This window comes from Aricia agestis, chromosome Z (genome assembly GCF_905147365.1).
Source record: "Aricia agestis chromosome Z, ilAriAges1.1, whole genome shotgun sequence".
Classification (NCBI taxonomy): Eukaryota; Metazoa; Arthropoda; class Insecta; order Lepidoptera; family Lycaenidae; genus Aricia; species Aricia agestis.
Window position 1 is genome coordinate 38,161,092 of NC_056428.1, and position 206,039 is coordinate 38,367,130.

The following is a 206,039-nucleotide window of genomic DNA, read 5'->3' on the forward strand; positions in this document are numbered from 1 at the left end:
ATGTAGTAGACCTATCTACTAAACTATGTATTTTTATTTACATTTCCATCATAATTAATTGAAACAAAGTTTATGTAAGACCTTTTGCGTTGACCAATGTTGTGATAATTGGCCACTAGATGATAATCATTTCCATTATTATACCCCCGAGAAATTGGATGATGTCATCTTAATCTTCTAATTTTCAGATGTGTCCTATTTGTTATATAATTACTCAAGCTGCTACCAAAAATATAATTAGTAGGGCATAGTCCCAGTTCTACTCTAAAGACATTATTGGACGTATTCGCGCCCTAAATGGGGCCAAAACTAAGCTTCGCACCCAGAGCATTAATTAATGATTACTTATCTTTAATTTAAATAAGAATTTGTCAAAAAAATATATACTTAATATGGATTTATGTCAAAATCTTAATTAAGTAATGAGTGCGGCCGCGAAAACTAGTTTTCGTATCAAAATACTTTATAACGGGTAAAACAATTGAAAATATGAGGACTTCATTAAGAGTATTTAGTCCTTTATGAGCTGGTTAGTGACTGGTTTCGATAAATTAAGATGAAGTCAGGTTGACGTCATATTTACCACCTATCTAAGTTTACTTACGTTAATTCGTTGGACCCAAACAGTTAAGTGTTAACATAATTTTATGAAAACTGTTGATCTTTAGTTTAAATATACTTAGCTTAAATTAAAACAGTGGTGAAAATCTTCAGTAATTATATTATTATGTTAAAATTAGCAGAATGAAGAGAACATTCCGTGTAGAGCACGCGGTAAAATTTCAAGGGAGATGCACAAATAAAATTTCAAGGGAGATACACAAATAACTTCACAGCGCAGGTTCTAAATTATACCAAAGATATAATACAGTTAAAGGGATCTTTAAAAGCTTGATTGCCGATATGCCCCTGCATATCGGCAATCAAGCTTTTAAGGATCCCATATCGATATTTCAACCCCTGTTGAAATATCGATATTTTCTAAATTACTCTTGGACGGCCCTTTATTTGCTCTGTTGTGTTGCACAGTGCTTTACGAACACTGTGACAAAATATTATATTATGTACTTATAGATCGAATGTCATCGATATCAAAAAGCCGGACAAAGCAGCCAGCTTGGCCGGACATTTCTACAAAAAAGTCCTGCTATCGAATACTCAGAATCTGAACTCTTTGTGTAGGAATACGTTCGTAATTTTTGTTTTATTAAAAAAAATAGATATAATTTTACATTTTATTTGGTGTAAGACCTTCTAAGCTTATTTCTAAGATTTTCATATGAAATTATTGATTCAAAGCTCTACAAAAGCCGGACTCCTCTTAATTTTCAATTAAATAATTATACACTTTCCTTGCACTTATTCCACTTTATTTTAATACGAGCTTTTGCCCGCGGCTTCGCTCGCGTTAAGAAGTATTATTATATACAAACTTTCATCCCCTATTTTAACCCCTTGGGTTTGGAATTTATCAAAATCCTTTCTTAGCGGATGCCTACGTCATAAAATCTACCTGCATGCCAAATTTCAGCCCAATCCGTTCAGTGGTTTGGGCTGTGCGTTGATAGATCACTATGTCAATCAGTCAGTCACCTTTGAGTTTTATATATATAGATATTTATTACAAAATTGTTAAATACACAACAATACACACAATACACACAATCATATCCTCTTAATTTTGGCCGGACACGCAATCAAAAAGCCTGACTGTGTCCGGCTTTATCTGGACGCCTGGCAACCCTAAACGCGCTGTACTGTCATCACTCCACTCATCATCACGAGTTGACTCATGAGCGTAGCCAGCCTTGGGCTTAGGGTGGAACAGCAGTCAACCTATTCCCCCCCCCCCCCGTTTTGTTTTTGTAACTATGGATATTAACAGCTATTTTCGTTGTTTGTATAAGATTTTTTTTTTGTTTAATTAGGCACCTTATAGGTCAGAGCCAGGGTGGGGCAAGCGCCCCAGCTTGCCCCAGTGTGGCTACGCCCATGCGAATCCTAAACGCAGCTATGTGACATATGACATTATTATACCGTTGCAACCAACGGTTGCAACTACACGCCGCACTGAAACGCAACGAGAAATTATTCCTTTGTTTCTTCGCTATCGTTCCACTGATAACTCAAATATTTTAGGAACTACTTAAACTTCATGACGGAAGAGCTGAGGAATCCGTTTAAGAATCTGCCCCGCGCTATCTACATCTCACTACCTATGGTGACGGCGATATATGTATTGGCCAACGTGTCATATTTGGCTGTACTCGGGCCCGCTAACGTGAGGACTACTGAGGCTATTGCTGTGGTAAGTTTTTTGTTACTAACTTCACTGAATAGTGAATATTTTGTATGACCTTTACAGTAGCCATAAACAATCACAGAATAAGCCAAAATTTCACTTTTAGCGAATGCCTAGTCTAAACATTGGCACCGGTAACGAAGGAGAGCATGTCATATTATTTCCATTGTATTCATTATTCACCTGTCATTGTCCATCGGTGCTCAAAGAGTTGATGCCGTATTATTAGACGTTATTATTATTATCTATGGTCGCTTCACACCACGTCAGTCTGGCCCCGTGCTAAGTACCCGAAGGACTTGTGTTACGGGTACCAGACAACGGAAATATATTTAATACTTTTATATTAAGTATACATATATTTCAGATTTTTATTATATGATACACATTATGTGAACGTGAAAACCTGTCATTGGCTTTCTTTTTGTATAATGTCGATTCTATTGTATTGTAAATTAAAGCTGTTGGTTTTCCAAAATAAATAAATAAAATAAAATTATTTAATACACATTACACATCCATGACCCAGAAACTTTGAAAACTTTTTGTTCCGTCGGCGGGATTCGAACCCGCGACCCCCGGCTAGAGCTACCAACAGCCCACCAACTGAGCCACAGAGGTCGTCTTTATATTATTTCATTAGTGTGTTCAAGCTGGATGAAAATAATTATCTTCTATTTCTTTTTTTGACCAAACTACTACATGACACAAAATTATGATATTACCAAATCCAAAAAATTGCGTTTCTTACGAAGCGAGACTACTTAGAATCGGAAACCTTATTGGATGATCACTATTTTATTTTCCCTTAAAATGTCGCGATGTATTTGGTCACCGCTATGTGACTTACGTTGTATAACAGTAATTCGGACCACCTCACCAGTTGCCGACTAGTTATTACCTAATAACGGTAATGTTATGTTGTTTATGAGCTCACTATCGTAGCCTAATGCTTCTTAGATTACTGGCCTACAAAGTATGCAAATTGAGAAACTTCCTAGAAGCGGTAGTTGGCTAGATTGCCTAGGATTTATGCTCTAGTAATAAATTTTTGAAGTAACTCCATGGTGTCCTACTTGAGCTGATATGCAGACGGCTAATTTTTTTATTCATTTTCTTTTGGTATATTCCACTTTAAATGACATGCTCTCAACACAAAGCAATAATTATGTTAGTTAATTTAATTAATACGTGAACCGTCTTTTGTCAGATTTCGCCTTTACCTTAAAATTGACTGTGTTTAGGAATATCGGATCGGAAGATCTATATCGATAGTAAGGTGAACTTTACTACAAATATAGCAATGCATAATACAGACACAATAGCAAAATGTTAGCAAAAGCCTATAGAGACCACAGCTGAGATGAAAAATCTCTGTTCAAAGTTCAAACGCTGTTTTTTCATTTGTGGCTAGATTTCATCCGACGATATTATCTTTCTGAACTTTTGAGACTACATTTATAACTTGCAAACAGAAACCAATTATTCACAAACATACCAAAATCGAAAAAAGAAGAATATAGGTGTGGATTGACGAACCCACCTATCAGCAAAGGCGCTCGGCTTAACATGGTGTTAAGAATCTCTTACTGACTGAAGTTTCTCCCCTGTTTTACTTGACAGTTAATTAATTCAAAGCTTAATTTCCGAACACTCTTGGAGTGGACTGTGTTATCATTTTGTTTATTTTCCAGGACTTTTCCGTTGCTGCTTTAAGCTACTTCAAATACGCTATGCCACCTCTAGTAGCCATTGCTATTCTTGGTGGCCTATCTGTGCATATAATGGCATCTTCTAGAATGTGCTTCGCTGGCGCCAGAAACGGCCATATGCCAAAATTATTGGCGCATATCAACGTGAAATGTATGTCGCCGATGCCCTCGCTTGTGTTTTTGGTAAGATATGGCCTTGATTTTAATTTCTGATAATGGTGTTGTATAAAATAAGGTCTATACTCAATGGATAGTAAGTAGACTCTAAAAATGTCATGTAGGCTACAGCTAAAAAACTCCTTTGTGGTATATATTAAAGAAGTGTTTCCAAAATTTTGCCAAGAAATATGTATCCATGCGACAGATGTATAAAGTTCTGCGCCAGATCTCTCACCAGTTGTGTCAGGTCACGAAAATACAGGACATTATAAGACGATAATATATTTATTATAAAACCACCACCACCAAAAATTTTAATCAAGTACTTAGTCATCACTTAACCATAAAAATCTATATATTGTAGATGCTGATCTCAATGGTAATGCTGATACCCAATGATCTGACGATGCTGATAACATACTGTACCGTGGTAGAGTCCTTCTTCACGACCCTCAGTTGTAGCGCCGTGCTGTGGCTGCGATACAAGAGACCCGACCTGCCTAGACCTATTCGGGTAAGTTTGAATAATGTATAACTCATGCTAAATTTTACAGATCTTTATCAGCAGACTCAGCATGGATACCGTGGAAGCCGTTTCTTTCTACGGAAGAATAGACAAAGTGACAGATAGACGTAGGAAATCCGCCATTTTATCACTCAAATCTGTCAATATGGCGATTCTTTCCCGTTTCTAATGTTGGCTAAGCCTGCGGATGTCTTGACTACATAGTGCAACTGATAGTCTATTGACTATACGCTATAGTATTTAGTCTAGTCTTGTAGTGTTGTCCGCTGAGCCGCGGTTAGCTATTTATTTTCACTTAAACAAAATATTGCTATTGCGTCTAAATATTAGATAGAAAAGAAATGAAAAAGAAAATTATTAGTGTCAATGGAAGCCTTGTGTAGCCAGTTGCCACAACAGTTCCGCCGGCAAAAGTTACAAAATGTAAACATGGGAGTTGCTTCTCAGTGACTATCAATTATGCATTTATTTAAAATACAAATGGATCTGCTCTGCGACCGAATTCAATAAAAACGCAGGTTTAGTGTAACTTATTCTCTAGCGAGCATTCGTGCAGTCAGTACGTCGTGTTACGGGTATTACAGCCTACAGGTACTGACTGCAGGAATACTCACTGTGCAATAAGTTACTCTTTCACAAAAAATCTACTGAACGCAATACGGATTTAAGTCAGTCGATGCGATATCACATTTTACTCAGTCGATGCGATATCACATTTTGCTCAGTCGATGCGATATCACATTTTACTCAGTCGATGCGATATCACATTTTACTCAGTCGATGCGATATCACATTTTACTCAGTCGATGCGATATCACATTTTACTCAGTCGATGCGATATCACATTTTACTCAGTCGATGCTATATCACATTTTGCTCAGTCGATGCGATATTACATTTTACTCAGTCTATGCGATATCACATTTTAGTCAGTCTATGCGATATCACATTTTACTCGGTCGATGCGATATCATATTTTACTCAGTCGATGCGATATCACATTTTGCTCAGTCGATGCGATGTAACATTGTCAATGCGATGTCACATTCTAAAGCGTCTCAAAATACTCAAACAAAGAAGTTTTATTTGTTTCTCAGGTTCAACTCTGGATGCCGGTTATTTTCGTGGTTATCTCTGCTGTGCTGATGGTTGCGCCGGTGGTTTCGCAACCCGTGGCGGTGCTGGGAGGTTTCCTCATGACGGTCTCCGGTATACCGGTCTACTATCTATTGGTGAAGGCACAGTTCAAAGCCGTCCAGAATTTCTCATGTAAGTATTATGTGTATTATATTATAGTTGTTTAAGCAAAAGCAACATTGCGCTTTGGCTTCAGTCTCGAAACCAGCGGGCAGCGGGCCGGGAGCGGCGCGTGACAATGTAAAGATTTATATGAACAGGCCCCGATTGGCGTGACGCACGGCGTACTGGAGGGCTTATTATTATATTAATACGCGATTGAAAAATGCGGAAGCGTAGGTGAATAAAATTTTGCACAGTTATAGTTTATATGTTGAAGGAGTGCATCGAGCTAATAATCTTTTTGAATGACAAGCCTATAAACACGAATTATACTCTTTTGTTTATGGTTGAAGTCAGTTGTCAAATTAAAAATGGATTGTTATTTTTTATTAAATCTGAAATAGTCAATACTTTAAATAAAGAGCCAAAAGAAGAAGATAATTAAATTTAAGGTAGAATTTCGACCATTGGGCGATCTCTAGTCCGTAATCCATATAAATATATACATTGTCACGTGCCGCACCACGCCGCGCCGCTCCCGCCCCGCTGCTCGCTGTTTTGAGAGTTGAGACTGAAGCCTTAGCGTTTGATGTGATATAGCAGATATGAGGGGCCTTTCCTTTCATGCGTGTCGTCGCCCGCACGCAGATCTGGTCCGCATGAAAGCTGACCGCATCCCATCATTTCATATTTTTCCTGTCATACGTGTTGCTCGCATGCAAAAGCGTCCTTTTGTGCGGTCTGTGGGGTCAACAAATAACTTTATGATGCTATCCTACTCTGACACGTATATACGTGTTTTGTAAAAATAATTTGTTAAAATTCATAAAAAATGCAAAATAATTAAATTCCTAGTTCTTATTTTGAGTGTAAATTCTTGAAGTCAGCGCATTGTTGATCCTTACAATCGAATTTATATTAGTTTCCTGTAAAAATGAAACATTAATAAAATAAAGGGTTAATAATAATTATTATATTTTATTTTCAGCTAAATTCGAACACTTGTGTCAAAAATTGTTCATGTGTGCACTCGAAGATGCCGTCGTCGAGGAATCAAAAGAATAAAAAGAGAAGAAGAAATTTTACTTAAATATCATAATAAAGATCTTGAAGCCAATATTGACCAATTACAATGAATCTCAAAAAATGCCAAAGCAGAATCTGACCAATCACAAGCAAGTATCAAGATGGTCAAGTACGAAAATCATTTTTGAAGAATCCATAATGTATTTTTTACGGTACGCCTAAAATTTCAAAGAGTATTTTGATGTAGATATTTTGTATTATAATGCGATCTACAAATTACGGTACAGTAAATGTAGACGCGTAATTTGTAGATCTGTGTTTATGGTTAAACTTATTAAACATTGCCACGATCAAAGTACACTTGGATAAAGTCTCACTGGGTTTGTACTTTTTAACTCAAATCGAAGCAAGAAAAAGTAAGATCAAAGCAGACTTGACGGCCAACTATTCTCAGCCATATTGTTTGGCATAAGAAACCAGTACGGTAACTACATTTTGTAAATGTACGTAAACCGACATCAAAGTACTCTCAGATGCAGTTCACTAATCAAAGTTGACTTTTTCCAAGAACTTGTATCGTGTCAACGCAGATTATAAGTATGTTTCAAAATTTTACCCAGTTTACTAACCAGTAATAATTGTGACATCTTAAATCCGATGCCATATTATGCCGGTGTTCCACTAATAACACAAGTATGACGTATTATGATGACATCCCAGCTAAGTCAAAAATGTAAATAAATTGGTGTATATTTTATAACAGTGGTACTCAAATACGTTTTGGTTTTTTTTTTGGTCGCAGTCCACAACCAAAATTTTTTTGGGTTACAAAAATAAAGTTCTTCAAAATTAGCACTTCAGAACTGGATCAAAAATTTCACAACTTTCACAACGACTTTGCTCTACCTATTTTCCCGGTGGGCGTAAATTAAAAATGGTTTAACTTCACGCGGGCCGCAGGTTGAGCATAGTTGTTTCAGAACGATTTAGCAGTATAGCGTGCTATTCTAGACATCTTGTAAACTGGCTTATATTTTGGAACTTACCCTATGTATAATATCAATCTGTAATTAAATAGTACTTAGTTTGACTGACAGTGAATCCTTGGAACATATCTCATAAGACTTCGAAATAAGAACCCATTTTGTCCATATCATATGTTGTATCATATAACAGAATTCGCAGTATATGTTGTGCATAATATGTCATAGTTAAATTTAGTTCATAAATACTGTATACAAATGTCATAATAAGACGGTCAGACATACTTACAATTTTATAAAAAAATAATATTTTATAGGAATAGTTTTGAATACTCAGTAACTCAGTCAATAGCTATTTTAAAATAGATGATTGCCATGGTATACTGGCAACATGGTTTCGAATACTGTACATCACACTTGGTTAGAGTTTAATATAGAATTGTTTCAATATTTAATCCTCAATAACATCTTAATGCCAGGCAAGAAAATTAAATATTGCATTTATTTTTATTCTTAAATGATATAGTTTTTTTAAGTCTGGAATACCTAACCCACATCTTAAGAGATTACGAAAAAATGATTTTTTATTATTTTAGGACCATAGTATTTTAATAAATCGGACACAAATTCAAAGTTTAAATGTATACACGTATAATCAATATAATATCATTTACAAATAAAACTACAATAAGAAAATATATAGGTTTTTAGAAGATTAGGCGTCTGAATATCTTAAATTATTGTTTAACCTGTAAAAAATTTCGCGGCTATAGATAAACTTAAACGGGACAAATAATAATTATTATTACTACTAGATCTTTATTACCTTAAAATTAAAATTTTATTTTAAAAAACAAATACATTCAATAATTTTAAAAAGAAAAATAGCATGTACGATTTTTAGATTATCCGTTTTATTATTTATTGTCAGTATTGACAGGTGAACTAATTTTAGATATTAAGACAGAGTATTCATAAGATTGTAAAAATTTAATCACCATCACAAAAGACTGCTTGGTTAAGCGCTTTGTATATCGCAGGATTGACAAAGGTCAAACATATATATAAGTTTGTACCGGTGTTATGAATGTTTAATACAATACATAAATGTTATTATATAATATACAGTAGGACGGTCAAAAACGGCCATTTTCGACAATTTATATTATAAAACATTTTAATTTTTAAAGCAAACCCTTATTCAACGTAGTGATTTTTTTTTCTTGTCCCCAGTACCTGTATACAGGAAAATGTCTAATTTTATTTATTTCTTACGTTTTCATATTTTTCAATGTAATACATGACTTAACTACTTTATTATACATCACTATTGCGTGCGTTTTATAAATTGCGTTTACATTTTATACATTATTTCATATTTACATTTTTTATACAATTTGCAATATTTTACTAAATTTTATATTTTACGCTTTTTACATTAGTTTAACATTAGGTTTATGCGTTTTTTTATACTTTGCTAAAAGCAAGCCTTTAAATTTGTATTCAGATTCAAGTTTTCTGTAAGATTTCAGTTTCATAATATGAATTGAACGACTGGCCTTTTTAAGGTGCAGACTACTGTGACAGTGACATTTCAAAACTGTATGTCAATATTGTAGTTGTGTATATAAATATATTATCATGTCATGACATACAATTCATTACAAAGGAATGTGCGGTCACGGTCACGTCTAGGCCCATTAACCTTACTCCCGAAACCGATCAGATTTCGATTACGAGACTTATCCGATATCGATTTTGATTTATTGGATTGTGATCCGTCAAACTCGAATCAAGATCGACATCGCGTTGACCACCTTGTTAGTTACAAATTGAGCCACCGCACGATCAGACACTAGTGTAGATGTTGGGTGTGCCAAATCGTACTGAGATCAAGTTGATTCGATTCACGATTCTGTCGGGAGTAAGGCGGACGCACTCGCATATATTTGTGTGTAGGCGAATGAATGTTTACATTATACTGCAGTTTTTCTACACGTTACATTTGCGATTTGGAAGAAGAAAATTCTAAATTTTGTATTAGTAGTAGTGTTAAAGTCCGGACAGAGAGATTTCGACCTTTTGCTACTTATCACTTTTACACACGCAATATTTATTACACAAAAAGATAAGATTTTTAAGTGCAAGTGATAAAGACAAGTACTATAGGTGAACGAATTTCACTCTGTCCTGCGACCGAATTATAGATAAAACTATTTCTCGCGTAGTGGTCTGTAACTCTTTACTACTACTTAGCTGACTAAAGCCCATTTGCACCATATTAGCTAATCCTGCTTTAATATACAATATCTTAATTTCTATCTACGATGAATGAGAGAGAAAACTTCGCATACAACCAAGGATACATTTTAACCAGGTCCTGGATCTTAAGTGAACTTAAACAGTTTATAACGCGAGGAATATTAATAATGGTAAAATTTCAATCGTTATTTGTAATAATATAATAGGTAATCATAATATTTACATAATTATATTCAATTAAACTAAATCTCGAATTTTGTATAAATGTGTGTTTCGGATAACTTTATATTCGGTGCTATGTCTACGCATATTCTTATTTTTAAGTGGGTCCTGTACAGATGTTGATAATATCTTGCCTTTGTAGTATTAATGTAACAGTAGGTAAATGTACGTAAACCGAGTAAAAACGGGAAAAAAACAAAAAACATAATTGTCCTTAGGTTAGGCCTAGGTGTGAATCTTTGTAACTATAATAAGATACATATTTCCAAGGCTGTAGGTGTAATCTGCATGTTATGCGGCTCCATTGCTTAGACACACATTAGTATATTATATAGATTTAGTAAATAACTACTCAAACCTAGATTATTCAATTTCTTGAACATTAAGCATACTGCAGAGGTTATCTTGTTATTTTTTAATGTATCAGTTTTGTATGAAAACGAATCCCACAAAAATATTAACGACCGCAAAGTATTGTCGCAAAAACTCAAGGTTAGCGTTGATGTCAGCCTCATTGGTATATGCAGAGTTCCTACACAAGGGACCGATCCAAATAACAGTATATTTGCTTGTCTCTTGGGACAACGACTCCGAAAGTACACTGTTGATCCGTCCATTGTGCAGGCAACTCGTATATAAACATTAAACTTATACCTATAAGACGCTATAAGTGACATGACTAGGCAATAGGCATTAGCGCAGTAGTAAAACCCATGAGCTAACAGACGTGTCCGATGTTTATTAGATATTTTATTAACGCACACAAGAACCAGTCATATTATATTAAGCTTAAGTGCTACGTAGGTAGGTATACATCCATCCGTTCATTACTACTGTTACCAACCAGAAAAAATTGACACTGTCTGCATGTCTGTTACCTTCCAAACCGCTTAACCCATTTGGATGAAATTTGTACCAAAAAAGGACATAAAATAGTTTTCATTGCGGAAAAATCTACGGTTGATAGTACAAAGTTGCGGCCAATATTTATCAATTATCATCATCACCTTCTAAATTAATAAATAAATAATTAGATGTCCAAAAATATAAATACTACTCTGTCGACTGTCATAGCTTTGATGGCAGGCATTTTAGTTTTGATGTATTTTGTAGTAGGTAGTCTTTAACTTATACAACTATACTTCGCACTATTTTGTATATTATGCGGTTCTATCTGTATATGAATGTCTATTATACACTTTTCTGTCGTGATCAATTATTATTGTCTATACTCTATTGTAGTCTATAGAATAATCTGTGTCTTTTAATCCCAATAAATTTGTGCTATTTTTGTAAACGTAAGTATTTTATACAATTTTAACTGTATTCTACTGTAAAGGATGTATGTATATTAGGGTTTTAGTTTTGTAAGTCAACATGTCGATGTTATATGACGTAAAGTTTCAGCATACTCCCTTGATGAATAAAAAAATATTGACACTGCGATGAACTATACAGGTCTATTGTCTTTGGACAATCACGTGACAAAACAACAGACCTTGTATAGTCATCCGCTGTGTTAATATTAAGGTGCAATTATTAATGATAAGTACTTATTGGTGTCATATATTTTAAGAGTCTCATGCCTGTTGTCACCAACCGCCGCCTAACTCTAAGGTGTTCCCTAGCGGCCTTTAGGGGTACATTTCCTTCAAGATTTTAGTAATTTTTAGTGTCTTACTGCCGTACTCAGGGTGGAACATTAATTACTTAAATGTAATTAATTCAAAATTTTGACATAAGCCCCATACATTATCTGTCAAACTCTTCATTAAATTGAAGGTTAATCATTATTAAATGTCTCTGATTACGGCGGTTAGAGGACTTTTGTGAACTATAACCTCTTTAAAAAAACGCGTTTGTTTTAAAATATACATGACCCTAAAAGACTGCTAGGGAACACTACCGTTAGGAGGCGATTGATGAAAACAGGCATCAATGTAATCTTAGTCTTAATTACCCAAACATCTTATAAGTGTTTATTGATGGTTATAAGTGTTTATTGATGGCACAATATCATGCTGTCTCTTTCATTTATACTATGAAAGAGAGATAACATGATTTTATCGACGTTTAACTTTAATAGGTGTTCGTAGTCTTAAATGTTTTCTGTCCCTAAAGCTGCGCACACAGATCTGTAGCATCGAAATCGGATCGATCGTACGTCAGCATTCGTCGCGATGATAGATTGATATCATGTATATATCAGCATAAATTTCATCGTAAAAAATAAATTTAACGTTTTTGAAATACTGCAGTCTTACCCCCGAAACTGTAGGCCTACTACGAAATAGTTTTTAAAACTCAAACAATCGGACGAGAATGCCGCGTCCTGCTCTTACAACGTCATTTCTCGTTTGTTAGAGTAGGACGCAACATTCTCGTACGATTGTTTGAATCTCAAAAACATTTCGTGGTACGTGCCCTGATACGATTTTGATTTACGACTCTGATTAGTTTCAAATGTAGTCGCAGCACGATCGTGCGCTAGTATAGCTGTCAGCAATGGGAAAAGCCGTTGAGATCGAATTATACCAAAATGGAGCCGCAGCACGATTTTGCGCTAGTTTATTATATTATGTCGGAAGTAGCTAATTCGAGCTGATTCGATTCGATTCGGATTCTGTCGGGTCGGGAGTAAGGGAGCTGACAGCGCAAACGGCTCGATTATGATATACTGGACGCACAGCTTAAGTATTCAATGTATTGTAGATGTCCGTAACCCAGTGTATAATCAGTGTTTTTACCAGTATAACATATTGCTTTTGCCTTCTACAATATATATAATCACAATTTTAGGCGGTCCCTAAACCTACAATTACATTGAACAAAGTAAAATAGGATAGAAAGGCGCGGCAATGTTCAATACTGACCCTAAACCGTCAATAATATTGTGCTGCGTTTCATTCCGATATGTATCAAATACCTCGATTTTGCTTTGTTCCTGAATCCTGTAGAGTTAAGAAAATAGTCATATACAAGACTACGTGTCATATTTCGTGTAGTAAGTAATTATTCTTTATAGAAATTTCATCGAAAATCGATTACGGATATTTTGAAAATTTACAAAATCTTGTGGTTTCAAAAACCTGAAAAAGACTGCCTACATTGCAGCCGTGCGCGCTGCGAGGTACAAGAGACGTAAAGAGAGTATTATTTTCTTTGCTATAATTTTTTATGGAATTTGTAGTCACATTATGCTTAAACTTTTTGTGTCTAAAATATCCGTAATTGGCTTGTCCCTTAAAATATACAAGATGTAATGTGTAAACACCGTTATCCTTGCCAAATCCGAATTGCCGATCCGGGCATCCGTATGGTTATGAGGACGGCATTTTTTTTGAGTTCCCAGCATTGTTCTCATAGAAAAAGTGGTTCATTTCGTCGGGCTCATTTGGTGGTTTCAAGGATAATGGTGTTTAAACTAACACACTGTATAAAAACCAACCTGTGGCGAGTGAAAATGCCTGTTAAAATTTGGAAAATATTAATCCCGAAAATACCTGTGGCCTCTTGAGAGTGTTAGCAACTTTACCAATTAAATTCGGGACCATAGGGAAAGTAAAGGCATATCAGGGTTGCCACCTTAGTGGTGTAGGGCGGTCTATTAAATGTTTTTTTTTCTGAATTCTGAAGGTTTTTTAATATGATAATATGATTTTTACTTGTATCTGTAAACATAGTTTTGTATCTTGGATTATTATTTTCAGTCATGGAAGCGTTGGAAGTAGTTTTCTATTAGTATTGTGTGAGTATTTTAACATATTTTATTTTTTGATTTGAATTAAGTATGTAATTTTACCAGTGCGTTAAATTATACTGTCATAATTCTTAATTTTAATTGTAGGCTACATCTTAATGTACTTACTTTTATATTATATTCTACTGAAATTAATAGTCTTAATTGTATTTTTTATTATTCCTTGTTAAAATAACTTAATTTCTGGTCACTAAATAGGTAATGAATAGATTTCTTTATTTCTATATTTCACATAAATCTAGTTACCCTCATATATATAATATATATGAGGGTTTAAAATTGATAAATTATGGATTTCCATAATTTAATAATTCCAGCATGTTTTTATAAGATTGTTATTATTCATTTGAATAATAACAATCTTATAAAAACATGCTGTATATATTTTGAGTTGTGATTTTGTATTTGAATGCAAAGATATCAAAATGTGTTTTAGTAATTTTGTAGCTTTTGCACTGAATTTTGAAATAATTTCTTAATAAAATATTTTATTTATTTACTTACCTAAAGTTGTATTATTTATAAATACCTAATCAAATCTTCTTAAGCTACTAAATAAGTACATATCTTAGAGTGCTTACAGACGAACGGCACGTGTTGGTGGCAGTCGAAGGCAGTCGACGGCACGTGTTTGCGGCAGTCGACGGCAGCCGTTGAGTTTTTCACGCTTGCAGTTGTGACGTACTGCGTGTAAGCGTCCACAGGTCGGTATCGTACGCAACGGACGTCTCGCATCAAACGGATATTTTTTTCACAGTACTTCCACTGTATCAGCAGCGTACGGATTACCGACGTAATGTGAAAAAATTATCAGTTTGATGCGAGACGTCGGTTGCGTACGATACCACAGTATATTGCTATACTGTGACGATACCGACCTGTGGACGCTTACCTTTAGGCGTTATGTCACAACTGGGGGCCTACCACCACCTCTACTAAGCGACACCTGCACCGTTTGAAAGATGAGCAATATTACTACTGTCGCTGACACGTGCTGTCGACTGCCGCCGACACGTGCCGTTCGTCTTAAAGAAGCCTTAAGATAAGTTTATAATACAGAAAACATTAGAAAACTTATTGGATTTGTAGTGGCTTTGGAGGTATTTTTGTCTAGAATAAATGGCTGAGGAAATAATGCTTACATATTATGTTCACGAACCTGTGTTTGGCCACATCCGCTAACCGCGAAGATTATAAGGATGATTAATAGTTAATTGTGATCACTCGTCCTTCTCTCGCATTATTAGTGAAAGAGAAACCTTGGTAACGCATGATTATCGAATATCGCTAACCCAAGCTGGCGGAAATGGTCCTTGTTACGTCTAGGACTGTGTTAAGCATTTTTACACGATTCTCAGATGCTAAGCGCTTGCTGTCTAAAATGTAAACACGCAATACAAATGAATTACATAATTATATAGTATAAAAATTATTAAAATATTACGCCGGATCTTCTCGCCGGGTTAGTTAGTTTTGTTTTCCAGAGAATGTATGATGTATAATTTTGAAATAGTGATGATAAATGTAATGTTTTGTGAGAACATGTAAAAGACAAAAAATGTAAATGTGTATACTTAGCTGGTGTTTGCCAAATGTATCACTCAATTTATTTATGTAACACGTGTTTCTCGCCGTGTATAATAATTTGTAAAATTATTTTGTGAGAAATAAAGTCTTAATCTATCAAGTCCCATGAGGACACCGGTCACCGCGACAACAATAAAATAGCAATAGATTTCCAAGAATCTGCGATCGAAGGATTAAACCGTAAACCGAAGTTCCCGAGCGGCGTACCCAAGATTTAGCTAGGTCAGCGTACTTGAGAAGATGGTCGGTCTGGTAAATTGAAACAAAAAATCATGAAAATTGACTTTTATTAATCTGATGACAGAAAATATATTTTGTTTCCAACACTCCATTTTGCGCAGAGTAGGTAACACGTTTTTAATTCAAACTTGCCAGGACGTTTATTTTATCTAAGTACTATTTTTATTTTTGCCAAATGGTTATACGGGCATAAATTTCTTGGCTATCGATAACTAGTTAATTAGGAGAATATAAACTGAAGCCCAATTATTTTGATTGTGGTCGTTAAAACTTTTTATTTTTAATGGCGTGAACATGCTGGCGTCGGTGGTACTTCTGTACTCAACATGGATTTTGAAGGTAAATATCACTTTATTTTTCGAAATTTTTAAGGACTGTGGACCAAACACTTAAATAGCCTACATAATATACCTAATACCAAATACATGAAATCTACATATTTCACTTAGAAATTATTAATTAGTCAAATGTGATTGATTAAAAATTTTGACATAGGTAAGCCTCATACATTATCTGTCAAACTCTTCATTAAATTGAAGGTTAGGTAATCATAATTAAATGTCTCTGAGTCTGAGTGAGAGAGAGAGTGAGGTCAGACCCTTAATTTAGGCCCCCTTACGCCATTCTTGTTGCTAATCTTGTAAAATATCTGTTTATGCCTTCTCTGTCACATATTCGCGGAACAAGAGAGATAATATAACAATAGGATATTCAACACAGAGTGGTGCAAATAGGCCCAAATCGAATTATGTTTTTTTGTAACCAGGGGGTGCAGTCGCATATGGAAAGCGAAATTCATCCAGTAACAGATGAAATGATACCAGCGTGGCCTGATGATGAACCACCAAAGGCTTCGGTACTCTCTGGGCTCATGTCGGACTCGTTTGCAGAGATGTTCAATATCCTTGATGGAGACAGTTTTGGAATAGGTAACATTGAAAAAGAAGTATTTTATTTCAGGTAAAGAAGTATGTAATACACAGTATATTCTAGGCGCATTATGCCTTAATTATTCTGGGTTGGGACGACCAGCTGAAGAACTTAGTTTCTTTGACAGAAGAAAGCTAACAGATCAGGCTGAAGGCTTACCAACCACCATATATAACTAGTACCTACTAATAAGGTCGATGAAGTGTGACAGCGCCTGACAGGTGTGTCGTTTAGAACCCGGGTGGGCCCCGGAAGGGACGACATGAGAAGGGGCAAAAACTCACGAATTTCGTGTGACGTATTTATGGATGGCCCCATTCTATCTGTGGATCATTATAGTGGACCATAGGTATTACTATACGCGCAAGCTCTGAGAAAGAGGGGCTATGGAGTTTGAAAGGCTGCATAATTGCATATCATCCCGTACTCATTCAACATTCCTTATTATAACTCGAAGCTTGATTCTTAGACTATTTTCCCAGGTCCCATGCACGAGTTCGTGTACGGCTGGCAAGCGATAGTGAACACTATGAGTATGAAGAATAACGTCGAGGTTCGCAAACGCGCGGGTCTCCAGAGATTCGCCTTAGCTGGTATCAACGGTATTTCTCTGATATCCCATATCGGAGTGACTGAGATCATGATTAACGGTACCAGGACTTACTGCTTTGGAGGTGTCTCCAGGCCGCCTGGCAGACGAAGTGTTATATGTAAGGTAAAATAGTTTTTACTAATCAATTTCTCAGACAGTATATAATAGAAGAATTAATAGGATATAAAGTATGTGCTAGTAGCGCCCTCTGCTCTGCCTGCCTTTATGTAATCTTCCCTATTATTTAATTTATATTTCAGGGAGCTACGTACCAAGAAGGGCGGTTCTCATGTAAAACTCCGTATTTACGGTACCCTACGGCTTTGGGCTACATGTACTGTATTGATAGATACGCTGCAGTCAATTCGCTAGATGGGACGGAAAAAAGTTAGTGTGGTTTGGCTTAGATTATACGTGGAAGTATAGGCCCTGCAGTATGTTTCTTTCCCCGCCGGACATATTGTTTACTTAAAAGCGACATCTACCGTGGGATAGCCGCTATTTAAGTAGTAACTATATTATAGATTCTAAACGTCCATGGAGGCAAAGTGATGCAAACCATTTTTTGTTTATTTCACCGACTTCAAAAAAGGAGATCATAATAGACAATAGTATATTTCCTGGTTTTATTTCAACAGCAACTTACTGCTCGCGCGGTGAATCTGTGCCGAAATTCCACTATGACTATATTTGCGAGCGACGAGATATAAAAATAAAACGAGTCAACCTAACGGATCCAAACGAGAGGTTCAATATACGGAACCCGATTGTACGAAGGGTAGAGTACTATCGTGCGCCCAACGATATCTTGAAGTATTGTCCAGATTGGTGAGTACTGTTTTATGTTGTTTTTTGCAATTAGACTAAACTAAAAAGTTGCAAGTCGGATAAAAAGAAGAAGATCACTACTCGTCCTTGCATAACGTGCTATGTATTTAATAATATTATAATGATTTCCTGTGGTGAAAGTGGCTAATAAGAGTAAAACATTACTTATTGGATTTGGACCATTGTAATATTAATTTTATTTAAGTAGGTACCTATAACATTTTAGGTACGGATGCAACCTTAACTTATCACCAGATATGAACTACGCTGTCCCACTATACTTACTGGACGCAAACGACACCGCATTTGTTGGCCACGGAGGGAAATATTGGCTGGCTCTTTATAACACACAGGTACTATCGGAAAAGTAGATTCATAGGCTAGATGGCGGACCTACCTACGTAATTTGGTCTCGTTATGTTACGTAAAACCCTTACCCAGCCAACAGATCACATAGTGCATAGAATGTAGTACAAGTACTACATTCTATGCACCGTGAATTTCATACTACGATTGGCAAAAAAGGATTTTTGAGTTTTAGGAAGTTTTTATGTGGTACTACTTAAGTACGCCATCTATATGTCCAATAGACGGCGTTAGTAGTAAGACCCTGATCCGCTTGAGCCAGACCGTTTGTCTGATAAACCTTAAGTCTTAAGATAAAGTGTAATGCTTATTAGAGATTTAATGCCTCCATTGATTTCAGCTTTCAACCTATGCCACATACTTCCAAGCACACAGTGAATATCCCTGGGGTTCCAGCCGCCCCATCGTTACTTTAGAAAAGGGTAAGAAGGTTTTTACATTTATGATTTTAAAATTCCGTATAGTAACTAACCCTTTTACGGTTGTGGGCTGTGCAGTGGCCTCTCCGTAGTAGGATAAAATGTAAATATTTTACCTGCAGTCAAAATTAAGATAAGCCACAAAATTTCATATCGACCTTAGACCTACAAAATCCATGCCTCGTTTCATGATTTTAATATACTTAAGTACTTATATCGATGTTTATAATTATTTCCTTCAGGTGGTATTTGGGAGCAGCTGTTGAAAGCTAACATTGGTCCTGATATGAACCTGCACTACAATCTGAATGGAATATACAATAGATATGGAGGAGGAAGCTCCCCAGACCTTATGAGAAACGACGGACAGGTAGTAACTAGTAACTGATGTTTTAGAATGTACTAACGAGATGGCAGTTTAGGTTATTATGATTTATGTAAGTACAATTGAAAGAGTGAATTTGAATGTGATTGACAAATCTGAAACAATACACATTCTATCTAATAAGATTGGCTTATTTTTTAAAGAAAAGTAATTAGAATATTTCAATACTCTTCACTTTAATAGTAACGATTTTATTTTCATGCAGGTTCAACCGTCTAATTTCCGTACGGAGGTAAGAGATGGAGTGCCTGAAGATATGGCAGCTTCTAATGCATACCCAAAATCAGGTAAAATGAACAGCTCAGTTAGGCATAAAATTATAATTAACAATGTCTAAAGTTCGCTCCCACAAATGATGGGGACGCTAAACGCGAAAGATCGCTTTCATGGTTAATGTGGGTTTTATGGTTTCCGCAACTTTACCTTTAGTAGACACTATAATATTATATTGGAGTTTAGTTGGTTGACCTCGTTCCTGACGCCACACGATGTCGTCAACAGATGGCGCCACACGGTGCCTCTGAACAAATTTATGAACCAAAGCGTTAAATATTTATTAATATTATTTTAACTTTGGATAGTTAATTAAATTAGTTCAAGCCTAGTGAAATTAAAAATGCTTTTTTTTCAGGTCCTATCCAAGATCCTGCAGCATTCCAGTTTGTGCCAGCCGGACCTAATCAATGAAATTTTATTAAATAAACCAATTTATTATAATAGTTGTTTCATAATTTTTTTTTTTGTTTCAGTTGTACCTATGGGGACCCCTAAAATTTTTAATAATTTTTCTATTTTTGTATCAAAATCTTAATGCGGTTCACAGACTACATCTACTTACCAAGTTTCAATAGTTTAGCTCTTATAGTTTCGGAGAAAAGTGGCTGTGACATACGGACGGACAGACAGACAGACAGACAGACTTGATGAATCTATAAGGGTTCCGTTTTTGGCCATTTGGCTACGGAACCCTAAAAATCATAATTAGTACCTTACGGTACTTATATTATGTATTATGCTACTATGCAATCATAATATATTTTATCATCATCGTCATCACTAGTCACTACTATTAAAATATGAATCTTCACATTTATGACCTTATTATATTGGGAGTGCCTCCGCTGCCGGCGCCGCGCGCCGGTTACCGAAATAGCTGACGGGCGCCGGCGCCGTTTTCCGAAGTTTACCGAAGTCACGCGACGATTGCCGAATAGACTGCCGGTGCCAAACATCGTTTGTCAAATGGCAAAATAATGATCAAAAACATCAGTCTTGAGCTAATGGACTATGAAAATTACAAATAATAAGGTCATAATGTGAGGATTGAGGACTGAGGATGCACATTATCTACTATGTAATATGAGTCCTTTGCTTCTTTAAACAACGCTGAAACTCTCTAACATGTATAAGGAGTCCGATGTTCTGTTCAGTACCTCTGGAAGTATACCACGGGGTATACCGTATACTGTGGTGCAAAGTCTTACTTTTTGGTAGCTGAAAAACGGTAGTAAAGCTAAAGCTAAGTACTCACATGCGGTTTTGCTCGATCGAGCCATAACGTCGAGCAAAACCCGTGGCTCGAGCTTTCGTCCACACATTCAGCATTGTTCGATAGTTTTATTCTAAATCAATATATTTCATTCCATCAAACCGGCTCGATGCGAGCCTTCGAGCTGTCAGTTTTGCGGTCCACACAGTAATTATTACTCGATTTGGAGTAAAACTATCGAGCAAAACCGCATGTCAGTACTTAGCGTAAGGTAGATGAAAAATGAAAATGCATCACAAAAAAAGTAAAATATCCGTAGCCGAACATATAACCTCCACCTTTGGAAGTCGGAAAGTCGAATATTTGAAATTATAATTAAGTAGGTATTTCTTTTAAAAATTTGTTTACCGGCACTGGAACCTAGCGTTTTACGCATTTAACTGGCTTTCATTTTGAGTGCCGGCGCCGGCAGTCATTGTTTTATATCCCGGCTGCCGGCAGTATACTTACCGCCGGATCCCATTACTGAAATTTTTGGGAGCCGGCGCCGGCAGCGGAGGCACTCCCTATTATATTTTGTTAGTGGCGGATTTACTAATAGGCTAATTAGGCTGGAGTCTAGGGCGGCAGATTTAGAGGGGCGGCAAATTTAGCCCCATTTTTTTATCTTACAGCAATAAAAAATCCCACCAAAAACATTTCTTATAAAATATTGCCGAGACCACCACGTATTATTAGGTTTACGGTTTACCCTGTGAAAAAGATATGTGATCTCATGTAGAGCCATAGCTTCTGAATCTACACGGCCTAACTTTACTGACCCTAACTTAAACAAATTCTACATACCAGTAAATATGTATGGCATCGCCGTTTCGCTACCGCACAGGGTGAAACCTTGTGTGGTCGTCTCAGCAAAAATTTTCAAAAAATGTTTTTGGTGGGATATGATTGTGAACTAAACTAACGTATTGAATTTCAAAGGTTAGTTATAGGGGCGGCAAAAATTTAATAGCCTACAGGCGGCAAATTTGTAAATCCGCCACTGTATTTTGTACTTTTCATAGTCCTTTAGCTCAAGGCTGAATATGTTTTTGATCATCATTCTTTCATTAATTGACAAGTGATGTTTGCCGAATAGGCGCCGGCAGCCTATTCGGCAAACATCGCGTGACTCCGGCAAACTTCGGAAAACTGCGCCGGCAGCCATTTCGGCAACCGGCGCCGGCAGTGGAGGCACTCCCCATTAGGTACTGATATTTTTGGTGGCCTGCCGGCGCCGGCAGCGGAGGCACTCCTAATACCTACATTACAATATGATTGTAGTAAATCGTTTATCCTGACCTTTGGTAGATTTGGGTATGGTCGGGAAAATTCAGGACATTGAAAATAGATAATAATAGATTTGGCCGTGCAGTGCACTTAAAGCTGTTAGTGGTTTAGGTACTTGTTACCATTATTTTATGTTAGAAAATTAAGAGCAAAATTGGTCTAGTTGTTTTGGAGATACTAGGCCAGGGATGGCGAACTTTTTCGTATTAATGTGCCCTTTTTCTGAAGAAATCTTCAGTTAAGTCTTTTATATTTTTTGGGATCCTATGCGTATGTGTATTTCAAAATTTGCCGAATTTGGTGCCCACTACCTTCATTGTACGTTAAAATAATTTCAATAGGTACTAGTTTTGGGACCAGTCACCAGTTGCGACATGGTGGCGACTGGCGTGCTCTGTTTATGTCCCTGTCCCCTGTCCCGTGTCACTAGTGTGAGGTGTGAGGCGTCACGACTCACGCATGCCTTTAGTTCGCCGTCCCTGTAATGCTAAGTACTCACATACGGTTTTGCTCGATAGTTTTACTCAGAATCGAAGGAAATGACATAATATGCTAAGTACTCACATACGGTTTTGCTCGATAGTTTTACTCCGTATCGAAGGAAATGACATATTTAATTCCATCGAGCCGGCTCGAAGCGAGCCTTCTAGCTGTCACTTTTGCGGTCCACACGGTGGTTATTGCTCGATTTGGAGTAAAACTATCGAGCAAAACCGTATATGTGAGTACTTAGCATTTGACTTAGGTATTTAATTCCATTGGAGCCGGCTCGAAGCCTTTGACTCTGCCTTCGAGCTGTCAGTTTTGCGGTCAACAGTCCACACTAGTAATGTGAATTAATGCTATTTTTTTCTATTAATTTCATTAACATGCTTATTAGTATGTCACAGCATGCTAAATATTATTGCTTTGCTATTAGCTAAAAACGCGGCATCGTGAATTATCGGTTCGCATCGCACCGCTCGTGATTTTTATCATGATCGCAGATTATTGCCACGTACGATAATATTAGCAACCGTATTTTTTAGCAAGTGCGATTAATTTAATTATTGCTAATGGGCATTTAACAATTAATTATTATTGCTAATGCTATTTTTACCAACACTAGTCCACACGGTGGTTATTGCCATAGAATTAGAATTTTGATATCGTTGGTTATTGCTCGATTTGGAGCATAATTTGGAGTAAAATTATTGAGCAAAACCGTATGTCAGTATAGTCTGTCAAGAAAGTCATGACAGGCGGGAAAATTTTTAAATGAAATAAAAAATAAGAGAACTTTATTAATTCGAGATAAAAATGTGCAAGGTGACAATATTTAAAATGTAATGAGCATTCTCTGTGAAAATACGAAAAAAAAAACACCTTTTAAGCGTGAAATTACGCTTAGAAAATTTTCCCGCCTGTCATGACTTTATTGACGCACTATACTTAACAGGCAATAATAATTATTATTATATAAAGGCATAGTACTGCTTTGCTTGATTAAAGTTTAAACTGTATTTAAATTAATATTTTACTTATATTATAGTTTTAAATAGTTTATTCAAAACCTAAAGTCCCAAGTCCTAACCCCATGAGAAAACAATCCTATTTGTAATTTTCTTTTTTTTTAATTAACTAAGTAAATGAACAGGTCAATCTGACCCTTTTTTAATGAAAAATACTTTTCCCTAAACACAAAGTTTGAGAAACAAAATGTTCCTTATTTTTAAACATTTTCTTTACTCTGTGACAAGTAAAATGTTATCTGTGGTCGTCCATGGCGTTATTTTATCTGTGAATTAGCACTTTTGAGTTTTCTATCATCTGTTTTCTCAACTGACACCTTCTTTGTGCAATTTCCTCAAAGTCGCTCATGTAAAATCCCGTTACTTTACTTTCGTAATTCATTTAACAAAGGCATTTACTATTTGCGACTGTGGACTGCGGTCAGTGTTACAGTTCTGGGAGGGATAATCTAGCGTTGAGTTCAGTGACACCATTTCGGAGTTTTTATATTGTGATAGTATTTTATCGATTTTAACCTTCTTGTGCAACATATTGTTTTTATGCTGTTTATTTATTAGTGTTATCGTGTTACTGACGAGCCAGCAGCAAGATTTTTGTGACGAAGTCCCAGTTAAGGTGTGTATGTGTTATCGAAGCGAACATAGCGTTGGCTATCGTACGTTTTTAGTATATTGTACCTATCGATAACTTTAAGCTGGTCTAAAAATATCCTACTGATTTTTCCATTTGGACACGGTGAAATGACGAAGGCTGTCATGAGACAACTATATTTGAAGCGATTATTGGTGATGATTCATAACAATATCATTTAAAACTTAAATAATGAAACAGTTTGAGTAGTTCAGAAGTGCTCCTTGAACCATGAAATTCGCAGTTATATTTTAAGTACTCGTACTGTCACTGTCAGAGGAATTTTATTTATAAAAAATAATTTAAATCGGGGACATAAAAAACAAATATTTATCCTTTATAATTACTATCATTTGCAGTAAGAATTTGGTTACAAACTATACATTTCGCTGAAGACGCCAGTGTTGCATAGATTTTTTGGTTATAATGTTGCTAACAGGTAGCTTTTACACATGGATTAATTAAAAAACATAAATTCATATGTAGACACCGAAATTAAGAGCTCATTTACTAGTAGCATCTTCTGTTGCTTTGACTGCATACAGCAACAGCTATTTTATAATATGAAGTAGCTGTAAAAGTTAAGTATATTTTAACATTTGCATCTACATATAAGGCATTTTAACGTTGTTAGTGGCGGCCGAAAAGGAAGATCTTCCGACCGAGCGAGATAGCATGCTCGGTCAGGCCGCAGCCCACTGACGTCATTTCAGACGTTGTATATATCTTGCCGTTCTCTGAAACTTCGATAGCGCGATGCAGGAATGTTAGGCGAATTGTGGGTACCGCCACAGCATTAAATATTTCTATTTTGAATACCACCTATTACATACAGTTATGTTTACATTCAAATAAATAAGTTCCATGACATCATCTCTGTAAGAAATAACTGGAAACAATAATTATAACTGTTAGCATTGAGTACTTATTCTGCTATTTATGTCCTTTTGATGGTGGCCTGTTTCAATTCACTATGACCAAAACCTTAACTATATTTATGACGAAATTAATGTGCCATTATGCTTTATACTATGTTCAATATAATGTAAAATTTAAACTGGTAGCATTATAATATTGACCCATTTCAAATCCTATATAACCCGTCAAGCCCCATAAGCTCACCGGTGAGCGAGACAAAAGATTTCCAAGAATCCATGATTGAAGTAAGTAAGTATAATTCATCAAATCATAATTCCTACAGCAATTCCTAAAAAAAAATTCAACTTTTGTCAAATATGTATTATCAATATAAGTGGACAATCAATTTTATTGTGCAATATGATTGAACAATATTATCAAACAATTAATTTGACAATAAGATCGAAAGGCAGACATATTCAATGTCAAGACGGTCAATAATATTGCATAATACATGATATTGCACATTAAAATTGACAATCTAGGGGCAGTGGCCAGTGCTAAAATGTGGAAGAATTTGTCAATTGTTTTTTAAAACAAGATAATTTAAAAACAATTTAATATGATATACCTACTATATCAACAAAAGCAGTCAAATAAATTGCCATACATATTATATTAATTATGTTTTCACTGCTGTTATGTATAAAAATAAAGTTAGAGTTGAAGAAAAGTAATGGATCCACATACTTCCAGTTTTGTGATGGCTACCAACTGATGTTGACACAATTTTTCTTGTATGTTAATTCATTGACTATGTTCAGTTTAAATAATTTAGGTATTTAAAAGTAGATGTCGCCTGCTCTTGTTTCACACATTAAAATATAACAAAGTTATGTCAACTGCTCTTGTACATGCATGTTTATTCTTCTATCCTTTACTTCTTGATCCTTACTCTTTCTTCAAAAAACTTTCCTTTCAAAATATTTGATTTAGTCAATTCAAGTGTATTTAAGGTGAACACACACTTAGCCAAACCGAACGAAACGAACGAATCTAATTCCCAGAAGGCCTTACTGGGGTCCTGCCAGATTCGACCGATTCGACGCGGGCAAATGTGCGAGGTTTCATAGGATTTTATAATAAAGAATTCTTAAATTCGTTTCTTTCGGCTCATTCCATTCTTTCGGCTCCGATAAGTGTGCGTTCACCTTTAACCAGAACATGGTCGTTTCTCTTTGCTCCACTTGACTATTCCTCCCCTAAGCAATTTAAAGAAGAAGGCACAGAATTTCATACAGTTTTTGATATTTCATGAACATAAAGTTTTGTGTCTCGGTTCATAATTTCAACTTTAATCAGTGTAAATTTTTAACTAAAAAAAAGAAGGTTATCAATTCTCATATGTATTGTAATATTTCCAGAACTGTCCAGTTTTCGTATATGTTTGTCTAATCAGTGTCTGAAAAAATGTGCCAAATTTCAAAAGTGTATGTATTATATGTATGTTTTATGTTCATGTTCGCATATCTCCAGAATTACATCTCGGTCGGTCGGTCAGTTTTATCTTTTTAAAATACTATTATTAATTTTTCCATTCTATTGTTCCAGAGGGAGCCGTGTCTTGGGGGAAAAGCAACCCGGGCACTACGGTGGCCCCAGACACACCAGCACCAGCGCCCCAGCCCCCGGGTAAGTTATTTTCTATGTAATAGTAATATGTCACTATGTTAACAAAGTCCAAGTCTAGATGCGGCTGAAGTTATCAAGGAGAGACATGAGAAAGTACCAGTTGTCTTAAAACCATAAAGTTAATATACCTAGCGGAATAGAGAAACAAAGGCCTGAGCAAGAGAGATGTCATTCATTATCAGTAACACTGCGTGGTAAAAAGAGACGTGTGATACATGACAGCAGCACTCTTTTTTTGAAGTCCAGTCAGCACGTGCCGCACGTTGACAATTTAATCTCATAGAAATCACGTTCAATCATCCTTGTGTAAGTGTATGTACGTGCACATATTTGTACACACATATGAAACCAATTTTGGTTACGTTTGACAACTTGAGATTGTTGCTCTATTCCGCTAGGTATATTAAGTTTATGCTTACAACTTAACTGCATTACTATTCTGAGTCTTATCTGCATACAAGGCCGGCAATTCACGTGCAGCTCTTTTAATGTTGCAAGTGTCCATGGGTGAAGGTACTTGCTTTCCATCCGGTGACCTGTTTGCTCGTTTGTCCCTCTTATTCTATAATTCAATTGTTACTTAGGAACTTATTTAGTAAAGATTTTTACTTATAATATATAATAAAACAAAAGAATCACACAATAGATTTTTAATTGTTATGCGACAGCTGGGTGCCGCTTGGGGATTGATGGGTTAACACTTTACTATATATTGTACAAATATTTCCATATATATTTTTTTTAGATTTATATTATATTTTGTAGTTGAACAGTTGTTTTGAGACCATTTTGTACTGAATTTTTTTCTAATCAACTGTTCAACGGGTGTTTAAATCTTTTGTAGTACAACCGTTAATATTTAAGTATCAAATTATTATGTAACTCTTGAGTTTTGTATCAACTTGTAATCTAGATCTGTTTCAATTGAGTAAAGACTTGGCAATGATTATTTAAATTGATTTAAATTTTTGATTATAGGTCCATTATCACATTCAAAGAAGAATTAGCTAAGACCTGCATGTATTTACTCTTTTATTCTGTGGTTAGCCTTTTATTCGTAATTCCTTTGCGGTTATTTCAATTTTTATCTACTTACATCTAATTGCCAAAGGTATTCTGAATAATTTTCTTTCCATGTAGCTTTTGACATTAGATTTTTGTATGTTTATTACCACTGTCCATCCTCAAAAGTTGTCTGTGTCAATATAAAAATTCCTCGTTTATTTTGCTTTTGATGTAAAAAATTTAAAAAACTAATGAAACTATTGAATTAGAAGGTTATAGGATTAAACTTGTAAGTGTTCTTAAACAATGCTTATGTGATGAAGCATTAATTATATTATATATTATAAGCTCTATTAATGTATTATTAATTTTCTTACAACAGAAATGACAATAAATTTGATGTTAGACCTAATTTAATATTTTTTTTAATATTTAAAAAGGCTAAAATAAATGTTTCAAAGATTATAAAAAAAAATAATGTCACATATTTTTTTTCTTACAGAATATCTTTCTGCCTAATATTATGTTAACAACTAGAGATGAAACGGATAGTAGTTTGACCGGATACCAGATACCGGATATTCGGCCAACCACATGGCCGGATAGCCGGATATCCGGCCACCGAATATCCGCACACATACTTGCGTAGACGGCCTGTGAGCTGGATTTTTATCTCAAGTCAGTGCGAATTGATCGCAATCGGTACCCTTATGGTGGGCAGCTAATGCCAAACAATACCCAAAAACAAAGTTTGCCAAAGTATATCTTTCAGCACCTTGTAGCAGTGCAGTGTGTACAGCGAAAGACTTTTTTCTGAAGCTGGCCTTATTTATGAAGAGAAGCGAAACCGCCTGCTACCTCTCAATGCAGAAAAGTTGGTTGTTAGGGTACGGAAAACGGGACCCTATTACTAAGACTTCGTTGTCTGTCCGTCTGTCTGTCTGTCTGTCGCCAGGCTGTAACTCAAGAACCGCTATAGCTAGACATCTGAAATTTTCACAGATTGTGTATATCTGTTGCCCCTATAACAACAAATACTAAAAACAAAATAATATTAATATTTAAGTGGGGCTCCCATACAACAAACGTGATTTTTGCTCGATATCAATAATGGCAATAGGTAGGCACTTGAAATTTTCACAAAGGCCTAAAATATATGTGTACTTTAATGATTAATAATAATATTTAAATAAAATAAAAATTTAAGGGGAGCTCCCATACAAAAAACACAGTTATTGGTCAATTTTTGCTGCATAACGGTACGGAACCCTACGTGCGCGAGTCCGACTCGCACTTGGCCGATTATTATTCACTATAATTACTTAAAAATATATAAATTTATCCAGATCATTTTTAATTCGGCCAGATGCCTATCCGGCCGAATAGCAGTTATCCGGTATATCCGGATAGTATTAAGGCCGCCGGATAGGACCGGATAGTTGCCGGATAACCGTTTCATCTCTAGTTACAACACGTTTTGAATTTCTTCAGGTCTGACTTCTTCTTCTTCTTCTTTTGGCGTAAGCCTCCCCATTTAGGAGTTGCCAGCGTCAGAGTTGAGGCGAAAAATGTAACGTCTAACATCTATACTACATCAGTCTGTACTTCAAATAGTTGCAGGTACTAACTGTGAGAGAAGGCTAATTTCATGATACATGTTGCCAAATCTGTCCATTCAATTATGTCCATCATTAATTTTTTTTTATTGTCATTAATTATGTGAGCTAGAAGTTTTACCAATTGAGGAAAGTAGTTGAAAACATCGTAAAGCTAGATGTTACAATAATAATAGAATTATACCTGATTTTATTGCACTTTAATTGCTATCTAAAAGGAAAATATATAATACATATCTTCAAGTTTCTATAAAGGGATAAACGTTTATCTTTGTTATTTATGAATAATGAAAGTAAGCATAAGTAATTATAATTAATATTATGCATAAATTAATTTATGCATTATAATATCATAGCAAACCTAACATACAAATATATAATTAAAAAAAAAACAACTCTTTCCACATTTTGAATGTTATACAATTTGAATATACTTTTAAATATATTATTTTGGGAATAATATGCAGTTTTTTTTATTAATAGACAATTAAAATTAAAAGCAATTATATGCTACGATTACTGCAGTTTCGGAAGAAATGATTAAAAATTTAATGGGGCACTTGTAATGGTGACGTCTTACCCACGGGCCACGAAACACCCTATCCTTACTCCGATATGTGTATACTTATGTGTAAAGTTTCGAAGATTCTCGAGATTTTTAATGATGGTAGCGTTGGAACTTAGTGCTATTATAGTGTGTGACGTCACACCTGGGCGCTGCTGCGTGAATGAACAAACACTGTCCAGGTATGATGTCATTACAGGCATCATCTCGCGGACCTTAAAATCAATAAATTTCTGATAATATACGGGGTGACATCATAATGGCGGCTGTACACACTCGTCGAGACACCCCGAGTCCCGACCCAGGCCGAGCGCGAGTGTATACAGGCCACAGCACAGTGTTTTAGAAATCCCCAAAATCGGACATGACTAAGTTAATGCAATAAGTCGATGGCGTCTTATATTTGAAATGCAAGAGTAGAACTCCCGTGTGCGCATTTTACTTAGTTTTTGAGAAAATCAATTTTTAAAATAGTCATTTTTTGACTCCCTGAAAACGAAATTCTTTTATTTAAATTAATTACGAGGGTTTGTAAACTTGCTACCCAGTTGATTAGATTGATCATTAAGAGATACAAATTTTGTACTTTATTTCATTCCTACAATTCAAGTAGTTCCTGAGATTTTAATGTTTTTAAATATTTAGACTTTATTTTTTTTTTGCTTTCCTATATGATTTCCACACATTCTGTCAAAACTGAAAAATACTTTGGTATAGTCTTTACACTACAATATTTTTATTTTTTGTTAATCGCGTCTCATACAAGAGATTTACGAATTTCTAATTTTTATTCGCGCCTTAAAAATTTTAAGGGCAAAGTTTCATCGAAGTGTTAAAAAAATATCATGCGTTAACATGTGGACAGCATTTTTGACGACCAAGGTGATGAAGAATAAAATATTTTATTATTTGACTGATTTATTATTTGACTGATAAATAATTGACTGATTATTTAAATTGTAAATGTTTTATTATTTGACTGATTATAAAAAAAAAATATTTGATGTATTGCATAAACTTAGTATTATTAGTAACAAAAGCGGACATGACTAAGTTAATATGCATTAACTTAGTCATGTCCGCTTTTGGGGATTTCTAAAACAGTGTGCACAGGGTGCTCACGTCTCGTCTCGCGCTCTCGTCCTCGTCTCGGTCGCTCTCAATGGCTTGGCGGTTTTCTGCGCCCGAGTCGAAGGGTCTCGTACTCTCGTTGGTTCTTGCGAGATAAACGAGAGCGAGCATGTAATCAGTACACACTCAAATTAGTCGGTGACAGTATTTAAGAACTAGTGTTTCACCATGACGTGGTCTTAGCGGGCCCCTAGACGAGAACTTTTATTGCCCAATATTGTGTAATATTTTATATTATCGACCGTCTAGGGTTGATATTGAACATCGCGAGTCTTCAATCAAATTGTCAGATAAACTGTTCAATAAAATTGAAGCGTGATATTGCACAATACAATTAATCGTCTAGGGGCCAGCTTACACATCTTTTTGTCTAGGGCTTACAAATTTACTTCTTAAAGTAAACGTTTTTAAAAATCATAATAGCTCACGAGTCACGGCACAAAGACAAATAGCGGCAGCAATTTCTACGTCCATTGTCGCGTGAGCTTCTGTACAAATGTTGCAACGAGTGTTTACACAGTACAGGCATGCTTTCGACGAGAGCCTTTTTGGCCGATGATCTTGGCGAGAGGCTTTCCTTGAGTGTATACAGCCGCCAAAAGGGTTCCGTACGCAAAGAACGTGTAAAGAAGTTGTATTTAAAATGCTATAATTATTAAGCAAGATCGTGTGAGTGTAGGTGTGAGTCTTTCTGTTTTTCTTGCTTGTGTCGGTAAAAAAGTTAATGTATATGTTCTAAGTCAGTGGTCCCCACCCTTTTTTTCACGCGGGCCACAAATAATAATAATATAATAATAATAATATCTATGGACGCTTCACACCACGTCAGTCTGGCCCCGTGGTACGTACCTGAAGGACTTGTATTACGGCTACCAGACAACGGAAATATATGTACAGTGATACTTTTATACTATCCTACTAATATTATAAAGGCGAAAGTTTGTTTGGATGTATGGATGTGTGGATGTATGGATGTTTGTTACTCTTTCACGCAAAAACTACTGAACGGATTTTAATGAAACTTTACAATAATATAGCTTATACATCAGAATAATACATAGGCTACAATTTTAACCGACTTTCAAAATGGGGGAGGTGTTATGTACGTTTTCTTATGTTCAACGATTACTCCGCCGTTTGTTAAGCGATTTTCAAAATTTTTCTTTTGGTATATAGGGTATCATCCCAATTTGGTATTATATTCACAATATTGGTGATCTGATGAAGGATCCATAAGCAATCGAGAGAACTCCTCAAAATTTATAGGGAAACATGTGGTGACTTCGGTTTCGTGAGAAGTATTCTAAGCATATTCTACCAACAAGTAAGATTTTGCACCGAGGTACACCTGGTATACCGTGGTTCGGAAGGTGCTGAGAGATCTCCTGATTCTTTATAGATACAAGTTTGGGAGTTTCGGCGTTGTTTTAAGAACGGAAAGCATATGCTACTGTGCAAATTACATTCATCATCATCATCATCACTACCATATTATACCATGCATCGTCCCATGGTTATGACTTATGAGCCTAAAATGACCCTGTTATTGGTACTTTTCATAGTCTTTTAGATCGAGACTCGAGTTTGTCAGGCGATAATTAAAAAAAAATATACCTACCTAATATTATAAACTTGAAGAGTATGTATGCTTGAACGCGTTAATCTCAGGAACTACAGGTCCGATTTAAAAACTTATTTCAGTGTTACATAGCTCATTTATCGAGTAAGACTATAGGCTATATATTATCACGCTAAGACTAATACGACCGAAGAAACGCAGGAAAATGTGGGAAAAACGGAGGAAATATTAGAAATTACGAACTACTGGAGCAATTTTTATGGCAATATTAAGCACAGATATAGAGTAGACCAAGTAAAGGGAGTAGGGACATAAGCTATTTTTATGGGAAAATGTACGGTTTCTGTAAAATTCCTAATTTATGCGGGCGAAGCCGCGCGGGACATCTAGTACTGTATATATTTAAGATTTTTATTATCTATACATCTATACATCCAGAAAAGTAAGGGCTCCTGGCGCCTGTGTGCAAAAAATGGATTTTGGCTCCCCTTTAGGCAAATTTTTTGGGTCCTTGGTTTTGGCGCCCCTCAAGATGGCGATTTGGCGCCCATAGAGGATGGCGCCCGTGTGCATTGCACACATTGCACATATGGTAGCGGGGCCCTGTATACATCTATACATCTTGTACAGTATGTACAATGTCTGGGCGAGTGAATTAAACACAGAAATAACGTATAACTGAACACTGGTACTTTGGTGACGGCTGGTGTAGAAGTGATCATCAGACCGAAGTCGAGCGACCACTCCCAGCACCTCCCACCTACCCAAGTACCTAAGCGGCCATATTTATTTATATACACTACACATCTAGATACATCTAGATACATATAAATAAAATTGGAGTGTCTGTTTGTAATATTTTAAATGAACCGTTTTTTACCACATGCATAGGAATGTATATACGCTACATACACCAAAACAACATTTTTTTACAATTTTTGTCTGTATGTCTGTCTGTCTGTGTGTTTGTTCCGGCTTATCTCTGAAATGGCTGGAGCGATTTTGACGGGACTTTTTTTGGCAGATAGCTGATGCAGTAAGGAATAACTTAGGCTACTTTTTAACCGACTTCCGATAAGGAGGAAGATATATTTTACTTTTTTTTTGTATTTTTTCTCGGACAATTACGCCATTTTGTGGACCGATTTTTAAAATTCTTTTATTGTTGTATGAGATGTAGCCCGATTTCGGTAACATGATCACAAAAGTGGTGATCTGATGATGCGATCCATGAGAAATCGACGGGACTCCTTGAAATTTAAATAGAAACATATAGTAATTTAACGTTTTTCTGAAGGGTTTCAAGCTTAAACTACCAAAAAATAAGAATTTGCGGCGAAGTTCTGAAGGTCCTGTACAGAACTCTTGAATCTATATATAAATACGTGAGCCAAAAACTTTGTATCCCTTTTGACGAAAAACGGGGAAACGTAAGTGAATGAAATTTTGCACAGTTATAGTTTACATAGTGAAGGAGTGCATCGAGCTAATATTATTTTGAAATTAAGCCTTTAGTCACATATTTTTAACAAATAAAACATTACACACACTACAACACACACACCAGGAAAAATGACAGATTTTTGAGTGACAAGTCTATACATAAGAATTATACTCTTTTATTTATGGTTGAAGTCTGTTGACAACAAGGTGACAAATTGAAAATGGATTATAGTTTTTTTTTATTGAATCTTAGCTACTATTAGACAATGCTTACACGGCCAGTCTGAGATCAGCTGAGTCCCAGAGACAAGAGTTGGAAAAAATATGATAAATTCAATATTTTTTTACAAAATATAGATAGTAGTCCTAATGTCGTTGAAACTAAGGTCGAATTTCGACCATTGGGCGATCTCTAGTCCTTATAGATACATGTTCGGGAATTTCGGCGTTGTTTCAATAACTAAAAGCACATTATGTCAATGCGTCAATTATAGGTACTAATCATCATCGTCACTATAATAATGCCATGAATCTTCACATTATAACTCTTGCTTTTGATTATGTTTTTATTCCACCGATTGTTGACTGATTTTTAAAACTCTTTTGTTGCTGTAGTGTTTATATACTATACAACAACCCGAATTTGGCATAATGCTTACAAAAGTCTAATAACAGTTAAATTCGTGAGATATGTTCGGAGCTCCTGGATTTTTTTTGGGACACAATCTTTACAATGTTTTACAACTTCGGCGTAATTTCTATGTTCAATTTACCGCATTATAGTCCCTGATTTGCGCGTAAGCTATTCAATCGATCTACGGGAACAACTAATAACTAATGTCCACGCGGACGAAGTTGCGGGCAACAGCTAGTAATATAATAATAATCATGATACACATATTTAATACACATCCATGACCCAGGAACTTTGAAAACTTTTTGTTCCGTCGGCGGGATTCGAACCCGCAAACATGGTCTCGGTGTCGCGGGCCGCAGCCCGCAACACAACAATATTTTTGCAGGTGGGCGTGAATTTCAAAATTATATGATATTGAATGTACTTACTGTAATTTCTTGGTGTAAAGTCATGTTCAATTAAACAAAGTTACATTTTTACTAGTTTTTATTATTCGTAGATTTTTACACGACCGGTTTCGACAAAATCATCATACTATATTATAGACTACACCTGATGATGATTTTGTCGAAACCGGGTGTAAAATAATAACTTTGTAAGAAATTTAATATAATAAAGTGGAATAAGTGCCAGAAAAGTGTATAATTATTTAATTAATTTCAAAATGGTTTAACATCACGCGGGCCACGAATAAAGTCCTGGCCGCTTCCGCGAGTTGGAGATAGAGCTGTTCTAAGTCCTTCTAAGTCCTTGCATTTTTCGGGAGGCTATGAATACATCTTTAAAACGAATACTTTTTACCGACCTCCAAAAAGGAGGAGGTTATACGTTCGGCTTTTTTTTTGTATGTTCAACGATAACTCAACCGTTTGTGATCCGATTTACAAAATTCTTTTTGTGTTGTATAGGGTTTAACTCGAATTTGGTACCATGTTCACAAAAGTGGTGATCTGATCCTGGAGGAATCGAGGGGACTCCTTGAAATTTGTACCAGGTTATACCCTGGATCCGAAGGTATCCAACAGAACTTTTGAATCCTTACAGATATAGCTTCGGCGATTTCGGCGTTGTTTAAACAACTGAAAGCATAAGCCAACACATCAATTTATTTGATCATCATCATCAAAATCATAATTATGCCATGGGTCATCACCCAATTATTAATGCTTTTCGTGATATTTTGCATTGAAGCAGATGTTTTTGATGATTATTTCGCTGTTTGTGGACCGATTTTCAAATTCTTGTGTTGTTGTATAATCTTGATTTTGTATAATAATTACGAAAGTGGTGAGCTGATGGGATCTATGAGCAATAGAGGGTAATCCTTGAAATTTATCAAAATACTCATAGTGGTTAAAATGTTGTTTCTAGTAACTTAAACATATGTTACGAATAAGAGAAAGTTCATACGAAGGTGTCTCTTGGTCCAAAGGCACTGAACAGAACTCCTGAACCTTTAAAGACAAAAGTTTTAAATTGCAGCATCGCTTAGATAACTGCAAGCATTTACCACAATTTCGCTTACAGTAACATAATGTGAATAGTTAACATTCGTAGTAGTTATTTACGCATAAAGCCTATCTTGTAGATAACTAAAAAGAGTGAAATTATTATTTTTAACAAAAAATTAAAACCGACTTCCAAGGTAAAAACATTAATAATATGAACTAAAAAGTAATTAATAACTCTTAGACCCAATTTCACCAACCTCTGTTTGTTAAATCCTAACAAGGCATTACTTAACGGACCTTGGAAAATTAAACAGACTGTTAAAATACTTATGTTCCACAGTAAAAATTTGACAGCGGATTAGTAAATGCAATGTTAAGTGAACAACGAGTGAATAACATTCAATTCGTTCGTTCTTGTTATAAGGCGACGAATTTGCAATGTACAAGTTTAATACGACATGTTGGCTGCAATGTGTCATTTTCGGGCATTTTCAAAAAAGCGGCCAAGTGCGAGTTGGACTCGCCCATGAAGGGTTCCGCAGCAGTAATAAGATTTATTTTAATGAAATTAAAAGGTTTTTGATTTATTTTTATATTTCAGTTGATTTAATGAAAATTAATTTAAGGTTTACCATTTATGATGTATAAAAAAAACTACTTGCTAGATCTCGTTCAAACCAATTTTCGTTGGTAGTTTTTATAGTAATGTACATCATATATTATTTTTAGACTTATCAATCCCCTACTAGAAGTTAGAGTGGGGGCGACACAAATTTTTCCACTTTGGAAGAGTCTCTCTCGCATCGGGCATTTTCAAAAAAGCGGCCAAGTGCGAGTTGGACTCGCCCATGAAGGGTTCCGCAGCAGTAATAAGGTTTATTTTAATGAAATGAAAAGGTTTTTGATTTATTTTTATATTTCAGTTGATTTAATGAAAATTAATTTAAGGTAACACTCATTGACTTGGTGTTACTTAATAACGCCATCTACTGGTCGTTAAAACAATTAGTTGCCAACAAAATAGTATTATTATTCGCCAGTAGATGTCAGGAAGAGTCATATTTTTCAGTTTATCAATTATCGATAAAACACGAATAAAAAGACATTTTCTGAAAATGATTCCTAGCTAGAATCGCCCCTGAAACCCCCTATATACTAAATTTCGGAGCCGATTCCGAGATTCCAATTATATAAATATATATGAATATATATATGTATATACTTATATATATAATATATATATATATATATATATATATATATATATATATATATATATATATATATATATATATATATATATATATATATATATATATATATATATATATATATATATATATATATATATATATATATATATATATATGAGTTGCTCGTTTAAAGATATAAGATACTCTTGTATCAACAAGAGTAGCAATTATTTTTAATCCATAGTGTGACTATGTGACCTACCCACTAGGTTATTTTTCATTTTTTTTACATGAGTAAGTAATATTTAACATATTATATAACATATTTTTATAACACAAAAACCTTTTATTTAAACATTTTTATTGTTGCACTACTTATAAAAGTAACAAATTCTTTGATTTCATAGATTTAACTTCATTAATTAGAGGGACGAACATCTCATAATCATAAAGATGTGTTCACATGTCTACGAATTCCTAAGTTATTATTAGACATCGGATTATATGCACGAACAAAGTCCCGAAATATGCATGCAAATATGCACTAGAAGTGGTCGAAATTATGTTAGATTTTTCAATAACAAGACATTCAATTGGTACATTAAATATTCAGGAATCTAAAATATGTTTTTTAAGCAACTTTAAGAAAAAAAAAATAGTTATTAAAGATTTTGTTACAACTTCTGGGAAGGGCACAGGTGAATTTAATAGTTTTCGGTACTTAAAAACTCTTATAAATCTCATACTAAATAAAATTTTATACAAACGTGAATGTATTTTAATAAAAGAAAACTTGTTTTTGCTCCTACATTAAAATTACAAAATGTGAGTATGTAATTTTTTACAAATAATCTGTAGCGAAGTCAAGGGACAAGGTAAAAACCAGGGGTACACATTTTTTTTGAAAATGCCCTTTCACCTTATTCGTATAATACGTCATCTGGTAGATAATGCGACCAAATTAAAATATCACTGATCGCATACATTTGTATCTTCTACAATAGTTCTTTTTAATTTACCAGGTTTATAATTATGATCTGTCAAAGCTGAAAACATGAATCATGATACAAACTTTTATTTACTTATTTCGGTTTGGTAATTTTGATATGTAACTTTATGTAAGTCAGTGTATTTGCAATGTCAAGGAAAATCCGAGGGCTGAATTTTTGACAAAATGGAAATAAATAATTATGCATAACATGAAAAATTATAAATAATATGTAAGGATGTGGCTAAACATGGCGGAAACACTCAAAGTCAAAACAGATTCTTTTATTGATATTGGATATTGTCTTTGACAGTTGTTGTTTTAACTATTATAACGGCCTGTTTTATATTTAACGGACCTCCCCAGCAGGAATTAAAATTTAACCCCGTGTTAGGCGATTTGACATGACATTAGATTATGGTGGAACGCTCGATAGCTCTAACAGGCCGTTAACTGATTTAACAAGCCATTATTTATTTAACATTGCTTGATGAAACTGGGTCTTACTCTATAATAGTGCCTTTTTCAGAATTCGTCTAAATCTCAACTATTTCTGTACATACTACAGTCTTCATTATTTGAAGTCGGTACCAGGTAATTTTATCGTGAGTTCAGTCAATGTCAGAATATCTGAAGCTTTTGGTACTGGTACCGACTTCAAAGTAATGAAGACTGTAGTATGTACAGAAATAGTTGAGATTTAGATGAATTCTGAAAAAGGCACTATTATAGAGTAAGATTTATTTAATACTTTTTAGTTCATATTATTATTGTTTTTACCTTGGAAGTCGGTTTTAATTTTTTGTTAAAAATAATAATAATTTTACTCAGTAGGACCTCAAAAAGTCTCTATCCGATGCAGAAGTATGTGCACGGTCAGTTTTTTATAGTAATATGAGTTTACCGACTATCGTAACTAATACAAAACGGACAGTAATTGGTAAACTATCTTAGTACAAAAACCTACTGATGATATAATAGATGTTTCGGTAACATCATACGACTATTAATAACGGAAGGTCAGTAAAACATTGCTTTGATCAATTGATCGCGTGTCGCGCAGCGCGCTCGCACCTCGTCACAGATACACCTTGAGATTGATTACCGTGTGGTGTATTACAGCATCCGACACGTCACACGAGTACGATACACGACAACCTACTATAAGTCATAGGCCATAGCATCATACGACTTTTTGGACGCTGATATATGCTTATCAACTTGACTATAGTGTGTTAAATTAACAGCCACACAGCCTTATTATATATGATTTAAAGAACAAGACTATATTTAACATACATAATATTTTTATTTTTTAGGGTTCCATACCCAAAGGGTAAAAACAGGACCCTGTTAAGACTTCGATGTCTGTCTGTCCGTCTGTATATCCGTCTGTCTTTCCGTCTGTCTGTCTGTCTGTATCTCACAGAACCGCTATAGCAAGACATCTGATTTTCACAGATTGTGTATAGCTGTTGCCGCTATAACAACAGATACTAAAAACAAAACAAATTACATAATATATTCAAGGGGGCTCCCATACAACAAACTTAATTTTTTCGCTATTTTGCTCTATATCAATAACGAGCTTTTGCCCGCGGCTGGGCTCGCGTTAAGAAGTATTATTATATACAAACTTTCATCCCCTATTTACCCCTTAGGGTTGGAATTTATCAAAATCCTTCTTAGCGGATGCCTTCGTCATAACGTCTACCTGCATGCAAAATTTCAGCCCGATCCGTCCAGTGGTTTGGGCTGTGCGTTGATAGATCACCATGTCAGTCAGTCACCTTTGAGTTTTATATATATAGATGGCAATAGGTAGGCACTTGAAATGTTCACAAAATATTCGGTTGTATTTAAATTTTAATTATTAATAATAAAATTTTAATAAAATAAATAATTAAGGGGGGCTCCCATACAAAAAACACATTTTTTTACCAATTTTTGCTCTATAATGGTACGGAACCCTTCGTGCGCGAGTCCAAATCGCACTTGGCCGATTATTTTTTTAAAAACTTTTTGATTGTCTGATTCTATTAATCTGTAGACTGTATCCCCTCGCACCTCCTCACGAGTCTGATCGTGTCGTATATCCGATATGATAATTATTACGACAAATTTGACTTACATTTTACGACTATTAATAAAAACAATCTTATAATAATACAGCTGTAATGCAGTCTCGACATTAGAAATTACGCTACAAAGGGCCTGTTTTACTACTTTCTGATAAAGTGTAATAGGCTATTCACAACTTTTTTGACAGATTCTCCATACTTGATCTGTCAAGTTAATTGGTGGGATAGCCTTATCAGGAAGCGGTGAAACAGGCCCTTAATATTGTACCTCTGTATTATAGTGTTCTAATAAAATGCCAAATGCTTTTTGATTTTAGTAAAAATAAATTTTTTGTATTAGGCCATTTGTTTACTATTTAATTATTTTAAAATATACAATGTCCCAACACCAATGTCCGATCCTTTAACGTCTTATGAAGTAGTGGTCAGATTAGTATGAGAGCAATTTTCTTTTTCAAAAGTTTGAGAAAAAAAACAATTTGTCGATAAAATATGCCATACATCATAACATCAAAGCATCGGACACTGGTGTTGAGACACAATTTATATATTTTTGTCATAAAAATATATAAATTGTCGAGACACAAATATTTTTGTCATAAAAATAATCTTGCAAACATATAGATCATATAGATTTTGTAGGAGACTTATACCTAAGCGTAGTACGTATTTCAGGACACCAACTTCCATTCCGAGTACTTAATTTGAAGGTCAGAGAACTTGGGTTCCGTTTTCATTGATACCTTACTCAGGTATCAATAAGCTTCCACTGGTATTAATCCGTCTTTAAGTAGTATAGAACGCGGAACATGTGGTAAAGGAGCTGTTCCAGCCTCTAGCTGTCTAGTGACCTGAGTCAGGACACTAGAAATAAGCTTATTAATTAGCTTATTTCTAGTGTCCTGACTCAGGTGCATAGGGCTCTTATGATGTGAGAAATATATCGAGTCTCGACCTACTTAAATAAATCGTTAGGAATGATTGACACGACCATTCACATAGATATACGTGTATTTTCAAAGAAATGTATACAGTGCGATCATCTAGCTCAGCCACTCTCAAATGTGCTCCGTAAAGCCTTGGAGCCCAGAAAAGGCCTTCTAGAATTTAGAGGCTCGAGGAGCGATACCTAAATTGTTTTTAAAAATATCACCAGACACCAGCATGACAATTTATTCACAAAAAAATCTTGTTTTCTGGGGGTCCGGTCCGTCAAAAATGTCACTTCTTCAAGTTGTTCCACCACTAAAAAAGTTTGAGAACCAATGATCTAGCTAATAGTTCTTGGGACAATCAGTGAGAGAAAAGATTAAAGTAATAAAAATGTCACTGTCATTGATTTGTTATTTCCTGAGAATACCATTTTGTTGATTGATAGAAAACGGACACGATCGAACAAGGAACGGAACTGCTTTAATGTTGGAATTAAACAGTAGAATCAGTTTAGGTAGGTACTGGGCTATGTTTAATGAGGGCTTTATGGCGCTATGTAGCCGTAGGGTCTATCGTGATTCGTGTCGTTTGTCGTGTCAATTAATAGTTGTCATATGTGATATGTCACGATAAAGCTGCCATATATGACTGTCTGACACGACATTTGACAAGAAATATCCAACCGTCTCTCTGGTGGCAAATGATAAATCGAAAACCCTCATCAAATAAGTATATCAAAGTAGCGCCCTGCCCCGGCTTCGCACGGGCTTAAAATATATAGCTTACTGCTTATGACACTCATTGAAAAAAAGATTAAAATCGATCCAGTAATTTTGATTTCTATTCATTACTGCCCGTGGCCCGTATTGGCCGGTACCACCTCAAACGCTACGTCCCGCATTTTTTAAATCTTCGAAAATATTTATTTAAATCATATGTACTATCAGTGAAGTTGATTCCTAGGCAGATGGGGGACCTACGTAGTTGGTCGAGTTACGTCACTTACGTCAAACCCAGCCGGCAGATCTGATTGACATGATTCGACCAAATGACGTTGGTCTGTCAACTGCCTAGGAATCAATTTCCTCGATGGTACATATTTAAAGTATTCTCATATCATATGTATTTAAAGTATTTAATTAAATAAGGATTAATGCCGTATTGGTTAAAATCTCTTCGAAAATTAGCCATTATTTTGTAGTAAAAAGTAAATGACAAAAAAATGTTAGGGTGATGCCCAACGAGCGTAATTTCGCAGAATTTCTGCCGCGTAAAATATATTTTTTCATACAAATCATGACTCACAAAATTACGCTCGTGTGAATCAAACAGGATTTTTGTATGAAAGTAAATGCAGCAGAATTTCTGTCAATTAATAGCTGTCTCAGCAGAATTTCTGCCAGCCGAAATTCTGCGACTCACAACTCACAAATTACGCTCGTTTGGCTTTACCCTTATTGTGGGATATCCATAAAAGATAGACATTTTATACGATTGCGAAGTTTTCTATAGACCTTTTCATTGCGTACAATTATACTTAGTACATTATCTATATATTAACTAGCTATTTGACCGAGCTTTGCTCGGTATTCGATAAAACACGAATAAAATGACGAAACAGGAGTAGCAGTTTCACGGAATTTCCAGTAATCAAAACTGTTGTGGCTATATTTTTCAACTAAAATTTTCCTTTTCACGGAATTATAAAAATAGACATTGTTTCAGCCTATATAATCAGTGTGTGATTAGACAATGTAACATGCGTAATTAAATAATTTTGTAGGGTTAGGTTAGTATAACTGCCCTAGTAGGGTTGCCAGGTGAAAGGTAGGATTTTCTGAAAAATTTAAATCACTTAAAACTAGATAGGTACCAGTTACTGTAGTACCGACTTTTCTCAAAATACCGGACGTTGTTCTTTGAATTTCTAAAATTTTACCCCGAAGGGGGTGAAATAGGGGTTAAAAGTTTGACTGAAAGTTTGACTGAAAGTCCGTCATTTCTTAAGTTAGAAACACGAAACTTTTTTTTCGACTACTGATTATTAAAAATGAATGGATACGTATTTAAGCGTTTCTGGAAATTCTACCCCTAAGGGGTTGAAAGCTAGTATGAAAAACCTATTGATTGAAAATAAATAAATACGTTAAAAAGAAATAAATTGGCCTTTTACCCTTTGGATAAGTAACCATAAAAAATAGGAACATTATCCATCTTTGTTATAATACTATGCTAACGCGGACGAAGTCGCGAGCAACAGCTAGTAATGCATATAATATTTTAGGTAGTAGGTAAAGATATATTATACAGTAGGCAGTAGGTATAAAGTTTAAACTTAAAATACAATTTTGTATTCGCAAAAAAATAATCTGAGAAGCTTTCAAAAGCGTTGTTCAAATTGATTTTTATATTTTACATAGGGGATGCGTTATGCATGACTGATGCATTAACTTTTTCATTGGACGCGTACACAATATATAACTAAGTTTTTCAGTTAAAAGCGAAAGCTATATACATAAAAGTCTAGTTGCTTATATTTTTAGCGTGGGCGATAATATGATTGCGGTAGGTTAGTCCTGGAAAAAGTTACTAGGTCATGGCGTTTAAAACATAGCAGGTCTTGTAAGGTTTTAGCATCCCTATTCCCTACTTTCTTTGTGTAGTGGTATAATGAGCTTAACCCTAGTGAACTACTCTTCTTGAGAGTTACTTTCGAACTACTCGTACGCTTTAAAGGCGCTTCGGATTGTAAAACTATTTTTTCCAAAACTGAAAGTGTTTTTTTTTGGTTGGAATGGTTTCTTTAATAATACACAAAAAATAATCAGATTCAAAATGTTTTCACTTTTTAAGTGAATATATACCATAACCCTTACGAAAACTTATAAATTTTACAGTGATTCATAACAAGATCCTTCAAAGCAAATAATGCAGTCTAACCATATTTTTTTTTCCTGGATATAAATTAGTAAGTATGAGAACAATAAATCCAGGAATCCGAGGAATCCAGGTGAAAGTGGTCCTATGGTTTCACCCCAAAATCCCAAGTCCATATTATACTGGAGTGCTATGACAATATAATAATATGATATTCCTTCTTCACGCATTTTGGACGACTTTAACTGGTCGCTCTACGTCATACGTGGTCTCTACCTCAATTCCCTACGTGGTTCTTGGATGACCCGTAACTGATGATCATGTGCTGAGTAGACGACGTTTAAATGATATTCAATGTGTTATTGTTTGTGTTTGTCCGGGGCAAACAATGTGTCGGGCCTGTAAGCCGCGAACGTGTGGTAAACTCTGTCGAGAAGACCGGGACAAGATCGCTTGTTTTGTTACGAATATCGTTTTCGATGTCCACTCTGTGTGCAGGTCATTAAGGATTTATTCTTTTTTGCTATTTTACCCTTGTTATTTGTAAAATGCAATTTGCAATTTCACTGCCCGATTGTGACAGAAGAGTTATGTTTTTTGAAAGCATGTAGGCTGTATGTATACCTAGTTCTGACAGTGACACTGGGTTTATCAAAATCGATGGCGTATTTAAACCTAAAAAGGTTTATTATTAAATAACAGTTTTATTTGTTTAGCATCTATTTTACCTCCGCATCCTCGACCATCTTTTAATATTTTTTTTGTGGCGTTGCGTCGGTCTGTAGAGCTATTCAAACGCTCTAATTTTATCTTCCTACATAATATTATATCTTTGATGAATATTATACATTTTCTCATAAAAGTATGATTTCATGGAAATCCTAGATGTTACAACTTGTTGCTCGCACAAGCTAATCCCAAAGGTACTTGTCAAAAAGATTGTTCTATATTATCTCTCATGGTTCAAGTTCAATTTGATGAAATAGTTCATTTAAAGATTCAGAGATGTTTTTGAAAAATTGCAGGCTCATTTAATTACGAGAGTATTGAGACAGACTTGCAGTACATTGTGCTGATCTTCATGTTTTTGGTAGCAATATTTATAGTCTGTTTCAAGCATGTATGAATATAGTCTGTTTTAAGAATTAAGACTGCCGTAGCCCGTATCGAAGTAAGCTATAGCCTTTGAAACGATATAATCGGTAAATCCTCATTTAAAACTCTGTATAATATTAAAGAGTTATTTAATGTGGTTAATATCCTCTATCGAGAGCGGGCTTTGTGTTATTAAGTACGTATTACGTACAAAGAAGCTCGCACAATAGTTACCTTTCCTTCGAAATCAGTACTACAGGTTCTCTACATTATTGTTACAGTCCATGTAATCGATGGGTTTGTTTTGTAATCAGCTGTGTGGTAGGTCATTGCTTTTCAGCGTCTCTTAGATCTATGCATACCTACTAGGTTTTTGAACACGCCTTTATAAGCTTGGGCTGTATTTATGTAACGGAATCTTTGAGCACGATTTCTACCTATCTTCAGTACCTAGTCTAATTAATTCGAAACCTTGCATACGTATTAACAGCCAATGAATATGAAAAAATTTTTAAAATAAAAAAAATAAAATAAAAAAGTAAAGCGTATTTTTTTAGTTTTTTAAAACATTATAATTATTTCTGCCTAAAGTTTTAATAGTCTACAAGGTTTGTGTACAGATTTTGTACGTGGGAGAGCCATGCTTCGGCACGAATGGGCCGGCTCGACCGGAGAAATACCACGTCCTCACAGAAAACCGGCGTGAAACAGCGCTTGCGCTGTGTTTCGCCGAGTGAGTGAGTTTACCGGAGGCCCAATCCCCTACCCTATTCCCTTCCATACCCTCCCCTATTCCCTTCCCTACCCTCCCCTATTCCCTATTAAAAGGCCGGCAACGCACCTGCAGCTCTCTGATGCTGCGAGTGTCCATGGGCGACGGAAGTTGCTTTCCATCAGGTGACCCGTTTGCTCGTTTGCCCCCTTCTATCATAAAAAAAAAAAAAACAGATTCTGTTATTTATTTTATTATCTCATAGCTCGTTGACTTGATTTTTTTTCTTACTTTTTGTGGCATAAAGTTGACAAGCGGCACGGTGTATTTTCTGGCCGGTGTTTACACAGTGTTAATTTCAACTTTTCATCTTCCGAGTCTTACTCGCTCCTTTGTCCCGTCGATCGTCATTCCCACGCCGATTGTGAAATCTGAGAATTACGCATATAATTTGTATTTCATATTTTATATTTATTGTATAAATAGCGGTGAGAAATTGTCTTACCTAAGCCCGACCTTAATGTTTTTCAGAGAAAATTATTTTCGGAAGTGTTAATAATATATGTCACGTGTTTATAAATATTAATTACTGGCCAAAAGGACGAGTAAAACCTAAGATTATGTAAGCGATATATTGCTCTGATATAATTGAACGGCGTGCGGGGTGCATGCGGCCGACGTCATAACGCACCGGCAGACCAGCAAGGGCAGGCAAGCCGCTCGGTCCGGACCCTTAACCGCCCCGAACTTTATACGCCATACTCCCCCCAGTCGACTGGTGTTCCAAAACCTCCTTTTCGGAAGTCGGTTAAAAATCGCGGTGTTAAACAACGCTAATATGAAAATCGAGGCGGGCTGCAAAACGTGCTTATACTAATTATGGTTTCAGATGCTACATTTAGTATGCAATTAGCTCTCGTATAGTTCTGTATAATGTCGTTAGGCTGGATCAAGTCGTGCTTCAAAGGGGAGCCGGAGTCACCTCATGCTTCCACTCGGGAGGATGTCCCGTACCTCCGACCAGAGTACCTAACGGACGTAACGACCAACTTGACGGTTGAAGGTTGTTCACCGAGTGTTCCAATATTGAAATCGTTGGTGATGTTGAGGTTTTAACTTTTCTTATTTTTTTTTCAGGGGTGCTGGAGATGACGGGCTCTGACAACATCCGCTTCAGCGGCCACACCCTCGACAAGGCCACCAAGGCGAAGGTGACCCTCGAGAACTTCTATACGAATCTCATTACACAGCACTATGAGAGGAAACAGAGGTGAGTCAACTTTTCTCAGAACACGATCGTGGCTTTTCGGCTGGCGCGACTTCTCTTATAACCATTTTATTGGAACAATAAGATGTTTTTAAATAATAAAAAAGTTTAAATAAGGCCATGCTTAAAATTAGTTTCTATTCCTTTTTGATCAAACGTAAACTTAACGTTTTAACGGTGCACTAAAATGGTACAATTATTTCGGCGAGTCTCAATGTTTTGATTACAATAAAGATGTATTGAAACGGAGTAGAACATATATGTGACGTCACGTGCCTACGCACAAACAAGATGCAACAGGTTGTCAAAGTTTTATAGCACCAGGCTGTGAAAACCTTTACCTACTTAGTACTTAGGTATTCACACACGTCAGCTATAATGTATTGCACATGACATACAGTGTTAACATAACTTTAAATTATGGGAGCATAATAATACAGTGTAAAAATATAATTAATAGCTATTCTCGTGTCTTGATCATGAGGAATGTAGGGAAAGATGTAAGTAATGAGATGTTTCGTACTATGTATATTATACTTTACTTTTGGTAGCCCGATTTCCATGCATTTTCAAATCTTTTATAACCAATATATTGCTTCAAAACGAATATAATATTATTTTATCACAGTAAAATGATTAAAAATTGTTTTTAATTAAATAACATTAAATTTTACAACCTGATTGAGAGCTGCAACACCTACGCAGCTTTGATTTTATGTAGGCTCCCCTGTAATAAGTTTACCGTTTCCAACTACTGTATTAATAACTATCAAGTCAATCGATAGTTGTTGTAGTAAAATTGTTATAAAATTTATTACGAGAAAATTTTGTGTGCATTAATATATCCATAGACAAAGGAAAATCCAACACTTTCTTAGAAAACCTTCATCTAATATGTACACTGTAGAGTGTATCAACATTAGAAAACCCTCTACTAATATGTAGATATTAATACAGGGTTTTCTAGTGTCGTCCCTGGGAATCCGCGAATTTTTAAGTTCTTAACTCTGTTAACGGTCTTTATATTATGGTAGACGACTAAGTGGCCACCCGATCAGGAATAAAATGAAAATTGAGCGTTAAGCGTATCAGCTAAATTGTGCGATATGCGAACGTAGTTCACTTAATTCCAACGACGCGACGTCTGCAGTTGTTGCGGTCCCTCGACATTTTAAATATTTTGAGTCTTAAGATTTGAGGCCGTACACATTTGCATTTAGACTAGTGGTCTTCATGCAAAGTCGTACGGCTGCACTCAGAGACAAGATTTTAGCGTAACCTCCTGGATACATATTCAGTCAAAGTCAGTTTGAAATTAAAGTTAAGTAATCATTAAATGTCACTGAGTGCGGGCGTGAAGGGCCGAGCAGAGATGTAATCGATATTAAATATAATATGCTTGTATGTCCAGTAGTGAGGATTTAAATGCATTTACAGGAAGGGCGCCCAAACGTTGGTAATCCTAATTCCAAGAAGAGGTTTTAGTGCCGAGTGAGGCGCTACGACCATTAAGAGATCTAATAGTTGTTGGTATAATAATATTATTATTAAACGAGATTTTGCCCGCGGCTTCGCTCGCGTTAAGAAGTATTATTATATACAAACTTTCATCCCCTATTTTAACCCCTTGGAGGTGGAATTGATCAAAATCCTTTCTTAGCGAATGCCTACGTCATAACATCTACCTGCATGCCAAATTTCAGCCCGATCCGTCCAGTGGTTTGGGCTGTGCGTTGATAGATCACTATGTCAATCAGTCAGTCAGCTTTGAGTTTTATATATATTACACAAAAGACAAAACTTTACAAACCTCAAAGAAGAGAGCGTATTCCCCCTCAAAAGGCCGGCAACGTGTACGGTGCAACTCATCTGATGTTGCGATGGGCGACAGTAGTTGCTTTCCATCAAGTGATCCGTTTGATCGTTTGTCCCCTGATTTTATTTAAAAAAATCGAACTATAAACACCTCTTTTTGGGAAGTTGTTTCAAAATAATATTTTTCGTAAACGCGATCCATCTGTCTTCATTTTTGACGACAACATTGGCTCAATGGTTGAACGCATCAAGCCGAGAGTTGCGCGTTCGAATCCCACCGACGGAACAAAATGTTCCTGGGTCAGGTTTCTCTATGTTCCTAATACTGCACATTTTTCGAATTTTGCCGACCGATCTGGTGCTTTACCTACTCTTCTATCTCTTCTAATATATAAAATTCTCGTGTCACAGTGTTTGTGCGCTAACTCGTCGAAAACGGCTCAACCGATTTTAATGAAATTTGGTACATTCCTTAGGCCTGAGAATGGGTTTTTATTAGATTTTATTATGTACTTCTTATATTGATACTAGAAATAATTTATATGGCAAAACAACGTTTGCCGGGTCTGCTAGTTTATTTATACGGTTGTAATTCCTCGGTGGTTAGACTTTGTTCCAGGTAAATCCTTCCTCTCATATTTCCCTATTCCCTATTAAAAGGCCGGCAACGCACCTGCAGCTCTTCTGATGCTGCGAGTGTCTATGGGCGACGGAAGTTGCTTTCCATCAGGTGACCCGTTTGCTCGTTTGCCCCCTTATATCATAAATAAAAAAAAATATTAATAAATTATAATTGAACATTATTTTTTTTATGAAATAAGGGGGCAAACGAGCAAACGGGTCACCTGATGGAAAGCAACTTCCGTCGCCCATGGGCATTCGCAGCATCAGAAGAGCTGCAAGTGCGTTGCCGGCCTTTTAAGAGGGAATAGGGTAATAGGGGAGGGTAGGGAAGGGAAGGGAATAGTTGAGGGTAGGGAAGGGAATAGGGTAGGGGTTAGGGGATTGGGCCTCCGGTAAACTCACTCACTCGGCGAAACACAGCGCAAGCGCTGTTTCACGCCGGTTTTCTGTGAGAACGTGGTATTTATCCGGTCGAGCCGGCCCATTCGTGCCGAAGCATGGCTCTCCCACGTATAGAATTATAAATATAAAACTCTTGAATATTTCCCGCTACCGAGAATTTGCTTTCGCATCCAAAGGGTAAAAAACGGCTCTATTGCTGTGACTTCGCTGTAGGTGGGTCGCCGGGTAGAGGTATATTCCCATCCGTCTTTAACCAAGCTTCTTAACTTAACATTTTTAAGTTATTGTTACATGTATATTGCGGATGCCAAGTATAATAACAATCACTGTAAAAAACATTATATTCTTTTTCAAATTGTGCAGGCTGGAGAAATTGGAGGAGTCGCTCAAAGATGAAAGCTTAACAGAGAGCCAGAAGCAAGAGAAGAGACAGCAACATGCGCAAAAAGAAACAGAGTTTCTGAGGCTCAAGCGCTCCAGACTCGGCGTTGAAGACTTCGAACCGCTAAAAGTGAGTACCTACCAAGTAAATGCCTTGCTCTCTTTCCTAGGAAAATCTCTCCTAGCTCAGAGTATTCGAGGGCGGAGACGCACTGTTAGTAGATAAAGGAACATTTGTTGTGTTAGACAGAGACAGTGTAGAGACAAAGACGATACTAGGAGTACTCTTTTTTTAAGAGTACGTCTAGTATCGTCTTTGGTCCTACAAGGTCACGGTTTTTGGTCTTGTTAATGTAGTAATCAATGCATTCGAATGTTGGAGAGCAAATTAAATAATTTGTTGAGCCTGTAAATTGTTTTAAAACAATTGATGTAATCCCTTATTGAAATAAATAATTGTCATGTTATTTGCGTTCAGATTATGTCGAAATGGGTCGATATTTTCCATTCATACTTATTGTTAATTATAAAATGTCTTTCCTAGATATTCTGTTTGCCAGCTTTCAAATATGGAGAATTAGTGTACTGTTTACTTATTGCGGTATTTCTCTGCGTCGCGATCAATAGTATTTTATAAAACTTGCTTTAAAGTAATATATTAAACCACAATTTAAACAAAACCAAATCATATTACGCAGAGATGAACACAATATTGAATATTATTTTAAATGTTGCGTGGGAAGTAAATTATTGCATTCCATATCGATATTATAAGGACTCAATTTAATAATTTGTTTCAATAGCCTCTCTATCAGAATGAGTACTTCATTTGGATGAAACTTTTTGATCGTTAAACTCCTATGGCATTGAAATAATACAGTGTTTTTTGATTAGCTTTCTGATATCAAATCCGGAGCCATCCGTTTTCACTGTAAACTCTAAAGTAATAAGATCGCGAATACACGGATTATTTAATCAGAACAGAATTATACTCTCCGATAAAAATAGTCATATTCAGTATTTACATTTAATCACACTGGGATCATTCCTTCGCTCAATATACGATTGAATTTTTTAATTGTTTTTACATCGTGCTTTTAGTGCATTTAAAGACTTTTATTTGATAGCCACTCGCGTATCACCTACGGTTTTAAAATATTCCTAGGGTTGAATAGGTCGTTTTTAACACGCTTTTATATGCTTGAGCTGTATGCATGTAACGGAATCTTTGAGCACGATTTCTACATATCACCAGTAGTCTAATTCATTCTCAACTTTATATACGTATTAAAAAAATAAAATAAAAAAGGGTGTCTTTTTAGGTTATCCTACTAATATTATAAAGGCGAAAGTTTGTTTGGATGTATGGATGTGTGGATGTATGGATGTTTGTTACTCTTTCACGCAAAAACTACTGAACAGATCTTAATGAAACTTTACAATAATATAGCTTAAACATCAGAATAACATATAGGCTACAATTTTAACCGACTTTCAAAATGGGGGAGGTGTTATGTTCGTTTTCTTATGTTCAACGATTACTCCGTCGTTTGTTAACCGACTTTCAAAATTTTTCTTTTTGTATATAGGGTATCATCCCAATTTGGTATTATATTCACAAAAGTGGTGATCTGATGAAGGATGCATAAGTAATCGAGGGAACTCCTCAAAATTTATATGGAAACATGTGGTGACTTCGGTTTCGTGAGAAGTATTCTAAGCATATGCTACCAACAAGTAAGATTTTGCATCGAGGTATACCTGGTATACCGTGTTTCGGAAGGTGCTGAGAGAACTCCTGATTCTTTATAGATACAAGTTTGGGAGTTTCGGCGTTGTTTTAAGAACGGAAAGCATATGCTACTATGCAAACTACATTCATCATCATCATCACTACCAATATAATGACCCTGTTATTGGTACTTTTCATACTCTTTTAGATCGAGACTCGAGTTTGTCAAGCGATAATTGAAAAAAATCTATACTTAATATTGCTTGAGAGTATGTTTGCTTGAAAGCGCTAATCTCAGGAACTACTGGTCCGATTTAAAAACTTATTTCAGTGTTAGATAGCTAATTTATCGAGTAAGACTATAGGCTATATATTATCACGCTAAGACTAATACGACCGAAGAAACTCAGGAAAATGTGGGGAAAACGGGGGAAATATTAGAAATTACGAACTACTGGAGCCTTTTTTATGGCAACATTTGGCACAGATATAGAGTAAACCAAGTGAAGGGAGTAGGGACATACTAAGAGCTATTTTTTATGGGAAAATGTACGGTTTTCGTAAAATTCCTAATTTACGCGTGCGAAGCCGCGCGGGACATCTAGTTTAAACTATTTTTTTGCAGGTTATCGGTCGAGGCGCTTTCGGGGAGGTACGCTTGGTGCAGAAAAAAGACACGGGCCACGTCTACGCCATGAAAATATTAAGGAAAGCTGACATGTTGGAGAAGGAACAGGTATGATTCCGTCGTATTGTCTGTGTTACTAGAACCTTGTGAACTAGGTATTGTCTATAGACCATTAAGTACAGGTTATAAAGAGTTTAAATACTTTTAATAACTTTTATTGATAAATAATAATCTCATGATGACTATTTAAGGACTCTTCACTCTATCATTGTTTAACACCTCCATCGTGGGTATCGCAGACACAATAGATTTTCAAGACTGCCGCTTGGAGATTGATGGGTTAAAACATTTGTAGAAAAATCAGTTTTTCGACCTTTTTTAACCAGGCTGCTCTGTATCAATCTGGTCTTTGTCATCACTCATCAATCGCATCTGTCAGACGTCAAGAACTTAAAAACCCCCATACAACTTTCAGGTAGCCCACGTGAGAGCCGAAAGAGACATCCTAGTGGAAGCCGACCACCAATGGGTGGTGAAGATGTACTATAGCTTCCAAGATCCCATGAACCTCTACCTCATCATGGAATTCCTGCCCGGTGGTGACATGATGATGCTTCTCATGAAGAAAGACACCCTCAGCGAGGAGTGCGCTCAGTTCTACGTAGCGGAGACGGCGCTAGCTATAGACAGTATACATAAACTTGGATTTATACACAGGTATGTATAATGTATATCTATATATTAATACGTGAGCCAAAAACTTTGTATCCCTTTTGACGAAAAATGGGGAAACGTAGGTGAATGAAATTTTTCACAGTTATGGTTTATATGGTGAAGGAGTGCATCGAGCTAATATTATTTTGAAATTATGCTTTTATCATACATTTTTTTAACAAATAAAACATTACATACACTACAACACACACACTAGGAAAAATGACAGATTTTTGAGTGACAAGCCTATACATACGAATTGTACTCTTTTATTTGACAACAAGGTGACAAATTGAAAATGGATTATAGTTTTTTTTATTGAATCTTAGATACTATTAGACAATGCTTACATACTTAGGTCGAAATTCGACCATTGGGCGATCTCTAGTATGTATAAATCCACTCTATTATATGTGCGTCTTTGTGTCGCTCATAGATCCCATCTGTTGTGTAAACGAACGGATCCACAATTCTCATGCCTCGAATGTCTGCTGCCCGCACGTAACACATTAGATAGTTTTCTGAGAAAAAACTATAGAGATCGCAGCTCTTGGTCAGGGTAAAATAGAATCTTATAACCTAGGGTGATTCAGCTTTGGTATGTGTTTAATCACATAGTAATTAGTATTGAACTTAAAAATTAGCGCAATGATGAGCAAGCACTTTTTCTACGTAATAAACAAGAACAAATAAAAACGTTACGTACGCATAGTTTACATTTTTTTATTAGTAAGACCCGTAGTGCTTAATTGTAATCAATTTTCTTCAATTTCCAGAGACATAAAACCTGACAACCTGCTGCTGGACGCACGTGGTCACATCAAGCTCAGCGACTTCGGTCTCTGCACGGGCCTGAAGAAGAGTCACCGCACCGACTTCTACCGCGACCTGTCCAGGGCGACGCCTTCTGACTTCAGTGAGTCATTTTACCACCTTAATAATATACAGGGTGTAACAAAACTAAGTAATAATACTTTAGGGTGTGTATTTGTCCCTTATACGGGTGTAACAAAACTAAGTGATAATTTTAGGTGTGTGAAAGTAGCAGCGTCGAGAGACCAAATTTTTTTTCTTTGTTTCATGCATTTTGTATGGGGAAACTCGTGATGCTCGGGCCCTTGCCCATACAAAAGTGAAATAACTATTTGGTCTTTCAGTGCTGCTACTTTCACAGTGAATTCTATACAATGAACACGTACACGGGCTAAAGTATTATCACTTAGTTTTGTTACACCCCGTATAGAGTTGGACTGTGAAAGTAACAGCGCTAAAAGAGCAAATTTTTTATTTACATGGGCAAGCGCCCCAGCCAAGGGAATTCGCCCATAATGAAGTAAAAAAAGTTACACTTTCAGCGCTGCTATTTTGACAGTGAACTCAATACAGGGGACTCATACACACCCTAAAGTATTAATCACTTTGTTTTGTTACATTCTGTATTTATTTTAGGCTATATTCTCTTAAAGTAGCCTAAAGAGGTTGGCTAGACGTCACACTTTAAAGTTTGTAGCTCATAACGGATAACAGGATTCGCTAACCTACTCTTTGCCTGCAAATCAACGTTGGAAACTGAAAAAAGCTAAAAACAAGAGACAATTAAATTTAACAAAATTGTGTTTGTTACTGTATTATTTTCTGTCTCGACGTTTTGACTATATCAATAAATGGCTATGCATCTTCAATTCTGATGAATCTGAACCTTTCGTTTTATTTAAATTGTGTATAAGATATACTCACAATTCATATTAATTGTTATTATTCTTATTTTCTTTATAAATTTCTACTAAAGTTTCTTCAACATTAAACTCTTCATTTATTTACCATTTCACACTCTTTGTTCAATAACTTTATATTAATTTAACGTTATTTTTTGTTTCATATTAACTCATGATGACTTTAAATCTGTAATACCGATTACAGATTTCTTTTCAGTATCCACTACATCGTCTGCCATGGACTCTAAGAGACGCGCTGAATCGTGGAAGAGAAATAGGCGAGCCCTGGCATACTCCACCGTTGGCACACCTGACTACATTGCACCTGAAGTCTTCCTGCAGACCGGATATGGACCGCAGGCGGATTGGTGGAGCCTTGGCGTTATCATGTACGTATGAGATAGCTGGCGATAGTTTTAAGGCTCCTCCAAACAGGCTCGTTATTATATAGGTCGATAATAACGAGCGACGAGATAGTCCCGATTCACACATCTGCGTTTTTATCGTCCGATATTCTTTACGAGAGAGTGCCGATATTATCGCAGGTGTGTGTACGGTCGTTTGTGTCCTGATACAAAACATTCTAGAACTCATATTGGAATATCGCAGGACGGAGAAACGCAACGTCCTACTTCCATTTCGGCGTTATTATTGCAGCAGTGTGTAACTAAATGACCATTCTATAACAAAATGTACTGAAATACATATATCGCAATAACGCATGCGATATTATCGACCGATAATAACGCGCCTGTGTGCCTTTAAGGTCTCTTTATAATATATTATTAAGGTCTGGCCGAGAAGAATTGCGACGCGACGACTTGTGTTGCTTTCACGCACCAATTTAATTTTCGATTCGTTTCCTTGCGTTGTAAATTATTTCTATTGGGGGTTTTAAAGAAAAACCAGCCCAATAATGTTTAATTCACCAGTAACAGTGCTTATAGTTTATATATATATATATGCAAAAGTTTTTTATGTCACTTTGTTATGTTTTTTTTTAATCGACAACGAGGCCAAAGGTATATAGCAGCCTATGTTTGTTCCGCAAAACGTTTTTCATGTCTAAAAATTTGTTTCAAATCAGCGCAATTTTGAGTTTGTGCGTGAGAGACTAAGGGCCTGTTTCACCACTTCCTGATAAGGTTATCCACCAATTAACTTGACAGATCAAGTATGGAAAATCTGTCAAAAAAGTTGTGAATAGGCACTTTATCAGAAATTGGTGAAACAGGCCCTAAGTGAAATCCTATAATCAAATACTTACATAATATTAATGTGTGGTCGTTTTTCATTTCTATTTTTTTGCTAGTTTATTTTAAACGTATTTCGCATTCATCGTCATATTTTATTTGTTACTGCTTTGCAAAATAAATGTCATAGCGACTTATTTTCCTTTTGTTTGTACTGCTTCAAGAATATTCACAACATTAGCGATCAAATGAAACTAGATTATACTCTAGTTGCTAGCGACTACATCAAAGCTTTACCTTTGTAACAAAATGCTTTGCGACGTCGAATTTAATTTCATGCTACGCTTCTTTAAATGTAAACAATTAAGCATTAAAATGTCAACAAGAACATCCACTTTTATGATTGTGTGTCTATTTTTTACTCAAGTATTTTTTTTACCATTCGTCCACTTTTCTTTAATACTGTATGTATGTTTGTCCATTGGTAAGCCCGTCTAAAGTCCACCCATAAAAATGTATATTGTGTATGTATGACTGTATGGTCATAAACCAACCAACCAACCAACCTTATTGGCATAACTGTCGTATTTTGGTGTACACGTATGAAACATACGCCAATCAAAAGAGAAGATGTTTACAAACAACAAATACTCTTTGACAAAATGTCGTAAATAATATACTTTCTGAGTTATTTCAGTTTGAAAACGTAAAATAAATAACATTTTAGATACATTTAAGATACAACCTGAAATATTTCAAAAAGTATAACATTTACGACATTTTGTCAAAGAGTATATTTTGTTTGTAATTATTTTCTCTGTCGATTGGCGTATGTTTCATAGGTGTACACCAAAATACGTCATTTTAAGTACTTGAAACTTATTAAGTATGCCACGCTCCATACAAAAAAGTTCGAACTGTTTTGAAAGCGTGCAGCAAACAGCCCTTTGATATAACATATCTCTAACCTCCACACATAGACCTGCTTAGTTAATTAATTATTCACAGTGTTAATTATTACGAACTAACCTGATACGTCTATTGTGATATACCTTTGACGTAGCTCGAAAGCGACTGTATATAAAGGGTATGTTATACAACATATAGAGAGTATGTAAGCAAGATAAGGTTAGTGCATTGCATTAGGGTGGTGTTACATCTATCAAAGATATTGTTCTTAAACGCAATGAAATGATTTTTTTTACATAAGCCTTCTATTGTCTGTCATACTCTTAATTAAAGGTTAATCATAATTAAATGACTCTGAGTGCGGCAGCAAATGTGCAGTCGAAAACAGATCAGAACGATAAATGAGTTTTACCAACCGCCAACATCTAGTGATTAATATCTTTATGAAATAAAGAGTCAGGATACAGAAGAAGGAGACTCGAAAAAAGTTTGATAAAGACTTAATTAAAAGTTCTCTTTATTTTGGGTTCGATAGTATTATATTATACTCCTATTTCCCATTATTTTATTTTTAACTGCCTAAAGTGTCCCACTGCTGGGCAAAGGCCTACCCTCTTTCTTTCTAAAGTTCACGATCCTGTGATGTTGCTGGCCACTCTTTATCGAACCCATCTAGCTCGTCGCGCCACCTTTTTTGGGTCAGCCTCTGTTATGCCAACCAGTCGGGAGCCACTCCGAAACTAGACGCGCCCACCTCTCCGGGTGCATACGGGAGACGTTGGGACCAGCTCCACTTCGAGCTAGCTGCCTGCTTTCCCTTTAATAAAAATAATATTTGGATTCTTCCTTTTTGACACAACACATAATTAAGTGCTAATTTTATCTGAAGGATATTTGTTTACATCGCATTTTTCCATCAATATGCGTAAAATTTTGCCTGCTAAAATAATTAGATGATTGAGATATCGGGCCTAAGATGTAATACCACCTTTATGCTGTAAAGGCTAGTGTACACTATTATATATTCTGTGGTAAAGGCTGTACAGTAATTCCATTTTGTCACCAAGGTGTTTGATGGACGCGCTTTGTTCACCGGATTGGAATCTCTATTGCGGTACTAAGTAAATTGATTTTAGTTCAAAGTCTAAGCTTAGAATATTCTGGACTTGACGTAATGGACTATAATACAAATACAAATATACTTTATTGTGCACAAAAGTTACAGTTAAACTTAAAGATAAACAACAATATTCATAAATCAGACATGTACACAAAGGCGGCCTTATTACTTTGAAGCAATTTCTTCCAGGCATGTGTATATGTGTAATAATTATGTGGTCTAGATGTGCCCTTATAGTGCATTTGAAATATTATAGTTTTTACTTGACATTTTAAGTTATGCTAAGCGAAATACATTGCTTTTGTAATGAAGATTGTTTGTAGTCATATTAAAAGCTTTAATTAAAAGACGTAAAGCTATTGTAGTAATAAGCTTTAGAAATGATATAAAGCAATTTTGCTATTTCCATTTCTCATTGCTTCTGTGTTTTTGTGTGCTCATTGCAAGGTAGTGCAATTAGGTTCTATATTTAACACTTAGTGCTTTTGACATGCAATTAATATTTTACGGCCGTTCCCAATATTTGATCTATCTCTGGTTTTGCCCTATTAGAGATAGGAATAGCTCACATTAGATATTAGAATTGTGAGCTATTCCTATCTGTAGTAGGGCAAAACCAGAGATAGATCAAATATTGGGAACGGAAGTTAAGACGAATATCTAAGCAAATGACCTTGGACGTTTGACGCGGAGCGCCATCTGTTTATGAATCAATGTAGCAGTAGGAGGTGTAGGTTGCCAAGCTACGGTACTACATAATATTTCCGCTAGATGTAGCATTTAGCAATTTATTTTGCAGAGGTGGGCAGAGTAATAATAAACAGAGACTACTTGTTTCTTTTTTCGAATTAATTAAATAAAATAAATATGTACATAGAATACTTTTTTATTTTATCCCCTTTTAACCCGTATTTTATGTATGTCCCGTATTATATGTATCTCGAATACGGCTCAAACGATTTTCATGATATTTGGAGTGGGGGAGGTTTCAGGGGAGAAGACGCGGAGATGAATGTTTCATATTTTGCCACTGATATAGAAGTCTTTCAGCTTTTTCTACATTTTTCTTTCCCAGAATTCCTCATCACGATGGATTATTTCCGTTTTAACTGGAAAGTTTTTGCCAGACTATATACCAAAAATGCATTTTTTGCTTCTGGTTACATGAAGCTGGCCCTTTATTTGGTAGAACCATGCGTGGTTTTTATTTATTACAAAAAAATAAAAACCATATAGAAGTGCAATCCATATAGAAGTCTTTCAGCTTTTTCTCCATTTTTGTTTCCAAGAATTCCTCATCACGATAGATTATTTCCGTTTTAACTGGAATGTTTTTGGAAGACCATATACCAAAAATGCATTTTTTGCTTCTGGTTACATGAAGCTGGCCCTTTATTTGGTAGAACCATGCGTGGTTTTTATTTGTTACAAAAAAATAAAAACCATATAGAAGTGCAATCCATATAGAAGTCTTTCAGCTTTTTCTCCATTTTTGTTTCCCAGAATTCCTCATCATGATAGATTATTTCCGTTTTAACTGGAATGTTTTTGGAAGACCATATACCAAAAATGCATTTTTTGCTTCTGGTTACATGAAGCTGGCCCTGTATTTGGTAGAACCATGCGTGGTTTTTATTTATTTGTAACCCGCCTTTGGTTTTTTTTATAAAACGTTAATTGTTTATCATTTATGGCTTTTTCTACACCAACATTGTAACAACATTTTGGGCACTTTATTTCTACTATAGTGTCGTCATCTACAGTGCCATCTGGGGTTGCTCCAAAATATTGGACTTCCGGATATTGGACAGGACAGGAATTTTTGTATTCGAGTAAATTTGAGAATTATTAAGTTATTTTTTTTTCCTTTTGGGCAATGGGGCTTGTTGGCTTGAATGGTGGGGGACTAATTTTCTTTTTTCTGACTTTTTTTCATTTTTTCTTGTAACAGTCTCTGTTATATACTATGGGTCCCTAATAGGTATTTTTCTCGGATATCTAGGATCCACTAATTCTGGCAGCTGATTGTGCTGACAAAAAAAAATACTACTACTCCCTCCAGTCTGGCTTTTTGTTTTTAATATAATCAATAATTAATATTTACGTTAAAAGATAATAATAATATTTCTTACTGGACATTTGAATCCGTGTTATCATTAATCTGATGTAATGACTCTTCTAAATTTTGTCCTTCGGTTGCATCAATTTCAACTATCCTACCTTGGATCCTACAGGATTACAAAAATAAAAATTTTGTGAATAAAAACAATTTGAAAATCAATGCATTGTCTGATGCGTATACACATGAAGGTATATTAAATGATGATGAAATGTATTTTGCGCTGTAGCTAATAGTAAACAATATCGCGTAGCAACGGTCCGGCGCATTATAGCACGAAAGTAAATTTCGCTAGTCCCAAAAATGTTTTTGATGATTATTGATTACTTAAAAATTAAATACAATTCTAATATTTCCTTTAGTTTATCTTTTATATAGTGTGTGATTGTAGTAGTGCAAGTTATTGAATGATAGTAACTCAATAAGTGTAACAGATATTTGTTGAAAAACCCAGAAAAATTCATAATTTCGAAAAATGAAACTATAGAGTCAAAATAAGTGAATCGTGTTTTCCGTTAGGCAAGTATCAGATAAATATACAATCATTAAATAAATCTCAATTTCATTTGTGTTTCATCGTCTTCCGGGATCGTAATACTTATTAGAAAACACAGCAAAAAAAGGGAGCTCGGTCTTAATGCCAAATTACAGCTTTGTAAGTCCTATAGTCTTTGAGCAAGACTGCGGACAGACAGACAGACAGACGGACAGACCGAAATTATAAGGGTTCCTTGTTGACTACAGAACCCTAAAAAGTTCATTAAAAGTATTTTTTTAAAATTTTACGGCTTCCTTTAACAATACTGAACCTTCCCTGAAGCTATGGCATATTATCTCCATGTATGGCAAACATTTTTTAAACATCCTATAGTTATGTAGGTATAATAGTGTAACAGTAAAAAATAATTGTTTGAAGTCTCTGTGATAAACTATTCTGTACGCTATACATTTACGTAACAATTTACATTACAATGTCCGATAAATAATAAACTGTTGTAAAATATGCATCTGATGATCACATGATCATAATATTATTTTTCACTTTTTTCAAAATCGAAAAGTGCAAACTGTTAAAACTTAAAGCCGGTAAATTGTCAAAGTGAGACTAATCAAAAGAAGAGCACGCACTGCTTGTGCCGTGTGCGCGGAACGGCAACGCCGCGCTCCGTTGTACATATCTCGAGTTGACAACGACGCATTCTGTAACTAATTTACGCCTGTTAAATTTTATGAGCAAATGCTTTACTACATTTACTAGTGGAGTTTGATTTACAGTAGGCACTAAAGAGTTTGATGATAAAACTTCTATTTTGAAATACTGTTTATCGCAAATGGTTCGCGATCATCAAGATAAAAAATAAAGAAACATGTATGCAAAGATTCATTATAAACGGATTAGCTAAACCAAAAAAAAAACCCATCCTAAAATATACATCTTACGCGATTTAAAAATATATTTTCTGATAACTGAATAAAGATCACCAAAAATATCGTTCACGACAATATATTTCAAGATACACTTTCTAATTACACAAAACTTCTGTATTTCCCGATCTGTAATTTAGCTGTAAAACATCGCCAAAAAGACGTCTAAAACGCATTTTGCTTTACTATTCACCTTAAAGAGATTGTCAAAGAGGTACAAAAGATATATAAGTATCCTATTTTCTGCGGTGGATATACAGGGTGTAACAAAAATAAGTGATAATACTTTAGGGTATGTAGGTGTTCCTTGTAGAGAGTTCACTGTGAAAGTAGCAGCGCTGAAAGTTTGGTTTTTTTTTTCACTTTTTTTATGGGGAAACTCGTGACGCTCGGGCCCTTGCCCATACAAAAGTGACATTTTTTTTTGTCTTTCAGCGCTGCTACTTTCACAGTGAACTCTCTACAAGGAACACATACACACCCTAAAGTATTATCACTTATTTTTGTTACCCACTGTAGAGTGAATGACAGTTTGTTATCGTGATTTAGCTATGCCATATATAGAAATAAAATTATATGTTTTGTATAATTATGCAGACCTCCATTTATCTAAGCGAGCATTGCAAAGTGAGAGTAAATAAAAAATCTAATAACAGTGATAATATTATACAAATATTTATAATCGAAAGAATTGGATTAATTTTGATGAAATTTGGAGCCGACAAAAATATTTTTAATAGTGGGCAAATAAAAGTGTACGGTTCCGGTTTTAATTATTATTTATAGATTAAGAAAGCTGTAGTAGGTAATTAAGCTTTATCACCGCCCATTGACTCTCCTAACACCAGATCACATTCATGTGTAACTTTTAAGTGGTACTTACAAAATATAGGTACCCAAAATTGATTCAAACAAAAAAAATGAGATTTTTTATGCTGTGCATTTATATTATATAATAACAGCTGACCCGGCAAATGTTGTTTTGCCGTATAAATTATTTCTAGTATCAATATAAAAAGTAAATAGAAACCTACTCTCAGGCCTGAGCCTAACGAATGTACTGTATACAAAGTTTCATTAAAATCGGTTGAGCCGTTTTGGAGGAGTTCGCGCACAAACATTGTGACACGCAAATTTTATAATATATTAAGATCTTTTAGCGATTAAGCATGTAAATATCATTAACAAAATCAACCAGCGAAGGTAATAATACTATGTTTTTCATGCAATGTTTATTTATCGAAGAAATTATTTAAATTGGGTCACCCCAGTATTGATGCGAGTTGTAATTTTTCCAGTAACTTTGTCGGCCACGGCAACATTATTAAGTTTACATCGTAAAAATATCGCCGCTTACCCAATAAATATGATTTGCGTATGAGATATTTAAAGGTCAATAATATTATAAAATGCTCGAAACTAATTAATTATTATAAAATACTGTTTTCATAACGATTTAAATAAGACGACCTCTGTGGCTCAATTGGTTGACTGTGTGGCAGCTCAAGCCGGGGGTCGCTGGTTCGAATCCTGCCGGCGGAACAAAAAAATTTCAATGTTCCCGGGTCTGCATGTGTATTAAATATGTGTATGATATAATAAAAATCTTATATATATGTATAGTATAAAAGTATTAAATATATTTCCGTTGTCTGGTATCTGTAACACTAGTCCTTGAGGTACTTAGCACGGGGCCCGACTGACGTGGTGTGAAGCGTCCATATATATTATTATATTACTAGCTGTTGCCTGCGACTTCGTCCGAGTGGACATTAGTTTATAGTTATTCCCGACTCCCGTATATCGATTGAGTCGTTTACGCGCAAATCAGAAAAGTATATTGTGTGGGAATCGCACATTTTTCCGGGACAAAAAACATTCCTTGTCCCAGATTCAAATTAGTATCTCCAATCTCCATGCTAAATTTCATCAAAATAGATTAAATAGTTTAGGGGATAATCAAAAAAGTTTGTTGCGCGGGAACCGTACATTTTCCGGGACAAAATTAGTATTCCTTGTCCTTTCCCGAGACTCAAAGTATCTCCATACCAAATTCCATCAAAATAGATTGAATAGTTTACGCGCAAATCATTAAAGTATATTCTGCAGTAACCGTACATTTTTCCGGGACAAAATGTATCCTATGTTCTTTTTAGTGATGTCGTGACCACGCGAAATATAACGTTCCGCGCAGCTTCGCCCGCGTAAATTAGATATTTCACAGACAAATTAATCCACAAAAAATTGCCTACGATCCTTCACGTGGTCTACTTCTAATCTATGCCAAATAACAGAAAAATTGCTCCAGTAGTTCGTGAGATAAGCCTTTTCAAATAATTTCCCCCGTTTTTTTCCACATTTTCCTCTATTTCTTCGCTCCTATTAGTCTTAGCGTGATAAAATATAGCATATAGCTTTCCTCGATAAATGGGCTATCTAACACTGAAAGAATTTTTCAAATCGGACCAGTAGTTCCTGAGATTAGCGCTTTCAAATAAGACCTTTCAAATAATTTACCCATTTTTTCCACAATTTACTCAATTTCTTCGTTCCTATTAGTCTAAGCGTGATAAATATAGCCCATAGCCTTTCTCAATAAATAACTTATCTAACACTGAAAGAATTTTTCAAATCGGACCAGTAGTTCTTGAGATTAGCGCGTTCAAATAAGCCATTTCAAATAATTTCTCCTGTTTTTTCCACACTTTCCTCTATTTCTTCGCTCCTATTGGTTTTAGCACGATAAAATATAGCCTATAGCCTTCCTCGATAAATAGCCTATCTAACACTGAAATATTTTTTCAAATCGGACTAGTAGTTCCTGAGATAAGCGCGTTCAAATAAGCCCTTTCAATTAATTTCTTCCGTTTTTTCTACACTTTCCTCTATTTCTTCGCTCCTATTAGTATTAGCGTGATAAAATATAGCCTATAGAATGCCTCGCTAAATGGGCTATCTTACACTGAAAGAATTTTTCAAATCGGACCAGTAGTTCCTGAGATTAGCGCGTTCAAACAAACAAACTCTTCCCAATTACAATATTAGTAAAGATAATGCTACAGCAATTTTGTCACATTAAAACTACAATACATTTTACAAGTAAATAGAACTTATGAGTAAATATAACATATAATTTCTCTTTTATAATTGTATGCAATCATCCTCCTATTATATTCTTACCTTTTTCATAGTTGATACTAATTAGCTGCAGCGAACCAAAAAATATAATCAAATATTAAGCAAATTTCTCCAGCCAAGATGCTAAAAATTTGTCCTCTCTTGTCCACGCACTATTTTTATTGCAAAAGCAAAGAACGTTATTATGTTTTCATAACTAACACCTAAGAACTTTGTTTCCCACCGCATGCAAAGAATGTTATTTCCAAGCGAATGCAAAAATCTTTTTTTATAGTCGACAGTCGACTCTCGACACCAACTAACTTTTTTCATAGTCGACATCAACCAACTTTTTTCATAACCAACATCGAAGAACTTTTTTTGTCCAGGTACGAGATGCTGATCGGCTACCCGCCGTTCTGCTCCGACACGCCACAGGAGACTTACAGGAAGGTGATGTCGTGGCGGGAATCCCTCACCTTCCCCCCGGAAATACCCATCAGCGAGGAGGCCAGGGAGACCATACTGCGCTTTTGCTCGGAGCCTGATCGCAGGTGGGTTTGGTGGTTATTATAATGGCTCGCGAGAATTTGCCAAAAATGTTATGAAGTTAGTGTATTTTTATAGCCAAAAAACTTTAATTTTTAGCTACGAAAATGCTTTACCCCCGACAAAAACAGGGGTGTTATAAGTCTGACGTGTCCATCTGTTTGTTTGTCAGCGTGTGCGTGGTGTCCGTTGCATCATGAAACTTCGATTTCTGAATAGTGGGTTTTTATACATGAACATTACAATTTTCAGACTTGGCTCGCAGCGAGGCATAGAGGACGTGAAATCTGTCCAATTCTTCCGCGGCGTGGACTGGTCGCACGTCCGCGAGCGCCCCGCGGCCATTACTGTCGACGTCCGCTCCATAGACGACACGTCCAACTTCGACGATTTCCCCGATGTTAAACTTGAGATACGTGAGTACTAAGCATAGCCAAATAACTTTTTATAGCCAAAATCTTATCAACTTATCAAAGTCGACAGCAAGACAGAGTCGTAAGTCAAAATACGAGGGCTGCTATTTATGTATCCGGAACTGGCCACTTACAAGAACAATATTTAAAAAGTAATTACAACATTTGAAAATAGAACTCTTTGGTTGAAGACTACATTTTGTTTCATGTGACTGTCAATTATTTTTCCATTGTGGCGTCATTTTGAAAATTGCGTGTCTTCATTTGCCATGGATTTAACGCGTGAACATTTTCGTGCAATGATTTACTACGATTTTCGGCGTGGGCTAAATCAACAACAGTGCTTTATTCAACTCAACGCAACTTTTGGAGATGAAGCACCATCAAAAACCACTGTTTATCACTGGTACAGTGAGTTTAATCGTGGGCGGTCTATGCTCACGGATGAAAATAAAGAAGGTCGCCCAAAAACAGCTGTTGTCCCACAAAATATAGATGCTGTGCGGGAACTAATAATGCGTGATCGTCATGTTACATATCGCGAGATAGAGGCGTCCTTAGGCATAAGTATGACGAGCATACATAAGATATTACACGAACATTTGGCTGTAAAAAAAATATGTTCGCGTTGGATTCCGCACAACTTGACAATCGATCAAAAACGGGCTCGTGTCGATTGGTGCAAAAAAATGATAAAAAAATACAACCGTGGTACGTCAAAAGCCGTTTAAAATATCTACACAGGTGATGAATCTTGGATCTATGCATATGACCCCGAAACTAAACAACAGTCAACGGTGTGGGTGTTCCAAGATGAGCCGAAACCAACAAAAGTTACTCGTGCAAAAAGTACTTTGAAGCAAATGGTCGCCTGTTTTTTTGGAATTAATGGACATGTGGCTACAGTGCCATTAGAGAATCGTAAAACGGTTAATTCTGAATGGTATACGACCATTTGTTTACCAGAAGTCTTTGAAGAAATAAGAAAGGACAACCGACAACGCAGAATCATATTACATCACGACAATGCTAGCTGTCACACCTCAGCTGAAACAACTCAGTTTTTGGAGGGTCAAAAGATCGAATTGACTGGTCATCCGCCGTACAGCCCTGATTTGGCACCTAACGATTTCTTTTTATTTCCATACACGAAGAACAAATTACGTGGTCAACGTTTTTCGAGCCGCGAAGAGGCTGTTGATGCGTTCAAAATGCACGTTTTGGAGATACCTCAATCAGAATGGAAAAAGTGCTATGAAAATTGGTTCCAGCGTATGCAAAAGTGTGTCGATCATCGCGGCGAATATTTTGAAAAGCAATAAAACCATATTAAATGATATATGTTTGTTTCTTTTTTTAATTCCGGATACATAAATAGCAGCCCTCGTATAATGATTAGGGTAAGGTCTGTGAAATTAACCTGAGAACTTTGAACTTATTATGCCAATTTGTTTCAGCATCAGCGCCCACAACTCAAGACGGTGAAGTGGCATACAAAGACTGGGTTTTCATCAACTACACCTTCAAGAGATTCGAGGGTCTCACCCAGAGGGGGACCCCCACCAAGAAATGAACTCACACCCCCAAACAACGGTACATATTCACTTAATCAGCACCCGTGGGATAGATCAGATTTGCCAAATGTTAAAGCTTGTGCTGCCTTGCTGAGTCGAGAGCACTAATTGCCCTTAGTCCTTATTTCCTAGTGTTAAGATATAGTTTGCACACGGGCATTATAAGCTGCCCGGATAGACGTTTTAGTTTAGTAAGGACAACTTATATTTATTGTAATGAATACTCTATAATTTATGTCCATGTTCTAATTTGTATGTTATAGAGATAAAGGTGCGTCTGATTTGACGAGAGTGACCGGGACAGAAGTACCGTAGGCTAGTACATTATCATGCCAAGTATACAAGAGAGTTTTCTGAGAGATAGAGAGGATGTCATGACATGCCATTCCGTGACAATGTCCGGTCATAGTCAGGCGACACTCTGGACGCACCCTAATGTATTAAAAGAACAATGTATTATTGACATTCGATTGCCCTAGAATGCCCTAGATGTTCGCATAGACTAGATGGTTCATCGTTCGTCTTTAGTGTTTGCCTATATTATGCATTTAAAGTTGTTCCTGTTTTCGTAAGCTACGTATTAAAAGTATCTTTATCCCCGGAAGTGCAGTATTTTGTCAATATGTACTGAGTGTCAAAGTATATAAAGCGTCGGAGGCGATTTCGAATGAAATTTGGATATTTTTCTTAACACGAAATGAACTAAAATAAAGTAATATTATTTATTGACAAAAAATTATATTTTTTATTTTATTCATATATGAAATATTGAAAGAGCTAATTCTATTTTTAATGCTATAGATTATACACACACGCAGCTGTCCAGTAACCATAGTGTCGTATGGCCGAAATAGCATTATTCTCTCTTTCTGCGAACAAAAATATATTCTTTCACTTGAAATTACAGTGTAAATAATATATTATGGGAAACGAGAATTATATTGACAATATTATAATAATTTATAAGGGTCTGTGCACAAAGCAATGAGATAGCATACTACTGTTGGTAGTCTTGATTCAATTTTAAAATGCATTGAGTTTTGACCGTTTTGTAACTGAAAAGAAAAACGATTTGAAGAAAGATTATAACAGTTATCATTATTCTGCTATAAGTAAGTTGCAGAAAAACGTGAAGATTTCTTCGCCAAAATGCGATATGATATGCTGAATTTCATTTGAAATTTCCTTAGCGGTATAATATTTTGTTAAAAAGCTTTATATTAAGGCTATATCGATGCTTCTGCAGTATCCAATATGCTTGGGCTTTTCGTAACATTTCCGGGAAATTTCCGAAAAGTCGGATTTTCCCAAAAATGCCGACAGCCTAAAAGTTTAGCGTACCCTCACATGTAAATACATACTTAAATGTGTTCACATTACATAATATATTTTGATTTACAATTATTGTTTAATAATTGTTATGGTTTGTTTATTTATTGTGCTTCTTTCATTAAAATATTTGATTTTTTTTCAATGATATAGTACTGTAACAAATAATATCTCTTTCTTTTTTAATTTTAGCTATTTATGTATTAGATCCTTGATACCTGTCCATTATAACCATCAGGATGCTTACAGATTAAAAATAAAAAGGGAAGAGATAAAAATAGTAATCACAACCGCCGAACAACTAAAAATAAATACGAGAAAATAAATTTTAACAATAAATAAGTGTTTTAATGATGTGACACAATGTTTTTTGATTCAGTCTAAAGGTTGCAAACTCCTGAGTGTTGTTTTAATTATTTATCTCAAACTCTTGTAAAACGAAAGTATTATAATAAATATACATGTATTACGTAAACAAGTGGATATATCTCATAAAACTCAACCAAATCCGTTATTTATCAAATGTGTTGAGTCCTTGTTTTGAAATAAAAAATGTACTAAGATTTACTATTGCAACATTGTGTTGAAGTGGCATCAAATTTTTATTTTTCATTTTTAATTTGTTTTGTGAAATAATTTTTCCATAATACCTATTATGATTTACGATTTGATTTAAAGTTTTTTTACATGTTATTTACGAACGGCTTAAATTTTGTTTATTATGCATAATGTTTTAAATAATTTTACTGTGTATACCAAATCAAAAAAAAATGTTTTTTTTTTTAAATGAAGTTTTCAAGCCAACTTTATTGCTAAGTTGCAATAGTAAGACTGAGTATCCCCAGAGAAGATTTTGTAACTTACGTCATTATATTTTGTAACTTATGTCATGTAATTGATGCTTTACAGGTATTAAAGCATTACATCGATGAAATACGACACATTGTAAACGAATATTCAGTCAGAAATGTTGACAGCTTACCTTAAGCTGTTTGCACACATACGCCGCGAATCGCGAAAGCATTAGAGCGAGATGTCGCATTACCGTTTGAAGAGTGAGACAGCAGATCTAGCCCCGTAGGCAAACTGCATTCGCCAGTGTAGCGAAGTTAGATGTCGAGAATGTATAGGTTTTGACATCCCAAAAATTATGAATATCAAATTCCATTCATTTTTGACATCTAACTTTTCTTTCGAATGCATTTGGCTAAGCACTGCTTTTTCGCTGTTCGCGACATCGGTGTGCAAAAAGCCTAATATTTATTATGCCTGTAAATAATAATTGCAATCCTATTCGCCCGAAAATATAACATTCCGTCCAACATGTTGTGTTACTATCAAAATATATATTTAAAGAATTAAAGAATAAAACTTACTTTTTCCAAAAACTACATACTATTATGTCAACATTTCTGACTAGATCGAGATAGCTATAATAGTAGCCCAAAAATGTTTCACAACAGTTGCCATCTTGTTTAACTGTCAATGTCAGTTTCATAGATAATGGTAAACCATATAGATAATATAAGAGATGATAATTTAAAACTTTACCCTGACAAACCACATAATATACAAAATATGAAAAAGTTGCTATTTAAAGTGTAGTAATGACAATATCCCTTGTATTAATAACAAATAAAGTAAATTTAGTAACAGTATTAAAAACACTTATAAAAACAATAATAAAATTATATTACAATGTTTAAATTGCCAAGTTTGTGAGGATAGTTTTGTCAAACACCACAACAGCTCGTATGGCGTAGTTTCTTTGCTGGTGTGTGCATAAACTGCGTTATAACCTATAACTTTGTAAAGTTTGTCATGTTTTTGGGGTACGCAAAATCTATGGCAGAACAAATTTGTCCACAAACTTTGGGAATTGGACGACAAACAAATTGGACATACTTTTACAAGATTACAAGATTATATTTTGTTCAATTTCATAACTCACCAATATTTTGTCACCGTTTATTAGCCGTGTATACTGTAAATCTTTAAATATTTCACATAATACTTGGTTATGAAATTACAATCTTCACTAATCAAATTGACACTCAACTATTAAAATAAACAGACACCTTAGCGGTATATCTTGCCGGTAGCTTAAGTACAAAGTTAGGGATTTATTTTATACCATCGCATTATAAACACTGCTACAAAAGTTATGTAAATTTTTTCTATGGGAATGGGATGGCATGATCGTATCATAAGTCTATGATCGTATAAGTATCTAAGTTGGAAACTAATGATTTTTTAAATATTGAAAGATGTCATAAATATCCTAATATATTTCTTTTAAAAATGTCCAAGTTATGACTGGTGTAAGGTGTCTTATTATACACAGTACACACTATACATAACTATACAATATACTTATTACAACTAAATATTGAGAATTCTACATCGCTTTTAAAATCCCCATACATATTTGTGTGACGTTTTCAAACAAGTGTCTTAGATATATACTTTTCTTGAAGTGTCCTTCCCTGCCTAACTTACAGTAAATATGTTGTTATTATGTATTTCAGCATATTTTAACTCTACCGTACTACGTAATGCTCTATCTGCACAAAACAGCTCAAAATAATGACCAGACATGACCACTAAAATATGTGTGCAGTTAGAGCTATTTTATTCTACAAAACCACTGCAAGACGGAACGCAATCAGTGGCGTATCTAGCGAGGGATTTCAATTTTTTTGGCATCTATAAAACTCCGATTCGGAATTGTGGGCCCCTTTTGCGTCATCGATTCACATGTTATTAGAGTTTGTACATTAACTTTTAGCACTAATTTTAATTTAGTTAAATTATTTAGTTAGTCTTTGAAAATAATAATTTGACCTACGAATATGTGAATACGTTTTTAATATAATATTAATATTAAGCATTGAGGCGACGGTAGACGGTTAACAGTAGTATAGACGAATGTGTACACATAGACGGCTATATTATGTTGTTTTTACTGTTCGAGTAAAAATATTTTTGTTGCGTTTTTGTGTAATTGTATTTAAAGCATATTATTGTTTGTAGCCTCCAACGTAGCTTGTTGCGTTGCGAGCTCCTAGTGTGTTAAGCTGTGTTTACACTGGCGCAATCGTCGCAGGCCTTTGTCGCGGCCTTAAAGTCTGGCCTGTAAATAAACTCTGCGTTTTTATTGCAACATTAAGCACTAATGCAGCGCAGAAGGTTGGACGTTGATAATTTGACGTTAGTGACATTTCAATCCAGTTTTTTTTGGCGAGGTTTTTATCCCCGGCTAGGTTAACTGTGGTTACCTGGCAACCAGTACTCACGCTTCTACGAACGCCGTACGCGTATTTATTTGCTTGTGAAATAATTTCAAGGTACCATCTGTAGTTGTAAATTTAGTGACGTAAGAGATACATATTATGTAAAATATAAAAAAAAACTAAAGTATTTTTTTCCACGTCTAATTTAAGAATCGACGCTATGCTGTTAATTGCACTTATTATATTTTAAGCTGCGATTTACTTGTCGATAATGTACTCTGTTATTTATGATGTAACTCTAGTTTTGCTGCCGAGCAAAGTGTGCTATGACAATATTGTTTTAAGCAGTAGATCTGCGTGAAATTGTAAATCATCTGGTAACAAATGAAGGCTCCACTGCAATAAAGATGAATGTCCTACGTTGTTACTTTTGAGATAATTGCAGGGTTTTTAAATTTAGAGCGGTATAACAAAACTTGGGATTAAATATTATTTTGAAGTAAACGCCTGTGACGTTGAGCGTTTTAGCCCTGTAGCCGAAATATTAAAAACACTTTTAACACGGAACTGAAATCGACATTCCTAATTTCATAAGTACATTTTAGAGATATTATTTTAAGTGACCGAATGGCATTACTCGTTAAGATTTCAATTATTTTGGACTTTCATCATTATTGCAGTGGACCCTTCAAATGGACTCATAGTCGAAGTTAATGATTAGTATACTAATGTTTATACTTATTTTCGATCAATTGTAAAGTGGCAAGTAGATCGCAGTTTTGTTACATCAGTAACGTGAGGACGTTGCGTCTTAGCTTGGTTTATTTAAAATTGGCTGTTCGCTTTGTTATTGTTGATAGAAAGGATGAATTATTTAATTTTCTTAAAGTGTAAGTTTTTGAAATGTTTTGTTTAATATTGTTTCTTCCATATGATTTTAAGAATGGCAATATAAATAAGCATTAAATCGATACGACATTAATTTTGTTTGCTTTGAAGCCCTTAGAGTAAGTTTTAGGAGTATTCTTAGTCTTTTAAGCCTGTAAAATAAGTGAGTTTCTGAAACGTTAGGGAAGGTATAATAACAATAGTAAAAACAACATTTATCATTCATATTTATTACTCGAATATAGCAAATAACTTATAAGATCTCAGCATAAATCAAAACTATAAATTTTAACAAAACATAAAGAAGCTAAAAAGTATTTTTCACTTGGGTTCCGCGGTTCTCCAGAGATTCGTTTGTTAAGACTTATTAAAAAGTAAATGCAATTTTTGAGGCCTGGGAACCCTGAATTATACTAATTAACTAGTGTTCAAATTATAAAGCCTTTACACACTGTCGATTGTATAATGTATTTCTATGACCTAATTTTAATCGTAAACGCTGAACAATCGTTAGTGACTTATTCACTAACGATTGTTCAGCGTGCAAGAGATTCATCTACACATTTTAACAGAAGTGATAAAAATCCAATTTTCATAATATTCTAGTACAACATGTATAGTTTAATGTAACTTAATTATTTCAACGTTGCTATGAATATAGGTAATATAAGTAGGTAATAACGTTAATCTGGTTTTTAAAAATTTGAATAATGTTGTGTCAATAGTATATTATTATTAAGGAAATAATTAGAACTACAAAAAAGGGGAAATTATAAATCTTATTTTACTCTTGTGCAACTCGAAAAAAGATGATACTATTTTCACAATTAACTCTTAAGTTTAAAATTTATCTATTTCCATTGTAACAGGTAGGCTTTTTGTAATGCTTACTAAATGCAATAAGTGTATTAGACAACCATGTATTGATCAACAAAGTATTTTAAATAGAATTTTAATAATATACAGAGTGTAACAAAACTAAGCGATAATACTGGATATGTGTTTCATGAAAAGTGGCAGCGCTGAAAGAGTTAACTTTTTTTAGTTTTGTATATCATGTGGAAAATTGACACTGGGGTGCTGGCCCATACAAGTATATTTTATGTTTTGTAGTAAGTAGGCTTATTATAAAATAACATTAAATCCTGCGTTTTAATATGTACCGCTTTACTGAAGAAATCCACACTGCGTAATACAGTTACTTATATTGTCTGTCTTTCCCTGTCCGATGCGTCGGAGAAGTCGCTTGACAGACAAACACAAACACATACGATTTTGGAAAGAAAAAAAGTTTTTATTAGAAAAAACGAATCTCTACAACACTGGATTTTCTTGTATATAGCAAATGGGTATAATAAGTATTATAGAGCTATAATAATTAATATGTAAAGCAAAACAGATTATATACAATTAGAATAGTAAAAACCAATTTGAACAATTTGAGCAAAATTGGACAAACTTATTTCTAACGTAATTTAAATTTTTGTTTTACACTCAATTTTTTAAATGCACTAAGTAAAAGCAAAGTTAAAATAAACTTCAATTGTGAATTATGTAACATACTATAATTATACATTTTGTATACGTAAAACGAATAATTAAAGACATTAAATTGCAATATCCCATAACGTAAAAATAATAAGGAAAAATAATAACGTTGATATTTCTAGATGAACTGTTACAAATCGTTTTGATCTACTTAAACATATATTAAATTTTTTATAAATTAAGATTATTAAACAGATTGAAAGCCGGCGTGAAACAGCGCTTGCGCTGTGTTTCGCCGAGTGAGTGAGTTTACCGGAGGCCCAATCCCCTAACCCCTATTCCCTTCCCTACCCTCAACTATTCCCTTCCCTTCCCTTCCCTACCCTCCCCTATTACCCTATTCCCTCTTAAAAGGCCGGCCAGCAGCTCTTCTGATGCTGCGAGTGTCCATGGGCGACGGAAGTTGCTTTCCATCAGGTGACCCGTTTGCTCGTTATTTCATAAAAAAAAAATATATATAATAAGATAATAATGAGAATTATTTGCATGTATTAATTGAACAATAATGAGCTTTTTGACCCTAGCAGACTTGGCACAGCCGTGGGACGATATAGACTAAGAAAAAATATTTATCTATTTGATGTAGCGTTCGCGTAGGTTTTATGTAAGAACACTGCGGTATAGAATAGGTTACACACACAGTGCGAGTAGCTGGACTAACTATAGGCAGCTACTGCGCCTGTGTACTCGCACGAGAGCAGCTCGACTCGCCTCCCTTGGTCACACAATGCACGCTGTTGACAGTTGTTGACGTCGCATTAGATGGGAAATGTCCCAATGATAATATTATAGCCTACTCAAGTTGTATATTTGTTGCAGCCAACTGGTTTAAATAGCCGTTCAATTAAACAGCTAGGTGCTAGCCCTTTGACTGAACAAGCACATGAAAGTAACTCGTATAATGCGGTCACAAGGTGTAAGTAGCTGCACTTCAGTAACTGACTAGGTCAGCTCGCATGTCAGTTCGCACCGTGTAACCTAGGCATTAGTAGGTTCTCCACTGTATCTCCTGTGTCGCCAGGATCGACAGCGGTATCCGACCACGAAAACCCTTTGATATGATCTCAGGGAGCCCGAGAGACATGCTAAAACTGTCTTGGGACGGCAACGAAATTAATCAGAAGAAAATAGGAGGAGTAGGAAGAATTCCAATTTCCCTCCCCATACAAAGCGGGAGACAGCTTAAAGTTGCAATGACCGAAAGTCAGAGAACTTGAGAGGGATCACCACGGAAATAAGGCTAATAATAATTGTGACTCCTAAGCTGAAGCTAAGTTAATATTGGTGTTTATTATGTTTGACTGTCGCCAATAATAGTTGTGACAAAAACGCTTGAAGGCATGGAAGTTCCTAGCGCTGTCTACGAGATCAGTGTAGTAAGCGACTCCAGATTTACAATTTAGGTCAGCTCAACCTAAATTAGTAGGTATTTCTAGAACCTAACAGTTGCAATTCGGATTGTAACTTAATGTATTTGTGACATGAGATTGTGCCTCACAGTAAATGCACCTTACGTAACGGCTGACGGCAGCACCAAAATACTTAATGCTTACTTAACTTTAATGAAGATTGTAACATTAACTCTATACATTTTCTGATAAACTCTCAATTAAAGTAAAGTAAATAGTAATCATTAAATGTCTCTGGATGTAAGACAAATAATACATACATACATGTATACGACAAGTTGAGAAATGAAATTCAGACTATTAGCCTCATTATTGTAGCTATTTCATTCAGTAAAATTGACTTTTATATTATTTACTTCAATATTTATTTATTATTTTATTTTTGTATAGTTCAGCCGGGGTGCTCATAGAAATTCTTTCAATGACCAATAGCTACTTTTTCATTCACTCGCACACGCAAATAGTGATGTTTAACTTCTATCGCAAAGTAGAAACGCCAGGGGGGGCGACCGTACTTGAGCTCTGACGTTAAGAGGCAATCAGAAATATCTATTTCAATTTATAGGTAATAAAAATATTAGTAGCAAGCATGCAACGTTGTGACCGCGTTTTACTGTTAGTTTCATAATATCCTGGCGTTAAATCACCATCATAATAAACTAAGTCTAATAAAGGCAAAAATAAATTCTTAACTTCTAAACAACTTACAAAACCTAATTCATAACAGAAAAGAAAACAATTTAATAGGGCACAGCCATTCTGTACCGTAGATATTAAGACTAATTTTCATATAATTTTATAAAATTTAACCCAATAGGAACTTTTTCAAACAAAACAATTAAAAAGCACAACGAAAGCTTCAGTACGAAGGGGTAGGCTTATACATGCCTATGTTATACATTACATATTAATACGTTTCATTACTCTTACTAATAAACATTTTTAAGTAGCGTACTATAGGTACATATCTAGTCTGTTGTCTGCAGCTTGTCTCTGTCTGGCGCATTGGAAAAGTCACATGACCGACAAAGACAAGAAATAAGCTGCGTCAAAATCTTTATAAGTAAGAGGGGTATCGTATATATATTTTCTTACATATAATACAAATAATGATTAATATGAATTACGATAAGTATGATTATACTCTTAATAATATCATTGCAGTCTCGTTTGGTGATAGAAATCTGTATTACATATTGTATGCTTGAAACTTCTAAATTATTACACTTTTCTGTTATCGGGGGATAAAAAGCCGGATAACTTAATCATAAAATTGTCTAAGTGTGAGTCGGACTCGCGCACGAAAGGTTGTTAGTTCGGCGATTACAGTAATGAGTAATACTTACACAATCTGTGAAAATGTTAAAAGTCTAGCTATAGTGGTTCTTGGGGTCTGAAGACAAACAGACAGGTAGGCAGACGGACAGACAGACGCACCGACAGACATTTACAGCCGAATATATTATAATTATTGTGAAAGCTTTGTCCATCGATTGAAATTTAGGGAAACATTTACTCCATTTTACCAGCCTGGCTATCTCCTTTTTTAAGTCAGATAAAAATACGAAATCATAACAAAAATATTCCCTTTTTACCCGCGGCATGGTTACTGTTCTAATTGACATCACATTATTCAAATCAGATCAGTTATACAGTAACTGTTCCGATATACATGCTCTAAATCCTAAGTCTCCTTAGGGCACGATATACATAAAGGGCTGTTAAAATAATTGGCCTTCTTTTCTTCTACATCCATACTAAATACTAATATTATAAATGCGAGAGTGTGTCTGTCTGTCTGTTACCTCTTTACGCCCAAACCGCTGAACCGATTTTGCTGAAATTTGGTATTGGTACTTTGAGTCCCGGGATTGGATATATGATTTTTTTTATCCCGGAAACATGTACGGTTCCCGTGCGATAAACGAATTTTGCCGCAATGGAGTTGCGGGCGGGCGTCAGAACTCAGTATTCGAAGTATATATATCACTTCGAACTATATAAAGTTGAGATTATCATTCTAAGACTGGGTTGCACCAACTAACTTTGACTTTAACCTTAACTATAACCGGAAAAATTGACAGATGTCGTATGAGAATATGGGGTGTTTGAACGCCATATTTAACTTTAACTATAACCACGCCTCTGGTGCAACCCAACCTAAGAAATACCAAGAGGTTTTCCGATGGATTGTTGATAGTCTGTTTCTTTATAAAAGTTTTTTTCTGATAACTAAAAACAGTGCGAGCATTTTTCATACATCTCCTAGACTAATAAGGTCAATGGCCGCTGGGGACACCTAATTTTATTTTGACTATAGTTTCAGGTTAAGTTAGGTTAGCTTAATTAAAAAATATTTTTTTACAAAATTTCTATCACCAATCGAGATAGGGTAGACATATGACTACCTACGTATACGTGAATTTGATATCTATAAGTAATATATTTTTAAAATTATTCTACAAAAATTTATTATATTTGTGGTTACATCAATTAACTAAATCAGAATTAATGAAGCTACCTAGTCTACTACTGTGTTATGTGTATCGTGTTTCAATATGCTTTCATGCTAGAGGCACCAGCATAGACAGTAAACAAAATGTTGAAAAAAAACTCGAGCAAAACCTCCGTGGTCCAGTGACCCACGACCTCACTCAAGAGACACGCGTATCTCTTGAGTGAGGTTGTTCGATTCCCGCGCTGGAGACATTATTTCCAAGTTTGGTTAGGTCAATGCAGGCTGATCACCTGATTATCTGAAAAGTAAGATGAATCATGCGTCGCATGGGCAAAAGTCGGTCCTGCGCCTGAATTCTCGCCAGTCGTGTCGGTCTTCCGTCCCACTGGGTTATGAGAGTGAAAGGAATAGAGAGTGCTCTTGTGTACTGTGCACACACTTGGGCACTATAAAATTACTCCTGCGTAACTGGCCTGGTTTCAATGAAACCGGCCGACCGAAACCGGTGTGGTAGTTATTTGTGCAACATGTCTGGTCGGATTATTTACTGTAAGTGCTAGTGGTGCCCTCTGCCCCGATCTTTACGTAATATTCTTTATTGTGTATATAATTATCGTATCATTAGAAAATATCTCAGTAGTAGACACGATAGACACTTTTAAGATCAAACATTTAACAAATTTGGGATATAATAGTCGTAATAGTTCAGCGATATGACTGCATTATAATTCGTATATATTATGTACTATATTATCTACTATACAAAATGCACATAATCGTAATCTAAAAGTCTTATTAGACATTTTAGTTCTACCAGATTGAGAACGGCGTCAAAAGTGTTAAATCAATACATTTACAGAATATATTATTATTGTGTTATTTTTGAAAGCTAGTAGGACAATATCTTTTGAATTGGAGTGGCAAAGTTACAAACCAATAGCAACGCTTTCAAGAAAGTACCTTAGATAACGCAACTCCAAAAGGACACATCCTAATAGAATTTAAATCTGCACAACTCATACAGATGAGTTACCAAATGCTCCTGAATTTAAGATGCTCTCAAATCATAATAATTATGTCCAAGTCTTATTATCATCCGGTCGGCGGTCACCGACAAGGTAAATTTTGTTATTATTACCCTACGGGCTACGAATAATAGTTTTTATTATTCGTAACTATTATCTATCTACCTAACTGTACTCGGTGAAACATGGCGGTAGCGGTCATTGACTCCCTGTCAAAAACTTGTCATTTTCTATATAAACCGCGATTGGCAATGAAGTGTCAGATGTTCCTAGTCCATTGTCAATCGCGGTTTATATAGAAAATGACAAGTTTTTTGACAGGGAGTCAATGACCGCTACCGCCATGTTTCGCCGAGTAGGTACAGGATAGCGGTCTTTAATTCGTCCGCGGAAACTTGCGCGATGTATCATGTAAGGTTCGAATTCGTCAACTCGACAAGTCGCACAGCATGTGGCTTAGGAGCTTCTTAAATTAACAAGCGTTTGGGTGTTCGCGTAAAATAATTAGAGAGTTATCTTTATAGATATCTGGCATCACCTAATGTACGAAATGATAGCTAAGAGTATCACAGTAAGAAGGCCATCAAAGCAATAGGTTTAAATTTAAAGGAAATGGATCATGATTTCAAAAACATTCGATAAAATATACAACTCGATATCAGTAGTAGAAAAGCCGTCATTGTATTAACCGTCAGAATTAAAGAGGCTCCAAAACGTGTAAAAAAAAAATAACTTGGGCTACGGCTGCTTAAAAAGTTTAAATAGGGATTCAAACCCTTGAATGCTTGTTACGCCATTGCATGTAGACTGAACTTTATCAATTTATTTTTTAGTGAACGAAGTATATTTTTCAAATTTGCTCAGTAACTATTTGGGATAAGATTGTATATTTTTTCGAATATTACTTAATAATATTAACTTTGTCAAGGATCATAATCTGGCCTTATTAAAAAAAAAAACTTAGTATTTTACTGTAGACGACTCAAATATTTTGGATATCATTTTGCTACAAACAGTTATGCGTTTTAGCTATTCTTCGTTAAAATATAAGCTCTTTATTTATGGTTAGAGTTGTTTCATTTTAGTACTTATCTAATAAAAATTTTAAGACAAAAGAGAGATGATGATGAATTTCACAGGGAATTTCTCGATCAAGTCATCTTCCAAACAAAAACACTTCATTAAAATAAATCCATCCGTTCAGGAGCTATACGAAAGACGTCATTTTGGTAGAAGGTTGGGACTTTATTCAAACGCTGACCTATCTAATTCAATGATTGCTCCTTTATTACAAACATGATTTACATATTTATATTATGTATAAGAAATAGATAGTTGACACTATTAAGACAGTATATTATGTTAGATTTTAGTAACGCTTTTATAATACAATTTAAAGGATTAAATTAATATAATATTAAATTAGTTATACCCTGTAACCGGTAAATAAAAACAGTGAAAAATACTGCTCTTTAGAGTTGAAAAGACAGTAATTTTTTGAAGCCTTACTTAGCATGTTATAATTTATATAATAATATAATATATTATAGTTTTAAGAGACTATACAATAATGTCTTTATTTGTCTAGCCAGTAATCAAAGTTACGTTAAATATTTAAATAGACACAAAGAGATCGAGTACAATGTTTATTAAGCTACGTTATTTAAATTAAAATGGTCTATGGATCACGAAATCGCCTAGAAGCATGTAGGAAATTGTCTCACAAAGCAAGGGATTCTACAACATTTATACCTAGGTACCTACTGAATATTCATACTTTCGGACTACAGTCATAAGGTGACTTGACATGTAGGTCAAGAGTCAACTAGGATCATATTTCAGTAAAAGTATTATTATTAATGCTTTAATTATACATTTAGCACAACAATACACAAATAATCATGCGGTAAACTAGATATTGAAATACGAATAAAACTATTGCAAACTTGAATTACAGATAAGACATAGCAAATAAATTTGAAAACGCAAATAAGTCGACAATCCTAAATGTTAAAACGCAACCAAAATATTCGAGTCGTGTACATAGAGATCTATGTCAACTGCGAGACGGCGGCCGACGCTTTCTCCGCCTCGGCGGTATCTTCTTCCTCGGCTTTCGGTATGTCGAATATCTCCGAGAAGAGAGCTGGCAACACCAGACGCTGCCAGTTGACACGGCACCACGAGAGCAGGTCGTTGTGTCGAGCGCCGAGCACGCGAACCTCCTGTGCGGCAGACGAGAAGGCTTCCAAACGAGCGGGTACGTCAGGGTTGCCGCTGTCGATTATCTTAAAAATAAATAGTTTTTGCGTTCTTTGGCGTCTTTTCTACAATAAATATTTTTGATTGGATTTGATTTATTTCTTCGAAGAATCGAAATGTATACACTTCAGAGGCAATATTTAATTAAAAAATTTGAATTTAAGGAGGTCGCGATAAGGAGGCTGATGATGAAAACGGAAAATTATTTAGGGTTGATTCAGACCGCAACGCGACGCGTAGATGAATTTCTAAATGTATATGGATTTGACAGATTCGCAAGACGTCTCACGTAATTGAAATCTGTCAAATCTCGTCGCGTTGCGGTCTGAATCGACCCTTAGGGTCCCCGCAGATATACAATTTTAAGTTGGCCGGCTATCGTACAAACCACAGAAATAGATCAAGATAGAAGCGCCATATCGCTCCAATTTGTATGAACACGAGCGTGTCACTTTTTTCATACCTACTGTGACGTCACAAGAGCGCTTTAGTGATGGTAATACCCGTACCTACACGCGGAATCGATTCGAAATTCGCTCTTGTGACGTCACAGTAGGTCGTCACATGGCGCTTCTATCTTGATCTATTTCTGTGGTTTGTACGATAGTCGGCCAACTTGAAAATGTAAGTCTGCGGGGACCCTTGGACTTCAGAAAACGCTGTAGGCACCTTTAATATTCGACTACAGATCTAAAATTGCATAAAAAATAAAAATATATATTTTAGTTATTTGTTTTGTTCATTTGCTGGCACAGTTGGGCACTGTATAGAGGTTGAATAAATAATACTGCTGCTAAGTTGTAGTTACAGTATAATATTATACCGTGGTAGTTGCTATTTAAAGCGCATTACAGACGAATGGCACTTGTCGACGGCTGCCGTCGACTGCCGCTGACCAGTGTCAAAAAAAATCAATAAAAAAAATCCAGAGACTGTCGTCGAAGCGTACCGTCGACAATAATTAGTGCCGTTCGTCTGTAAGAAGCCTTAGGCAAAGAATACTTACAACCATCTGAAAGGCATCTCTGATAGCGTGATCCAGCGTGTTGATTCTCGCCATATCGTTGAGTCCACTGCGGTGGGGGTTGAAGAAGAGCGAGGCGTAGAACAGAGCCAGCTCCTCATCAGTGATCTGCATCTGTATGACCTTTTGGACGTACGCCAGCATTGCGTTCGCGAATTGAGTCTGAAATTAAAGTGGGTCTTAACTCTTAGTACACGTAACGATTCTGTGCTACTGAACACACAACAACACAATATACCATCCTCATCACCTTGATGAGTGGCAGTGGTCTTCCACCGTGCGTTTTTCGCGTAACTTTCTGCCGCACTGTAAAACTCTGAAATGTACTGTTACCAGCGGTATTTCCAGACTAATACGACCTGCAAACCTTCAAGAAGAGAGCGTATTCGTGGCGTATTCCCTCTTAAAAGCCCAGGAACGCACCTGCAGCTCTTCTCATGTTGCGAGTGTTCATGGGCGATTGTAGTTGCTTTCCATCAGGTGACCCGTTTGCTCGTTTGCCCCCTTATTTTGTAAAAGATACTGATAGAGTACCTATGCTCTTAAACTCTGAAAGTGTTACCTTTTTTAGGCCAAGAAATGCTCATGAGAAACAAAAGTCTTTACGTGTTGTCCTACTCACGTCGTAAATAATCTCCAGATGGCTCTTGGTGATGGCTGTGCCGTCTTCGAACACGATGGTCGTGGGAGTGGACACCCTGGTCGCCCTCGTCAGCCACACCTCGAAGAAGCCCAGCTGTGAACAAGTAACACTGACACTTCACATAATCACATGTAGGTACCATCGAAGTTGATTCATAGGCGGATGGCAGTCCCATGTCATTTAGTCGGGTTAATGGTGGTCCTGGTCGTGATCTGTCAGGTGGCATATTACGAGTATAACATGTCAATTATACCTACAATAAATACAAAAAATATATTACATGATGTGTTACGGATCCCCACACTAGAGGTATTATGTTTGTCCTGTGGAGATGGGGCAGAGTTTCAACTTGTTAAAACAATAGAATTGTTTAACATTCGAAATGGAAAAAACAAATAAAAAAAAAAGAAAGAAATGGCCAGTTGAAAGGCACCAATCTATACTAATATTATAAAGCGGAAGAGTTTGTTAGTTTGTTTGTTTGTTTGTTTGAACGCGCTAATCTCAGGAACTACTGGTCCGATTTGAAAAATTATTTCAGTGTTAGATAACCTATTTATCGAGGAAGGCTATAGGCTATATTTTATTACGCTAATACTAATAGGAGCGAAGAAATAGAGGAAAGTGTTGAAAAAACGGGAGGAAATTAATTGAAAGAGCTTATTTAAACGCACTAATCTCAGGAACTACTGGTCCGATTTGAAAAATTCTTTCAGTGTTAGATAGCCTATTTATCGAGGAAGGCTATAAGCTATATTTTATCACGCTAAAACTAATGGGAGCTAAAAAATAGAGAAAAGTGTGGAAAAAACGGGAGAAAATATTTGAAATGGCTTATTTGAACGCGCTAATCTCAGGAACTACTGGTCGGATTTGGAAAGTTCTTTCAGTGTTAAATAGCCTATTTATCGAGAAAGGCTATAGGTTATATTTTATTCCGCTAAAACTAATAAGAGAGTAGAAATAGATAAAAGTGTGGAAAAAACGGGAGAAACTATTTGAAATGGCTTATTTGAACGCGCTAATCTCAGGAACTACTGGTCGGATTTGAAAAGTTCTTTCCGTGTTAAATAGTCCATTTATAGAGAATGGCTATAGGTTATATTTTATTGCGCTAAGACTAATAGGAGAGTAGAAATAGATAAAAGTGTGGAAAAAACGGGAGAAACTATTTGAAATGGCTTATTTGAACGCGCTAATCTCAGGAACTACTGGTTGGATTTGAAAAATTCTTTCAGCGTCGGATAGCCCATTTATCGAGAAAGGCTATAGGTTACATTTTATCATGCTAAGACTAATGAGAGCGAAGAAATAGAGAAAAATGTGGAAAAAATTGGGAAAATTATTTGAAAGGGCTTATCTCACGAACTACTGGAGCAATTTTTCTGATATTTGGCACAGGTAAGAATTAGACCACGTGAAGGATCATAGGCTATTTTTGTGGACTAATTTGTCTGTGGAATATTTAATTTACGCGGGCGAAGCTGCGCGGAACGTTATATTTCGTGTGGTCACGATATCACGCGTAAACGGCTGGACCCATTTTGCTGAAATTCGGTATAAAGATACTTTGAGTCCCGAAAAAGAACATAGGATACATTTTGTCCCGGAAAAATTACTGTTTACTGCACAATATACGAATTTTGATGGAATTTAGTATGGCAATACTTTCAGTCTCGGGAAAGGACAAGGGATACTTTTTATTCCGGAATATATACGGTTCCCGCATAATAAAGTTTTATGATTCTCGCCTATTTAATCTATTTTCATTTTGATGAAATTTAGCATGGAGATTGGAGATACTAATTTGAATCTGGGACAAGGAATGTTTTTTGTCCCGGAAAAATGTGCGGTTCCCACACAGTATACTCTTCTGATTTGCGCGTAAACGACTCAATCGATGTACGGGAACACTATAAAGTCCACGCGGACGAAGTCGCGGGCAACAGCTAGTTAATTATAAACAAAAACAGCAAAATATTAAAAATAGCACGGACGAACTCACTCCGTGCACATAACAAATCCTAAGTATGTAGTTAAAATATTATAAAGATATACAAGTAAAATATTGTACAATATTGAATGTCGCAAATATACATATTTAAATTTCGCAAGCTTCATGTTATAAATTATAATGTAGGCAATAGCTTAAAATAGTCGCAGGAGCAAGACATGGGTATATAACAAAGTCAATTGCAATGCAGTCTTACATAAACATTTTGATCGATTCAGACATTGTGTATTCTGAAAATAATATTTAAACCTACGAAAGAATAAATAACGAAATACTGTACATATATACTTATATACAGCTTCTTAAAGAAATATATAAAGATAGTATCAACAACAACTTAATCGAAACCTGATCAGACAGTCAAATTTATTTCTTGTTGATACAAGAATTTATGATTATGATAATATTTGTGCATGTCTGACATTGGCTTCTGCCATCTTTACCTTCAGACTTCGGAAAAAGCGTACAACCTCGGGGTATTTATGAAAAAGGAAATTTTAAGATACTTATGAGGCAAACTCTGAAATGTGTACCTGCTTATTTGTTACTTCACCCCAATTTCAGAAACATTAAGACGATTTACTGAAATATGATTTCGATATACCTATACTTTCCACATTTATTAATAAAGAGAGATATATCTTTTACTTGTCTTTCACTTTAGACATAGTTTGCGTTGAATTTATAGAAGTTGGGTAAAATCTGGACTAAATAATAAAATTAAAACATAATTAGGTAATTATGTTTACCAAATTATGGGGTGGTGGTCCACCCAGACCACTCTACTCACCAGAAGTACCCACTATTTTTAACACGCAGAGGAAACGCTCTATGCTTGCCTCGGGTTGGGGATGTGACTCGGTTAAGCTGAGGCACCACATGGACTGAGCGTCGAGGAAATAGCCACCTAGCCTAGCCTAGCAAGTCATCTAGCTTAGAAGAACCCAATCCTCTATTCGATCTTTACCTTAATCAGTATAAGCTGATCGTCTTGCGGCAGCAGGTTGAAGCCGGGGATGCGTTTAGCAAACTCCACCAGCTGCTGCACCGACGGGGTCATTCGGTGGGCGATATGGTACCACAGAGTCGACAGAACGTCGACAGGACGTCCTGTGGACGAACTTGGTGCGTCGTCGCCGCTCCCTGTGGACAGAAGTTAATGTTTCTTTTTAGGGTTCCGTAGCCAAATGGCAAAAAACGGAACCCTTATAGATTCGTCATGTCTGTCTGTCTGTCCGTCCGTATGTCACAGGCACTTTTCTCCAAAACGATAAGAGCTATACTATTGAAACATTGTAAATAGATGTAGTCTGTGAACCGCATTAAGATTTTGATATAAAAATGGAAAACCATAAAAAATTTTAGAGGTCCCCATAGGTACAACTGAAGCAAACAATTTTTTTTTCATCTAACCTATGCGTGTGGAGTATCTATGGATAGATCCTTAAAAATCATATTGAGGTTCCTAATATTATTTTTTTCTAACCTGAATAGTTTGCGAGAGAGACTCTTCCAAAGCGGTAAAATTTGTGTCCCCCCACTATAACTTCTAAAGTAATGGCATGATAAGTCTAAAAAAATATATATGATGTACATTACTACAAAAACTACCAACGAAAATTGGTTTGAACGGGATCTGGCAAGTAGTTTTTTTACGTCATAAATGGTAAACATTAAAATAATAAACTTTCACTAAATCAACTGAAATATAAAAATAAATCAAAAACTTTTTAATTCCATAAAAATAAACCTTATTGCTGCTGCGGAGCCCTTCATGGGCGGGTCCAACTCGCACTTGGCCGGTTTTTTTATTTTATTATTAAGTACAACAATTAAGGTCGTCTATGGGCCTTTCGCCCACATCTTTTGTTTGTCTTTGCTTCTTATAATGTAAACATAATATTATGTTCATTAATGTTCACGTACCAAGCTTACAATTTCTCATAATCTACTGAAGAAGTGTAGTAGTACTGAAGTAAGGGTTTATTGACCTTATTTTGTCCAATTGTTGTGACAAATTAAAGAATTACCTCGATATATTCTGATTTTTAGGGTTCCATAGTAAACAAGGAACCCTTATAGTTTCGGTCTGTCCGTCCGTCTGTCTGTCCGTCCATCCGTTTGTCTGTCCGCGGTTTTTCTCAGAGACTATAGGACCTACAAAGCTGTAATTTGGCATGAATGCACATATTAATGATGCCGACAAAATGGTACATGAAATCTTAAAAAAAATATTTTTTATGGTACCTTCCCTACACATCTAGCGAGGATGAATTTTTTTTTCACGGCCACCCCATTGGGTGGGGTGTCGTTGGATAGGTTTTTTAAAATATTAGGAGTTCATAGATCATTTTTCGATTTACGGATCCGTTTGTGAAATATTAAGTTTTAAAGTGGAAAAAATCGTTCAGTGAGTCCAGTCCAGTCCCCCCTTCTACCGGCTAAACGGTTGCTTCTGGAAATGTGAAAAAAATCACGGAAGTAGGAAATATGCTGAATTTAAAAGGAAAACTATCACGGCTAAGAAGACTTCATAAGTTTTTGAGTTATAGTCGATCAACTAAAAAAATGTATTTGGCGAAATATAAAGGCACTTTTCGTTCAAATTCTTTTGAACGTAACTAAGATGATGTTGTTAGTAGTGTAAAACACGTTATAAATGTACATTTATTGACCATACAAAATTATCAAAAACTAGCGGTACTACGGAACCCTACATAGCGCGTGGCCCGACACGTACTTGGCCGGTTTTTTAATTTGCTAAGATGACCAAAAATGTAACTAGTTTCTTTTATTGTTGTAGCTTTGGACTATCTGATTTTCTGCATTAAATAATATTTGCATTAAATTTAAAAACAATTATTATTGTGAGTAGTCGTAGCAACATATCCAAAACATTTCTACGCCAGGTATTATTGTTGAACACGAGCTGTCAACAACAATACCTGGAATGTTGTTGACAGCTCGTATTTGGGGCAATAGGTGCACAAAGACTCCATTGAAACATAATTATTATTACCTTCATCGGAATCGTTCAGGTTCAGTCGGATCGTTCGTACTTGGATGCCGTCCTTGAGCTCAGCGGACGACGGGCCGAACATTCGGTGCGCGGTGAGGACTATCCTCACCATCTCCTTAGTGAGGTCCTGATGCAGGACTTCGTTGTCGATCTCCTCCACCGGGGCCGGGACCGGAGCCGGTACCAGGTTCCTAGCGAGATCGGGCATGCTCTCCATGACGGCTTCCCTCGGTCGCTTTGGCACTCGTCCGTACCTGACGGCTGAGAAACAAGTCCTCATTGTACGAACGGTTTCGCCGAACTGATGCACACTGCATCGGTGTTAGATCCCTAATTGGAAAATAAGGCGCGGTGCATTGATCTATGCTCTATATTGTTTTCTAACACTACCGCGGACCCCACACCTGCTATGGGAACGACAATTCAACGAGTAGATCTCTCGCAATTGATAAATCTGTGCGTTTATTAGATAAGGGTTTAACCCTGTGTAATATGCATTATAAGTATAATGCATGTCCATAATATGCATGTCCATATTTATCACGTTAAACGCCGACCGAATATGACACTTCTGGCAGGCCAACGAACATGATAACTTAGCTTTTGTCAATGCAGTGAAACCCGCATGGCCCTCTAGACTAATGGGTTTTATTTGGTTTTTGACTAACGACAGGAATTTTTAGAGATTTGTGTGAGAACTTATTTATACTTACCCCATAATATATAGTATTTATCACACAAAAAAATCACGTTTGTTGTATGGGGCAATCCATATACAACAAATGTGATTTTTTTCTGTCCCCAATGGGACTGGGGCTCCCATACAACCCTTAAATATTTATTTCATTTTGTATAATAAGACAGTAAAAGAAGATAAACTAAGTTTTGTAAATGTTGTAAAGGCGTGGGGGTTGTCCGACACCGCGTCCAACACCACGACCCGCGCGGCTCCTTGTAACGAAAATCTTAGTTTCTGCTCGCACAGGCCATGGGGGACACAGGCTGAGTGACATTGTTTTTGGGAATATACCTATATATATTTTGTAGTAATTATTAATATATTCTATTTGAAAGTGGGTTTTATTACATTTCCTACGAAATGTACTGTTGGTGAACCTTATTAAAGTAAATAAATAAAATGGAGAAAAAAAAAACGAATGTGTAAAATTGATTAAAATAGTGTTTTCCCATTCGGCGCGCAGGGCAAGTGTACTGTTGGCCAACTGGTGTGCCCCATGGCGTTTAACGGGATATTAAAACCTGTGAGACTAAGTTTTGCTCGGATTTCAAGGATAGGGGCAAAATTTTAGAAATAGATGCATAGTATTGTCGAGATTGTTTTTCTACAATTCTACCCCAAAGCTCACAATTCGCATTACCAAAAAAAGAATTATGACTAAAGATGGCCTCGTTTAAATAATAAGATTGAGTATTATATTACATCAAAATCGTATGAGAAAATTCGAACCTAAAGAAAAATTTCTTGATTTTGTGTATTAATAGTGTCATGTTGCAACAGCTATCTTGTAGTTTCAGAATTCAGAGCTGTAGTGGTAATTGATTTAGGTCTGGTTTATCGGAAAACTTAATTGACATCCCATATACAAGCGAACTAGATCTCTGCTCTACAGTGACCACACTATAATTGCTTGCTGGAACTTGGACCGAAATCGGAAAACCCTAATTTATACCAATTGCATTTAAAATAACAATTCAGTAAATGTTTTCCGAAGTACGTAAAAAAATTAGTTTCGTGTGCTTATAATAACACTTTAAAATGACAAAACACGTTGTTACAATGATTAATTATTTTTATTTTCATAGTACTTCATTTATCAAATTGTATAACATTGAAGAACATGAAAAAAACTAAAATTACTTACATGATACATCTGAAAACTCATTTCTGCCATGACTAGGTCTTATGGGACTACCTGATTACCCAAAAATAACATTAAAAATAACGAATATAACTATTAATAGTCTATATACAGGGTGTAACAAAAATAAGTGATAATACTTTAGGGTGTGTACGTGTTCCTTGTAGAGAGTTCACTGTGAAAGTAGCAGCGCTGAAAGACCAAATTTTTTTTTCACTTTTGTATGGAGAAACTCGTGGCGCTGGGGCTCTTGCCCATACAAAAGTGAAAAAAAAAATTTATAATAAATACACTGTATAATAAATATCAATTCATATCACTCCAAGAACTTCTACATCAATAGTATAACAAAGTTTAAGTATAACAAAAAAATATTGTTATCCTATACAGTGTGTAACAATACTAAATAAGTGATAATACTTTTGGGGTGGGTTTAAAGTTCGATGTGAAAGTAGCAGCACTGAAAGATTGAAAGATTTAAACTTTTGTTTGGGAAAATGCATGACGCTGGGGTGCTTGCTCATACAAATAAATAAAAAATTGCTCTTTCAGCGCTGCTGCTTTCACAGTGAACTCTACGGACACATACATACACCCTAAACTCTAAAGTTCTATCACTTAGTTCTGTCACACCCTGTATGTGTATAGTGTTATTTGAAAGTCGGTTTAAAACTCACAGTCTCTGCTCATGCCAACCGCAATGCACTTCTTGAAACGGCAGAACTGGCACCGGTTCCTGTTGAGCCGGATGACCAGACACTTGCCGTCCCGCAGGCACCGGTACTCGATCTGCTTCTGGATGCTCCGACGGAAGAAACCCTGGCGAACCCAGAAGAGCAAATAAGCTGCGAAGCGAATAACAACAGTAGACATGGGAAAGAATCGACATACTGACAGCTTTTATCGACAAAATGGCGGATTTTTATTGTCTCTGTCACTTTGTCTTGTCTGTCTATTCTTTTCTTCTATAGAAAGAAACCGTTGCTGTGGTGACCATACTACGCCTGCAGGAATAGAACTTTAAATACGGTATCATCGTTAAAAGTCTTTCATAGGCAGTTGACAGACCTACGTCATGTGGTCGGCTTATGTCAATTCAATGTTAGCTGTGATCGGTCGGATGGGTTTGACTCGCGACCAAATTACTTAGGTCTGCCATCTGCCTAGGAATCGACTTCTCTGACATTACATTATGATGGGGCGCAGCGTAGCGAGCCTCAATTTCTACGCACGAGAAAAGACATGAGGCAATAGACAGATTGATAAAGGATCTCTAATTTTCTCTTTAAAATCTCTCAGTTTTAATATTTATGCTAAACCTGCTGATGCCAGATAAATTCGTACAAAACTGAGTTTATTAGAGTATATTAGTGTAATGGCCGCTTTACACGGGTGACTAAAGCCGCACGATTTACGCCGCACGGCGAAAATCGACTGTGTAAATGGCAATGCGACTACGCCGCATGCGGCTAAAGTCGCAAGCCCCAAAGTGGTGCGGCCAATGGCCGCATGCGGCTGGTGACTAAAATCGACCGTGCAAACGCTCAGTCGCAAGCGATCGCTTGCTGCGAATACTACTGTTGACTGGTGACTTGCCGGGTGACTAAAATCGACCCGTTAGTCACCCGTGTAAATGGGGTGGCGATTCGACTTGGACAGGCGATTCCACTGGTGACTTGTCGGGTGACTAAAATCGACCCGTTAGTCACCCGTGTAAATCGACCATAAGTTTTTATTTCTGGAAGCTTTCTTCAGTGTCCAATTAAAGCTTTTGCAGGAACTTTCACTATTTAACTATTGTTGCATAATAATTAGATTTTAATATTACTCTTGTTTACTACATTAACTTTTCTATCGGGAAAAAGAATTTTCCTTTGACTGCATTTTGTTTTCTTGTTATTAAAATAAATCAAAGATTTCAAGCATGAGCACTTTGAAGAAAAGTTTCCTTGTTATTTTTTAAAGCAATGTAAATAATAATTAACAAAAGTTTTATCAAACAAACTTTGACAAACACGGAGACATAAGAAAATATATTTTTCTTTCCCTGTTCATTCAATTAGTTGCAGTTTGCAACAAGCTTTAAAATGGCAACAAAAACAGATTAACCTCAAACTTGAGAGCTTAGAAGGAGAAAAGGAATTTACTGCTTTAAAGCGCTGAAAAAATTGAAAGCTTTAAATTGAGCTTTTGAACGATATTTTTTATGTGGAAGCACGTTCGAATATTTAAATAACAATCACGCTATCGAGGTTTGTGCGAAAGTATAATATGATGTGAACAAATATGATGAAAGCAATGCATTTCCATAAATAAAATACTAGTAAAGGAATATGATATAAAATGTATGGAATTTGGTCCAAATGTCCACCACAATCAGTACAAATAATCGGCCAAGTTCAACATCAATCATCATCATCATCACCATACCTTGCAAGTTGCAGCTTTCACAGAAGGTGACGCCATAGTGGTATCCCGAATCTTTGTCCCCGCACACCTTGCACTACTATAATCACCATAATAATCATCATCATACCTTGCAGCCTTCACAGGAGGTGACGCCGTAGTGGTATCCCGAAGCTTTGTCCCCGCACACCTTGCACGGAGCCGCCGCTTTGCCAGCACTAGCGCTATCTATATGCTGATCTGGAAACAAAAATTGATATTTAGATTAGTTGATTCCCGCAACTCCGGGATTTCTCCGGGATAAAAATATCCTATGTCCTTTCCTTGGACTCAAAATATCTCCATACCAAATTTCATCAAATTCCGTTCAGTGGTTTAAGCGTGAAGAGGTAACAGACAGATAGACACATTTTCGCATTTCAAATATTATTAGTATATTAGTATTAATATCGAAGTATGGACTACTATCAAGGATCCTTTTTTATAACATACCTAAGCATAAGCTTAGCTGAGATAGAGTTTGAAAAATATAGAGATTCCCTCGCAGTTCTTTTTGGCAAATGCTGTGTGAGAAAAAGTATAATATAATAGTCAGAAATATTTATTGACTACACCCATATTACAAAAGAATATATTATAATTATTAAGATGAAGTTACAAAATAAAGGAGGGAAACTGGTGCCCTTATTAAGTTGCTCTGTATTAAAAGATAAACAGTCACCCTAGCAAATTCTATCAAAGAGAGAAAAGTTTAAAAAATCTGTTTGTTATATTTTAGGCATGATTTACGGTTTAGGAAAACGAAAAATTATTGTCATAGTAAAGAAAATCATATTGTGTTTTAGTATAAAAAATTAATAGTAGGTACATTATAATCTAAGCAGATCATACCTATACCTTAAAAATTTGATAAATCTTCGCAACCCTATAATTTATATTATCATGGTTATAGGAAATATTCACAGATTAGGTATGTATTTTTTCTTAACACAAAAATTATAACAAAAAAGACTTCAACGCGTGACGCGACTCAATTTTTTTTTTTCAACACCTTACAAGCAACTTCCATAATTCATCGAAATCATACATTCTGCTGACCTATCCTACAACTCTATTGACAAATATACAACTCTATTTGCCAATGAAAGTCCACTTAAGTGCATATTACGACCGCAATTGAAAGGGCGCGAATCGTTTACGTACGTCACTTACGGTCAGGACTAGTGTTAACTAGCTGTTATTGGGACATATTGATACTAAATAGGGTCTAGACCAGTGTGATTCAAACTTTCTCATTTTGGTGCTACAACGAAGAGCCTACTAATTATTATTATTATTTGCTAACTACCGCTTTGCTCTTAGATATCTCTCTATGGGCCTGTCCACATCTCCACGTCACGACGTCGTCAACGTAGAACGGTGCGGTAACGTGGCACGGTACGTTGACGTGACGTGTATATTTACGTCAACGTAACGTTAAAACTTTTTCTTCTCTTTCTCTGTTTTAACAAAAATAGCAAAAGCAGAATACGTTTTGTGCGGTCCACATCTAGATTAGTAGTGAAGAATGCTGCTACATTCTTTAACAAGGCATGGTGACGTACAATGTTGCTATATCGTGATTTACGTTACGTTAACGTAATGTGCCACGTTACCGCACCGTTCCACGTTGACGATGTCGTCACGTGGAGATGTGGACAGGCCCTTTGCCCCTAAATATGCTTAAAAACGTCCGGCTAAAGCAATATTTTTAAACGTAGCTGTGCCCGAAACTGATTTTAAAATTGTTTAAGGAAACTGCAATGGACTAATTATGTACAAATTTTATTCTAAACATATTCTTGCATTTAAAACAAAAGCCCCGCTTCTGGTAAAGTTTGGGAAATTTGTAACTTCCTTATTACTAATGTATCTAAGTAATCTATATATATAAAACTCAAAGGTGACTGACTGACATGGTGATCTATCAACGCACAGCCCAAACCACTGGACCGATCGGGCTGAAATTTGGCATGCAGGTAGATATTATACGTGGGAGAGCCATGCTTCGGCACGAATGGGCCGGCTCGACCGTATAAATACCACGTTCTCACAGAAAACCGGCGTGAAACAGCGCTTGCGCTGTGTCTCGCCGAGTGAGTGAGTTTACCGGAGGCCCAATCCCCTAACCCCTACCCTATTCCCTTCCCTACCCTCAACTATTCCCTTTCCCTCCCTTCCCTACCCTCCCCTATTACCCTATTCCCTCTTAAAAGGTCGGCAACGCACTTGCAGCTCTTCTGATGCTGCGAGTGTCCATGGGCGACGGAAGTTGCTTTCCATCAGGTGACCCGTTTGCTCGTTTGCCCCCTTATTTCATAAAAAAAAAGGCATCCGCTAAGAAAGGATTTTGATCAATTCCACCTCTAAGGGGTTAAAATAGGGAATGAAAGTTTGTATATAATAATACTTCTTAACGCGAGCGAAGCCGCGGGCAAAAGCTCGTAACTAATAAGTATTTAATAGAGGTAAGTATATTCAGGATTGTCGTGCGTGCTGAATACGATTTCTTGGATAACGTTAATTTCTCGCGCCCTTTCAAGGTATTTAATCAAATTCTGTCCAGCAAACTCAAACTCAAACTTTTTTATTCAGAATAAATTTTTGCAAATGTGCTCTGAACGTCTACATGAGGCCTACCACCGGTTCGGGAACTAACCCGGCGAGAAGAACCGGCGTAAGAAACTCAGCAGTTGTAGAGCTTAATTAATTCGATGCAAAGAAACAAACAAAAGAATACTCTTTATATTTTTAATTAAATTCTATAATATTATTCGTGTTACTTGCTAGGCGAGGTAATTTTTTAAATATAATTATAATGAATTATTTTAACATTTAACGCATGAGCCGGTAACAACTCGTGTAGTCAGTATATTCTCACACGATTCTTGGAAGTCGAACTACTCTACAAATTAAGTATTGTTTTTTATTATTTTTATCTACACTAGTATTATATTATTAAAGTGCTAAAGTTTGTTTTTTGTTTGTAGGAGGTAATCTCTGAAACTACTGGTCCGATTGCAAAATTTTTAACACCGATAGAAAGCTGGCGTGCATTCCTAAATACACGCCAGCTATCTATCGGTGTTAAAAATTGGACTATATTTTATCGGAGGCACATAATGATTTTTTTCCTTAAATTAAGTCCTTTTCAGAATTCGCGGGCAAAAGCAAGTATTTAATAACTTTGTAAAAAATGTTTTTAAGCATTAAATTTTTCGCGATAAAGAGAAGTTTCAAGGTACGCGTAAACTTTATAAAGGTTATATAAAACAATAAGGCACGTGTTTACCTATTGTTTTTTATTATATTTTCTGAAATAAGGTAATGAAAACAAATTCTCCGTAAACTAAGCATAAAGTATAAGTGACTCGAGCAATATAATTTATGTTACTTTAAAGCCTGCCTTAACAATTTTAAATTACTTTTCTTCGCTGCATCTACCATAAAGTTCACAGAAAAGGATCTCGACTTTATTAAAATAAGATTTCCGTTGCAATTTTGTCACGTGGTTCTAGTTAGTGGCTTTTTACATAATAGTAAATTAATAGAATTTAAACAATCAGTAATCACATTCAGAAAAACCTTTATGTCATTAGTTTTAGAGAAATAGAATGAAAACGCATACCTAGTTACCTACAACTAGGTATTTTGCAGCTTCACTCATCTATGCAAACATGAAAATTGAAAACTCAAATTGTCCAATTGCACAATGTTGTGAACATTGTACTACCAGAGAAGTTGATTCCTAGGCAGATGGCGGATCTACTTAGTTTGGTTGTGTCATGTCAAACGCATCCGACAGATCACAGCTAACATTATGTTGACATAATCCGACCAATTATTGTAGGTCCGTCAACTGCCTATGAATCAATTTCTTCGATGGTACTATCAGAGAAGTTGATTCCAATGCAAATCGGGGACCTAAGTAGTTTCGTTGCGTTACGTCAAACCCAGCTGATAGATCACAATTAACATTGAATTGACATATTCGACCAAATAACGTTGGTCTGTCAATTGCATAGGAATCAAATTCCTCGATGGTGCATTGTACATGACGTGTCTAAATTGTATATCCGAGGAAATTCCTAGGCAGTTGACAGACCAACGTCATTTAGTCGGATCTTGTCAATTCAATGTTATTTGTTACCTGTCAGCTGGGTTTGACATAACGGCCCGTTTATATCTCCACGTCACGACGTCATCAACGTGGAACGGTGCGGTAACGTGGCACGGTACGTTGACGTGACGTGCAAATTTACGCCAACGTAACGTGAAAATGCACGTCACGGTGTAGCAACATTTTACGTCTTTTTTTTCTTAAATCTCTCTCTCCGTCTTCTTAACAATAGCAGAAGCAGAATACGTATTGTGCGGTCCATATCTAGATTAGTAGTGAAGAACCTACATTCTTCACTACTAAACTGCCTTGTAAAACTGCTACCAGTTTTACAAGGCATGGTGATTGGTGACGTACAATGTTGCTACATCGTGACGTGCATTTTTACGTTACGTTGACGTAAATTTTCACGTCACGATAACGTACCGTGCCACGTTGCCGCACCGTTCCACGTTGACGACGTTGTAACGCGACATGTGGACCCTCCCTTACGCCACCAAACTATGTAGGTCTACCACCAGACTATCTGCCTAGGAATCAACGTCTCTGATAGTACTTTGTACATGTACGTCGACAACTATGATTTATGTCATACGCACAGATTCTTCACTGCAAACTTGCGAATAGCAGCTATAATAATTTATTTCGGTGAGTACAATCGCGTATAGTACAGGCGATAAAGCAAGTTACGTAACGAGTCGTACTTTCTTCCGCGAATACCCCATCTCGCTCTGATTCATCGGCGAGAGAGGGACAACGATATGGTCCCGGAGACTGTCCTTCAGGGTTGTCACTTTTATGATATTAATTACATAATGATTATTTAGTATTAAGAAATATGGTAGATATAGTAATTAATAATAAATGGACATTAAAAATATTACAGCTATTACAAACGAATAATAGATACAATAATATATATTTAGTCTACACAATTCCAGTAGGATATAGTAGAATATTTTTAGAAAATTAGTTTTAACAATACATGAGTTAAGTTTTATGAAGTCTACTCATGTTTTTGAATGATGATATCCACGTGGTATTCTAGTCGCGCAAGCTTATTTAGATCACATGCAATTAAGAATTACAAATTACAATGGTAACTTTTTATAATAAAATTTAAATTTTTTTCATTCTTTCAAAAAATTAATAATAATATATATTTTTAACACGAAAATCAACAATATTATATTGTATCATATTGTTTTATTAAATAATTAGGAAACGATTATGATACTGTTGTCAACCCTGACAATTTTCCAAAGCAATGATTGCAGTTCAACAAACTGCGCACGAGTCGAACGTTGAACCTGCACTAACCATCTTCCCTCTCTCTCGCACGCATCCCTTCATCATCATTTCTCTCCGTCTAGCATAATAAAGGCTCTCGAGTATTTTCATTGAAGGCATGTCTTTGGAAAACATTTGGACCATAGAGAAAAAGCAATTCCTCCATGCGTATCTTTAGACACCTGATTAGGTACCTACTACTCGACTCAGAGCAAGTAAGTACTCGTAAAGAAAAAATTTTGACAACTAAGTTCAAAAACAAATGTATGGATTTGGCATTGATAAAGCGATGTCTCTTGGAGGTGGCTTATATCATCAGAGAAATAGATTCAATGCCAGCGGACCTTCATAATTTGGTCGGATTATGACATGTCATTGATGATAGTCTTCTGATCGGCTGGTAAATTAAGTTGGGCCAGACAGACAGACCGACAGACATACAGCAAAGTCTCAGTAGTAGGTTCTTGTTTGTAAACACCGTACCCCATTTCTTTCGTAGCTGCAAAGCTTGTTCCTGTACCCCGATTCCACTATTTTAATCCAACATTAATACAGTTTTAATCCAGTCCAGTCAGAAAAGATAGATTTTTATGTTTATTGGCAAAACTGCATCGAAGCTGTACCTAATATGCTACGCGCACACTTTGACGGAGCGCGCTGTACCTAATATGCTACGCGCGCACTTTGACGGAGCGCAGCGGGGCGGGCTGCATTTTCATAAACTGTACAAGTTTTAAGCGCGCTGTGTCATCTACGAAAAATGCGACCCATTCCGCTGCGACATAAAGCAGAAATCAAACATCGTCCTTCTCTCTATAAATTAAATTTAATCGCCCCCTTAATACTTCGATCGTGGATTCTTGGAAATCTATTGTTATTCTATTGTGTCTCGCTTACCAGTGAGCTTATGGGGCTTGATGGGATAAATGTTAGATTGAAATATCGTAATCGTGGTACTGCTGATGATGATGATAGCACTAATGAATTAATGATGTAACAATCGTTAATATAAAACAAACAGCACAGAACCACGGTCTGGTGGTTTCACAAATAATACGGAAGTTAAAATCTTTAATTACATATAAATCTAAATGCTATTCTATTTATAATTACTTTTACCGTGGAATTACGTGGTCACGTAAATTATGTTACCTACACGTGATGTTTTAACCGACTTCCAAAATTATTATCATACATTATCTTTATATTATTATTAATTATTATACAATTAATAATATATTATTTATATTGTATTGGAAAATTCATAACATTGGGCCGTTGCTCATAGAAAAAAAAGGGTAAAGTAACACTTTCATCTCTGCTAGACTTCCACGGAGAACTTTATATAAGTGACAATATTTTGTCCTTTACATAAAGGGTGTGTAAATAGTAATTGTATGTACTATTAGAGAAGTTGATTCCTAGGCAGATGGGGGACCTACGTAGTTTGGTCGCGTTACGTCAAACCCAGTTTACCCAGCCGACGGATTACAATAATTATAGTTTGTGCATTCTAAGATGATATGGGTGACAGTTTTCATGTTCCTTGCTACGGGTTTTTTTTACAAGAAAACAAAAAAAATATAAATGTAATAAATTATATTCCATCTACAAAAACAAATGTTTCCTATAATTGTTAATGAATAAAAATGAAAAGATACTAAATGCTAACTTCTTAATAAAAATTATAAATATTAACTGTGAAATAGGAGTATAAAATTATTGTTACGAAAACATTTGAAAAATGTCATATGCATGAAACGGAACTTATGTCAATAGAGATTAACTCTGTTGAATCGAAATCAAATCGATAAAAAAGGGCGGCCATTTTAAATCGCCGGCACCACTGAAATGTCAGTACGAAATCGATAATTTCGATTGCAATTCCTTTACGAAGTGATTCGATATTTTTTAAACTATCGATTAATTTTAGTTAGGTAACTTCCCTACTATTGTCGATTATAATGTGTCACGCATATCATCATAAAACGCACAAACTATAACATTGAATTGACACGATCCGATCAAATGACGTCGACCCGTCAACTGCCGTCAATCAATTTCTTCGATGGTAAGTACATACCCTAAAGTATATTAACACTTACTTTTGTTACACCCTGTTACCTGTACCTATAATCTTATATCTTTAAACGAGCAATTCTTGTGTATATATTTATTTATAATTGGAATCTCGGAATCGGCTCCAACGATTTGCATGTGTATATAGGGGGTTTTGGGGGCGATAAATCGATCTAGCTAGGAATCATTTTTAGAAAATGTCATTTTATTCGTGTTTTATCGAATATCGAGCAAAGCTCGGTCAAATATCTAGTAAGTATATTATGGACTTTTCATTGACGTAATGTCTTATTGAAGAAATGAAAGTACAGAGGAGATTGCTGTGACATTTACTTGCCCTTTCAAGTATATGAATCTCCAAGATTAGTTATAACGCGGAACCTTTTTCATCCACACTAATAATATAAATGTAAAAGTCTGTCAGTTATAGTGACGGATTAGAACTATGATGCCCTGAGCAATCCATGCCCCCTTCTCCGTATATCGTTCGAGGTAATATGCTGGCCCGTTGGTTCGCACGTTGTACGGATGAATCTTCACTTCAATCACACACTCCTTAAAGCGTTCTATCAGAATCTGTACACGGGCGGCCTGTGGATCAGCTATACCAAAGTATCTCTTAACACCCTTTGCATCCAATATAACAATATCTTTAGGATGATGCTGAAACTTCTCCGTCCGAGATGTTTGCACAAGCAACAACGAATGGCTTCCGGGCACTCATGGGCAAGAAAGCTGCATCTCTAATAAATCGCGTAAGGGGAAGTGACAACAGCATCCTGAGGATTGTGGCAGATGATCCGCATGCACCTATATTGAGGAATCCGCATGCACCTATAATATTATGTGCGGATAATGAACGAATTTAAGAACAGAGCTCTAGAACACATCCGCTCATAGTTCTAATTGAGGTGCATGATGTTTTAATTATTTACTATAAGTTATGTTTTGTTTTTTTTTTAACTAAACCTAATAAATTTTTAAACCTTTACCGCCTAAAAACATTAGCTTTTAGGCAGTTAAGGTTTTTTTGGAGTAATTTTAAACTTTTTTTGGACTAGTTTTTGGTGACATGAGAGTGAGGCGTGATGCCTTAAGGACGGATTTTTTGTGCTTCTTCTCGTGATGTGATGAATTAGCTAGGCAATTGCTTAATTTGATTAAGGGTTAATCCATCACTGGTCAGTTACCTCTTTACGCTTTTACCGCTGAAACGATTTTGATGGATATGGCTTCTTTAGGTCCCGAGAATGAACATCATGAACTTTAAATTATGGAAGAATGTACGGTTCTCAGTCACACACTTTCGGCGTAACAATAAGTTGCGGGAAACATAATGTAAATCTGTCTCTTAATTTTACGATACATCGCTTAACAAAATATTAGGAGTTAATTTTGGTGAAACAGTGATTATAATTCAAGTGTTTGGTGTTCATAAATTCAGCTTCAGCAATAAAAACTCAAAGCAAAACCTCCTTTTTTGGAATTTGGTTCAAATACAGTGGCGTAATTGTATGATATAACGATTTAAATATTAAAAAAAATTAGAGTTATTACGTGATATAACTGCTCGTTTACATGGGCATTTGATAGTGAAGTATCTAGCTCATTTTGATGTGACCCATATACCTACTCGCAAACTTTCTTAAAGACACATTCGGGTAATATAATTTTATAGCGGTGGCTTACGGAGTTACGCACATAAAGTTAATATGATTACGCATGATGAAAATTCACTATGTTGCCTAACTATATCTGGGTCTTTAGCCAAGACGTTTTCTTTATCGCTTCTTTATAGAATCGCCTATCAAAATGTATGGAATTGACATAAGCGTTCGATAATATTATGAAGTTCACGTTCGAGTCATGTAATCTGTATCTGTCTTTTCTGATCCGGACTGGATTAAAACTGTATTAATGTTAGATAAAAATTAGAATAAGCTTTTAATTAAGCCATTATCATGATTTCAAGTAACTTTTGTTGCATGCAACAATGCATTGCAAAAATATTGTTTTGTCGCTACGAAAGAAATGCTTAAGGCCAAGTAGTCCCTAAAATTCGCAGGTCGATGTCTGTCAGTACGAATATCGACGAAAAGGACATTAAAATAACATTAATATCAGCGCGCCTTGATGTATGAAATATACAATGTACCATCGAAAAAATTGATTCCTAGGCTGATGGCGGATATAAGTAGTTTGGTCGCGTCGTGTCAAACTCATCCGACCGATCACAGCTAACATTGAATTGACATAAGCCACCCACATGACATAGGTCCGTCGAGGTCCGTCCACTGCCTAGGAATCAATTTCCTCGATGGTACATATTATCTAGGATATAAATATATTTGGAGGTAATTAACAATTTGACAATTTAAAAAATAATAATATTAACAATTTCTCTACTACTTCTTAAACCATCTACTTTCATTCAAAATTAGAATTTCCAATACCGGCGCTTCTCTGTATTTTTATCGAAAGCTTCATTTAACTACCAAGTTCTAATCACCATTCCTTTAATCTACCGAATCAAGATTAAAAACCGCACAGAGTAGCGAATTTACAGTGATTTTAATTAACAAAGAACGTATTGGAAATGAATACAAATGTGTTTAGTTCTTACAGTAAGGGTCAATTCGGACCGAAACGCGACAAGATGGTGCATGTAGTCTATGGATTTCTAAATTTGAATTAAATTGACAGATTTGAATTGCGTGAACATGGCGTGAACCGTCTTGTAAATCTGTCAAATCCATACAAATTTAGAAATTAGAAATGGATCTACGCGTCTCCTTACGATCTGAATTAACCCTATATAGCGTTCGTATCGTATAGTATAATTTAATATAAGGATAACATAATACAAAATGTATAATATCTCCGTTTCTAATTAATTTAGATATAAAGCAAACAAATATCGGTTTTACATTTTTTTTTATATTGCTAAATACTTTATGTTACGTTAGGAAATTTTATTTGTGTGTATTAACCTACAAGTGAATTGAGATGAAAGGTTATGGATATCTATCTATAAAACTCAAAGGTGACTGATCTATGTTGATAGATCACAATGTCAGTCAGTCACCTTTGAGTTGAGAGGTTTGGGCTGTGCGTTGGCACAGACCAAACTGGACGGATCGGGTTAAAATTTTGCATGCAGGTAGATGTTAGGACGAAGGCATCCGCTAAGAAAGGATTTTCATAAATTCCAACCCCAAGGGGTTAAAATAGGGGATGAAAGTTTGTATATAATAATACTTCTTAACGCGAGCGAAGTCGCGGGCAAAAGCTCGTATTAGATGTCATGATAATATAGGAATCACTGTGGAAGTAGCATAGCAAGAGGAGTAACTTTTTATTTTTGTTTGGGCAAATTCATGCCGCTGCGGCACTTAACCATACAAAACACACAAAAATTTACTCTTTCAGCTCCATCTAGCACTTTTAGTTAACTATAAAATGGACATATACATAAAGTAGCAATTTGTTTTGTATACAGGCGTTTATGACCAAAATGTTTCGAAAAAGGTTTAATTGAAACTACAAAAGTAAAAAACCTTCAGTTTGTTTCTAAAGAAACTTAAGTACAACTTAACTACTTACTTAACTGCAACTGTTAAATAACACAAGTTGACGACTAGCAGCTTTATATCAGTAATTAGTACTTGTCGCCGGTATGCTCCTAAAGCGGTATTTGCATACAATCTGTCGTCGGTGCAGTAGCGACATGCTTCTTGTATGGTGCATTTAATATCATGGCGGTCACGAATTTCATTATATTCTATACTGTATTTTATTTCGATGGCTATTGGTAACTTGCAAACGGTAAGCTTATAAGGAATTTATTGGTTTAATAGTAAGTAAACTGTAAAGTTAACATTCAAACTAAAATTGTTCAAATATTTCTACATTCTAAGCCCGGCCGCACATTGTCCGAATTCTGATCAGAAACAGTTGAATTTCGCCGGACCTCCCGCGCCACCTCGCACACTATCCGAAATATCCTTCCGGCGATCCTTCGAGCTCACTCGGCTCAGTACAAAATGTAAGAGACAGCGCGGACGTTCAACTGTTTCTGATCAGAAATTTCGGACAATGTGCGGCCGGGCTAAAACAGCATTATTTATTTAGATAGATGATATATACAACAGCTTATTAATTAGTTTAGTTTTTATTTATAACTTAAGTAGTAGCAACTATTATCTATTCTGTGGTAGTAGACAATTTCAATTAGTGTATGAAAATGGATGAAAAAATGTATATAGGTAATATCCTAAGAGTATACTCTCTTTCCTTTGCCGCGGTTTTCATCATACTATAGTTTTTGTAAGCTATACAGTTTACAAAAACTTATTGAGACATCAAAATAAGCAATAAAAGAACTTTATAAAGAAAATCTTCGCGGTGCCTTCGGTCACGCTACAATAAATAAATCATATCACTTAGAAGTTAGAACTGCACATAATCGCATAGCAACATGTAGACTATTGCTGTGCGGAGCAAACGAGACACAGTAGCTGTCCCGTGCTACCGATACAAAAATTTTACACATAGTCTTTTTATTACTAATTTTTTATTGTTGGGCCATGTTAGATAGCCATGATTGTCGAACGATTACAAAGCTGTGCATAGCATGCAGAATCGACGTGACGTGAGCAATCAAAGATGAATAGGCCATCAAAGATAAAAAGGCCAATTTGTACGACTAAATTGATTGTAAATGAATATTTTCCATTATTTTTCAAAGAGTAAAGGCGGCGACAACGCAACATTTTTAATCTACTTATTTTATACTTTATGAACATTGTAATATCAGAGAAAATAACTACTACTTATGTTATACTTATTAAAATAAATAATTTAAGGGTGGGTAGAGTAAAACATAAAGCGTCAATCATCTAATAGATTTGACCATAGCGTCGATAGTTTACGATTATTATTAATGCCTTAAGCCGCTCGTTTGCACTACGCCATATACGTTGACATACGTAATGGTAAGTATCAGTATAGTTACAATTAAGGAAATGCAAAGCATCCATTAACGCGGCTTCAAAGAGAATCTGATTATTCCTGCTTCTACTTAGCTCTATCTTATATCAACTAACAATGTTAACTGGAGGAATTCCATTACAAATTGCCATTAGAAAATAGAGAAGATATGCCGAACTACTTTATAAGGGGTACTTTATGGTTGTTATTTTTAAAGTTGAAGGCTAGCAAAAGTTCACCAAATCTCACTTGGAAAGAGGGTGTAAAAGTCCTCGAATACGTCATATGGATATTAATATGGATGTACAAAATACTATTGATAAAATAAACAGTGATTCGTAATGTTATCAATTATTATCATATTTTTTATAATCGTTATGAAAATTAATCAAACATGAGGTTGGACAATAAATGTTAAATAGGTAAACAAACTAAAGTACAAAACATTAAACAACTCAAGTATGGACTATGGAGCTACTAAAAGATTTAAAGTAATAGCTCCAAATGGGCTGCTATTAATGTGAATATTAAAAATAAAAGTCATTCCTTCGAGTGGCTAATGGCAATACTATTTCCAGATGCGAAGGCTGTATGTGTCGGAAAATAATGGAAAATGAAAAGCGTTCAGAGAGATTATGGAATTAGCAGATGAATAAAGGCCCCTACATGCGGGCAGTACGATTAACACCCGGTTTCTGAAAGGCTGATCAACACTAAAATTAACTAATTGCCTGTTAAATCTCTTGTCAAGTTACAATTGAGTTGCTAGAAGCACGGTTATTTAGTTTTATTTGATCAGCGCGTCAGTTGACGGTAGCTGTTCAATTTGACTCGAGAATGATATGTCAACCGCCATTTTGGGTTTCCGAAACGCTTGTCAAGCCGTGATCATAGATTAAAGGTTTCTCAAAAGCTGTGTCAACCATAGACTTAATATATACTGTAACTAATCGGTGATTGTGGGTGAATTAACTTAAGAATTCAATTATTTTTTATGTGAATCTACATTTTCTTTTTGAACCTACGTAACTATAAGGTTCGTAAACACATTTATTACGAAGTTTTTATAAAAATTCGTAAGAAATACGTGGATTATGCAAAGAAACTGTTTATTTGCAGTACTCGTTTTATTTACAAAAAATGTATATTACAATCAATTTCATTTCTATAATGAAGAAGAATTTAGGATTCGATATCGTCTGAAAAATTGAAATTCGGAATTCTGACAATTAACGAAAATAAACAAATCGCAGGTCAAATCAAAATGATCACAGATTAGTTAATTTTCGTCTGATCAATGTTTCAAAAAGTATCAGATTTGAAATTCCCAGAAAATTTTTGAAAGCAATGACAGTCTGCAATTCCTTCTTTTGACATTTAATTTGCATTTTTGATAGTTAATAGTGAAGAAATGAACGAAAACAAACAAAGCGCTAGTCAAATTAAAAATGATCATAGATTAGTTAATTTTCGGCTGATCAATGTAACAGAAACTCAAACTGATTTGACATCCATGCTAAATTAACAGCAGTGTTAGTTGATCAGTGATTTGACAGGCCTTTCAGAAACCGGGGGTAAATACGATTGGGCTGATGCACGTCATCTTGATTGGATTGAGTTTGCACTAGTCCGGCCAGCACTCTAATATTTAATAAGTATAAACGTCAAAATATTGACACAACAACTTTTTAATTTGAAAAAAAGTTCAAACGTCAAAATTGTGATCAATAAGCAATAAGGTTCATGTTCAGTGTGTAGTGTGGTAGAAACGTCTGTATAAGCTATATATTTATTTTTATGTAGACATTACTTTACTACAATATGTAAATTAGATTTCGCTAAGCGACGAAGTGACAAAATTCGTCACTTGTGAATATAAAATATATTAAACAATAGAGACCCCGATTCTGTTATTTTATTACAGCATTAATGGAGCTTTGTTATTAACTCTTTACTAATTATTGTTGGATTCCTATTAAACTACAAAATTAAATTCCAAACCAACGTGTTATATAAAAGGAGCCAGCGACGGCAGGTCTAGTCTAAAGATTTCGTAATTTAAAAAAATCGGTCAAGTGCGAGTCGGACTCGCGCACGAAGGGTTCCGTACCGTTATAGAGCGCAAATAGGGAAAAAATTGAGTTTTTTGTATGGATGCCCCTCTTTATTATTTATTTTATTTTAATTTTACTAGTTAATATTAAAGTACACAATATATAATTGAGGATTTTGTGAAAATTTCAAGTGTCTTTATGTTGCCATTATGGATTACGAGCCAAAAAGACCAAAAAAATAACGTTTGTTGTATGGGAGCCCGCTTAAAAATTTTAATTTTATTTTGTTTGTAGTATTTGATGTTATAGCGGCACCAGATATACAAAATCTGTGAAAATTTCAGAAGTTTAGCTATAGCGGTTCTTGAGTTACAGCCTGGAGACAGACAGACAGACGGACAGACATCGAAGTCTCACTAATAGGGTCCCGTTTTTACCCTTTGGGTTCGGAAATAGGCTTTATACAGGAAAACTTTCAGCTTTTATAAAATGACAAACGTCTGGCTGTCGCTGGCTCTTGGGCAATTATATAATAGGTACGCGCTATGGACTGTGGTATAATATGAGAAACTGTTTTGTTGATATAAAACGAACTGGATAAAGGAGAGATGAAGTTGAATATTTCGAATCTGGGTCCAAATCACAATAAAGTTAATATACCTAGCCGAATAGAGAAACAAAGGCCTGAGCAAGCGAGATGTCACTATCAGTAACACTGCGTGGTAAAAAGAGACGTGTGATACATGACAGCAGAACCAATTATTTTTTTCATCTTTTTGACGTCCAGTCGCCACTTATCGGCACGTTGACAATTTAATCTCTTAGAAGGATGCTTGTGTAATTGTATACGTAAACAAATGTCAAATTTTCACACACAGACTATTTCGGTTTTGTTTGACAGCTCGAGATTGTTGCTCTATTCCTCTTGGTATATTAACTTTATGGTCCAGATATAATAAAACGTTATTGATAAAGTTAAATTTTATATAATGATTAGACATCTTATTATATCCACGATCAAAGTGCCAAAATAAGCAAGCTGAAACAACACAAATTATGCACGATCAAAAGTCACTTATTATTATTTTTTGAAGAGTTTACCTGTCGTGCCGTTAATAAATGCGCTAATTTTCATATTACATATATTTTTTAATATTGTCTTTGCAACTACAAAAAAATATTTTCTAGAAAGATATTAGAAGAGCACCTATCGGGCTTATTGCGGAAATCTTGAAATAGGGCTGGGTCTACATGTTTGAAGTATTTTGATCTGTCGTATCTCTGTTTCGTGGTGTGCATGAAGATTACGAGGGCATAATACGACTGAAATAATATATAATATGCACTACCAACGAAAAATTGCCAAAATAAGAACTGTCACCTAGAAAGTGCCATTATATTATGTATTTGAATATGCAAATTTGCAAATGCATATAATCCGATGTTTACTAATGATATGGCCTGGGGCACAGTGTACCGCATCATTACATCGGGTCAGGCTAAATGGAGCATCACAGTACGTTTATAGGTACAGCGGGAACTAAAATAGATAATAAGACAGATTATAAATAGGCCAACGCGAATGGCGTGAAATTTTTCACTTGAAAAGTTTAATAAGCTCCATATGACGGTGTTACAGAAGTTTTAAAATGCTTATGCTTTGTTCAAATCTACGCGACTGCGACTGCAAAGCGGGAGCGTCAAGTTGTCAAATGTGTGTTTTGAAGTGTACATAACCAGAGTTCTTTTTTAAAACCATTTGACAACTTGACGCTCTCGCTTCGCAGTCGCTTGGTCGCGTAGGTTTGAACAAAGCATTACGTTTTTTGAATGTCCAAATTTTCAAATAAAAGTTGCGTTGCACGAATTCGTATGTAAAAAGATATATTTGTCTTTGTACAAAGTACAAACGAATTCGTGTGACGCAACATTAAATTTAAAAGTTAATGCAATAAATGTATCTATTTTCGTAATAAATAAGCGAAACGCTAGCTTTACATTTAGATAAGCACTTTAGAAATTAAAAATATCTAAACAGTTTCCCATTCTTAGTTTTTCGTAAAAGTCAAGTGAGGCTAAATAATAATTTAAAGAATTCAAAGCATTTTATTCTCTGTAGATATTGAATAGCGTTATCCCAGGAGTTACTAGTTGAATTTATTTTACTATAAAGCAAGCCTTATATTAGTAGATAGCTAAAAAGAAACCATTTTAAACGCATTATAATAATTATTCTCCCATACCACATGAAGAAAATTTATACTAATGAAATAACCATCAAAATAACTCATAATGTACCATAAGATTGCTTGTTCACGAGTATTAATTATGGCAGAAACTTAACACGGTTCATTTAGTTTTACACTGGGGCTAATTACAAATATTATAGAATATTAAATTCCTTCGACCCAGTTTCGAAACTTTCGTTTAAACCTAAGCTAAGAAACTAGGTTTATTATGCACTGGATGGTGGCCGCAATTTGCCTCGAAATTCGATTAATGTGCGGATCCATGGTTTTCCCTGGACAGTGGACGAAAACTATGTTATGTCCTTTCCCGGAATTTGAAATATCTCCAAACCATGTTTCATTAAAAAACAGTTCAGCCTTAACTGAAAATCAATAAACAAGGGTTAGTTTACACCGCATTTTATCGAGTTTTGTCTCGTTGTGAACTGCACCATAGCTTGCCCTAAAAACCACCCTGGTAAAGCCCTCAGACTTGTTCTTTAATGCTAGGAAGTCATACAAAACGTACAATTTGCTTTCTTGATGTGAACTACAGATTTCACTGACGATGAAAGCCTTTTAATTTTTCGTCGCGCTTTTAATGTATGTTGTGGCTACTGATTTCCAGATACGAATTCAGTGGTTTAAATTCAAAGAAAAATAGAATCAATTAAAACAATATTTATCACTAATATTAGGAAAGATGTATAGTATTCGGATATTTCACTTTATGGTATGTTGCAGTGTAATGTACTATCGAGAAGTTGATTTATAGGCAGATGGGGGACCTATATTACGTCATTTGGTCGTGTTATGTCATACCCAGCCACAGATCACAATTAACATTGAATTGACATGATCCGACCAAATGACGTGGGTCTGCCTAGGAATCAATTTCCTCAAAGGTACATAACATTAAAAATATAATTATTTTGTTAGAGCTACCAAGTACTAGCCATCGTATAAAAGAATCCCTAATAATACTTAATAACCGTCAGTCTGTTTGTCTGATACCTTTTCACGCTTTAATCATTTTGGTATGGAGATACTTTACAAACGAATCCCTGTGCAACGGAGTTGCGGGCGTCAATTAGTATAGCTAATATTATGATCACGACGTCATTGGCTTTGGAGTTGCATCGTCTGTTACACTACAATGTGTCCCGACACCAGTGTCCGATAATTTAGGGCCATATCTTACTGGGATGCCACGGCGGCGTGGCTAGTGCCGTTACCAGGACAACGTCTGGCGTCGCCAGCGTTATAGTCAGAGTCGACCGCTCCGCATGCGGTGACTGTTGGCGTTGCCAGTTGTTTGCACGTCTTTGTATGCTCCGTCACTCAATCAGTCGCTGATTATAGTGATATCTTCAGATAATTGAACATTTTTCAAGGTATTTTCTAAAATCTTTATAGAGTTTAAGAAAAACACCGCTTTGCGGCGATATAGAGACGCCAGACGTTGCCATGTAACGTCACTGGCCACAACGTCGTGGCATCCCGGTGAGGTATGGCTCTTAGGGCCTTTCCACACGACGTATTTTTTGCGCACTGACGACGCGCGTTTCTGATGCGCTCGTCTTCTGCGCGTTTTTATCGCGTTTTGGCAGATATAAAGTTTAAAACTTTAGGCTTCCTTGCATTTGCTGAGCGTTCAACTTACGTTTGTATCGATACAAACGAGCGTAGAAAAGCCTCATGTTAAAGGGCCCTCAATGTTATGAAATATAGGTTTTTTATCGACGAATTGACTCATTACTTTTTTATCTTTCTCTCACGGTTGATTTTTTTTCTCGGGCTCTTATACTTTAACCAATATTTCTCATGTAAATTATACCTACTATGAACATAAAAAAGTTCGCTTTTGATAGCATAAGCACGTAGACTATAATTATGGACGCTGTTACAACATTCGTGTACTAACACACAAAAAAATTGCGTATTGAGTTATGAATGCACTTATGTTTTTAGATTAGAACAAGACTGCATTAAAAATTGTGGGTTAGGTTATTATTTAGGACACTAATAAAAAGACAGCGACCATTACAGCAACACATTATAATAAGATGAAAAAATGCCAAATTTCTCAATAACGATCGGGCACTAGTATCGGGACACATTGTACCTTTTTTTTTTTTTTTTTTCGTTGGGGAAATATGTTACTCTCAAAGACCGAAAACGCTCAGTGAACGGAAAAATGGTTCAGTTGTGGTCACAGTGAATCAGCCACGTCGCGAAATTCGCGTTGTGGCTCTAATCTAAAAAAACTCTAAACTAAAAAAAATCTAAACTGTCACGACGCGTTCTGGCAATTACAAAAAGACCATTTATTCTTACCATATCATCGCTTGTTAATACCAACGTAAGTCAAATTTGAAAAGTTTTCAAAACAGACAAAAAAGCACATATTCCATAAGAAATATTTTAAATAATAGATATTTTCCGCTCATTGAGCGTTTTCGGTCTTTGAGCGTAACAAAATATATAAATCGAAGATCGAGATGCATCGTCTGTTACGTCATAATTAGGTACAAAAATCGAAGATTTTCGATTTCCTTTGACAAATTGATTCGCACTGAATTCGCAAAGCATTTAAAGTTAAACAGATTAAGCAAAGTCTGTTATTTCGTACACGTATTTCGATAGAAAAGGTAAATATTAGCAAAAGCTAATAAATTAATTGTAAATTGATTCAAAATGAATTCGCAAAACGCAATTTTAAACACAAATTAATGCGTTTTTAAATTTGTCGTTTACAGGTTTGTTAAAACTTGGATTGAGTGGTCACCGCAATGGTGACCGCAAAAAATTAAGAGCGAGACTACATTAATAATGCTGTAATGCGTTGCGTCGTAGCAACGCATTGTGTGCCGCAACTGCGTTGAGCCAGCGTTGACGCTGCGACGCGATGACGCGACATGTAGGGCCGAAACACATAACCCGCGGTTGAGCAACGCTGAAATTTGTGTAGTTCTTTATTATGAGTTTGGAATAATTTTGCCTCTGACTTTGGCGGTGCAGCGGTTTAATGTGTTTCGGCCCTACTTGTCGCTTCATTGCGTCGCAGGGACAGCGCTGGCTCAACGTAGTTATTATAGAACGATGCGGCTACAAATGTATTGGCCAATCAGAGCTCATCCATCCTCTACCTTGCTTTGTTTCATCTCCGTTGAAACAACGCAACGAAGACGCAACGCACTAATGAAGTATATCTTTTAAATATACTTTATAGAAATACCTTAACATATATACCATTATATTATAAGTACTTACTACATTTGTTATAAAATATTTTTCATTCTATTATCAGCTCGGTGAAGGTCGATCTAAGTTCGGATCTTCTACTAAGTATATAAATATTATGTAAAACGACGCTGTGCGCTGTCAAAGTGGAAAAAATAACTGAATTGATTTGAATGTATTGAAATAAAAAAATGACATATTGTGTGTCTCCATTTCATAAAGGACAAAAAGTTATATAGGTATATATGTTTTTCAAAAAGGCTTGCTCTATATCACGAGTAAATTATAGAAATGACATTTTCTAGAAATGATTCCTAGCTAGATCGATTTATCGCCCCCGACACCCCCTATATACTAAATTTCATGAAAATCGTTGGAGCCGATTCCGAGATTCCAATTATATATATATATATATATATATATATATATATATATATATATATATATATATATATATATATATATATATATATATATATATATATATATATATATATATATATATATATATATATATACATATATAAGAATTGCTCGTTTAAAGATATAAGATAATATTAATATGAAGAATATTTGAATATTAGGTAAGTACCTACCTGGGTAATTTATAAGGTTAAACGCAAATTGAAATCATAAAATGCGTTAACGTTATGAGCGTTGCATTTTTTTGATGAAAAACCATTTAAATTTTATGTGGAAAAATAATTTTAAATTTTGTTAGGGCCTGTTTCACCACTTTCTGATAAAGTGCCTATTATAGGCTATTCACAACTTTTTTGACAGATTCTCCATACTTGATGTGTCAAGTTAATTGGTGGATAGCCTTATCAGGAAGTGGTGAAACAGGCCCTTATAGTCTCGCTAACACTCGAGACCGATTTAGCTTATTTTAGACTTGAAATTCTCTTGAAATTTATCCGTGGAAGTCCAGGGGAGGTTTATATTAAGGAGGAAGGTCACCGGGTCATTAAGTAATCAGCTCTGTTTTTCATCTGTGAGTAGGTACTACCAATTCGCAATTAAAAGCGTTACATCTTTATAAAAAGTTACCTAGGTCTCAGATTAAAAAAAAACAATAGAAAGCGGGCCTGCCTTTACAATTACGTAGCAAATAACTAGAGTCAGCTGTATTTATCTGTCAATTGACGTTTCTAATATGCCAGACAAAGACAAGCAGACCGTAGTTATTCTCTGGGTAAGTATTATTATTTTGAACGCGCTAATAAAACACAATTTTTCGTGCAATTTTTCCACTAAGTTTAATAAGATATTAAGATTTTAACAAATCATTCGACCGGTAGGATGGTGATTTATTTCGAAATAAATCATCATCCATTATTATTTCAAAACCGGTCGTGTAATTTGTTAAAATTTATAATAATTTCATAATATAGTGGAAAAAGTGCACGAAAAATTGTTTTTATTAGTGTTCAACATGAATTTCCACCAAGAACCAACAATACAATCAATTACATAATATATTATTATTTTCATTAGTGAGGCGGTTCATGTAATAGAAGTGCCCCCAACGCCAAAATTCGCTTATTCGTTTTTGTGTTAAAAGATAACAGACAGACAGACACTTTCGCATTTATAATATTAGTAATGTACCCCGATCGAGAATAGTTATTTATACTAGGTAGCCAGACAAATAAACTTATTCACCTAGATAAAGGGGTCTACTATTTATACATTTTCAAAGTTTGAATATAAATGAACTTCGCTTTGCATCACTCGCTAGAAATCTATTTTTATTATAAGTACTTCCAAGTTCCAAAGAAAAAATATTTAAATAGTGAAATACAGTACAGGTATAATTAATAAATTATGGAATATAATATGCATTCAACAAAGTAAAGAAAATACAGGTACTTACTAGACAAAAATATATCATATTTAACAACGCTTTTCAAGTATAAAAATACTGATGTTTTATTAAAATATATACAGTTTATATAATTAGTGAAAATATTGTAATTAAATATTAATAACGTTAGCTATTTGACCGAGCTTTGCTCGGTATTCGATGAAAATGACATTTTCTAAAAATGATTCCTAGCTAGATCGATTTATCGCTCCCGAAACCTCCTATATAATAATACTTACTAAATTTTTTCATGATAATCGTTGGAGGTAATTCCAATTATGTATATATAATATATACAATACTTATACATATAATAATTATACAAGAATTGCTCGTTTAAAGATAAAATATTAATAAAGATAAAACCTAATTTATTAGGAATTCAAACATCGGAATTGTGTTTTTTTTTCAAACAAAACTATATCGCAGTAGAACAAAATAAGTATAAAAATAGCCAGAATTTCAAATTAAAAAAAAACTTTGAAATTCAAATTTAAAATTTTCTAATTTTAAACTTCTTCTTTAGCACTCGTTTGACTTTAAGTACCTCTATTTCTAAAACGCGGTAGTTTTATTTCTAAATTTTTAATTAATGTCAACAAGAAAATACATACCACTTTCCCTGTCCGCTGTGTTGTTGCATCTGGATGCAAACTAAGTCTACTTATCACTAACGGTAAGGGCGCGAATTGATGGCTGCACCTGCGCGGCACGTACGAGCTTTATCAAATGGACGGCGTTTCCCTGTTGGCGCGCTTTTTTTTTAATTTAAGCTGAGGAGCAAAATGTACTAGGTATTCTGCCTGACTCAGGAGAGTTTCTGCGTCTTTTAAGAATCTCTTTAGGCTTTAAAGAACAACGAACCTTATTGGCATACCTGGCGTATTTTGGTGTACACCTATAAAACATACGCCAATTGAAAGAGATGTTTGTAACAAATAATAAATATTCTTTAACAAAATGTCGTAAATAATATAATTTCTGAGTTATTTCAATTTGAAAATGTAAAATAAATAACATTTCAGATATTATTACTTACCTGATATACTTACCTGAAATATTTAAAAAAGTATAACATTTACGACATTTTGTCAAAGAGTATTTGTTGTTCGTAATTATTTTCTCTGTCGACTGACGTATGTTTCATAGGTGTACACGAAAAATTTAAGTACTTGAAACTAATTAAATATACCACGCTCCATACAAAAAATTTCGAACTCTTTTTTCACTTTTATCGTTTGCAGTAAAATCTCAATGAACTTAATATTTAATTTAGGTATAATTTTGAAAAATAAAGTTGTAGATTACTCTACAACTTTATTTTTCTACTCTACTTCTACTACACTACTACTTCTACAACTCTACTTACTCTACTTACGCACGTAAATAGAGTTTTACCAGGTTTTAACAATAATGACATGAAAAAGTCAGTGGAAACTTAAATATAACTTTGCTCCTTCATAGGCATACACATACAAAAAATACAATGATTCATTTGTATGTATTGTATCATATATTATACACAGAGATTTATAATAGGTTGGGGAAAAAGTCTTTTCGCATTATAGTATGTATATGTATAAACTTGTCATAAAATATCTTGGGCTATACCAATTGCATCCGATTTTGGTATCATTAATAAATTTTAATTTTACAGAAGACAATTCCAAATTCAAATTAGGTAAATGTGAGATTTTCATTTGTTTTTATTATTGTTAAAATGAGTAATTCTAATGAAGAAATTCGTTACATTTATAAATTTTATTACAAAAAGGGTAAAAATGCAACACAAGCAGTTTATGATGTTGATGGATCTAATGCAGTAACTGTGAGAGTAACGAAAATTTGGTTTAAGCGTTTTCAATCCGGAAATTTTGATATCAAAGATGCACGTCGCTCTGGTTGGCCCAAGATCGGCATATTTGTAGTTACGATTTAGCTGAAGAACTAGGAATTGACCACAAACGGTTTTGGTGCATTTGAAAAAAGCTGGGTACACAAATATGCTCGATATTTGGGTGCCTCATGAGCTCACTGAAAGAAACCTAATAACCGTGTACTCATTTGTGATTCTTTATTACGACGTAATGAAACCGAATCATTTTTGAAGAAGCTGATAACTGGTGGTGAAAAGAGGATCACGTACGACAAGAACGTGCGAAAAAGATCGTGGTCAAAGGCCGGTCTGGCTTCACAGACTGTGGCGAAACCCGGGTTGACTCTCAACAAGGTGATGTGTGTGTGGTGAGATTGGAAGGGCATTATTTATTATGAACTGTTACTGCCAAGCAGGACCATTGATTCTGACCTGTACTGCGAGCAACTGATGAGATTAAAGCAAGAAATTGAGAAAGCGGCCAGAATTGATCAACAGATTGGGTGTGGTTTTTCACCATGATAACAAAAATTACGGGAGTTTGGCGGGGAGGTTTTAATGCATCCGCCGTATAGTCCTGACTTTGTACCTTCTTATTTCCACCTGTTTCGGTCGCTACAGAATTCCTTAGGCAGTGTCAGGTTGACATCACAAGAGGACTGCAAAACCACTAGTCGCAGTTTTTTCATCAGAAGCCCCAAAATTTTTATAGCAAAGGGATCATGTCTATAGCAACAAGATGGCAAAAAGTTAATGAACAAAATGGCACCTATATACTTTAGTCAATTGTAAATAAACTTTATAAAAAAACCTTTGATTTTTTATATAAAATGCGAAGAAACTTTTTCCCCAACCTAATAATATATTCCTGAATTCTTTGTCTTAGAAACCTTTTTAATCTTCGATTTCACGGTTGTTAATTAAGTTCAAAGTAATTATTTTTGCGAACGTTGTTCAAAGGTGAGAAAAGATAGGAAACAAGAGAATCAGACGAGTAACCAATAAAAAAGATAAACAGCTTAATTGCTCAGATAATGTAGGAACCAAAATAGGAACGATGAACTAAAAAAGTCTAAGAATTTGGTACGGCAAAATACGGAGAATGCGGAATTATAATAATTATTTAATTATTTATTTATTTATTTATTTATTTTGAAAAACAGCTTTAACTTACATTACAATAGAATCGACATTATAGAAAAAGAAAACCAATGGCAGGTTATTATTGTAGTATTTATTTGTTTTTCTTCATTCCGGTGACACTTTAGAATTCTATGGATTTTGTAATAGACGTGTAAAATAAGTCGAAAGGTGATAATGTTTAGTAAAGAATTTTTTTCTTTACCACTTAATTTAACTACATGTCAGGAAAACTTTAAATGCAACTTGAGTATTTCCTTCTGATTACTTTACTACAAATACCAACGTGTAGTAATGTACCATCGAGGAAATTGATTCCTAGGCAGTTGACGGACCGACGTTATGTGGTCGACTTAATAATATGTCGATTTATGATCGGTCGGATGGGTTTGACTTAAGGCGACCGAATTACTTAAGTCCGCCATCTGCCTAAGAATCAACTTCTTACATAGTACATACTATTATAGATGCTCTTTAAATATTATAAAATTAGATACTTATAAAAATAACCCTAAAGACTAAAATGGACTTACACTTTGGAGTTACTCTACCATTTTCTTGTATGAATTTTCCTGTGATACGTCGCAGCCTATTTTAAGTCTCAAAATCAGTGCTATGTTTAGTGTACCCAAACAGTGGATACGCCCACAAATGCAAATCGCGTGCAACAACTAACACCGCTCTACCTTATACAAGGTGACACTAATTTCAGAGTAACGCTCTCAGAAAATGCACTGAGCTAGTGATAAAATAGAAATTTTAATTTCTATTTTACTGATTTCAATAGTGACTTTCAATCGACAAAAACTTAATAATAATATACTTCTGATCCAATTTTGATTAAATTTTACATAGACATAATACTCCCCACACCGGTTTCGGTGACGGTGGCCGGTTTCGTTGAAACCGAGCCAGGTACGCAGGAGTAATTTTATAGTGCCCAGGTGTGTGCGCAGTACACTAGAGCACTTCCTTTACTCTCATAACCCAATGGGACGGAATACCGACACGACTGGCGAGAGGTCAGGCGCAGGACCGACTTTTTACATGCCCGTCCGACGCATGGATCATCTTACTTATCAGACAATCAGGTGATCAGCCTGCATTGTCCTAACCAAACTTGGAAATAACATGTTTCCAACGCGGGAATCGAACCCACGAATTCCAAGTCAAGAGCGACGCTCTAGACCACTGGACCACGGAGGCGTCATAGACGTAGTAGGTTGTCTGGCTGAAATGCTGTGAGCAGTAAGACCACTTATGACCTATCGTAATATTAATACGCGAACGAAAAACTTTGTAACCCTTTTTACGAAAAATGAGGAAACGTAGGTGCATGAAATTTTGCACAGTTATAGTTTATATGGTGAAGGAGTGCATCGAACTAATATTATTTTGAAATTATGCTTTTATCATACATTTTTTTAACAAATAAAACATTACACACACTACAACACACACACACATATGAGAAATGACAGATTTTTGAGTGACAAGCCTATACATACGAAAACTCTTTTATTTATGGTTGAAGTCTGTTGACAACAAGTTGACAAATTGAAAATGGATTATAGTTTTTTTTATTGAATCTAAGATACTATTAGACAATGCTTACACGGTCAGTCTGAGATCAGCTAAGTCCCAGACACAAGAGTTGAAAAAAAAAGATAAAGTCAATAATCAATATTGTAGGTACGGTAATATATCAATATAGGTACGGTAGTCCTAATGTCGTTGAAACTAAGGTCGAATTTCGACCATTGGGCGATCTCTTGTTTTTACATAGTTTTTCTATATTGTGTTTAAGTATTTTAAACACAATATAGGAAAAGTAGAACAAGTTTAAGTTGTATATAATTTTCTATTCTATTCTAGACCACGAGGAAAAACATAGGATACTTTTAAACACGATGAAACATACAATAGCCGTTCAGTAAATAATCAGCCAAGTGCGAGTCGGACTCGCGCACGAAGGTTTTCGTACCGACATAGAGCAAAAATAGGCCAAAAAATTGTGTTTTTTGTAAGGGATGACCTTAAATTTTAATTTTATTTAAATATTATTAATTATTAAAGTACACACATAATTAGGGTCTTTGTGATAATTTCAAGTGCCTAACTGTTGCCATTATTGATATAGATCAAAAAAGGCCAAAAAATCACGTTTCATGTAAGTATAGGAGCGCCCCTGAAATATTATTTTATTTTTAGTATTTTTTGTTATAGCGCTAACAGATATACATAATCTGTAAAAATTTCAATAGTCTAGCTATAGCGGTTTTTGAGATACAGCCTGGAAACAGACAGACGGTTAGACGGACAGATGGACAGACGGGCAGACAATGAAGTCTTACTAATAGGGTCCTTTTGTGTACGGATCCCTAAAAACAGATAGTTAACACACAGACAACCACTTCTAAAAATAGTAATTAAAAAAATGTCGACATCGAAACGAGTCCTGTAATACTCAAGTATTTCCTAATAATCCTTTTCACTAGTTGGTGCTTTGACAGGAACGGTCAAAGCGAAGGAGCCCGTCAAAGAAGCCCATTCAGAACTATCTGCATTGGAAATTATAGAAACTATAAGCTGATCCGGCAGACGTTTTTTTGGAGTAAACGGTATGGAAAACGCTTGAGACCCTACTTGAGACTACGGTGTTTTGTGTAGACGTTGTTTGTATGGATTCTTGTAAAAACTAAAATATATTATAATAATAAATGGAGAAGTCTGTTTGTTTGTTACCTAACGCCTAAACCGGCGAACTGATTATGATAATATTCAGTTTCGAGTTAAAAGGCACGTTATAGTTTTCCGCGTAATAAACAGATTTCTTCGCGAGCAAAGTTGCGGATTTACACATTTTTGCACTCGGTCATAAGACTCGGAAATGCGGCCCACCCCGCTGCACCCCGTCTTAATGTGAAGCTTAATGCTATAACGGAAAATTTTAGATCGCAAATATTTCAATTCGTAGTTCTCTTGTGGACTTTAAACGAGTCTGGGAACACTGCAGTGAGTTCATAAGAGGCTTACACATAAGAAATCGCATTAAGTGATTTGAAATATATTTGGTACATAAATCCTATTATGAGGAAGCGAATAGGACTCTTATATTAAGTTGTCTATATAACTTTAATAAGTAATTAAAATTATGTTCATAATTTTTATAGAAACACTAGATGACGCACGCAACTCCGTTGCGGCAAAGTTCGTTTATCGCGCGGGGAACCTACATCTTTCCGGGATAAAAAGTACCCTAGTCCCTATGTCCTTTTCCGAGATTTTAAGTTTATCTACACCACATTTCATTTTATGTTGGTCCAACGGTTTGGGTGTGAAGATTTAACAGACAGACTGACAGCCACACTTTTGCATATTTTTTAATATGAAGTATAGATAATTTGTATAATAATGTAAACCGATTTTTAAAACTGTAACGCCGAGTCTACGAAATTACATTGGATAACAAGAAACGTTCATTTATTAAACAGTAGTTTAAGCGCTACGGTCGATAACATATTTACATATTAAATACTGTTAATCACATCTATTTGGCGAATTAGTCAAATGAAAAAAAAATCGGCCAAGTGCGAGTCGGACTCGCGCAGGAAGGGTTCCGTAGCGATACAGAGCAAAAAGTAGGTTAAAATTGTGTTTTTTGTATGGGAGCCTTAAATTTTTATTTTATTTTAATATTATCATTAGATATTAAAGTAAACATATTTACAAAAGAATTTGTGAAAAATTTAAGTGCCTACTTATATCATGATCACAATTTGTAAGGTATTCTCTATTTTCCCATAATAGAAAAGCACCTACTACTCATGTTGAACAGACGATTGTCTGAAAGAAGCGCGTGGGTGACACATGACGTGTCTTTGCCCTTTATTAGGATTATATTCTAAAATTATTTTGTTTACGTCGTTTAAAAAAAAAGTTACAGGTTCATTAACACTTAGAAACAGAAAGTAGGGGTCAATCCAAAAATAAAGCATCTATCTGTTTTGTCGACTTTATTTAAAACATTGAGCGATAGTAATCAGTTTTAAATTCGACCAACATTAAAGTAGATTTAGTTTTTTATATAAATAGTCTTTCTTTTTTTCCATTTGTTTTATATTTTAGTAATATAATAGTTATTATTAAAACAACTTTATAATTTTGTACAATATTATGTAACTAATAATTATTAGCTGTAACGATATTCTATTTATAGTTATTAATTATTAAGTTTTTGCGATAAGTGTGTTTTGTGAAGTGAGATAATAAAAGTTGTAAAATTGAAAAAAAAAACAATAAAGTTGGTTGATAGCATACCATATTATACTGTCGTGGTAACAACCTTTTATGTCTGCATCGTCGATAAAGTAGGTAAATAACTTTAACCTAAAATATAAGTTTTTAAACAGTTCTCAGATTACAATACCAAAAACCCTAATTAACCATATTCAGGAAAAAAATATTGACAGCTAACGGAAAAATAATATTGAGCTAAACACAATATACAACAATTTGGTAGGCGAAGCATGTGTTAAATTTTTAACGTTTTTTTGTGATTATTTTTCCGACCCAAATATCGACCAATAGATTTGCACCATTCGACGTCACGTGGTACAACCTACATGGTATTATACTGATACTTTTTTGAAAATTTTCTCTGGTAGTTGCTATATATAAAAAACAAATTCTAATTCTATTGGCCGACATTTGGGACGGAAAAATAATCCCCCGAATACCACACGAGCTTCAAAATTATCGGGTATTTCCCGATAGGTTCGTTGCAAACAAATGAAGGAGTCAAGTTTTTCAGGTTAAAAAATCACAGGCGCGAAGCGCGAGTGATTTTTCCTGAAACTCTTGTGGTATTATAAGTGAAAATTCTAACACTGAAATGTTTTTCTTTAAAAAAAGTTAAGTTTAATAACATAACCAATGTTAGGCACAGTTTACTAAAATAGGACACGCTGGACTACCTTAATTTGTGATAGGCACACAATTCTGAATGTATTATTAATCTACTTATATAAAAAAAATTAAGTATAAAATTTTTCAGATACACCATAAAAAAGTCTATGTCCGTCCTATTTTTGTCTGGCAACCCTTTTTTAATCATGGTGGTATTTTCAGCGCGATAGTTTCTGCGATAGAACTTTGAACACTCTGATGTAATAAAATTGCCACATGGCTACGTATTAGCATATCCTCCTGTATAACTCGAGTTCAATAGGCAACTAAAGGAGAGGAAAAAAGTATGTTAAAGACCAAACGGCGAGTCGAGGCTAAAAACTTGAGATAAAATAACATCTATACGAAATTCTATGCTTGCTTATTTTATTACTGGATAATTAATAGTTATGTTGTGGTCCCTTAATCAGATTCCGCAATTTGGGTTTTTAGTCTTTAGATATGTATGTTTATAACTTAGTAGAACTCTTTAGTTCTACTGACCATACTGCAAACCCGTAAAGAACACAACACTGAACACAGATGAAATCGGGACTACCAGGAATTATGTTCTATATCCTCCAGGCTCAAACAGAATTACTGGCATATTAGCCCAATCAGCTGTGTTTGACCCAGATGCGTCATTGATTGACTTAGAGTCGGCCTATATTCGTCTTTAATTATAAGGTACAGCTGTAAAACTTTGGAAAACAAGTGAAAAATAGGAGCGAAGATTTGAAAGCAAAACACTTAGAGCTGCATAAAAACAGGATTATTTTTATGCAGCGGCTCTAAGCGTTTTGCTTCAGGCTCTAAGCTATTAGCATCAAAGTTTTTTGTGCAGTTTGCGTTTGTTATGGTGGCTTTCCAATTTTTGACACAAGCGACCGCAACCGACAAAGATTCAAATAAAATATCACTTTATAATGCTAAGTACTCACATACGGTTTTGCACGATCGAGCAATAACGTCGAGCAAAACCCGCGGCTCAGGCTTTCATCCACACATTCAGCATTGCTCGATAGTTTTATTCTAAATCGATATATTTAATTCCATCGAGCCGGCTCGATGCGAGCCTTCGAGCTGTCAGTTTTGCGGTCCACACAGTAATTATTAATCGATTTGGAGTAAAACTATCGAGCAAATTTTTTCATTTTTTATTTTTTACCAACATTGGTCTAGCGACCCATGCCGTTTTGCTTTGTAGTGGCGTAGAGGAAAATGAAACAATAGTCTATATCAGGGGTTCCCAATCTTTTTCAGCCTGCGGCGCACTTAACAAGTATCAATACTATGTCACGGCGCCCTACTTTACTTAGCTTTTACAAAAATATACATACCTAAGTAAACACCTTTAATTATTATAATAGATAGGTTGAGCAAGTAAATAATAATAAACAAATATTTAATCATCTGCCTGCTTTGTATAATTAATATAATAATTTTATTTTATAATATTTGTGGTTACGGAGGATGGACTCACGGCGCCGGGCTCTTGCCTTTCCACGGCGCACCAGGGCTTCGCGGCGCACAGTTTGAGAACTCCTGATCTATATCAAGTAGCATTTTATTTGAATTTTTGTCGGTCGCGGTCGCTTGCCGCGAGAATCGTAATATTATCACCTTTAGGTTTATATTCTAAAGACTCCTCTTCACGAAGACCAATGCTAGTGAGTACGAATATGTGGAATGAGGAGCCTACGCTTGCCCAAGATTGACTTCTTGATCAATTACGGCAATTATATTAATCCAACATAATATAATCATATAGATATATACCATGGAATTAACAAAATGACTGACTGACTAATGACTTTCACTGTTTTTTATTACATTTATGTATCAAAATTAGATGAAGGCTAAAGCAGAGTTCATTGAAGACTTGTTAATAATTCGGCAACCGTCGATCACAAATGCTATAGAAATACACTACACAATCATGTTAACAATCAAGACGCAACGAAGAGGGGCCTTTAAAATTTTCAAAAAAGCTCGATTTATAATATAAAACTTGATAGTTTATTATATAGCATGATTCTATTTAGGTAATAAAGTACGTAACACAGTTTAGTGTGTCAAATCTAGGTCAGGCTGGGTTAATAAGTGGTTGCCAATTACAATAGATCCGTACAAGGTTTGAAACAAAGGAAAGTCCATTAAATATTCGAAACTGAAATCAAGTAATGAGCACTTACTTTCATAAACCCTCGATGTAATCAGAAGTGTGCTGTTTGACGTGTCTGTTTGTGTGTATTACGTATGTGCGTCCGAGGCATCGTAGCATTAAAACGGGGGAACCGATTTCTGTCTTCCTTTTTAGGGTTCCATAACCAAAAGGTAACGGGGCCCTATTACCACAGTGTAATAAATAAATAGATTATCTATTTATTACACTGTGTTATTACTAAGATGGATAGACGGATAGACAACGACTATCTGTCTATCCGTCTGTCTGTCTGTCTCCAAGCTGTATATAGCCAATAACATAGATAGACTTCTGAAATTTTCACAGATTATGCATTTCTGTTGCCACTATAACAAATAATAAAAATAAAATAAATATATTTTTAAAAGAAAGGCTCCCATACAAAAAGAAAACAAATTTTTTGGCATATTTTTGTTCTATAACGGTTCGGAACCCTTCGTGCGCAAGTCTTTTTTTATGAAATACGGGGGCAAACGGGTCACCTGATGGAAAGCAACTTCCGTCGCCCATGGACACTCGCAGCATCAGAAGAGCTGCAGGTGCGTTGCCGGCCTTTTAAGAGGGAAGAGGGTAATAGGGGAGGGTAGGGAAGGGAAAAGGGTAGGGAATTGGGCCAACGGTAAACTCACTCACTCGGCGAAACACAGCGCAGGCGCTGTTTCACGCCGGTTTTCTGTGAGAACGTGGTATTTCTCCGGTCGAGCCGGCCCATTCGTGCCAAAGCATGGCTCTCCCACGCCAAAACTCTCCTCTCTCTCTCTCTCTCTCTCGTCAAAGCTCTCCCACGTTTGACTCGCACTTGGTCGGTTTTTTTAAAGCTGACATGATGGAGAGTGTCCTTAGCTATAGTTCATCATCATCAAGCTGCTACTGCTGAAACAATTTATTGAAATTCCTCAATTGAATAACATTTAAACTTAATTAGTTACGGAACCTGAACTTCAAAGTAAGCCTTAGATAAGTTGTAACACGTGTAGTCAGAGAAGTTACACGTGTAACTCTCTATAGTGTTATTAGTATCCATGGGCGATGGATACTGCTTACCATACCTATTTCTTTGTTAAGAAAAACAAAGAGTTGCATCTATTTATATCCCGTAGGAGGAAATGGGATATTGCTCTACCTCTGTGTTATAAACTTCGAACATGTCAAGTGTCAGGTCACCTGGCCATTTAGATAAGACTTTTTCGTTATCGCTTCGTTATAGAATCACCGATCAAAATGTATGGAATTCTTATGTCAATTCCATAGATTTTGATCAGTGATTCTATTGCTAAGTACTCACATACGGTTTTGCTCGATAGTTTTACTCCAAATCGAGTAATAATTACTGCGTGGACCGCAAAACTCACAGCTCGAAGGCTCGCAATGGAATTAAATATATCGATTTAGGCCAGATGACGGGGCGGGGCGGCCGGCCAAATTCGCCACGAACAATAACCCAAAGGGAATCCTATATACTCGTAGCCAACGCACACGGCGGGCAAAAAGACCGCGCAGGTCTGCGGCTGCCCGCCGTGGATCACACAAACCAGTTTACATGCAGTAACGCAGACGGCGTGTGCTTTGTGTACTCGGCGCGGGCAGCCGCAGATATCGACGGGCGTACGCGGCGAAATTGACCAGCCCGCCCCGCCCCATCGTCTGTAAAGCGCCTTAAAGTAAAACTATCGAGGAAAGGCGAATGTGTGGTCGAAGTCCCGAGCCACGGGTTTTGTTCGACGTAATTGGCTCGATCGAGCAAAACCGTATGTGAGTACCTACTTAGCATATATAACGAAGCGATAAAGAAAAAGTCTTGGCTACAGGCTCTGATATAATAAACTTGGCACATGGCCACGTATTAGCATATTCTCCTGTATAACTCAAGTGCAAAATGTTGGTAGAAGTTTTCAATTCGATTAGCGGCTGTCCTGGCTGTTGTGCGAAATGACAAAGACAACACGTCAGTCTTTAAATAAGAAGGATTTATCGTGGCTTCTTCACGTAGGCCAATTATGGACCAATACAAGTGATTACCACCGTGAAGATTCATGATTAGCGAAAATATAATGTATGCTATAATCTACAAGTAATAAAAAGTAAGAAAACATCACTCCCATATTACAACCGTCTTGAATTTGGTTCCTTTACGCACACTAAAATATGACAATAGCAACGAAACACACACTCTTTACGAAATAAAGCAAGCAATAATTGTCACTTTTATATTTACACAAAATTGTGTACCGAATACATGCATAAAATATGCATATTGTATTCGGGTCACATTTTGTTGACCCGTGGACAAATTTTTCGACACAATTACTCTTCCTTAGTTTTTAAAATTAATTGTAGGCTATAATGGACATCCGTAGTATTAATATAAAATTGCAAATTAAAATTAATCCTAAAATGTAATAATAAAATTAGTATAATTATGAATTTAAATAAGAAATACTGATGTCTGCATGTAACTCTATATAGTAATGTAACTGTAAAAATATTTAAATACAATATTTAAAGGATTGTAAAAATGTTATGTTAATTTTAGTAATGAAATAAAAATATTTTTTATTTATTAATTTTACAGACATCCGTAATCATGGTGTATAGTTATGGCCTAGCGTGATGAGAGGCCTTTAAAATTGTCTCGTCTCAAACTTGAGTTAAATAGGTTATGTAAGGGGCTAAGAGGGAAATGTGTCAACAGGTCACTCTAGTTGAGGGCACAAAACATATAGCTCATTAATGTCAAGGCTTTCCTAAATATTCACATATTGTCTAATGTAAGGCTGATGTTGTTTTACGCAACTTTAGAAAAGTATTATAGGTTATAATATTTTTGCATCCCGGGCAACGTAGCTAGTCCTATGCACAATATTAATTATCTAAATATTTAATTGAAAAAATTTTACTCTACACTAGTTGCATTTTTCACAATAAGGTCATAATGCTACCGATTTAAATACTACCGATATAAATTGAAACGTTGGATAATAATAAAAATGAGTCAATCTAATGCGAGTCAAACTCGCTGATAAGTCCCAAAACAAGCACGTACAAAGAGCAGCAAAATTAAGTAAAGCTTGAGTGTGTTTCTATTATATCCATAAAATGTAATCTTTTACTATCTATACTATGTATGTGTGATGTAGATACAGTAAAGAACAGTTCACAAAATATGTACAAAGTGTATAATATTAGTTCTATTATACTGGTGAGTTATACGGAAGTTTAGAGATTGGTAAAGACTGGACTCGAGGAGCGGGGAGCCTCCAAAGGGGGGTCAATGGCCGCGCGTTATGCAAACCTCGAGCTCTGATAACGTGCAGCTTTTAGAGTTTTGTAAACTTTCACGTTTCAATTGAGCTTATAGAGCTTCGACGAAACGTGACACGTGCTTTTGTTGTGATAAACACTGGTCAACAAAACTCATTTTTTGCAACACACACTTTATGATGAAATATCTGGGCTGGAAACAAAATAATTATAATTTGTTTATGAGGGAACTCCATTATATTCGGTTGGCAATTAAGTACTCGTAATTGACATTTCACTCATAGATGGCTTCAGTTTAATTTTTAGGTTTGCAGACTTATTATAAAATATGTAAAAACATTTTGATAATTGATATTTGACAAATAACAATTCAGCTGAATTGTTCGATCAAAAAACTATTTTTGATCGGTTGCGTAGTTTTCGCTTGGCCATTGCTGAAAAATGGAAAATCAAAAGGAACATCTTATATATAAAATGCTCGTGTCACAATTTTAGGCCGCGTACTCCTCCGAAACGGCTTTGCTGATTTTAACCAAATTTTATATGCATATTCAGTGGGTCTGAGAATCGGCTACTGGGTACTTTTTATATTGATAAGTGCATTTGTTGAATAAATAATAGTAAATTAATAATTATTACAACTCGAGACTGATGGCGATTATTGTTCGTGCGACCGGATAGCGATGGACGTTGCCATGGTTATTTAGTCACTTCAATAAAATAATACAAGTGAAATACTTTATATGGCAAAGAAACGTTTGCCGGGACAGCTAGTTTTCGTATAATTTCAATAATGATGTCAATATCAAATCGTACCTGATTCAGTTTTTTGCTAATATAAACCAGACGTTTTATGAACATGGGATTATGATGCTGCCTGAAAGATGGCAAAATGGTCAAATTACATTACAGATCAATAAGTAAGTTATTTAGTTTCATGAAAAAGTTGTCTTTGATTTGCAAAAACATCCGCAATTAATTAGCTACCGACCTATTATTATAAACAAAATGTGTGATGATCACAAAATTCGTGTGGAAATAAACAGTGTTGACCAGTGTAATTATATTGATTCCGCGAATTTCGCGCGGTATAAATCTTACATTTTGCCAGAATGAAAAAAATCTATGTCCTTCCTCAGGTATGTGAATAAGTATGTTTGTGAAAAATAATAAGTACATATTATATGACATTTGATCCAAAGCTAATTACTTATATACTTGTGAATACGTTGAATACGTCCTTACAAAATTGTGAATACGTTGTTCAACGTCTATCAGCCGTAGCTGTTATTGTTTTTATAAAACTACTTAAACGCAAACTTTTAAACCTAGTCTATTCCTACATTTATGGAGCAGTCTCAGATAAATTAAATATTTAGGGCCTATTTCACCACTTCCTGAAGTGCCGGATAGGCTACCCACCACTTAACTTGACAGATAGAGTATGGAGAATCTGTCAAATAAGATGTGGATAGCCTATCCGGTACTTATCAGGTGAAACAGGCCCTAATGAAGTATTTGATAGAATATGCAGGGCAGAATATGACAATAATTGAATCACTGAGTATGGCCGATCGTGTCAATGAACCTGTCAGGTATTAAATATCACGTAAATAACAACTATACCAAAAAGTACATCACGAATCGTTTGACGTCATTGTAGAACAGTTATAATTTATAAGTTTGCTTTTTCAGTATACCAAATTATTTTTAAGTGGTAAAAGAGAAACACTGGATAAAAATATTTTATGCCCTTGGCTAGAACTCAAATAGCAAACTTAATAAAATTTGGCACTAACAATAATTATACTTAAGTATAGATATTCAAAAATATAATATATTTATATAGGACATAATATCACAAGTCACTCAAGCTGGGTGGAGTTTCTAGGGTGTTAAAGAGATATCGTTCTGTGTCGAATCTAGGACTTTATCGTTCCTGTCTTTTATAGCCATTTTTATGTTGTAGTCTTTTATGCGTTCGGTTGACACCTCCGTGGCTCTTTTTATGAAGCTTGCTACAGCGTCTCCATCAGTGTCAGTGTAATAGACACAGGTGTTAGTGTGCCGGGATATAGCTACAACTCCATGAGGAACGCTGTCATGGATTGCCAGCTTTCGGGACTTGGTCTGTATGATGATCACCGAAGGACTCGTTAATCCCTGAGCTTCATGGATTGTGAGGACGCGAGAGTCCGTTCCCGATCCATAGCCTGTATTAGTGAGGGCTGCTTTCTCCTCTTGTGTGTGGACAAGATACAGGGTATTTAGATCGGTTTTAGGTATTCTCGCTCCTGTATACTTCATTAGCTTTAGGGACCGCACAATTTCCTTCGATGAATAGATGTTATTATAGACCATGCTTAAGGCGTATGCCACATCCATAGGGCTCCTGTGTGTACAAGACAACTCCTGGGTGATGCTGGTTACCAGGTTTGGACGAGTGTAATTAAGTTTAAAGAGGTTTTCACGCTATATAAACGGAAGTTGGTTAATATCTGCAATGAGGATGACATCGTTGGCGCCTGTTAACTGATTCGCCATGACGATTCAGCCGAAATGGTTCATGAGGGCCTCGTCAACTATCAACCTTTTGTAGGTTCCTTTTGTCCCATTTACCAGCAAAGAGGCCATGGTACGAACTTTATCTTTAACTTTGTTGCCAGTTCGTAGCGATAGCCTTTGCTTTAGATCCTCGGCTGCTTCGATTGTCGTTGTTATTATAACGTCTGTTTCCTCATTGAAGTTATTAATGATCCAAGTTGTCTTTCCACACCCAGGAACCCCATTGACCCACGAGTAGTTGATAGGTTTCGCGAATATGTCCCAGCCCATGCTGGATTCGGGGTCCCCAGATAGGACTTCTGCCATTTCTAGTATCCTGCGTAAGGTAGGGTTTCCGAGTGATATACGAATTTCCGACTTTTTGCGGCAATTGTCTATTTAGTTCCATAAAAGTTATAAATGTTTAGTAACATAGGTCATAGAAGACTCATACGGTACGGTCTCATACTCATTGTTATATTTAGTCTCCAAATATACACCAATTTGCCAGAAAAATACGAAAACAATTTGTTATATAAATTAAATAATTCTAATGATATAATCAATCATAGTGTTCTTCCAATTAAATTACCCGTCGCATTATTCGTATTATGTAATTGTAGCAGCGAAAGTACGAAACTTATCAGACGTTTATCTGAGCTGTAACTGTACTTGTGACTCATCGGATCACCTTGGAAACGTTGATTGTAACTTGTACTGTTATTTTGTAGTGATATTACTTGAGTTTGAAACTTTAAAACTATTTAATAATATGATATCTTTAGATTAAATTTGGCATTTCATTATGGTAAGAACAAACTAAATAATATTATAATAAAAATATAATATATATTCATAGATATCTAATTATTATTATGGATATAATATTTTTATTGGTTATGGGTTTAGGGGATTAGAAAACTCCTTTAGCGGCGGTATACATATTAAAATTTGTTATCCTAGTCGGTCAGAGTACTCGGAGTATACACTGGCGCGGCGTAGTTACTAGTTTGGGATCGTATTATCCCTCTCTTTTTCTACCACGCGGCGATAACCTATAATATGCCCATTTTGTTGTTGCTTTTCGATTCTTCTGGCCCTTCCGCAGTGGAACTTGTTGAAAAGCAGGACCTTACTGACTTCGCAGTCTGTCATCGGGCTGTATCTCAACCACGATAGCTAGTTATTTTTTTATTATTTTAAGACAAACATTGTATGACCATAAATAAGTATATATTTTATAGTATCTGTATAGGCAAGAAGATGTATATTGTATTCTCGCATAGGTTTAGTTATTCAGGATCTTTGAACTTGCACTGAATGCATCCATGGCCGAACATTTTAATTTCTTATTCACTTGAATTGCGATGCGGCATGAAATTCACTTTTTCATTTGGAAACCAATAACGGATTGGTACACGGTTTGTGTTAACTACCAGTGTTTCACGGCCTTGTTTGTACACGGGGTGTACAAACACATGGAGTTCAGTGATATAAAATTTCCCGGAAAAACTGTTTCAAACGTGAAAATGAACTTTTTTGAAACAAACTGAAACGAGCTCGAAACTACGCAATAACTGTAGGGACAAAGGGTAAAGGATAGGTGATCACTGATCCGTAAATCCAGTACGTGACTTTTTTTTTAGTATTTTTTTTAGTGTATTTTTAATTGGAATATAGACAGAATAAACTCACATACTGGATCGCATACAAAAATAGAATAATTTCTAGCTAAAGGCCGAGCTTTGTGAGGGCTCGCGAAGTCACACCTTGACTGACTGATGATAACACATCTACATATAAATAAAAATTACTATGTTAAAGCACAAATCAATAGGCGTGATAGTTTTTTCGTAAAGTGTACCACAGAATGTTCAGGTTGTGAGATATACTAGGGCTCGCTTCGCTCGCCTGATTATTAATAGCGTCTTTGGGATTAAAACAACACCGTCATAAAATAACACCGTGTTCTTGTACCTACATCACATTCGGTTTTACTTGCCACAATATTAGCATAAAAAACGCTATAAATATAAATGTTTAAACGTTGTGCCTAAATATCTATTTCCGTTCACAAAACCAGAGGAAAATTTCTAAATTTAGAATAACCATACAAATCCATTTACCAAATAAAATCCAAAATGGCTGTTACATGATCGTGCGTCACTTGAACATTACCATACACCCGAATACCCAAACGTCTGAGTACTGTACCTACTTGGCGATGCCTAAAGGTGGGTAAGATAAGGTAGGATTTAAACAGGTAGGTAGAGTAGTTATAGAATCGAGAGCGAATAATCTTTGAAGATACAAGACAGGGGGTCCTCAGCTTTTTTAACACGGATGTACCCTGAGTGAGTGTACTACCCCATAAAATTTTACTCACTTTAGTGCAATATAGACTGAAATTTTAAAAATATATAAACAGAACATATTAGTATGTTATAGCAACATATTCGCCAAGTACGAACGCGCCTTCAAAAACATATGTTTGAAAAAAACTGCACAGAATTTCTATTGTTTATCATTTTGGGCGGATGAATAATTCAGATTCCGCCTTCATATTGGCATAGACGCGTGTGATGATTATCATATTATGGTAAACGCTTATCGGGACTGAATACATGTTCCATTTCAATGCCTATAGTGTAGGCCAAGTTTACAATTTGGCCTACACCCAATTGTTTGATGTGTCACTTTCTTTACAGAGTATATTTTTTATTCAGCTCACTAATCTATATAAATAAAAATGAATTCTTAATTTTGTTAGTCTCGCTATAACTCAAGAATGGCTAAACCGTTTTTCCTGATTTTAGTCTCAAATTAATCGTGGAAGTCAGGTTCAAACACGAAGTTCACCGGGCATCTAGTATTTTATATATAAATGCGTATTATTGTCTGTCGGTCTGTTTTTTGTTTATCGCTTTACGTCTGAACCGATTTAGAAAAAATAGAGATACTATGAGGGACAAACACATAGAATAGTTTATGTTCCGGAAAAATGTACGAATCCCGTTAGTCAATAAAGTAAAAAAATAAATCTGTCAATAAAAGGGAAAAATATCTCATAATAGGGAGACATTTACCGATTATTATAATTTAATTAAATGAAAACATGACAGAACATGAATGCCAGTTGTATCAAACCGCCATTAATTAATGTTAAATAATCATTCAACATCTCTCAGTACGGCTGTAAATGTCATTTGATCAATGGAAGTTATCATCTTTGATGTTTTATGAATGTATGGATGTACTATATAATATATATACCTCCTTTCTATCCTATGACAGCTGTGCAATAAATACTAGGAAATCTAGACAACAACTAAGTCTAGAATGTATTCAGTTCCAGTTGTGTCGTGCACGAATAGCAGGGCAATTTATAATATTGATACGAAGGATACTTCGATATAGGATATTGCCGTGATTGTGATTTTGATGTAAAGCTAATTTAATTAATCTCTACTATAAATTAAATTGAAGATTTATCAGTCAAAATAATTTAAAATGATAACTCCGAAAATTTCCAGCAGTGAACGAGCTGATGATGATGAATGCCAAGAACACCTTCGATCATGTCAGTTTTAAAACACTTACACCCGGTTTCTGAAAGGCTGATCAACACTAAAATTAACTAATCGCCTGTTAAATCTCTTGTCAAGTAATAATTGGGTTGCTAGAAGAGCAGTTAGTTAGTTTAATTTGATCAGCGCGTCAGTTGACGGTAGCTGTTCAATTTGACTCGAGAATGATATGTCAACCGCCATTTTGGGTTTCCGAAACGCTTGCCATAAGCTGTGTCAACTAATCGGTAATTGTGGGTGAATTAATTTATGAATTCAATTGTTTTTTTTATGTGAATCTACATTTTCTCTTTGAAACTACGTTACTATAAGGTTCGTAAACACATTTATTATGAAGTTTTAATAAAAATTCGTAAGAAATACGTCGATTATGCAAAGAAACTGTTTATTTGCAGTACTCGTTTTATTTGCAAAAATGTATATTATAATCAATTCTATAATGAAGAAGAATTTAGGATTCGATATCGTCTGAAAAATTGAAATTCGGAATTCTGACAAATGAACGAAAATAAACAAATCGCATGTCAAATCAAAATGATCACAGATTACTTAATTTTCGTCTGATCTAAAGATAGAAGATATGAAAAGATGCTAAATTAACAGCAGTGTTAGTTGATCAGCGATTTGACAGACCTTTCAGAAACCGGGGGTAACTGCCGCACTTAGAGTGGAACATTAATTAGTTAAATCTAATTAATTCAAAATTTTGACATAAGCCCCATACATTATCTCTCAAACACTTCATTAAATTGAAGGTTAATCATAATTAAATGTCTCTGAGTACGGCGGTTAGACTTTATTAAGATTAGCCCACCCGTTATGATGGTATAATGTTACGGATAGACACAGGCAGACAGATAGACAGACATGTCAAACTTATGAAATATCATCCCCTCTCCGTTTTTGTCAGGGTTAAAAAAAGGTAGATAAGTCGGTATAGTAAGTAAGATAGTAATAAACTGGTAAATTCACTAATTTTTAACATAAAAAACATGGTTATTGTACAGAAAAGCTAAATAACAAATTGTTACACACAACTGGAGGACGCTTTATTTTTTAAAATTTTGAAGCTTGTCTTTATTTGGAAATTATATTATTTCTTTATGATTATTTGCCTTTATGTTTTCAATACAATTTTTATTTTCATAGGACACTTCGCTTGCGAAATTATTATTAGTCTATATTTTACTGAAAATCGAGGCTTAGAAAGGACTATTAAACTTTTTTTAATGTACGTTACGCAAAGCAAAACAATTTATAAAAATGTGTGTGTGTAAATTCTAAAATTAAATCACCTTTTGTAAAATTTAAAACACCTGTTTAAAATAATAAAAGTTAAAAGTTTTTCGTAGACTCATCGTAGAGTGGCGTAGACGCTAAGTCACGCATACAAAAGACTTCAACGATCCTAATTAAAACCCTATTATGTGACAACTTGCTACGAGTTTATCGATTTCGCTGGAATCCTTACAAACATACTGTTATTGAAGTTTCAACGCAATAGAAGATACAACTTATAAAAAAATCGTCTGAAAAATAAAGAAATTTTGTTATGCTTTCACAAAATTTTCGGTACTTTTTCCCCTTACACTAAAACTTTATCAAACACAACACACCTTGTTTCGGCTGAGTTTTCTTGTCGTAGAATGTGAGGGCGAAGTCTGAGTCGATCAGGGGTTGCGATGCGCGAACGCACGGAGCGGGCAGTCCGCTCCATACGTCCATATTACGAGCATGTCGTCCGCACCGACTCGCGTCTCGGCGCGCACTGAGCTTTCGTTGTGCGCACGCGCATGGACTTTGGGAAGATTTTTCTTTGTTCGGGAATATCGTATGATACGGGAATAAAGTGCAATTTCTTTTTGTTAGAGAAATACAAAACAATAATTAAAATTGCAAGTTATCATCATAATTTGCCTCAGACTTCTGACTTGAGAGGTCTCTCAAGTCGGAAGTCTGAGGCAGTTAGGAACGCGAATATTGAATATTTGATTTAGCAACCTCCGATCTCTACTTTCCGTTTCGTGGATATTAGCAAAAATCATTTAAAAAAAAAACATATTTTACTCACTCAGAATAATTCAGAACATAATATTTTAAATGTTATAGTGCATAATAATTTGCTAATATTTCGTGAGATTTGAAAAAGAAGGGTTTAAAATCTCAGAATGTCTTAACAAGGGGGTTAGGAATTAAAAAAATAGTATGTAATTTATGTACGGCCCCTTGGGTACACTTGTATATTGTTCCGACGTCTCGCCACGTCCGTCTCGTCCATTCATGCAATTGATATTCTGCGACATAACATTGGCTTTACTGAAAAAAACGGTACAAGTCCGGAAAATTTTATTATATTATAAGTTCGACTTAAGTATTTTTTTTTTAAATAAAGGACCAACGAGCAAACGGGTCACCTGATGGAAAGAAACTAAGGATAGTCCTATATCGTAAAGAAGTTTGCATAAACCTTTATGGGTTGCTGTTACATAAGGTACTAGAAAAGTTGTTGATTTAGGTGCTTTCTAATTACAACAATTTATATTAAAATTTAAATTATATAATATCGTATATCTTTTAGGAAAGCGGTCAAAAAGTTGAACAAAATATTTACTTCTAAGTATTTTTTAGGAAAATGCAATTGGTTATTGGTATAAAAATCAAAATAGCATACATACAAATTTCAAAAACAGTATACTGAATAAAATTACATTGGATCAAATACATTGTTGCCCATATTTCAAGTGATGATTTATCGATTCTGAAAACTTTATGAATTCCATTACCAACCACTGACGTACCCACGGTTTGTCTCAACGTGAGGCTGACAATAAAAAGTAAGGGTTATGCAAATAATAACGGTGTGTACCTGAACACTGACTGGATGAACCTTCAAAACACAAAAATATCCTCGATTTGTAATTCTTATAGGTACGTGACGCGCGTCCGAATTTGTTTTCAGCGAATATTCTTTAAGTGCTTCGCTTATATAAATTTTAGTGTGCAGTGGCATTACCTCTAAAACTTCATTTCTATCGGCTTCCAATACCTATTACATTTTGAAGATTCCATATCTCTACCGACTTATTCAAGGTAAAGTTTCTCTCTAAAGAAGATATATCAGTGCAGCAGGCTTGCTTGCTGCGTTTGCTGAGCTGGGGTCAATTTTTAGCATCATACAGCATTATTGTACCTAGTGTAACAATATTATCGTCTAACTGTACCACTGACTAAATATTATTATGTATTATGTGACGCTTAAAAATATAAATGCATTATATTATTCTTATACAGCCTTACCAACTGGTATACTATAGTTTATAATATACTAGGCCTATTTTAATAACTTTGATATTATATTGTATTGTACAATTTAAACGAATACTTTTAATTGATATTTGTATTGTTACTTTTTAATCCTACCTTTGTACTTGCTGTAAGTTTTCCTTTTAAAATAAAATAATCTAGCGGATAAAATAAATTGAATAAATTTCGCCGAAATACCGATACACTAAAGAATAAACGTTACCAGCTTTTTTACCCGATAAAATTACTATAAATATAATTTGGTTTTTATGGTGCTAAAGTGAACACTTTTGGACCATGTCATGCCATGGCATGGCTCTGCCTTTGTCAGTACTTAGTTCCGAAAACTTCTTCTAAGGAACTATCATGAAAGACAAGGATACAAAATAAAATACACCGTGCACTTTGTGTGGCCATATTGTTTATATAATAAGGCATTATTGCAACACAAACAACGTTAAAGTAGTCTCTTTAGTTTATGAGATTCCGCTGATACAATCACACCAGTATTTCCTGAGACGCCGCATCGAAGAGAATTACGGCATTCTATCTATAGATGTACCATGTAAAAAGACAGCCAGCCTCAGTGGCGTTTGCGCTGCAGGGAAACCTTTGCACAGGTCAGCGAACTCAACATTGCTGTTAGAAACTTCATGCTTCTGCAAATTGCACCTTACTCGCTAGTTAAATAGTTAAAATTCGAATGCAGGTGCCGCTGTATGAATTTTAGCATCTAATCAAACGTGTTGTAAGGTCCGCGTTGCTTTTCAACCGAGCGTGTTTAGTTTAAGGCTGATATTTGTTTACTGGTTGTGCTCCGAGCGAATGCCATTCGCGAATAGACCAGGCTGTCTCATAAGATTCACTGATAGCTAAGATTGAGCTTAGAATTATTAGTTCTAAGAGTTCTCTATATGTTTTTCGAATATTGTTGTTTTTTTTTTAGACTCTTTCCTCTACTTTACCTCTCCTCTACTAAATTTCTAATTACTATTAGAATTCCTATTTAAGTCTTTATAATAACGTCTTCCTATTTTCGTAGCTTTAGATACGTTACTTGTAACGTATCTAAAGCTACAAAATACATGAAGCTAAATACTGTTTATCATCTAGCTAATATATGGCTACACATAAAATCCACAGTTTTTTTTTATTTCAAACTGTAACTTCGGCTGTAAAGCCTCCATTTATGCAAAATACGGTTACTTACCTGCCTCATTTACCAGGTCGTCGTCTTAGTACTACGTCTTCAATTGTGAGCAATTTGCCAGTATATATCTAACAATTTCAATGAATACTACTCAGCTTTATTCAATTGTAAAATGCGAGCTTGTACCTGGATCTTAAATGTATCTCTATGTAGGAGCTTCTGTCTCGTTAAGCATATATTGTAGCTATTTAAGAGTCCTTTTCTTATTATTTATGGAACATTATGATGCAGATGTATTTTGATTCTTTAGAACTGGAACTTAGACCCGAAACACATAATATAACCGAAACTGAAATTGTCGGAATTCTTTAGTTTTTTTTTATATGACTTTGGGATGATTTTGCCGCCGATTATGGCGGTGCGGTGCCGCAACGTGGTTATTTGCCCTTATGAAAGAATGAAAACATAAAATAATGTAATTATAATAATTAATTAATTTATTTATTTAATAAATAATTTATGTACACATAACTAGTTAACAGAGAAAATCTTAAAATAAGAGATACATTTTAGTACAAAGGTACTAAATATTTGGAATCTCTTCCAGTAGACCTGTTACAGGAAACATTAAAAAAGAGGTAACAATAAGTATATAATAAGGGCACACGACAATTTAACAATAACGTACATAACAATAAGTATTACATAAAATAAAAATATGATATAAACGTAATGCTAATGTTTAATAATATACAATACATACTTATATTATAAAATATATATAAAAAAATAAACATATAATTGATAATACAATATATTAGGGCTTATTGGAATAGGTAACGTAGTCAGGAATGGCGTTAGATCCGGGACATCCCTCCTTTATGCGACTGAAGGCGAACCGCTGGTGGTTTTAGTGAGTAAGAGTCTCACATACCCCCGGGGTGCTTCAGCTAACTGAGGCACATCCCCAACCCGGGGCACTCATGATGGGTTTCCCCTACGCATCAAAAAAAAAAGTCAGGAATGGCGTAAATAGTGCTCGTGCAGTCTTTTTTTTTTAAAGTGCAAGTGTTTTACAATCACGTATGTGACTTGGCAAGGAGTTCCAGAGTTTATCAGCATAAACAGTGAAGGAATATGCAAAGAAGTTTATATTTGAATTCCGGATACTTAATATAAATCGTAATCAATATATCAAATAATGCTGAAAAATAATGCTAAGGAATCAAAATCTGTTATAAATTTATAATATAATAAACAAGTTTTTTTTTAATTTTAATATTAATTTGATTTCAAATTCGTGGTGTAATTTAAGAACTTCATCATTCATTTTGTTTCTTATTTAATTAATATTTTAAGGTAAAAATATTTTAAAAAATTTCACCATAAAATATTAAACGCAGTACGTTTTGGCTTTTAGCACACAATTAACAAAATTTTTCACCATGCCACAATCTGTGATTCCCAACCTGTGGTCCGCGGATCCCTGGAGGTCCGCGAGTATAATATGCATGGACGGTGTCATCTTTGGACCATAATATATTATACCTAATCCGAATTTTTTGGGTACTTATTTTATTAAGAATCCGTGAAAACTGTTCTTGATATCCTAGGGGTCCGAGGCTGAAAAAGGTTGGGAAATACTGCCATACACCATAGATGGCTATGGTTAATTGTGATTCTTTCTGTGTTTATAAACAAACATATCAAAGAGCCCAAAAAACGGCATTTCTTTAATTTTAAGAACTATTTTTGGCATAAATGTGACCTTTATAATAATATTATGTAATCGTATGTCAGCTTCCGTTCGCTTCGTTGCCTACACCACTTCGCTGCTTCGAGTTCACTAAGCAAATGCTTACCTACCTATACGGTCTAGAATAGCATAAGAAATCTAAAATATCACACAGTATTGGTCTAAAATAGCATTAGAAAAGTTGAATTACTCGACTTGGCGGGGGCACTGCCGTGCTCCCAGATAATTATATATATACAGATGGCGAGTCTGCATTATTTGGTCGAGTTATGTAATATAATATGTTATGTGTTTGACTGCCACACTCAGAGACATTTCATGATGATTAAACTTAAATTTAGAGTTTGACAGATAATATAGGGCTTTTGGCTAAATCTTCATTAAATTATGGTAAAGTAATGAACATTCATTGCGGCAGTTAGTCCTCTATCGGCTTAACATAGCCCGACCAAATAATGTTGGACCGTCATCTATCTAGATGCATTTATCTGATGCTACTCATTTATACCCTTGGCTTCACTCTCGTAAATAATTATTTAGGTACTTTCGGTATAAAAATTATCAAAATCCGTTTACAGGTTTTTATTTGATGAATAACAAAATACCCTCTGACGTCATTTATATTTCAGAACTAGCTGTTGCCCGCGACTTCGTCCGCGTCAGCAAAATGTGATAACAAAGATAATAAAAAAGATAAAAAACCCTTGGTTCATTAAAAAAAAAGTGAAATAATCCTCCTCCTTTTCGGAAGTTGGTTAAATAGTAGCCTAAGTTATTCCTTACTATACCAGCTATGTGCCTAAAAAGTCCCGTCAAAATCGCTTCAGCCATTTCAGAGATTAGCCGGAACAAACAGACAGCCAGACAGACATACAGACAAAAATTGTAAAAAATGTTGTTTTGGTATCTGTACCCTATATACATTCATATGCATTTAGTAAAAAACGGTTCTTTCAATATTACAAACAGACACTCCAATTTTATTTATATGTATGTATGTATATAGATGTAGACAATAACTTAAAACGAAGTTAAAAAAACTTTTATCAGCATCTACGGAGAATGTGCGCAACAATTATAAGTTAGTGCTGCGAACTGGTGACGCAAATCTAAAACTTCTATCTTATTAAGTTGACGTGTAATAATAACTCTCCCACACCGATTTCGGTTTTGGCCGGTTTCAATGAAACCAAGCCAGTTACGCAGAAGTAATTTTACAGTGCCCAAGTGTGTGCGCAGTACACAAGAGCACTCTCTTATTCTCTTACTCTCATAAGCCAGTGGGACAGAAGACCGACACGACTGGCGAGAGATCAGGCGCAGGACCGACTTACATGTCCATCCGACGCATGGATCATCACTTGTCAGACAATCAGCTCAGTTGATCAGCCTGCATAGTCCTAACTAAACTTGGATATAACATGTTTCCAACGCCGGGAATCGAACCCACGTCCCTTGAGTCAAGAGCCACGCTCTAAATCACTGGACCACGGAAGATTTGCATACGCGTACAGTTTGACCTGTGCTGCCAGTTGCCACCTGTAGGTTCATTCATTACATTTTATGCACTAGTAAAATCAATATAAACTTAGCATAACAGGGCATACCATACCTTAGAAAATACTTGCGTATATTTCTGTGTTATAATCCGACGCGTTGGATGGGAGATCATAAAATACACCACATTACAGACCACAACATAATACAGTAGAGTAGAGTGACTCAGCTGTGTCTTTAAAATCAAACACATAGACAAATATTTCGAGCACGATAAGGTACTGCATTATTTTGCTCCCTAATCTGTATAATATCACTTTACTTACTCTACATAGCAAGTGCAAAAAAAGGGCAGTATGATAATGGATGCTGCTAAGCATTTGTGTATCATTCTACAAAAAAAAAGTATTTAGTTAGTAATGTAGTCATGTTATTTAGATGATTTAGAACAAGACTGTATTCCTAACTCAACATAAAAAAAATTGTGGGTACACTAATTATAATACACCTGATGCTTAACAGCGACCATATAAGATTGTGTACTGTATATATTTCTATTGTGACAGTACACAGCACATGTAAGGTTGAAAGTTTATCTTCATTTTCCTTTGATTCTGCTTAACGATGACACATTCAATATACGTCGCATTTTAATGAGAAACAAGTAACTTCTGCAAAAAACTTTTGCGACATACGAGTTAAAATAATTTTTAATTCAATACCTTACTAAAAAAAAACACGAATTATTATGATTGCAACTGTTTGATTATTTATAATACTTTGGTGAAAAATTATACCACAACATCCACTCATTCTAGTATTATAAATGTGAAAGTGTCTCCGTCTGTCTGTTACCTCTTCACGCCCAAACTACGTAACCGATATTGCTGAAATTTGGTATGGAGATATTTTGAGTCCCGGGAAAGGACATAAAATACTTTTTATCCCAGAAAAATGTACGGTTCCCGCGCGATAAATGAATTTTGGCGCAATAAAGTTGCGGGCGTCATCTAGTAAAAATCCATACTAATATTATAAAATAAGATATGTTTTAGATTGCTTGTTTTCTATGAGTGGCCGGCTTGTCATAGAAAACAAGAAATGGAACAGCAAGAAATGGAAAGAGCGTAAGCGACAAAATGGTTTTTGTCGCGTAATTTAAAAACTATAAATATATTTCATATAAGCTATGGGCAAATTAAAGTGTATGCTTGAACCAATCCTTGTACAAATTTTGCAAGCTTAAATCACTCTCCTCTGTTGGAAAAATTAGAATCCCTTTTTCTATGATTCTGTGTTATAAAAGTTGACCAATCGTGTTATGCTATGGGTAATTCAAAGACAATAGACATGATGAATACTGACAATGAACTTTAATTTCTTAGCTTTAGTCATTGCTGAGACAAATCGATATCGCTACAGCCAAATTATCAAGGCGTCGCCTTAAAATTATCAAAATGCAGGTTTTATCAGCTAATAGTAGTTTATCGTCCAAGCTTCTGCCAATCCAGTTTCAAAATAGACTTTGGAAGTCTATTTTGGATTGGCGGAAGCTAAGCCCAGTCAAGTGAATTTTTTGTTTTGTTAGTGTAATCATCTCGACATTAATTTATGTTAATTTAGGGAATAGGCCTCTTGGATATCTTTAGTGGCGCGTCGAGTGGCAGATTCAGGTAACACGTGTATGTCAGAGTGCGATCAGCTGTGAAATACGGTTTACTAGTTTTAATCAAAACACGTTGAAAACGTTAAAAAATGCTCTGAAATAGGAAAATATGGGCGGTACGAGGTACTGTTGTGTTGTAGGGTGCAAAAATTCCCAATCTTCGAATCGTGAATTAACGTTTTATTCGTTTCTGAGACGGATTTGGGAAATATATCGAAATCAACATGCCGATTATTAATCATGCTTAAGTCTAAATCTCGCATGAATATTTCTAAAATATCACGTGCAAGTTATTTTTAATATCATTGTTTTATTATGTATAATAATATATTGTAATTTAAAAAACTTATATAATAAAAAATAACAAATAAAATTATTGTCGGTTCAATATTTCAGAACAATACTTATTCCTTCAATATTCACTTTTGCATTTATACTATTATCATACTAATATACTAATTACTGATATTACTAATTTACTAATAAGTGCGAAAGTGTGTCTGTCTGTTACCTTTAAACGCCTAAACTGCTGAACAGATTTTGCTGAAATTTGGCATGGATAACTCCATATATCCTTAAGAGTCCTGACAAAGGACATAAGCAGTGGCGTAACTATAAGATCCGGGGCCCGTGGCAAATTGATGGGGCTCTATCAGTAAAAATTGTCACGTTAATAATAAAACAATAATGTACTTAAAAAATGTTGCCCTTTTGGACCGGAGGCCCGTGACATTTTACCAGCCCTATAGTTACGCCACTGGACATAGGATACTTTTTGTCTCCGGAAAATGTACGGTTCCCGCGCGAATAAAGAGTTATGGCACAAAAGAGTTGCAGGAGTCATCTAGTAAATATGTATAATATATTATTACATATTAAAATTTTCTTTGATAATGAAATACAATATCATCATTTCCCATTTTTATTTTGCATGTACGGTTGAATAGTTGCTGAAAATATATTTGTTTACATGATTCAACTATTAATTAATTTTCCAATTAATACATACCTACTCGTCTGTGTTATTACTTTTAAACGGATGATTCGTTCTCCATCATCATGGATTTCGAAGACCTCATGAACATGATTGCTTTGGAATAGTTTGCGCTCTATATCTCATATACACCTACCGGCTACCAACTTAGATATCAGAAACAACAGCGCCAAAACTACTGAACCGATTGTAATGAAATTTTGTACACAGATAATCTAAAGCCTGAGAAAGGACATAGGCCACTTTTTTTACTGGAAAAAGGGGTGCAACGGGGTGTTTATGCGTAAATTTGTTCAAATTAAGTTAGTTCCAAAACTCATAACTGATGGCGCCAAGAGTCGCGCTATCGCTTGCTCATATGTATTTCCATAAGATGTGATATCATGTTCAATTAGATTTTTCGATTCTTTCGATTGTTTACGTGATTTACCGGCGACGGTCGTATTTTGCGAGCGTCGGAAGACGTCGCTGCAAGCGCTGTTTTTAACTTAACTTTAAGAAAAACAGCGCTTTGCAGCGACGTAGATGCGCCTGACGTTGCTTGGACGTTACCATGGTAACGCCGCGATGGCTTCCCGGCACTTATCGATGGACCGGCGACAGCGGACAGCCACCGGCTATATGATATTTACTTCTATTTCCTTTGAACAAGGTGCAAAATGCAAGTTTCATAGTTTCGGGTGTTTTCGTGATTACGACAATTAGCGAAGATTTCCATGCGCATTACTGACTTAGGAGTACTGTACGTAGTTTGGTCGCGTTACGTCAAACCCAGCCGACAGACATTGAATTGACATTGAATTCACATAATCCGACCAAATGACGTTGGTCTGTTAACTGCCTAAGAATCAATTTCCTCTATGGTACAAACAAAGTTTCATTAAAATCGGTTGAGCTGTTTTGGAGGAGTTCGCGCACAAACATTGTGACAATAGAATTTTATATATATAAATAAGTAAAACAGTGCGGTAAAATATCCTACCTATTTCATTGCTGCATAACAAAATATGAATGGTAACGATGGAAATTGTTTCTTAAAATAGCAGCTCTTCGCGAATGAGGTCGCTTCGACCAAAGCCTAATAAATAATTAGGAAAATAAACATGTCGACTACAGCATTGCCTCGTATTATCTGCTTAAAAATTAAAGTATCTTGCCTAACCTGAATTGAAATTAAATCTTTAAATTTTTATGTCATGTAATCTATGAATTATGATATTCTATTAAAAAAAGGCATGTAATGGTGAATTGTAGGGTGAATTAGACATTATGCTAAATAAAAGTCTATTAGATCGATTTAATATCGTTTTCATTTGGAGTTAGGAGAAGATAGAGCAAAAAAGGCGAAAAATTTGCGTTTGTTGTATGGAAGCCCCCTCAGATATTTAATTTCTTTCATTTTTAGTTTTTGTTGTTATAGCGACAACAGAAATACACAATCTGAAAAAATTTCAGAAGCCTGGCTATAACAGACAGACGGACTGACAGCGGAGTCTTAGTAATAGGGTCCCGATTTTACCCTTTGGGTACGAAACCCTAAAATCAATCAATTGTTCCAGAGAAGCAAACAAATAATATAAATCATCATCATCATCGTCTTGTATTTTAGTGTTTAGATTTCTATCCTATTTTTCTATTCATCAATGAATAATATTATAAAAGAATGTGCTCAAACATTTAAAGTAGTGTACACATGATAATAATAAGTTCATTGTTCAGCCTGAGATTTATATTTTTTTCATTAAAAATATTTAACGAAAATGAAAAGAATACAACTAACACGTAAAAGTGAAAAAACTGCTTTCACCTAAAAACTATATTATTATATCTATCGTAAAAAAGATATAACAGAGTTACGGAAATTACATTTTTGATTCTGTATCGTGTGCGTATAAAAAGCAAAACCTTTGAGGTGTTACTTTTTATATGCATTAGATCGAGAAATGGCTGGTGCATCGCTCTGGTGTTCTATATAAGGGTATTTTTACAACGAAAGATATAATATAATATTCCAATATAAATGACTCTACCATGTTATCACTAAATCTATTCGAAATCTATAAAAGTCTTTTTAACCGACTTCAAAAAAGGAGGTTATCAATTTGACGCGTATGTAATATGTATGTACTCGTAATATTTCCAGAACTGCTCAGTTTTCGTATATGTTGGTCTATATCAGCGTCTGAACAAAATATAATATTATGTTCCAAATCAAAAGTGTGTTATAATTATGTATGTATGTTTTTATGTTTGTGTTCAAATAATATCTCCGGAACTACGAGACCGATTTAAGTAATGCTGCAAGTTTCATCAAAATCGGTTCAGTAGTTTTTGAGATAGGGAATTTTAATTCTCAATTACGTACAATTTTGAAGTCAGTTTTTTGTTAAGTAAAGATTTATGGAAGAACTAACGATAATTTGAAGCTCTATTGGCAACAATAATATTGGTAACGGGTTTCAGTTATGAATTGTAAATGATCAAGTAATCATGTTAAATCAATCCACATTCTATATTATTCATATTGGTCTTGATTATCCATCACTTACAATATGCATAATAGATCAATTAATGGGCGCTAGGAACTGGCTTTTGTTCTTAAATAAATAGATTATGCAAGAGCGGGTTTTATTCATAGATTGAAATTGCTAAGAAATCTTAAAGTAGTTAAAGTTAAAGTAGGAATTTCATTAAAAAATATCTAGTGTTTGTTCTATCCCCATTACCTTAACAGCCAGTTAGAAATTATGTATTTTCAATGCCGGAAAACTGAAAACCAGTGGGGTTGTTCAAAAAACTGTAGTTACTACAGCTACAAAACTAAGGAGGGATAAAATGATTATAATCGTAAAAATAACAAATACCACGCGGACAAAGTCGGATGTCAGAATTAAACATACTTTGAGTAAACCATTCTTTTACAATCTTAGGGCCCTTCCAAACGACGTTTTTTTACGCTCGTTTGTATCGATACAAACGTTGAACGCTCACCAAACGGAAGGAAGCCGACACGTTTGAAACTTTATATCTGCCAAAATGCGATGAAAACGCGCAGAAGACGAGCGCATCAGAAACGCGCGTCGTCAGTGCGCAAAAAATACGTCGTGTGGAAAGGCCCTAATGCGGTAAAGATATTTATATCTCGCAACTCACTGGAGCAACACCGTAACAAGAGGATCAGTCTACCTTAACCGGAGTCGTGTTTTTCTACCGTCCCTGGTGCTTGAACCCAGCTTATTAGAAAACTACCTCCATACTATTTATTATTACGCCAAGGAAAATTAAACAATATTGACATTTAACACCATGAAGCTTCGCGACACTTGACCTTGTTACAAAGTACAAGTTAAGAAGAAAATGTAAAGTTCACAAATTCCGTTTCGTAGCTAGGTAATAGTATCTTTGACTTTGTTACTAAAATTAATTTATTTTGAATGGAAGAACCGAAACAATACATCATCATCATCATTAATTATATTAGTGTCCTTACAGACTGGTCCTATAGCCAAGACGTTTTCTTTATCACTTCTTTATATAATAATAATATCTGATCAAAATGTATGGAATTGACATAAGCATTCGATAATATTATGAAGCTGATGATCGACTCGTTTAATGTGTACTAGCTGTTTGACCGAGCTTTGCTCGGTATTCGATAAAATACGAATAAAATTACATTTTATTAAAAACCGTAGAAACCGATTCCGAGATTCCAATTATATATATATACAAGAATTGCTCGTTTAAAGATATAAGACAAAGAAGCGGAAGAATAAGAGATAAAGAAAGCGTCTTAGGTAGTGTCACTACCTAAGACGTTTTCTTTCCGATTGCTCACTCCCGTAGTGAGCAATCGGGCAAGAGAATGAATAAAGAACGATAGCGCAGGAACAAATAATCAGTAATAAATAATCAGAAATATTCTCAAAGGCGTCTTACTGTCTACTGACAGTGTAGAGACTAGAGACTATTCGAATCGATAATATTTCTAGTATTAGAGAACTTAAAAAGGCTGCGTTCGTCAGAGGTACGTAAAGTGAAAAGACAAAAAAGTAATCTTTGATTATAATATCTTAATATTATTAATATCTATTCCGGATATTTATTGTCAGGACGTATAAAATAATAATTATAAATAAGGGTAGCAACCCAGTAGGTCTAAGTATAATCTTGGTCATAAGTCATAATATATTATGTTGTGACTTATTAGAGTAGTTATTAATTGTAAATGCTACGAATAATAATAATAATCGGCCAAGTGCGAGTCGGACTCGCTCACGATGGGTTCCGTACCGTTATAGAGCAAAAATAGGCCAAAAAATGCGTTTTTTGGATGGGAGTCCCCCTTAATTTTTTTTTTATAAGTATTAATATTAATTATTAAAGTACACATATAATTAAGGCTTTTGTGAAATTTTCAAGTGCCTACCTGTTGTCATCATTGAAACCGAGCAAAAAATGTTAGAAAAATCACGTTTGCTGTATGTTAGGCCACCTTAAATATTTAATTTATTTTGTTTTTAGTATTTTTTGTTACAGCGGCAACAGGAATATATAATCTGTGATTTCAACTCTCTAGCTATTACCTTAAGTTACAGTCTGGAGATAGACGGACAGACAGACAGACATCGAAGTCTCAGTAATAAAGTCCCGTTTTTACCCTTTGAGTACGGAACCCTAGAAACTGAGGAAAAGTAACTCCGTCAAAAAACATGTTCTACAATACTTGTCAAAAATGTGTACCTGGTACACATTTCAATACATGTGCAATATTTAGGTGGCCTTGAGCGGTATCAGGCTGACGTTACATGAAAGTTCGAAAGGAACCAAATTCAAAACGGCAATAGTATGGGAGTTACGTTTCCTTAGTTTTTATTCGTACTTAGTATAAATGCTATAAAAAGTACTTCGCGAAAATTCTATAAAACGGTTCTAAGTATGGAAAGGTTTCTGTATAAAAAGTTTCCAAGTACAAAAAGGTTCGAAGTATAATAAATTAAAAATGGAGCGTAATATTTAATTAATTTAAGCACTTACCTGAAAAGTCGAGCGAGACAGGAGACTCGGGCTCGTCTTTAAACCTGCAAGAAAAATGTATTTTAATATTTTCCTACCGCCATAAATGTAAAAGGTGTTCAAAGGCTTTTTTATTATGAGCCACAGGGAATAATTACATTAGGGCCTTTCACATGTTTCACAAAACGCGCGATTGCGGCAAAATGCATGAGTTATGTCCTAAAATAAAGTTCAAAAAATTGTTATTTGTTTTTGATGGAAAGATAGTTTTAATGCTAACTCGATTGGATCCAACGATAAAAACGTGTACATAGATGTAACATACTATTTTTGCTCTATAACAGTACCTTTCGTGCGCGAGTCCAACTCACACTTTGCCGATTTTTTTTCTTTCTCTCACCTGGCATATTGAGAAGGAATTTGTTTGATTTTTTGCTAAGTCGCCCTCTTAAAATAATTTTGATAAATTATTCGTGTATTTTTAAGAATTAACACTTGCGCCTGTCGCTCTTGCGGTTGAAGCCTTATTGAAAAACGCATCGTGAGTTCTGCTTATTTTTTAGGGTTTTATACCCAAAAAGTAATAACCGGCCAAGTGCGTGTCGGGCTACGCGTATTATAGAGTTCCGTAGTACCGCTAGTTTTTGATAAGTTTTGTATGGTCAATGAATGGACATTTATAACGTGTTTTACACTAGTAACAACATCATATCAGTCACGTTCAAAGGAATTTGAACGAAAAGTTCCTTTATACTACGCCGAATACATTTTTTTTAGTTGATCGACTATAACTCAAAAACTTAAGAAGTCTTCTTAGCCGTGATAGTTTTCCTTTTAAATTCAGCATAATATTTCCTACTCTCGTGAATTTTTTCACATTTCCAGAAGCAACCGTTTAGCTGGTAGAAGGACTGGACTCTAACGATTTTTTCCACTTTAAAACTTAATATTTTACAAACGGATCCCTAAATCGGAAAATGATCTATAAATACTCCTAATATTTTTAAAAAACCTTTTTTAAAAATCAACGACTTCCCACACGATAGGGTCGCGAAAAAAAATTCATCCCCGCTTGTTGTGTAGGGAAGGCAACATAAAAAAAATATTTTTAAGATTTCATGTACCATTTTGTCGGCATCATTAATATGTGTTCATGCCAAATTACAGCTTTGTAGGTCCTATAGTCTCTAAGCAAAAACATGGACAGACAGACGAACGGATGGACAGACGGACGGACAGACAGACCGAAACTATAAGGGTTCCTTGTTGACTACGGAACCCTAAAAAACGGGACCCTATTACTAAGACTTCCCTGTCTGTCCATCTGTCTGTCTCCAGGTCTCAAGAACGGTAATAGCTAGAAAGCTGTAATTTTCACAAATTGTGTATTTATTACCTACACAATCGTCTTTTTTACCTTTATTTGCTCTATATCAATAATAGATCAGCTACACGTAGTATCTTGTAGTACTTAATTGTATAATTTGTACTTTCATAATTAAAAATAAAATTATTTTATAATCATGGCAGGCTCCCAATTCCCAAACAAAAAAGTTTAACTATTTCTGGCACTATAATGGTACAAAACCCTTCGTGCGCGAATCCAGCGCTCGTGGCCAGTTTTTTTTATATCCATATCTAAAACTTGTGTGTCTGTATAAGTCTGCCGATCTATGTACAGTATGACTTTGGTTTAAGGGGGCGACTAACCCTAAAGTGTCGATTTTATAATTCGTTTTCATACTTGAAAATAAGCCCCGAATTATTTCATTTTCTTAAATTAGGTACTACATTATATTTCCGAGAATTCGATCTGAGCAAAAACACGATATCTTAAAATTTTTTCGATAGAAAAAAATCACAAAGATGCATCTAATTCTCACGAATTTTTCATTCATTGCCATACACGGTTTTGACACATTGAACTAAGATAATATTTTAACACATTATTTAAAATTCTATCATTGAGTGATCGACCTAGCGGATTTTTAAAATGTTGTATATTTATCGAGTTACTCGTATTGAGAAAAAACTAATTTGGCGATGAATCCGCGTCGTTCTTTTTCACCTGTCATATGAAAGACGGGCGTGAGTGTGAAGAGAGAAGGACGATATTTGATTTTTGGGGTTAGTCGCCCTCTTAAGCACGAAGAAGTTCAACGAACGCTGTACCGACGCTTAAAACCACCGAACCCGGGACATTAAGTTTTCTTGCGTAAAATTATAAAGCAGTCCATTCAAAACCACATTACAATTAAAATTTCAGTAGCTCACGAATGTAACATAATCGCGCGGACTCAATAAACTCGGTGTGAAAGTACATTAGAGTCGGCATGTCGCGTTTTATACGCCCGCTATAAGTAGCTATAATTAAGGGCGTTTCTATGTCTTTCGCACCGATATTCTCAGCTAGATGTTGCCCGCAACTTCGCTCGTTTAGAAATTATGTTACACTGTATGTATCCAGAACTAAAACTATCCTATGGCCTTTGTACCGAACTCACCAAAATCGACTCAGCAGCTTAAGTGCAAGAGGTTACAGACATAAGTTTTTTTTTTAATGAAATAAGGGGGCAAACGAGCAAACGGGTCACCTGATGGAAAGCAACTTCCGTCGCCCATCGACACTCGCAGCATCAGAAGAGCTGCAAGTGCGTTGCCGGCCTTTTATGAGGGAATAGGGTAATAGGGGAGGGTGGGAATGGGAAGGGAATAGGGGAGGGTAGGGAAGGGAATAGGATAGGGGATTGGGCCTCCGGTAAACTCACTCACTCGGCGAACGTGGTATTTCTCCGGTCGAGCTGGCCCATTCGTGCCGAAGCATGGCTCTCCCACGTGTAAAAGTTGTTATAATATTATGATTAAGGACGGATTCGACTAAACTGGAATAAAATTTTAATCTAAGATGGTTTTGCATTTTACCAACTTCTTACCTAATATAAGTCGATTACACGGTAACACACAGTATAAAATATTAAGGGCATTTTTTTTTTTATTTATTTAGAAAGCTCAATTAATAGGATAACTTACTATTCTAAAAAACTGCAAGCCAATAATAAGTTTACCAATAAAATACAAAAATATATTAAAATTAAAAAAAAAAATCAACCATGCAATCTCACCATCCACAATATAAAAGTTGAGTGTATACCTGGCTATTAGTGAAAATGTAGGACACTTTATTACTGAAAAATATAGGACACTTATTACTAGTAGTTATACGACGACCTATAGTTTACTTCAATAATGAAAAAATACAATTTCTCTTAAGTGCTAGTAAATCAATAGTGTCACAATGACAAAGTATATCAGCCGGCAATATTTTCTAGAAAACATAATATTTTAACTTTATTAAAAACCGCTGATATGCCTACAGGCTCTTTTAGTACCTGGCCATTATCAGAACTAGCATCGCCATAATATTTGCGTCACTCGAAAAACAGATCTAGGTATATAAGGCACACTTATAATTATAATAATAAACCACTTTATTGCTCATAATTACAAAAAAAAATACACGTAACAAACAAAAAAAACAGTTATCTTATATCTTTAAACGAGCAATTCTTGTATATACAGTGTGTAACAAAAATAAGTGATAATACTTTAGGGTGTGTACGTGTTCCTTGTAGAGAGAGTTCACTGTGAAAGTAGCAGCGCTGAAAGACGATTTTTTTTTTTCACTTTTTTATGGGCAAGTCACGAGTTTCGACAAGTCACGAGTTTCCCCATACAAAAGTGAAAAAAATTTTGGTCTTTCAGCGCTGCTACTTTCACAATGAACTCTCTACAAGGAACACGTACACACCCTAAAGTATTATCACTTATTTTTGTTACACCCTGTATACAGGGTGCAATTAAACCTACCTGCCAAATTTTTTTTGGGGCTTAGGTATCATTAGGTGAGTCCATTAAACCAACAAAAATGGGGTGTTAATTTTTTTACAATAACATATTTTATCCCAAAAAAAATCGATGCACAATGGTCACTTCATAAGTTCGCGCCGCACAGCTGATATCCAGTCGAAAGACCGGTTATGCGTAGGGGTAAAGCGGGGGTGACGCGCGGGGTAGGGAAGCGGGAGGCCCGCCGCGTCGGTCGCCGGCGACCGTTTAGTAACACGCACAGAATACTTTATTATATACTGGAATAGAGACCTCACTCTCTTTATTTTGTGGAAACCGCAATAAAGCGCCATCTGTAACTTTCGCTCGGTCTAGTACCGTCGTAAAGTTACAGATGGCGCTTTATTGCGGTACTATGGATTTTAGTATTACTATAGGTACCTAAATATTTATAGAATATTAGATGTACATTTAAAATTAAAATAAAACAACAGAGTTTTATAAATTTTATTTATTACAAGAACATTATTTTATTTCAAAACATTTTAAAGGAACTCAACACTTCTACAAAGTACAAAGAGTCCTATCTCAGTTCTTGCACAGGAGCAATCTCACAGCACTTACAATTTACAAACACACAAACCGGAGGAACGGAGGCTCTACTCGACGGACATAATATGCACAGAAACAAAACAAATTTCTCCGTAATTCGTAAGCCGCAAGAAAAAAGCGTAGACGCATATCTATGACAGATAGCACCACACTCTTCCTCTTCTTCTTTTTAATAATGGCTCCTTGGTGAGTTGCCAATATCAGAGTGAGCTGTGAGTGGCAATGACTCTGTGTTGAAGAAGGTCTAATGCTTAAACAAGTGTACGGTGTACTACTTTTATAGAATGAGTCTGTTGAGAGAATCTAAAACAACACAAACATTTAGGGTTAGTATTTTATTTTATTTTATTTTATTAGTATCAATAAATGTACATAACACTTTAATAAATGACGTATTTACAAAACATAACACAGATTTAAAATTGATAGGACGGGGAATGGTTGCGGGGAGAAGATCATATAGGGAACAATGGGAATTATGACAACAGAAAAATATATGATCCAAGGTACCTTCGTCTAGCCCACACTCACAAAGGGAACTATCCCTTACCCTAATTTTTGCAAGAAAGACAGGCGAGCAACAATGTCCGAGCCAAACTCGACAAATTGTAGAGCACACTGTTTTACATGCTTCTTTAGCACCACACTCGAAAGCAAAAAGGTTGATTGACTTTGACATTTTTGTTGGGATATTTTTTATCGATGTTACCAGAAGGAAAAATAATATTATAGTTGTTATGTTACAAAAATACAACACAGTAACTTTTATTGAAAATATTTTATTTTAAAATACTATTTTCATAAAAGATTCTGAAACTTTTTATATTTACATATGTATTTTAGTCACAAATAACTCAGTAGTGACATCTAGTACAATTTATGATAAAATCTGATGCGAAAGCGCCATCTCTTATTTTGCGACGGAGTTATTAACTATTATTATCCTACCAAATTAAAAAGTAAGCATTTCATACAATAATTGGGTACTTGGCTGGTCTTCTTTATTTTAGAGGTTTAAAATTCTTATGTTACCTAATTGTAATGTACCCTAACCACGACCGAGTGTTATGAAATGTGGAGGCATAGGTGGAGGTGCTACATTTTGAGTGGCGAAAGTTTACGCGGAACCCAGAGACTGTACGAGCAAGAAAGCCTTCCTCGTCTTCGTAACAGCTGATTGATGATTCTCGAATGCAGCAGCTGGGCCCCACAGGCATGGATTGCTTAGGACATCAAGTAATCTTAATCCGTCACTGCAAGAATGTCAATGGAAGGGCAGGGCGGGGCCGGGCCGCGCATGTGTCCATATTTTGTGGTGTTTGGTAGGACAACTTTCGGAGGCTATTTCTCAAAATTTTAGTACTGAGTGATTATAAAAGAAGAAATACGTGTATTTTTATTTTTAGCAAGGATCAATATATCCAAATTTGGCAGGAATGTTAAATTGCACCCTGTATATAATTGGAATCTCGGAATCGGCTTCAACGATTTTCATGAAATTTAGTATATAGGGGGTTTCGGGGGCGATAAATCGATCTAGCTAGGAATTATTTTTAGAAAATGTCTTTTTATTCGTCTTTTATCGATAATCGATAAACTGAAAAATATGACTCTTCCTGACATCTATTGGCGAATAATAATACTATTTTGTGAGCAACTAATTGCTTTAACGACACAACAACAGCTAAAGCTATTCCAGCAGATGGCGTTGTTAAGTAACACGAAGTCAATGAGTGTTTGCTATACCGAGCAAAGCTCGGTCATCCAGGTACTTAAAATAATAAGTAGGCAAAAGCGATCTTATCGCTAAAAGAGATTTCTTCCAGACAACCTTTAAGTGTTAACTGGAGAACTTTAAGAGGAGTCCACACCGCCCTTTATTCCATACAAACGTTGTCCCCTGTTTCTTCCCTGGATAATGCTAGTAGAGTTATAATTTTTTTCCTGAATATCTACGGCCACTAATACGATGTCCCTATGTTTTATTTTTTTTCATAATTTAATTATTAAATAAGATATGAACGTTCTAAAACCCAAAAAAATGGCCAGATTTTCCGCTGTGTTCAAACGTCCAGAAAACAGATTTGGCTAGATTATACAAAAAAAGCAAAACATAGAAACACAGCTCAAGCCTTTTTTAAATCTTTAATGAAAAAAGTACTTAAATCGGTTAAGTTTTGGAGAAGGAATCAGGGGACAACGAATCGTTGATTTTCTGGATTTTCTGCAGTTGTCTCTATTGCGTTCTGCGGTATAGGCTTGAGGTAAGGGAGACAGCTATAGATATTACACGTGCTTTTTTTTCATTTCTCTAGCCCCTGGTGTATCCTCTTAATGTAAGCGGAAGTACTTATAGTTAGAAGTATGAGAATAGGGACGATTATATTTATATATTTAAATCTTAAGTTATATAAATTTTAAAATTATATAGATAGACGAACTTTTGCCCGCGGCTTCGCTCGCGTTAAGAAGTATTATTATATACAAACTTTCATCCCCTATTTGAACCCCATGGGGTTGGAATTTATCAAAATCAAAAATCAAAATCAAAATTTCTTAGCGGATGCCTACGTTATAACATCTACCTACATGCCAAATTCCAGCCCGATTCGTCCAGTAGTTTGGGCTGTGCGTTGATAGATCACTATGTCAATCAGTCAGTCAGTCACCTTTGAGTTTTATATAATACGAGCTTTTGCCCGCGGCTTCGCTCGCGTTAAGAAGTATTATTATATACAAACTTTCATACCCTATTTTAACCCCTTGGAGGTGGAATTGATCAAAATCCTTTCTTAGCGGATGCCCACGTCATAATATCTACCTGCATGCCAAATTTCAGCCCGATCCGTCCAGTGGTTTGGGCTGTGCGTTGATAGATATATATACACTCTACCACTTACAAGACAAAAATAGTGTCTTATTTGGTCTAATACGGGAGTACGGAAGCCCTAAAACATTTTTTTATTACTATCAAGCAAATTTTTTGTGAGTAGCTTCATTTTAATAAGACAAACAACGTTTTTATTTGCGAAAAATCTCGAAAGTGATAGAAAGGATTTCATACTTTGACTTGATGGTCCTAAAATATGGACTGTTTTATTTTATCTTAGGTTTTAATTAGGTTGATAGTAATAAAAAGAATGTTCTAGGGCTCCCGTACTATAAGTATAATAGAATTGCATATTGTGGCAGTAATGCAAATTGAAATGAAAATTAGCCCCGGTGTCATTTTCAGAGACACCTGCTTCGTACCCACGCCCCTCATTATAATGTCATCCAAGTGCCATATTACAAGATCCTTAAGATTATAATATGACCTCATATTGAGAAAATTTAATAAAATCGGCTAAGTGCGAGTCGGACTCGCGCACGAAGGGTACCGTTATAGAGCAAAAATAGGCCAAAAATTGTATCTTTTGTATGGGACCCCCTAAATTTTTATTTAAATATTATTATTAATTGTCAAAGTATACATATATTTAAGGCCTTTGTGAAAATTTTAAGTGCCTACCTGTTGCCATTATTGATATTGAGCAAAAAGGCAAAAAAAACACGTTTTGTTGTATGGGAGCCCCCTTAAATATTAATATTTTTTTGTGTTTAGTATTGGTTGTTATAGCGGCAACAGATATATGTACACAATCTGTAAAAATGTCTGAAGTCTAGCTGTAGCGGTTCTTGAGATACAGCCTGATGACAGACAGGCAGACAGACAGACAGACAGACAGACAGACAGACAGACAGACAGACAGACAGACAGACAGACAGACAGACAGACAGACAGACAGACAGACAGACAGACAGACAGACAGACAGACAGACAGACAGACAGACAGACAGACAGACAGACAGACAGACAGACAGACAGACAGACAGACAGACAGACAGACAGACAGACAGACAGACAGACAGACAGACAGACAGACAGACAGACAGACAGACAGACAGACAGACAGACAGACAGACAGACAGACAGACAGACAGACAGACAGACAGACAGACAGACAGACAGACAGACAGACAGACAGACAGACAGACAGACAGACAGACAGACAGACAGACAGACAGACAGACAGACAGACAGACAGACAGACAGACAGACAGACAGACAGACAGACAGACAGACAGACAGACAGACAGACAGACAGACAGACAGACAGACAGACAGACAGACAGACAGACAGACAGACAGACAGACAGACAGACAGACAGACAGACAGACAGACAGACAGACAGACAGACAGACAGACAGACAGACAGACAGACAGACAGACAGACAGACAGACAGACAGACAGACAGACAGACAGACAGACAGACAGACAGACAGACAGACAGACAGACAGACAGACAGACAGACAGACAGACAGACAGACAGACAGACAGACAGACAGACAGACAGACAGACAGACAGACAGACAGACAGACAGACAGACAGACAGACAGACAGACAGACAGACAGACAGACAGACAGACAGACAGACAGACAGACAGACAGACAGACAGACAGACAGACAGACAGACAGACAGACAGACAGACAGACAGACAGACAGACAGACAGACAGACAGACAGACAGACAGACAGACAGACAGACAGACAGACAGACAGACAGACAGACAGACAGACAGACAGACAGACAGACAGACAGACAGACAGACAGACAGACAGACAGACAGACAGACAGACAGACAGACAGACAGACAGACAGACAGACAGACAGACAGACAGACAGACAGACAGACAGACAGACAGACAGACAGACAGACAGACAGACAGACAGACAGACAGACAGACAGACAGACAGACAGACAGACAGACAGACAGACAGACAGACAGACAGACAGACAGACAGACAGACAGACAGACAGACAGACAGACAGACAGACAGACAGACAGACAGACAGACAGACAGACAGACAGACAGACAGACAGACAGACAGACAGACAGACAGACAGACAGACAGACAGACAGACAGACAGACAGACAGACAGACAGACAGACAGACAGACAGACAGACAGACAGACAGACAGACAGACAGACAGACAGACAGACAGACAGACAGACAGACAGACAGACAGACAGACAGACAGACAGACAGACAGACAGACAGACAGACAGACAGACAGACAGACAGACAGACAGACAGACAGACAGACAGACAGACAGACAGACAGACAGACAGACAGACAGACAGACAGACAGACAGACAGACAGACGGACTGACAACGAAGTCTTAGTATAATAGGGTCCCATTTTTACTCTTTAGACAAAGACAAAGGACAAAGAAATATTTATTGATTAAAACTGTGTTACAAAGGTGTTACAGATTTGTTGGTTTCATTCAACATACCCGATCGGGCATGCAATATTTGTATGAAAGGGAAAACATAGAGCACACATCCAAGTAATTTCATTTTACAATAATATTAGATATTTTGATTTTCTAATGGTTATACTTTGGGTACGGAACCTTAAATACTATAGAATATAAATTTTTCGGCACCTGATTCTACTGCTAGTGAAGATTTTTCGGCGCTTATATAATAATCATTGTAAGTAAGCTTAGACAAGCACACTATGCCGAAAATACGCGGCTGAAGTTCGGCGTGATTATGCTTGCAATGCGCTACGCATACAATATAACGCGATGTAATTTCGGCGTGGTGTGTCTTCAGTAATGGGGATTGTTCATTTTTTTTTAATTTTGCTCATTACAAAAACATTTCGAGGAATAAGGTCAGTGATCGTTTTATTATTTACTTAATTTATATATTTACTTAAAGGTGGAAGTTGTTTTCGCGGAATATTGCTAAAAATAATAACAAACTAAATTTAGAAGCACTATTATTGGGCGCGGCGACCTGAATTCAATTGAGTAACATTGTTTTAGAGTTTCAGGCTGGAATTTCACTGGGTTCTAAGCTCGAATCACTTTTTTGCGCGCGGTGACCTGAATTCAATTGAGTGACATCGTCGACAGGCGACAGCATGGCAACAGAAATATATTATGTATAGGTCTACCAGACTGATGGCAATTATTTGGGCCCCTTTTCTGTTTTTCGTAAAAGAGTAAGGTTCTATATATTGAAATATATGTTTAAAAAACCTAACTGGCCGCCTAGCCGAGCAATTGTATTGTCAATATCACGCTTTAATTTTATTCAACCCATAGCCCAGTCAAGTTAGACATTTGAGTTTGCATAAATTCGCACCAAGCTGAACATCGATATTAATATTGTTTAGAATATGTATATTGATTGCATATTTGAAAGACTGCCTTAGTTTCCTTGTATGGATTTTTTTACCCAACGTCAAAGGTCTAAAAATTTAGTATTTCATGATTTATAGCAACGGTAAGGTTTTTCATAAAAATACTTGAAACAAATTACACATTAAACATTCCTACAGGTCATAACATTATCTACAAAAAGGTTTTCAATATTTTTTCCCTATGAGCCACCGTTTTTGAAAAATTATAACGATTCAAAAAGTTGTTAAAGTTCTAATCGTCGTTTGGGTGTTTTTTTCCACTTATGGGAATCATAGTAAACTTTCAAATTAAATTTTTAATAAATTTAACTGATTTTCAGCTTGGTGCGAATTTATGCAACCTTAATTTCTAACTTGACTGGTCTATGAAGGCGCGCAAATTTCAATATCAACCCTAGACGGTCAATAATATTTCGCTATACGTGATATTGTTCAATATTATTATAGGTCTACGCGCCCACTATCAAAATCATTTTACAATCTTCATTTTTGACCAGAAGTGGTAGCAGAAAACTCATTGTGAATAGACATAGAGATTAGAGAGCAGAGCATACCGCTTATCATTGATTGGAAAATCTCAGGCTGTAATGCTATCAATTTACATATACGCTCAATATTAAGAAAATTAACACATTACTTCTCTTCTTTCCTTTGTTTTCATCTATCTTCAAATTAATGGAAACTGAGTGTAGAATAAATAAGCCACTAGGTTATCAGGAGTGTCTACTTTCAAGGACGCGTGTTTTTTGTCCGTCTTTTTTCGGACTAGCCCGGAGGGGCACGACGGGATAATATTATTAGAATTGGTAATAAATTGTCGAAAATCGCTTATGCATTAACTGTCGTTATGGCGGGCGGGAATTATATTCACAGATTCGGCGGTAACCGAAAATATATCACCAAAAAAGTATTTGGAGACAACTTTGTTACAGTTTTATATTATCCGCTTTGTAACGTTAGGTTATATTATTTTGACAATGTACTATCAGAGAAGTTGATTCATAGGCACATGGGCATACCCAGGATTACAGCTAAGAGGGGGGGGGGGCTACCTACCTCATGGATCCCATGATCAAATTGCTACCGTTGCACCAAGCTTAAATAATATACTTTCAAACAACAATATCTTTAATTTTTTAAATCGCTTGAAAAAGTCGAGTCTCGATCTAAAAGACTATGAAAAGTACCAATAATAGGGTCATAATAATATGATGACGCGTACCTAGTATAATGGTTTACGATAGTGATGATGAATGTAATTCGCATAGTAGAATATGCTTTCCGTTCTTAAAATAACGCCGAAACTCCCAAACTTGTATCTATAAAGAGTTAGGAGTTCTCTCAGCACCTTCCGAACCATGTGTGGGTGTCACTGGGTCCAAAATCTTAGTTGTTGGTAGCGTATGCTCGGAATACTTCTCACGAAACCGAAGTCAGCACATGTTTCCATATAAATTTTGAGGAGTTCCCTCGATTAATCATGGATCCCATCCTTAGGTCACCACTTTTGTGAACATGGTACCAAATTGGAGTGAAAACTAATACAAAAATCAGAAATTGAAAATCGATTCACAAACGGCGGAGTAATCGTTGAACATAAAAAACTAACATAACACCTCCATCTTTTTGAAAGTCGGTAAAAAATGTAGCCTATGTGTTATTCTGATGTGGTGTATTATTGTAAATACAACAACGCCTCCGGGTCTAGTGGTTAGAGCGTCGCTCCCGACTCCGGAGGTCGTGGGTTCGAATCCCGCGTTGGAAACATATTATTTCCAAGTTTGGTTAGGACAATGCAGGCTGATCACCTGATTGTCTGACAAGTAAGATGATCCATGCGTCGTATGGGCATGCAAAAAGTCGGTCCTGCGCCTGATCTCTCGCCGGTCATGTCGGTCTTCCGTCCCACTTGGTTATGAGAGTAAAGGAATAGAGAGTGCTCTTGGGTACTGCGCACACTTGGGCACTATAAAATTACTCCTGCGTACTTGGTCTGGTTTCAATGAAACCGGCCACCGTCACCGAAGCCGGTGTGGGGAGTATTATTAGTATTATTATTATTATTGTAAAGTTTCATTAAAATCCGTTCAGTAGTTTATGCGTGAAAGAGTAAGAAACATCCATACATAAATCCATATTCCGTACATCCAGACATCCATACATACAAACTTTCGCCTTTAATAAATTGGTAGGAAGGATTTCACTAGGAGAGAAAACTTCATTGATTTCTATTGAATTAGTAGTTTAGAGCATCTAACAATCGATGAAATAAACTTACGTGGGCTTCTTTTAATTTGCATACGTCTAGTCGCAAGCACACAAACTCCGTGCCAAAGTCTGGCAACGTTGGTGCGTTGCCAGACTTCGATGTTAGGTTTTTATCGTTACAGAATTTCTTGATTCGGTTTTGCCGCGCTCCAAACCCGTGATAAAAGCTACGCAACAGCTTCAAAACTTTGTATCGTCTACTACAAACATTCTGAAAGTAAACGTCTACTGGGAATTGGGATAAAGTACAAAGGACATAATATTTGATGAATTATGCAATTCCGTACAGTTTTTTTTAATGAAATAAGGGGGAAATCGAGCAAACGGGTCACCTGATGGAAAGCAACTTCCGTCGCCCATGGACACCCGCAGCATTAGAAGAGCTGCAGGTGCGTTGCCGGCCTTTTAAGAGGGAATATGGTAATAGAGTAATGGAGGGTAGGGATGGGAAGGGGAGGGAATAGGGGAGGGTAGGGAAGGGAATAGGGTAGGGGATTGGGCCTCCGGTAAACTCACTCACTCGGCGAAACACAGCGCAAGCGCTGTTTCTCGCCTGTTTTCTGTGAGTACGTGGTATTTCTCCGGTCGAGCCGACCCATTCGTGCCGAAGCATGGCTCTCCCACGTCTAAAAGACGTCTAAAGTTAAGATAAATGTTATCAATTTTTTTACGCTTACACCGCTGTTTCTGCTAGTGAAAAGATAACAGACGGAAGTATGCACTTTCACATATAGATAACTAGCTGTTTGACCGAGCTTTGCTCGGTATCCGATGAAAATGACATTTTCTAGAAATGATTCCTAGCTAGATCGATTTATCGCCCCCGAAACCCCCTACATACTCAATTTCATAAAAATCGTTGGAGCCGATTCCGAGATATACAGGGTGTAACAAAAATAAGTGATAATACTTTAGGGTGTGTACGTGTTCCTTGTAGAGAGTTCACTGTGAAAGTAGCAGCGCTGAAAGACCAAAATAGTTCACTTTCACAGTGAACTGTATGTAAGTAACACATACAAACTGTATGTCGCAGCCGACTGGTTTAAATAGCCGTTCAATATATATATATATATATATATATATATATATATATATATATATTGGACGGCTATTTAAACCAGTCGGCTGCGACATACAGTTTGTATGTGTTACTTACATACAGTTCACTGTGAAAGTAGCAGCTCTAAAAGAGCAACATTGTGTTTTGTATTTATACGTGTCAACTGTAATGTGCCTAAACGTCGTGATATTGCCCAAACAAAAGTAAAAACGTTACTCTTTTAGCGTTGCTATTTCATCTCTACAGGGTGTAACAAAACTAAGTGATAATACTATCAGAGAAGTTGATTCCTAGGCAGATGGGGGACCTACATAGTTTGGTCGCGTTACGTCAAACCCAGTCGACAGATCACAATATTATTACTTAACCTAATGATGCTGGTCTGTCAATTGCCTAGGAATCAATTTCCTCGATGGTACATTAGGGTGTGTATAGATCGCGCTATTATCTATGATATTATATATCATCGCTGCGACTTTCATAGTGAACTCTATAAAAAGGGACATATACAAACCCTAAAGTATGATCACTCAGTTTTGTTACACCACTAAGGGCCTGTTCGATGTTTCACCACTTCCTGATAAGTGCCGGATAGGCTATTCACCACTTAACTTGACAGATAGAGTATGGAGAATTTAGCGTCCACACTAGCAAATATTTCGATGATACGCGACGAAGATCTGATACGCGAAAATGATCCAATGTGGACCCACCCCATGATAATAATTGTCACTTGTCAGACATTGTCAGAGTAGACAGAATGATAGAGTATACCGACGTAGAACATGCGTAGAACTGATGTTGAATTTTTTTAATTTTACGTATTATGACGAAAATCGTCGCTAGGGTTGTTAACTTGTTACCTACGAATTTAAAACTATGACATATTCGCTGGACGCGTTCCTCTTTGGTCGTATTGTTGTTTGTGTTTTGGCACATGTGATTAAAATTGACAGAATCCAATTTTGAAATCTTTGTTTTAAATACTTAAAAATAAATTATATCAGCCAGCGCGAGGCACATTCCGTTCATAATCCTAGTGAAACCCGACGAATTTGACAGATATTGAAACCTGTCCGTTTCTTTGCAGTCGAACTACTGGTAGTATTGTCTATTGTGACATTGTCATCCCATCGAGTTTCGAAAGTTTCTTCACAAAACAAACTTGTGGTACCAAAGTTTACTTTCATATCTGGGTCGTATCGTCGCCTCGCTGAAAACTATGAGCATTGGTAAAAAAGTTATACTTACGATAAGAGCTTACTTAACGCGGCTTTTTGGCGAGAAGGCTAAATCGGAACTAAAGTCTTCTTGTAAAATGTCTCTTAAAATACAAAGCCTGTTTCATCACTGTTTTACATTCGAGCCATCTACTGACTACTGTATATTGTTTTTCAAGTAACAAGTGGCCGAAATAAAATAAAAAATAAAGCTGGTGTTACTTGGATATTTTGCAATATCTTTTGGTTTTTAACCGACTTTCGTCGACCCTACGAACGTGTAGAAGTGTAATTGAAAGATCACTATGAAGTTGTTCATCTTTTCAACTTTACTTATCTAAGATACCTGCAACTTTAAGAAACTTTATCCAATGCTTTGGGAAAAACTACGTATAGGGGTCAAATCAGACCGCAACGCGACGCATACGTGCATTTCTAAATTTGTACTCAATTGACAGCTGATATCAAGTGCGTGGAGACGTCTTGCGAATCTGCCAAACCCATGCAATTTTAGAAATGCATCTACGCGTCGCTTTGCGGTCTGAATTGACCCTTACTTAGTATCTGACGTAAAGAGGTGCGTCGCGAAGTTGTTACGAAGTTTGTTGTTCCAAATTACAATATATTATGTAGGCAGAACATAAAGCTAAATCCGGCCAAGCGCGAGGGGCACTTGAGCATAAAGGGTTCTGTTCATGGTGGCTTCGAAAACACGTCCCAAGATGCGAACTCTAAGTAAACTTTGTTCTACGCCCTGCGGGGCTAAAATGGTCACTTTTAGCAATTCCTTTCAATCAATTCAGCAAATGAATTGACAAAACTTTCAAACTGACAAATGTTAAATTAGTACTAATTACAATTGGTTATTAGTAGACATCGGAATATGCATTTACATATTTGCATATGCAAATGCCATAATGGCACTTTTTAGGCGATAGTGCATTTTTTGACAATTTTTCGTTGATCATAGTGCATAATATTTCAGTACTTATATACCCTCGTAGTCTCCAAACTAGCTATCATGATTCATGACACACACCAAGGCCCCGAAACAGAGGTACGATGGATCAAAAGCAAAACACTTCAAATATGTGGCTCCATAGGCTCCATCCCTATTTAAAGAATGCAATACCTACACCCGATAGGTACAATATTTTTCTAGAAACAAAATGTTTCTTTTTAGTTGGCAAAATTAGTAAAAAAAATAATAAAATAGGTACTTAACGATTTAATAAACTTCCATGGGCATTAAGATTGCAATCGGAAAATTTTGGTAAAAAATTCTTATTGGTGCTGCGGGGCTAAAATGGTCGCTTTGAAGAATCATGATATGAATCATAATATTATGATTCATTTTTCTAAAATTTCAAAATGCCATCAAAATGCAACTCTGCTTGTAATTCATTTTTGTATTTCTGTACTAATTTGACATTTGTCATTTTGACAGTTTTGACAATTAGGAATTGCTAAATGTGACTATTTTAGCCCCGCTGTATGTGAAGTAAAAAATCCTGAATTTGATGAATTATTATAAAAATTGGCGCCTAAATTAACAGCAACACCGAAAAACTCTTCGAAAATTTAATACATTTTAATAATAATAAGTGACTTTTGATTGTACATATTTCGGCCATTTTTCGTGCATATTTGCATGCATATTTCGGCACTTTGATCGTGTATATAATCCGATGTCTAGTTATTAGTTTATTACTTATTATCACCAACCAATAATTAATTGATAACGCTATTGAACGGATAAACTCTTATCAAAGCATCGTCGCCTTCTTATACGGTATACCTAATCTGTCGATAATTAAAATTTGAAATCTTGTTGTCAGGCTGCCAAAATTAGGACTGCGAAGCCGAACAAAACCGGAGTAACCTACATATTGGTGCCTCTATTAGAATCTGTAGCCTAATAATCTAGGTTACCTATTGTACTATAGCTCAGTCATGTAATTTGTAGCTCAGTTTTGCTTAAATTCACATTCATATTTAAAAGGCGAAAACTACCAAGCTTTCGATCAAATTCATTTTACACTCTAGAGTAAACTGTAATCTAGCACAATGCTTAGTAGTATACTACTAAGCATTGCAGTAGATTCTGATAAGATTTTATCTTAAGCTTAATCTTAGACCTAACCCTTGGCTGGTCGCTATTTTTGGCATTGCTACCCAGTAATTATATAAAAAAAAAAAAGTTTCAAATATTTTAAATTTTAATTTAAAAACACATATTTTTGTCACTGTTTATCAACATGCAATCGCTAAAATGCAATTCAGAACGTGTAAACACAAACTGAACTTAATGTATATATTCACAGTGGAAAAACCTCGGTTGACCGTGGCCTTGGCGGCTCTGCAACAGAAGATTCAAGGACAAAACCAAGGCTGTCGGCACAGCTGTTATTGATTGTAAAAAACTCACGTATAGAGATCTTCTACGGTGGAGGAGGCGGCTTCGACTAGCACCGAACTCATCACGAACTCACTGCATGTCACGGGGTTTTGGGGTAAAGTGCGGCATGACATATCCTGCCATTTCGATATGCGGAAGCGTATACGCTAAATGTGTTTCTAGTGTCGGGAATGCTGGGATTGGCGCGCGGACTGACTTTGGAGGGGCGTCTTTTCTTAAAAAAAATTATAACGGTAAAATACTTACGGATTTGAAAGAAAATGTATGAAGTACAATATATCAAAATTTTCAGTAAATTGGGCTTAGGTTGTGCAATGTTTTTTTCAGATTAATAAAGCTATATTTTAATGATACTCTTCTTTCGATATTTTAATGATTCCTTGATTTCAACCACGAAATATATTTTAGTTAACTCACACTGCCAACCCTTAATCGTTTGATTTTAATTTTGTTGCTTGTACAATTTACGGGAAGAGAAAGCTTTCAGGGGTAATAAAAATGTCAATATTTTAATAATTTGTATAAGTGGCTTAGTAAAAATTTAATAGTTTGCACTTAATAACAATACAAACTCTACGTATGATCTGTATATTATGTAACTGACTATTGAATGAAAATAATAATATTTAAATCTAACGAAAAACACTTTACTTCAGCCCCAATACATTAGATAATTTAACTGAACGTCGCTGCAAAGTCACCTCATCCGTTTTAACCCTCAAAAACGCATGCGCCAACTTAACCTTGAGCACTTCCCGGTTCACGGTTAGAGTCTCTGTCACCTGACTTCTAGGTCAATGTGTTACCACCCCCACTCTCCAGTAGGGGTTAATTAGGTGTTTAAGCACACTAAAAAACTGGAACAAGTTTCCGCTACCCCCTCAGTTCCCGTTTCAGGAAACTTTTACTTGTCAGCGAAGTGTCACGGACATTTAGGTACCTAAATATTGTTTAACGACGAATAAAAACTATAAAATAATAATACATCCAGTATTATTATATTATTTAACTAATTATAGGTACGTAGTATAAAATATAATATTATATGTGTAAAATAATAAATTGCTGTAAAAACTACAAAAGCATGCAGAATGTAAATTGTAAGTGTTTATGTAAACAAATTCTGCAAGCTTTTGTCCAATGTCTAAAGAGGCTAATTATTCAAGAATGAAGCATAAGGAAATTCGAGGTTAAAAATTGTAGTTGGAACCAGGGGTTGGAACAATGAGTTTGATAGATAATAATATTTTGTACTTATTTAAGTTTCCCTCGCTTCATTGTTCGTAGCCGTCGCTACGAAGTTGCGTAGACCTACTTCTCTGCGCTCGGGTGAGATAACGTTACAAAAACTTTAAGGCCCATTTCCACCGATCTGGGTTGAGGTTATTCTTTAGTTAAATATATTATCATTTAACTAAAATATATTGACGTCAATAAATCTAAACTAGCTAAAAGCCGAGCTTTGTGAGGGCTCGCGTTGTCACACCTTGACTGGCTGATGATAACACATCTACATATTATTATTAATATAAATAAAAATTACTATGTTAAGGCACGAATCAGTAGGCGTGATATTTTTTCCGTAAAGTATACCACAATATGTTCAGGTTGTGGGATGTACTATATACATGACTTGAAGCATCCATAATAAATATGGATGCTTCACGTCATGTCTTGTCAATCTAGCCTCGTGCTAAGTTTTTCACTTGTTTACGTGGCTAGACCAATGATATTCTATGTTACTAACGTAACTAGATTGGAAGTTTACGGTAGCAACGCGTTGCCACTTCGAAGATGCCTGCAGGCATATCTCACATACATAATGACATAACGAATATATGACTTGACATTGTCTTTTGAACAAAAAAGTGGTTACGCATTTCTGAGAATCTTTTGTAAGACATTGCTACTGTAGTATTTTAGAAACTCATTGGGCTAGACAACAGAAAAAGTTGAACTATACAACAGTATTATTGTATTAAAAATTGTATGATATTATATTTTAATACATGACCCAGGGGCCAGGAATATTGCAAAATTCTTTGGTCCCTTGACACGATTCGAACATCCCCACACCGGCTAATACTACACTGATGGCTCACTACAAGCCTAAGGGCCTGTTTCACCACTTTCTGATAAAGTGCCGAATAGGCTATTCACAACTTTTTTGACAGATTCTCCAATCTCCATATTTCATCTTCTGTCAAGTTAAGTGGTGGATAGCTTATTCGGCACTTATCAGGAAGTGGTGAAATTTGCCCTTAGTCTCGACGTTCAGAAAAGGTTTTGTTAAAAATTTACTCTGAATAAAATTATTTTGATTTGATTTGATAGGCTTCAGTGTCGAAATTAGTTCAGAAAAGGTTTTGTTAAAAATTTACTCTGAATAAAATTATTTTGATTTGATTTGATAGGCTTCAGTGTCGAAATTATCTGGCAGCGGGGCGGGAGCGACGGCGCGCGTCGGCACGGGAAGCCGTCTAGTATGCCGCGCGCCGTTCGACGCGCCGCTGCTTTCGAAGACAGTTTCATGTAAATCTTTGGTAAATCTATAATATTATGCATTGGAACGCTCAGTTCCCGCGCCGCAACCGCTCCCGCCCCGCTGCCTACTGATTTCGAGACTGCAGCCTCAGGTATAACTTATAGTTCTATAATATTATTCCCCAGTTGAATAAGCTACTCGTCAAAATAAATGTTATTTTATCGAATCTAGCTAACGTGTTCCTATTGAGACCAAATGTTTTGATTTCCTCAATAAAGGGCAAAGAACTAAGCAGTCAAGTGATTTGGTTCATATTTAACATCGAGTTCATACCCTACATAATATGTATTGTTATTATTGAACAATAATTATTTAAATGACTACCTATCTACTGACATAATCGCTACAAAAATAGATGTTAGAAACGTTCGTATATATTCAAATTCTTTATTATACTCATACAATTACATACAATAGCACAAAGTAGACAGTGTAAAATATGTACTTAGATGTAACAACCATTTTTAGGGTTCCGTACCGTACCCAAAGGGTAAAAACGGGACCCTAAGGGTCAATTATTTATACTAGCGCAGAGTCGAAGCGCATCGAATCGAATCAAATTGACAGAAGACGTTGCTGGTCCGACAAGGCTTTATATTGCTGGTAAAGGAGAACTGTCAAAAATGGCGTTTTTGTATGATGTTACTTCCTTTTTTCGCCACGTGCATTTAAAGCCTTGTTGAGCTCTATGGTTATGGTTAAATATGGCGCCCATTTTTGACTTTAACCAATTAGATTTGACATTTTGTTTTGTAGTTAAAGTTTAAGTTAAAGTACACACCGCTTACTGGTGTACGAGTTTTCTCGTGCGGTTCCGAGTGATACCGTAGTCAATTCTAATGACTATAAATACAATGTTAAGAACGGCAATTGGAAATTATTCTGCTCCCTCATTACCGCTCATGCCGGAGACTTCACTCGGCCGGATTTAAACGTCAATGAGTGCGCGGAAATTATGACAAACACATTTGTTTACTGTGCCGATGTAGCCTTGGGTCGTAGACCTCTTAAAAAAGATCACAACTGTAAATGGTGGAACAGTACTTCTTAATCTTCGTCGAGAGAGAGAAGGGCCAGGCGCAAAATTAATAATCTTCGTAAATCTGGCCTCGACCGTTCGGATGATAATTATATAATTAGTTTAAATAACCTACGCATTTCAAGGTCACGCTATCGTGCCGCCGTTACGTTAGCGAAAAATAATGTGCTGAAGAATGCCACGAATAGACTGGATAAAGAGGGTCCCTGGTCCTCTTTATACCACGAGCTTAAACCCAGTAGTAGTAATGAGCCAAGCTTTTTCTCAAATATTAAAATTAACAACTCTTACACTTGTAGTTTAGAGGAAACGGCGAAGGCATATCTAAACGTTCTCATCCCAGACGACGAGCCCTCCTTGGATGATGAACACCAACGCGACATTAGGAGTAGAATGTTAGACCCCATTCATACACCGGTCTCAGATTTACCAACTTCGGAGGAGTTTATTAAAGTAGTAAACCTTTTACCTATAAAAAAATCTGCGGGTGAGAATAAAATATCGAATATTATGATAAAGTAAGCGTGTTTAGCGGCCAATTCATCGATTCTATATGTTTACAACAGATGTATCGCAGAAGGTATATTTCCAAAAATTTGGCGTTCCGGTTGCATAAAATTAATACCTAAAGCGGGAAACAAACCTCCTGACGACCCAAAATCTTACCGTCCGATAACGTTACTGCCTTGCTTAGGTAAATTACTAGAACGTCTCATCGTACCTCGCCTGCTTCCTGGTGGCCCTAAATTTCATAGCCATCAGTTCGGTTTCACCGCCGGGAAATCGACTGTTGACGCGGCGTGAGAAGTAAGAAAAATAGTTAACTTGTCGGAAACTAAATATGTGGTCGCCATTTCATTAGATATTTCCGGGGCCTTCGACCATGCTTGGTGGCCGATGGTGCTATTAAAACTAAAAAATCGAGGGTGTTACTGTAATATTTATTCCATAATACATTCTTACTTTTCTAACGGTCAATCTAAGCTTCGTCTAGGATATTGTACATACGCCAAAGATTTAACTTGCGGCTGTCCTCAAGGATCGGTAATTTCGCCTAAATTATGGAACATCGGATTCGACGATTTGTTAAGTCTTCCACTTCCACCGCTTTGTATACTAGTTGGTTACGCCGATGACGGGTTTCTTATCGTTCAAGCAACTCGCGTTCCGAATTAATTGAGTCTAAAGCCAACAGTAATCTTAATTTAATATCTGACTGGGGTAAGCGTAATCGTCTGAAATTCGCCGCGCAAAAAACTTACCAAATTCTTTTAAAAGGATCCCTTATATCTTCCCCTAGCATCAAACTTGACAATATTAACGTTAAACGTAAACAATCACTCTGTTATCTTGGTTTTTACTTAGAAAATAAATTTACATTTTTAGAACATATAATTCAAACCGGTGAGAAAGCGAAACGCAACTTTTATTCCTTTACCAAAATATCTATGTCGACATGGGGCCTCTCATTCAAAACCTTAAAATTAATTTACACTGCTACTTACCTTGGCAGCATTTGCTACGGGGCCCCCGTGTGGGCCGACAGAGCAACTATCGGCGCGGCTCGTCGCAAGTTGCTACAAAGCCAACGTCTTGCTCTTATATTCTTGTGCAAAGCTTACAGAACCACAAGCACCGAAGCCTTGCCCGTGCTAGCCGGAGTTTTACCCGTTGACCTTGAGATTCAGCGTCGTGCGACAATACTATCATAATAAAAACATTGATAACCCGTTTTTTTTAAGCGCTCGGGATAAAATTAAAATAGCAAGATTGTTTGAACCTTTAGAAAACTCTTTGCAAAGCCTAATCTCCGAATGGCAGAGGCGATGGGACTGTTCCACCAAAGGGCGACATCTTTATAATTTTTTCCCTAATATTCGTGAACGGCTATCCAAACATTGGATGGATATTGATCACTGCGTTTCTCAATTCCTGACCGGTCATGGAAATTTTAAGGCCAAACTCTACGGATTTAATCTAGTAGCATCACCCATGTGCGAGTGCTCGACCAAAGGCAACATGTTTGAATAAACAGCTCATCATGTTCTCTGGGAGTGCAGTCTCTGGCAGGACGAAAGAACTACAATGCTAAACAACCTACTCTGTACATCTGGTGTTGCATACTACGGTGATCTCGTGGACAGCGCTAGGAACTTCCGTGCCTTCAAGCGTTTTTGTCACAATTACTACTGGCAACAGTCTAACACAATAAATTAATTTAGCTCTAGCGTAGTAGTCACTATTATTATTAACGTTTATTCCCGTGGTGCTTCCCCCTTCCAGTTCTTTGACTTTCGGTCACTGCAACTTTGTGCTGTCTCCCGCTTTATATGGGGAGGGAATCTGGAATTCTTCCTACTCCTCCTATTTTCTTCTGATTAATTTCGTTGCGGGTCCCAAGACAGCTTTAGCATGTCCCTCGGGCTCCCTGAGATCATATCAAAGGGTTTTCGTGGTTGGATACCGCTGTCGATCCTGGCGACACAGGAGATACAGTGGTGGGAATGTGTGGTGGGCCAAAGCCCGTTAAAAAAAAAAGTTAAAGTTAAAGTAAGGTGGTGCAACCCACCCTAAGTTATAAGTTTGACAAGTCACTAAGTATAAATACTTAGTGACTTGTCATCAACCAATACTGTGATTGCAATTTGCAAGTAATGTCTACGTCAAAAAACACAAAGTCTATACTCAGGGATATAGGTTTGAAAACGAAATGACAAAAATGTATTTCTGCTCCGCATGCCGGAGCAGAAATACATTTTGCCACGCGGAAAAAGGTGAGAGAGAGATTTTACTTCCTCATAAAGAAAGCACTGGCGGTCACCTTCCGTCTTACAAATTTTTGATTTGATGCTGAAAAGGCCTGCAATTATAATTTCCAGCCAACATTTTGACGCACTTAAAGCGTGCTACTGACAAAATAAAACATATTTATTAACTAGTTCAATCATGATTTGTAAATGAAAACTATAATTAAATCTAAGAAAAGCCACAAAACATGTTTGAAGTACTATATATATATATATATATATATATATATACGACAATAATTAGTGAAGATATATATATATATATATGTATATATATATATATATATATATATATATATATATATATATATATATATATATATATATATATATATATATATATATATATATATATAATAATACTCCCCACACCGGTTTCGTTTCGGTGACGGTAGCCGGTTTCATTGAAACCAGACCAGGTACGCAGGAGTGATTTTATAGTGCCCAAGTGTGTGCGCAGTACACAAGAGCACTCTCTATTCCTTTACTCTCATAACCCAGTGGGACGGAAGACCGACACGACCGGCGAGAGATCAGGCGCAGGACCGACTTTTTACATGCCCATCCGACGCATGGATCATCTTACTTGTCAGACAATCAGGTGATCAGCCTGCATTGTCCTAACCAAACTTGGAAATAACATGTTTCCAACGCGGGATTCGAACCCACGACCTCCGGAGTCGAGAGCGACGCTCTAACCACTAGACCACGGAGGCGTCAAATATATATATATATATATGTATATATATATATATATATATATATATATATATATATATATATATATATATATATATATATATATATATATATATATATATATATATATATATATATATATATATATATATATATATATATATCTTCACTAATTATTGTAATCACGAAAACACCCGAATATAATGAAACGTAAGAGCCCCAAATAGTGCACTTGCGTTTTGCTACTCGTTTAAAGGAAATAGAAGTAAATAATATCATATTAAGGACGCTATCACATTTTTTCACAAATATCAGTGATTTGCAGGTACCATTTTAAAGAATTAGGAGTCACACTGCGAGGATATTTTGGTTTCAAATGAAAGATAATCTATTCATCTCCACGTCTACACCATAAGGGCTCCATTCCACCGCGGCGCACGGAAAGGCTACACACGTGCGTCAAGCTTCGCTTTGTAAGAAAATATATGTGACTGTATCCACTGCAAACCACGGACATTCTAAGCACTAATTGACTCACGTAGCTTGCTCGAATATGGTGCACACGTAGCTCAACGCTGGCCACGCTACGCATGCTATAGATCAGTTAACTAAAGCACAGTGCTCACACGTCTTATGCAATTTCTTGTTGTTGTTGATCGTGCCAGCTCTTGTTTACTGACCTGTATACACGGGATAAACGGTAGCGTGTACATAGGCAGTGGAAACGTTGACCCACGTAGTCAAAGAAATAAATCCGTGTACGTCCACGCGTGCGCGTGGCCGTGTACAGCGTGCGCCGCGGTGGAATGGAGCCTTAAGAATGTTATAGCCGTATACAAAATTTTCACATAATTATACGTTTTAACCATCACAATTATCGCAAAAGATTGAGGTATTAAATAGGGTTTGATTAGGTACCATTATAGCTGTCACGAGATCTGCGGGGGCCTTAGCGACTCTACTAGTCTACTCCTGAATCTCGGGGGTCCGAGCCTGGGCTGTCGGCGCTTGTACATGGGTGTTATCCCATGTACGGAGCGCCGATATTATGGGCTGGAAACTTGTCACCTAAAAATGCGCTAAGTCTTGGGAGGCTTCAGCGCGTAATGACCACAAGAGCACCCGACGATGTCAAGATAAAATTTTAATAAAAAAAAAATTATACGGCCCGTGATACCAAGACCAAGACATGTTTGTGGCCCGTATGAAAACAAGGTTGGGGACCAAGGTTGGGTTTAGACCAGGGGTTCCCAAACTGTGCGCCGCGGCGCCCTAGTGCGCCGTGGAAAGGCAAGAGGGGCGCCGCCGCCGTGAGCCGATCCTCCTCCATCATCCTCCATCATTATCCATAACCACAAATGTTATAAAATAAAATTATAATATTATGAATAATACAAAGCAGGCAGATGATTACCTTAATATTTGTTTATTATTATTTACTTGCTTAACCTAACTATAATGATTACAGGTGTTTATTTATGTATCTTTTTGTAATAGCTAGGTAGAGAAGGGCGCCGCGGCCGTGACAAAATATTTACTTGTAAGTGTGCCGCAGGTTGAAAAAGATTGGGAGCCCCTGGTTTAGACCAATGGTTTCTAGACCAATTAGTACAAATTACAATGGAATATAGACCATAAAGTTTTTGTCAATATAACATTTTACTTAAAAAAATAAAACTGCCATTCTGAAATGTCAGTCACATTCGACAGGAGCTTGACAGTGACACTTTTAAATGAGTGTGTTCCGAAACTCCCAGGGCGAGTTTTGATTGGCTATTGAGACATCAGATGGCACTAATTGTATACTGTTCAGAGTTTCGGAACAAGCACCGTCGATTCATACAAAATTCTCGGAAATGCACATTTCCAATGTCACGCGATCCTTGACATCCGTACATTAGTTTGCATTTTACAAATTTCCTTTTTGTGTATTATGAGATAGTTAAAATGCCGCGCTAGTATTAACCAATGCAAGATAACTTATCAATCGTCGTTTCGAAAAATGAGCTCAACAACAATGTACAGGAGGCGAGCGGGTTAATGTCTCCGAAAATAATGGAAACGAGATATTACGAGGGTTGCGGGCGAGAAGGTCCTATACGGTGCATATTCCTCGCAGAATTCCACCCAGTCGCAGGCCCGAAAATATCTTGTCAGGTATGTGTCGCTTAGCCTCCATGACACAGCGCAACACGTTTCCAGGTATTGTAAAGAAACCTTGGTTGCAAAATATTAGCAAATGCATGTGCAGTAACTAGGCCAGATTCTGTAAGGTACTCTTAGAAAGCTTACATGAATTCATATAACACAATTTTCTGCTGTTAATTGAGTTCATGAGTACTGTAATTTGCAAAAGACACTAATTATACGGTAAAAAATCTATATAATCGCATTATTATAAGGTCAAATATTTGTGTTTAGTACTATTTTATTTTTATTTCAGTTTCCAGAAGACTATGTATCCAAAGAGCTGTTTGATTCAATCAACGCATACATTATCCCAAAGCCTCAAATACAAAAATGTACTATGACCATGTAAGTGTTTATATTTTTATAGTGTTTAGGTTAGGCTCCCCACCATACTTTCAGTGATCAAAGAGCCAAGTTCTGTACCCCGATTCTATTTTATTTTAATACTAGATGACCCGGTTAACTTTATGTTACATATCTTGCCTCTTAGTATAAACCTTCTCTGGACTTCCACTTCAAGAAGAAATCAGACAAATCAGATCAGTCATTAATGAGTTTTAGAGAGACAAAAATAAAATTCATTTTTATTTATATGCCATTAATACAGATTCAATCCTTGTATCTTGATCCAGTGTGGATTATAGGAAACAGTATAATATAGTGCATAGTATGGCAAAGACTTATTTTGGAGTCCACTAATCATAATATGTATTTAACATTGGTGTGACATTCAATTGAGCATTTTGCAGTTTTTTGTACATAATATATTATACATTAACCCTCTTACTAATAAATGTTGTATAAACTTTGAATAATAATTATACAGTGTTTTGTTCCTGTCACACAAGTGACATTTTTAATTGGATTGAAGAAGACAAAACACTGTACACTACGGGGCCATTTTTAAATAAGAAGAAGACAAAACACTGTATAACTATTCAAAGCTTATACAGCGTTTATTAGTAAGGGGGAATTTGTATAATCTATTAATCAAAAATAATTTTTCTTTAATATTATAAACTCATTGATATGTGTATTCTGCCCGTCCTAACCTACGGTGTGCAAACTTGGGCATTGACCGATTTGCAAAAGTCTCAACTCGAGGTTTGCCAAAGAGCAATGGAGTGCAGTATGTTGGGAGTAAGTCTTCTGGACAAAATAAGGAACACAATACTGCACTCACTGTTAAGGCGGCTAAGCTAAAGTGGGATTGGGCTGGCCTTGTTAGCCGTATGCATCCCGATCGCTGAGCAAAGATATCGACAGAGTGAGTACCTGAAGATGGAAGATGCAACCGTGGCCAGCCTAGGAAAAGAGGGCACGATGAGTTGGAGATGTATCAGCCTGGCTGACCAACGACAGCGCTGAAGTGAGACAAGTGAAGGACCCTGTGGGAGGCCTTTGCCCAGGATAGTATAGGTTAACAAAAAAAAATATAAATGCGAAACTATCTGTGTCTGTCTGTCTCGCTTTCACGCCGAAACTGAGAGGGGGGGATGGGGGATTTTAATGGAGGGTTGAGTCAAAGGTTTTACAAAGCTTTAAAATTTGACACCAATATTGTTTATTTGATGGATTTTCAGGAAACTTTACAGTCATGTAGGCTACATTTTATCCGGGCATTCGCATGGAAATGGGAGCCACCACACTCTGTAAACTGAAGTCCATGTGGACGGAGTCACGGGCAACAGATAGTTTTAATATATTAGGTATAGGATAGGATGCAGATGTTTCCTGAACAATGGGAAATCCCTTGTAATCTACAGAATAATAAATGATACAATGAGTCATGCTGATAAGGTTCTGGCATGCTATCTGTGCCTACTGTTAATTGACCACAAGTACTGTTAAATTACCAACCCTCATTTTCCTAGTATATACAGATAGCTGGCAGGCAGACAGTATTATAAAGTCTTTAAGTATTTGAATAAAACAGCTTGAACTAGTATGAGCACAGTAGAAATGACTACATGTTAACAAATAATTTATTTTGTCAATCTGTCACTTTGTCTAATCTTTTGTAGCATTAAACAACTATACAGAATATAATCACTATGTTTGCATTAAACTTTTTCTGTGGCAACCAAGCAGTATGCGAACTTACACAGAATGTCTTATAAGATATTATAATTTATTTTATGTTGCCTACTTGCCTAATAATATCACAATTTTTTTCAGAAATGCCTTAGGTCACAAAATAATTGGTTATCCAATACGAATAGATAACTCGAGATATGAACGAAACATGTACATGTTCAATCTCTGTTTCGTCTGTGATAGCTGGTCCAAGACTGTGCAATACGAACCCGTCGTGAAGAAACTAGGGGAGCATTTGGTAATTCATTTGTATTAATTATAATAATATTAAGACTTGCATTCAGTAGCACATTAAAACGTTAATTTTAATAAGTTGAAAAAAAAATAAACGCTTGTTTTCTGCTTTTGAACTTCATACCGTTTTAAAGTCACTTTTTTTATAATACACATTAACTGATTTACGCAGACAATAATGGAAGAGGAAACGCGATTTGTATCTAGCGGTTCCACAAAGTTGCCAACACTCCTTGCGCATTTGCTACATGACCTGAATACTTATAGGAAGGCAACCTTAGTGGGTAAGTCGGAACACTGTCAGAAGTTTTGTCAATGTTTAAATTATTTTGTTTATCAAATGTACCATCAAAGAAATTGATTATAATTTATTTCAATGTCAATTCAATGATCACAGCTAGTGATCAGCGGGGCTAAAATGGTCACATATTTTAGCAATTCCTCTCAATCAATTCAGCAAATGAATTGACAAAACTCTCAAACTGACAAATGTCAAATCAGTACAAAATACAGAAATGAATTGCAAGCAGAGTTGCATTTTGCGATTTTAGAAAAATGAATCATAATATTATGATTCATATCATGATTTTTCAAAGCGACCATTTTAGCCCCACTGTTGGATGGGTAATCAGTCTTACCCATTAAATTGCGTAGGTTCACAATCTGCCTGTGAATCAACTTCTTAGATAGTACTTATCCTTTTCTATCAAAGAATACTCTTCTAATGCTGAGTACTCACATACGGTTTCACTCGATAATTTTACTCCAAATCGAGCAAAAACGCAAAACTCACAGGCACAGGCTTACATTGAGCCAGCTCAAAGGCTTGCATCGAGCTCGATGGAATTAAATATATCTAATTTCCTTCGATTTGGAGTAAAACTATCGAGCAATGCTGAATGTGTGGACGAAAGCCTGTGCCGTGATTTTTACTCTACGTGATTGCTCGATCGAGCAAAACCGTATGTGTGTACTTAGCATACAGCTAAATTATTTGTAATTTTTTGTAATAAGAAGAGTTTCCATATTTTTTTCTATAGAAGGCGACACAGTTATGCATTTGAAGGTGCTAGAAGTCCGCAAAGATCCGAGCACAGTCCACGACTATGATGTACCAGCGCTGGTGGCATCGGTGGGGCTGCCACGGCCTGGGAGGCAACCACGAATAGCACCACCCGAGGGCACAGAAACCATACAGAGCCAGGAGCATTTAGATGTAGAAGACGATGAGCCTTTTGAAGTCGATATGGAGGCGGAGTGGGATTTAACTACCAGACAGGTGAGTTATCATTAATCATTATTATCACATTTTTTAGAACATCCACAATTAGAGAATTTGCTGTGGATTTTAAATTTTTTTATGTACTATCAGGGATGTTGATTTATGGGCAGAAGGCAGACCTACGTAATTACTAATTTGGTCGCGTTATGTCAAACACAGCCGACTGGTTGTGTTGTTAGTTTCAAATATAAAGCAGTTAGGTAATAGCTAGACAACCCGATTTTGTTGTTGTTCATTTGTATGAAAGCTGACCTCATTATGTTTTCAGTTTTCTCATTGCTTGATAAATGATAATAGTTTGGGAGCTTGGTAAAATATTTAATTTTACGGGTTTTTTATTGTGCTAATTAAATTTGCGTACGTCATGAACAGACGTAAAGTTGTATTCGTAATATAATTCAAAAGCAGTATTTTTCCGTAATTAGTATCGCTATATTTAATGTGCATCACGTTTCAGATTCTACCGTACATCAACGGATACAACCATGTGTCAAAAATCGCCTCCGACACGAATGTGGAGAAAACGCTTGTCAAGTCCTGTATACAGAACCTAGTTTACTATGGTGTGGTAAGTTAATTAATAAGATATATTATAACCTTTCCTGGTTTAAGATCGTTCAAAATGAAAATACCTGAGCTCGACTGCGTAGCACAAAGAAAACTAAAAACTTTGAATATTGACCCACCACAACTTCACAACAAAAATAGTATTTAAGCGTTAGGAGGTTTGTGAAACAGGCTGTGTAAAAACTTTTTCCCAAAGCTGGTGTAATATATTTTTACTACAAGACATTCTTTAATTTGAGCTGTATAACAATTTACAGTGCAATTTCAAAAGATTATCCGCACCTCATATAATATTTGTCTACATAGATTTTTTTCCAATTTTCATTTGTTTTGCTAGTACTACTTACTGTGCATGGGTATTTACTTATGATCCCTGAGGCCACAGTGTCGAAATAAGCGGGCAGTAGGGGCAGGGAGCGGTGGCGAGTAGAAGCCGTCTAGTATGCCGCCGCTCGCCGCGAAGCTGCTTTCGAGGCCAGTTCCATGTAAATCTATACATTGGAACACGCCGCTCCCGCCCCGCTGCCGTTGATTTCGAGGCTGAAGCTTCAGTCCCTGTAATTTTTGTAGGTGACTCTGATACCGGTGTTAAAGTTCAGTAACATGTACCGAGCGACGCCGAACCTCACGCGGCTGTTCAATGACCCCGAGCTGCAGAAGTCGTGTCTGGCGTTCATCAAGTCCGAGTGTGAGAAAGAAAAGGTAGACTGTATATCTCTTTTTTTTTAATGAGATAATATTGTGTCTATAGACTATCACAGACAATTGATTAACCCTTAAAAAAGACAAAGATCACTATAAAACTCCAATTACCTAGGTGGTCTATAAATCGTATTGACGTAACCTTGCTTAATGACCTATGAATCAATTTATTTGACGACGCCTCCGTTACTTCGGAATTCATTTATCGCACGGGAACCGTACATGATCCGCAACAAAAACCATCGTATGTTGTTTTCTGTCTATTAAAAAATATCCGTACCTCCCTATCGTAAATCTTTTAAGCTGTTCAGGTGAAAGTCAGGTAGACACACCTTTTCATTTAAAATATTTGTAAGGAAGGACAAGGCAATATTGTATATGTTGTAGGATTATTTGATAAATCGAATTATCGCGAAAATTCTAGGGATTTCGCGAAAACACGGATAATTAGATAATGTTGTTTATATTTTTCAATTACTCTAAATAAAGTTAGGCGTTTTGGGAAAACGCGAGTTGTCTTAGTAACATTGCACATCCTTAACGCTGATTGGCTTGATTTTTGCTTACTGACGAACTCTTATTCTGATATTGGTTACTATCTTTTCCTATGTATTTTTTCTGGTATTACACCCTATAATTATAAAGGGTAAGAAATGACAATGTCTCTTCATAGGAACTTTACTTTTTGTTTAACCTTTTTCTCATCTTAACCATAACCTCAGAATTAATTTCTGGTTCTGTTGATCTTTCAGCACTAATTTCACTCGTATCAGACATTTTGTATTTACATACACGCTTTTAGATAAAACTTTTCGCACAATTTTTCAAGTCCAACTGCAATTTTAAACAATTTAAATATCAAAAACTGCTAGCTCGCTTACAAAAGCAACCACAAACAAACAACGCGTGACAATGAATTGACATTTAAAACGTCAAGTCTTCAACCAATCAGAGAAAATGTTGTTGTGGGGCGCTTAAACCGACCAATCAGTGATTTTTTTCGATAATAACTAACGATTCGTTTCGCAATCTTACTAAGGCGACTCGCGTTTTCGCGAAAACACTACCTTTTATCAGTAAGGTTGAAAAATGTAATCACTATTGTCTAATTATCCGTGTTTTCGCGAAGCCCCTAGAATTTTCGCGATAATTCGATTTATCAAATCATCCTACGACATATACAATATACATTATGATATGTAAATGATTGATTTCGCAGGTGCTCATGTATAATATTATGTATATTTTGTGGACTTGAGAAACCTAACAATAATGTTTTACCCAACTGTGTCGAAACCGTGTAAACTTTGATAGGGATAAATAATACTAAGTAGTGTGTATTGTTTTTATCATTGTTCTACAATATAGGCAATATTGCATGTTTTGTTCCACATGAACATTAATCTAAATTCTTAATTATTAATTAAACCGATTTTGTTGAAAGAAAAACTTTATTCGGTGTTGACACTAAAAAAATATTTCTGTGACGTCATACCTCCACATCCACCTCCACTCAACGAAGGGAAGGAGAGGGAATACGCTCTCTTCTTGAAGGTTTGCAGGCCGTTAGGTCCGGAAATACTGCTAGTGACAGTTCGTTCCAGAGTATAGGATAGTATTTATCCCGGAAAATGTACGGTTCCCGCGCGATAATCGAATTTTGGCGCAACGGAGTTGCGGGCGTCATAATAATAATATATCCAGAAATTTTTAATTCTTATTTTTTGTTCCAGCCCGCACTATCGGACGTCCTAAACGTGCTATGCGCGCTGCAGCAAGGCACGACGCTGCGTGACGTTTGCGAGCGCTTCCTCGCGTCACCTACCGACCCCTTCGACGTGCGACGACTGATTGTGTTCGCGCAGCTGCACGACCTCATCAAGTGCTTGAAACGGTAGGTCTCAGAGAAAACCGGCTGGTAGAAGGCGATGTGTTCGTCTGGCTGGGTCATATATGATGAAATAGCTTTGGATGGCTTTTAAATAGATCTCTTAAAGCCGATAGAGACGACAACGATAAATCTGCACCGTTCAATATAGTACAGTAATAAACAAGCACACGTCTTGAATATTTTTTTTACATCCAAGACGTAAAGCTATTGTATGTAGCAGTTATTGCTGTCACTAAAAAAGACACCAGCGGCTTATAGTTCATTCACTATAAATCAATGTTGTAATAGTTATTTCAGGATTTATTTATAACTAGCTTTTGCCCGCGGCTTCGCTCGCGTGGAATTCGAAAATCGTGTACAATACGAATATTCTTGCAAATCTCCTTTAGAAACATGATGTTTTTCCAAGACCATCCTTTCAACTAAGTCGATGCCAAAAGTTAGGCTGCCAAAACTGTGTCGCAGCGTTAGTGTTGCGTTTTCATTTTTCCTAATTAGGAACAAACTAAGTAATTAATTAAATTAAAAGTTAAATTAGTCTTACCTAAGCTAAACATAAACGTATCCAGTTTGATCCTGGTCTATACTTGGATGAAAGGACAAACAAAGAAACAAACAAATACACTTTCGCATTTATAATATTAGTATGGATAGCTGTTTCCCGCGACTTCCTAGGCGTTACCATAGTATAATAACGGAAATGGATAATTCTCTCCTTTTTATGGTCCCTTACTCAAATGGTAAAAAACGGAACCCGATTACAAAGATATAATACCAGCCTGTCCGTCTATCCATATCCAGGCAAAGCCTCCCTCATATTAATCAAATAACACTCGAAATCTGTATGTTTCACTATTAATTAATAACTTAGTTTGTTCCTAAGGAATAAAAATTAAAACTCAACACTAACGACGCAACATGTTTTTGCTTGGCGACATTACCAGGAGGGGGGTAGGGGGGGGGGGGGGGGGGGTTACAGCTCCCCATGTACCGGCCGGGGGCCAAGCCTCCCGCATGTTAATCAAACGACACTAAAAATCTGTATGTTTAGTTTTGGTTAGATTAATTTCACTTTTAATAAATAACTTTGTTTGATCCTAAAGGACAATTAAAACTCAACACTAACGACGCAACACGTTTTTTCTTGGCAACATTACCAGGCGGGGGGGGGGGGGTTAGAGGGGCGCAGCGGACAAAAGAGGGGGCAAAATCTTGCCCCCTCTTTTGTCCCCTTAGAGGGGTGAGGGGGGAAAAATTTATACTTAACATCTGGATGTTAAGTTGGAAGAAGATAAATATATCTGCGAAAACCGTATTCAAATTGGATCAGTAGTTTCAGTGTTCAAGAAAAAAGTTGGGTACAAAATCATAACCCCTCTTTTGACCCCTTAGAGAGGTGGGGGGAAAAAAATTGTACACCAGATGTTAAGTTGGAAGAAGACAAATATATCTGCGAAAACCGCATTCAAATCGGATCAGTAGTTTTCGTGTGATGCTGGAACAAACATACAGACAGACAGACAAAAATCTAACCACAGTTTTGGCTTCTATAGCGATGTAGTAACAGCCCACGCTTATTATTTTTTGGATATCTTTAATGTACAGAATTGTCATTTCTACAGTTTTATTATATGTATGTATAGATTTATGTTCACATTATTTATAACTGTTTTTAAACTCTATTTAACGTAATTTTGCATGTCGTTGTTAACATAATATAAATTACTGTATAATTTTTGACGTGGAAGAGCCATGCTTCGGCGCAAATGGGCCGGCTCGACCGGAGAAATACCAAGTCCTCACAGAAAACCGGCGTGAAACAGCGCTTGCGCTGTGTTTCGTTGTGAGTGTGAGTTTACCGGAGGCCCAATCCCCTACACTTTTCCCTTCCCTACCCTCCCCTATTTCCTTCCTCACCCACCCCTGTAATTCCCTTCCCTACCCTCCCCTGTTACCCCTTAAAGGGCGGCAACGCACCTGCAGCTCTTCTGATGCTGCGAGTGTCCATGGGCGACGGAAGTTGCTTTCCATCAGGTGACCCGTTTGCTCTTTTGACCCCTTATTTCATTAAAAAAAAATGTTGTGTTGCCTATAAAGGTGTGTGCATCAGAATTGAAAATTTTTTGTATACTAATTATTTGTTAAATTGCATTTGCTGTTGATAACCATAATAAATAAATAAATAAATACATGCAATAGATGATTGACTTTGAGAGTGTAAGAGTTGGCGTTAATTGTGACCACGCGCTGCAAGAACGTAGTTCTGATATAGGTACGGAAAAATGTGTGAAACGAATGGTTTATAAAAGCAATCTATCATCAAAATTATAGATAGCTTTTTTTCTACAAAAAAATGCATTCATGTGATGGAATTCGTATTCACAGATACCCGGTATACATACGGAACCCTAACCGGCTTAACGGGTTCAACAATCGTCTCGACTCGATGCTGGGCATTCGAAGACTGTTCACAGGCAGACACAACACGGACGAGATCTGCTGTCTCGCTCGCATCGACCACGGCACGTTAGATCAGATCATAGAGGACGATCCCAATGTTGCCATCATCTGGAGGTAAATCTCCCCAAAGTTGGGGAAAATTTTCCCCTAAATATCCGCAAGTTTTTGCTGCTGACTTGCTCTAGTCTAGGTTAGAATAATCCTGGGTTAAATTATCATGTTTTCTAGTAACGAAAGAAATAACTTATTATTTCACCCACCGTTTACTTTAACTCAGATTTGCGCAAGCGAACCTAAGGGCCTGTTTCACCACTTCCTGATAAGTGCCGGATAGGCTATCAAGTATCAACCACTTAACTTGAGCATGGAGAATCTGTCAAATAAGTTGTGGATAGCCTATCCGGCATTTTACCAGCAAGTGGTGAAACAGTAGGCCTACTACGAAACTGTTTTGAGACTCAAACAATCAGACGAGAATGCCGCGTCCTGCTCTAACAACGTCATTTCATATTTGTTAGAGTAGGAGGCGGCATTCTCGTCCGATAATTTGAGTCTCAAAACAGTTTCATGGTACAAGCCCAGGCCCTAAATCTCTCAAATTTTTTTATGCTCGGGAAATGATTTTCAGTTTTGTTATGTTTCATCTGCTATCTTATTTTTGTTATGCGTGAGATAAATTTTGTATTTTGCACGTTTAGTTTGGTAGGTCTGTTAGCTATATACTAATATATAGCATACACTAAATAGTGTGTACTTACTATGATTTGGTGAATTCGTATAAACTCCAAAATATGTAGCAATAAACTTTAATAGCGAAAAAATTTAAAAGTCATAAATAAATAATATAATGTTTCAATAGCAAATAAAAGCTAGTGATTGATAAAGTAATAATATAAAGATATCTATTTTATTATCTCAGTTCAGTTTTTATGTTAGTACTTTTCAAATTGTCAACTTAATTAAAGCATGTCTTGTACTATAATAATATAGCAATATAATATAGCAATGAGTAAAATAATAACAGTACAATTATAACTGTGTGCCTGGTTTTTTTAAATATTTCATAATTATTATATTCTATGCATAGAAATGTTTCCAATAAAATTAAAATCGTAGATTCCAGTAAAAAAATTAATTCTTGCTATTCCATACTAGCATCTATGTATTGTGTATTGTATACGTGTATTGCTACACCAAAAAAATATTTTGTAATACTGTAACATTTTCCCAGTGATAATATTATAAATATTTAACATAGAAAAATATATATTTTAATATAAATTATTAACGCTTTAGTATTAGTTATATGTAAAGTGAAGCAAAAACATTGTAAGTTATATATTGACGTACTATTTAGAGACGTCGCATTTAAGTAATAACCTGTGAATTACACGCTGCCCTACATTAGCAAAATGACTTTGCTCTAGAGTATAGCTAAACCACAAGTTACCTTTAGATGCGTTCTAAAATTACCAAGTATGCGATGCGAAATTGATGTTACAAGTTTATCAACTATACAGAATTCTTGTCTGTAGTCTGTACCTAAAGACTCTGATCATCAGATCTGTCAGCTATACAATACCAGCTATTTATCGCGAGACTTTGGTGAAACTTGTCTGAAACCGTTCGAAATAATTTTTATGATTTGCTATATTATTTGAAGTGTGACGTCTCTAGATATTGTATATCGATGTATTCAATATTTGGACACCAATACGTTATTGTAAACGTTACTTAAAATATCGATGTATTCAATATTTGGACACCAATACGTTATTGAAAACGTTACTTAAAATTCTCCCGCCTGTAGTATTTAGTTTACTTGCACTGCCACAGCGGCATTTAGTATTTTTTACGCCTGTTTATTTCTTCTTAGATACTTATAAACGATTAAAAATATCCACAGCGGAATATAGAACCTTCTTTTTTGGAAGTCGGATCGAACATACTACACCTTTGATGAAAGAATTCTGTATTGTGCCGATGATATAAATATTTAAAATAATATTATGTACAGGCCGCGCTCATCATTAAGATCGCTTGTAATTGGCGACAGTGATGTATGCAATATCAACCAATATAAAGTTCTACATGTCACCATTTGATCTACCAATAACGATCCGTCTGATCACTTATCTACCTATAGCGTGCGGAATCGAACTCTGCGCCTACTCTTGCTATTGCCAAGCGATCTTAAAGCTTTGCGCGCTCTACATTATACATACATACTTCGTAACATGACATTAGATCAAACTTAAAAGTGTTTAATATATTTTGAAATCAGCGTGAAACATGCACTGTGTGTAGGGTGACAATACTTTTGTCACAATTTCGTAATCAAGCAGTATTCTATTTATTCCATATTTTCATGGTTGTGTGTGAGTGATTAACTTAATTTCTTGAGTGAACATTAATTAATTTTGTTTAAGATTTAGACTGTCAAGTTTTTTTAATTTATTCTGAACGTTTGCTTGGTGAACGCTTTCATGTTTTAAGCAGAGCAGCAGGTCTGAAATTGTTAATTGAGTGTTTCTATAGGCTTAGTTTCAGATGTACAAAAGCTATTACAGTTTCAGATTTAAAAACATGTTAGAGAAAATATGAAACATCAATTTTAACATGTTGCATATAGAATGTCATTTTTCTAAAATGTTAAAGTTATAAGAATTGCGAAAAGTTACTATACTTCCTTTTAACATTGCCGATACAACTAGCTCATGGCCGTTTTATATTTTTTTTTACATTTTACAGCACGTTTATTAGTTACGTCAAAATATTAACGATCTATAATGCTATTGAACAGATAAACTTATGTCAAAACGCCTCTAAAACCGGGCATCAATAAAGCTATTTTAGACCTGCAGAACTGTTAAACAATTCCGTTTTGTAAATGTCTCGAATAGAATTCACATCCGATGAGCTTACTCTCTAGAAATTTCAGTTTTCATAACTAATTCACAATAATGTATTGCAAAAGTGATAGTAGTGTTAGTTTAGTTTTAAGGTTAATTAAGGATTTTGCTACAACTACTATGTTGCCCGCTGATGTATGATACAATATATAACACCATCTATGATCACTACTTATATGTTTGAGTATAGGATATCTCTTGAATATAGCAGAGATATTAAGTACTAAACATCAATTTATATAATACTTTAAGAAACAACATTTTTAATTTGTTCCTTTGCTTTTTAAAGTACAGATGTCATTTTTTCCAGTCCCTGTTAATTTTGTTTTATAACCCCAATTCTTGGTATTGATGAAGGAGAGAGAATTTATGCGAGCTATCAAAAACAGATTGTTAAAAAAATTGTAAGTAAATTCTTAAACGCGGTCATAATAATATGACGTATATTAGGTATATGTTGATGACAGCATGTTCTATTCACATCCTGTTCGGTTGATTATAACAACTTTATTTACGTAAGTCGGTTATAAATAATACAAGTGAATCTATCGTGGAATCTATATTTAAATCATATCAGTGACGCGAGTGGTAACAAGTTGTAGCTCTTAAAAGTGATAATTGTTTCTACTTTCTTCCGAGCTCACATGGTCACTCTACTATACAGGTGTAACAAAAGTAAATGATAATACTTTAGGGTGTGTAATGTGTATGTATGTGTTCCTTGTAGAGAGTTCACTGTGAAAGTAGCAGCTCTGAAAGACCAAATTTTTTTTCACTTTTGTATGGGGAAACTTCTGACGCTGGGGCGCTTGCCCATACAAAAGTCGAAAAAATGTGTTGGTCTTTCAGTGCTAAGCTACTTTCGCAGTGAACTCTCCACAAGAAACACATACACACCTTAAAGTATTATCACTTAGTTTTGTTACACCCTATACACATTCTTGTAAGAGTAGTTTAAAATATACAATCGTTTTTCATCTCTATTGCATTGGAACAGGGTTCTGTTTTACATAGCAAGAAAATAAACACTCATTTCCAGCCTGAAAGAATTCAATTTTTTTTACTAGGTTACTGTATGTTAAACTTCCAAGAATGTAACTTCGCCTTAACTTTATTTAAGTAATGATAAGTATCGTTAATTTACGATTAGAGAAATTGATTGATAGGCAAAGGGCGTACCTACGTTATGAGGTCGGGTTATATCATAAAGTTAATATACCTAGCGGAATAGAGAAACAAGGGTCTGATCAAGCGAGATGTCACTATCAGTAACACTGTGTGGTAATATCATAAAAAGATGCTTGTGTATATACGTACACATATTTAAATCAATTTCCGTTTCGTTTGACAGCTCGAGATTGTTGCTCTATTCCGCTAGGTTTATTAACTTTATGGGTTACCTATACCTATCAAATTAATGTTAACTACGATCTGTCAGACTGGCTTGTCATGGGCTTGAGCCTCGACGTAACCCACCAAAATGGCGTAGGTCCGCCATCAGCCTAGCAATCAATACCCCATATAGTACTTTTGTATGTGTGAATGATGTAGACAATAAATTATAATGCGCTTTATATATTGAGCCTTCTTGCACATATTTGCTGTAAATGCTTGGAGTAATAGTACAAAATTTGAGACCAATCCAAAGCAAGGCGCTAACTAAATCCTTAGTTAATTACAATGACGAAGATCGAAAACTAAATTAAATGCTATCGATATATAAATCTGCAAAAATCTTGTGTCACTTGGATGACAATTGACAGTGTCATGAAGGCGTAAAGGCAGAGACAGAACTAACGAGTAGGCCGAAATAGAAGAGATCTCGATACGTTTGACGTAGTGACAGTCGCGTAGATTCGCCCGTTTGTTTGAAGTAGAGGTACTCTTTAGTTCTGTCTACTGTGGTAAATGCAAAGCAGATGTCACTAAAAATAACAGCTGACGGTGATAGAACTTATTTTAGGATAAGGTGATGACTGATGGTTATTTTAATCATTGCTACTTCGTCATTGTAATTAGCAAAGACTTTTGGCTAAGGGCCCAGACAAGGCAAAATGTATCATACTACGAATAATAAAAACTAAGGAAACGTAACTCCTATACTATAAACGTGTTTACAGTTTACACACGCGCCGCAGCGGCAGCGGCAACGCCACCGCGGCGGCGCCGCTGCATACTCATCCTTGTATTTCTATTCTATATCAACCAAATTTAAAACGGTAAGGCTGTTTTCACACGGCGGCGCCGCTGTACAAACGATGCAATGTAGACACCGCAGGTTCTGCGGCGCCGCGGTAGCGAAAAACGCTGCCGCTGCGGCGCCGTGTGTGAACAGCCTTACCGTTTTAAATTTGGTTCCTTTTGAACTTTCATGTAACGTCAGCCTAATACCGCTCAAAGACACTGACTTCTATAATACACTGGACAGGCTATGCCGTACAAAATGACAGCTATTTTTGTGCCGATTTGAAGCGCCGCGGTGAGCGTACTGTGAACTAATTACATAGAAAATAACAACCGCCATTTGCAAAATAGTAGTTCCAAGTACACTCACTACTGCTTTCACATAGCAATCAGCGCCAATATGGCGACTTTCAAATAGGAACATTTTATTGATAGCGATCGCCTGTCCAGTATATCATAGAGGTCAGTGGCTCAAGGCCACTGAAATATTGCAAATGTATTGAAATGTGTACACATTTTTGACAAGTATTGAAGAACATGTTTTTTGACGGAGTTACTTTTCCTTAGTTTTTATTATTCGTAGGTATATATTTTATAATAACTATGTGAAGCAAATATGTAAGTAGTATACAGTATTATTTTATAAATTAACTTTTAATATAAAGTTTAAAAGGTTTCATTGATCGATAGTTAATATTTAATTCATAACGCATAAACAAGAAAAAAAAAGTATTATTATAAATTATAATATTGTAAATTCGGCAATAGACAGCATGTATACTCTGATTATTTATTTTAATCGGTATAATAATATTTCACTTAGCACGTTTTGTTGCAAAAGTTTTTAGTCACAGTAAATTGATTTTATAACGATCGAACAATTATGACTGAATTGTACTTTGTAGTGAATGTACAGTTTACTTAACGAAATATTGTGGATAATTCGAATTTATACATAATTATTACTACACTATAAACGTTGACTACATATATAGATAATTCCTTTGATTATTTTTATTTTGCCAACTAAAATTGTGCTTACTTAAATTAAAGTTTTCATAAATATTGTAGACACATGTTTTGCCAAATAAAAAATGTATGCACATTGCACATAGTTATATTATTTTTTTGTGGAATTAACTGCAACATATCACAAAAATTGCAATAATAGTTTATATACTTAAGTATTTATTTGTAGTACAAATATGTTTCGATGTTGGCTATAGCCTATATTGCCTATAATACCTATCTCATCTATAAAATTGAGTTTTGCTTTATTGAATTGTTCCTTTTTGTAGTTTTAAAGTCTGCAATTTTAATATAATATAATATCAAGATTGTCTTTAAAAATTATTTATCTCTATTTTAGTTTAGTTTGCTGGCGATTTTTTATTTTTTTAAGTATGAATTAGTATAAACAAAATATATTCCTGTATTTAAAAATTATTATGTGCAGTACGAAAAACGCTTGCATTTCGATTTTTATTATATATTTTACGCAATATATTACTTTTCAATTCAGATACATATTTGAATTGAGTACATATAGAGTTTTCTTTAAAAATAAAATGTTTAACTAACATTCATATTATGCTATTGCGACTTGAATTCTACTTTTTTTGTAACGATCAGCGATCTAGAGTTTGGCGGATGCTCAGTTTAACATGCTATGAAACTATTTTATTACAAAGTAAACATAATATTTTGACTGGCATTGCGAATTTATTGCTATAATAATGTTAATAGTCTTACAGTACTACCTACTTGATTATGCAACTAATGCTATTTAGTTTGCTCTGCTTCATTGTGTAATTCCAAGTTACCGTGAATTTCCTTGCCTATGAGTCAGTTACTCCTACGCAGAGGCGGCGTAAGGCGTAGGCGACGTGGGCGACCGCCCACGGCCACGCGGTCTAAGGGGCTTCGCTCCTCTTGGACCACGAGGTTTTTTTAGGATTTGATACTCAATCCATACTAATATTATAAATGCGAACGTGTGTCAGTCTCTCTGTTTCAGCTCTCTCCACGCCCTCTTCACGCCCAAAGCGCTGAACCGATTTTGCTGAGATACTTTGAGTCCCCGGAAAGGGAATAGGATACTTTTTATCCTAGAAAAATGTACGGTTCCCGCGCGATAAACTTATTTTGGCGCAACGGAGTTGCGGGCGTCATCTAGTTATTCATAAATAAAAAGTTTTATAAATAAAAGTTTGAGTATCAGAAATTGTTTCTCTCAACAAATCCGTCCTCTTGCGTAATCCATCAGGGGGCCTCGTAAATATATTTTAGGGGGCCTCGCATGACTTATCTTGCCCACATCAAATTAAGGTCTTGCCCCGCCACTGCTTTTAATTAGTGGTCTTGGTTAATTTGAACCAAAAAAACTAAGAATTGATGCTGTCAGCTAATTTATTTAAGATCAAAAATAGCTTGCGAAATTCTCTGCGAAAAACTCCATTGCACAAATATTCGTGTATCGCTCCGGAACCTTTTATTTTTATAAATTAAAAAATATGCTTTGTCCTTTCCCGGGACGCAAAGTGTTTCCAATTTTCATAAAAATCGTTTCAGTGGTTTAAGCCTGAAAAGGTAACAGACAGACAAACAGAGACACACTTTCGCATTTATAATATTAGTTAGTAAGGTATTAAGGATTCGTAGCCTTTGATTTTTAATGACGCATCTGTACTTGGTAAATAAAAAGATACTATATATACGTTTTTAAACATTTATTTTCCACGATACATATAATTTACACCAAATGACTATAATCTATCACAGACAACAAAAGCTACACATTTTTAACCGACTTCAAAAAAAGGAGGTTATCAATTCGACCCGTATGTATGTAATATTTCGAGAACTGCCCAGTTTTCTTAAATGTTAGTCTATATCAGCGTCTCAACAAATGTGCCAAATTTCAAAAGTGTATGTATGTATGTTTTTATGTTTGTGTTCGAATATCTCAGGAACTTCAAGTCCGATTTAAGTGATTATTTTTTGTTGTACTAGGTATTGTTCAACTTAGGGAATGCTTCAAGTTTTTTCAAAATCGGTTCAGTATTTATTGAGATAAGGAATCTTAATTCTCAATTACGTACAATTTTGAAGTCGGTTTTATTTTTTTTAATACTATTTAATACGTAAATTAATTAAAGCTACCTATGCTTAAATCTAACAAATACTTAACTTAATAATATAATAAATAATTAAAATTCCCGAATTTGGCGTAATGTCCCGATTTTTAAATCAAAATTAAATGTCTCGCGCGGAACAGGGCCCGTACCACGAAACGGTTTAGAGACTCAAACAATCGTACGAGAATGTTGCGTCCTACTCTAACAAACGTGAAATGACGTTGTTAGAGCAGGACGCGGCATTCTCGTCCGATTGTTTGAGTCCCAAAACCGTTTCGTGGTACGGGCCCAGGTTACAGGGCCCGTACTACGAATACGTTTTGCGACTCAAACAATCGAACGAGAATGCTGCGTCCTACTCTAACAAACGTGAAACGACGTTGTTAGAGCAGGACACGGCATTCTCGTTCGATTGTTTGAGTCTTAAAACGGCTTCGTAGTAGGCCTCCTGGGTCAGGCCTGCGCAGGACTGACGAGACATTTAATTTAGTAGCTCGAACGTACGTGCAGCGTGCTGAGAAAGCAAGGTGCGTAATAAAGAGTTTGGGAGATAGAATGGTGGATTTTCTACGGCTACTTTTGCTATCTATTGTCACGTAAACGTAATTTTTGTCTAATAAAAACATAAAAATTCGTAAACTTTTGAGTTTATATGTTTTTCTCCCCGCTTTTGACGGAATACGCAATTTCACACAAAAATTTCCAAAGTCCCGACTTGGGAGAAAAAAAACCACGACGCTGATTTTAACGTTTTGTATCTGCAGAGGTGGTGAAACATAATATTGTGATTAACATTTTTACTCAACCAAAAGTTTGATCTATTACGCAATGAAAACACTGAAATAAAAACGCATACAAAACCTTTTTTCTTCTTTAGGTAAATACGTAAAACCCAAGATTTAGATGTACAATAATATATTATGTAGTTAGTAGTAAGTAGATGCAAATTGTCTAGTTTTAGACAATTTGCATCTACTACTATCTACGACATTCAAAACATTAAAATGTGGACATCAAACTTAACTAACAATTACTTAAGATTTAACCGGTTAAACTACATGGACAGAGGAAAAGTTTTATCAGCTGTTTCGCCATGAAGGCGTGTCTATAAGTGCAATGACCTTGCTCTGCACATGTTTTCCACTGGAAACATTAGAAGGAAAATTATCAACGTTCTATTTTAAAACCTTAATGGTCCGGGCCATCACAATTCTCATACAAACGTAATACCAAGATCATTTCCCATACGAGAATATTTACCAATTCAGCTTAAGATAATTACCTAGGTTCCTGTACAAAGATTCAATGCAAAATATTTACATACCGAAAATATGAACGATTACAATTAAATATAAACGAGCCAACGATACATATTAATCTCACTACTTTTGCCTAAATCATGTCTGTAAGAATTTACAATTAGCCTGGGAAAATTAAGAAATTCAAACCAAATAATTCAAGTATTTTTGACAGTTGGTACGGTTGTTCCTAAAGGTGTCCAGATGAATATACTAAAAGTCCCCGAGGGAGGGACACGAGCCGGCGCTGGGGGTTTTTTCAAGGTTTTTGCTTATGACTCGAAAATTATTTTTAATATCTCTTTAGTGACTTCTACATTAATTATCTACAAATTACGTCAAAACATTTTTATTGTACGCTTATTACTTTAAGAAGTACAGAGTATTAAAAGGGTACGCTCGCACTGTTTTTCCATACAAACATATTCCCCAATTTACTCCCTGGACAATGCGTATAGACAAATTATTTTTATACAATATTGGGATCTGTTAAAGCTATGCCTCTACGTTCGTTTTTTTTCTAAATTTAGTAATAAATGAAAAATATGACCCTTCAAAAATCGCAAAAAAAGAATGCCACGTACCCCGCCAATCGACTGCGACCATAAAACAAATTGAACTTTGAAAAGAGTCTTTTTCAAAGTTTTTGCTTGTGACTCGAAAATTATTTTTAATATTTCTTTAGTGACGTCTACATTAATTATCTACATTCCTATAAATTATGTCCCCTCCCCCACCGCCGGCTCGTGTCCCTCCCTCGGGACTTTTAGTATATTCATCTGGACACCTTTAGGAATAACTGTACCAACTTTCAAAACTACATGAATAATTTGGTCTGATCGACGATTTAGAAACCGATTTTCTTATTTGCTTCCATACAGCTGTAGTTTAACATTAATTCTAGGGGCTCACTACTACGGTTGAGCCGCGTTGTTTACAATATTTCGTTGTTGCCGATACCTGTGGCTAATGTACAGGCCCTTCTTCACGTAAGCCATGATGGACAATGACGAATATCCTTCTATAGCAAGGTTTTCCATTTTTTTTCAATGAGGCCCTGAAATTACAAATTCAAAGGAAGATCTCCAGTCTCGATCGATATGATATGGATAGTTCCAAGCAAAATGAATGAAAAAAACTACCCATGCTCTGTATACCAGTTGGTCAGTTGTAAAGTTATAAGGCTAGTTTTAAGTGCAAGATAATAATTTTCCTAATCAGAAAAAATCTTGCCAAGCCTTGTAGGGTGACGACTGCCGTGCCCCACTGATTGGGAAGTCCTGCTCTGTACGCCATAATCACTTTGTCCATCATGGGAACACGTGGATAGGCCGAAAAATAATCGTATACACACAAACATCTAATTAGTACATCTATTTTAATTCTATATTATACAAGGCGTAACTAAGTGATAATACCTTAATATGGTGTGTATGTGCCCCTTATAAAGAGTGCACTGTGCAAGTAGCAGCACTGAAAGAGCAATTTGAAGATGTGAGTATGGGAAATTATTTCCGTCATAAGAAAAAAGGCCGCTAAGTGATATTCGCGTATTTTCAGGTTTTGAGTCCACTGAAATTAGTTCAGTGAACTCAAAACCTGAAAATACGCTAATATCACTTAGCGGCCTTTTTCCTTATGGCGGCAGTACGGCTGCTTTTGCTACCCATTGTCACGTAAACTTAACTTTTGTCTAATAAAAAGATGAAATTCGGAAACTTTTGATTTTATACGTTTTTTTATTACGTCCGCTTTTGACGGGAGAATCCCGCAATTTTCAATCAAAAATTTTCGAAGTCCCGCCTTGGCACAAAAAAAATTTGGCAACGCTGACAAGCGTCCACGTGTCATCAATTTCAAATACAAATATATTTATTGCAGACTACTGTTATGTCTATTGTGCTACTGTGGTCCATTGGTTAGTATTACACATATTAAATTTTTTTAGGGTTAGTTAAAAAGAACAAAACATAACATATAGTAAAAAATTAAAACTAAACTAAATCATGCACCCCAATTAGATTTATGAGCGGATGTATCCTGGAGGTCTGCTCTCGAATTCGTTCAATATCCGCACATAATATAGGTGCATGCGGATTCCTCAATAAAGGTGCATGCGGATTCCTCAATATAAGTGCATGTGGATCATCTGCCACAATCCTCAGGACGCTGTTGTCACTTTCCCTTTCGCGATCAACTTATTAGAGATGCAGCTTTCTTGCACTCTCTACAAGGAACACAAGGTACACACCCTAACTGCCGTCATAAGAAAAAAGGCTGCTAAGTGATTTTCGCGATTTTCAGAAACTAAGTTCAGTGGACTCAAAACCTGAAAATCGCGAAAATCACTTAGCGGCCTTTTTTCTTATGACGGCAGCTAAAGTATTATCACTTATTTTTGTTCCACACTGTAATATAACATTATGTTACCGTTAGAATGCAGAATACGTTAACGTGCACATTACCTAGTTAGTTTGCTTTCTCTTTCTTCATAAAAGTACTAAAAATTTGACTTAAGCTTGTCAACCTAAGACTGTTATTGTTTTGATTGTTTTTTTTTTGTAAGTAAGTAACATTTTACCATAGCTGGGCGTTAACTCGTTAATCCGTTAATCGTTAATTAACGAAGTTAACATTTTGATTAACGGATTAACTTTTAAGTTAACTTTTAAAAATATTAACGGACTGGTTAACTTACGTTAGTACGCAGAAGTCCGTTAATCGTTAATCCAATGCCTACTATTTACCGCATGGCATCGTGACGTGGCGCGAAAACAGGTTCAGACGAAACAAAAACAATACTAGATATACATTTTCAGGCGCATGCGAGTGAGAAGAGATTTGTTTCGTTTAATCATTTCATTACTCAGCGCTGGTGCTTTTAGAGAGAGTGATTTGTTTATTGTTATTATAAATCATGCAAGTTATTTGTAATAACAAAATACATCTATAATAATTATTATAAAAGTATTTTGTTATTATAAATACCTAGAATACAATAATTATAGAAGTATTCTGTTTTGTCCCTAACCTGTTAATTTCCAAAACCTTAAACCAACAGGTTTTGTATGTTTAAGGTTTTGGAAATTAACAGGTACACTAACGCAATGATATAAGTTACAACAAGGCCATATTACCTACACATGTTAACGGATTAACGTTACTTGCGTTAATTCGTCCGAAATGTAACGCTTTAACGTTTAACGAAGCTAACATTTTTTTAACGGATTAACGAAGTTAACTATTTGACTAACGGTGCCCAGCTATGCATTTTACTTACTTTAAATTTAATAATTAATTCCTTTGTTTGTATCCAAGAAATTATATTCAATAATTCTCTACAACCAAATAACATTTTATTCAAACAAGAACCTGTTTTTATGTAATTTAATGAGAATAGAATAAACTTTTTGCTCTTTGACCACCAGTCACCCAGATAATCTGCAGTCTAACTGGTTTACGCACATTAACGGTAACATATTATACATTATTCATACATGTGTATATTTTATTGGATTCGTCCAGGCTGAAACGTCAGTTCTAACGTTGGGACAAATATGCAATTTTGTTTAACGGTAATACCGTCATTATAATAGTTGACAGACGACACTTACACACTACATAATATATCTATAATATTAAATTTAACACACCATCACTAAATTATTATTATTGAGATCGGCTGGAATATAACTATTTGTATACCGTATAATAATGTTTCAGAATTCATGTAAAATAAAAAAAATGGCAGATAGGAAGAAAAAGCAGCTGCTCTATTTGTAGCCAATTTTTAATAAAATACATACTTAACTATAACAAAATATGTACTTAAAAATAAAAAAAAATGTTTTATCTAGCCTTGCTTGTACCTATACCTAATTGTGGACCAGACATTTAAATTAACTTAAATAATGGAACTTTTTAAATATAAAATATTATGTTTAAATTATAATAAGTATTCAATCTACACTAGTTGAGAGGTAGCCGGTACGGCTATAAAAAGTAATCCGAAAATATCAAGACTTTTTGTTAAAAACAGGGGGGGGGGTCAGATTTTGTATGATATAGGTATTATATTATGAAGAATAAAAAAATATACACATTTTTAAATATAATTGGGGGGTATCAGATTTTGTATGATATAGGTGTTATATTATGAAGAATAAAAAATTATACAAATTTTTAAATATGATTTCATTAACCAGGTACATAGGTATACAATATACATTGTCTATTTTAAAAGTAATTTTTGATTTATTACGTCTTCCGTGAGAGAATCGCTTATATTTTTGTCTTTTATAAGTTTTCTATATGAAATCCCCCCCCCCCCCCCCCCCCCCCTCTCGGTACGCCCATGCCTATATCTTGTGAGAAAGTACTACATAGTTATATGGTCACTGTTAAGAATTTGTGTACTAACCAACAGCGTCCATATGAACAGTGATGGTGTATATTTCTATAGTAATAATATCTAACATATTACACATTATATGAATTTTATTGACGCAGGTGCCATATTTAGGGACATCATAATATTATGTGAATACAAAATTTTATTTATTTTATGTCTCCAACGCATATTATGCCTTATGCTTGATGTCCCTATATATGAATTGTCAATGTTACTAAAAGCTAAAAATATCAATTCAATTCCAATGTGCTTACAGCAGCTTTTAATATTAATACTTACATATCTATATCGCAGTTACACTGCGTACTTTTTACGGTACTTTGTACCAATACTATATAATATATAGATAGTAGACACTTATATTATCTCATAATAACTTAAATACGTACATTAAATATACAAATAACAGGGTGTAACAAAACTAAGTGTGAATGCTTCAGGGTGTGTATTGAGTTCACTATATATACCGCCCGCGCCGGTTTCGGTGACGGTGGCCGGTTTCATTGAAACCAGGCCAGGTACGCAGGAGCAATTTTATAGTGCCCAAGTGTGTGCGCAGTACACTAGAGCACTGTGTGACGGAACACCGATACGACTGGCGAGAGATCAGGTGCAGGACCGACTTTTTACGCATGGATCATCTTACTTGTCGTGAACAGCCTGCTGTTAGGACAATCCTAACAAAACTTGGAAATAACATGTTTCCAACGCGGGAATCGAACCCACGACTTCCGAGTCAAGAACCACGCTCTTAACCACTGGACCACGGATGACGGAGGCGGACCATTGAGTTCACTATGAAACTAGCAGCGCTGAAAGAGATTTTTTTTTTTGCGATTTGTATGGGCCAGCGCCCCAGTGTCATGACTTTTTCATACATAAGTAAAAAGTTATTAGCTTTCAGCGCTGCTATTTTCTCAGCGAATTTTCTATACACACTCTAAACTCTAAAGTATTACCACTGTGTTTTGTTACCCCCTGTATACAATAATTCTAAACACGAGAAATGTTTAAAAATAAATACAAAAATTACATTGAATAAAAAACATCTATGGGCCATTCGTGAGCATAATAATTATTAATGTATAACTTTGAAGTAAGTACTGGATAAAATCCAAAAAATTAAAAAAAAATCTGAAATGCTTGATACTACAACACCGATTCTATACTGGGGTTTAAATGTGGCTGGGATTTCACTCTACTGACTGCTGCACTCAAAGACGAATAATTGGTACATAATTGTAATTAAATTAAGATTTTGACATAAGCTTCATACATTGTCTGTCAAATTCTACATTATCATCATGAAAAGTCTTTGAGTTCGGCTGTATATTACGGGAGCCCTAGAACAAATTTATTTTATCACTATCAAGCTGATTTTTTGTGAGTAGCTTCATTTTGATAAGACGAACAACATTTTTATCTGCGAAAAATCTTGAAAGTGGTAGCTAACAGAAATAGAAAGGATTTCATACTTTGACTTGATGGGCCTAAAATATGGATTGTTCTATATTTTGTAGGACAATGTTACTCTTAGATTATATTACTATAATTGTTCTAGGGCTCCCGTACTATTTTAGTATTTTAGCCCGGCCGCACATTGTCCGAAATTTCTGATCAGAAACAGTTGAACGTCCGCGCTGTCTCTTACTGTCGGCTTGTACTGAGCCGAGTGAGCTCGAACTCGCCGGAAGGATATCTCGGATAGTGTGCGGGGTGGCGGGCGGTCCGGCGAAATTCAACTGTTTCTGATCAGAATTCGGACAGTGTGCGGCCGGGCTTAATTCGGACTGCCAATTTTCCAAAACCGTAAGGTACGGCAGAACGACTTTTAAATTTATTTTATTTAGGAATCATATTACAAAATCGGTGATTAAAATTTTGATCGTGTTGCACGAAAATTGATTTTCAACCTGTGTTTCGTGAAAATTCGATGAACAGGAGTTGGTTTAATTATTGGCATTTAAGGTTGTTAATTAACTTAAACCTTTAAGCAAAAAATTAGCTAAGCCAAATTCAACCGAAGATAAAACACGAACAACACCTACTAAGTCCGACAAACATCGACTTCGGTTACTGAAGGAGTTACCTTCAACTCCTGATTCTAATAGTAAATTATTTACCATTCTTTTAGATATTAAACAATTAGGTCTTGAGAAAAAACTTAGGTTTAAGAGTATAATGCAGGGCTGTAAAAAGTTTCAAGGTAAGCTTTTATTGACATCCTAATGCTAGGTCCCATTCGCTGTGAAAATAATATTAATGCCCGTTTTCTCCAATCGCATACACAGGAATGGCAGAGGCGAGGCGAGCACTTTTAGTCTCATATGATTAACTTTATCTTTATTATTGTAATACATTAGTATCGCTTGAAAAATCTATTTCTGAAGCGATACTACATATGTATAATAATAATGAAGATAAAATTAAAAATCATATGACACTGAAAGTACTCGCCTCGCCTCTTCCATTCCGGTGTAGCGCGACCCTAAGTGTTGCCTGGCGAATGGCGATTAGTGAAAATGAACATAAAATATATATATATTTTTTTTTTTATTATAAAATTGGGGCCGTCTATAGACTGTTCGTCCATATCCTTTTTTAGTTATTTAATAACATAAAATATTTAAGACAACGTGAATTCGGTTAGATAATAGATTAATTAACTTTTAGTCTACTTAATGTGCTTTTAGCAATTTTGAGTAACGAGAAGTCTGGAAAAATAGAATTTTAATTATTTAACTGTTATGTAAATATATTCATTTCGATTACAGTTTATGTTTAATTTTTTTCACAGCTTAGTAAGAGCTTAGGGAAAGTAGTTAATAAATATAATAAATAATAATACTAATATCATTACAAAAATACATCTATGACATAGTCGTACCACAGTGAAGGTTAATATGAAAACGTTATGTTAGTATTTGGGTATCCTACGTATGCGAACTTAAAATAATACAGCTACAGCAATAAAAACTTACAACTTAACTTAGAAAGTAACTTAAAACGACATGCATATTAAAAATCGGTTTAGTAAAAACTTTGCAGTATTAATAATCTTACGCTTAGGAGAATAAATTAACTGTATTATTAAAAAATATTAATTTACAGATTAAGAAACTCGAATACGAAATGTAGCTAACAGAAGCTGAGGAAGACTTCTGGGCTTTTGATGTTTCTCCCATTACACGTAACGTCAAACGGATGTTTAACCCCTTTTTTAACCCCTTACGATGTTTTTAATTAAGGAGCTAGACACGGACAAACTCCCAGTAGAAGGTAACAAACATCCCTAACCGAAACGTGTTATTTCTGGATTTATCTACTGAGGAATCATCTTCCTTTAAAGCTTTATTACCGTTCCTATAGCTACATTATAAAATTACTTCGTACCTAAATCCTAACACTAAATTACACAACGTAGACAATAAATATGTACACTATCATATAATACCTAAGTGTTCTTAATATTTTACGTACTTGAACATATTTTTATATTTTCTAAAATATTTTATAGTCTGATTAGCGCATACGAAAAAATTCAGGCAATTGTCCCTTTTTTGTTTTTTTTTTATTTTTGCTCGCGAAAATAACAATTTAAAACTTTTTGTAGAATACGAACTTGGGAACCTAAAGCTTAATATTTGTCGCGACTCGGGACAAAAAGAGACAGTAGGCCTACTACGAAACCGTTTTGAGACTCAATCGGACGAGAATGCCGCGTCCTGCTCTAACAACGTCATTTCACGTTTGTTACAGTAGGATGCGGCATTCTCGTACGATTGTTTGAGTGTCAAAACGGTTTCGTGGTACAAGCCCAGGTACGTATTCAGACAGGTAACGTTACTTTGGGTTGCAATAAAATGTTATTTTTAAGACAAGCCTGTTTTTATGAGCAGTGCACTCAGAGTCAATTTATATTTCAATAAATGCTTTTATTATTTATAAAAGTAGCCACGAGTGATTTTAACAGCCTTAATGGAAAAGAATTAACATAAAAAATAATAGACAACTACAATTGCAATGTAAAGCATAAATGCAGGAATAAAATATTGAAAATAATATGGATTTAAACAAGGCAGTATTAAGACTGCACTCCTTTTATGCTTTCTGTAAAAAGAAGCAAGCTTTCTAGTTTTTCTTTTCTTTTTATATAATAAGATTAAGAATCTATATTATTCAAAGACATAATAGTCACAATTTTAACCTAAAGAGCTTAAACTAACACCGCACATTATAAAGTTAATAATTTTTTCTTATATTTTGATCCAAAGGTACATTTATTACATAAAGCTTGAAGAACAACATTAAAGGCTTATTCCTACCTTACCTTCTAAACCTAGACTAAATTTCGGGTAAACCCGGTTAGGGTCAAATAAATTATACTAGCGCAGAGTCGAAGCGCATTTTCGAAGAGAATTACCAAAACTGAACATAACAAATTTGACCTTAGCTTCAGAGCATAACGCACACGTCATTACTTCTGAGATTTTAAAAAGACACGCGCATTCTAGCGAATTCGCGCGACCAAAGTTGATCGGTCCCGCAGAAAGAATGTGTGCGTTACGGTCTGGAGTTAAGGTTGAATTTGTTGTGTTCAGTTTTTGGTAATGCGCTTCGATGCGCTTCGACTCTGCGCTATTTTAAATTGGCCCTTATCAAGTTTAGTCGCCTCTTACGACAGGCCTTCTTGATGGGCCGTAGGGAATAGTATTCTACCCCGTCCCTACACGGGGAAATATTAAGAACTAACTGTCCCGGTGCACTTCGTGTCACTTAAAAACCTTCCCTGGACTTCAAGGATTATTAAGACTTAAATTAGCAGAATCGGTTCAGCCGTTATCGAGTTATAGTGTTACTAAAACAATTGGAACTCCATTTTAAGAGTTCCGTACCCAAAGGGTAAAAACGGGACCCTATTACTGAGACTTCGATGTCTGTCCGTCTGTCTCCAGGCTGTAACTCAAGAACCGCTATAGCTAGACTTCTGAAATTTTCACAGATTGTGTATTGCTGTTGCTGCTATAACAACAAATACTAAAAACGCAATAAAATTAATATGTGAGGGGGGCTCCCATACAACAAACGTGATTTTTTTAGGTTTTTCGCCCGTAATGAATAATGGTAACAGCTAGGCACTTGACATTTTCACAAAATCTTTAGTTATATTTGTACTTTAATAATTAATAATAAAATGTTAATTAAGTAAATATTTAAGGGGGATACCCATACAAGAAACACAATTTTTACCTACTTTCGCTCTATACCGGTACGGAACCCTTCGTGCGCGAGTCCGACTCGCACTTGGACGATTTTTATGTATAGATAATATCTGGATATTATTAGATTACTATTAACTTAACAAATAAGTATTATTATTATTAGGATTAGGAATTCTGTAGTATCTTTATCAGTTTTTCCGCAATATATCCGTCAACTAATGCGTTTTCGCCTAATACATACAACTTGGTGGACCTATCGCTACATAATATAATCTCTTTCACTTACGCGAACAGACAAACTGCAACGCAATCTCGTATAAGGAGACGATAAAACCTTGCTATTTGTTGAATATATCAAAGCGCACGGAAGTGTGCAGGCCTAGTTCCAACAGGCCGCTCGCATGCCGTGCACTATATATATACTTACACGAACCGTTTTGACGCACTTTTGATTATTATTAATACAAAACATTCTATAAGATTCGATTCAGTAAACAAATTCTTACTGAAAGTAAGAATTTATGTTGTGTGCTGTTGTGTGTGTCCATTCCAATTCATTTTGATTTAAATGTAAACAACTCTACCAATTTATGGAGGCTGTACACACTCGTCGACACACCCCGA

At 35.6% G+C, this 206,039-nt stretch overlaps 5 protein-coding genes across 7 annotated transcripts in view; 4 read left to right on the top strand and 1 right to left on the bottom strand.

Annotated features, from left to right (window-relative positions):
• LOC121739037 (Y+L amino acid transporter 2) overlaps positions 1-7,395 on the top strand; it is a 19,479-nt gene extending 12,084 nt beyond the window's left edge. The window contains exons 6-10 of the mRNA XM_042131351.1: positions 2,140-2,308; positions 3,997-4,197; positions 4,538-4,687; positions 5,797-5,968; positions 6,927-7,395. Of these exons, the coding sequence (XP_041987285.1) occupies positions 2,140-2,308; positions 3,997-4,197; positions 4,538-4,687; positions 5,797-5,968; positions 6,927-7,003 (769 nt within the window). The 3' untranslated portion in view covers positions 7,004-7,395. The remainder of the gene's footprint in view (positions 1-2,139; positions 2,309-3,996; positions 4,198-4,537; positions 4,688-5,796; positions 5,969-6,926) is intronic.
• An 8,840-nt stretch (positions 7,396-16,235) lies between these two features.
• Positions 16,236-20,255, top strand: LOC121738732. The gene is made up of 10 exons (XM_042130961.1): positions 16,236-16,357; positions 16,785-16,947; positions 17,431-17,663; positions 17,801-17,927; positions 18,179-18,368; positions 18,595-18,721; positions 19,075-19,156; positions 19,396-19,523; positions 19,744-19,825; positions 20,170-20,255. The coding sequence occupies exons 1-10, from the start codon at positions 16,313-16,315 to the stop codon at positions 20,223-20,225; spliced, it is 1,233 nt and encodes a 410-aa protein (XP_041986895.1). The 5' UTR covers positions 16,236-16,312; the 3' UTR covers positions 20,226-20,255.
• A 3,909-nt stretch (positions 20,256-24,164) lies between these two features.
• Positions 24,165-69,428, top strand: LOC121738731 (serine/threonine-protein kinase tricornered). Of its 3 annotated transcripts, none has more exons than XM_042130957.1 (11): positions 24,165-24,483; positions 26,968-27,048; positions 47,492-47,624; positions 50,826-50,973; positions 53,201-53,311; positions 53,679-53,920; positions 54,694-54,833; positions 55,838-56,021; positions 65,905-66,069; positions 66,317-66,480; positions 67,935-69,428. In XM_042130957.1, exons 3-11 carry the CDS (start codon positions 47,503-47,505, stop codon positions 68,048-68,050), a joined length of 1,392 nt encoding a protein of 463 aa, XP_041986891.1. In that variant the 5' UTR covers positions 24,165-24,483; positions 26,968-27,048; positions 47,492-47,502; the 3' UTR covers positions 68,051-69,428. The 3 variants fall into 3 exon arrangements, with proteins under 3 accessions (XP_041986891.1, XP_041986892.1, XP_041986893.1); XM_042130958.1 differs by having other exon boundaries at positions 67,941-69,428; XM_042130959.1 differs by having other exon boundaries at positions 55,850-56,021.
• A 12,325-nt stretch (positions 69,429-81,753) lies between these two features.
• Positions 81,754-167,908, bottom strand: LOC121739305 (ecdysone-induced protein 78C-like). Its single transcript, XM_042131684.1, has 9 exons — positions 167,748-167,908; positions 150,063-150,106; positions 93,320-93,429; positions 91,461-91,602; positions 88,904-89,164; positions 86,852-87,027; positions 83,850-83,963; positions 83,210-83,389; positions 81,754-82,229 (listed from the first exon to the last, which is right to left on the bottom strand). The coding sequence occupies exons 1-9, from the start codon at positions 167,849-167,851 to the stop codon at positions 81,993-81,995; spliced, it is 1,368 nt and encodes a 455-aa protein (XP_041987618.1). The 5' UTR covers positions 167,852-167,908; the 3' UTR covers positions 81,754-81,992.
• Positions 167,909-176,685: 8,777 nt separating this feature from the next.
• On the top strand, positions 176,686-186,592 carry LOC121739189 (GATOR complex protein NPRL2-like). Its single transcript, XM_042131538.1, has 9 exons — positions 176,686-176,985; positions 177,272-177,363; positions 179,197-179,353; positions 179,522-179,633; positions 180,390-180,628; positions 181,089-181,199; positions 181,769-181,900; positions 183,634-183,794; positions 186,177-186,592. The coding sequence occupies exons 1-9, from the start codon at positions 176,797-176,799 to the stop codon at positions 186,367-186,369; spliced, it is 1,386 nt and encodes a 461-aa protein (XP_041987472.1). The 5' UTR covers positions 176,686-176,796; the 3' UTR covers positions 186,370-186,592.
• The last annotated feature ends 19,447 nt before the right edge of the window (positions 186,593-206,039 follow it).

What these genes read in the sequence shown, in the direction of transcription:
- LOC121738731 (XM_042130957.1), top strand. Translation starts at nt 47,503, where the DNA reads ATGACGGGCTCTGACAACATCCGCTTCAGCGGCCACACCCTCGACAAG. An exon ending in CACTATGAGAGGAAACAGAG is followed by an intron (nt 47,625 to 50,825) that starts GTGAGTCAACTT and finishes CAAATTGTGCAG; the next exon opens with GCTGGAGAAATTGGAGGAGT. An exon ending in TGGAGCCTTGGCGTTATCAT is followed by an intron (nt 56,022 to 65,904) that starts GTACGTATGAGA and finishes TTTTTTGTCCAG; the next exon opens with GTACGAGATGCTGATCGGCT.
- LOC121739189 (XM_042131538.1), top strand. Translation starts at nt 176,797, where the DNA reads ATGCAAGATAACTTATCAATCGTCGTTTCGAAAAATGAGCTCAACAAC. An exon ending in CAAAAATGTACTATGACCAT is followed by an intron (nt 177,364 to 179,196) that starts GTAAGTGTTTAT and finishes AATTTTTTTCAG; the next exon opens with AAATGCCTTAGGTCACAAAA. An exon ending in TAGGAAGGCAACCTTAGTGG is followed by an intron (nt 179,634 to 180,389) that starts GTAAGTCGGAAC and finishes TTTTTTCTATAG; the next exon opens with AAGGCGACACAGTTATGCAT.
- LOC121738732 (XM_042130961.1), top strand. Translation starts at nt 16,313, where the DNA reads ATGCTGGCGTCGGTGGTACTTCTGTACTCAACATGGATTTTGAAG. An exon ending in GACGAAGTGTTATATGTAAG is followed by an intron (nt 17,664 to 17,800) that starts GTAAAATAGTTT and finishes TTTATATTTCAG; the next exon opens with GGAGCTACGTACCAAGAAGG. An exon ending in TTATGAGAAACGACGGACAG is followed by an intron (nt 19,524 to 19,743) that starts GTAGTAACTAGT and finishes ATTTTCATGCAG; the next exon opens with GTTCAACCGTCTAATTTCCG.
- LOC121739305 (XM_042131684.1), bottom strand. Translation starts at nt 167,851, where the DNA reads ATGTCATGCCGCACTTTACCCCAAAACCCCGTGACATGCAGTGAGTTC. An exon ending in CCTCCTGTGAAGGCTGCAAG is followed by an intron (nt 91,603 to 93,319) that starts GTATGATGATGA and finishes TGGGTTCGCCAG; the next exon opens with GGTTTCTTCCGTCGGAGCAT. An exon ending in ATCAGCTTATACTGATTAAG is followed by an intron (nt 83,964 to 86,851) that starts GTAAAGATCGAA and finishes ACTTGTTCACAG; the next exon opens with CTGGGCTTCTTCGAGGTGTG.